Raw genomic sequence first — 288358 nt, 5'->3', positions numbered from 1 at the left:
TTGAAGGATATTAGTTTGTTTTTTTTTTACTGACACTGCCCTACTTTGAAGAGCTCTTTAGTAAGGTTAATGTTTCCTTAATATGAAATATTTGGGAAACAAAAAGTCATGTAAAGACTAATAAAACTTACAGTACAAATACAAGAGGGCTGCTCCATTTTCTCCCCTTTATTGCCCTTGCATTGTGTTTTAAGTTTGTCTAGAGTTCCTCTCATTTCTTCATGATGTTTAGTAACTGGAACACTTGCATCATACACAGGCTTGCACTTCCTTCCTCAAATTATTAATGAATGTATTTAAAGGCTATCACTGCTATCTCTAACCTCCATTCTGATGAGCAGCCATTCACTACTATGTCTTTTCCTGTTTCTTCACCACATTTTAACCCATTCAGTCATTTTTAACTCTTGTATTGGCTTGCTTCCTGATGGATGATGTAGGAAAACTACCTTGACTCCAAATAAGAAGAACATGTCCTCCAACTAGAAACTAATTTCAGAATTTGTCAGCTCTGTCATATTTTTGAATCAGCCCATACCAACCATGTCATCATAAGGGTAGCTCCTGGCCCTGAGTTATTTGTCACCTTCCTTCTGGTGAGTCAGGGAAGAGAAATGTGCTTGCTTTTTAATATTTAAATGTAGATCATTTTCACAGAGTTGTACACTCATGAGATAGAACTATTTCTGGTGGGCTGGTAAGGAGGCAAGTTCCTTTGGTCATGGATGACTTGTTGTCCCCATCTGTCTCATCAGAGTTCTGTTTATGTATTAAGTATTATGCACTCAGTTACTTTGTGTAAACAACCTCTAAATCCAGTCAGTATTTTTCTTTCTGATAATGTTGAAGTGGTGGAAGGTGAGGAGAGACCTTACATAGTAAGAAAAATTTCTTTTTAACATTTTAACTCATCATCAAACAAGGCAATAATGAAGATGTGTCCAACAATGTGGACAATATTTTATCCTAAAGTCTCTAGTTCCCCCACTGAAAATATTTTCAAATTTTCTTAGTTCCTAGAAAAGGACATTACAGGCCTGAATGTTGGAGCTTGGGACAGTTCATGCCTTAGGCCAGTGTGATTTCGGTGGTTTCTCAGCCCTCCTCCTTTTGAACTGGGAAAGCGTATCCCTCAGTGCACCCTTCCTGTCATTTTAGATTACTGAAACAAGGGATGTGAAAGGAAAACTGTGGGGCGGTGCCTGTGGCTCAAAGGAGTAGGGTGTTGGCCCCATATGCCGGAGGTGGCAGGTTCAAACCCAGCCCCAGCCAAAACTGCAAAAAAAAAAAAAACGAAAGAAAGAAAGAAAGAAAAGAGGGGGTGGAGACAAGATGGCTGACTGAAGCCAGCTTTCCACAGAGGCTCCCGTCCAGAAGGAGAGTTAAAGGACAGAAATTTAGCACGTAACCTGGTGGATTAGAGCTGCACCAAGAGAGAAGGTTGAAGAATGCACATCAACCCCCCTGAGGCGAGCTGTGGCCCCAAGGATACAAACAAAAGGTACAAAATCCATCACTAAGCAGACGGGAGTCCCCTCCCCCATGAGAACGGCTCGGAGTGCCCTACAACCAAACAAGCAGAGTTCAAAGTTCCTCCCACTATACTCCACCGGAGAGACCCTCTAAAAACTGGACCGACCTCCCCTACTAGGGTTCTCCTGCCAGGCACAAAACTCCTGCCAGGAGTATATATACTATATAAAACTGTATATATTCTCTACCTGCAACTCTGAGCTCCCAGCACTACCCTCCACTCTCATTCTGAGGTCTAAAGGCCTGTTCCCCAGGAGTCCAGATTCTTGGGTGATTTCTTGAGGGGTGTGGACAGGGCCTAAACTGCAGCTGGTCAGTGCTGACTCTGGGGCACAGGAGTGAGGAGAGGACGGTTGGCTAAGAGGGAACCACACCAGAGTGGCGGTGCCCCGAGGCGCAGAGCAGCAGCCATATTTTAGCAACAATAGGCCTCACACCCAGATATTCTGAAGCTACACCCCCTGTCTCTCTGGGCAACCAGAGGAGGCCAGGCATCTACTCAGGTGGCAACCACCATGGAACAGATCTGGGACAGAAACGCAGGCCCTGTGAGTAAAGGGATTGCCTGAGGCGGTACCGGCGTGGGTGAAGCATGGGGACTAGAAATGCACACGCAGAGCCGGGAAGTTCCCAGGGTGGGGCTGACCCAGAAGACCGCTTTACTGAGCCTAAGACGCACCTGGCCCTCAGGGGATCGTCAGCCTATAGACAAAGGAAGACAGGTGGCTAGAACTGACAGGTAACCAAATACAAACCTTCAGGAGCAAAGACAGGGCCTCAGGGACAGGCTCTGGGAACTCAAAACAGCTTCTCTTCTGCAGGGGAATTTACCAGGGACAGAAACAAATTGCCGCAAAGTTGTTCTGTTCTGTTTTGTCAGTAACATCAATCAGGGGCAGGGCTGGAACTGAGAGAACACACCCCAACCTCCATCAAGCGCCTGAGGTTGTCAGGCCTCACCTCCCCCTGCTACATAGAGGCAGAGCGCAGTGGCCTCGCTGAGCAGAAATAGATTTCCCTGTGATTCAGGCAGGTACAAACCCCTGGAGTATCTATTCACTACAGGCAACTGGGTCAAAGCTCTGCGGGACTATAAGTGACTAGGTATGACAGAGGTCCAAGGTGGGGAAGGAGGCATCAACCTTCACAGACTGATCTATTTGCTGGGTGGGTCCTCCTGACTCCAAGGAGCACTGGAGCAAGCCATATCAGAGTAGTCACCAGACCCCTGTGATCTAGTTGCCAGAGACTTTTTAAACTCTCCCGCCTGAGACAGGTGCTGACTGAGACAATTGATTTGGACCTTTTGAATGCCCGAGGACACCTGGGTGTGTGGTTGTAGGAAGGTTTGATTTTCCTTTTCCAATTGTTGCCTATGGGGGACAGGGTGACTTAATTGCTGGTATTTCTCCACAGCTGAGTCTTCAACCCAGAGTAACTATTGCACTAGGGTCGAACAGAGACCAGCTGAAAACAAGACAGAACCACTTAGCCTCACCACACATAACAAGTGCCCAGTTTCTCAGGCCATAGCACTATACGGGCCCTTGACAAAGCTCCAGGGGAAAAATCAAATGGTGTAAAACAATCCGGGGGCAGAATTAGTGGAAAAACTCTGGTAATATGAATAACCAGAATAGATTAACCCTCCCAAGGAAAGATATGGCAGACGTAACTGAAGATCCCATTCATAAACAGCTGGCCAAGATGCCAGTAATCGAATTCAGAATTTGGATTGCAAACAAGATTAATAAAATGGAGGAAAATTTGGAATTAGAAATTCAAGCAGCAATTCAAAAGTCAGAATTAGAAATTCGAGGAGAAATTCAAAAATTGTCTCAAGAATTTAACGAATTTAAAGACAAAACCACCAAAGATTTTTGACACACTGAAGCAGGAATTTGCAGCCCTCAAAGATCTGAAAAATACAGTAGAATCCCTCAGTAACAGAGTGGAACAAGCAGAAAAAAGGATTTCTGACATTGAAGACAAAGCCTTTGAATGCTCCCAAACTCTCAAACAGGAAGAGAAATGGAGAGCATAAATGGATCATTCCCTCAGAGAGCTCTGAGATAATTCGAAGAAGGGTAATATCCACCTCATTGGAATCCCTGAAAGTGATGAAGTGGCCTTGCAAGGCACAGAGGCACTTCTCCATGAAATTATGAAAGAGAATTTTCCAGACATGCCAAGAGATTCTGAAATTCAGATAGCAGACAGTTTCAGAACCCCAGCACCACTGAATCCCAATAAGACATTCCCCAGGCATATCATAATTAACTTCACTAAAGTTAATATGATCCTTCATGTTAACTGAAATTCTGAACACAGCCAGACATAAGAAATCCATTACCTACAAAGGGAAGAATATTAGAATGACTGCAGATCTCTCTGCTGAAACTTTTCAAGCCAGAAGAGGGTGGTCATCGAATTTTAATCTCCTAAACAAAATAACTTTCAACCCTGGATCCTGTATCCAGCTAAACTGAGTTTCATTTATGATGGAGAAATTAAATACTTTAATGACATTCATATGTTGAAGAAATTTGCCATAACCAAACCAGCTCTTCAGGATATTCTCAGACCTATCCTCCATAATGACCAGCCCAATCCTCTACCACAAAAGTAAACTCACTCGGAATCTTTTGATCAAACTCCAAATTCCACAGTGGCAAAAGGATTAAAAATGTCCACTGGACTTTTGAAAAACTCGATACCCAAAATTTTACCAGACTTATCAATATTCTCCATTAATGTGAACAGCTTAAACTGTCCTCTAAAGAGGCACAGGTTAGCTGACTGGATACAAAAACTCAGGCCAGATATTTGCTGCATACAAGAGTCACATCTTACCTTAAAAGACAAATATAGACTCAGGGTGAAAGGATGGTCATCCATATTTCAGGCAAATGGTAATTAGAAAAAAGCAGGTGTTGCAATTTTAGTTGCAGATACAATAGGCTTTAAACCAACAAAAATAAGGAAGGATAAGAATGGTCACTTCATATTTGTTAAGGGTAATACTCAATATAATGAGATTTCAATTATTAATATCTATTCACCCAACCAGAATGCACCTAAATTTATAAGAGAAACTCTAACAGACATGAGCAACTTGATTTCCTCCAGTTCCATAATAGTCAGAGATTTCAACACTCCTTTGGCAGTGTTGGATCGATCCTCCAATAAGAAGCTGAGCAAAGACATTTTAGATTTAAACCTAACCATCCAACATTTGGATTTAGCAGACATCTACAGAACATTTCATCCCAACAAAACTGAATACACATACTTCTCATCAGCCCACGGAACATACTCCAAAATTGATCACATCTTAGGTCACAAGCCTAACTTCCATAAATTAAAAGGAATAGAAATTATTCCTTGCATCTTCTTGGACCACAATGGAATAAAAGTTGAACTCAGTAACAACAGGAATCTGCATACTCATACAAAAACATGGAAGTTAAATAACCTTATGTTGAATGATAGCTGGGTCAGAGATGAGATTAAGAAGGAAATTGCCTTTGCGGGTAGGGCGCCGGCCCCACATGCCGAGGGTGGCGGGTTCAAACCCAGCCCCGGCCAAACTGCAACAAAAAAAATAGCCAGGCGTTGTGGTGGGCGCCTGTAGTCCCAGCTACTCGGGAGACTGAGGCAAGAGAATCGCCTAAGCCCAAGGATGTGTAGGTTGCTGTGAGCTGTGTGACGCCACGGCATTCTACCAAGGGCGATAAGGTGAGACTCTGTCTCTACAAAAAAAAAAAAAAAAAAAAGAAGGAAATTGCCAAATTTCTGGAACAAAATGACAATGAAGACACGAATTATCAGAACCTCTCAGATACCAGAAGGCAGTCCTAAGAGGGAAATTTATAGCCCTGCAAGCCTTCCTCAAGAGAACGGAAAGAGAGGAAGTTAACAACTTAATGGGACATCTCAAGCAAATCAAAAAGGAAGAACATTCCAACCCAAACCCAGCAGAAGAAAAGAAATAACCAAAATTAGAGCAGAATTAAATGAAATTGAAAACAAAAGAAGTATACAACAGATCAATAAATCAAAAAGTTGGTTTTTTGAAAAGGTCAATAAAATAGATAAACCTTTGGCTAACCTAACCCGGAAAAAGAGAAAAATCTCTAATCTCAATCAGAAACAACAAAGACGAAATAACAACAGGCTCTTTAGAAATTCAAAAAATCCTTAATGAATATTACAAGAAACTTTATTCTCAGAAATATGAAAATCTGAAGGAAATTGACCAATAATTGGAAGCATGTCACCTTCCAAGACTTAGCCAGAATCAAGTGGAAATGTTGAACAGGCCAATATCAAGTTAGGAAATAGCATCAACCATGCAAAACCTCCCTAAAAAGAAAAGCCTGGGACCAGATGGCTTCACGTCAGAATTCTACCAAACCTTTAAAGAGGAATTAGTACCTATGTTGCTCAACCTGTTCCAAAATGTAGAAAAAGAAGGAAGACTACCCAACACATTCTATGAAGCAAACATCACCCTGATCCCAAAGACCCAACAAGAGAAGAAAATTATAGACCAATATCACTAATGAATAGAGATGCAAAAATATTCAACAAGATCCTAACAAACAGAATCCAGCAACACATCAAACAAATTATACATCATGACCAAGTTGGTTTTATCCCAGGGTCTCAAGGCTGGTTCAATATACGTAAATCTATAAGTATAATTCAGCACATAAACAAATTAAAAAACAAAGACCATACGATTCTCTCAATTGATGCAGAAAAAGCTTTTGATAATATCAAGCATCTCTTCATCATCAGAACACTTAAGAAAATTGGTATAGAAGGGACATTTCTTAAACTGATAGGGGCCATCTACAGTAAACCCACAGCCAATATCATATTGAATGGAGTTAAATTGAAATCTTTTCCACTCAGATCAGGAACCAGACAAGGCTGCCCATTGTCTCCAGTGCTCTTTAACATTGTAATGGAAGTTTTAGCCACTGCAATTAGGGAAGAAAAGGTGATCAAGTGTATAGGGTCAGAAGAGATCAAACTTTCGCTCTTTGTAGATGATATGATTGTATATCTGGAAAACACCAGGGATTCTACTGCAAAACTCTTAGAAGTGATCAAGGAATACAGCAACGTCTCAGGTTACAAAATCAACATTTGCAAATCGGTAGCCTTTATATATACCAACAATAGTCAAGCTGAAAAAAGAGTTAAGGATTCTATTCCATTCACAGTAGTGCCAAAGAGATGAAATATTTGGGAGTTTATCTAACAAAGGACACGAGAGATCTCCATAAAGAGAACTATGAAATTCTAAGAAAAGAAATAGCTGAAAATGTTAACAAATGGAAAAACATACCATGCTCATGGCTGGGAAGAATCAACATTGTTAAAATGTCCATACTACCCAAAGCAATATACAATTTTAATGCAATCCCTATTAAAGCTCCACTGTCATACTTTAAAGATCTTGAGAAAAGAATGCTTCATTTTATATGGAATCAGAAAAAACCTCGAATAGCCAAGACATTACTCAGAAATAAAAACAAAGCAGGAGGAATCATGCTACCAGACCTCAGACTATCGATAGTGATCAAAACAGCATGGTACTGGCACAAAACAGAGAAGTAGATGTCTGGAACAGAAGAGAGAACCAAGAGTTGAATCCAGCTACTGACCATTATTTGATCTTTGACAAGCCAATTAAAAACATTCAGTGGGGAAAAGATTCCCTATTTAACAAATGGTGCTGGGTGAACTGGCTGGCAACCAGTAGAAAACTGAAACTGGACCCACACCTTTCGCCATTAACTAAGACTCACTGGATTAAAGATTTAAACTTAAGACACGAAACTATAAAAATACTAGAAGAGAGTGCAGGAAAAACCCTTGAAGAAATCGGTCTGGGCGAGTATTTTATGAGGAGGAGCCCCCGGGCAATTGAAGCAGCTTCAAAAATACACTACTGGGACCTGATCAAACTAAAAAGCTTCTGCACAGCCAAGAACACAGTAAGTAAAGCAAGCAAACAGCCCTCAGAATGGGAGAAGATATTTGCAGGTTATGTCTCCGACAAAGGTTTAATAACCAGAATCCACAGAGAACTCAAACGTATAAGCAAGGAAAGACCAAGTGATCCCTTCGCAGGCTGGGCAAGGGACTGGAAGAGAAACTTCTCTGAAGAAGACAGGTGCACGGCCTACAGACATATGAAAAAATGCTCATCATCTTTAATCATCAGAGAAATGCAAATCAAAACTACTTTGAGATATCATCTAACTCCAGTAAGATTAGCCCATATCACAAAATCCCAAGACCAGAGATGTTGGCGTGGATGTGGAGAAAAGGGCACACTTCTACACTGCTGGTGGGAATGCAAATTAATACATTCCTTTTGGAAAGATGTTTGGAGAACACTTAGAGATCTAAAAATAGATCTGCCATTCAATCCTATAATTCCTCTACTAGGCATATACCCGGAAGACCAAAAATCACATCATAACAAAGATATTTGTATCAGAATGTTTATTGCAGCCCAATTCATAATTGCTAAGTTATGGAAAAAAGCAAGTGCCTGTCGATCCACGAATGGATTAATAAATTGTGGTATATGTACACCCTGGAATATTATGCAGCCTTAAAGAAAGATGGAGACTTTACCTCTTTCATGTTTACATGGATGGAGCTGGAACATATTCTTCTTAGTAAAGTATCTCAAGAATGGAAGAAAAAGTATGCAATGTACTCAGCCCTACTATGAAACTAATTTATGGCTTTCACAGGAAAGCTATAACCCAGTTACAACCTAAGAATAGCGGGAAGGGGGAAAGGGAGGGGAGGGAGAGGTGGGCGGAGGGAGGGTGAGTGGTGGGATTACACCTGCGGTGCATCTTACAAGGGTATATGTGAAACTTAGTGAATGTAGAATATAAATGTCTTAACACAATAAGTAAGAAAATGCCAGGAAGGCTATGTTAACCAGTGTGATGAAGATGTGTCAAACGGTCTATAAAACCAGTGTATGGTGCCCCGTGATCGTATTAATGTACACAGCTATGATTTATAAAAAAAAAAAAAAAAAAGAAAAGAAAACTGGAAAAGTTGGGCAACCACACATTTGTTTCATCTTCTACTCTGTGCTCATGAAATTTCTCTGTCAGGGCAGATGGATCTGTCCTTTCACCGTGAACCTTGGAGACATGCTCCATTCAGTTGGTGAGGGCCAGGACAGAGGTCCTCAGATGGTTTCCCTGCTCTGAATGTCTTCTGAGGCCAAGAGTCCTGTTAGTCAACCTGGCCGACATACACTTAAGTTTGCACCTCCGGCACTCAGGAAAGGAGTGTGGAGCTGGAGCTGGAGCTGTTTCACCTGGCTGTGCTGATGGCAGGTTGGAGATCTGTGTGTCACCTCCTAATCCCCTCGCCAATGCCCTGGGAGAAGAAGGAAGTAGGGTTGGGTAGATGATACCCCGGAGTTCTTTCAAATGCTCAGGAAGGAAGAAGGAAACCTGGGTAGAACTAGAAAGGAGCTGGCTGCAGAGCTAATCCAATACCCTATCTTGAAGCAAAACTCATGGTAGAAAACATCAACGAGGGCCGAGATTCAAGAATGCAGGTCCAAAGGGGAGTTCTTGTGAAGAGTATCTCTACCCTCTGGTAAAACACAGGAACTAATGGTGTCGTGTATTTAGTGCTTACTCTGTGCTAGACTCTTCATGTGAACCTATAGAGGTTGAGATTATTGTTTGTTGTCATTATTCCCATTTTACAGATGATGACTCTGAGCATAGAAAGATTAGAGAACTCGTATAGTCAGACAGATAGTAAATAAAATATCTGAGATTCGAACCAACGCCATCTGACTGCAGTGCACATTTTAAATCGCCCCACTTCATGCTGTTCTTAGAAGATCTGTCTGGTGGGCAGTTTTCCCACTGAGGGTTTGGGAGAACCCAGTGCTGGGAGGCAGTCACTCTTCAAGGTTAGAGCAAGGTCTGAGCATCTTCCATGGTATTTTTGAGGCGAAAAGATGGCTAGAGGTTTAACCCTAGAGGTTTAGCAACAGAATGCTGGCTCCAGAAGAGAGGCACAGGAGAACCTGATTTGAGCAGAAGAAGGCATGGGCTGCTCCTGGGGACTAAAAAGGACTCAAGAAAGAGGGGACCTGACTAAAAGGGCAGGGACCTGATGTGCAGGAGGCGCCAGCAATTCCTGCAATGGCTGTTTTATTCATAAGGGGGACTCTGTAGGATACAAAACAATTTTATTTCCCTTTCTAAGCCCTTTTCCCCTTGCTCTGGACTCCTTCCTTCCCAGTCCTGAGTGAAGTCTCATACAGGTGCCACTGGTTTTTCAGTTGCTTTCAGTTACCAAAAAAGTCATTTCAGTAATGTTAAGTGTCCTGTTTAGAATGACAATCAGAACTTCTCATTTCAAAGTTAAAGCTTCTCCTCTCCTGTAATGATTCAGACCTGTTCAGGCTGGGAGGTTTGCAGGGCAGAGAGGGGAGGATAGGGCTGAATTCTTGCCGTTTTTTCTGGGCCCCTTGTGCACTTGTGAGCTTGCTGGGTCCTCTGGGGTGGGCAGAGATCCTGACAGAGGTCATGCCAGAGCTTGCCAGGTCCTGACATCTAAGACAGGACCTCCGAAGGATGAGGAAACAAGAGAAATGGTCCTGTCTTAGAAGTCAGGTCCTGGCAAGCTCTGGCACGACTGCTCTCTGAGTCTGAGTCGGGTGCTCAGAACAGCGTCTATCTGACCTGTACAAGTTCGCTTTCCTTCATGGACCACCTACCTCTGTTACCTGGAGATTCTCTCTCTATGCTAAACATGTCTCCTACAGCCAGCAGCAACTTCAAACACACGGCTCCTAGACGTCTTCAACCCACTCTTCTGCTGGGTCAGCTCATCTGCCACCCCTCACTTAGGATGAAGCCCTTTAAATGAAGCCTCCAGGTCAGTCGCTGCTGGGCGTCTGGTCACTCCGCTGTGCAGGGAGAGCTCCCTCCCAGTGCACCTCGCTCCCACCCACCTCCTCTCTCGCTCTGCTCTCTCTTTCTGCTCCTTAGGTCAGCAGTCTCAGCCTCCTGCCATTCGATTTCTCAGGTCTGACACACTCCAGAGACAGCTCCCAAGCACTCTGAGGGGGTCCTGTGATGGTTACTTTCACTTGTTTTCAGAAGAGAGCAAACACTTTTTTGCTTTTACCCATGAGAGGGACATGGACAAATGCCACAGCGTAGTTAATAACAGTCTTCTAGAAGACTCTTCCATCCTCTTTCTCTTATAGGCCAGAGTGGGGAGATGGCTAACACTGGCTCCTGGCATGGTTCTCACAGACTCCTAAAAATTCTGCACAGGCGGTTTGGCCTCTCCCAGTTGGACATGAGGAGGCACCCGCAGTACCATCCTATTGGACCAAAGAAGTAAGAAGGGGGAGGCCGGCTTTGCTGCTAATCATCCCAGACAGCAGAAGAAGACAGTGGCCCTTAAAAGGAGACTGCCCAGGGGAGGGCTCCCCACTCTGGGAAGGGAGTAGCCCAGAAACCCTGTCTGACTTTCTGAAAGGATGGTATAGTCCAAGAGGGAAGAGGCACAGGAATGTTGAGGTTGATTAGGTTGGCATCCTGAGACTGCCGATTCTGAGGCCTGGAGACCTCAGAATCGGAACCCTGGCTGTCCAGGAGAAAGCAGTTATGATGACCCTGTCCAGTGTACACATCTTCCAAAGATTTCTGGGGAAGCCTGCTGTGATGCCAGTGAGGGAGAGTGAAGGTTAAATCGTCTGAATTCAAGTTTTCCAAGAGCTCACTGTCTAGGAATGGAGGAGAGACACTGAGCCCTAAACAAAAAGTTCACTGAAGCTAGGCTCAGCGGCACACCTGTGGCCTAGCTACTCAAGAGGATTGCTCAAGCCCATGAGTTCAAGTCTTTACTGCACTATGATCGCACATGTGAATAGCCACTCCACTCTACTCCAGCCTGGGTAATGTAGTGAGGACCCCCCCCAATTTCTTAAAAAAAAAAAGTCACTAAAGCTCAGTAACCACAAGTATCCGTGTTTAACTTGTCTGGTCCAGCATAAATGTATTCTTTTAAAGAACTTTTTGATTTTGATATAAATTTTAGGCTTCTATATACTCCTGACCCATCCCCCAAATGTTAAAAATGTAACGGTATTTGCTTTTATACTTTGCCATTCTCTTTCTCTCTTCGAGAACAATTTGAGAGATGGCGGGACTCCCCTAAATACGTTAGTGTATTTCCTACAAACAAGAATTCTCTTACCCGGATGACCTACTGCACTGATCAAAATCAGGAAGTTAATACTGATACAACATGTTAGCTAAGGTATAGGCTGATTCAAATTTCATTCATTGCCCCAATAAGGATTTCTTTTTTTTTTTTTTGAGAGTCTTGCTCTGCTGCCCAGGCTGGAGTGCAGTGATGCCATGAAAGCTCCCTGAAGCCTCAAACTCCTAGGCTCAAGCACTTGTCTCGCCTTGGCCTCCCAAACGGCTAGAATTTTAGGTGTGAGCCACTGCACCTGGCCTATGATAATCCTTATAGAGAAAAAAAAAAAATCCTGGATCATGAGTTGTGTTCAGTTGTTAGGTGTCTGTACTTTCCTCTAATCTGAAACATTTCTTGGTTTTTCCTTATCTTTCACAAGTTTGATATTTTTAATGAGTTCAGGCCAATTATTTTGTTGACTGTCTCTCATTTTGTCTTATGAATTTTTTGTAAAGATATTTCATAAACAATGTTGAGTTCCTCTTAATGCATCTTTTCAGAAAGCACATGGTGAACATTTATCCAATTAGTGGAAACGTTAACTTCATTCCCTTGGTTAAGTGTAATGTCTACCAGATTTGTCTGCTGAAAAAAATCTCCAGATTCCCATGTAATTAGTAAGTACCTTGTGGGTCGATACATTGAGATTTTGTAAAAACGAATTCACTTTTCTCCCCAAATATGTTTCTCCTTCATGTTCTGCTTGGATGAATTGCACCTTCATCTATCCAACTACCCAAACCATTGCTTTATCTTCTTCCTTGACTTTTTTGTTCAGTAACCAAATCCTCTAGCTTCTTTCCCTTTAACGTCCTTTAAATCCATCTACTTCCTCATTCCCTCTGTCTCGTCATCTCTCCCTTGAGTTACAATGACACCGCCTAAATAGTCTCTTTACTTTCTATCTATTCTTTTCCCTGCCCATCTTATGTTGTTATAGGAGTTGTCTTTCAAAAATGCAAGTCTGATTATACGATTTTCCCATTTAAAACCCTTTAATGAAGACATTGTAAACTGAAAGTTTTCAGGCAGTGAAAACTTCTACGAGTCTGCATTAGTCAGCTGGGGCTGCCACAACGAACACCAGGCTGGTGGCTTACACAACAGATATTTATTTCTCACAGTATGGAGGCTGGAAATCCAAATCAGTGTGCCAGTTGATTAGTCTCTGGTGAGGGCTCTCTTCCTGGCTCTGACAGCCACTTTCTCACTGTGTCCTCAAAGGACCCTTCCTTAGTGCATGCATCTAAAGGGAGAAGACAAGAGTATGAATTCTCTGATGTCTCTTCTCGTAAGAATACCAATCCTTTTGAATCATCCACCCTTATAACTTCATTTAAAGTTAATCACCCCCTTAAAGGCCTCATCTTCAAATACACCCACACTGGAGGTTAGGGTTTTAGCATATGAATTTTAGGGGGACACAAATAGTCCATAACACAGTCCCATATTTCCCTTATTTACTTAATTTGAATGAGCCTCAGGACATGAATCCAGCGTCAGCCTCCTCAAGGTCATAGCCTGCTTTAACTGCATGCACACATATGACTCAGTTTTCCTGAGAATACTACTGCCATGAATAAATTCAGTTTACAGAAATGTGAGGAAATGGAAATTGCTGGTAAAGATGGCATGGCATAGTGGAGCGAACTCAAGGAGTAGAGGCAGAGGTCCCGGCCACTGTAGGCAAAGCACAGTGTCTACGCATATTGACCAGACGTGTGACTTGGGTATTCTTATTTGAAAGATTTTCAACTGACTCTTTGACTCTCCAAGAGATCCTTAGCTACCCGATACTTTTAAAGCATTTATTTCCTGTTTAAACTAGCTGGGGTGGATTCTGTTGTTTCAACCAGAAAATCTGACTGATATATTCCTGCTCTCTGTGTGCTGATATGCAAGGGTGTTTTCAGTTCTCTAAATGTGCCAGGTGGTTCCATGCTGATGCTGCTATGGTCCCACTACTTTCTTGGTCCAAGATTCCCTCCCTACCCCTGTCCCCAGGGAATAAGTATTAGAAACTTATTAGAAAAATAAGTGTTAGAATAAGTATAAAAAAACAAGTGGAGTCCTCAGGAAGGAAGCCCCAGGGAATTAATCAGCTCAATAATGGCAAGGTTCTGGGTTAACTTCTGTGCAGTTTTTCTTACTTTTGCCCCTGGTCACAATATGGCTGCTGTAGCACCAAACATCTCAACATGCAGTGGTAGGAAAGAGTATTTTTTTCCTATTAGGAGGAAAACTTCACTGACAACTTTTGTAGAAGTCACCACCACCATGCTCCTTCCTGTCCTGACCAAGTATTTTATTCTTACATCTCATGCTAATGTGAATGTATAATTAACTTAATCTAATTAATACCTCTAGGTATGGGGATGGATCGTTCTTCTCAAAGTGCATTGTTACCAGAGACCTGAGATCTGAACCAAACCAATGTTCTTTTGTGACAAAGAAAAGAGAGCACAGAGTAAGGAACCAACTCTGCTCACTGTACAAACATCCTTACTTTTCTTTCAATAACAGTGCCTAAATTCAGTTGAAAATATTTCAATACATGTGATACCCAAAGTTCACCTCTTAACTTTGCCACATAGAACTACCCTCTTTTTCCTTGGGTACCTTATTTTCAGATAAATTTAGACAAAATTTTAGATAAAATTTATTTAGATAAATTTACTGTAGAGTTCATGACACATTTACTACTCCTATTTGCTTGCCTATCCGTAAGATTTTTAAAGACTCATATTTAGACCTCTCTAGTACATAGAAAATATAGAATAATGCAGAACAACTTACTAAATGTTTGATAAATGATTGAGAAAGAATGAATGAATGAGCAAATAAATGAGATGGCTTATTCAGAGAAACTGCTAACAAATGAGCCCAGAACTCTGAATTAAAAACCCACAAAGAAAATTAGAGCTGGGCTGAGCCTGGTTTGCAGAAAACTAAGGTGCAAAGAAAAGGCAATGTCTCAGAAGTCAGATGAGGAAGGAGAAAGGGAAAGAGGCAGAGTCTGGGCTTTCCAGTTAACACCCTGGGCTGGGCCCACGTATGTCACAAGCAGTGTGTTTTTCAGCAGAGACAGAGAAGAGTAGAGGCTTATAGGTTGTAAACTGTTGTCTAGAAGTGAAATAGATACAAACATCTTCAATTTTTTTGTGGGTTGTTTTAGAAGCTGGGATACTGTTTTCAAAGCGGTAAGATATTTTCATATTTGTTCTTATGATCAAATGAGGCAGCCATATTAACCTGTGGCTATAAATGAAATTCTTGATTTTACCTCCACCTTCTACCTGCCCCAATAATTGAACATCTTCCCTGCTTTTTATTTCTAGGAGTGCCTAAAGGGCATGCCTCACTTCTTATCACATGGAGAAGGATAATATATATATTTTTAAAAACGTATTCTATCTAGTTCTAAAGACATTGGTATTCATTTCATAAATGTAGAACTGAATTTCAGAGACACAGATATACAATCACAAGAAAAAGGGGAAATTTTGATAAGCATGTGGCCTATTTGAAATAATTGAATCAAGATGGACACCAGAATGCTAAAAAGTCTAGTTTTTGTGTGTGTGTTGGTGTTTTTAGCTAGGTGAGGTAGGTCCTTAGGCCTGAACTCTGGGGCTATCTCTGCAGAGATGAAGCTGGGAGCTGAGGAGGATAGAGAAAAGTGCCGGGGAGACTGGAAGGAAAATCCAAAGGCATTTGGTAAAGCATTTGGATAGAGGGCCAAATGTACCACTACCACTTAACAACTTTACCCCCAAATAATCCTTCTTCGTGAATATCTTATCTGCAACAAAGCAAAGCAAATGTATGAACAGCTCAGTTAAAGTGTTGGGAGTGGTGGGATGGGAGGAGAGCTTGGACTGTGAGGATTCTCTAGCAGGGAGCACAAAAGGGAGAGTAACCATGACTGCTGTAGTGGTCATGTCCTCTGTGTGACAGTTGTCTTATTTGGTGAGCTACTTTTATGTTTTCATATTGAGAATAAAAATATTTATAAAGGTTGTTTACAAATTTCCTAGAAACTTCTTTATGCAACTTTTTTTCTGGAATTCTTCAACAAGAATTGTTCCACTTTAAAGGGTCTTAGGAAACCCATTTCTGTGGTTAGGCTGAGATTATTGTATGCATGTATGTACTGTATGTATGCAGTGCTGCTTAAGAATTAACATTACAAGCTTGAAAAATGTCTCACATGGAAAGAGCTATCTTTTCATCTGTCATTGGACAGGGAAGATACAAGGAAATGAGTGCCCCTTATCCATTTTTCTATGTCACGATTTCTGGACTGTGGCACTATTGACATCTTGCCTGGGATAATTCTTTGTTGTGGGGGCATCCTGTGCGTTGTGAGATGTTTAGCAACACTCCTGGCCTGTGCCTACTAGATACCAGTGGTATCCCCAGTTGTGACATGGGAAAATGTCCACAGACATTGCCAAATGTCCTCTGGGAGACAATTCGCCTTTTTGTAGAATGGGAGGGTCATTATGTTTGTAAACTTGTCAAAGTTGAGATCTGTGTTGTTGATTTCCTGAGGGGGTGAAGTTCAAAGAGGCAAAGGCCTGACAGGAATTCTACTATTAAATGTTGAGGGAAAGACATGAGATCCAAATATGTAATCTAGAGTATTATGTTTCTTTCAGGACATGGGTTCTTATTATGTTGTCTAGGTTGGTCTTGAACTTCTGGGCTCAAGTGATCTGATCCTCCTGCTTCAGTCTCATGAGTAACTGAGACTACAGGTGCATGCAATGCAGCTCTTATCGAAGTGATTTTCCTCTTATCTTCTCGAATATCCGACAAACCCAGGATCTCTCATTGTCTTTCCCCAGAGTAGCAGGCTCTGCCATCCACCCAGTTTTTTCCCTGGATCCCTCTCTCTCCTTTACCCACTCCCACTTGATGCCTCTGAATACATCCATGGCTCCTGCTCTCCATGGCCTCTTGCAAGGAAAGCTTGTTGTTTATTCTTTTCTCCTTAGAATCTACCCATATAGCTTATGCCATTTCTTCCCCTCTCTTATTTTCCTGATTTTGCATCGAAAGTCCCAAAGATCTGGTCTGGACTCCCCAAGCTCTTCTCCACAGTTGGGTGTGGGTGGATGGGAGGAACTGAACAGCACAAACAGCACCAAATTTAGCAGTGGGGAGGAGGACGGGAAAAGCTGGCAACACTCGTATGTGTGAAGGGTTGCAGATTTTTTTCACCCTGCTCACAGATGTGCAAAGAAGATGTAGCATCTTCTTTTCTCTAAAATTGTTCTTGTCTTCTTTATGAACTTCCAAGCCCTGAATAGAGGGGAAAAGATTCCCGTGCAACAATTTAAAGAGACACATTAGGTAAATGGTCCATCCCTGTAGGTAAACAATGCTTTGTCTCTCAGATAGCTGCCTTTTCTTTTTCCAGTTTTTAAAGACAGTGTCTGGGGTTTTAGTGGAGTTGTAGCTAAAGGACCCCACAGAGACAGAGAGAGAAGATGGGAGTCCTTAGATCCATGCAGTATCTTCTGCATCCTTGCTGATTTCTGCTGTGGGTGAGTGAGAAACATACTCCCTGGGTTTCAGCCTTTGAGAGCGAGATTGGTTCCATCCTGAGAGTTTTGTAAGTACCTATGGTTGAGACTGGATCTACAGAACCTGTGGTCTGGTCCCTCTGGGCTTGGAAGGGCCTGCTTGTGTTCCAAGGCCTTCACTCTGGCTACCACTTTATTTATTTTTTTCAAACAAAAAATATTTATTTTTAAAGTTAAATAATAAGGACAATGAAACTATTGTCATAAACACAAACATGAAATTGAAAGTTAGAGGTAATAACTACAGCTGTATTGGGTTCAACCTCCAGTATATTTCTTCTTTATAAATATATATATATATATATATTTTGAGACAGGGTCACACTATATGGCCCTCAGCAGAATCCCATGGCATCTGGCTGCCGCTTTCAACTCCACATCCTCCATCTGGCTCTCCCCTTGAACGTCAACCCCCAGCCTTCCTGCTGACTCACCTTTCCCTCATCATGTCCAACGCATGAAAGCCTGTTAACTCTCAACTCAGCTGCTTTCAAGGAAGGTCTCTTCTCTAGCGCAGGTGGGAACTCCTTGATGTAATCTATTCCATACTGGTCCGTAGGGCAGCTCAGGAAATTGTGTTCCACCCCTGCCCCTGAATAACTATGCTATGCTGTTGCGTTAAACCTTGTTGTAGCCACTCCCAGGGTGGTACCAAGACACCTGCAAGGTGAACTCCTCCCAGAGGCCCTCAGCCCTTTCCTCCACCTGCTTAACACACCTCCTCACTTTGGGCAGAATGGATATTAGCTCTGTCTTCTTTTTTTCTCTTCTCCTTTTTTTTTTTAACCATTTGTACCCTAGGACTCACAGGGTGGGCTTTTTTCTTTCTCTTCCTGTCTACTCCAGGACTTCCCTATAAAACTCTAAGATCAACTTCGCTCAATAAAGAAATCTGGAACATCTTTTTCTTGTGAAGCTTAGCTATTAAACTGCTTAGCTATTAAACTATTATCTGGCTAAAAAGTCTCAAAATCCTGTTTAGAAGCTGATCATTAGTGCTCTCTCTGTCTTCCTCCTCCCCTTCTGTAACAATCCTAATCCCCCCACCCTGGCGACTGGAAACCTCTAGAAGTATGGAGAGAAGGTCAGTATAAGAGAATACAAAAGAAGGTAGCATATTCAGGCATTTCAAAACTGCAGAGGGCACCATAAAAATGTATACACATTTTAAGAAAGGGAAAAATTGTATTAAAATTGTAATGCACAAGTCACATTTGACTTCTGCAATGTGAGAGATACAGGATACAATAGATAGGATAACAAACTTTGTATAGGTTGAGTATTACATATACAATATGGTATATGTTGAGTATTACAATTTTAATGTAGTTTTTTCTTTTCTTTAAATGTGTACGCATATTTTTTGCACCTTCTGTATATCATCACCTTTATATACATTGATATTTTTTCCTGCCACATATCATGTTGTAATGTGGTTGTTCCATAGAGGCCTGCAAGGCTAAGACCACAGCCCTGTGGGTAGACCGCGTCTGTCTAGTCAATGGCCGGAAGAAGATGTAGGTTCTCAGACAGGAAACCAGAACTCTGAGGGCAGTCTTAACAGACAGGAGAAAGGGCTGCTGGCCTGGCCCCACAGGCACCTTGGGACTGGGACAGGCCTTGCAAGTGTGGACTAATTTTCTTTCCAAAACAGAGTCAGGCCGAGGTCTTTGAAGGGAGACTTCTTTGTATGGCTGCACTTCTGATTCTGTAATTCAAAGGATCAGCATAATAAAATATTTCTAAAGGGAGGATTAACGTAGGGGTAATATTTTATGTTTAAAATATTATTTATGTTTTTTATGTTATTTTTATGTTTAAACTTTTTATTTTATGTTTAAAACAAAGTATAATTTGTATGATCAGTATGCCTTTATTTAAAAGGGATTTTTAACACCTAAAAAGTTGGTGATTTGTTTTAAGGAAGGCGTAATTTACTGTCATGAGAGAAAGCCACTTATGATGCGTGGAATGGCATGGAGCAAAGGCGTGAACAGAGGAGGGGAAGGGAGATAAACAATGTCTGTTCCAGGGGTGGTGGGTGTACTTCCCTATCTATTGTATTTGCACAGGGGCCAATGGGAGGTGGACCTGAAAGGAAGTTGGAGAATGTCTTGGAGATCCTTGAGGAACTAGACTGTTGGTTTTGAGAAGGTCAGAGCTTCTGGCTGTTTCATGAGGAAGGAATTGACTTGAAGAAAACCATGTTTGGGAAATGTAAGTTGTAGGTTATATGCAGCTTCTTATGGAATTACTGCATTTTGCAAGAGAGAGTTTAGAAGAAAAAAAGCCATTTAGAAGAGAAGGCGTGAAACCCAGCCCAGACTTTATCTGAAGTGTAGCAATTGGTGCGAGATGGGCAGGGCACTTTTTCCATGTCTGTTAGTTATTGTGTCCATTGATTATCATGGAAAAAGAGTGATTTTAAGAGTGCCACAGATATTCTTATTAAATTAATACACATGCACGAGGTAGATATTAACATTTTAGATGATTTCTCTCTCATCTATCAGAATTTTGTCCGTATTTATACAGGCCTTCTGCCTTGATCCACCTTGTCTTGGTATGTGTGCTGTCATATCACTTGTACTTTTCCTTTGGATCACTTACTGCAATTTGCAGATTTTTTCATTAATATGAGCATTTCATTAATGTCTCTTTCCTCCACTAAACCATAAAGCCCATAAGAACAGAGTCCATTATTTTCCTCACTCTTATATCACTGGCACCAAGCAGGGGCCAATGTATTAATATAATAAGTAATGAATAAATTATTTGTTCCCTGACTACATCAATGAATGAATGAACAAATAAATATACTTCTTAGAAGAGTGATTGGCATTGTCCTCATCAAGTATACTTTACTTAGTCTTTCTGTGTGGGGTTTGCATGTGTTTTAACAAAGTGAGCAGTCGAGAAGAGCTGTGGCGTGACCCATGATCGCAGCCTGCCCAGACCTCCGTAAGAGCTGATCATGACCTGCGATCGCCATGTGCCCGGACCTCAGTAAGAGTGCACCCCAACTCACAACCCACGCCGGCTGGGCCTCCACACACCCTGACCAGGAACTCTGGGAGCCACTGAACCCCCTGTCCTCCCTCCTGTACCCTCCCTGCCTCCACACTGGCCCGCTCATCTGGCCAGGGACTCTGGTAGCTGTGTGTCCTCCGGAGCCCTCCCTGCCTCTGCGCAGAGCCCTTACCCTGGCCAGAGACTGCTAGAGCCTTGGGCTCTCTGTGCAAAAGTCACTGGGCGCCAGGCACTCCCAGAACTGTGTGCACCACCCCCCACCCTGTTGCTGGATCCGGGTGTGTCACACTCTGGAGCTGCTCCCACAACCAGAACTCCCTGGCTGGGGCAGCCCGAGAGCAACTAAACAGGGTCACTCCCTACAAAGATCCAGCAACAAGAGAGTGATCCTGCTGGGATCTAATCTTAGAGAGACACCTCCCAAACTCTGAGGACAGCCAGAGGCAATGGTGAAAAACAATCATGAGGAGAAATTAACAGAAAAACTTCCAATATGAATAATCAGAGTAGATCAACTCCCCCAAGGATCAATGGGGTAGACACAGCACAAGATCCCATGCACAAACAAATAGCTGAGATGTCAGAAATTGAATACAGAATCTGGATAGTAAATAAGATCGAATTAGAATTCCAAGCAGTAACCCAAAAGATATCTCAAGAAATCAACGAATTCAAAGACCAAAGATTTTGACACATTGAGACAAGAAGTTGCAGTCCTCAAAGATCTGAGAAACACAGTAGAATCCCTCAGTAACAGAATGGAGCAAGCAGAAGAAAGGATTTCTGATATTGAAGACAAAGTTTTCAAATGCCCCCAAACTCTCAAAGAGGAAGAGAAATGGAGGGCAAAAACAGATGACTCTCTCAAAGAGCTCTAGGATAATTTAAAGAAAACCAATATTCATCTTATAGGGATCCCCAAAAGTGATGAAGTGGCTTCACAAGGCACAGAGTCTCTTCTCCATGAGATTATGAAGGAGCACTTTCCAGACATGCCAAGAGATTCTGAAATTCAGATAGCAGACAGTTTCAGAACTCCAGCACAACTCAACCCAAATAAGACATCCCCCAGACACATCATAATGAATTTCACTAAAGTTAATATGAAGGAGAAAATTCTGAAAGCAGCCAGATGAAAGAAAACCATCACCTACAAGGGGAAGAATATTAGAATAACTGCAGATCTCTCTGCTGAAACCTTTCAAGCTAGAAGAGGATGGTCATCGACTTTTAATCTCCTCAAACAAAATAACTTTCAACCCAGGATCCTGTACCCAGCTAAACTGAGTTTCATTTATGACGGAGAAATTAAATACTTTAATGACATTCACATGTTGAAGAAATTTGCCATAACTAAACCAGCTCTCCAGGATATTCTCAGACCTATCCTCCATAAAGACCAGCATAATCCTCCACCACAAAAGTAAACCCACCCAGAAAATTTTGATCAAATTCCAACTTCCACAGTTGCAAAAGGATTAAAAATGTCCACTGGACTCTCAAAAGGCTTATCAATATCTCAATTAATGTGAATGGTTTAAACTGTCCTCTATAGAGGCACAGGTTGGCTGACTGGATACAGAAACTCAAGCCAGATATCTGCTGCATACAAGAATTGCATCTTACATTAAAAGACAAATATAGACTCAAGGTGAAGGGATGTTCATCTATATTCCAGGCAAATGGAAAGCAGAAAAAAGCAGGTGTTGCAATCCTGTTCACAGATGCAATAGGCTTTAAACCAACCAAAATAATTAAGGGTAAGGATGGATACTTCATATTTGTTAAAGGTAATACTCCATATGATGAGATCTCAATTATTAATATTTATGCACCCAACCAGAATGCACCTCCATTTATAAGAGAAACTCTAACAGACATGAGCAACTTGATTTCCTCCAGTTCCATAATAGTTGGAGATTTTAAGACCCCTTTAGCAGTGCTGGATAGATCCTCCAAAAAGAAGCTAAGCAAAGAAATCGTGGATTTAAACTTAACCATTCAACATCTGGATGTAACAGACATCTACAGAACATTTCATCCCAACAAAACTGAATACACATTCTTCTCATCAGCCCATGGAACATACTCCAAAATTGACCACATCTTAGGCCACAAATCTAACCTCAGCAAATTTTAAAAAATAGAAATTATTCCTTGCATCTTCTCAGACTATCATGGAATAAAAGTTGAAGTCAATAACAACAGGAATCTGCATACCCATACAAAAACAAGGAAACTAAATAACTTTATGCTGAAGAATAGATGAGATTAAGAAGGAAATCACCAAATTTTTGGAACAAAACAACAATGAAGACATGAATTATCAGCACCTCTGGGATACTGCAAAGACAGTTCTAAGAGGGAAATTTATAGCACTGCAAGCCTTCCTCAAGAAAACGGAAAGAGAGGAAGTTAACTTAATGGGACATCTCAAGCAACTGGAGAAGAAAGAACATTTCAACCCCGAACCCAGCAGATGAAAAGAAATAACCCAAATCAGAGCAGAATTAAATTAAATTGAAAACAAAAGAATTATACAACAGATCAATAAATCCAAAACTTGGTTTTTTGAAAAGATCACTAAAATAGATAAACCTTTGGCCAACCTAACCAGGAAAAAAAGAGTAAAATCTCTAATTTCATCAATCAGAAATGGTAAAGATGAAATAACAACTGACCCCTAAGAAATTCAAAAAATTCTTAACGAATATTACAAGAAACTTTACTCTCAGAAATGTGAAAATCTTAAAGAAATTGACCAATACTTGGAAGTACACCACCTACCAAGACTTAGCCAGAATGAAGTGGAAATGTTGAAGAGGTCTATATCAAGTTCTGAAATAGCATCAACTATACAAAATCTCCCTAAAAAGAAAAGCCCAGGACCAGATGGCTTTATGTCAGAATTCTACTGAACCTTTAAAGAAGAACTAGTACCTATATTACTAAACCTCTTCCAAAATATAGAAAAAGAAGGAATACTACCCAACACATTCTATGAAGCAAACATCACCTTGATCCCTAAACCAGGGAAAGACCCAACAAGAAAAGAAAATTATAGACAAATATCACTAATGAATATTGATGCAAAAATACTCAATAAGATCCTAACAAACAGAATCCACAACACATAAAAAAAATTATACACCACGACCAAGTGGAATTTATCCCAGGGTCTCAAGTTTGGTTCAATATATGTAAATCTATAAATGTAATTCAGCACATAAACAAACTAAAAAATAAAGACCACACGATTCTCTCAATTGATGCAGAAAAAGCTTTTGATAATATCCAGCATCCCTTCATCATCAGAACACTTAAGAAAATTGGTATAGAAGGGGCATTTCTTAAACTAATAGAGGCCATCTATAGCAAACCCACAGCCAATATCGTATTGAATGGAGTTAAATTGAAATCATTTCCACTGAGATCAGGAACCAGACAAGGTTGCCCATTGTCTCCATTGCTCTTTAACATTGTAATGGAAGTTTTAGCCATCGCAATTAGGGAAGAAAAGGCGATCAAGGGTATCCACATAGGGTCAGAAGAGATCAAACTTTCACTCTTGGCAGATGATATGATCGTATACCTGGAAAACACTAAGGATTCTACTACAAAACTTTTAGAAGTGATCAAGGAATACAGCAATGTCTCAGGCTACAAAATCAACACCCATAAATCTGAAGCCTTTATATATACCAACAATGACCAAGCCGAAAAAACAGTCAAGGACTCTATTCCTTTCACAGTAGCGCCAAAGAAGATGAAATATTTGGGAGTATATCTAACAAAGGATGTGAAAGGTCTCTATAAAGAGAACTATGACACTTTAAGAAAAGAAATAGCTAAAGATGTTAACAAATGGAAAAACATACCATGGTTATGGCTGGGAAGAATCAACATTGTTAAAATGTCTATACTACCCAAAGCAATACATAATTTTAATGCAATTCCTATTAAAGCTCCATTGTCATATTTTAAAGATCTTGAAAAAATAATACTTCGTTTTATATGGAATCAGAAAAAAACTTGAATAGCCAAAACATTACTCAGCAATAAAAACAAAGCAGGAGGAATCACGCTACCAGACCTGAGACTGTACTATAAATTGATAGTGATCAAAACAGCATGGTACTGGAACAAAAACAGAGAAGTAGATGTCTGGAACAGAATAGAGAACCAAGAGATGAACCCAGCTACTTACCATTACTTGATCTTTGATAAGCCAATTAAAAACATTCAGTGGGGAAATGATTCCCTATTTAACAAATGGTGCTGGGTGAACTGGCTGGCAATCTGTAAAAGACTGAAACTGGACCCACACCTTTAACCATTAAGTAAGATAGATTCTCACTGGATAAAAGATTTAAACTTAAGACATGAAACTATAAAAATACTTGAAGAAAGTGCAGGGAAAACTCTTGAAGGAATTGGCCTGTGTGAATATTTTATGAGGAGGACTTTTTTGATTGAAGCAGTATCAAAAATACATTACTGGGACCTGATCAAACTAAAAATCTTCTGCATAGTCAAGAACATAGTAAGTAAAGCAAGCAGACAGCCCTCAGAATGGGAGAAAATATTTGCAGGTTATACCTCCAATAAAGGTTTAATAACCAGAATCCACAGAGAACTCAAATGTATTAGCAAGAAAAGAACACATGATCCTATCTCAGGGTGGGCAAGGGACTTGAAAAGAAACTTCTCTAAAGAAGACAGACACACCATCTACAAACACATGAAAAAAAGCTCATCATCCTTAATCATCAGGGAAATGCAAATCAAAACTACTTTGACATATCACCTAACCCCAGTAAGAGTAGCCCACATAACAAAATCCCCAAACCAGATATGTTGGCGTGGATGTGGAGAAAAGGGCACACTTCTACACTGCTGGTGGGAATGCACACTAATACGTTCCTTCTGGAAGGATGTTTGGAGAATACTTAGAATTATACTAATTTTACTAAGAATACTTAGAGACCTAAAAATAGACCTGCCATTCGATCCTATAATTCCTTTACTAGGTTTATACCCAGAAGACCAAAACTCACAATATAACAAAGACATCTGTACCAGAATGTTTATTGCAGCCCAATTCATAATTGCTGAGTCATGGAAGAAGCCCAAGTGTCCATCGACCCATGAATGGACTAGCAAACTGTGGTACATGTATACCATGGAATATTATGCAGCCTTAAAGAAAGATGGAGACTTTACCTCTTTCATGTTTACATGGATGGAGCTTAAACATATTCTTCTTAGCAAAGTATCTCAGGAATGGAAGAAAAAGTATCCAATGTACTCAACCCTACTATGAAGCTAAATTATAGCTTTCACATGAAGGCTATAACCCAACTATAGCACAAGACTATGGGGAAAGGGCCAAGGGAGGGGAAGGGAGGGGGAAGGTTACGGTGGAGGGAGGGAAATAGGTGGGGCCACACCTATGGTGCATCTTAGAATGGGTACAGGAGAAGCTTTCTAAATGCAGAATACAAATGCCTACATACAGTGACTAAGAAAATGCCACGAAGGCTACGTTGAACAGTTTGATGAGAATATTTCAGATTGTATATGAAACCAGCACATTGTACCCTTTGATTGCACTAATGTACACAGCTATGATTTAACAATTAAAAAATAAAAAAACCAAAGTGAGCAGTCAAACACAGACAAAGGATTCCATGGTCACGGCCACAGGAAGTAGTCTTGGTGGCTCCAGGTGGTCTTCTTTCCCCTGAACTCATGTTCTCAAGGCATGGTGCTGGCATACTGCCACCTGTTGGATAAAAGAGAAAACCCAGCTTTTTGCACAATCACATTTTCTCTTTACAAATGAAGGTGTTGCAGTCCCATCTATGTTCTCACTCATTCTCTTTTAATAGTAGAGATTGTTGCATTCACCACATTTCGGATAAAGAAATCTTCACAGTAAATTGTAAATTTTTTGATGTGCAAAAGCAGGGAACAGAAGTACTATATTAATAGAATTACCTGATGTTCTATGCATGGACCACTTGAAGATACAGATCATTGGGATTGAAATAGATTCTATAGGGATGGCATGGCAACACTTTCATTGATTATTGAGAAAAAAACTGAGGAAGATTCAGCTCCTCAGTCATTATTGTCAGCATTTGCTATTACACTGGGACAGCATGACAATAGTGCTTAATAGAATCCTGGTTACAGATCTTACTGATCATGCTTTGCAAAGACACATATTTTTTAAACATTGTATATTCAACACATATACACACATTGGCCTATTTGTTCATTTTAGGAGAAATGCTTATTGAATTTATTAACTTAAATTGATGTTGAGTTCCCATTGTCTGTTAGCAGGGATTTTACCATGTTGATGTTAAAATGAAATTTTTGGCTTGTTTGTCTCCACTTCTGAATAAATTTTCCCAACTATTTTTTTAAAATGTTGTGTTTTGGTGTTTGATATTTTTCTTTCCTTTCCTGGTTACTGGTTCCATATTAGCAGTATGGACCTTCCTTTCAATTTTTTGCAGGGGGGTTTTGGGGAGAATTTTTTCTTCTTACATATTCTAGGAAATATTCACATACAAAAGACATGAACCATTTGTGTGTATATGTGATGTGCTGATATTTTCTTCTGGTCTTTGTGTGTGTATGTATAGGCTTATTTGCAGCATTTTCATCATACAGAAATTGTCAATTCATAGGCATCCACACTCAATCTTTTCCTTTGTAATAATTTCTGTCATCTCTTTTGTGTTCAGAGTATCTTTCCTATCCAGAAATCAGGTGCATATATGTACTTAGCTTTTACACATATTTTTTCTGATTTTAATTTTTCCATTGTACCTTTTAATTTGTTTGAAATTTAATGTATTATTTGAACCAAGCTTCAAATATTTCCCCATAAATAGGCAGTAATCTCAACACCATTGTTTAATAGACCACTTTCTTTTCATTGGTTTGCATTCTCTCTTTTCTTATAATGTAAATAATCTTTTTATTTTTATTTTTTGAGATAGAGTCTCACTCAGTTGCCCTTGGTAGAGTGCTGTGGCATCATAGCTCACAGCAAGCTCAAACTCTTTGGGCTCAAGTAATCCTCCTGCCTCAGTCTCCTGGGTAGCTGGGACTACAGACACCCACCACAATGCCTGACTATTTTTAGAGACAGGGTCTTGCTCTTGTTCAGGCTGGTCTCAAACTCCTGAGCTCAGGCGATCCACCTGCCTTGGCTTCCCAGAGTGCTGGGATTACAGGCATGAGCCACCACGCCTGGCTAAACTAAATAATCTTTATGCATGAGTATCAATTTTATGGCTTTCATTTTTATGACTGTAAGCAACTTACCAATTTTTGTGCCAACATTGCATGTCTGTTTGTTTTGTTTTTGCAGTTTTTGGCCAGGGCTGGGTTTGAACCCGCCACCTCCAGCATATGGGGCCAGCGTCCTACTCCTTTAAGCCACAGGTGCCACCCCCAACATTGCATGTTTTTAAGCACAAAAACTATTTAGTATCTTTCAATATCCAAGTCTTTCTCATTACTATTTTCATTGAAAGTTTTCTTACCTACATTTGCCTATTCTTTCTTCAGATGAACTATTAGAATTACTTTGTCATTTCCAAAAATGTAACTATTATAATTTTGACTTACCTCCTATTCAGCAAGTATTTAATAAAATTGATGTGAAAGAGTTATTAAATGTTGACCAAATAATAATGGCAGCAACATTTTAAAGGAGGTATTTCCTTATATTTGCCAGGTGCTTTAGTCATTTGGAAAAGTATGTCTTTTCATATTGTCCATCAAGGAGTTTCAGAATACTTGAACTATACGACAGCTAAGATAGGAAAAAAGAGGGGAAAAAAAGTCTCTTTGACATAGACAAGGAGGGGAACAGGCTGAGTATAGATAGGATTCAGAATCTCTTTAATTTAAATCAGAAAGTTAAAAGTTATATAAGATATAAAGACAGAAATTAGGAAAGGATACACATGAGTTTGAAAAAAAAGACAAGGGGACCAGGCACAGTAATAATCCCAGCACTCTGGGAGGGATTATTCACACCTGTAAGCCCAGCACTCTGGGGGCCAAGATGGATAGATTGTTTGAGCTCAGGAGTTTGAGACCAGTCTGAGCAAGAATGAGGCCCTATCTCTACTAAAAATAAGATAAATGAGCCAAGTGTTGTACCGGGCACCTGTAGTCTCAGATATTTGGGAAGCTGAGGCAGGAGGATCTCTTGAGCCCTAGAGTCTGAGGTTGCTGTGAGCTATGATGATACCACATAACTCTAACCAAAGTGACAGAGTAAGACTGTCTCTAATAAATAAACAAAGACATGGGATGATTGGAAAGCCCTATGCTAAAATGGTACTCAGTCTGTTAATAGGCACCAGGTTAGCGGCTCAATGAAATGCATCTTGAGTCCCAGGTCCACAATCCATGGATCTGAGAGAGAAGCTTGGGCTGGTTAATTACCTTTGCAGCCTGACAAAGATGGAGAAAAATTTGGGCATGATAAAGTAAACCAACCCATCTTATTAAAAACTAGAGTTAAATATCAGTTTTATAATTATCTTAATCATCTATGAGTGTTTGTTATTTGTGTTATTGGAAAACTTAAGAGATTTTAATTAGAAACGATTAAGGTAATTTAAGTTTGTAAACAGAGTTTCAATGTTAAGTGAACTTGATTTACTATATCATAAGTTGTATTTAATATATTTGTTTGTTGCTTCCTACTCACTTTAGTAAGATTTCGTTTGTTAAATTTATAACTGTGAGGCAGCCGAAATGTTTAAAGGATCTAACATTAAATTTGTAAATGTCGTTTAAAATGTTTAAGGTAATTTAGTTAAATCAATGTGTAGAAGGATATATTTGTTCAGGGAAACATAATCTTTTAAATTTATAAGTTAATGGAACATTAGTTCAAAATGGGAACATTATTATTATTTTTATATAAAACACGGTTATATATACTTTTGAACATCTAGACTTATGAATAAAATAATCGTATTTGCAGGTTGACTTTAAAAGCTTAAAAGTAATTTACTTGAACTTAAATGAATTAAATACTGATTAAGATTCATGTTATTGTGTGTGTTTCTTTCCATGCTCCAAAGTCTATCTTGGATGTTAAAAATTCAATTGGTAGTAAGATGGTTCACTCAAATTTCCTTTGGACTGTTTTGATTTTAAAACAAAAAGACCCACATCCCTAGGACCTTAGCAAACTGAAATGGCCACCCTCATTGGCAGATATTAGGTTTCTTTACATCTTCAAAACAGCTGTTTGGCAACCTTCTGTGAAGTATGTGTTCAGGTTATCATACTCATTCACAAGGTAGCAAATGGGCTCAAAGTAGTTAACATATCCTAGTAATGCCATTGATTAGTTTATAGTTATTCTTTCTCTCTCCATTTTTTCTCCACTTAATTTCATTAGTAAATTTTTTTCTAAGGTCTTTCCCCCCAACATTCCAGTAGGGAACTTGGTTTCTCCTTTTTATTTTATTTTCAAAAATTATATATTTATATATTAGAGATGAGACCCCATTATGTTGCCAAGGTTGGAGTGCTGTAGGGGTTCACAGGCAGGATTATAAATATGATAGCCTTGAACTCCTGGGCTCAAGTGCTCCTCCTGCCTCAGCCTCCTGAATAGCTGAGACTATAGGCGCATGCCACTGTTCCTGGTTTCTTCTTTTTAGAATGAATAAAGTCTATTTTCACGTAGAGGCTTCTAGGCCTAGGATTTACTTTGAAAGTGATTCCCTACGGGTTCCTTTGTATAGACTTTTACGTAGTTGCCTCAGTCTTTTCAAAATGGGTAGAACTAGAAGTGATAAAGATGTTCATGGCATGGATTACTGCACAACTTTATGATTATTTAAAACACGTTACATCCAACAAAGCTATCCTTCAGAAATGAAAGATAAATAAAGTCTTTCTCATACAAGCAAGACCTGAAGAATTTTTTCTTTCTTTATAAGAAATATTCAAGGGAAACCTGCATCTAGAAGTGAAAAAACAATCCCATCATGAAAACATGCTAAAGTATAAAACTCAGGGTGGTGCCTGTGGCTCAGAGGAGTAGGGCACTGGCCCTATATGCCGGAGGTGGAGGGTTCAAACCCAGCCCCAGACAAAAACTGCAAAAAAAAAAAAAAAAAGGATAAAACTTATTGAGAGAGCAGATACCCAAAGGAGAAAGAGAAAAGGATCAAACCTTATTACTACAGAAAACTGCCAAACTGCTATGATAAAAATTAAGAGGGGAACAAAACATATACAGAGCAATTGAAAACAATTAACAAAATGATAGGAGTAAGTCCTCACCTATCAACAATAACCTTGAATGTAAACAGATCAAATTCCCCACTTAAAAGAGTTACTGGCTAAATGGCTTTAAAAAATGACCCAACTATACGCTACCTACAAGAAACTCACTTCACCTTTAAAGACCTAAACAGACTGAAAGTGGAGGAATGAAAAATATATGTCATGCAAACAGAAACCTAAAGTTAGAAGGAGTAACTACACCAGATAAAAAAGATGGTAAGTCAAAAATTGTAAAAAGAGACAAAGAAGGTTATTATATAATGATAGAGGAATCATTCATTAAGAGGCTATAATAGTTACAAATATGTATGCACCCAACACTGGACTACCCAAATATATAAAGCAAATACTAGCTCTAAAGGGAGAGGTAGGCTGCAAGACGATATAGTTGGGGACTTCAATATTCTACTGTCAGCAATGAACAAATCATTTAGATAGAAAATTAACAATGAAACATTGCATTTATACTGAAGTTTAGACCAAATGGACCCAACAGACATTTACAAAACCTTTCCTCCAACAGCTGCAAAATACACATTCTTTTCATCAACACAGGGAACATTCCCTAGGTTAGACCACAAATTAAATTGCAAAACAAGTCTCAACAAATTAAAAAAAACTGAAATCATATGAAGTATCTTTTCTGACTACAGTGGAAAAAAACTAAAAGCAATGACAAGAGGAATTTTGAAATTGTACAAATGCATGGAATTTAAGGGACATGTCCCTAAATGACCAATGGGTCAATGAAGAAATTAAGAAGGAAATTTAAAAAATTTCTTGAAACAAATGAAAATAGAAGCAACATATCAAAACCTATGGGATATAACAAAAGCATTATTAAGAAGGAAGTTTATAGTAATAAACACCTACACCAAAAAAGTAGAAAGATATCAAATAAACACCCTAATGATGCATCTCAAGGAAATAGAAAAGTAAGAACAAACCAAATCTAAAATTAGTAGAAGAAAGAAATAACAAACATCATAACAGACATCAATGAAATTGAGACAAAAAATACAAAAAGATCAACAAAAAAGTTAAAAAAAAAAAAGAAGATAAATAAAATCAGAAATGAAAAAGGAGGCATTACAACTGTTATCATAGAAATACAAAGGATGGAGGTGGAGCATGATGGTGGATGGGATGGACATGTAGCCCACCTCTCCCAGGTCATCAGGTGAGAGGAAGGGGGATCTGGACCTTTTCCCTGCGTGGATTGTTGGTGTGGACAGACAGCTGGAGATGTGCAGCAAATTAGCGGATTGCTGTATATGAGGTATAACTTAAAACCACAGACTCTGTTGTAGAGATTTTCCCTGCTTGGCCATGCTGGCCAGCAGGCCCCTTCTTCATGGAGGACAGCAGCTTGCAATTCCTGGCAAAACCCAATTGACGAAAATTCATTCCTGAGCCAAGTTTAACAACCTGAAATGGGTCCCGCTCAGAGTCACAAGGGACTAGGCAACCCAATGGAAAATTGAAGGGAAGGGATCCCACCTGGGAAACAGACATTTTGAATTGTCTGAAATGGCGGACACCTTTCCCCAGAACAACAGGAGCGATTAAACAGACTGGACCATTCCTGGTAGGGAACATTGGTGTGGGCTGGCAGTTCAGGCTGTGCAGTGAACTGGACTCAAAAGTCAAGATTCAAAAATGAGCCACAAAAACTGAGGATAAAGTCTCTGTGCGCTGCAGCTATGGGAGCCTGCAGCAGCTAAAGACAGCGGCAGCCAGCCACTTCCCCCACAGCCGATTGCAGTTGCCACTTTACAGGAGAATGTGGGAGCAGAGTGGAAAGATTTGTGAAGCGTGGACTCCTGCACCGAGTTGGGAGGTTGGATAGGAGTGCTGTCTGGAACAGAGCATCTGAGGTTGGACAATAATTAGGTAATAAACCTTTACAGAAACTCTAAAATGGTGATCAGCCAGGTAGGGTGGTTACCATGGTAACAGTGTAAACTGTGAACCAGGTATAAGTCTGGGAAACACTCACAGCAGCACCTGGTTTCCAGAAAGTATATTTCATGATAAATATATTCCTACAAAAATTGATCCCTATGTCATACATACAGATGTATATTTCTGCATATATACAAGAATAATATTTTTGTGGTTGGTGCATGTTTTTTCTTTTCCTCATTACTTTCTTGGAGGAGCTATTGTTAATTTCATTATAATTATTTTTATTTATATATTTTTTATTTTTATTCTATTTTTAATTTTTTCTTTCTTATTTTTTAACTTTTTTATGAACACCACTTTTTTCCTTTTTTTCTCCTTTTTCCCTTCTCTATTCCTCTTCTTTCCTTCTTATGGTTTCTGAGAGTGCTTACATCAGATTTTTAGAGGTTTTTTGTTTGTTCATTTTGTTTGTTTGTTTTTTACCTTTATTCATTTTCAATTATCTTATGATTGTCGTTATATTTATTGTAGTTGTTTTTTTTGTTGTTGTCTGTTGGTCTATTTGTTTCTGATTGTTTGTGCATCTGTGGGCTTGTGTGCCTGGTAGCCTTTTTATCTGTCTATTTGCTCATTTGGCCTCAATGAGTTTGGTGTTTTGCTCAATCCTTGGGTTGGATATTTTCCCCAACTCCAATTTTCATTCAACAAGAACAAGCAGAAGGCTAGAGCTGACAGCTAACCATGCTGCAAATACAAACCTGCAGGAGTAAAGACTGGGCCTGAGGCACAGGTTCTGGAAACTCAAAACAGCTTCTCTTCTGCAGGGGAAGGTAGCAGGGACAAAAACAAATTCCCACAAAGTTGTTGTGTTCTATCAGTAACATCAATCAGGGGCGGGACTGGAACTGAGTAAACACCTCCCAGCTTCCATCAAGTGCCCAAGGTTGTCAGGCCTCACCTCTCCCTGATGGAAAGAGACACAGAGCAGTGGCCTGGCTGAGCAGATATAGATTTTCTTCTGATTCAGGCAGGTGCAAACCCCTGTAGTATCTGCTCACTGGAGGCAACTAGGTCACAGCCCTGTGGGGCTATCAGTGACTGGGTGTGACAGAGGTGCAAGGTGAGGAAGGAGGCATCAACCTTCCCAGACTAATCTATTTGCTGGCTGGGTCCTCCTGACTTCACAGAGCACCGGAGCAAGTCATATTTGAGTTGTCAAAAGACTCCTGCGATCCAGTTGCCAGAGACATTTTAAGCTCTCCCACCTGAGATAGGTGCTGACTGAGACAACTGATTTGGACCTTTTGAACTGAGCCAATCGCCCGAGGAATATTCAAGTGGTGCCCTGGGTGTGTGGTTGTAGGAAGGTTTGATTTTCTTTTTCCAATTGTTGCTAGTGGAGGACGGGGTGACTTAATTGCTGGTATTTCTCCATAGCTGACATTTCAACCCAGAGTAACTGTTTCACTAGGGTTGGACAGAGACCAACTGAAAACAAGACAGAACCACTTAGCCCCACCACACCAAACAGGTCCCCAGTTTCTCAGGCCATAGCACTGTACGGGTCCTCAACAAAGCTCCAGGGGAAAAATCAAACGGTGTAAAACAATCATGGGGCGGAATCAGCGGAAAAACTCTGGTAACATGAATAACCAGAATAGAGCAACCTCCCCAAGGAAAGATATGGCAGATGTAACTGAAGATCCCATTCATAAACAGCTGGCTGAGATGTCAGAAATCGAATTCAGAATTTGGATTGCAAACAAGATTAATAGAATGGAGGAAAATTTGGAATTAGAAATTCAAAGAGAAATTCAAAAGTCAGAATTAGAACTTCGAGGAGAAATTCAAAAGTTGTCTCAAGAATTTAACGAATTTAAAGACAAAACCACCAAAGAGCTTTGACGCACTGAAGCAAGAATGTGCAGCTCCTCAAAGATCTGAAAAATACAGTAGAATCCCTCAGTGAAAGAGTGGAGCAAGCAGAGAAAGGATCTCTGACATTGAAGACAAAGCTTTTGAATGCTCCCAAACTCTGAAAGAGGAAGAGAAATGGAGAGCAAAAACAGATAATTCTCTCAGAGAGCTCTGGGATAATTCGAAGAAGTCTAATATCCACCTCATTGGAATCTCTGAAAGTGACGAAGTGGCCTCGCAAGGCACAGAGGCACTTCTCCATGAAATTATGAAAGAGAACTTTCTAGACATGACAAGATATTCTGAAATTCAGATAGAAGAAAGTTTCAGAACCCCAGCACGACTCAATCCGAATAAGAGATCCCCCAGGCATATCATAATTAACTTCACTAAAGTTAATAAGAAGGAGAAAATTCTGAAAGCAGCCAGATGTAAAAAAATCCATTACCTACAAAGGGAAGAATATTAGAATGAGTGCAGATCTCTCTGTTGAAACTTTTCAAGCCAGAAGAGGGTGGTCATTGAATTTTAATCTCCTAAAGCAAAATAACTTTCAACCCTGGATCCTGTATCCAGCTAAACTGAGTTTCATTTATGATGGAGAAATTAAATACTTTAATGACATTCATATGTTGAAGAAATTTGCCATAACCAAACCAGCTCTTCAGGATATTCTCAGACCTATCCTCCATAATGACCAGCCCAATCCTCTACCACAAAAGTAAACTCACTCGGAATCTTTTGATCAAATCCCAACTTCCACAGTGGCAAAAGGATTAAAAATGTCCACTGGACTTTCGAAAAACTCGATACCCAAAGTTTTACCAGACTTATCAATATTCTCCATTAATGTGAACGGCTTAAACTGTCCTTTAAAGAAGCACAGGTTAGCTGACTGGATACAAAAACTCAGGCCAGATATTTGCTTCATAGAAGAGTCGCATATTAGCTTAAAAGACAAATATAGACTCAGGGTGAAAGGATGGTCATCCTCATTTCAGGCAAATGGTAATCAGAAAAAAGCAGGTGTTGCAATTCTATTTGTAGACACAATAGGCTTTAAACCAACAAAAGTAAGGAAGAATAAGAATGGTCACTTCATATTTGTTAAGGGTAATACTCAATATGATGAGATTTCAATTATGAATACTTATGCACCCAACCAGAATGCGCCTCAATTTATAAGAGATACTCTAACAGACATGAGCAACTTGATTTCCTCCAGTTCCATAATAGTGGGAGATTTCAACACTCCTTTGGCAGTGTTGGATAGATCCTCCAATAAGAAGCCGAGCAAAGAAATTTTAAATTTAAACCTAACCATCCAACATTTGGATTTAGCAGACATCTATAGAACATTTTATCCCAACAAAACCGAATACACATACTTCTCATCAGCTCATGGAACATACTCCAAAATCGATCACATCTTATGTCACAAGTCTAACTTCCATAAATTTAAAGGAATAGAAATTATTCCTTGCATCTTCTCGGACCACCATGGAATAAAAGTTGAACTCAGTAACAACAGGAATCTGCATACTCATACAAAAACATGTAAGTTAAATAACCTTATGTTGAATGATAGCTGGGTCAGAGATGAGATTAAGAAGGAAATTGCCAAATTTCTGGAACAAAATGACAATGAAGGCACGAATTATCAGAACCTCTGAGATATCACAAAGGTAGTCCTAAGAGGGAAATTTATAGCACTGCAAGCCTTCCTCAAGAGAACAGAAAGAGAGGAAGTTAACAACTTAATGGGACATCTCAAGCAACCGGTAAAGGAAGAATATTCCAACCCCAAACCCAGTAGAAGAAAAGAAATAACCAAAATTAGAGCAGAATTAAATGAAATTGAAAACAAAAGAAGTATACAAGCAATCAATAAACCAAAAAGTTGGTTTTTTGAAAAGGTCAATAAAATAGATAAACCTTTGGCTAACCTAACCAGGAAAAAGAGAAAAATCTCTAATCTCATCAATCAGAAACGACAAAGACGAAATAACAATAGGCTCCTCAGAAATTCAAAAAATCCTTAATGAATATTACAAGAAACTTTATTCTCAGAAATATGAAAATCTGAAGGAAATTGACCAATAATTGGAAGCATGTCACCTTCCAAGACTTAGCCAGAATCAAGTGGAAATGTTGAACAGGCCAATATCAAGTTCGGAAATAGCATCAACCATACAAAACCTCCCTAAAAAGAAAAGCCCGGGACTCACATAAGAATTCTACTAAACCTTTAAAGAGGAATTAGTACCTATATTACTCAATCTGTTCCAAAATGTAGAAAAAGAAGGAAGACCACCCAACACGTTCTAAGAAGCAAACATCACCCTGATCCCCAAACCAGGAAAAGACCCAACAAGAAAAGAAAATTATAGACCAATATCACTAATGAATAGAGATGCAAAAATATTCAACAAGATCCTAACAAACAGAATCCAGCAACACATCAAACAACTTACACATCATGACCAAGTCGGTTTTATCCCAGGGTCTCAAGGCTGGTTCAATATACGTAAATCTATAAGTATAATTCAGAACCTAAACAAATTAAAAAACAAAGACCATATGATTCTCTCAATCGATGCAGAAAAAGCTTTTGATAATATCCAGCATCCCTTCATGATCAGAACACTTAAGAAAATTGGTATAGAAGGGACATTTCTTAAACTGATAGAGGCCATCTACAGCAAACCCATATCATATTGAATGGAGTTAAATTGAAATCATTTCCATTCAGATCAGGAACCAGACAAGGCTGCCCATCATCTCCACTGCTCTTTAACATTGTAATGGAAGTTTTAGCCACTGCAATTAGGGAAGAAAAGGTGATCAAGTGTATCCATATGGGGTCAGAAGAGATCAAACTTTCGCTCTTTGCAGATGATATGATTGTATATCTGGAAAACACCAGGGATTCTACTACAAAACTCTTAGAAGTGATCAAGGAATACAGTAACGTCTCAGGTTACAAAATCAACATTCATAAATTGGTAGCCTTTATATATACCAACAATAGTCAAGCTGAAAAAAGAGTCAAGGATTCTATTCCATTCACAGTAGTGCCAAAGAGATGAAATATTTGGGAGTTTATCTAACAAAGGACGCGAGAGATCTCCATAAAGAGAACTATGAAATTCTAAGAAAAGAAATAGCTGAAAATGTTAACAAATGGAAAAACATACCATGCTCATGGCTGGGAAGAATCAACATTGTTAAAATGTCCATACTACCCAAAGCAATATACAATTTTAATGCAATCCCTATTAAAGCTCCACTGTCATACTTTAAAGATCTTGAAAAAATAATACTTCATTTTATGTGGAATCAGAAAAAAAACCTCAAATAGCCATTACTCAGAAATAAAAACAAACAGGAGGTGTAAGGACCAAGTTAACTCCATTTTGTTAAAACTAACTTCATCTTGTCCCTAAGTCTTCATTTTGCAGCTGCATACCAAAGGTGTTAGGCAACCTGCTCCCTCCTCCAACCCCCCGTCCTTGCCCCATGATCTGCGCTCTTATGCAACGTCTGCTCTGAGTGCGATAACAACACTTTGCAGACAGCCAAGGACAACTGCTTGGTCCCCTAGCTCCCCCCCATCAGCTCGCCTCAGTGGCTCACCTCACACCCCCTCCCTTTGTTCTTTTTTGTACCCTTAAAACCTTCCTCCTTTTCAAGTTTGGGGCTTCTCTGCTCTCCTGCTGCATCAGGAGCAGGAAGCCCAGGCTCAAGTTTGTAAATAAACAACCTCTTGCTTTTCCATCAGACTTGGTCTCGGGTGATTTATATGGGGGATCCCGCGACTCCGGCACAACAGAGGAATCACACTACCTGACCTCAGACTATACTATAAATCGATAGTGATCAAAATAGCATGGTACTGGCACAAAAACAGAGAGGTAGATGTCTGGAACAGAATAGAGAACCAAGAGATGAATCCAGCTACTTACCGTTATTTGATCTTTGACAAGCCAATTAAAAACATTCAGTGGGGAAAAGATTCCCTGTTTAACAAATAGTGCTGGGTGAACTGGCTGGCAACCTGTAGAAGACTGAAACTGGACCCACACCTTTCACTATTAACTAAGATAGACTCTCACTGAATTAAAGACTTAAGACATGAAACTATAAAAATACTAGAAGAGAGTGCAGGGAAAACCCTTGAAGAAATTGGTCTGGGTGAATATTTCATGAGGAGGACCCTCTGGGCAATTGAAGCATGTTCAAAAATACACTACTGGGACTTGATCAAACTAAAAAGCTTCTGCACAGCCAAGAACACAGTAAGTAAAGCAAGCAGACAGCCCTCAGAATGGGAGAAGGTATTTGCAGGTTATGTTTCTGACAAAGGTTTAGTAACCAGGATCCACAGAGAACTCAAACGTATAAGCAAGAAAAGAACAAGTGATCCCATCGCAGGCTGGGCAAGGGACTTAAAGATAAACTTCTCTAAAGAAGACAGGCACACGACCTACAGACATATGAAAAAGTGCTCAACATCTTTACTCATCAGAGAAATGCAGATCAAAATTACCTTGAGATACCATCTAATTCCAGTAAGATTAGCCCAAATCACAAAGTCCCAAGACCAGAGATGTTGGCGTGGATGTGGAGAAAGAGGAACACTCGTACAGGGCTGGTGGGATGAAGTAATAAATGAGTACATGGCAGCATGCAAAACAGTACGGAGGCTCCTCAAAACACTAAAAATAAATCTATTATATGATCCAGCAATCCTGCTGCTGAATATATCTCCAAAAGAAAGGAAATCAGTGTAAGCATGCCCTTGTTTATTGCAGCACTATTCGCTATCAGCCAAGGTGTCCATCAGTGGATGAATAGATAAAGAAAATGTGGTACATATACATAATGGAATACTATTCAGCCATAAAAGTGAACTCTTGTAATCTGAGTGACAGAGACGAAACTGGCGGTTATTATGTTAAGCAAAGTAAGCAAGGCAGAGAAAGACAAATATCGCATGTTCTCACTCATATGGGGGAGCTGAAAAAGTTGATTTCATGGAAGAAGAGAGCAGAATGATGGTTACCAGAGACTGGAAGGTGTGGTCAGGGGAAGGGTGAAGACAGGTTGGCTAATGGGTACAAAAATACAGTTAGAGAGAAGGAATAAGTTCTTATTTGATATAACTATTACCACTTTAATGTGATAATAGTTAACAATAATTTATTTGCATATTTCAAAAGAGCTAGAAGATTTGAAATGTTCCCAACACAAAGAAATAATAAATGTTTGAGGTGATGAATATCCTAATTGCCATTATTTGATCATTACTCATTATACGTGTGTATCCAAATATCACATGTTCCTCATAAATATGTACAATTATGTATTAATAAAACCTTGTTACTTACAATTCACTTCAAATAACAGCTTTATTGAGATATAATTCACATACTATACAAGTCACCCATTAAAGTATACAATTCAATGGTTTTTAGCATATTCTCTGAGTTGTACAATAATAACCACAAGCAATTTTGTAATAATATACTTTCCTTACACCCCAAAGAAGCCCCATACTCATTAGGAGTCACTTTCCACTTCCCTCCAACTCATTCCCTGTCTCCCAACACTCCTTCCCATCCGTAAGCAACTGATAATCTACTTTTTGTCTCTACAGATTTGTGTATTCTTATAATCAAAGGATATTCCACTGTGTGGATATGCCACATTTTATTTATCCTGTCATGGCTCGGGGGACATTTGGGTTGTTATATTTTGGCTCTTATGAACGATGCTGCTGTGAACACTTGTCTTCAAGTTTGTGTGTGGACATATGCTTTCATTGGTCTTCAGTGAATTTCACTTCAGTGAGGAGCAAAAGTGCTAGGTCATGTGGTAATTCTGTTTAATCTTTTGAGGAACTGCCAAACTGTTTCCAAAGCAGATGCACTGTTTTACATTCCCACCAGCAATCCATATGGGTTCCAATTTCTCTACATTCTCCTTAACACTGGTTTTTAATCTCTTTTTTTTAATTACAGCCACTCTGGTGGGTGTGAGGGGGTATCTCGTTGTGCTTTTGATGTGCATTTCCCTAATGGCTGATGACGTTAAACAGCTTGTGCTTATTTACCATTTGTATACCTTCTTTGGAACAAATGTCTATTTAGATTTTTTGCCTGTTTTGGGTTGGGGTATTGTCTTTTAATTATTGTCTTTATAGATTCTAAATGTATATTTTATTAGACACACAATTTTCAAATATTTTCTACCATTCTGTGGGCCATCTTCATTTTTTTTTTTTGATGGTGCATTTCGAAGCACAAAAGTTTTAAATTTTGATGCTGTACAATTTATATAATTTTTCCTTTTGTTGCTTGTGCTTCTGGCATTAAATATAAGCATTATATAAATATAATGCGCCTTCAAAAGTTATGCTGGGCATGGTGGCTCACATGTGTAATCCTAGCACTTTAGGAGGCTAAAGCAGGAAGATTGCTTGAGGCCAGGAGTTAGAGACCAGCCTGTGCAAGAGTGAGACCTTCATCTCTACAAAAAATGGAAAAATTAGCTGGGTGTGCTGGCATATGCCTGTAGTTCCAGCTATTTTGGAGGCTAAGGCAGGAGGATCACTTGAGCCCAGGAGTTTGAGGTTGCTTTGAGGTATGATAATGCCACTGCACTCTAGCCTGAGTAACAGAGTGAGACCCTGCCCCTGCAAAAAGTCATTCTCACATGAAAATGGTGTTCATTATGTGATAGAAATGAATATATATTATTTTTATACATATAACCTAAATATCTTGAATTATATGTACATTCGTAGTGACTAGAAATCCAGAAAATAATGTGTGACCTTAGACATTATCCCATTGAAGAAAAAAGACATGTTCCACCTGGGAAAATTGCTTTAATAGTTGAAGGAGAGGAAGGTGGGGCTGAGGGGATAGATTTTATCCACATGACTCACAGTTATGATAACAAGAACAGTAAATGTGGGAAACATTTCATGAGCTTCTGTGATATTGAAAAATCTTTTACCTGAAAAAGGGTTAAGCCCAGAAAGAACCAGAAAGAGATTTCCCAGGGTTGGGGGTAGGAGGCAGAATTCACTTTTACTCAGAGGCACTATAAAAAGGATTTGATGAATTCTTTAAGCTCAGAATTTGTGGAAATTTGTTTTTCTTAGGACTGGACACTAGATGTCTCAGTTGCATTGAGTCCACAATGAGAAATACAGGAATTTACACACACACACAAAAAAAGATTGGTACAGAAATGTGAACTATGTAATCTTGTATATGATGTAGCTTTTTATTTGGCGTCTTAGAATTTAATTTCAATTAAGCTTTCTTTGAAACCAGTGTATAGATACTCATTACCTTTAAAGTATTTAACTAAAAACTCATTGAAATGTCAATTAGGTTCTATTACATCCTGGATGAGGAAATGGAAAGAAAGGTATTTATAGAGTTGTTAAAAGCCGTAGCTGAAAGTGGCATTAGAAATTGGGTTAGGATGTAGAAATTCCCAGTTCCCCACACATCCTCCAGAAAGCAGCCATTTCCATGGAGTAATACGCAAGAAAAAATTTGGTAATGTAATAATAGAAAGTGTGCCTGATGAGACAGATAAATTTAACAGAAGTGTGACGTGAAAAGAAAAGCATTGGCTTGGGAGTCCCAAAACGTGATTTTTAATCCTGAAATCACTGCTTTTATGCTCAATACTGCCAGGCTAGTCCCTTCCATCTGGGTCTTGCTTTCCTCCTGCCTCTTGGGGGAGTTCAACATTCCCCTGGGGGGAAAGCTCAAGAACCAATGGAATTCTAATGGCTGCCATACAACTTGCAACTTTTTTTTCAAAATGAGAAGTAAAATACAGGCATGTCTATTGAACTACAAAGTGTCTGTGTGCCCCTGAAATTCTCTGAGTGCCTCTAGTGGTGCACATGCCTGGTCAAATGGGAAATGCCTCCTCATTGCTGCAGCCAAATGCAGAGACAAGGAGAGAGTAGACACAGAACAAGAAAGAAGGTAGAAAAGAGGTCAAGAGAGCAGTTGACAATGACAATGACCCAGTATCCACCTGCTTTTTTACCCAGTTGGTCCCAGGGGCTCCTCCCAACCATGGGAGGGAGGGAAAGAGTAGCACTCTGTGTGCCCAGGGTAAACCCTGGGGTGGGTTAATTACAATAGGTGCTGTTCTTCTCTGGCCCTTCTCTCCCTCCCCCATACACATACACAGAGCCTGATCTCTCTCTCTCTCTTCCCTCCCTACATCCAGGGTAGCCTTAGTCCTGCCTCTATAACTACAGAGGAAGGATGGATATAAAAGGCTGATTGTTAGTACACGAGCCTCTTAGGTGACATTTTTGGTACTTCCTGGGAAATCACCCTTTGCTCTCCCCTCTGAGACCCCTCCAGGGTCATTGCCCACCCCCACAGTCCTCCTCACAGTGCAATTTATCCAGGCTCACGTGGGTGTGCTCTTGAGGTGGAGCTAGCAAGACAAGTTGAAGGGTACTCAATTCCGTTCCCAGACTGCTGAGTTTCATTGAGAAGAAACAAATGATGACTGTTCTGCAAGGCCACACAATGAGCTGCTTTCTCTTAGAGCCTTGACCTTTATCCAGGAAGAGGCCAAGCACACTCACCAAGCCTCTGCCCTTGACTGAAGAGAATCCGTGGTAAATGGAGCAAGAAGGCCCTCATTGTCACCAAGGGCCTCCAGAAGCCACAGAGCTATTGGTTTTCTGGCTAATGACTATAATCCAATTTTACTGTGGAAATGGATTATTGAAAGTTAAAAAGTAATTTCTTTAACTGGCTTTGGATTGGCCTAGATGATCTCCAAAGCCTGCCATTGCAGCCGTGCTGTGGTGAACATGTTGGTTGCTTACCCATGATTCATGTCTTCTCTGCCTCTGCTCACAGAGCCCCCATTTCGTATAGTTATTTGGTAACCACGAGACCACTCCCAGGGGGTAATTCTCTATGCCAGGGATTGGTCTATTGTGCAATGCTGAGGGTCTTTGAGAGAGAAAGTCCTGCCATGCTGCTCTTTCTTCTTGCTGTTGGATTTGTGCAAGGGCCTAGACTGGCTTTGCTATCTTCTGAACATGAAGTAGATATTCCCATAGAATCAACAGGTGGGAATAAAGGTGTGAGATTTTGTTGACATAACTGAGTTTCAGAATTACCTACTTTGGGATACCTTGTTAAGTTGGGTTTTTCTGTGGACTTCAGACTAAACAATATCCTAACTGGTACAGATATTCTTTTTCTGTTGATCTAACATTATCAGGCATAAAACAAATCCTCCATACACAATTTATAAACACTCTAGTTTTGTTATGGCTTGAAGCAAGATGCTAAACTCCAGAGGATTTCCAAGGAGTCCTTTGCTTGTGTCATTAACTGCAGAGGAACTAGAAATTGATGTGAACAATTAGCATCGGGCTAGATAGCCAGGAGTTCCCTTATCTGCCAAGACAACAGCCCGCTCACACCAAAACCAGCTTCCTTTTGGTTTACTTCTTTGTCTTTCCATGAAGGATTTGGAACTGAGGATGTATCTGTTAAATCCCCTCCATGTGAGCACTTACCCGCTTGGTGTTGTGTGCATTGTGGCAATGCTGTGGACCACGGGCGCTGGACTCTTTGGTTCACAGCCTCCACCTCTCGAAGCTGGGCTCCTCTGGAGGCAGCCAGGGGCAGCCCTGGGGAACTTAGCCTCCCAAATATTTATCCAGTGCCCACTATGCCAGGGCCACCATGTTAGGTGTGAGGTAAAAGACATACAGCAACGATGAAGGAGCTATTGCAACAAAACTTGCAGAACGTGTGTCAATACTGAGAGGAGACTTGAGAAATGCTGGCTTACTGACCGTCACCTGACAAATGAAGACTCAGACCCAGAGCAGGGAAGTCACTTGTTTTACATACGTTCAAGTGCATCAAGCTGTAAGCCAGACTTACATATTTTACTGCAGGAATGTTTTACTTCAGTAAAAAAGCAAAAGAAAAAAAGGAGAATGACCCTAAAGATTTTTTTACTATCACTGAACAAAAGGAATAAAAGAACTTTGAATAAAAGGAATACTAATGAGACTTTATATATTTTAAATTAGTAATAATGGGAACGGTCCCCTGAATTTGTGTTTGTCATCCCTTTCCTGCTAGAAGCTCTTTTGAATCTTAAGTTGAAGTTTCAACTTCAGTTTCAACATGATTCAAAGTGTGTGTTGTTTTCTGCAAATGATATGTGATAGGAGTGTTACTATCTCTGTGTTAATCTGAAAGTTCGGATTCATGCCTTGAAGCTGTTGGCTCCCACTCTGGGTCAGGAATGGCCACAAAGATTCAGAATAGCCTTGAAGTTTGCAAGGAAAGAAGCACGTTGGACACACATCCGTTCCCCAGTGGCTGTGAGGTGCAATTATAATATCTGGCTGCCCATGTGGGGAACAGGCCAGATATCCTGATGGCTCCTGTAGCTGGTATTCTCCCTTGGCCTCTGAGGCTAACAGTGTCTTAGCCCTGGCCAGTACATGAGGCCAGTACGTTGAATTGCTGCCATGTGGCAATTCAGTGGTCTGTAGGTATCTAACTACTTCCTCCCCCATCCTATAAATACAGTTTCTCCCCCTCCACGCTTAATGGATGGATGATCCCTGGTGACATCTTTTTGCTCTGATAGTGACCACTTAAGAGGGCTGGCAAGTCCATTATGCTCAGCTACTTTTCACGGCTAGCTTTAGGCTCACAGGTGGCTCATGGATGCTACTTATTCTATACAGCTGTCCACAGGAACCTTCTCTTTTCACCCTTCCCACAGGGCTGTACACTCTGTACCATAGCACCCACCCCTACTCTACAGAGCTCTTTACATGTTACCTCAGGCTACTATGTGTGTATATGTGTGAGTATGCACACGTACACACATGCACGTGTGTGCTAGGGGTCTCCTCCCAGTAATGCAGGCAAAAAGCAGGCAAAACTAGTTTATGGAATGGGTTAAACTTGGTAAAGTGCAATCCAAGGTTGAAGCAGAACCCAGCATTCTGTGCCTCAAGTTATTGCTTGTCTTATTCTGAGAATTAACTCAAAGTTAATCTAAAGACTGGGATATCGAAAGGTACCACTGAGAAATATTGCTGATAGCATGTGCACATGCAATTATTTCCTTCATGAAGTTAAACAGGGAGCAGGTTAATGGAGAAGACAGGGAGAGAGGAAGGCACAGCCTAAAAGGGACGGGGCTGTCCTGCCTTGGCAGTTCTGGACTCCCAGCTGGTGCGGTAGTGCCCTCTGCTGGCAGGACTTTCCTTCCTCATCTGCACAAAGTCTGTGTGGTTCAGTGTTCTTTGGAGAGATGCCTCCAAGCTAGATGCTCTTTCATTCTTAAACTTTTGCTAGGGAGCTGGGGATTCCAGCAGTCAGGAGTCTGGGCACAGATCCTTACTCCAGATCCCACGGGCTTTCTCTCAAGCACAGATGGCTTGTTTATATTACTCACTTTTCAAAAATTTCTCAAAAAGAACACATTCAAAAACTCGTGTCCCCCAAACACATCTATGGAATTTCTTAAAAATAGAACATTTACAATCTGCAAGGTGTGGTGAAAACACTCTGTCAAAACAAGTGTGTGTGTGTGGGGGGATGGTGGCAGGGGCGGGACATAGCTCATATCATCACACCACCTCTCACCCCCAAATGCGTGTGAAATGCTGTTTTTGGACAAGGCCTTGGCCCACCTCTAAGTCAGGAAGACGTTTTGATTACCTGTCCAAGCGCATCTATAATGGGACACTCTGGGCTAAAGCTGGACAGCCAGGTTGAAGTCATCACAGCAGGCGTTCAGGTCCCCGATGCAGCATTACTGATGAACAGCTCTTGTCCCTAGAGCTCTTGTCCCTGTGGACCACACGGTGGCACCTGAAAGCCTCTCCAGCCAACTTGGGCTTCTCTGATGGGGCGTTTGCCCTCAGGGTCTGGTCTCTGCAGCCATCTTGAACCAGAGACCATCTGTCCCTTTAACCAGAGCTCATCAGAACAAAAGGATAAAACTCCTGACACAGCGGGCACAGAGGGAGGGAGGGAAGCAGATTTCTTTGCCTGTGAGGGCCTGCAGGGGGGCCAGAGTCTTCCATCACATGTGGGGAGAGGCAGAACAGGCTGATTAGCGCAGACAGAACCAAAGAAAGGTGACGCGGGGGGATGCAGAGGTGAGATGTGGAGAGAGGGAAGCTTTCTGCTTCCTGCTCCCAACTTTTGCCCATCCTCCCTTAGGCTCTATCTTATGCTTTGTTTAGTTTGCATTGGATACAGGGCAGAGGAATTCTGAAAAGTTTCGCTTGAGAGCTCAGAATCTGAATTACGTTCATCCAAGCCACCAGAAACCCTCAGAATAGAGTAGGGCCTTTCTGGATAAAGGAGAGTTAAGCAGAAAACGCTTCTTCCCTTTGTTTCCATCTTTAAAATACATCTAAAGTGTACACACAGAGGCAAAAGATGGAAACAACTTAAATTCCAATCATTTAGAGACTGGTTAAATAGTCACACAATGGAATACTACGCAGCTCTAAAAGAATAAGATAGAACTACATGTCCTAGCATGGAAGGATCTCCAAGATCTATTGTGAAATGATCTAAAAAAAGGTATTGAGTGGTGTATGTAGTGCATTCTCATTTCTATACAAAGAAAAAAGAAAAAAGTGCATAAATGTATATGCACAAGTACACCCCCCCCCATACATGCTTAGCTGTGCATCGGATATCTTAAAAGGACACCCAAGATCTGGTAACAGTGTATCCCTTTAGAGGGAACATTGGGGGCTAGCTGGGGGCTATTATCCTTTGTGTGCTCTTTTGCAGTAGTTGAAAAAATTATTACATATAGTAGCTCTTTAAAGACTACATTATACATAAGCATACACAAATGCATTAGCCTGATTTCTACTTTTATTAAGTATGGAGTAGTCATCTCTCTTACCCATAACGAATTTCTGAAACTTGGGGGAGACAGAACTTCATGTATGTCCACAGGGGTCACCTATTCTAATGTGTTTGCTTTCACGTGTTGGGTGATCAGCTAAAAGCAGTGGGATGTGAAAGCTGACATTCCTTGAATTGTACAAAGCCAGGGCAGGAGTGACATGCGGGGTGGTGCAGTCTGAGCTCCAGGAAGTTGATGTCTGAGGTGGGGAAACTGCCAGTAAGTAACTGGGATTCTCCTGTCCTGTGTGGGTTATCATCATTCAGAGGGACCAAGTCCTCAGGCTTGGGCCTTTCATGTCTGCATCTACTAAATGGTTAAAACAATACCTTCTTTCCAGGTTCTTCTGAATACAGATGAAAGCATCTGGTACAGGGCCTGGCTCAGCTGGTTTTGGCTGACGGCAGAGTGTTCGGTAGCCATTTTGATAGGCTTTTCCTCAACACATCCTAACAGGAGGTCCACAACTTAGAATAGCAGAGGTTATGAGAACATCCCATCCTGGGTCTGAATTCAGAGTCAGCTGTTTGGATAGGGGACATTATTATAGAACTATCTCTGCTTTCTTCCTTTTGTTTGTTTGTTTGAACAGCATGTTTTCCCCTGGTTTGGAGAACTTGATTCCACTCAGCATGAACATCTGTGCCATCAACTGGGGAGAACCAGTCAGAGACTGAAGCCAATATTGAGGAAAGTAAGCACAGAGACCAGGGGGGCCAACTGAGAGACTGATAGAGAGTGGATCATTTTGCTACAGCCCTTGGCTCCTTCCTATGTCATGGACAATAGGGTTTCTGTCTCTGACAACTGAGAACGTCCTGACGTCGTTTCCTCATTCTTGTGTCGAGACATAAAAACCGCACTCACCAGGTCTTGTGCTTCCCACCCACCTAGTCCCCTCTCACTGGATCCTGGTTTCAGATGTGGTCTGAAAGTGGAGCTGATGAATCAGAGGGTGAGGGTGGTTTCTAAAGGAAATTCAGGTGCTTTCACCATAAAAATAGCAAAGGACGCAGCAGGAAAACCCATATTTATCCACCATACCAAGTAGGATGATGGGGGGGAGACTTAGACATAACCTTTCCTTAGAGTGGACTGAAAAATTCTTATGTGGGCAGCTGGAGGCTGTGATGAGCTGGGTTTCCCAGGAGATACTTCAGAGAAATGAGAGTACAGGGCATCTTTGTGAAATAACTGAAGGGTTTTTAGGAGGGCTTTGGAAAATGGACCCCAATGTTGTCCCCTTCATTCTCTTGGTCCAAACTTGTGCAACCTGGCCAGATTGTTGTGTAGCCTAGATGTTTCCTCACTGCTCAGATGCGTTGACGGTCCCGTTAGTTGTTTAAAACTGAAATGGGCCAATTAGTTCTATTTTTATCATAGTTGCTGATGTCCTCTTCCTTTCTGAAGAGCCTCTTCCTCATCGGGGTGACCGATCATCCTGGGACTATCTCTGTTTTAGCACCAAAAGCCCCATATCTTGGGAGAAACTTCCATCCTGGACACACCAAGAGGAGGGTCAACCTAGGTGGTGAATGGGCACACTAGCAGATGACTCATGTCTGACGGCGCAGTGCAGATGCTGGGGACACAAGATGGAAGCTCTGGGCTCAGCCTGGAGGATCGCAGAGGCAGAAACAGAATATCCCAGACCGTTGTAGTGAGGATTGAGACGAAGGCAAGCAGAGGTCTGAGGGGCTGCTTCATACAACACTGTAAGAGGCTTTAGAAGGGGCTTTGGAATTAGGTTTTGAGAAACCTGTCTATGGATAGTGGCAATGAGGTAATAGCGGGAATGGACATTTCAATGTGCCAAGAATTTGTACACAGATGTGTGATGAAAAGCCAGGTACTTTGGGAGTGGTGATGGGCACTCCCCACCCCGCCCCTCCAACATTTGCAGGGCTGGGAGCAAATGTCCAGATGGAGACCTATATAGCATGTATCTAAATATTTAAAAGCTATAAGTCAGGCTAACAAGCTATAATCAAATATCTTGGCAAATATACCTTCATAACAATCTGGAAGATGAAGTTTGAATTTAGAATTCTCAGGATCCTTGGGGTTTCCTGCTGGAATGAGACTCCAACTTTGCTCCATCCCATGCTGCCAGGGCCTCGCCCACACACGTGGACACCAAAATTCATCACAAACTCTGTCCACAATCCCTTCAAACAGCTGCCCCTTGGCTGTGCCAGGGATGTGACACTGGTGGGAAGAGAGTAAACAGGGAATTCTCAGGCCCTGAATACCCAGTGTGGAGTCTAGGGGATGGCACAGACTCTGAGAGGGCACATCCTTTTTGGTCCCACACACTCTTCACCATGTGGGTGGGGGCACCCCTGGAGGAAGGTCAGATCAGGGACCTCTTGCCGGCTCTAAGAATGACACTGAGTGGGAGGGATTCCCAGCAGTGGCCATGTTGTCATATTCAGCATGAGCAGTAGTAGAGGAGGCTGATTCCCGTCAGGATGAGAACAACAGAAATATGGGCCTGGGCTTTGGTGTTTAGGAATAGAAGCATCAATAACCCTGGAGTCTGATTTGGAAAGGCCTAGAAGATGGCCCTGTGCTCTTCCCACTCACCACACACAGGCATCTAGCATATCTGTGGAAGGTGGGAAATATGGAGAAGCTAGCAATGAACGGGGCCCATGCTCCACACTGTCCTAGTTTAGAGTCCTGAAGAGAAACCAGCCACTCCAAAGGTGGCTCAGGTTTTTCAATACCCCACAGCTCATGTGAATGACTAACCTTTTTGAAGGAGACATGTCATTTCTTTGTCCTTTCATTAGAGGGGCCAAGATGTGTATAAGATAATCAATGACCCAGACTTTCCGGGCTATGACATTAAAAAGCAGGGCATTCGGAAGGAACTTGAAGATCGGGAAGTTTCAAATTTTAATTATTTACAAGGAGAAACAGCAGGCACACACATACACACACTTATATTTTCATTCTTTCTTGGTTAGAGACGAACTAAAATATGAAGGCTTCCATCTGCCTTGGGCCTCACGAGACCATATTTTCACCCTTCATATTGAAAAAACTTTGAAATCTCTTTCCATTCATAATAATATTTTTAGAAGTTCTTCCTCTCTAACAAATCCCTGATAGATAACTCCAGGACTTTCTGGTTCTACTATGAACGATGCTGTGCTGTTAACGTCTTCAACTTTGCTATGAGAGGGGGTGCCCTGCTAGTGGGCTTCAATCCCTTTTGCTTCAGCTGGAAGGCTCTGAAATTCAGCTGCCTGGCACAAACTCTGTTCCTCCACACATTAGCTGTGTGGCCTTGGCTAAGTTATTTGACTTCTCTGTGCCTTGTTTTCTCACTGGGGATTATCCCTTGCAGTATCTTACCTCTGAAGACTCTGGCCATCAATTCTTCCCTGCTTGTGCCTGCCACTCCCACATTGAGAACCACAGCCCACTCCAAACCCTTGAATCTGGACTGGGGCGTGTGTCCTTTGATGCCAGCCTGATCAAGCCTTTTGATGACTCCAACCTCACCACCATCTAAGTGCAACTGTGCACCAGGCCCTGCTCAGCTGATCCCAATCAAACCACAAAACTATCTGAAATCACAATTAATGGTTGTTTGAAGCCACTAAGTTTTGTGACACTGTGTAGCAAAAGATGGCCACATTAATCATTGATGGCAATGATAATGATAACGCCTCCCTTGCAGGGTTGACACGAGGATTAAATGAGCTGATACTCATCAGATGCTTAGAGCAGGGCCTGGCAGTATTAATTGCCATATAGAATATGTTAAATAAAAAAAGGAGAACAACCTGGGATTCTGAGAGTCTTCGAGTCTCAAGCTAATAAGCACTCATTTTGAGGAAAGGACCGTATTTGACTCTTCCAAAAAATACCTTAGTCAATGTGAAGTCAGTAAGAAGACATGAAAACAGTGACGTGGAAACCAGAAGGCTCAGCGTTGGCCCTGCTGTCTGAGCTGGGCAAGCCCCTTAACTTCCCTTTGTCTCAGTGTCCACAGCTTCCAAATGAAGACAGTGATCACTGCCATCACAACAGACCTGCTGTGAAGGACAGGCTGGAAAGTAGATGTGAAGAGCTTTGAAGATTCATTAGCCTTCTTGAGACACCTCATTTCTGACCCCTCTGTGTTTGTCTACCAGACACTAAGGTCTCTGCTCCTTTATTAAACTCAGGCTCTGCAGTCCTTGGCTACAACCAGTCTTCATCAACACTCTCAACTCTCTTGCCTCATCATCCTTTGATCCACTCTGTGTGTGGAACCCTGGTCCTCAAACCTTTCTCTTGTCTTCTCCCCTTCATAACTCAGCTTCTTGAAACAGTCCTCATGCACACAGTCTCTGCCTCACTCCTCCATTTGCTGCCACTTCCACTAACACACTGAAACTGCCCTTGCTAAGACCATCAGTTGAGTGACCAGAGCAGGCTCATTCATACCAGCTCTTAGGAGCCCACTGAATGCATCTTTTCCCAGCCCCCAGTTCAGTGACTTTATATTAGTAACTTAAAATCATCCACAGTGGGAAGTATTTACACCACAGAAATTGGTAAACACTATAAACCAGGGCTTTCCTCCTCTCTGAAGAGCTGTTTTTTGAACATTTAACAGCACACCACTGCCAGTAACCTTCTCTCCTATTAATAGCTGCCGAGTGCAAAAGGCACTTTGAAGGTTTTCCTTATTTGGCTTAATCTTCACTTCATCATTCTGCCCTTTCTGAGATGTTCTCCATTTCTGGTTTCCTAGCTGCCACTCCCCCAATTTTTCTCCTCCTCCTCGGGCTGCTTCTTGGCTTCAGTCTCTTACACAAGCGTCTGACTCATCTTTCAAATACAGATGCTCCTGGATGTACACAGCATTATGTTATGATAAACCTATTGTAAGTCGAAGTATCAGAGGTCAAAATGCATTTAATACACTTAACCCACTGAACATGATAGCTTAGCCTCACCTACCCTGTAAGTGCTCAGAACACTTACATTTTCTAGAATTCTGTCTTCTTTCTCTATACAAGCTTCATGGGGACAGCTTATATTCCCAGTTTCAGCAATTCTAAACCCCATAGATTATTTTAGATCCCTGGTATCCCTTGCTTCTCTATCCAATCCAACATCAAGTCCTGCTGATTTTCTCTTCTAAGTACCTCGCAAATTCTCTTCTACCTTCGCTGCAACCACAGAATATGTAAAACTAAACTAAATTTAGCCCAAGAAAACCTTCATATTCCAGCCCATAATGAACCACAGCCTAACTTAGTATATAAACTAACAGCCCAATTTAGGAGTATACCCAGCTGAGTTTCAGGCACTCTCAGGTGGCCGGCTGATTCAAATATGGCAAAAACTTACCTGGAGTCAATTAAGCTGCCTTTGCACCTCACTTTCCTCTTCTTTTTATAAATGCTGCCTGACTATATTGCTGTCCAGAGTTCTTAGAACCTGTTCTGGTTCTTAGGGCTGTCCAAGTCACAAATCATTCTTTGCTCAGTTAAACACTGTTAAATTTAAATTGTCTAAGGTTTTCCTTTTAACAAATCCAAGCCACTATAATTTCCAGCCTGGACTGCTGCCGTAGCTTCTTAACTCCGCTACTTCTGGCCACTACTATTCTCCAAGCCATTGTTTTCATGTCAGCTGCAACGATTTTTTAATAATAAAAACTAATTAAAATACCTCTTCTTGTCTCCACCTGTTTTAAACAGTTGGGTGGCTTTGTGTTGCTCTTAGTGTAAGATCCAAATCCCAAACATGACCTGAAAGTCCTAATATGTGTGGCTCCTGTCCTCCAGGCTGACCTGGAACCCCTTCTCTTGCACTATGGCCAGCACTGGGCTCCCGTACACTATGTGCCCTCCAGAGACTGACTTGACATCAGCTCTTCCCTGTATCTAGAACTCCTCGCCTCTTTCAACTCTTACTCATCTTTAAGATCTCAGCTTGAATCCATACCTCAAATCAGTCCCCTCTTCTGAACTTCTAACCCATGTATCTATTTATGTGCTGGCAAATCCATCCTTCCAAGTGCTCCAGCCCAAACCTTGGAGTCATCCTTGATTCCTTTCTTTCTCACCCCCAGTACCTAAGCCAAATCCTATCAGATCTATCTTCAAAATACATCCAGGATTTCAGCCAGACAATATGCACCTCCTAAAGAAAGAACATAACTCAAACTAGGAAGTTATCTTGCTACTTCCTGGACTGTGAACAACCTAATTTCCTTAAAACTAAATTGCATTCCTGAACACATTGGGGCATTACAAACAAAACTAAATTACAAAGGGGAAGAACAGAGATAGAAAAAAAACCTTTCAATTAAAAGGCAGATCAATTAACTAATTGTAGTTCAGGGACCTTAGTTGGATTCTAATTCAAATTGTAAAAAAAAAAAAAAGATTATATGAAGTAATAAGAAATGTAACTAATGGAATTTGATATTAAGGAACTATTGATTTTTAAGAAGTAATAGTATGGTTTAACGAAGTGCTTAATTTTTAGAAATGCATCTGCATTATATACAGATGAAATAGGATGATGTCAGGATCTGCTTCAAAGTAATGGAGTGGAGAGGGTTAGGAGGGGAAGATACGAATGAAACAAGACTTGCCATGAAATGTTGGTTATTGCAGTCAAACGATGGATACAGAGTCCACCTGGCATTCTATTTTTGTGTATGTTTGAAAATTTTTATATTTAAAGAACAAATACATATATATCAGAGTATGATGCATTCTTAATATTTCCACTATTCTTCCAAGCCATTGTTATTTCTCACCCAACCCATATGGCATTGCCACAGCCACCCATCTGATCTCCCAGGCTCCACCCTTGCCCTGCCCTGCGGTCTGTTCACTATATCGCAGTAAGAGTGATTGTTTAGGCCTGGTGCAGTGGCTCCCACCTGTAACCCTGGCAGTGTGGAAGGCTCCCTTGAGCCCAGGAGTTGGAGATGAGCCTGGGCAATAGCAAGACTCCATCTCTACAAGAAAAAAAAAGTGATCCTTTTAAATAGATCACTCTCTGCTTAAGCTCACCAAAGGATTCCCACCTTGGTTGGGCCTTGTGGCCATGTGGCCTCATCCTTGGGCCTTCTCTGACTTCATCTCCTACCACTCAGCCCCTCAATTACTCCCCTACTGCTCTTGTGCTATCAGGATAGAAGTCCAAACACTCCGGAAAGGCCCACAGGCCCTAATAGGTCTCTGGGTGCCTCTCCAGGTTCACCACACCAGACCTCAGATCTTTGAGACAACCCATATTCACCTGTGGCTCCTTTGCTGTAGTTAATCCTACCAGAGGCTGCCCCCTCTGGCGAAGCCCAGGGCCTGTCAGCTCAGGCTTAGTACCTCTTCTCCCTCCTTAGGAGCAGAGAGAGGGCTTTGCTTTGTAACCACCTGTGCCTCATCAATCTCCTTTACTAAACTGGAATCCCTTGAAGGCACAGGCTACCTCTTATACTACATATCTCTGTAGTCTCAGATTTGATAAAATGCTCATCGGTCAAAATTAAGCATATTTTGAATAGATCAATTAGAATTTTATATGTTAGCATTGTTAACCTTTTAAATGTCCATATACCAAAATATCTTCCACTGGAATAAGATACTTATCACTATAATTACATAGAAGTCATACATTTTAAAATTGAGAAAAAAGTGATTTTCCACAAAAACACTGTAAATACAATTAATGTCTTAGATGTCATTAATGAGGTCATAATAAACATATAACCACATTTCAGTTGTAACCAGTTCTTCCATTAGTTGTCTAGACTTGGAGAGCATAGTTAAAAATTGCATGCCAAGCTTATCATACTTGCTTGAAGAACTAGGGTCAGGAGGTACCAAGTGAGGAAGGGACAAAAGGGGGCTTCTTTCTCCAGAAAGGAAGTTAATAGATGGTCGGGGTTTGGGGAAGGTGAGGGTAAAGAGTTCTCAGATACAGAAGAAACTGAAGCAGAATTGTTGCTTCTGCAAAGAGAAACTAACTAATGGAAACTGAATGGAACTATATCAATCAACAGGGGGTGAGCAAAGGAGAGCGATAGGGTTGACAAGACCCAGAGTAATATATATACACAAATTGGATTGCCTTGAAGGATTTGCTTTCATGCTTCTAATTCAGTTACCTTCTCAATTGTGACAAAATTTTTAATATTAAATCTGTTGTTTTGCTAGATAATGAAACTAGTCTTAGCAGACATGTGACCAAATTTTTTTGGTGAATTTGGTTTGGATTGCCTTTCAAAAATATAAAATTGACACTACTGGCCAGCAATTGGTAGGCCAGGCAATTCTAATTATTTCCCCTGTGTTGGTGATGAATCGTGTTGCCTAAGCCATTGGCACACCCTCCTTTGCATCACCCACTAGGGCTCACTGCATGCATTTGCAAAATGCTTAGCTAAGGTTAGGCGTATAGTCTGCGATGATGGAACAGATATTTTCCTTTATGTAAAAAATCACTAGCTTATAATAGCATTACAATTTCACTCTTTATTCCCCTCCCCCCAAATGTGTACAAACTCTTAAGTGATTTTTATAGGGCAATATCCTGAGATACAAGGCAGGCTCAAGTTAGGGAAGATGAGCCTAACACAGCCTTTGTTAAATGCATCCCACAGTAGTCACTATGGGCACTACCATTAAGGCTGCACTACTTTGTCATTTTTTTTTTTTTTTTTTTTTGAGACAGGGTCTTGCTTTGTCACCCAGGCTAGAGTGAAGGGGTATCATATATCTCACTGCAATCTCAAACTCTTGGGCTCAAGTGATCCTCCTGCTTCAACCTCCCAAGTAGTTGGGGCTACAGTGCTCCACCATACCCAATTTTTCTGATTTTTTTTTTAAGAGATGGGGTTGGGGTCTTGCTCTTTCTCAGATTGGTCTCGAACTCCTGGCCTCAAGCAATCCTCCTACATCAACCTTCCAAAGTGCTAGAACAGGCACCAACCCCTGGGCCCTCCCTATCATGTCTCTTTTCTCACACTCCATTCAGTTAATAGTAAGCGTTTTCCTCTAAGATATTGAGATAAAACAAAAACACAAGTTTTGGAGTCAGGCAGACCTGGGTTGGAATCCTCATTCTGTGTGATGCTCTCAAACTCACTACAAGATATGGATAGTGAGGTCTATTGTTGGTGGGGATGGGAGTGTTAAATGAATTGGCCTATGTGAACACATTGCCCAATGCATGGTACTCGGTAAATGTAATTTGTTGCCTGTAGATAATTAGAGCAGTATACTTCTAGGAGAACATTTCATTCTCTGATTCATCATAATTAGATAAGGCCTACCCAAAACACTCAATTATCAGAAGACTGCATTCTCTCTTATTCTTTTCTTTAATGTCATAATTCATTTGAGTCTGAAGCATGTAAGTAGGTTCCACGGACTATAAACAAGGAAACAAATATATTGAGTGAATAATACGTGAAATAAAGCTGAGACCCACACAGATGAACAGCTGCACAAAAAAAACCATTAAAACATTTAAAGAGACTTAATATAGGAATAAGCTATTTTAATCAAGCAAAAACAAATTTATATTCATTATTTCTAAAAATAAAATTAGACTTTTCCAATCCTTAACATCTGTATTTAATAATATCTTCTAACCAAAATACAGATGCTAAAACAGCAAATTACAATATCTCTTGTACAGCATACAGTATGTTCACTGTTTACACTTACTTTAATTCTAGTTGGTCATTATGTACTCAATGCATACTTTAACATCACCCATAATAAAATTTTCACAATTAAACAAAAAAATGTGACAAGGCTGTCTTAAAACGGCTCTGCTATAAATTGTATATAATATACAGAATTACAAAGTCAAGTATTTTTTATCAAAATATACACCCTTCCCTGAAACTAACACAAGCTATCAACATTTTAAATGAATACAATTATAGAAAATATTTGCAAAATATTTTTTCATGTATAAATATTCTGCCATATTTACTTTGGTCTAGAATTATCAGCATACAAGTCCACTGAAAAAAATATCCACATGTAAGGGTTAGGAGACATCACTACACATAATTTTATATTTGAAGTCAAATCAAAATGACCAGAATACACAGAGTAATTCTCCTTGATTCATAAACCTAACAGATAAAACAAATTAGTGAATCATAGGATTATTTGCTTACTATTCTAATTATCAATTCAAAAATGATTTTCATAAGCCCTTTGTGACTAACAAAACCCAAATGAATAGTGTAGGTAGGTGTACATATATACAATGTATAAAATAAAGTTGAATTTGTTTGCATTTTCCCATTTTCCTCTACTATATAATACTGTATGTAAGTGAAAGTAGATGAACAAAAGATAAATGCAGATACAATATTGGGGTTACTTTAACAGCAAAATACTACAGTATAAAAAAGGTCAATTTTAATCATGTCCTTTCTTGGGCATTAAATGCTTTCTTGCCCACCCAAATCCATACTAAGTCTTCTTCATGGAAACATCACATCACTTGGAGAAAGAAACCAGAGTCCTCTAAGCTACTTCTTCATAATGATAACCTTCCAACCTTGGCTAACCTTGGGTTTCCATCTATCGAACCCAATGAATATGAACAGCTGCAGGTCACTCAAACTGGGTTCTGGATTCTGCTCATACTGGTGATCAAAAGGTAGGAATGTTTTCTTTCTCTCTCCCCCCTCCCCTATTCTGGCAGTTTAAGAAGAATCATGACTTCCAGCTTTCCAAGAACCTAGTCCACATGGCAGAATATCCTGTAGGGCATTTAGATTTGAAGGCAATGTTGACGGTGTGGGTCAGTGTGAAAACATTAAAAAACGTACGTAGGTTTTAAGCAAGGGGTCTAGATGTCTGCAAACATGAAGACAAAGCATCTGGCTTTGTGGGTATATTTGAGTCACGTAAGGGACAGAACCTTGTCACTTCCATCCTACCTTCCCATCCCCCAAAACAAAGCTACTGTTTTAAGCAAGGAAGGTCATCACTTCTTCTTGCTCACTCAAGTCATTAATGGGTGAGGTTGGGGTGGGGGACTGTTGTCATTTTGTTTTATACTATTACGCACTTGTAGGCTGCATAACCTCCAAGGCAGCTTATAGGAATTAGGCTTTCCGCCACTTACAAGTGCTTGGAAATTAGTGCCTTGCGCTAAATCGCCCGGACACTCCTTTACTGGAATGGGAGATGTGAAGTTTACTTAAACCCTTAAGTCTCTCTGGTTATGTCTGTCTGGAGTAGACCTGCACATCCATGGCCTTGTGATGGCTGGAAGACTGCAGAGAGTTTCAGAAGAATTTGACCCTCCTTCATTCTCTGAGGTGAGGCCACTGCAAAGTAATATGCAGCACAGGTAATCACAGGTAAATTCTGGGAGGGCTTTCCCCCATAGATAAGGCATGACCTATGTTTTCTGTGACTTGAGTAGATCAGTTCTAACAACAGCTCAGCCATAACTTCAAGAGAACAATATTCCACCTAAAAGCATTCACATGATCTTAAATAATATTCAAAATGCTTTCTAAGAATTTTTACATCGGTCTTCATGATTTGCAGATCTATTGCTCCTAATCTCTAGAGAGGATATGGACAGTTAAACGTTATAGTGATTTATATGTTATTTTACAAGATTGTGTTGCAGAAAAGTAGTTCTAGATGTATGAATGTCCTACTTTAGGTTACTCATTACACACATATTTGCAGTTATATTGTTAAATATCTCATATGTATCCATTAATTTAAACAAATTTTAATAGTGCAGAAGCCAGATGGGAGTAAAGACCGTCACAGCTCATTTACCACTGAACATATTCATGAAGATGCCATCTTCAGGGTATCTGACTCCTATTTTCTCCAGTGACTAAAGGTAGTTCAGCAGCCAGCTTCTATTAGCATTTACTAGAAAGTTTTAAATCAGGTGAAAATTAAAACTCCTTTTTCTACTGGTAGAAATACCACAGCTAAGAACTTCATTAACTTTCAGAAGATACTTGGGATACTAAAGGATTCAGCTCTTTTGTTTTTATGCACTTTGCATGAAGTTAATGCTAAAACCCAAAGTAGATATTAGGATCCTTTTTCTGTAATTTTCACAAATGAATTTTTTTTTTTAACATTTCACTCCTTCATGACTGCCATGTGAACAAAACTAAATAAAAAAAAAGAAAAAAACATATTTTTGAGGCTGTTTCTGACTGCTGAACCGTTGCCACTCAAAGCACATTTTCAGCAATGTTTTGAATGTTATCCTTTTGGTCACTGTCTTCGGAATCTATGAAATGTTGATTCTCCAAGGGACTTGAGTTTTCATGGCACATGTTACCTATTTTCTCCTGCTGACTTGGGCTTTTGAATAAGTGTTTCTTTTGGTGCATTCCAAGGGCAGCAGCTGTTTTGCAAATTTTGGGACACTGGAAGCAGGCATATCCCTTCCCATTGTGCTCCCGAATATGCCTCTGCTCGTGATTCCTTTTTGTGGAGAGATACAGAAAACTCTGAAAGCAGAACTGACAGTGGTACCGCTTTTCCCCAGTATGGATTCTTTCATGGATTTTGAGGGTCTCATTCAAGGTGAATGCCTTGTTGCAATACTGACAGATGAACTCCTTTAAGCCCAGGTGGATGCGTTCATGTTTTTGTAAGTTTCCTTGCACCGAAAAACACCGTCCACAAGTCTTGCACTGATATGGCTTCTCTCCGGTATGACATCTCATGTGCATTTTCAGTGTGGAAGGGCTCTGGAACTGCTTAGCGCAGAGCTCGCAGGCATAAGGCTTAGAAGTGAGATGTCGGTGGGGCCTGCCTTGGTTTCCAGCCTCAGATGCTTTGTCTCCTTCGCAGAGTTCACACTGCAGCTGGGGCATCTCTTTGTTCTCCTCCTCCTCAAAGGCCTTATCCTCAGGCGCCTTCTCCACGGCACAGTCCAGCTCTGCTGGGTATCTGCACTTGCTGCTTGGGCTCCTGTTACCGTGCTCTTTCTTCCAGCTGACTTTCCTCATTTTTCTCAATTGTCTGGATTTCTTTTTTGGTTTGTAGTTGTAGTAAGGGCGCCATGGTTTATCAGTGGAGTCCTGGTCACTTCCATCATCAAACACTTCGTTCATCTCCACACACTCGGACTGGCAAAGGTCAAGTGGGCTGTCTCCGCTGGGTTCTGGGTCACTCTTGTGTGGTAACGTCTCCTCCTGCACGTGACATTTGGTTCTTCTCCCTCTTTTATAAAACAGTTTAGATCCTAGAATATGCCTTTTCACAATGGCTTCATTCCCAATTTTCACTGTTATTTGGCAGAGGGGCGCAACATTGCTATTGGTGGACGTACCAGGCAGAGCTGGTTTTGCGATGTAGGTTTCAATTTTGCTGGTTTCTTCGACAGTATTTGTGACTTTGCCTAATGATCCTCCAGGATCAGCAACATATTTTGACTCCTCTGGTGTTTCTCCCCTGTTATGCGGTACCATTTTCTTTTTCTCCTTAATGCTTTTAGGCCTGCTCATAAATCTACCCACTTTGTCTGGCTCGGGTTTACTGTCGTCTTTCAGGGACTGGCTGACAGCCGAGTCTGGAAGGGCTCTGTGGTTGCTGCCAGTCATGGAAGCAACAGCATTGCTGTGTGTTATCACCGACGAAAACTGGCTGCTGTGCACAATGACGGAGGGTGCTGAGCCACCGTAGCTGATCACAGAGGCTGGGTTCTCGCTGGCCTTACTCAAGGACAAAGCAGGTGCCTCCCCTGCCTTGAGGCCAGAACCGAGAGTATTTTCTGTGGAAGACACGGACACCTCAGTTGAATAAAAGTTACCATCAAGATCAATTTTCAATGTCTCCTCACCCCACTTGGTGCCCTCCGCATTTTGTACATTAACAGAAGGGGGTATGTCCTGACATGCAGATGTTTCCAAGGGGATGGCTGGACTATTGGTGACGGTGTTTCCACTATCTTGGAAATTCAACGTAGGTAATTCAGAGCTGTGTGGATTCTGAATATAGGTACCAGGTACAGACTCATTCATCTGACTGCTTTCTCGAGCATTTTCATAGGAAGAATTTCGGTAGCTCTTATAAGGAGCCCTCTTGCATTTCATAGGCAGTAGCCTATAAAGTTTATATGGATAGACACTAGGCTTCAGGCCCCCATTTGCTGTTTTTTTACTGATGGACAGTCTATGATCTATGGCATGGAAAGACTTTTGATGATTTTTGAGTATGTAGTAGGTCATGAAAGTTTCAAGACAGAAAATACACTGGTACCTCCTTTCTCCCGTATGCCAAATTTCATGCCTTGTCCTGTACTCGGCCAATGCAAACACTTTGTTGCAGTAATGGCAAGGATATGTTCTTCTCCATGAGTGGACATTTGCGTGTCTTCGGAGGCTGGATAAAGTTACATAACTACGTTTGCACACAACACAACTGTAGAGCATTTGCCCGTTAACAAATTTAACCATGTGGTCTGTGTCTGGCAAGGTACTCCCAGTACTGGAAAATTCACCAATCCTATTTTCAGATAATAAAGCTTCTGGACCTGTGAATGAACCACTGTTTTGTCCGATGGTAGGATAGTGTTCTAAAAAGCGTTGGTTTTCTCCAGGAACGGGCATGTGGCTTGACCTCATACAGATCTGTTCGTGCCGATCCAAACGGTTCAGGGTGGTGAACTGTTTGTTACAATACTTGCACACCAAAGGCTCCTGAGTCGGCTTGTGAAGCTGCATGTGGGCACTGAGCAGAGTGCTACTGTCAAAGGACTTGGAACAACAGCTGCAATTGTAGACGAGGGGCGGAACCTCTGCTGCTGGAGGCCCAGGAACCTCAGAAGGTTGACTTTCATCTTCCTTGGAAAAGTGGACATCTCCTTCGTTGCTGGGAGATTTTGAGTGAGGAAGAACTGTAGCTGGCTGTGGACTTTTTTCTTGACTAACCTCTAGGTTGGTTACTGGAGGGAGTGGTGCATTTTCTGTAGTTGAATCAGAATCCTGGGGTACGGAGAGTGTCTTTGGCTTTCGGCAGGTTTTCGGTTTTGCTGCAAGAGCTTCCGAATTTTCTTTACCTGTCTGACCAGGTGAACTGCTGTCATGCTCACATGCAGGCTGATTTTTGTAAGCCTCAGCTACAGAAGAGACAGCATAGGAGTGCTCGGCGAGTGTGCGGACAGGCTCGGCCTCACGGCAGACATCCGTCCTCTCCAGGCAAAGGCTAGCTGTTCTCATGGAGTCAGAGACCTTTTTGAAACTCGCCCTCAAGTCCAGTGGAGAAAACATGTTATTACTATTTTCTGTTTCAATGATGGAAAACGCATTTGTGATCCTCGGCCCATTGGTGATGGCTGGTTCTTCATGCCTTTTTTCATTCTTTTCTTCTTTAACTACTCCCTTTTCAGTAATGCAGAACACATAGGGACCTGGGGAATTGGAGAAGCTGCGATCAGTAAGATCTTCCAAGAACGATATTCCCAGCTTTTTTCCTGCAGCTGCAAGATCAGTGACTGTTTCCTGTCTCTTGACAACGACTGTGGAGCTGTAGATATAATTAAGTATTTCTGTAAACACTTCAGCTTTGAGATCATCCAGCTCCAGAACGTGGCTGGAAATACAGATTGTATGGCTCCAAAAGATATTTTTGAAATAAAGGCTGGAAGCTGCCAGGACATTGCTGTGGGCTTTAAATTTGGTGTCTTCCACAATGATAGTGACATCACATAAAATGCCCCGAATGCGCTGCTCGTTTAAGATGGAGAGTACCGTGTCACTGTGAAAGTCGTCCTTGAGGTCCCTGGAAAAGGACATGACTGTCATCTGAAATGAGAGGAGAGAAACGGTTAGAGACTCTTCTACCAGTGGTTTCTGTATTTCTAGGCTATATTCAATTGCTGCGAACAACCTTTTGTTTTTTTATTTATTTATTTATTTTATTAAATCATAGCTGTGTACATTAGTATGATCATGGAGCACCATACTCCTGGTTCACAGACCGTTTGACACATTTTCATCACACTAGTTAACTAAAGCGAACAACCTTTTGTATGAAAATTCAGGTTTTTATCTCATTCTGTTGCTACTCCCAAGATTTGGAGTCAACATTAGCAGATAAATCTTTTTCTTGCCCCAGCCTGCTTCTCATACCATCGCTAATCACTGTCATAATTGGAAATCCTCCCAGAACACCTTCCCCTTTTCTCTAGGGTTGTAGCTATATACACATGTCCAAATTTGGGAAGGGCGGAGTTTGGGGTTTTGTTTTTCTAAATGTTAAGGATCTCATCTCTCATCACCACTCAAGGCTGCTGCCGTGCACTCCTAAAGCTGGGCAACGTCATGGTCCTGCCACAAGCTTCCTCAATGATCTGATCCAAATATAATCCAGGCAGCAGGAAAATGAGTTTTTGTGAAAGGGCTTTCCCTAAGTGGGCCCTATGAGCAAAGATACTGCCTTCCCAGAGAAGAAGCAAGAACTGAAGGAGCCACTCCTAGCCTGCGGCTCTGAAGGGTTCCTCAGTGGGTAAACGCAGTCTGTGTGACCGAGTCCAACCACAGGGGCACCCTGCCTCCCTGCGCTACTAGGCCTCATGGAGACCTGTCCCATTCGTTTTCTAATTTTCCTATTATTGCAGACAAAGTAGATTAGGGTTTTCAAAAAGAACACCTTGTCAAGTACCAAAGGCAAACAAACAGGAGGCAAAACGCAAAGCCAGAAAAGATTGGTTCTGGGTCTACGATAATGAGTCCAGTCACAGGTTCCTAAATCCATACATATTAAAGGCACAGTGGTTCTTGTTCTGGTCTGAGGATCCCCATCTCTCCTCTTCCCTATATGCGTTATTTTCTCTATATGCCCTAAACGTATATGGTTCTTGTTATTCTCTCTACCATGAGCCTGGGGTGGCCAGGACCTACTGACTGATAGTCGAGTAAGGGACAGTCACAGTGAGAAATAGGAGGTACACAGTGACTTATGATACAATGAGATCAACTCTTACCTTACTAGGTATGATGCAGTCTGTTCTGTTCTAGTTATCCTCCATTTTTAAAAATGCTAACAGCAACTCGCTAATTTCACTATCTGCTAATAGATCCCTCCTGCAGTTAAAAATAAAACAAACAAACAAAAATCCTCTGGTCTATAGGTCATTTAACCAGCTATTTCCCAGTCTCTCTGTGCTACCCCATATCAAGTGACGTCTCCAGAAAGCCATACAGCTTGGTATTTAACTCTCTGTGGCAATGTTTTCCTACCACTAGACTATAACATTTAGCTCATGGTGTTTATTCAATTGGAAAGACCAGATGGCCACACAAAGAATGTCTTTTTACCTTTTTGTAAAGCTGCTATTATAAGCTGTGCCCATTATGTTATTTAGTATCCTTTACACAAGGATCCGCTTGATAAATTCTCTTATCACATTCAGCCATAGGGAAAAAAGTACCTTTCTTCTAACAAATTCTTCAATTCAGATAATAAGAACACGACATTCACCATCTTTCTGTTTTAACTCTCCAGACAAAGAAGCTTAGAACTTTCATCAACAATTGTAGCCACTCTTAGCCTGGGTTTCTTGTGGGAACGTTGTCTCACTTTTTTTTTGAGACAGAGTCTCATTTTGTTGCCCTTGGTAGAGTGCCATGGTGTCACAGATCACAGCAACCTCAAACTCTTGGGCTCAAGTAATTCTCTTGCCTCAGCCTCCTAAATATCTGGGACCACAGGTGCCTGCCACAACACTAGGCTATTATTTTAGAGACGGGGTCTTATTTTTGCTCAGGCTGGTCTTGAACTCATGAGCTCAGGCAGTCCATCGGCCTTGGCCTCCCAGAGTGCTAGGATTACAGGCGCGAGCTGTCACACTTTTTAAAACATTAGTTCTTTTACCTTTGTTTTATCCTGCCTTTAATCGTATCTTCCATTAATCTTTTCCAGAAGTGGGATTATTTCTATAAGTAAAAATAGAATTAAACGGAATGGAATCTTTATGACTTCCTCTGTGCCCCTAAAAAGAGAACGGGTCACTCCTGAGTGAAGGAGCGACGTGTCCTTCCTGGGTTAAAGATCAGTAACACACTTTGCTGATTTCTTTTGTTTTCCTTCAGGTCTCTCTGCCCTGAGCCTCTGAAAGATCTAGTTCCTCTCCTGACTCATATATTCTTACCCTGTTTGGCTTCTCTTGAAGCCCATAAATTATTTCGATTCTTTATCCCGCCTGACTAGATAAGTCTCAGATCTGATAAAACACACACTATTATGATTCAAAAAGGTGGCTTCTATCTTGGCTTAGGTCTACACTGACATCATCTATTTTGTCCTTCCAATTCAAAACTGCTGCTGCTTCCAAAACACTCCACATTTCAGAGCATTTTGAACCTCCCACCCAGCTCTACTTTCACTTAGGAAATACAGTATTTCACATCAAACTAATGAACACTCTTGCCCTGGCTCAGATTTATAATATATAAAGCACCACTCACTTCTGTGGAATTCTCTGATTCTTCTCTCAGATGGCTCAATTAGGATGGAGAGCAAAAGACCACCTCTTAAGACTAATATCTTATCCATATAATTAGAACATATGTAATAGGAAGTATCATATATTATCATTAAAACATCCTTGTAACTTTGGAAAATCCAAGTATGACATCTTTCAGAGGAACACTGACCTTTATGTGGCAGAAACTTTTTAAAATCACAGTTGCTATGTGGCACCTTGATTTGCCTTCTTGATATACATACATGAAAACTTCATCCTTATATCAATTTTATCCAGCAAAGAAGTTAATACCTAACGTGGTCAGACATGGAGATACGGAGGAAAGCAAGGTAAATCTCTGTTCTCAAGGAACTTGGTGTCCAGGGAAGAAAGAGAACTGCTAACTAATAACTGGAATCCAGGATGGCAGGACTTACACCAGAGGTTGAGTACAAAATGTTAAAAGATTAAGTGACAACTGATTATTTACAGGAACTGTAGATTCCTTGGCATCAATGAATATATAAATCAGGGGTATAGGAAAGATATTCTAAGTAGAAGGAATGCTATGGGCAAAATAAACAAAAAACAATCAAAGGGTTTACTGTCCTCAGGAGCTGATGGCCCAGGAGCAGCGTGTGCTGCGCAGCGCCCAGCATCATAGCAGTGCTGAGCACATGGCAGCCTCAGCCTGACCTGCCAGATGAGATTGCCTAGGAAAGCAGGGGTCAGGCCAGATCAAGGGATTTAAAGGAGTCCTCACAGTAAACTTTATCTTGCAGGTGGTGGTATATGAACTCAAAATTTATATGAATTTCCTCAACAAATTTTTACTGAACTATTGGGCAGAGGTCATCAGCTTAATGCTGTCAGAGCAAAAAGTTCACCCCCCCCACCTTTGAACAAATGTTTACTGAGTTCTACTATATGCTTTGAGATGGTGATTTCTAAACTTGGCTATATATCCAAATCATCTGGGGAGTTTTAAAATAGTATAGATTTATAGATTCTCTCTCCTCTGCTCCTTCAGAGATTCTGGTTTAGAACAGCTGGAGCGAGACCCTGAAATCCATATGTATTTCTACGCCGTACTTTATTTTGTGAATAAGGAATACAGGCATAAGACACCAAATCAAGAAGGCCCAAAAGTAATCACTGAAAAATTTCCTTCCTACCTTGTTTCTGAGGCACACGACGTCTCAGGTGGTTTTTAACCAACTAGCCAGAAACAAGCCTAAGGGCTGATGGTAAAACTCAGTGCCATATGAGAAATGAACATTCTGCCCCCAGAGGCTTGCAGGGGGAAATAAGATGTGTTCACGAAACACTGCAAAGGCCAGGCATAGTGGCTCACGCCTATGATCTTAGCACTCCATGAGGCCAAGCAGGGAGAATCACTTGCGATCAGGAGTTGGAGACCAGCCTGAGCAAGAGTGAGATCCTATCGCTACTAAACATAGAAAAATTAGCCTGGTGGTATGACTGGCATCTGTAGTCCCAGCTACTTGGGAGACTGAGGCAGGAGAATCACTTGAATCCAGGAGTTAGAGGTTGGTATGAGCTAGGCTGAGGCCATGGCACTCTAGCTGGAATGACAGAGTGAGGAGACAGAGGAAGAGAGAAAGACTACAAAACAAAGATCCACAGGGAACAGACAGGATCAGGTATGCAAGGAGGAGGTTATGGAAGTTCAGGAGAGAATGGCTTGGCAAGGGGTCTGAGGGAGGCAGAGGGGAGAGGCTCAGAAACATCTTGTAGGAGGAAGTAACATGCACTGGATTCTGATGGGCAGAGTTTAGTTCTGTAGATATAGGCAAAGCGAGAAAAGGGAATTCCAGGCAGAAAGAGCCAGAGTATCCTCAAGAAATTTATGATGGGGAGCCAATGCCGTAGCTTCAGATGAAGAACCCAAATCTGCCAACACAATTTGGAAAACAGTGAAACTTGCTGAAGATGCAATTCAATGTCTTCAAGACTCTAGAACCCATCTCTCTGATCTAACGTGCCCTAGCTCAACCACCAAGTTTTATCATGAATGCCTTCAGAGCATAGTTATCCAGCTTGCTGGATGACCTCTGAATGTGGTATGGCTACAAACCATCCCACGTGTTCAAAATACAACAAAGTGATGAGTCCTATTTTTAATTAAAAAAAAAAAAAAAAATCTCCCCAGAGACTGGACTTTGTGAAGAAGAAATGAATTCTAATCTGTAGACAAGAAGGGACCCACACTAGGTCAATGTGGCAAATCTGGTTACCACAGGTTTTATTTGACCCATGTGCCTTTTGAAATCAGGTTTTTGAAAAAGTTTATCATGTTGGAAAACTCTTAAGATTTATTTTTTTTTTTAAGATGTAATTTATTTTATTATTATTTTTTGCAGTTTTTGGCCGGGGCTGAGTTTGAACCCGCCACCTCTGGCATATGGGACCAGCGCCCTACCCCTTTGAGCCACAGGCGCCGCCCGGAAAACTCTTAAGATTTAACATAAAAATTAATATGCCTTTCCCCAAAAATACAGGAAGGCCAGGGAACACTGGAGTTGTCACCTGCCTGGCAGGCACTGGTGCCGAGTAGCTGGGTCTCCAATGTGCAATTCAGCACTTCCCCAAAGCATTCACGACCAGGGGCTTTTCACAGCAACACGGCCTGCCTGGCCCCCCAAGCAGGTTCAGTCTGTGTGACTGATAAGAATAGAAAGAAAGATAACAAGGGACCCACAGGTCTTATCAGACATATCCTGAAGATGAAAAGTAAGACTTATAAAAGAGCTCTTGGGGGTGCGGGGCAGTCAGTCTCACCAAAACCAGTATTCTTTGACTTTAAAAAGTCAAGTTACCTTAAAACAACTTCCTCCTCCACTATATTTCTTCATAGATAGTAACTGAAAATAGAAATCTCAGGAGCTCCTGCCAATGGAAAGCCCACAACAGATTTCAAAAAAAGAAATACAAGTTAGAAAGAAGATGAGTATTAATTTACATGTGACTTTCTAAAAGCAAGCTTTGTGCAATAAATTTGCTATTGGTAGTATTACCAAGACGGACTAGATAAGCATGAAAAAGTTAACAAAAATGTTCTAGGTATAAAAATTTTGGTGATCTAGTATTTTTAAGAAATTAAGCTAATTTGTACTAAGATAACTGTGGTCATCTGACTTATGTTGCTATTTTCCTGAGTTTGTAATTTTGCTGGAATAGCTTTTAAAATATGTTTTTAAATATATAACACACATGTATATATAAATACAGGTATGAATAATCATGTGATATATACTTAAATATATTTTTAAAGCACAAATAAATAGGATGAACATATAATTCAGCATGCAAAACAGGACACCAGAGGGAGAAGGGAGGTGCAATTAATAACCACGCCAGGAAAACAGGTGCATGCTAACACTGTACCCCAGGAAATCAGCATGAATGATCATCAAAATATAAACCTCTTATGTTAGCTATAAAATTCTACATTATAAGTATATATGTATTTACATAAACTATACTTTTTATAGGTATTTAAAATGCGTTTAGGAAGATATAAATATATAACAAACATTTTATAACTATACTTCATATAAATGTCACTGGGAAATTCTAGTTAATTTTGGAATTTTCTACTGCTTTTGTCTCCTATGCTCTAGTCTAATATCATAAACATAATACATATAATACAGAGGCACTTAAATCAGATACTTCTGATTATTAAAATGATCTTTCTTTGCTTGCTTTTTAGAGTTACTTAGCTTTAAAAAAAGAAAATAGGCCAGGTATAGTAGCTCACACCTGTAATCCCAGCACTTGACAGGCTAGGGTGGGAGGAGTTTGAGACCAGCCAGGGCAAGATAACGAGACCCTGTCTCTAAAAAAAAAAAAACGAAAATAAGCTGCGCATGCTACTCAGGAGGATGAGGCCAATAATTTGAGGCTGTAGTGAGGTATGATCATGCCACGGCACTCCAGCCTGGGTGACCGACTGCTTCAAAAAAAAAAGAGAAAAAAAATCTATGCTTGCTTATGGTCAGAGATTCAAAAGCACAGATGTGCATCAAGGTAAAAAAGCAGAAGGCCCCTTCTCCAGCCCAGCTTCCCCACTCTCCATATCCACCAGTCCACAGCACAGGTAGAACACAACCTCCTTTGTCATGGATCCCTTTCCTCGTAAATTCAGACGATTTCTACCCTTCACGTGTACAAAGCTTTAGGAGAAAAACTATTTCTTCTTAAGGTTATCCTTCTCTCCTATCCTCTAGCTCCACTGCTTGGAAATCCTTATTCGTACTCATCTCAAGTGACAACTCATCGGGGTAGCCTCCCTAATCTGGAATTTCTAGTTTGGGGTTCATAGTATCATCGTAGCACACAGCATCACGCATTTGTTCACATTTATATCTTTCCCTATGAGCTCCATGAGTGCAGGGAAAATCTGATTCACCTTTATACTCTCTGTGCCTTTAGGCAAACAATGTGTTGTTGATGGCATTAACAGAGAGAAAGAACTGTTCCTGAAGGGTGGCCTGAGAAAGTGACTTCTCAAGCTCGCTAAGAAGTAACAGTGTTACAGCACTCTTTTCTTGTAATGCCTTAACGATTCACTTAACGAAAATATACTTTTAAGAAACTACCACTTGTCAAGTTTTGGTGTAGTATCAAAGAATATCCAGTTTACTGAAAATGCTATTAAAAAACTTTATATACCTTGGGTTGGCGCCTGTAGCTCAGTGGGTAGGGTGCCAGCCACATACACCAAAGCTGGCGGGGTCAAGCCCAGCCTGGGCCAGCTAAACAATGACAACTGCAACCAAAAAATAGCCGGGCGTGTGGCGAGAGCCTATAGCCCCAGCTACTTGGGAGGCTGAGGCAAGAGAATCGCTTAAGCCCAAGAGTTTGAGGTTGCTGTGAGCTGTGATGCCACCGCACTCTACCCAGGGTGATATAGTGAGACTCTGTCTCAAAAAAAAAAAAAAAAAAAAAAAAAACTTTATATACCTCAACTAATACAACATACTGCAAGTGAATGCAGGAACAGATATAAAAACTCGAGTTTCTTTATTCTAAGCCAGATTAAAAGATATTTGTAAAAACATAAAATAATAACACTCTCCCATATTTTGTTTTAGAAAATATTTTTTAGAAAATGTTATTTTACCCTGAAATTGGACTTATCATAGTCATTTTTCAGGAGTTAACAGTTTAAAAAATTCCCACTTAAAAACATTTTTTTTCCAGACAGGGTCTCACTTTGTTGCCTTAAGTAGAATGCAGTGACATCATTATAACTCACAGCAACCTCAAATTCCTGGGCTCAAGTGATCCTCCTGGGTGGGGTGGTACATGCCTATAGGCCCAGCTCCTCTGGAAGTTTTCACCAGATAATTTTTCTATATTTAGCAGAGAAGGGGGTCTCACTCTCACTCAGGGTGGTCTCCAATTCCTGAGCTCAAGCAATCCTCCCTTCTCGGCCTCCTACAGTTCTAGGATTGCAAACATGAACCACCGCACTGGCCCCATTTCAAATTTTGAATATGGTAAATACTGATAGATAAAACTCAGCTAAACAAAGGCTCCTTTGGCCCTTAATGCTTTATAACAGTATAAAAGTCTTGGGACCAAAATGTTTGAGAACTGCTATGCTATTTAATAATAAAACATTCAAAATAATTTCGATTGACTATTTTAATTAAACTACTAAATTTAATAACTTTAAATGTGTTTTTAAATATATAACACAATTTTTCTGATAATAAATTTTAAAATTATTTTACTAGATAAAAGAAATCATATATAAGCCTAAAAGGACTAAAGAGAAAGTATTGAAAAGTGTGGTGAGACACAAAGCAGAAATTGTCGGGTGGCAAGCGGAGAGACCAAGGGCTACAGAAACAGATACGCACTCTCTATACCTGTCCTTAATTTTCCAAGCTTGAAGCAATTACTATCCCTTGAGTTTGAGCATGGCTAAAAATAGGTGGACCAACAGCCCAGTCCTTAACATACACAGGTGGAAATTATCCTTTGATTTTCAAGGCTGCTGCCTACCATCTGTTTGTACAATCTATTTTTTGCATCCTTGCCTTTGAGTCTCACAGGTTAGCGTGGTCACAGTAATCTACGTGCCTGTATGACTCTATCCATCTATTAAAAATTAGCCCCTTCTGGCCATGTGCTGTGGTTCACGACTATAATTCTAGAACTTTGAGAGGCTGAGGCAGGATGCTTGTTTGAGGCTGGGAGTTCAAGATCAGCCTGAGTAATATAAAGCCAACATAGGTAGGCTCTGTCTCAACCAAAAAAAAAAAAAAGCCCTTTCCCCATTATATCCTAGATACTGTTTTTAAGCATTGATTTACTTATTCTGGGACTGAATTTGAAAACAAGGGTAATAATTCTTGGCAATAATCTAGCCAACCACTTCTCAGCATTTCCAGCTTAATTAAATCTTCTCTCTCTCCAGTTAGCTAAGGCAACTTTACTGAAATACACAGAAGTAAAGAAAATTTTAAATGACAGTTTACATATAAACTCTAACTCTCAAAATGCAAAAAACCCCCAAATCTTGAAAAATCACTTTAAATCATTAGGAAACGTATCTATGTGTATTTACGGAGGCCTTTATAGGTCTTGTTAATGAAATCTGGCATATTTTCCCTAGTAAACCTTTAAGACATTACAGAGACCAGAGTGGAAGAACCCTTTCGGTCTGCATTCTTATTCAGAACTAGAAGTTGCTTACTCAAGGCCACACTTCAGGGCCAGACAGAACCCCATTTTTCGAAATCTTCTAATTAGAGGAAAAGGCCCGGGGCACTCTTGTCAGCACCTTGGCTGCTCAACTCCTGACGCACATGACAAAACTTCAGGGACAGAACAACTTTGTCCTGTCTCTACTGCAGGTCGTTTTCTATAAAAAGAAACTTAGAAATAAAACCTAACTAAAAAAAGAAAGTACTGACTCTGTCAGGATACTGACCTGGAATTCTGCAAAAGTCGAACTCACAGTCCATACTGGGCCAGTGCTGGGCCCACATCACAGCGGAGTCTACAGCACAGGTCTGCTATTCCCCGCAGAAGTTTTCTGACAAAGGTCATTTTGCCCCAATGAGCCGCTGCACCACCCACACATCTCTGCAGTACGTTTTCTCATAGTCATGTTGGGTGACTACGTCAGACCTCTTCACGTGACGGGGTGTTAGAAACACACGCATCAGATCTCAAGAACAGATTACAAAACAGAGGCCCTTTAGAGAGCTGAGCTGTGTCTAGGAAAAGGAAAATCCTCTTGATTTTGCCTTCTAAATGCAGCTCCAAAGGGGCACAGAGTGGCTACATTTATCAGACTCTAACGCGTCTAAACTATCAGATTCAAGAAGGCATAGTATGACAAGGAAAGTTTGTGTTTTCACTGAAATTCGGGCTGTTTTAAAGGCCAACATCAGGAAGCTGCTAGAATGCATTCAACAGAGAAGGAGGCTGGCTTGGACAGCCCTTCCCATTATCTTGAAAAGGTAAACACTGGGTTGCTAGACTTGTAGTTGCGTGTACACAGATTGTGAGAACGAGTATTGTCAGATTCACGAATGATGCAATGGGCCCAGTTAAATACTTTAGATTGCTTGTTTGGAAAGATGAAAGGGGGAAAAGGTCCTTCATTCCTTTTTTCTCTTTGAAATGTAGCAGTGTTCAGGGCAGCGCATGTACCTTGAGTTCATCTCAGGATCAATCTTGCCCAGACACCTGCTTGCTTAAGAAACCTGGCAAACAGGCTTAGAGAATTTACTTCTGAAACTCTGGAGTGCTGTGTCTCCATTTCTTATTTTAACCAAATTCCACTGGTACTCAGAGTGAGTCCCTAATAGAGAAGACATTTTTAATCTGAATGCTCTGGCGTCTGAAGGCAGGGATCCTGTCTCCTGAAACTTCTCATTTTAGGGATGATCTTATCATCAAGAGTTGGTTTCAAAGGCCACCCCCCTTTTTCTTGTGAACCCAAAGGGCTGGCTGGCTTACTGGAGACTGGCTCTGTCCCTCTCAGTTGACCGCCAGCTTTGGGGAGGGTGGAGGGAGGAATGGTACATTCTGGCCTCTGAATAAGAATGAAACTCCAGCTAATCTTGAGGACAGGTTATCCTAAAACCAATGAAGCGCCAGCTGCTGCTCTCTTGTTAAACAATGTTCACCACCACGCTCCACCCACCGCAGCCCCTCTGCACTCTGACTTCCTGGGACAGTGAATCACAGTTGACGTTCGTACTTCCTGGATGAACCAGAAACAGGTCAGAGAGCAGTGAACCAGACGATGTGTCCAAAAAACATCAAATGTGGCACTTGGCACATAGCAGGGGGCTCGATAAATGTCAAGTGGAACTGCCTCAACTGTCCTGCCCAATGGGTGGCTATGGGGAGAATAGCTTGCCCAGCCTACCCTTCATGCAGCATGCAGGGTGATTTTTTTTTAAAAACACGAGGGATATCAAATCAAGCTCTATTAAAAGCTTTTTAGTGTCAATCCTGATCTTAGGAAAAACCCCCAGACTCTTCACTGCGGCCTGCAAGGCCAGGTGCTGTCCACCTTCTCCAGACTTGCTTGCCACCCTCTCACTGCCTCCCAGTGCTTACTCACATGGGCTCCCCTGACTCATTCCACCTGCCAAGTCTCCTCTGGCCCTGGGGCCTCTGACGCACACTAGTTCTAGCACTGCCTGTGGCTGGCTCACTCTCATGCCTCAGGCCAAGCTCAAATGGCCTTGGGGGGCCACCCATCGTCTCCTGCTGCCCCGCTCACTTGCCCTCCCTTCACCTTATGTCCTTTATACTGCCCACCGTGACCTGCAGCCTCCTGTCCCCTCTGCCCACAGAAAGGACACTCTAGGATGGGAAAAGCTATCCATCCCAGGCACGTGTCCACTGCTAGACCGCAGCAGATGGTAGGCACCCAGTAAATGTTTGCTGAGTAAGTGAACAGACTATGCACCTAAAACAGAAAATGAGGCTCACCCCAACCAGGTGAAGCGATCTACCCCCCCGCCTGCTCTTTCTGGCTTTCCTGCAGCACTCGTCACACTCAGTATCCACTATCCGTCTGCTCACTAGAATTCAAGCACCCCAGAGTCGTGATCTGATTTCCTTCACTGACATATCTTAAGCACCCAGGAACAGGGCCTGACACACAGTAAGCCCGCAATAAATATTCATTTAAAAATGAATAATCTGTACCATAAATAGATACATGTTTGTGAATCAACATCACATAAGGACAATCACCACAAATACTGCCAATTATACTTTTCATCTGTCTGAATTCAATTTTGAGTAAAATGACTTGTATCTGATACGTGTCAGGTTGCACTTTGCATATTGATTCCTTTAATCCCCTCCACAATCCTGGGAGGCAGGCAGATGAAGTGGAAATGCCAACACGTACTCAGGGGAGTCAATGAATCAACAGTCAAAGCTCAGCATACAGAAGCTGATGTCATTATCATGCCCATAGCGTCGACGTGGAAATGGAGCCTGAAGAAGGGACTAGCTCACGGCAGAGCCAATGATGTCTGAGGGAGGGGCAGCATCCAGTGTCCTGCACTCTGTGGCCCCTTGTGTGCAGGCACAGCAGTAATTAAGTCAGAGCAGGTGACCTGCTCTATCCAGCACAAATGGGCCCAGTGATGAGTCCAAACCACAGGCTCGCTATACAAGGTCCTCCCTGAAGATGCAGGGCAAGAATAGACCCAGACCACGATTTAAGAGGTAGGGCTGTTGGGGGTAGCTAGCCCACATTACATGCCAAGAAATCAACTGAAAGATGCTGAGGAATGTGCCAGAGAGGTCTCCAAGAAGGGCAGATGAAGACTGGACGTAAGGCAAGCAGTCCTGGACCATGGGCGGCAGTCACCAGAGTGATCGGAGTATGGGTGGAGGATGGGCCTTTGACATGGGATCTTGCATGGCTGGCCAGGTGTACAACAGCTATGCCAATGGTATTTTCAAGGTGCTGCCTGACTTGTAACCAGCCATTCTGTCAGTCCCACAGCTCTACACCAGTCCCCACAGAGCTATGACAGGGTCAGCAGGGCTTGTCAAAGGTTTCCTGTGACCTAACCTCCTTTCCTCCCACTCTAACCTACACTAGCCTCCTTTCTGTTCCTTTGATGTGCCCAGGTTACCTCCAGCCCCAATCACAGGGCCTTTGCACCTGCTGCTTCTGCAGTCTGGAATCTCCTTCCAGACCAGGCAGCAGCCTACCCTCATGTTCACCCCACACCTCTTTGATTTTTTAATGCTCAACAAATGTCTTTTCCCCCATAACATAGAAGGAAAAATAGCAGGATAGTTCACATTGACCCAACACTGGGTACAGAAAGTTCGGTAATTGTGCCAGGTACGGTGGGTGCTTGCTGCATTTGTATTCTTTAGTAAAGGCTTGTTAGCACCTATTATGTGGCATTTGTAATGCTGAGTGCTAGGAAAGCCATGGTAAATAGTTTCAGCCCTTGTAGAATTTTTTCTCTGCAGTAAAGGCACACATTTGTCAAATAATTTTTAGCTACAATCATAAGTACTGTGGAAAAACAAAGTATGCTAAGAGTTATATGGCAGATAAACCTGATATTCCTCCTATCAATTTCAGGTTCCGGAGCACGGAGAAATTAAAATACAAGTGTACTAGAGACCAAACCATCCCGGGCCCATAGGATGTCCCTGCAGCCTACTCCCCAATGTGCATCTGGCAGACCGTACCCTGGCCTGAGCAGGGCCGTCATGTGTGGAGTCTGCCCTATGCTAGCTAAGAGGCAGCCCAGGCTCCGCTTGGCCTGGCTTGTTCCTCTGCACAGGGCTGCACCCCCTGCCAGAAGAAGGCTGTTTCTCAGTATGCACAAAGACGCCATATGGACCACCAGGTGGCACAGGGGTGAACATTTAAGGGAAATTCAGTATTTTCCATAAAATTTTACTTTTAATTCATTTTCTTTAAAAAATTTAAACTTTAATATATGACACTCATGAATATTACTAACTTTGATTTTTATTTTTATCCACTTCCATTTCATTTATTCAATGCAACACAGGGGCTACCACAAGAAGGGGCACAGAAAGGTAAAGGTGCAAGCTCTGAGCTGGGAGAAGTGGGAGGCTCCCTAAGCACTGAGTCCACTCATAACTCGGGGCTCTCCCTAATGATTTAGGACAAGGCAGATCATGTCCAGTCTGGTACCATGGCTCGGTATCAGGGAGAACTGGCTCTGTCATGTTCTGGTGTGACCTGGTGTAAATTTCTTCAACTCTTTGCACCTCAGTTTCTTCATCAGCAAAATGGAGTGAATAGACTATACTAGGATTAACATGAGGACTAAATAAATGGCGATAATACTTGTAAGTGCTTGACCTAGTGTCTGGCACAAAATTGAGCTTCATAAACATTAGCTATCTTAGTATTATTAACAATTCATTATTAATAGTTGCAAATGTCCATAGGAATAAGCATTAGCGAAGCCTTGGCCCAAGGCCCCGAATTAGGGAATGTGAAATTCCTCAGTGTCAGGGACAAACATGTTATTTCATGATGTGCCCAAAGCTCCCTAGACTCCCCCTCACAGTGCCTGATACCCCCCAAGGGCTCATTAACTAACTGCTCCTTCTTAATGCACTGAGCAGTCAACAGGCACAGCGCCCCCACAACTGGGCATTTAGTTACAATTATTATTTAAATAATTTTTCTTTCTCTAGCTCATTGTTAGCATTTCCTCTAATCATATGGGAACAGGCATTAACTTCCCCCCCTCCCCCCCAGACAGGGTCTCCACTCTGTTGGCCAAGCTAAGAGCACAGTGGCATCATTATAGCTCACTGCAATGTCAAACTCCTGGGTTCTAGTGATCCTCCTGCCTCAGCCTCCGAGTACCTAAGACTACAGGCTTGGGCCACTGTGCCTGGCTAATTATTCTGTTTTTGATGAGGCTGGTCTTGAACTCCTGACCTTGGGTAATTCTCCCACCTAAGCATCCCAAAGTGCTAGGATTGCAGGCCTGAGCCCCCATTAGCAGAGTAAACAAAAATCTTTTAAAGTAGCCTATTTATTAGCTGTTCTGGCAAAAATCCTGGTAGTAAAGAGATTATTTAAAATAAGTACTTAGATCATCAATAAATTTCTATTATGTATTCTTATACTCTTGAGTTAGAAGGTCATCAAATAATTTATAAACAGAAAATTCAATCAATTCATGAATACAAACAAAGCTGGGGTATTATCTGTTTGTTTGCTGGGTTACATGCCTGTTGTGGACAGTAAAAAGCCCCTCCTGCAATCTGCCTCATTACCTCTCTGATCTATTTACAGATTCCTGGCAAACCGCACACAGGAGGATTTTTAAATAACTTTGCTCCTTTCTCTTCACACAAAGAGGATTTTTAAATAACTTATCGGTTTGGTTGTAATTTATTTTAGAGAATATTTTGGTGTTTTGGTTTTTGATTTTAGTTTTTTTTATAGCTTAACTCTCAGTTGAATGGATTCATTCATTTGTATTTCATTCAGTAAAAAATATATTAAAAATCTGGGTTAGGTTTGGGGTTCAGCATGTTTATGTGCTTTATTCCAGATTTTAGTTCAAGCTTCCACTGAAATCTTTGATTAAAATCACCAGCGACTGTTAGATGCAGTCAACAGTTCCAAGCTTCCCAAGGGGCCATCCTTCCTCTCTCTCCTGCACAGTCACCTCTACCCTCAGAGGGTAAAGCGGGCCTCTGCTGACACATTCCTGGGCTCAAATTCCAGTACCACCAACTTACTAGCTATGCGAATTTGGACAAGTTCATTAACATGTGTTTTTCAAAAAGCCAATAAAGTAGACATAACCGTGTAACCTCATTCTTATGAGGATCAAATGAGACAGTACAGATAAAATGTAGTATCTTATTCTATTGCTCTTTTTTACCTTGATGACTTTCTGTAAAAATGCTATAAAACAAAACAAAGTCATACTCACGTTCTTTTCTCCAGCCCATCTCACTATGATACTAGCAACCAATTTAATGCTTGCTGGTTGAAAGGGTAGTGGAAGCAGGGGTCAGTTCGTAAGTGGTGAGCCGAGTGGCCTGGAGAGACTCAGGTGTGGAGGGCTTCCAGTAAGTCCAGGCAAAATTAGCTCTGGCAAGCCACATGATTATAAGTTGTGGGGCTCGGGCCAGGATGACACTCAAAAGAAGGAAAGCTAGGTGAAAAAAACAAATCCTTGAGGAAGGTAAATGCAAAACATGTAGCAAGATAAGGGACTAGAGGTAACAGAGAAACAGTTCATGTAATATCATGGTAAATACAGCTAATAACTGTACTCATATTAACAGACACATAATTAGGGACTCTATTATTTTGGGGAATCCTGCATGCCCATCGAAAAGATCTCCCACCAAAGCCCTACAGAAGAATAACCAGAAAAGTGGTTGGGGAGCTCCTACCGGCCCACATGCTGCCCTTTCCCACGCAGGAAGCAGGAAGCAAGAAGGAGGGGAGGCAGGGGTGTCCTGGACTGGAGAGGTGGGGCGGGATGCAGGAGGCAGCGGAGCGAGGCCTCGGCCCCCTTCCCTAGTATTCAGTCCCCCATGTGCTGTGCCACACTTCTGGGAAGGTCTGGCTTTTCCCAAGCCACTGAGCCTGCCCAACCTGCTCTTACAGTTATTACAGGTTTAATAAGGTTAGAGTCACAAAAACAAATTCCCCAAGGCAATTTCTAGCTCTGGGGGCAGGCAATCCCTCCCCAAAACATGACTCCTTGGCTGGCCCCTTCCCCTAGCAGCAGTTTTCTCGGGGCTATGTTTTGGGGTTCCTGCACACGTGATGACCACAGCCCCTTCCCAGTTCACAGTTCCAGCGTCCACAAGATGGTGCTCAGTCCACACAAAGAAATGCTCCTGGGTCCCAAGTAACTGGTAATCCAGCCCCTCAAACCTCTCTCAAAATGGGCAGATGAGTAAGCGCGCTGCAGTATAAACAGAGCCTGGGATGTTTTCGAGAACAAAAAGCAAAGAGCACAGTGCAGGATTCTTAGTGAAGCATGCACTGATTTGTAATTTGCCACAAGTGGATTTTAGACTCTTCGGTAGGGGCTGGGGACGGCTCCACTCAATGGGAGAAATCTTGTCGGAGAAGTCCCACCAGGGAGAGGACAACTCAACTGTAGCCTCTGCCACAGGACAGCCCTTTGAAGGTTTGCCCTGCATATCCCTTTCCTGAGAGGTACATCTCCAATTCCTTCAACTATTCCCCTATAAAAAGAATTCTATAGAGAAGCCACAGCTCTCACGGTGTGACCAGAATATGTTTCCAGCTAGACTTTTAGTTCCACATACCTTATTATGTCATTCTCGGCAAATGGTAAATAGTTACTATCACCTTGGAAAGTGCTTGACCTCAGTAAGCCTCAGTCTCCTCATCTATAAAATGGAACGAATAATTCGCACGTCATAAAGTTTGGGAAGGGTTAAATGAGAGTATCTGAACAGTCAGCAGGTAGACGGCAAGTACTACTTGATAACCGATTTTATTTCTAATATATACATGGACTTTTCTTCCCTTGTTTTCTTCTTCCCCCTTGTTTTCCAAATTTCCAGGGCTGAATTTTTAACTGAACACATTATCAGGATGTGACCCTGTGAGGAACAGCTCTGACCAGGTTAATCCATCGATCAAAGCACTGAGACCACAAGGCAAGTGAGCACTTGGATTCAGATCTGGAACGCTCTAGAATTGCCCGGGATGGAACTGTTGGGAGTAACCTAAAAGATCAAGATGCTAGATAGAACACAACTATAGCCCAGGATGAAGCAGAGAAATGGAGTGGGAAGGGGGGGAGGTTTGACAGAGAGAGGGTAAAAGGCGGGAACACACCTACAGAGCATATTGCAAGGGTACAAGTCAAATCTGTCAAGCGTAGAACATAAATGTCTGAACACAATAATCAAGTAAATGAGGCGAAAGCTATGTTGATTGGTTTGATGTAACCAAGTCAGATTGTATAAAAAAAAAAAAATCAACACACTGTACCCCACATATGCATAAATGTACTCATGATCTATGTGTATATGACTTAATAAAAAAATAAGAACAATAAAAAGATCAAGATGCTAAGCTCCCTGGGGCTGATCTGTGGTCTCTGGGCTGGTCTTTGGTTACAGATGCCCAGTGCAAAACCCTAACCAGTTCCATTCTTTCAGCTCCGTGTTTCAACAAAGATAGCAAGAGTCAAATTTTCTTTTTTTTTTTTTTATTTGTATTTTTTTTTTATTAAATCATAGCTGTGTACATTGATATGATCATGGGACATCATTAAGAGTCAAATTTTCTAACTATTCTTCTCCATTACCTTACTCTCCCTAAGCAGCTCATTCTATTTGTTTTTCTCGGGCTCGCATCCCAGCATCTTCGTACCCTGCCCTGCCAGGGAATTCAGACAGCCTGTGATTGTTTCAATGCCTATATCTGCTTACCCAGCAGAACACCCCTGCCCCATCCTGACTCCTCCCAAAGGCCAACTTTCTGGACCCAAACACAGAACAAAGACAAGAATACCCAGCCCTATTCTTGTCTAGCCTGGTACCAATTGCAAATCACATTCACACACACACCACCTTATTTTCCTTCTCATGACACCTCTGTGTGCTATCAAATAATGCTTCCATGTCAAAGATGAGACTCTGAGGCTCAGAAAGATTAAGCCATCGTCCCAATACCATATAATCTGTAATTGGCAAGATTGGGTTTTCAACCCTGATCTTCTGACTCTGCCTCAACTGCCACTGACTTCTAATATGCCTGAACGGAAGACTATATTTACATGATTACAAATGTTAGTCAACATCAACCACCATTTCATCTTTTGGGTGGTATGCTTAATGGTCGTGCTTATTTTATGCCAGATTTAGCGTCAAATATGTACTTGCCACTCAGAAAAGTACAAGAAGTTTTGCTCTTTTTGCCAATAAAACATTAACATGCTGCTGACCAGGTGATCACCTATGTATTCCACTTCGTATTTTCCACCATCTTGTATTACCGGATCACAAAGCATTTTGTTTAATTTGTTCTGTAAAATGAGAATACCACCTAAGAGGATTACTATGATAGTTAAGAGGCAATGAATATAGAGACCTTAGCTAATAAATTTTCAATACATTCAAGTGGAGTTTTCTCAGAAGTGTCTGATGAGGTATAAGGCAGCACGAGCACAACAACTCAGAGAAGCAGAACTATTTCCTCCCCGGGCCTTTTTGAATTCTCTATTTCTCCCCTCACCTCGCAACCTCCCAGAGCCTATGTCCAATACAGAGGACAGACAGACACCTTGTACATGATCATCAAAGTGCTACACTGAGGGCGCTGCAGGCTCCGGAGTAGGCGGCCTTACACTGGGGACAAACAGTCCAGGAGGCGGGCCTGAGTCTTGAAGGATACAGACTCTTGGTGTCCAAGAGGGAAACGGGCATTCTAGGCAGAGGTCTACACAAAGGTAAGGAGGCATGAACCACACACTTGGGGAAAGGCAAAGAGACAGGACAGCTGCTGCCCGGAGGTACAGGGGCCTCCTAGGAGATGGGAAGGGAGCCTGGCAGGACCCTGTCAGGAAGACTTTCCAATGTCAGGACGAGCTTGGACTTGATCCTCTAGCCCCAGAGTTCTCAACCTCTAACTACATACTACAGTCATGTATGGGAACTTGAGACAACACCAGTCACAGGCCCCAGCTCGAGATTCTAATTTGGTCTTGGGTGGAGCCCGGGTATTGGGAATTTCTCTAAAGCTCTCTAGGAGACTCTAGTGTACAACCTGGACAATGGCAGGTCATTGAAAAGATTTAAAACAGGAATGATAAGACAGATTTGCAGACAGGTCTTTCTGCAGACAGCAGTCTGGTGAGAAGGATGTCTGGAGGGGGTGTGAAAAGGTGGCAAGGAGATAGGTGGGGATGAAAGGGGGGAAGATCTGCAAGGGATATGGATGGAAGAATTACCAACTCATCAGAAATCAGAGGAGAGAGGGGAGAAGAATGGTTGGTGCGCCGAGTTCCCTGCCTAGATCTGCCATTAACTGGTGGGGAGCCCAGACGGAAGAGCTGGCTTGGAAGGAGGATAACGCGTCTGTGCTCCTTGTGTAAAGAATGCGGGTGGCTCTCTCAGTCAGCAGACATCCAGAGTGGACTCCAGCACTGAAAGGACGCTGCGTTGAAGATCCAGAAGTGCAGTGTGCTGACACTCAGGGGGCGGCTGCAAACATGAGCGTGAATTTTACCTGAGTAAAGTGGATGGAAAAAAGAACTGGGCCAAAAAGGGAGCTTGAAGAATGGCAGCGGATACATCAGAATCACCTGGAGACCCTTACAAACAACTTTATTTCTTGATGTTCTTAATTCCCAAGAATTAAGAATTATTCTGACTGAATTAGAATAGCTAAGTGTAAGGCCCTAGAATGGTATTTTTTAACCTTTTTTATCTCACAGCACACTTGAACTTATAAACTTTTGCAGCACACTTAAATTATACTAATCAAAAGAGTTTAAAAAGGAATATGCTTAGGAATAATTTAATTAATGATCCTTACAAATTTTCACAGCATACCTAAGATTCTCTCGCAGCACACTGGTTGAAAATCACTGCCCTAGAATCTAATTTCTGAAAGCTTTGGACCAGACTAGGTGTAAACACTGCACTATTTTCCTACGGCTTCTGTAACAAATCACCATGAAATTGGTGACTTAAAACAATTGTCTGGAGGACAGAAGTCCAGAAATCAAGGCGTTGACAGGGCTATGCTCTCGCTGAAGGCTAATTGGGGAGAGTCCTTCCTTGCCTCTGGTGGCTTCTGACAGCGCCAGTCTCTCTGTGGTTTGTGGCTGTATCACTCCGACCTCTGCCTTTGTCTTCACGTGACCTTCTCCGCATGTGTCTGTCCTCTGTATGTCTTTTATAAGGACACTTGCCATTGGATTTAGGGCCTCCCTCTCATTTTGGATCCTTACCTCTGGAAAGCCCCCTTTTCAAAACTGGATCAGATTTACAGGGATGTGGACATGTCCTCTGGGCTCTTCCTCCAACTCATCACAGACACCAAGGTAGCAACTCAAATGGACAAATGGGAGTGGGGCTGAGATCTAGAACTCCAAGCTAAGTTCCGTGACAGTGGCAGAAGAGGAAGCAGAAGACAGGATGAGAGAGAAGCCATTTCAGGGACTAAGACATATAGCTGTACTCCCAAGTCTTGCCCTGCCCGAGGGACCCCAGGCTAGTACGTGTCCAGGGCACAAGACCACCCAAAAAGGACCATAATTATAAATTAACAAAAGGCTAGATCGTGTTACCCTCAAAATGAAAGTGCAGAGCTTTGAAGGGTTGAAAAGGCTTTTAGTTCATTTCTCTAAACTTGATTCATGTGATACGAAGCCAAGACTTCCTAAGATACTATGGCCCTTTCCTCCTCACCACCCTCGTAACTTTCAGTCCAGACAAGTCACCACGGAAGCATGGGACTGACTGATTATTCCTGACTCTCAAAACACTTCCTTAGAAGCAGACAATACTCTCAGCCACTAACATGAAAGAAATTCAGCTACCCCTTCTCACTGTCCACCACTGAGAGTAGGTTGTCCCGCCTTTTTACAATGATACATGTGTGTTCCACCATTAAAAATCCTACATTATAATTATTTGTGCCAGTTTCCTGACACATAAAGATTTTCTTCTGTCCCCAACAGAAGTCCTTCTTGGCAACAGGATTTCCAAGGGCAGAAGGTCAGTGGAGAGTAGAGAGAATGGAAAAGAACAAGGTACGTAGCCAGGAGGGAGCAGTCTTCAGAACTGAGTGGTCAAAATCACCTTATCACACTTTTCTGCAGCAGAACGTAAGAGGCACAATCCCCCGTCCCCCACCCCCAAAGACCAAAGCACCCACAGTACCTCCTAGCTAACCCACCTGCAATCTCGGGCAGGCCAGTCTCTACACAAGCCTGTCTCCATGCTTTGCCAGTGTGTTTTGCACAGCACTCCCCAGCACCAGCATGTGAGAGTCAGCTAAGAAACATGTTATGCACACTCCTGACACCATGGTCTGGGCAAGGGCTCGAGGCTTTGCATCTCTAACAGGCTCCCAGGGGACGCCCATGCTGCCAGGCCGAGCACCACACTCTGAGAAGTAGAGGTCAGACTCCAGTGCAGCAGCGGCTGATGGCTTTTCTTTAGTCAAATCGTCCTGAAACAAACTCTTAAATGATTTCACCCTGACACTCCTACAGCCCACTCTGCACAGCATAAATTCCACAACCTCATTTGTAATGGTAGAAACTTATTGCCTGATTTTCAAGAACAGCTCAGCTCCTACAACAACAACAAAAATAAATAAGAAATAAATGGGTAAAATAAACAGGACAGACTCCAGGAAAGGGTCTTATATGTGTGGTCCATCCAGTCAGGGCGCAGAAGCCTGAGGTAGACCTAAAGATGTGGCTTAGGTGCAGCTGAAGGAAACCAAGTTCCTTTACTTCTAGAGGAGGGGTAGAGGTCATGTGGAGACCATGATGTTGCCAGGGGCAACAACAGCTAACACCAAGCACTTTTTGCACGCCAGGCCCGGAGCTAATGCTTTAAAGACATTATAACTCAGCTCCAAGAGGGAAAACGGAGGGTTAAAAGATGTTTAGAGACAGGGAAAGAACTGTAAAATCCAGGGTATGCAGAAGGTCAGTAAGATGTCATTGGAAGGAGAGGGGCAATTCTTATGTCCTGGTCTAGGACTAGTTAAGAAGTTACTGTTAGAAACTTCAGAAAACATCCTTGGACAGAGCAGGCCCACACCACAGACCAGATGCACCAGGACATGCCCGCCGTGTTATGCTGTCGTTCATCACCTGACATATCACCAGGTCAGCCTCTGCAGGCTGGATGCCACCTGGCCGCTTTGCCAGGAACGTCCCTAGAGGAGGGGCTTCCTGTGATGTGTTCTTCCTGTTTCATCCTGGGGTTTAAATACTGAGAACTGAGCAACTTAGTCAAGGCTGTTATGTCTGATGCCTCACCAATATCCTTGAACATATATGTGGTGTCCTCTGCTGACCCCCTGATACACTTATTTTGCCTGATTAGATGGACACAATCATATCCGAAGAGGCCGATTTATATGCTATGACATGGAGAAGGTTCAATTGCCGTTACTTTTCCTTGAGCTGGGCCTTTGACAGCTTCAAGCCCAGCATTCTGCATGAGAAGACTCAGCAGGCTGTTCCTGAGGAAATCCAGACCAGTAGACTGAGTCAGCTGGTGTGGCTCTACAAGGCATCCAAGGCAGGAGGCCACATGCTGAATTCAGCCTGTGGATCAGATCCACTAGGCTCCCATCTTATTTGAAAAAGTTTCAGTGCTCTCCAGCCTGCCACCATCTAACCACCCTCTATCTTCTTGTTCCAAGCCCATATTTAACATTCATATTATCTTCCTGCCCCACTGAACTTTAGACTCTAATCTATAAAAATGTAAGTAAGAAGCACATATAGTTTTGTTCTGCCTGTGAGATTTCAATCTCTACACAGTGATCCATTGTTCTCCTAAAATTTAAATAATGTCAGTATTCAGGCTCTCTAAACTACACCAAAGTGCTCCATCTTAATGAAGGACAGGTGGTAAGAAGCTTAACATGGAATATATTTGGGTGACATTTTATTTCTTCAGGATCCCTTTGGTGTGTTCATTCCCATGGGAAAAATTTCTTTTGTTGTTGTTGTTGCAGTTTTGGCTAAGGCTGGGTTCGATCCTGCCACCCTTGGTATATCAGCACCCTACTCACTGAGCCACAGGCGCTGCCCGGAAGATTTCTTAATGCATGAATCCTAGGAGGCAGAGTGGTAGATATTAAATTCTTCACTTTGCTCCAAATTGTCACTTTAATGTTAGGGTCTGTTCAAGCTTCAGGAAGAAGGGTATAGTCAGTTCCTCATCCGTACTTCATAAAATCAGATTTACTACCAGAGGCATCCAGCTGTCCTTTGTAAAAGGGGCTCATATTCATCATTAGCAGGTGTGTAACAGAGGAGGTAATTGCTGAGCAATACACTGGCCTGTACAGTTGCTCCTTACTTAATCTGTAGTCTTCTGGGTTGACATGCTCCATCACCATGTCACACAAATATAACAACTCCCCAAAATGCATCACTGAAATGGAGCATGGACCACCTGGCTACCAGGACTTCAAATAACGGGGTCAACACAACAAAGCATATCCGTGAAGATCACAAGTACCCTCAAGGAATCCTCAGGGCTGCTTGATGAACAATGGTGGTCAGCCCTAGGAAGCAAATTTTACTCTAAAAGCGAGGAGATACGAGGCTGATCCCCTCAGTCTGGAGAGCCTTCTGACTGTCTCTTGGGCCTGGAGACCTGGAGGAAGCCTTACAACGCGCTGAGGCTGCTCTGCTCACCTCCTCCCCACAGTACAGCCAGCCTTGCCTGGCTCCAGACACAATGTGCCGACGTACAGAGGTCATCAGTGTGGCCTGCACTAGCAGATACTAAGTCTACGTATGCACTTTCCCTGAACAAACACTGCCTTCTCCCCCATTTTCCACCATACTTTCTCCCATGTTTCCAGTTTGAAGTCACTGCTGGCAACGCTGCGATCTCTGGAGGGAGGCCAGGATGGCGGCACAAAGCTCTGAGGCGGCAGGGGATTGTGAAATAGTCGCCTCTTCCTCAAGGCTCCGGAGAGGCAAGCGACTGGCAGAGCTGCCAAGCGAGGCCCTCAGTAGGTCTGAGAAACAGAGAGCTTTTCTGCTACAAAAACTCTGGCGGGTCTTACAAATGGGTGCACAAAATAGTTCAGGCAAAAGAAATCAACTGGAAAAAAAATTGCTGGGGAAGGGGAGGGAGGACAATATGAAAAACGAAATTCTAGTTAGTTTTTGTCAATTTTGCCCCCTCCCCAAATAAATCTAATTAAAACAGAATGACGTTTTCTGGCAGGTATCTAAATAGTTCTCTTGTTCACCTGCTTTTGAGTAGAATTATCTGGGCAGAGGGGGGATCAACAGGAAAGTTATATTCGTTTGAAAAAGTAAAACTCCCAAAACGAACCCCAAATGCACTGCAGATAAAAACCCACAAGACGCTGTTTAGAAGAATTATGCTTTAAATATACTGATCTAAAAAAACCTAAAGAACAGGCTGTTCTGTAGAATAGCTCGAGTTTCTGCTTGTGCTTTCATTTTAGAAAACAAATGTGCATAGACTCCGGAGTGGGAGGAGTTTCACACAGGGATCCAAGCTCACAGAAAATGGCCACCGGGTTGCAGAGACCTTAACATAAAAACAAACAGGGCACCCAAGAGACCTTCTGGGAATACAGGGCACTTACCTTTCACAAGGGTAATCGTCTAGAGACACATAAAACCTTTTTTTAAACTAGTAACGTAAATCACGGCCTCTAGAATACTTGTTTGCTGAATACCACAATGACTAATCACAAGAACTTTCCTTATTTTCCCTGAGCAAGGGAACCCCATGGGAAGAAAAAAAAAAAAATAGGTCATTTTTAACCTAAGGTACTTGCTAGGATCGGAGGTAAGATTCCTATTTGAATTTTATAAAAGAAAAAAACAAACACCTTGAAAAGTGTTTCCTAAAATAGAGAGGCGCAAATCCTCTTATCGGAAACTCATTATAAATAGAAAAGAAAGTGTTAAAATAGATCATTCAGATGTGGCGAAAAGTTCTTGACTGCTTTCCTAAAAATGTCAGAAACAAAAACAAATGTTGAGGATACTAAATATATAACAAACAGGGTAAGAAATTCACTTAGAAGTGTGTTTCCGTTTAGGTAAAAAAACGTGCCTCCCAGTAATTTATGGTGCTTCTGTGCAAAAACTCAATTTACAATGTGTAGCAGCCAAAGACACTCCAGAATTGCTAGACCTTAACAGGAAAAAATTTAAAAGGTCAGGGTTTACCCCCCACACACACTAGTTAGCACAGTACTGGGTTGGCCAGTTCTCTAATGCCTGAGTAAAACCCCATACAGGGCTTCATTTCAGGGCCATGTCAAGGCTTTTTACAGTCTATCCTAGCGGCTCCGCTTCCTGGAAGTGGTCCTTCTGTCTGCTCCCATTAAAGCAAAGACAGACGGGCATTAATCCAAGGGAAGGGCCGAACACACCACCCAAGATAGGGTTTTGCAACAAGTACCCAGGAGCTACATGTGACTTCTGCTATCCTAACTCTGCAAACCCCTTCCACCAAACAGCATCAAAGACATAGTACTGACAGCTTCAGAAACCTCAATCTTTGAGCTGACATCAGGGGACTGCAAAGCCAGCACCAATAGGTTTAAGTAGGAACAGATCAGAATGCTACGTAGGTTTCTCAAAAAGGAAATCCTCACTTAGGTGTAGGAGCCAATCCCCGTCCTATGAGAACTCATCAGAAATGTGTACACTCACAAAAAACGGGAAGAGGTGTGGGGAGACTGATCTGAATTCAGGTCTCTCTTGTCTGGAACGGTAATAAACTCAACTTTACCTTTACTGAATTGGTGGTCTTCTCTAATTGTAATCAATCCTACCAATAGAAGTTCTAACACATGAACGGGAAAAATAACACAAAACAGGGCCTAAAAACAATATCCAACTCACAAGGCAGGAAGCAACAGCTATCTGTCTCACTTTGCACAAAGCATGCCTTCATGGGGTGCTATGATAATCCCACAGCGCCCTTCCAGCATTTAAACAGCTACTGGATTTCTGCGGAAAATGTACCCTGGGATGAACAAACGTGATAGCAGCCAGCAAAATGGGAGTGTGCAAGCTGAGTCTTCCTCTTTGTACTCCTCAGGAAAATGTTTAATTCCTCTCCACATTAAAATAGAGCTTAGTAATTTTAGTTTAAGAGAGGAGAAATTCTGTTTTAAAAAATGGGAAACAGTCTCTGCCTCTTCCAATTAAAAAAATAATAATTTCGGGCGGCGCCTGTGGCTCAGTCAGTAAGGCGCTGGCCCCATATACCGAGGGTGGTGGGTTCAAACCCGGCCCCGGCCAAACTGCAACCAAAAAATAGCCGGGCGTGTGGCGGGCGCCTGTAGTCCCAGCTACTTGGGAGGCTGAGGCAAGAGAATCGCGTAAGCCCAGGAGTTGGAGGTTGCTGTGAGCTGTGTGAGGCCACGGCACTCTACCGAGGGCCATAAAGTGAGACTCTGTCTCTACAAAAAAAAAAAAAAAAATAATAATAATAATAATTATTTCTGGGCGGCGCCTGTAGCTCAATGGAGTAGGGCACCGGCCCCATATGCCAGAGGTGGCGGGTTCAAACCCAGCCCCGGCCAAAAACTGCAAAAAATAAATAAAATAATAATAATAATAATAATAATTTCTTTACTACCTTAACTGGCAAAAAAAAAACCCAAAGGCTTCAAACAGACTGGAAGTTCTGCCTCATGGTGTCCGACTCTGTCTGCTGGAAGACCAGCAGATGCTACCGTCTGCCTCTCCCATGGGACAGCTCCAGCTCTCACTAAGCTGTGCTGCTGACGGCCATCTCCTCCACTGCCAACAACCTGCGTGTTTCCGGCAGACCAGGTATAGGAACTGGGGTCTGTTCCTACTTTGCCACTAACTGTGTGACCTTGAACAAGTCCTATGACTTCTCTAGATCTTGTTTCCTTGTCCGGAACGTAGAGGTTGGGCTAGTTTATTTTCAAGGTTCTTTTTAGCCATACCATTAAAAATCCACAATTTCCAGTCAGTCCCAATCCTTCTGTAGGAACCCTTATTTTCTCCAAAGTGGGTGATGTCCCACCCTCAACAAACTTTCCTCCAAAGTGTACAGGATAAAAGCAGAACTCGATGTCTGGCTAGTATTAGTACATGTCTGTGAGGACAGCAGGAGGGAGCTATGAAATTGGGACCCCTGGAAGATCCAAATTTAGTCCCTGTCTTGCTTTCCAGCTGCTCATCCCCACACCTCTGCCTCTCAGAGCTAGAAGGAAATTCAGCCATCATTGAGCAAAAGCATCTCTGGTTACAAGCGAGGAAACCCAAACCAGCAAAGTCACACAACTATGGTCACATGGTTGGTTGCTGGGAACAAGTCCCAGGCTTCCCTCTGGATTCTGATATGGAGGTCTTCTCACCTCCCACAAACCCACTCTCAGGGCTCTGGCTCTTTCCCTGGTCCCTCCTGGAGTTCCTCAGGGCCTCAGAGGGCAATCAACAAACATTTACCAGAGCACCTCTGGGTAATCCCCAAGGAGCAGTTTTAAACTTTCAACCTGCTACTCTGGGAACATTTAGCCCTGCACAGTGACAGTGACAGTTACAGTAGGACAAAAATTGATCTTATCAGTGCAGAAAAAGCCTGCAGCAGTGCAGATGGTAGATAAGGATTGGCTGGGGAGACAGGGAGGCCCTGTAAGGACAGGCTCCTGATCAGGTACCTGACATATAGTTGATACTCAGTGAATGCTGGTTGAACAAATTCAAGTTGGCACATTATCTCTGTTCCATTTGCTTATCAAAAGTTCCAAGGTTATAATTATAGTGGAGATGAGGGTCTCTAAGTCTCTGAGCTAAATGCAGGAACAGATGCCACATATCTGTTTCATACCCGCTCTGTGTGGCTAGGGAGGCAGCCTGGGGTGTGGAGTGAAGAGGCTGAGTCAGACCCCAAGGTGTGCAACTCTCATCTCCATAACCCTGGCTGTCATTACTGAGGCTCTTTTTGCCTCAACCGTCACCACGACGCATTGAAGTTCCAATAAAACAGCTCACATAATTCACATAAGGTGTAGCGTTAACTTCATGAATGTCAGGTCCATCCTCTCCCCTTCGGGGCTGTGGGTAAAGAGGGAGAAATTGTGTTTCTGGGAAAGGCTCCAGGCCATCGGCATCCTCCTCCAAATGTGGGAAACCAGCAAGAGGATGCCGACAACGTTAAAAAATGACTGGATATAGTTTAACAAATATATTCCTGTTACGTTCATCTTATTTTTAGATTACCTATAGAGAACACAAAGCACAATGCACACAAATGTTTTATAACCTCCACACCTGGATACAAGTGCCAAACACATCTGTATGTCTTGATCCCTTGTTGTGAAGAAGCAGAGAAGGGAGCTGGCACTGAGAAGAAAAAACATTTTCATTCTATAAAATGAGATTGGGACAGATGGAACAACATGAACTGTAGCCTAAAAGTTCCATGGTTTTACGATGCAGAGAATGAGGGAAATAACAGTGACAGCGCTGTCTATCAGAAGACAAGGTCAGATATAAGAATGTATCCAAACACGTTCATGGCGTGACTACGCGGTGTCATCGCCATATAATATTGCTAACAATTAATGTTACAGTGGTTTTACAAACCCTGGGTAGATGGACAGAGTATCATCACTTACTCCACAGAAAAAGAAACTGGTTTGGGTCTATATGTCACCCAGTACTGCTGTGGTCACAAAGCACACAGCAGTGGGCGGATGGGGAGCTGCACCAAAACCACCCTTTCTTGACTATCTGGAATCCATTTGTTTTTATCTGATTGTAAATATAACCCCTAAACATTAATGATACAATTATAAAGCTTTTAAGCATAGACATGTCCCTAACAGAAATAGGACTTGAAATGAGCCTCTTGAGTCTCAGGTTTATCCGCTCCTCTACTTCTTAGAAATTGGCAAATTGTTTATCTTTATCACCAGCTGGGCAGTGCTCATTTAAAATGCAGATTCCACAGCCCCACTCCATTCTACTGAATAGAATCTCTGGGCTTGAGGCCTGAGACTCTAGATTTTGACAAGTTCCCCAAGTGGATTTCTAACCATACTAAATTGATGGTCACTCCAACTCACACACAGGACAGATCAGATAAAGGGAGGGGTGTGCCTTCAATGATAAAATTAACACATTAAAATGAGTCAAAGATAGAGCTTTGTGTACATGCACGTTATGTATAAATTTAACATCTGTACAAGGCTGTGAGAGGAAGGGCACCAACACTTGTTAATTGCCTACTATGGTATAGATCCTGACCAAATTATTACTTAGCCTTCAAAATAATCCTGTATGAGTTATGGATGGAAAAAGTTAGGCATAGAAAGAAACTTTTCTAAAGTCACAAGTCTGGAAAATGGCCCAGCTAGGTTGTGAAACTAAATTGATCTGACCCCAGTCTCCTCATTCCATTGTACTAAGCTCACAGGCACGTGAGAACACACAGACATGTGCGCACAGTACAACGGCCACATGGTAAAAGATGGTGGAAAAATTACTTTTAGAAATTTTTTGTGTCTCAACAGACACACAGTTTTTAAAGGACTCATTTTATTAAGGGATATTCTTTGCTTTGTCTGACAATGGAATACAGAGCGTGACTACTACTAAAATCACATCAGAAGTGTATTTCGGGGCTTGCTAGGGTCAAATTTATCAATGATTCTTGATTTGTGCAAGCCACAATTTTACACAGATGAAACCACTTGCTATTCATTCCGTAAGTCACATCAGCTTATGAAGGAAACAGGTCTTCCAAAACTCATCCCTCCCCTTCCAGGGTCTGCCAAGCCTGGCTTCCTCCCTTGGGAAACCCCCTTCTGCTGATTTCTGGAGTCCTGTCCTCTGTAGTTTTTCTTTGCTATCTTGCCAGACTTTCTGCTTTCCTAGGTCCTCCTTTTCACAAAAGGTTCCATCCTCAACCTTCTTCTCCCTATACTCTCTCTCTGGAGTTTTTCTTATATACCAATGACTCCCAAACCAGCCCTGGCCTTCCTGTGGGGTGCAAAGCCCCCATCGATCTGGGTGGCAGCGTGCTTCAATGCTGCAAACTCAGCATTTCTAAGATGCAGCTCCTCGCCTCCTCCCTCCAAGTTTCTTCCATGGTACCACTGCTCTGGAAATCTCGCTGCCAGCTTTAGCTCTTCCTTCTCCACTGAGACATCGGCTTCTGTCAGTTCTTCCCTGTGCATCTGTTCCTTTCCCAGTTCACTGTTAATCATCCATTTCAAGCCTTCCCCCTGTCACCCCACCTTTTCTTTGATGGACTATAGTAGCCTTCTAACTGGTCTCCCTGCCTCCAGTTTCCACCCTAACTTCCTCCCAAGCTCACCTGGGCTCTTTACAGAAACTGCTCCAGAAATACAGCCACAACACTCCCTGTTTAAATATCTTTAATAACTCCTATTAGTTTATACTTTCAAATTTCTCAGTTGTCACTCAAGACCATTAAGGTTCAACACTGATGTTCCTCAGCTTTACTTCCCACTTGGTGCCTGTGGGAATCTGCTCTAGCTCCGCTGGCCTTGGCCCTTTTCCCTGAGTATGCTCCATGCCTTCTCTACCTCCCACTACTCCGATCTCAAATGCCTCCTCCCCATCTCTTTTATTGAAACTCCACATCATTAACAGGGCTTGCATAGAAGTTTTTCCCAAAGTTTCCCAAGTTTTCCCCCAAAACAGTCTCAGGGTAAAATGAACCTCTTTTTTTTTTTTTTTGAAGTTGCAAGAGAGAGCTATTTCCTTTGCTCTTTTTTTTTTTTTTTTTTTTATTGTTGGGGATTCATTGAGGGTACAATAAGCCAGGTTACACTGATTGCAATTGTTAGGTAAAGTCCTTCTTGCAATGTCTTGCCCCCATAAAATGTGACACACACCAAGGTCCCACCCAAAATGAACCTCTTTGTTTTCAAATTACTAAAATATCTTCTTTTTGCATTTACCAATGGTCATTTCTGCAACTACGTAACAGGAACTGAGAGGGAAGGGATGAGATTTTGTTGCTGCTAAATTCCCCACTCCTTCTAGCAGAGTGCCATATTCGTGATAGGTACTTAAATATTTGCTATACATTTATAGAACTCAAAGTTTACAAAGCATGTTTACATTCAATATCTCATTTGTTTTACTTGGGGATTAAGTTATTATAAGGAGCATTCAAGTCTTGTGATCTGATTTTTGTTTATTGCAATTCTTGGTTCTAAATTTCTGCCTCATAAACAAAACATTTCCTAAATTGCTTTACATTCGAACACCTACAGTCCTTTGTAGCCTACAAAGCTAAAAGAGGAACATTTCAAACAAAGAAAGCAGCCTTGTCCAAACTATTTTTTCCTCTGTTTACGGGTTAAGTGTACAAATAAAAAGGCCTCTATAAGCAAGTAATACTAATGGCAAAAATCAAAATTTAAGAGATGTGAGAAATTTCTTTGTAAAGAGTTTTAAGAATTTTAAAATGGCCTTCCCGTATATCCACTTCCTATCCTACATATGGGTCCATCTCCAACATCCTGGGATCTGAAATCCCAGCACAGTAACAACAGAAAATTGCTAACAGTTGGTTTTTTTTTTTTTTTTAAGACTGAGTCTTACTCTGTTGCTCCAGGCTAGAGCAGTGTGGTGTCATAGCTCACAGCTACCTCAAAGTCTTGGCCTCATCCTCCCAGGGTCTCATTCTTGCTCTATGTGGTCTCAAACTCCTGAGCTCAAGTGATCCACCTGCCTCGGCCTCCCAGAGTGCTAGGATTACAGTCACCACACCCAGTCGAAAACTGCTAACAGTTAAACATCTAATTCTTTGCCAAAAGCCTGGACATGACTAATATCATGATTGTAAAAACAATAATCTATTTGGTCTTGAGCTCCCAAATGCCTCATAAGCAGGAGTTCCATAAATATTTGTTGGTGAAAAATAAATGAATTCAGAGAAGCCTTACTACTGTTTATAAATTGAAAGTGTAAGTTTTAAAAGGTGGATGGAAGAAAAACAAAATACTGAATTGAGAGATAAGAACTTTGTTATGTCCATCAGCCTGGTCTACTCCTGTGGCATACCCCACCCTGTAACTGCTGGAGAAACAAGTAAGGGAGCGCAGGTGGCCGCAGGCATTGTCCATCTGACTAGGCCTCTTTGGAGCTGGGTTGCAAGCTCCTCCAGGGTGGCACTAGTGGGGTGCTCTGCATACAGGATGGACTCCATAAAAGCAGCACGAGATGCAAAGCCTTCCAGATCTGTCTCTGTGTTCACATTTTAATACTTCACACCTACTTTTCCTCACCTTATAGGAGCATTGTGAGAAGTAAATTAAAAAACTAGATTAAAGCCCTTAACATAATGCTTAGCATATACACGCACACAAATGCTTAATAAGCGGTGGTTGCTACTGTCCCCTTCTGGGACTTCATATATGCCTCTAAGGTGGAGCTTAGTGTGCTGTGTTGAGCTGTCAGTACTTGCCTATAAGAACCTCCAATGTCCCAGGGGCGGGCTCTGCACTCCATTAGGAAAGGTCCTCACCCAATGGCAGAGCACCTACATGACCGAGCCAACGAAGATCCAAATTCCAATCCTGCCTTCACCCCAACCCACTGGGTAACCCTAGAGAGTCACTTAATCTCCCTGGGCCTCAGTGATGCTGGAGAATTGAGAGATCTATCCAGAGACATAGAGAAGCTCCCAGGACAGTTCCTGGCAGAACTGGAACGAGAAATCAGTTGTCCTAAAGCCCCGTTCACCTAGTTCCCCTTCATCACAGGGGCCCCCCACATGGTGTCTCCTTGAACAGATCACTTGAGGGTCAGCGTCACTTTTGTAATCCCCTAACCTGCCATGAATCATATCCCTTTGCAATCAGATCCCTTTGTGAGTCCCTCAGAAAAACCATTTCCTCTTTCATGCAGGCTAAGGAGAGGTGCAAATTTAATTACCTCAGTTGGAACAGACCAGCCTTAACAGAGATAGTGTCCCGTGCTTTGGAAGAAATCACTTGGAAATCCTTGGTTCTGCCCCCTCCATCTTCTCCACATCAAGATCTAAAAAGAGAAAAAAGAATAGTGCAGTGTCCCATGACTAGCTGCTAGGATGTGATGTTTCGGCTATTGCAATTAGCACATATTGAACACCTACCATAAGTCAAGCACTGCTCAAGTGATTGGCATATGTGGCCTCACATAATCTTCAGAACATCCCCCAGGTGAAGGGAACATTCCCCCATTTCACAGCTACGGAAACAAAGACTCTGAGAGGTCACACAGCTGGTTTATATGAGAGCTGGGACTCAAATGCGGATTCAACTGATTCCAAGCCTGGGCTATTAACCAGTAAGTCAGTGTTTAAAAAAATATCTTGACAGTGACCCACCCTTTTAAAAATGACCTTATATAAACTGAAAACCAAAAGTTTCATAAAACATTGCTCACCCTTACTGTAAGCAACACACGCTATCTTCTACCTTATTCCTTTCTGTACTATATATTCTACGGCTTTAAAAAGATATTTCCAGTGGCTACCCATTAAACTGATTCTGCAATGTTCTAATAGGTCCCTACTCTTGGAAAAACACCAGGCTTAGACATAGTATCTCACCAGTAATTTCTCTGAAACCGCAACAAAACCCTTCTGCGCTTTTTAATCACGAGAATCTGACCGAGAAGTTGAGCCTCATGGATAGGAGAAAAGCCCTTAACCTTTAAAATATGTATAAGGCACCGTAACACATATCATCCATACTGGATCCGCACACGGGCTATTCCATTAGGGCCAACGTCCAGAATGGAATTAGGCACTTACCTATAGCAGAGAAGGAGTTATAAAGTAGAATGGCAGAGAGATTCAACTCTCAAGTGATTTATTATGTACCCTGTAAAGAAGTGCCTATCAGCGGGAGGTTGTGTTTTACCACCAGAGCAGACCTGTGTGCTGCAGAAGTTGGAGGCTGAGATTGCAAACCCCTTGGGGCAGGCCCCGGCCTTTGCACGTCCTGTTCAATTCCAGGGGCTTGGTGTCGCACCAAGGAAATTATCACGTACACTTAAGAGTCAAGACCGGGGTTCGATTCCCAATCCCGGCACTGGGGAGTGCGATTGTCAACGCAGTTCCTGAGCCTGCTAGACCTGAGCCCACCACGTCCCCAGCCCCGGCTGCGCATTTCTTCCCGGCCCCCACCTTCCAGCACAGCCGCGCAGTTGGGCCGCGGGCTGCGGCGCACCCTGCCCAGACTCCCCCGCGGAACCCCACCCCTCCCGGCGCAGGGCGCGGGCACCTGCGGGCGCTTGCTCCCCACTGCGGCTCGGCTTCCCGGCGTGAGGGGGGCGCGCAGCCCCCGCGGAGCGTCTCCTCAGCCCGGGTTCCCGGCGCCTCGCGGGGAGAGCAGCAGGCCCCGCGCCCGCAGGCCGCGCCTCGCCCACCCGGCCCGGCACAGACCCCGCCAGGGACACTTACGGGGCTCGGCTGCGCCGCCGGCGCGTTCCCCGGGGGTCCATGGCGCTTCCGGACCCGCGAGTCCGACCGCAGCGCAGCACCGCCCAGAAAATGGACGCCGGCGGCTCGGCTCTGCCGGCCCGGCCCGCCCCCGGCGCGGGCACAGGACGCAGCCCGCCCGGGAAGAGGTCGGCCCGACCCTCGGCGCCGCGAGCCGGGGACTGGGTGACCGCCGCGCCGAGGCCGGGGCCTCGGGAGGGCGGCAGGGCCCGGCGACGGCCTAGCGAGGCCCCAGACCCCACCGAGGGGCAGTGCCCTCGCCCTCCTCCGGGGAGGACAACGCCGCAGAGCCCAGTGACGGTCAGAACGAGGCCGGAGTGCGCAGAAGGGTCCCCGAGCTCCCGGTGCAGACTCTGTACGCTGCAGACGGGCAGGATTCCGAGGAAGTCCTGTGCAGTTTCAGTTGCGTCAAATTCTTAGGACTAGGGTCTCACCTGTGTTTTCCCATGGCTATCAAAAGAGGCCCAGATTGATTTTCCCGACGTGATATAGAAGCTGTCTCGTGGAAAAGACCCTGCCCTTTTTCTTTTTTTTTAAATTTCAGATTAATATGAGAGTACAAATGATGAGGTCACAGTGTTTGCGTTTTTCTTAAATAAAGGGGCCCTGACTGCCCGCTGGGATCCAGGAGTTGCTCTTTGAAAGGATGAGGGTTTCGGCAGACTGGCCTTGTGGAGCTAATAGCCTGGTGGCTAATGTACAGGTGTTTGTTTTTAAAATAATTATCCATGTTCCTTGTGCTTTGATAATATTGAATCTTATTTTAAAGTTTTCTTTAGGAAATTTTTCTCTCCAAAGCTACAAATGAAAGGAATTAAAAAGCCGGGTGTTTGCGTGACTTACATCCTGTTTTTAGCCCGAAGTACAGTGTTTGCCATTCTGCAGCCGGGTTCCTGACCACGTTTTAAGAATATCATTTTGATGAACAGAGCTAGTAGAATATTTTAAATAAGAAAAAAACATATTGACTCCATGTCAAATTTAGAAATCATGTAATTTAAGAGTAAGAGCAGAGTTTTGAAGGCTGTTAGGGCAACATGCAGACACATGTACATTAGCAGTTCTCCAACTCCGAAGCCAAACACCCTTTATTCTCTCCCCTGCAGGCCACGTGTTCAGCAAGATCGACTGCACTAAATTGCATTTATTAAGTAATCATCTTGCCACGTAAAAAACAAAAACCTGAAATGTTTCTGAATATGCAACTGCCAAACAGAGCTTCCTCAAAACCTGAGCTAACCTGTTGTTAATAGTGGATTCCAACCTAAAGAAACCTGCGCTTTAATTGCATGTTTGTTTCCACTGAGGCTTTTGGAAACTCTGAAAATTATTCAGAGACCTCCAGGAAAACTGAGGAGCCCGGATTAGGAGGCAGAGTTGGGAAGCGCCAGGATTCAGCGTTGCTATGTCTGCTTCCCCGCCACTGGAGAGTGCCAGGGTCAGGGCAAGGCAACTTGGTCTTTGGATTCAGCCTGCCTGGGGTTTAAGCTCCACTGTGTTGCTCATGAGGCCATTTCAGGCAAGTTACTTAACCTCCCTGGGCCTTGGCTTCCTCTTCTATACACTGGGACTAATTTTAATATAAGTGCCTGCCTTGGAGGGATTTTGAAAATTAAATGAGATGATACATGTGGAACATTTACAATAGTACCCAGCACATAGTAAGTGCTGTATAATTCTAAGTTTTTGTGGCTGTTTTCAGGACTGGAAGATTCAGAGTTCTAAGTTCCTACCATACGAGCAGGAAGAATCATAGTATGTGTAAAGCAACCTTTACACCCTAGAAATTTTCCATGGGTTATCTGCCGGTGTCACATGGTGAGGGACATAAAAGTCTGACTCTATAGTCCATGTTTTTGTATGGTTACCATGTTCCAGGTGGTACCTTGATCAGACACTGTCAACAGCTTGTTAGGAGTAAAACCCACCCTGGCTTCCCTAAGAGGCTTAATAAGTAAATGGCTCTATACATCCACGTGGGAATTCACAAACAGTGGCATTTCTCTCATTTGAGCCAAATGTTTCTCCAGAATTGAGTAGATTTCCCCAAATTGTTATTAATAACTAAAACAGTTTTAAACACCACAGTCTAAAACTTACATAATCAGCCTGTCCTTCAAAATTTTCCATCCTTCCTCATAACGAGTAGCAGATTCTCTCTCTTAATCATGCTTCTGACTATAGGGAACTATCTGGAAATTTCCAGGAACGTCCCAACTTGTCATAATTATGTTCTCTTCTGTAACGATTTATTCTTGTCAAAACAACTAAACATGCTGTACATTTTCTACCTTTGTAATAATCATCATTTCAATACATTTGCAAATAAAAATCCCAAGACTGTCCAGATTCCCTCCTTTCTTAAACTTCCACCAATTCTTCAACATCTCACACCATAGTTTCAAGGGTCCCTGATCCTTTTCCAGGGGACTTTTCTAGAAGACTTTCCCACCTCATTCATGTAATCCCCACAGAGATTTTTGTTGCACTGTAACGGCCTCCTTGCACTTTCTGAGTAGGACTATTGACCAATTTAATATTTACTATCCCCTTTTCTTTCTTTTTAATGTTATAATATATAAAAAGACCAAAGTGTTGCTGTTCTCTCTTTCTCTCTCTGAAGAGAAAGTGTTTCACTCTGTTGTCCAGGCTGAAGTGCAGTGGTACAATCATAATTCACTGCCTCAAACTCCTGGGTTCAAGCGATCCTCCTGCCTCAGCCTCCCGAGTAGTTAAGACCACAAGCACCCAACTCCAAGATGAGCTAACTTTAAATTTTTTTTTTTTTTCTTTTATGGAGACCAAGTCTTACTATTTTGCCCAGGCTGGTCTCAAACTCCGGGCTTCAGGGCAGTTCTCCCAGTTTAGCTTCCCAAAGCAGTGGGATAACAGGCATGAGCCACCACACCCAGCCCTGCGTTGCCTCCTTAAACTCACTTGCTTCCTTTGTTTTCCGCCACAGTTAGGAATTTGCAACTCATTCCCCCTCCCTTACTTGCAGCATTCCGTTAATTTAATTTATGGTTTTACTTTTTTTCCTCTCTCTTTCCTTCATCCTGAGTTCTCTCTGAATTCTATCAGTTAGCTTCTCCTAATTACAGCTGCTTATCTGTTTGCTGCCAAGCATTTTCGGGAAGTCCTTTTCCAAATCATTGTCTCTCATCTCTACCACATTTCCTGAAAGGTCACTTGTTGTGTGTGTGATGTTCTGTTGACATCTACCAACACTCCAATGTTTAGAACAGGGGTGTCAACTTCTGATCCCTAAGGGACCCAGGCTGATAAGTACATTCGTGAAACTGCTTAAGGGAAGTGGTGTGAACTGGGGCCTCCAGGATAATTCTCACCTAAATGGGGCAGAGCAGTAGGGAGAGGGAGTGGTGACTACCCAGCTCACACCAATTGTTGCAGGTGGAAATGCCAGATCTGCAAAAATTTCCAAATCAGGATTTTTATATAAAATTGTGAAACGTTGGCTATATAAAAAAGAAAATGGAACCTGAATCTTACAGCGCCTCTAGGTATAACTACCAGTTTATAGGAAAGCTCTCAGGCAAAGAAACATAAAACAGCACCAAGGGATGTAAGCAAATTTCAGATCAGAGGAAACTCTATGGTCAATTTCCTCAACAAAATTTTTATAGCAATAGCAAGGATGAAAGAAAGAGGAGGGAAATGTATACATTAAATTAAATTTAAGGACATATCAATTGCACTATATGGACCTTATTTGGAATTAAGCTTTGAACAAATTGTTTCTTTTAAAAAATGACCTAATTAAACAAGTTTGAATACTGACTATAATTAAGATTAAAAAATTTATCGTTCTTTGTTGATGTGGAAAGGTACTGCGGTTATGTTTCCTTGTTAGTATCTTTAAAATAATCCATGTTTTAAAAACTTTTTATTTAGAAATATTTCAAACTTACAGAAGAGTTGCAAGAATAGTGCAAAAACTCCTGTTATTACTCCTTCCAGATCTACCTGTCTTTTTTCCTAAACCGCTTCAAAGTTACAGATATCGTTTTCTTTGACTCCTGAATATTTTAGCATTTCTCTTCCAAGAAAACAGGCTTTCTTTTAGAGTTCTTATATTTCAGAGAATCATACTGAAATATTATAGAAAGAGAATGATTTGGTATCTGGGATTTGCTTCAAATTAATACAGGAGGGAACTTACATGAAATATGAATGGCCAGGAGTTGACAATCAATTGCTAAATAACGGGGAGTTCATTAAATTAGTCTCTCTACTTGAACATATGCTTAAGATTTTTATAGTACACATAAAGTTTTAAAAGTTTAACTTAATCAAAGACTTTAAACTGATAAAAAATGCTAATGCTGTGATACTAAGTGGGTAAGAAGATACACAATTTGTCTATAAATAGTATCTCAATAATTGAAAAATTCACCATGCACAGAAAAATGGCTAAAAGCATACATGCCAAACATTGATATTGCACAGGAGGCAGGAGGTGTATATCTACTACTTCTCAATCCGTATACATTACTTTTATAATTAGGAAACAAAATCATACAATACAATCTTAAAATTAGGAAACAAAAAACCCAAAAACATTGGCAACTAATTCAATTCAAAATATTGTTAGAAGTCAGACAAAAAACACATGTGGGCTGGATCTGGCCAAGGGTCCCCAGTTTGCAGATTTTAATTTAGAAAACGAATCTGCAAAACCCACTGGATTCTTCAGGCCTAATCTGGCCCATCATGTGTTTTTTTGCGTGGCTCAGAACTAAGAATAGTTTTGGTTTTTGTTCTTTTTTTTTTCAGTTTTTGACCGGGCCAGGCTTAAACCCGCTACCCCAGTATATAGGGCCAGCGCCCTACTCCTTGAACCACAGGCATCATCCAGAATAGTTTTTACGTTTTTAAACGATTGGCAAAAATAATCAAAAGAAAAATACATGCAAACCTTGTTTTATTGTAGTTTGCTTTATTGTGCTTTGCAAATATTTACTTTATTACAAATTAAACGTTTGTGGCAACCCTGCATCAAACAAGTCAATGGTGCCATTCTTCCAATAGCACATGTTTACTTTGTGGCTCTGAATCACATTTTGGTAATTCTTACAACATTCCAATCCTTTTCATTATTATTACATCTGTTATGGTAATCTATGATCAGTGATCTTTGATATTACTAGTGTAACCATGAGCTTAACTCATAAATACTATGTGTGTTCTGACTGCTCCGCCATTCCCCATTTCTCTCCTTCTCCTCAGGCCTCCTTATTCTCTGAGACACAATAATATCGAAAATAAGCCAATTAATAACCCTATAATGGCCTCTAAGTCTTCAAGTGAAAGGAAGAGTCCCATATCTCTCACTTTAAATCAAAAGCTAGAAATGATTAAGCTTAGTGAGGAAGGAATGTCAAAAGCTGAAATAGGCCAAAAGCTAGGCCTCTTGTACCAAACAGCCACATTGTGAATGCAAAGGGAAAATTCTTGAAGGAAATTAAAAGTGCTACTCCAGTGAACATACCAATGATAAGAAAGCAAAACAGTCTTACTTCCGCTGAGATGGAAAAAGTTTGAGTGTTCGGGATAGAAGATCAAACCAGTCACAACATTTCCTTAAGCCAAAACCTAACCGAGAGGAAGGCCCTAACTCTCTTTAATTCTATGAAGTCTGAAAGAGGTAAGGAATGTGCAGAAGAAAAGCTGGAAGTAAGCAGAGGTTGGTTCATGCAGTTTGAGGAAAGAACCCACCTCCAGGACATCAAAGTGCAAGGTGAAGCAGCAAGTGCTGATGCAGAAGCTACATCAAGTTATCCAGAAGATCTTGCTAAGATCATTGATGATGGTGGCTATACTCAACAACAGACTTTCAGTGTAGACAAAACAGCATTATGTTGGGAGAAGATACTGTATAGGACTTTTATTGCTAAAGAGAAGTCAATGCCTGACTTCAAAGCTTCAAAGGACAGGTTGACTTTTGTTAGGAGATAATGCAGCAGGTGACATTAAGAAGCCAATTTTCACTTAGCATTCTGAAAATCCTAGGGCCCTTAACAATTATATTCTGCTTGTACTCTATTTAACGGAACAACAAAGCCTGGATGACAGCTCCCTGTTTACAGCATAATTTAGCAAATATTTTAAGCTCATTGTTGAGACCTACTCCTCAGAAAAAAATACTTTTTCAAAATATTACTATGCATTGACAGTAAGCCTGGTCACCCAAGAGCACTTATGGAAATATAAAAGATTAATGTTGGTGGCTCACACCTATAATCCTAGCACTCTGGAGGCTGAGGTGGGTGGATTGCTTGCGTTCACAAGTTTGAGACCAGCCTGAGCAAGAGTGAGATCCCATCTCTACTAAAAATGAAAAACTGAGGCAAGGGGATAACTTGAGCCCAACAGTTTGAGGTTGCTGTGAGCTATGACGCCACAGCAGTCTACCAAGGGCAACAAAGTGAGAATCTGTCTCAAAAAAAAAAAAAAAAATGTTGTTTTCATGCCTGCTAACACAATATCCATTTTGCAGCCCATAAATCAAGAAGTAATTTTGACTTTCATGTCTTATTAAAATAAAAAAAACTTTATAAGGCTATAGCTTCCATAGACAGTGATTCCTCTGATGAATCTGGGCAAAGCCAAATGAAAACCTCTGGAGAGGATTCATCGTTCTAGATGCCAGTTAGAACATTCATGATTCATAGGAGAGGGTCAAAATATCAGTATCAACAGGAGATTGAAAGAAGTTAATTTCAACCCTCATGGATGACTTTGAGGAGTTCAAGACTTTAGTGGTGCTAACAGCAAATGAACTAGCCGGGTTTGAGAAGATTGACTCTAATTTTGAAAGGAGATCTATTGTGGTAAAATGCTATCAAACAACATGGCATGCTACTGAGAAATCCTTCATGAAAGGAAGAGTCAACCAATGTGACAGATTTTACTTTTGTCTTATTTTAAGAAATTCCCACCTCAATGTTCAGCAGCCACATCTCTGATCAGTCACCAGCCATCAATGCTGAGGCAAGACCTACTAGCAAAAATATGCAACTTGCTGAAGGCTCAAATGACTGTTAGGCTATTTTAGCCATGAAGCATTTTTAAATTAAGGTATACACATGATGTTTTTTTTTAGACATGATGGTATTGCATATTAACAGTATAATATAAACATAACTTTTACACGGACTAGGAAACAAAAACATGTGACTCGTGTTATTGCAATATTTGCTTTATTATAGTGGTCTGGAAACAAACCTGTGATACTTCCAAAGTATTGTCTGTGTTTTATGATATGAAGATTATATGAAATTCAAGTTCAGAGTCTGTAAGTGAGGTTTCCTTGAGTCACAGCCACAGTCATTCATTTCTGTAACTATGATAATATGGCTATTATTATGTTTAATATTATATATTATAGTATTTATGTATTAATATTAATATCATATATATTACGATTTCATCAGTGTAATTTGCTTTATCACTTGCTATATAAATACCTACATAGTATCTTCAGCTTTGCCTCAACTTACTGTTAAGTAAAATTTATGGGAAGCCATTGTTTGGACTAAGCTCTTGCACTAGGCCCCAACAGACCAAACCAACATGGAGTCACTTATCCAAAAGTTCTATAATCACCAAACTGAAACTAAGTTGTCTATCTGATAGGAGAAATCAGGAGAGAGATAATAATACAATTTTAGCCGGCCTGATAAAGGAGTCCACTCTGCTCTAACCCTTGTAGGTAATCTGATGTTAATCAATCTGTTTTTTATACATATTACACTGTTCCCTTGTTCCTGCTCAAGCTACCTTATGAAAACCACTTGTCCTACTGTGCCCAGAGAGGCATCTTTCTGTTTTTTATAGATGAGGTGCTGACTGCTTTCACGAATTGCTAATAAGTCAATTAGATCTTTAAATTCAATTTGTTGAAATTTTGTCTCTTGATGCCACAAAGCCTAAAATATTTACTATTGGAACCTTTACAGAAAAGATTTGTTAGCTCCTGGTTTAGACCAGGCTTTTCCTGTGACCAAAAAACCATTGATTTAGTAGAAAGAGCACTGGTCTAGGAGTCAAGCATGGTTCTATTCTGTCACTTAACTTTCAGAGAGACCTGGAGAAGTCACAATCTCTCTGGGTTTCTTCACTAACAGAATGAAAAGGGTCTAATGCCCACATGGCAACTGAAGTCTGTGGTTCTTGAATTCCCATAAGAGCTTAACATTAAGTACAGGAATGATGGCAGCTCTAAATCCTGGTGTGTGAACATGGGTTTCCTTGTTCAGGAAATCAGAAAACCCTTTGGGGATGGCTCAATGGGCAGTCAGACCAGGGCCTGGGCAGGGTGATGAAGAGGAAGGAAAAGGAACAAGGCTTTGTGGGGGGTGGGGAGGGCCTCAACGCAAGTTGCATGTCTGCTGTGGTCAACATGACTGGGAAAAAGAATTTCTCAAATTTGCAGCTTACAGTATGTATTTCGGATAAGTCTCCAGTCTGTGCTTTGTGGAAGGCCAAAAGCACTTAGTTACAGCATGTATAAAAAGTCTGCTTATTTCATGTAAAGTTTAATCCAGATTGAGTAGAGTGATGGCAGGGAGAGGTGCTCTCCAGCATCCTCAGCATGTGAATAGAAACTTTGGAGTGGAAACAGAAATTACTAAGACTATGGGACAAATCACTTTTAAGGACATCGATGTGTAGGCTCTCAACGATAGGTAGTGTGGGACAATTAAAGGCCAAGCATCACAGCACCAGGTCTCTCCGCAATAGGATTTAGGGGCTATCTTGAGCCTTCTCTTTCTGCACCCCCAGCTTCAGGGTGCAGCAAAGCAGCTTCTCCTTTTGTGTGTGGGTCACCTTCCAACTGCTCCTTTGTTTCCTCCTCCTTCTCTTCTGCACCCCCACTGCCCCCCTCCCTGCCCTCTCAGTCTACAGCCAGCTCCCCATTTTGCTTCTCTGATGAGCACCCCATTCTCTTCCAAATCATTTCCCCAGTATCCTGCATAATTTTGAGAATCTTTCAATGGCATAATTCCTCCCTTTCCCTCCTAAAGGTCCCCTCTTCCCTTCCTCAGCACAAGAGACAAGAGGAGAGGGGGAAAAAAATTATAAGGGCACTGCCCTTCTGGGATTTAACCACACTCTCAGCTGGTGGCTTTTGTTTTCTCCGTCTCACTGGCTTGTAAAGCCCTGGGGGCAGGGACTCCACGTCATGCTCAGCACTGGGGAAGATGGGGGGGACTGTTAGGCCTTAATTAGAGCCATGCCTAGGACAGGGTAGGAGATTATAGCAGGCAAAAGAAATTTCAAAATATCTATTTGGCATCCATGACCACAGAGTAAGGAAGAGGGTTATTTTATTATATGAAGCAAATAATGAAAGCCCACATTACTTGTCATGAACATAGACAGAATATTTACACTGTCATCTTTCAAACCAAATAGTACCAGCAAACAAACTGCCCCCACAGGCCAAATACAGGGAGTGTAGACACAAGTGCTAGTCTTGAACCCTGAGCAGGAATAGCTGCAGAAGCAAGGAAAAGCCAATAAGGGAGAAAGACGCAAAATGCATTATAAGATCAAAAGAGCAATTTTCTCGTCCATGAGACATTTAGGCTTTGGCCGTGGCATGCTGGGATCACCTCACAAAGACAATTGATTTGGCAATTGGTCTCTGATTTACCTGCTGCCTGGAAAGTCTTGGGCAGAACGCCAGCAGGGAGACCCCACCCACCCCACCCCCTACCCCACCCACCCCACCCCACCTCTGCCAACACATGCTGTTAGCCAGGGAGAGTAAAAAAGCAAAGCATCTTGCTGGCATCACAAATTCAAAATTTTACATTCAAGGGCTTCTCTACTTAACATCTGCTCATGAATGGAAAAGTGGCAGCCATATCGAGGTCACCTGGCAGTGCAGGCAGACCAGCGTGGAGAAGGGCAGCCAGACATTGGTGGCTTAATAGGAGCCAAGACATCTCAGGACAGGGATGAGGCCAAGACACAAAGTCCAAGGGAAGAACTGTCCTTGCCATCAGCTGAGATGCCCCCCAACTGAAGGCTGGCCTCCAGGGAACAGTATAAAAGCCACAAAGAGAACAATACACCATTTATTTCTTTCTGGGACAGGGAGGACGCACAATTGTGCCTCTCTATACAATGCTGTAGCCTTGTGTGGGAACGTGGACAGGAGTTTAACAGGAACTATCTTTTATTTAATTATGCCTGGCTTACAGCAATGTTTGTCACATAGTAGATGCTCAACAAATGCTTAAAGAAGTGAACTGGGGCAGTGCCTGTGGCTCAGTGAGTAGGGCACCAGCCCCATATGCCGAGGGTGGCAGGTTTGGACCCAGCCCCAGCCAAACTGCAACAGAAAAATAGCCGGGCGTTGTGGCGGGCGCCTGTAGTCCCAGCTGCTCGGGAGGCTGAGGCAGGAGAATCGTGTAAGCCCAAGAGTTAGAGGTTGCTGTGAGCCATGTGACGCCACAGCACTCTACCCGAGGGTGGTACAGTGAGACTCTGTCTCTACAAAAAAAAAAAAGAAGTGAACTGAATTGGTCCCCCCCCCTTTTTCTTTTCTTTTTTTTTTTTTTTTTCCTTGACAGAGTCTTATTCTGTTGCCCAGGCTCGAGTAACCTGCCATAAGCCTCGCTCACAGCAACATCAACTCCTGGGTTCAAGTGATCCTTCTGCCTCAGCCCCTTGAGTAGCTGGGACTACAGGTGCCCACCACAACAGCCAGCTAGTTTTTCTATTTTTAGTAGAGATGGGGTCTTGCTCTTGCTCAGGGTGGTCTCGAACTCCTGAGCTCAAGCAATCCTCCCACCGGCCTGTGAACAGAATTGTTGACACCCCCTCCTTCACGGATAGGCAATACAAAGGAGCACAACAAAACTTATCTTCTTGCAGTGGAATGTTTCAGGCCTTCCCAAAACCAAATGGAGTTTAAGGAGCTGAGCAGGCCACCACTACTGTGATAAGCAAAATTTGCTAAATTATGAATGGACTTTAGAAGGTGCTTCTGAAATGTTCAGAAGACTTTCAGGAGCCTTACATATTAGTTTCTAACTTGCACAGCAAACTTACCCTTTTGTTCTCTGACCTTTGTCAGTAGACTAACCTGAAAGGCATAAAAGAGTTCTGGTTCTTAAGAAGAAATTTTTTTTTTAGAACTATTTGCTTTAATAGTGAAAAATTACTCTAAGGTATAAGGTCTTTAGAAAGCCACCAACAGGCAAAGATGTTTGCAGAGCCAAAGTGTTTTCGTGAAACCTGAAAAGACTCTTCACTCACTCTGGTGGGAGGATTGTAGGACTAAGAGAATCTGTTGGCAGGATGAGACTCTCCACCATGTTGCCTTTGAAAAAAATTAAATGATTATCTCAACGTTTTGCCATGAGTTTAAATTCTGGAGTTCCTTGTGAAAAATAAAGCAAGAGGCTTCCCAGATATTTCCCTGCTCCAAGAGGGCCTTTCTGCTGCGGATTGCTCAGGTTGGCACTGAATCCGTGCCGGCATTTTATCACCCACTAGTTCTGCAATGCCTCTTGTTAGGCAGGGTGGGGACTGGGTCAAAGGCAATGACTCCACTGGCTAAAACGAGCCCTAGGAACTTGGGCCAATCTCTTACTGTGGAGGAAGCTTACCTAAGTAAGACTCAACCTGCAAAGCTGCCAGACCTGGCTTTCAGGCAATGACAGTTATACAAGGACAGAGGATGAGCAGTCCTTTACCTGGTAATAACCCTCACCCCATCAGATATTCAGCTGGCAGGATCCTCCTCTATGCACAGATCTCCACTTAAATGCCATCTCCTCAGACAGGCTTTTCCTGACCAACTATTCTAAAGCGGTTCTCCTCCCTGCAACCAAATCACTCTTGCTTTTTAAATTTTTATTTTGTTTTTCATCTTCACACTTGTCTTTTTTAGGTATTGTTTACGTATCTATTTTTGCCTACCTCTGCCCACTAAAGGCAGGTCCCTGAGAAGCAGGGCTGTGGTCTGTCTTGTTTATTACTATATTTCCAGCCTCTGAATATGCTTGGCATATAATAGGTGCTCAATAAATGTATCAGGTATATAATTGCCAAGGAAGCTGTTAAGAATAGCATTGCCCTTGGAAGGGAACTGTTAGAAAGAACCATATGGTACCAGGGACTCCATGGCTTAGCATGAGTTAGTACTGTAAAGAAAGGCGCTAGGTCTTTTTCTAGTTATTTCTCACACATCAACCAGTGAAGAGGCTCTAAGTCTTTTATGAAAATGGTTGAGGTAGTCAACATTATTCTAGTAGCAAGAGATACAATCTTTGGTCTTCCTACAGAGTTAAAGCTTGAAGAAACATTTCCTATTCTCCAAAGAATAAATTGAGTTGAGAATTTTATACTATAAATCATTCAGGCAGAAAACCATAATTTTCCCATTTCGTTTTAGTGAGAACAAAGCAGTTGTCTGCACATTCTTCCTGTCACACCCGCTGTGGCCTGCCTAGCATAAACACCTGAGCCAAAAAGTATAAATGGGTTAAGGATAGTCTTTCAAACAATGAGAAGGGGTAAGTGCCATCTCTACAATTGGTAGGAAATAGTTTTCAGCTAATCCAGGAAATTCAATAATAATTATAAATGGATAAGTTTAGAAAAGCTTTGTGCCTTGTAACTATTGCTATGAAATATGAAGGCAAAGCATTAAGGAAAAACACAACAAAGTAATATATAATAATTATTCTTCCACTCACTTGTCTATTTATTAGAATGACGATGGTACAATATACTTCCCAACAATCTTATTTGGCTTTATAGCTCCTTGAATTGTGTTTAAAATTCTTTCAGGCAAGACCAAGAGCCACAAAAAAACCATTAAGTATGAAAATCTACAAGATGACGCAACCATGCTTGAGTTACAAACAAAAGGATCAACATTTTATAAAGAAGAAACGCACTGTTGAATCTATCAGGCATTCATTTTTATGGTAAAACAATTGCACTGCATCCATCTAACCTTGTAATTACCCTTCAAATGGGTTCAAAATGATTCATTTGTATTGGCCTATCAAAACAGAAGATTTGTAGTGGCAATCTTTCTGAACAGCAATAGTGTTTTAGTTACAAATGCCTGGCTCATTGTTTGTTCAGGAGTGAATGACAATTAGCTTGATCCTACTGCAACTGTGAATGCTATTGGTGCTAAAATAAATAGGTACTACTGAATCAGGTTTCTGACACTTCTTTTCAGTTTACGATCATCTGATTGATAATACAGTCAAAATGCACTTAGTCATTGTAAGTCACAGGCAAAATGGAAAATGGCTCCCAACAACCAAGCACAACAACAACAAAAAGGTGTTGCAGGAATGATATTTCACGGCATGCCCTGGGAACAAAATCACTACGAGATGGATCACGTTCTGATACAATTGAGCCAGAGAAAGACTTCAAGCAAAATATTTCAGTTGTCCTCAAAACAACAACATAAAAACAACAACCACCACCACCTTGTAGCCCACAAGAGGTTGATTTTTACAGATAGTGCTATAGAACAGAATATTAGAAAAACTGCTGGTATAAAGCAACTATTTACACAGATGGTTTTGAACCTCAACGTTCTCATCAGAGCAAACCCTGGGGAGATTCAGGTGTGGCAGCATCTTCCTCCTAACACACCTACAAAGAGGTTTCTGCAAAGGCTCGATATGCATTTATCATTGGGGGAGTGGGCTTGGGCTTGGGTCCTTCTCTACCGAGCTCTGACGTTACCAATGGAGGGATCAGGGAAAACAAGGACATAAGCATTTTCTGATTCTCAGAATTTCTGAAATATCTTTTGTTTCAGTGGCGTTGGTGAACTCGTGATAATGAAACTACACCTCTGTACACAAACCTTGACCTGCATTCTGGAGCATATTACAGAGAAAAACCTTAATTTTGAAAGAAGGAGCACAAAGGAGGAAGAAAAAAAGCTCTCACTGTGCAAGCTTTCACTATGTATTTAGAAATAGGGCTTAATTTTTAAGCCTTGAAGACCATATCTAAAAACGTCTAAAACCAGTTCAGATTCTACATGAGAGGGAAGAGAACTGTAAAATTTTCATTAAACATTGGTTTCCTTTTTTTAAAAAAGACATTCTTTTGCATATATGTTATTACATTTTAAAATACGATTTGGTTACCAAGGAAACAGGTTCTGGCCCAATGTTAATTTGAAACTAAAATATATTTGAGAAGTTAAGCTCAAAGGAAAGATCTCATGAAATTATTTTGAAAAGTGCCAGAATCTGGTACTTAGAGAACCACAGCTGTATGGTCTGCAATGAACCATTCTAGGGGCTCAGTGTCATTTAGGGAAGCCTATTTCTTCTAACAGGGCCATCTATGTTTAATATTTCCCCCTTTAAAAATTATAACTCCTCATCCCCCTAAATTACATACATACAAACATTTAGTTAATTTTGCACATTACCTAAAATTGATTTTGGAAGCATGTAAGTTTTTATTTTCATCTTGCACACAACACGTTTAAAGACCGCTTCTTAAAATTTAAATGTTTTTAATGTTTCTTATTAAGCTTGTTTACGCTCTTTGAAATTATCTCCAGAAACCCCCTTATTTTTAGTTTCAAGCTAAAATGTAGCTGAATCATCAGACTTTTCAAAAATTCTTTTGTTGTCTAATGGCGCCACACCTATCATATATATGATTTTTTTAAAAAAAGAATCATCTCACTTTTATAGCAGAATACTTTTATAAGTTTATAAAAGCTACATATTTATATAGTATCAGAATAGCAGAGGCTACCCTCCCCCCAAAAGATTACAACTGTCTTATTTAATTTTTATTTTAAAAGTCATATTTGAAAGCATCTAATGTTCTTGCTTCATCGCTCCAAAAAAATCTATAAAACATGCAAATTTCAACCTACCTGCATGCATCACTTAATGCAGTGCTAGCATGACAAGAAACTCAGCCATTTTTATGTAAAGCGATGGAGACCAACTGATTTTTTTCCGTCTTCTTGCTCACAAGTTTTAGATGCAATTGTCACACACACAAAAAAATCATACGCAGAACAGCTTGAAGGTACTGGGATCACGAGAACTGAATTTATCAATAGGAAAACAGGATTGAAAAAAGAAGTTTCTCATCCAAGGTTTCTCTGAGGCTGCAGCCAAGGAGGTGGTATGTTGAATTTTTTCCCCCTTCCTCCTCTGAGAGTTCAAAGCTCGGAGCTGACCACTGCAAAGGCCACTGTCACATTTGCTGAAAATCAAACCACCGATACTAGCACTGAAGAGACAAATTTGAGAACCCAAATAGCTTGCACACAATGGAGTGCACAAGAGTTAAAAATAGAATCCACCTTGCCTTCTACCTGCATAATAAACGTGTAAGTTTCAAGTGTTTAATTTGATATTCACATTAATTAACAATACAACATACATTATTTAAAAGACAGCAAACGCAAGAAGAAAGGGGAGACACCATCTGGTAGCAGAGTTTTGCTGTTGTTGTTTTTGTTTTTAGGGTTTTGTGGGGGAGGTTGGCTTTGTTGGAAAAAAAAAAAAAGGCAAAATCGTATTTTGAATGTGATGAAAAGCAACCATCCAGAAGCAAATGAATCGGAAATGAAAGGTGATGTTGAAATATCTAAGGCTGTAATGAGGCAAAAACAAGTCTTTGCTACCAGATGATATGGCATACAGAGCATTTACATACTCACATCTGAAATACTAGGCAACGTGTAATGAATTCTATACACAGCATGCACACACAGCACAAGCACGGCTAATCCTGCCTGCCATCTTAGGTTCGCAGGACATGCAGCACACGAGCACTAGGGAAGGAGGAGGCAAGGGCAGCTCACCTTAAATGCAGTATCTGATTAATGTTGTAAGTGACATTGCATATCAGCCTCAGAGTCTTGGTTCAACTGGGTAGGAGGGAACAAAGAAAAATGTCATCAACTGGTGATGCAAGATGAGCCCAATCACTAAACACTGTTTAGCAAACTCCAAATTCTGCAACCAGACAGAAGGCATTTCATACACTTAGGCAGAGCTGCTCCACAATGAATGTATCCTTTTGCTTCCGAGAATCAGACAATCCTTTTGCTAAGGAAGAAAATTAGCTGGAATGAATACTGTCATATCCTCTTCTTGAAGAAAGCTCTCAATACAGTATGTATCTGGTCTGGAATGCATTTTATAGGTTGTTAATTTCATAGACTTGCTAACAAAAAACCAAAACTGTTAAGCTATTGCAAAGTAAAGAATAATTCTGATTGAAGGGTATAGCATTTCTGGATTATTTTTCGAAACTCTAAACAGTGCCGGCAAGCTTGTGGAAGAATGCACGATCAGCTGTCTGTATCTGCGCTATAACCTTTAACCACAAGCGGTGTAAATGTATCCTGCTAAACGGCTCTGCAGTACAGCAAAGCAGATACCGCCTCAGACAGGATTTTATTAAATTGTGAATGGATTTTCTTAAACTTAGAAGCAGAATAAAATCAGTACAGAAAAATAAATGGATGCTGAGTTCCTTTGGATGTATAGCTGATCAGCATGAATGGTAGAGCTTTCCTTAGGATACTGACCTAAATACTACAGCAGCCTATTGCACACATTCAGAGCATAGAAAATGCTAAATGATTTTCCTTCTCTCTCCTCTTCCAAAAGCTAAATTTTAAAGTAACAAGCCATGAAGGGAATACCAAAAGGCTATAGATAGCACATGCTGTAAAAGAAGAGATTGTGTGGTGCTGAGATGCAATGTTTCTTTGTTTTACTTTGAGGCTTATTTTAGCTGCACTTGCACGATGACATTGACATCAGAAGGTCAGGGCTGACACTGGGTTGCTATCCGTTTTATGAGTGAAATGTTTTCTGAAAATTAAATCTCATCTACTCAAACACCAAATCTCATGTCTTCTTCAATACCACCTCCCTCCCCCCACTGCTCAAGATTGATGGCATCTAGTTTGGGCGTATGTAATAAATTGGAATCACTTTCTGTAGAGATTCTAATACATAATGGTGGGGAATTAATTCTTTAAATAAAAATCCTTCCAGAATTCTAATGCACCCCCTTCATTCCTTCCTATCAACATATACACACGCACACACACACACACAATCGAAGCTCAAATTGCAATGAAATGTTTAACATGTGGAACAAAAACTGTTGAAAGAGCTGCTTGTTCAGGATTTTTAAGAAATGCCTAATAAGCAAATACTGTTTTGCTACAAAACCAGCGTCACCATGTCCCCAAAGAGGAAAACAGCATAGCTTGCTAGAAAAATTTCCTCCAGATCCTGCCGGCAGGTAAAAAACAAGAAAAGCATTTCATTTGCCGTGATGTATAAAACAAGTAGTCTTTTATTTTTAATGAACAAATTCTTTTACACTCTATTTCTTTAGCTACAAAGAAACCATACCACCCCCACCTTTAGATCCTGGACATAAGCCAACATTTTTATAAAATATTATGAGACTGATTTTGAATATATATTTACATTTTTCTTCTTCTTATCCCTCTAAAAGTCTTTAATTGCCTATTGCATCACTGAATATGCTAATGTTAATTAATTTTAACACGTGCAAAAACAAATTAATATATTCTGGGATTGCTAATTTTCCAGCGCCTCTATCTTCTATGAGGACGGGCTGAAAATGATCAGGTTAGCAAAACATACAAGCTCCCCAGAAATTTTTTAAAGGAGAAAATATATTCAAACATCTTAAGTTAGGTACTAGGTTTCACAACTGGATCTTTTGTTTCTAGCTCTCATTCTATGTCCTGCCCCAGAACATTCAGTCTCCACACATTAAACATTTTTAGCTCAATGTGTAGAAAGTACCCTGCCCAGCTCTATCTTATACTCTTTAAAGTCTCTGAGTTGGCTTGTCCAGATGGTAGGTCCTACCTGAGCCACAGAGAGTCCTCTTCCCTTTGGAGTACATCTCTCTCCCACAACTACTCCAGAAATAAATGTGGCTCTAACGAAAACAGTAGCTCCTAGTCTAATACCAATGGTGGAACCATCTTCCCCACCCCCCACATCATTGCTCTATGAGCTCTTGTTAGCACTGACAGCGTCAGAAAATTAGAATGGAGTGTCCTTAGGCCAATTTCTTCTTTACCATAGGGGTCGAGAATTAGAGAGATGATCATGCTGGGTTATAAGGCACCAATTTAATATACGGTCATCTATACAGCAGGGTCCTTAGAGTGAAATCGGAGGAGGGTGACACAAAGACCTCGGCATTTGATGCTCTTAGTGTCTGTTGAGCTATAACACTAATAACATTTGAAAACTAGGCACTCATTTTAAAATACTCACAAATTATTATTATATAGGCTAAATAGATATGTTATGGAATCAACTCTGACCACTTAGAACTAAGTCGCTGGCTCCTCTGTCTGGGATAATAGATGACAGTGACAATGACAGTAATCCATAGCAGGCTCCCAGGAGATGAGTAAACAGCGTTATATCCCCTTTACAAGGAAGGGTAGTGAATGTGGTCAGGTCCCCTACTGGTACTTGTAAGCCAGATGCCAGGGCAAGCAGTTTCCAAACCTCCCTGTGGTCTTCTCTGTCCACTCTCTGTCATCATGAGCCTAAAATCGACGTATTGGTTTATTTTGTGACATTCCAAACATCTCAATGAGCAAATGTTGTACGTTTGCCAGACCTGCTTGGGTTAAACAAATGTGAACTACAGTTGAAAATATTCAGAGCGATGAGCTTGTTTAGACAGACATCTCAACTATTCAGTCCTGTTTTGTACTTTTAAAAAGCCACACTCATGCCTGAATTACTTAAGGTTTGTCATGATTACAAGTGGCAAGGGTTTGCATTCACTGGTGATTTTTAAAAATTGCATCCTTCTCATCAATATCCTCAGGGCACACACACACGTTAATGTAAAAGGCAAATCCCTTTTCCGCAATGAGAATTTTAGCCCATTTTTGCCACTTTGACGAGTCAAGCAAAAGGAACCCCAAATAATCTGGCAGGAGTATGTTGGGGAAGGACAGAGCTAGCAGTGAGGGGCCAGCCCATCGCTTTGATTAACGTTCTCACTTGCTCATGCTCTCGTTCTGCAGACTGAGCTAATTTTACTTTCAGTCCTGGGGGTTAAAGTTAAATTGCATGGCTAATGCAAAGTACATAATTCAAGTATGAACAAAGCTTTACTCTCTATGTTAAAAAAATAAAAAATAAAATAAAAAACCCCATAAAGTCAGGGCACTGAGTCCCAGAGGAATACGTAGTTTATAAACATTTGGATCAGTTTGCACATTTCTTTATGCCACTCACTGCATTAAAAATTGCAGCTGTTTTCTTTTAACCTAATATAGATAGTTAACATTTGTAGATAAATGTGTATCAGGTTAGGCTAGTCTAATAGAAAATTTCCAAAGTAAAGTGTTTGCCAAGTATAAAACTTTTGTTTAAATTCTCAGAATTTAAGAAATTTAAAAATTTTGTATGAGGTTGGTTATTATATCTCTCTATAGTGTATTGAGTCCTGCAAACAACATGGTGACTTAATGTATCAATGATTAAAAATGCTTTTGGATGATATTAAAGAGTATCAAATATCAGAATTTTGAGCCAGTCCAATGCTATCTCTTCCCAAGGGCTCTGCATAGGAACTGCTTTAAAAGCCAAAAGTCTGTAATGGTTAGCATTTATGGAGAAGCTACTATACTTTCAATGGTTTAGCTATATTGTTTAACTCCAACCCAATAATCCTACAAGGTGGGTATCAATTACCATCAATTATAGATGAAGAACAAACAGAGATGACCAGTGACATAGGAAATAGCACAGTTAGGATTCAAACCTAAGTCTAACCGATACAAAGTCTGGATCTGCCACCAATTCTAAGAGGATAAAACATCCCTCTATATCCACACTCCACCCCTGAGTTCAATAATTTCTTATTTCTACCTCTCCACCTGGTAGAGAGGACTCTGTTATGCTGTCTCCCTGGTGCCATGGCCACCCCTGTTTCTATGAACCAGTCTCTGCTCTCCAGGCCCTGGGGATTGTGGGTACCTAGGATGCCACCAACTGGAGACAGGCCGGTTCCATCAGGGGGAAAAGACAGAATAAAAGAGGAGGAATCAGTTAGACCACATTGGGAAGTTAAGGGTAGAAAGCAGAATAAAAATTTGGTGGGAGATCTGTTGTAATTTGGAAATGAGGATTTGAGGGTTTTCTTTTTTGATTTGGGCTTTATTTATTTATTTATTTGAGACAGAGTCTCACTCTTGCCCTGGGTAGAGTACTATGGTGTCATTGTAGCTCACGGCAACCTTAAACTCTTGGTCTTAAGCAATCCTCTTACCTCAGCCTCCTGAGCAGCTGGGACTGCTGGCGCCTGCCACAAGGTCTCATTAGTTTTTCTGTTTTTAGTAGAGGCAGAGAAGTCTCACTTTTACTCAGGCTGATCTCAAACTCCTGAGTTCAAGCAATCCACCCACCTGCCTTGGCCTCCTACAGTACTAGGATTACAGACTATAATTTGGAAATGTTTTTATGAAGCAAAGTAAGTAGAAAAGGCTTATGTATCCATCTGAGCAAAGACTTTACTTAGTGAAGTCAATTTTTTTCATATTACAGATAAGCAAACAGGCTGAAAAAGATCTGGTGGTTTGCCTAAGATCACATACTTAATAAGTGAGCGTACCCCTTCTCTGTATGAAAAGTCACAGCCGATCTCCTTTCACACCGAATATAGTCAGCATTTGTGAATAAATTTCTTATCAGGTCATTAGAATGTTCTAATCTAAATTTTCAATTAAAGAAAAATCAGTGTTACAATAAGACTGAACTTTCTTTCTCTGTCCTCTTTCTTTCCCTCCTTCTTTCCCTCCCTTCCTTTCTCATTCACTATGTTGTCCAGGCTGCTATGTTGAACTCCTGCTAGTTGGGCTGACAGGCACATTCCACTGTGCCTAGTTAAGACTGACTTGCATTCAACTTAAAAATAGTATTTTTCTTCTGAATAGATAATCCAAGGAGGTATTATGTGTTCCCTCCCCTGTATATATATAATTTTATAGGGTTCAATGTGTAGAAAGTACCCTGCCCACTATATATATATAGTTTGTTTTGAGACAGAGTGTCACTCTGTTGTCTAGGCTAGAGTGCTGTGGCCTCATAGCTTACAACGACCTCAAACTGTTGGGCTCAAGAGATCCTCTTGCCTCAGCCTTCCAAGTATCTGGGACTACAGGCTTCTGCCATGATGCCCAGATAATTTTCCTATTTTTTTAGTAGAGTTGGGGGTCTTACTCTTGCTCAGGCTAGTTTCAAACTTCTGAGCTCAGGGAATCCACCTGCCTCGGCCTCCCAGAGTGCTAGGATTACAGGTGTGAGCCACCTCGCCCAGCCTCCCAACATATTTCTAAAATGAGCTTTTTAAAAGCCTGATTTTTGAGTAAGAGATTTTCCTTAACCAAATTCAGTGTCATGCATGCATCATTTTAATGAATGACTCTGCATGTTAACATCTGCTCATTTTGCTCCTACGGTCCCTTTCAGCTCTGAAAGTTTATGGATCTAAAAAATCCGGCTCAACTTGCTTTCTAGGTCAGATAGGCCAAGACTGGACTCCACGTCTCCTGCCCACTGACGTGTGTGGCAGCTGACTAGCTTACTTTGTTGGCAGTAATTTTATATGCCAACCAGATGGCTCTCAAGAGGAGCTTTCTAATCTTCCAGCTCGACCCCACCTGCGAATAGGAGAGTAGGCTTCTCCTATGCAAGTGCTCAGGAGGCCTGGCACGAATGGCTGGGTGAGTGGACATGTCCGGGGAGTCTGAGCTGGAGGAAACTTTCTCCAGTTCTTAGACAGGTCTCAGTTCTTCGTTCTTGCGCACTCCCACTCATTAGCATCTGTACAAAGAGGATACACCTGAAGGCAGGGATCTGGCAGTAAACCTTGACAGCCAAGGTGGCCTTACCCTCCAGGAAAGAGCTAGAAGGGGAAGGGAAATGTAAATGATATTTTGGTTGGCTTTGTTTTTAAGCAGAGAAAAAGTTATTAAATGGTGTAGGCTTTCAGGGAGACTGTGGCAGACAACATCTCAACACACTGTAACCCAACTCAGATCCTCCTGCTGGAACATTCTCAGCAGGTGCCACCACCGTCTTGGATGCTATGACCTCAGCTGTGGCAGCAGAACAGTTTCTGCTTCCATTTCTCAGTGCGTTTGAAACATGGCGCTGAAAATGACCTTGAGTGCCTGGGGAGATAGAGAGCATTCCTTCATCCCTGACCACGTGTATTCATTTGCTGCCACGCACCACAAGGAAAGCAAATAAAACAATAGGGTCTTCTGGATTCTGATTTGGCAAAATACATATTCAGCAAGAAAGCTGAGTTTCTTCTTTCTAGAAAGACTGGAAGGGCGGGCATGTAAATGGACATAAGGAAGTAAGAATTTTTATAGACCCGTAAAATCCACCTCATGTGAGACCATAATCCTTTCCTTGTATCTTTCTTCACCCTGGACAACAAATATTCTAAGATGTTACCTGGGAACAAATGTCTTTGCTCAGATAAATAACTTTGCAGCTTAGAATGGCTGCAACAGTGTGCCTTTTCTCAGCCGGAGCAGCTTGACAAGCCCCAGTGAGCCTTTACTTCCTTTGGACTAAAAATAAGAGCACAGTAAATTTTTGTTGTTCTGAATATCTGCCTTTACTCATGTCTCTGGCTCGTCTCCTGCCAAATCATTGCATCTCCCAGGGCACCCAGAGCACTGCCTGATGCAATGGCCGGGCTCCATAAGGATATGCTTTTGACTCACCAGCACCAAACGTAGGGGTCCTTTCTTTACTACCAGTGGAATCTTCAATTTTGTATCCAGAAGCCACTTCCTAAAATTGGACAACTTGCTCCATGAGTTAAGGAATGGGCCTGGAGGCTTAAGTTTTTCAAGTACTTAATCACTTGTTTACCAAGGGGAGCCCTAAGTTGGCAGGCAAGCAGACCACAGTGCTTTGTGCAAATCTGTCCCTTCTAGAACAGGGAAAGGGGAGACAAGAGTGGCCTGCCACCATCACTGCCACCACCAAAAAGTGCTCAACATTTCCTCGGGCCCTTGGTGGCAGCAGAATTATAAGATGGGGAAGATGCTCTAGAAATGCCATCTAGCACTTTGGGAGGCTGAGGCTGGAGGATCACTTGAGGCCAGGACTTTGAGATCAGCCTGAGCAACATAGTGAAACCCCGTCTCTACAAAAAAAAAAAAAAAGAAAGAAAGATAAAAGAAAAATTAGCTGGGCATGGTGCCATGAGGCTGAGGCAGGAGGATTGCTTGACCCCAGCAGTTGGAGGTGACAGTGAGCTATGACCACACCACTGCACTCCAGTCTGGGTAACAGAGTGAGACCTTATCTCCAAATTAAGAAAGAAAAAAAAAGGCCATATAAACATTTTCTTTAAGGGAGAAGGTTCAAAGAGAGTAAGTGTCATATCCGAAGACCCCAGCAGCCAGCATAGAAGTCATTATTTTTTTAATTCCTGGTATTCTGCTTGCTCAATTAAAAAAAAAAAAATCCAAAATGTCACTTAAATACTTAAATAGATAATAGATTAAGTGAATTAATGGCTAGAGGCCAGTATAGGAGGTTTATAAGGGGTTCTTAATTCCTCTTATAAGAAAATATTATAGTATACTTCTTTAACTTTTTTTAAAAGCTCAAGTAAATATCATTTTAAGCAAAATAGTAAATGTTGGCCAAAATATCACTGGGAACTGAATATCACTTGAGAAGTTCAGAGAACTAAGCTAGATTGCCACATTAAGTCAATCAGACTAAGTTTAGCCTGCTGAAGTAGCCTTTATCCTATTTGGTTTGCAAAGAAAAATCTCATGAGTTAGCACAAATAGCTAAAAATAAGTTGCAGGTTTCATTTTCCGTTGTTCAGTATGGGGTTTTGAAACCAAAAGGTGCAAAGCTACAAGTTTCAACAACTATGAAACGTCAACAATTCAAATTGTCACCTTTCTGGCACACGGTCCTGATCACCAATGCACAGACAGGCCTGAGAAAAGCGTAGTCCATCTCACCATAGTCCATCTCACCACGGTCTCTTGAGATGATTCCACCAAATAAATAAGGCATAGCAGGAAACTGGGGGCTGAGATCAGCTTTGGGAGCTGGGGGCAGTGGCTTGTGTATTGTGTATGAGTGTATTGTCACATCCGGACAGGATGTCATATAGGCTATAGCTCAAATGCTCTGTCTCAACCTTAGGTGATGCTGGGGTCCCCTCTGCAGAGCAAGGGAGTAAATAAAGCTCGGACTCCATTACAGTAGGCCCTGCAGGTAGTGAGCGTAGTACTTGCCCTTGACCTAAATGCCCATGCAAGTCCATACTGCAAATCCAGGCAGCTCACGATACATTTAATTTGAAAACTGTCTTTCCAGGGCCAAGTCTGGCAAAAAAAGGTGTTTGACAGAGGCGTAAATGCTTCAAAGAGAAAGCAGCCATCCCTCTCTGCAGCATTCAGCTGTGGCACAAGGCCCAGAGATGGCAGTGCTGTTGAAAGAAAGCCCTCAGCTGAATAAGACTGAACGGGGGCACAGAAGGGTTAATCTCCTTCCATTAAAGGAGGGGCCATTTGGTGAAGGTGAAGAGAATAATCTGTGTGAAAGCAGAACAGACAAAGAGCCATTCCAGAAAAGAAATGACTGTGCATGGGTGAGAAGGATGATTTGTGCTCGATATTCACTGCGAGACTACTTAGATCTCTGAGTCTTTACCTAGCTTTGAAGTTACAGTCTCAGGGAGGGGCAGAGGGACATTTCACACTCAGTGCTGGAATTCTTGAGCTTTGATTCAATCAGAGGATGGGCTGTGTCTGAAAAGCCAAGGGCGAGGCCAAAGCCATCAGGACGCTGCGGAGGCTGAACCACAAATTAGAATGTGGCACAAAAACAAACAAACGAAAAAAACAAAACAGAAGGAGTTGCTCATGAGAGAGACCAGTGATGAACACCCATCTCCAGAGGTGGTGGGAAACCTACTCCTTAAAACTTATTTTTCAAATCTTTCAAAAAGTTTTAATAACCTTTTTTGGAAATAGCATAAGATTTACAAGAAGTTACAAAAATAGTGCAGTAGTTTATTCAGCTTCTCCTAGTGATATTTTACATAACTGTAGTACACTGTCTAAAGTGAAAAATGGACAGTGGTACACTCAGGCTCGAATCGCATGTGATGTCACCAGTTTTTACATGTGTGTGTCTAGAGCCCCATGAAATGCTAGCGCATGTAAAGATGGACGTGACCACCATCACAGTCTAGATCCAGGGCTGTTCCACCACCACAATTCATTGCGCCGTATCTGTGGTCACACTCTCCCCCACCCCTGGCAACCACTGATCTCTAACATAGTAATTCTGTCACTTTGAGAATGTTCTATCAATGCAACCATAAAGTATGTAAACCTTTGAGATTGGCTTTCTTTTGTCCAGCACGATGCCCGGTGATCCATTCAACTGGTGTGCCTTTTCATCCCTGAATAATAGTTCAAGGTATGGATGTGCCAAAAGGTGCAAAACTGAGAGTTTCAACAATTTTGTTTTCACTGGAGAACACTTGGCTAGTTTCCAGTTTTTAGGTATTACAAATAAAGCTGCTATGAACATTCTTATAAAGGTGATTGTGTGAACGTAAGTTTTCATTTCTCTTGTGCAAATACCCAGGAGTTGGATTGCTGGACCCTATGGTAAGTGTAGGTTTAACTTTTGAAGAAACTTCCAAACTGTTTCCTAGAGTGGCTGCACCACTATACATTCCCACTGGCCATTTATGAGAGACCCAATCTCCCCACTTCCCTGCCAGCATTTGGAAACATCAGCATTTTTTACTTCAGCCATTCTAACAGATGTGAGTTCCTCTTGGTGGTCTGTGGTCAAGACAGCAGTCAAGTTTTCAGCCTTCAGAGATTGGCTGGAGTGGCCTCAGGTATCATTCATTGTTCCAGCTTTCCTGGCAGCTGTCTGCACAATAGTTTGGACTGTCCGGTATTTAGATGATGGGAGAATGGGGTGGTTTCTCTGGAAATGGAATGAGCCTTCAGATTTTCACAGTTGCCTTTGACTATAGGGGTGGGACATCACCAACAGGGGATGCTGAGCCTCTATAGGACGGTGCCTGTTTGTCCCCAGGCAGACATGATGCTAGCAGCACGTGCTCTTATGGGGGTAGAGAAGGTGAAACAATAGCCATGGGGCAGGGACAGAGTGTGCCTGGGCCAGGGTCCTCATGAAGCTTTGGCCGGAGACTGTGTGAGTACCTTCTATTCCTAAGGTGACTTAGCTATTAGTGTAGTGTGAAAGGAGTTGGGACGTGGAGTTATCACTGACAGGTAAGGGTGGGATCCGGTGGCACTTATCAAATCTTGGGACCCACTGAATGCTTTTTGCACTTGAATTTCCTCTCTGTGACCACCCAAGACTCTCTAGCAGCATGTGGACACTTTTTCTGGATGTCATGGAACCTATGTCTGTGACCTGGGAGTTAGAACTAACACCACCACATTTCCTGGGCCTGGGATCCAGGTTCTGTGAGCAGTTAGAACTTCATCTAATATCAGAAGGTAATTTAGTCAAGGAAGTCATGCTGGATGACAGGCTATGGACCTGATAATGGCCCATTATAGTGAGAACTTGAACTCTCCAGCCTTTCTTGGAAAATCTTCCTCCATGTGTGGTACCTCTGATTAAAGGGAGGTTGTAGACATCGCCAGGATTCATATTTACTGTGACCCTGGATCCCCAAGTTTGGCAGAGAGGGTTGATCCTGAGTGGGGACAGCCATGAGATGATGGAGGCACGTCCCGAGCTGTGAAGCTTGGGGGTCATGGGCAAATCCCCTGGTGTCTAAGCACGTAGGACAGGCACTGCTGAGCTGCTCCTTTGGGGTCTGGCTCTTGTGCTTTACCAGGTGCCAGTGTGAGGATCAACATGGACTAAAGCGTGGAGGGACCTTAATGGTGATTTGTAGAAGTTGCACATAGAAGCAGTAGGGACCTGAGCAGCCTGCAGAGGCAGAACTTGAAAGTCCAGGAATGTGCCCATGGCCCGCCAGAAGTTGGGGTGGTAGAATTAGAGGAAGTATGTGCACACTGCCAATGCCTCCTCTAAGTATGTGACAGTGTGTTGTCAGGTGACCAGTGGGTGTGGCCGGGGGGGCTTAGCAGGGTTATGCAGGTAGGATGGACAGTCACATTTCCTGGTTGTTCACTATGTTCTCTGCTGTGATTGTTTTTTTCCATTAAAAAAAACCCCCATGTTCAAGTCCCTGTTTCTGGCCCATTGCTCCTCCTTACTTGCTGTCGGAAGGGAGCCCAGGGCACAGCCCCTTTCAGATTGAAAGGGCAGCTCCAGCCTGGGGTGGGAACCGCTCCTGACTGTAAAGATGTACAATGGGACTCACCCTTGAGGTGGAATCTACTGCAGCTCCTCTCTTGAGTTAAAAACAGAACCCTGAGGTCTTCAGTGTGGTGTTTTCCAAGCTGAATCTTGACAAGAAATTAGGGGATTTCAGCATGAGAAATTAGGAAGCCCTATTACTATGAGTTCTTAGCTTAGTGAATATGATATGGTCTTTTTTGCCAAACCTTCTTAAACGAGTAACAGGACATTTATAATGCTGACCCAGGAGGAGCACGAAGTTTGCATTTCTGTGCTATGACAATTTAAAAACCTCTGAGGTTAAAATAACCACCTGGTCTAGTCATTTCCTGTGTGAGGCTGCTGTGCTCAGGCCACATCTGCTTTTCATGGATCAACAAGGCCCAGCTAAAATCTTTAAATGACAGCTCTGAAAAGACTATGGTGCCTCAGATTTGCATTATACCCCTCAGGTATAATTAAAATTGAAAACAATAGCGAAATACAAAATTAAGATTAAGGAAGCTCATAAAGAAGACCAAGGAAGCTCAAGAAAGTCTAACTTTCCCCACGATGTCCACTTGGATGCTTTTTTGGAAAACATCAAATATCAAAATATTTATGAAACATGTATTTGTACACAACCTAGCTCCACTGGTGTTGTCCCAGAGCTGCACTTTTTTTTCCCTCTGATCATTTTATTTATTTATTTATTATTAAATCATAGCTGTGTACATTAATGCGATCATGGGGCACCATACACTGGTTTTATAGACCATCTGACATATTTTCATCACACTGGTTAACATAGCCTTCCTGGCATTTTCTTAATTATTGCCAGAGCTGTACTTGTCACACAGCATGCTGTATTAATACTCTCAAATGGTCGAGGGGATCTGTGGCTTTCTTCTAGACACTGTTAGATAGATAGCATGAATTCCGACTCTCCCAGGGAAAAAAGACAAGGGCCGGGAGCCCCCAAACCCCTCTCTCACCTTAATCCTGTCTGGAGTGATTGCTCACACCTGGGGAGGAAGGACTACCCTACCAATGTGCCCATTAGAACTTAAAGTTCCAGCTGCAAAAGAATGGAGAAGACGCTCTAGCCCAGCGATTCTCATTCAAGTGTGCAGCAGCACATGGTGTGCGCGAGAGGATCCTAGTGTGCTGTGAAACTTTTTAAAGATCATCAATTAGGCTCAGTGCCTGTAGCTCAGGGGCTAGGACAACAGCCATATACACCAGAGCTGGCGGGTTCAAACCCAGCCTGGGCCTGCCAAACAACAGTGACAACTACAACAAAAAAATACTGGGGCATTGTGATGGGCGCCTGTAGTCACAGCTACTCAGGAAGCTGAGGCAAGAGAATCACCTAAGCCCAAGAGCTGAGGTTGCTGTGAGCTATGACACCACAGCACTCTACCAAAGGTGACATAGTGAGACTATGAAAAAAAAGAAAAAAGAAAATCATCAATTAAACTGTTTTCAAAAGAAATTCAAAGCACAGTAAGTATATCCTGTTTTTCACTCTTTTGTTTGTGATCAACGTAATTTAAGTATGCCACGGAAGTTTAAACATATGTTCAAGTGTGCCATGAGATAAAAATAGTTGAAAAACACTGCCCTACCACAGAGTCTTGAAGGTGACCTAGAACAGCCTTAAGTCTAATTATCATGTCATTCACTTAAATCTGCATTGTGATCCACACCCCACCAAAGAGCTCTCAGAGAGGCTCATGGGAGGTTGGCATGTGCAGTAAAATTCTGGTGCCAAGGTGATCTCTGAATCACAAGGTGGGCACAACCCAGACAGTGTAAAACAGAACTTCTGGCCATACCCACGCCTCTTTGCTTTTTTGCCCTTTTGCCACAACAATGTGGAAGGCCATTCACTGTCTATGGCAAATGTATCTTGTTTTGCGAACCTCCTTACTCTATAAACTTACCTTTCTTTTTCTCAATAAACTTTGTTTCATGCTTGCCTTATTTTGGGGTGTCTGGACATTCTTCAGCCAGGAGCACCCCAAGAACCAAGGATGCATACGGTTACCTGAAACCCAGACATTTTATTTTATTTTTTTGCAGTTTTTGGCCGGGGCTGGGTTTGAACCTGCCACCTCTGGTATATGGGGCTGGCGCCCTACTCCTTAGAGCCACAGGCACTGCCCCCAGACATTTTAGGATGTAGACAGCTGCCTTGAAACCCGACAACATCAAGGGTTGACAGCACTGAAATTCTGGCTACCAGTTTTGGTGGTCGCTCACCTCTCTGCTGTATGTGCTATGAAGCTGGAGATTAGCAATCAGCAGGTTGACCCAACCTAACACCACTCATAGGTCAACCCCCGTATAATTAGTGCTTTGAGGAGTCATAATCAGGTGGTAGTTGAAATTAACAAGCTGTGATTAGCCAGTTTTCAAAAAAATGGACCTTGACACATTTCCTCCTTGACTGTGACCTTTGGCTCTCCCTTCCTGGCAGACTCCTGCTAGCCTGGGGCATCCAGCAACGGATCCCCATTTGGTTCCAGCTTTTGAAACCTGATACTTGTTCTCAGCTTACTCCTTTGGCTGCACCCCTCTAGCAGGCCCTGTGTTCCCCCATTCACTGTGGTCTTATCTTTGGATCACTCCACTAGCCCAGCCAGCTCCCAGCTTGGTAGACATTTTAGTTCTCTACAGTCCAGGAAAATAGACCTTCTTGGGTTGGAGTATTTTTGCAACAAATCAAATTTTTACTTTATTCCACATTTTGTCAGCCCATTCCTGATGTGAGGAGACCAGACAGAGGCTCCACAGCACTGGCAGAGTGTAGGGCAGGCCTCAGGCTCTGTCAGCGATCTGGGAGTCTGTGTCAAATTGGCTAATAACAATGCATTCATGGTCCTCAGGGTGTGAATGTGGGTGTCAGAAATGTCAAGTCCAGGGCCAAAATTCAATCAGAAACCAGAGTGTTTAGCCAGATTTTGACCACAAAACTAGAGAACTTGGTACCAGGCATTTCAGGAAAAGACTTTAGTTCATTTTTATTGGAAGCCTTTAAATGGGGGCATCATAAGGCATCATCATACATTTTCTGGTATTTACCAGCAAGGGGAATACTGGACCAAGACAAACAATGGTTAAAAGGCTATATGAAATAAATAATGACTTAAGGGTTCTCTCCAAACAAGCCTTATTACTTCCCCACTCATTATTTCAGTATGTGTTTTGACAAGGAAAAGTTAGACTTACATATCAAATCCTTGAGGGTAGCATTAGTATTCCCAGCCTGAGCATTTTTAGTCTTATTTTAAATGTTTCTCTAATCTGTTAGAGGTTTGTAGGCTTCATCTTAGTCAAGGAATTTTCTTACTGATTAAGTGTCCCAAGACCCGGAGCAGATCGGGTAGGATAGCCTTCCAGAGCCACAGGTGCAGACACAACTATGAACTGAGGAAGACGTGAGCTTCCCTACAGACCACTGGGGCTCAGCAGAATTCTACCAGATAATTCTAACTAGTCTGTCTAGATTCAGGAACAGGAGACAGAGCCAGAATAGTTCCAGACCAAGAAGACCTTGAAAGGAAAAACAAGAAGAATGTCCTTCCTGGCAGCATGACAGCTCAGAGTCATAATGGATAGAGATATCTTGAGAAATCTTCACCATTGCTTCTTGCCCACATGGCCAGATGTTACCTAAGAGTGTACCTAAGGGAATTCTAGAATCGGATAATTTTTGTACTTCTCCCATTCTTCCTGTGCAACAGGTTAAGTCCTTGAGCATCTCTAAATTCCTTTATAAGCGGTGCCAGAAAGAACAATGTCTCCTCCAGACACTGCCCAGAGTTGTCCCTGGCAAGGGGATGGATGCCTGACAGGGACTACATTTCCCAGATGACCCTTGTGGTTATTTATGGTCATGTGACTACATTTAGCCAATGGAATGTGAGTAGAAGTAACGCTTGCCACTTCTAGGCAGGCCCCATAAAAATCTACTATGTGTAATTTCTGGTACACATCTTCTACTGAGTAGTGAAGATGCCCCCCAGGTGAGCTTGAAAATTACATGTTGCAAAAGGCAGAGCCTCTTTCAACCTGTGCCTCTGAATGAATGTGCGAAAGAGAGTTGACTTGTACTTTAATGTGAACAAAAAATAAACTCCTATTATGTTTGAGCCATCATCATACATTCTGGGGTCTATTATGGCAATTAGCCTATCCAAAAACATATTCTCTGATACAGCTGTCATTGTGTGCAGATGTGTCTGTGCCCTTCCCTCCTTTCTTTAAATTTTACCACAAGTCAAAAAAAGCAGAATCGGAAGTCTTAAATTTAAATAGCTGTTAGGGACAAATGACACTCACCAAATTAGTGGTCACAGCATTCAGATCTTGGAGTCAGCAGAATAGCAGCACAGCAGAGCCTCACTTCAAGACAATCTGATGTATTAAAACAAAAAGTAAAACATAAGACTTACAAAACAGATATTTTAGAGTACGAGCATTAATTTCCAAAGGGTGCATTTAGTTTGCAACGGGATTCGCCACTATCTCTAGTAAAGGACAAAATTCCCTGCTGCCTTTAAAGTATGACATTTTAAAAACACACCCCTCAATCATTTTAACATAGAATTTATAAAGAACAAATCTCCTTCTGCTAAGTAAACTGTACAAAGACTAGATGCTGACTCAGGAAATGACTTTAGAAGCCAGGAAAATTAGGGTAGGACTTCTACGGCTATGCGCTATGCAGTTCTTATGTACATGTTAAATCTTTCCTCTTGGGAACGTAACTTTCTTGGGTCAAAGCTTCCAGAGCTTGTGAAATTACAGGCTTTACAAAGACTACGAGTTTTTAAACAAAGTTAAAACAGACACATTCCAGTGTGTCTTCGGGCTTAATATCATTCCAGATGCAATGAAAATAAGCCCTCTATAAACAGGGTGCTGAGACAATGGAGGTGTGTACACCAGACCCACCAGAAATTTGCTCTGTAAAGGCACCATGGCTGTGAGCGTTTTCTTACCAAGGCTGCCATCTTTTACAAGGTTAAGTGTGAAAGTGCCATTTGATGGCTCAGGGCACGCATTTTCCTAGAACAGGGCTTATTTTTATGTCTGATCACTCAGTATAAGATCCAGGAAGCAAACATGCTGGTGGTCTGAAATGGAGCATTTGGGCAGAAGGAGAAAAAGGAGACAAAACAAGAGGTTGACTGGCAAAGGCACCAGTTGGGCCATTTCCCCAGGGTTTCAGCTTTGTTATTATTATTTATTTTTCTTTCTTTCTTTCTTTTTGGCATTCTTGTCTGGCCGTGTGGAGAAGAGAGAGATCAGATCCCCCTTGAGACAGCATTTTAGAGGGTCTCCCAGGTGCAGTGCCACCCCCCGCTGGGCTGAGCCTGCCAGGCCTCAGGTGTCAGGGAACAAGATGGCGCCCACGGCAAAGGGCACTGGGTGAGGGGCCAAGGTGGGCCTTCACTTACTCAGAGGTGCCAGCTGCTCTGAAGCCCAGACGCTGCCAGCTCCCTGGGCCCAGGAGTTGCAACCGCTTTCTCGCTCTGGGTTCTTCACTTCTTGTTGAGATCAGCTCCACATATTTTTCTGATGATGTCACCTATTCTGACTTCCTACATTTTGAAAGTTGATCTGCAAGTAAAGCCTCCATGAGGCTTTAAAAAAAAAAAAAAAAGAAGAGAAGAAAAGAAAGGTGTGCTGTGGGAAGATGGAGAAGAAGAAAAAGGCTGTTGCCTCTTTATTTTGAGATTTGCTGCAGCTGCGAGTGCCACTCCCCAGCCAGTTTCCTGGCTGCAGAGGGAGGCCAGTGGCCAGGCGTGTGTGACGTCAGGGCCAGGCCTGAGTCACTGCCAGCGGCCGGTCTGCCCTGCCACTCCGAAGGGGACAAAAGGAACCTTTGATGTCCAGGGGCCCTCCTCTCAGCACACTCGGCACTGAGCAGCAGGCCAGGAGAACATTCCTGCCGCCTCCCCACCCCCGGCCGCCCTTCCTACTTCCGGAACAGTCCCAGACAGATTCAACAAGGCCTTCCCAAGGGACATCACCTCCTACACGGCAGAGGCCTGGCCACGCTCTGTCACCGAGAGAAGCAGGGAAGAAGCGGGTGTTTCCCTCGGGACCTCTCGCTTCCCCTTTGCTATTTCCCTTCTTCCTTGTGGTACCCACCTTACCCAGGGAGCTGCAGTGAAGGCACTGGTCACCATCCCAGGGTGGCACTGGTGGCCAGTGTCTGTTCTCCTTTGCCTTAGTGCTATGGCCTTGGGCCTTAGCTACCTGCTCTGGGTGCCAACATGAGCTAGCTCTTCCCGGATCTAAGATGGCACCACTTTTGAAAGGAGATATGGCATGAGGCTTAGTAAATATACGATGAAGGAACGGTAATTTTAAAATAAAACAATAGAGGACATATATTAAAAACTTAGAGTGAGCCGGGCATGGTGGCTCACGCCTGTACTCCTAGCACTCTGGGAGACCAAGGAGGGTGGATTGCCTGAGTTCACGGGGTCCAGATCAGCCTGAGCAAGTGCGAGACCCCCGCACCCCCTGTTTCTAAAAAATAGATGGGCATTGTTGTAGGTGCTCGTAGTCCCAGCTACTGGGGAGGCTGAGACAAGAGAATCACTTGAGTGCAAGAGTTTGAGGTTGCTGTAAGCTATGATGGCACTGCACCATACCCAGAGCGACAAATTGAGACTTTGTCTCAAAAATAAATAAAAAACAGTAAAAACTTAGAGCGAATGTTCAAGCCTCTGTGCCAAGTACTTTATGAAGATCATTTCATTTGTTGATATTATTGCCACAAAGCTATGAGGTAGGTACTATTGTTACTTCTAATTCTATAGATGAGAAAATGGATGCTCAGAGAGGGTAAGACACTTCCTTCATGTCTCACAGCTGGTTAGTGGCAGAGCCTGGATTGTCTGATCTCAAATCGTGTTTTCTTAAGCACTATGCTGAAGGACTGGCGTGATTGAAGGAATACTGACCAGCGGCATCCTGTCCAGGAGAGGGAAGACAAGAATAAAGATGGGTCTTGGACCAAATCCTACAAGGACACAGTGGAACATTGGGGTGTCCTGTCTAGGTTAGACAGGCCTCATGCTTTCCTGATGTGTCCATACCAGGTCTGAGGGATGGCAAGTGGGAGGGTTACCAGAGTGGCCAGGAGGGTCAGAGTCATCAGGTCCCATTGGGGATGAGAAGCTGGAACCAGAAGACAAGTCAGGGAGGTCTGAGGGGACTGTGGTATGTGGTGGGTGCAGAGTCTGAGAGCCACAGTGGACAGGACACCCAAGGTCCAGGCTTGTTCTGGCTGCCTCCTGCCCTCGAGGATGAGGATGAGGATGAGGATGGGAAGGTCTGTGAAATTAAAAGGGTCAGTCTGGGGCAGGCAAGAAGACTAAAGAGAAGAAAGACATGATGGCGCTCTCAAAGACTCTGGGCCAGAGAAGGAGCTGGAACAGTGGTGTGGTTTCAGAGAGCGAGTAGGGCTGGACGGGACAGGGAGCAGACCTAGACCTCAGAGGGGCAGACACTTTCTACTCTTAGCAGCGTCCCACCAGCAATCAGCTGCCGTCCTGGGCCTGAGTGAGAGTCCTGGCAGTGGGTGTGTGTAAGCAAAGGTGAGGAGGGGTGGGCAGCAGAGAACACCTGCCTAGGAGGAGTCTGGGCCCAGATACACATGACCTCAGAGGTGCCTTCCCTCTGTGGTTTAGGATTCTGTGGTTTGTGCTTTTCCACAGTTCTCCTGAAAAAATGTCTCATTCTAAGAGGAAGACAAAAGCCAGGAATTTCCGGCCCCTTGTGGGTCTGAGAGGTGTCATTGGCCTCCTCAATAACGTGCCTATGGCTTTCTATTCCTCTCCACTGTGGGGTGGGCTGTCTGGTCACAAGGATCTCTCACCTTGGCTCTGGAGAGCTATGCCTTTGACAGCTGGGGACATTGTGTAGTTACCTGTTTCTGGGAGCTCTGCCAGTTGCCACTCTGAGGCCCAACTTGCTCTGTGGGATTTGAAGCCCTAGGCAGGTGGAATTTACAGAGGTGAATTTCACAAGAGAGAAAAGCCACATGCTTTTAATCAGGGGAGCAGCAGCAACTGATCAGGTTCACTGTCAATGTTCACACAGAGCCTGACCTTGGGCTGAGGAAAGCACTTTAAGTTCCAGGCATTTTTGGCAGCTGCCTTGTTTATTCTTTTCTTCCCTCTCTGCAGAAAATGCCTCTGGACACCTCCCTGCTCTATCTCCCCAAAGGCTTAGTGGCCTCACTTGCTTCACACACACAGGTATTTATTTCTCTAAGAAGATGAACAGAGGCCAATTATTTCTTTACTGCAGCTTGTAGGACCAGGATTATGTGAACAGAAGAAGAAAGGAAGGAAGCAGAAATATCAGTCAGCCTAAGTGAGACAGATGCTTGCACTGTGTGCTTTGGGACTGATATGAACAATAAAATCAGGGAGATGAGCAAACCCTTCTCCTAGAAGTACAGAGAAATACCATGACACTTCCCTGGCCTCTAACCTGTCTGGAGCATCCTCCCTCTTTGCTAAAACAAATGCTGTTATATTCTGAGAATTAAAAAAAAAATTTATGGGCTCAAGTAATCCCTTGGAAAATTTGTCTTTACTTGCCCCCATTTTCTCTCACTTCATTCATACTTTTTTTTTTTTAAAGAAACAGCTTATTAAGATGCAATTTACACACCAGAAAATTCACCCATTTAATATGTACAATTCAAGACTTTAGTATGTATATTTACAGAATGGTGTAATTTATAATCTAATTTTTCAACAGTTTTGTCACCCCCAAAAGAAACATTGTGCTTGTTAGCTATCATTCCTCGTTTGTCCCCTCCACCCAAGCTAGGCTTCCATTACTCTACCTTCTGTCTCTATAGATCTGCCTCTTCTTGACATTCCATCATATGGAATCATACAACATATGGCCTTTTGTGCCTGGCTTCTTTCACTTAGCATAATGCTTTCAAGGTTCATCCATATTGTAAAATGCTACGGTTCAAATGTTTGTCTGCTTTGAAACTCATGCTGAAATTTAATTTCCAATGTTGCAGTATGGAGAAGTGAGGCCTTTAAAAGGTGATTATTGCACTCACGGATTAATGTGGTAATGGGTCATCACAGGATAGAGATTCATGGCTTTATAAGAGGAAAAGAGACTGAGCTAGCACAGTCAGGCCCCTCACTGAGCGATGCTTGGTGCCACCTTGAGACTCTACAGAGAGTCCCCACTAGCAAGGGGATTCTCACCAGATGTGGCCTCTGACCTTGAACTTTGCAGCCTCCGTAACTATAAGAAATACAGGGTGCCCCCAAAGTCACCCCTAAAGTCGCTATACATAGGGAAAATGGGAAATTGTAGCTAAATGTGCCTTTACAAACTATTCATTACAGAATTTTACAAAATGTTTATAAAATATTATCTACCTGTTGTCCACCTCTTAGTTAAATTCTATAATGCACAGTTGTAAATAAAGGTAGATTTAGCTACAATTTTCCATTTTTCCCTATGTATGGTGACTTTGGGGTTGACTTTGGGGATACCCTATAAATTCCTCTTCTTTATAAATTACCCAGTTTCAAGTATTCTGTTATAAGCAACAGAAAATGAACTAAGACATAGACTATTTCAGTACTTATTTCCTTTTTAATATTCCATTATGTGGATATACGACATATGTTTATCCCTATATCTGTTGATTGATAAAATTTGAGTTATCTTCACTTTTTGGCTATTATGAATAATGTTGCTATGATCATACATGCACCAGATTTTTGTGGACTTATGCTTTCATGTCTTTTGGGCAGATACCAAAGAGTGAGACTGCTGGGTGACATGGTAACTGTGTTTAACATTTTGAGGAATTGTCAAACAGTTTTCCAAAGAACTGCATCATTTTACACTCCCACCAGCAATTTTTGAGGGATCTGATTTCTCTACATCCTTGCCAATAGTATTATTGTCTGCCTTTTTGATTATAGCATCCTAGCAGGTATGATATGGTATCTTATTGTGGTTTTGAATCACATTTACCAAATGACTAATAAATGGCACGTATCTTTTCACAAGCTTATTAGCCATTTGAGAACTGTCTCTTCAAAAAAAAAAAGAACTGTCTCTTCAAATCCTTCCTCTATTTTTATGTAGGTATGTATGTATTTTGGAGACAGAGTCTCACTTTGTCATCCTTGGTAGAGTGCTGTGGCATCATAGCTCACAGCAATCTCAAACTCTCAGGCTCAAGTGATTCTCTTGTCTCAGACTTCAGAGTAGCTGGGACTATGGGCTCCCGCCTCGATGCCCGGCTATTTTTAGAGATGAGGTCTCGCTCTGGCTCAGGCTGGTCTCGAACCTGTGAGCTCAGGCAATCCACCCACCTTGGCTTCCCAGAATGTTAGGATTGTAGCTGTGAGCCATTGCGCCTGGCCCCTCCATCTATTTTTATATTGAGTTGGTTATCTTTTTCTTTTTGAGTTGTAGGGGTTCTTTATATATTTTGGACACAAGTTCCTTATCAGATACGTATTTTGCAAATATCTCCTTTTCAGTAGGTTGTCTTTTCACTTTCTTCATGGTCTTATTTGAAGCATTAAAGTTTTTAATTGAGATGAAGTCCAAATTATTGATATTCTTTTATATCACTTGTGCTTTTAACATCATATTTGAGAAACCATTGTCTAATCCAAGGCTGTATACCTGGGTTTTCTTCTTAGAGTTTTAGTTTTTGTTCTTAGATTTAGACCTACGATACACTTTAAATTAATTATGGCATAGCCAGAACTCTTGTTAGTGGACAGAAAGGAAAGAAAATCAGAGAGTGCTCAAACTTAATTTATGTCCCATCACTCAGGGTAAAGCGCTTAGTGCAATGTCTGATAGACAATAAGGGCTCAATAAATGTTGGATTTAAGTTGTTTTTGCAGTGGTTACTTCATTCCATCACAGTTTATGTTAATGGTACGGGGGTTATATCATGACCTCTAAGAATCCAGCTTAGAGACTGCTACCCTGTGGCCCATCTCCACTTATTTAGGCAAATTTGGGAAATTTGAATTTCACATTATTATTCTCCTTTCTTTCACCTAAATCATGCCTCAGAGAATCAACTCCTGGAAAACTATGAAGCTCATCTTTGGGACTCCCTTGGTGGTGTCTGGAGGTCACATCTCCTGCTTTCTCCCTGGACCAGCACCAGACCCATGCTCTTGCCTCTCTGTCACAAAACCTTCTAGCACAGCGCTCGTAAAACTGCAGGTCAGGATGCGTTGTTCAGTGGTTGGCATTGGTTTCAAGGGACAGAACAACAACAACAACAAAAACAAAATAGAAAATACTCAAGTAAGTTCTAAGAAAGACTTCTATTTCAGTTTAATAATATCTGAGATGGGTCTGTCTGCAAAACATTTCCTACAGTGGCTCAAGGTTTTAAAAAATGTTGAAAAAAATGGTGTTGGAGAGTAGATCCTTCACTTAACGTGAGGTTAATTAAGGTGTTTAAACAACTCATGAGAGCATAAAGTCATGCCCGTCCAAGTGGTCTGTCCATTTTGATGGGGATTGAAACCTTAAGTCCCATCAGTAGTGAAGGATGCAGAGGTGTTGAGGCCCTTTCCTATAATTTATAATACTTGGAGAAGGAATGCCTTCTGCTAGCTGTGTGAACCTACCCACCCCACATACCACCTCTCAGACATCCCCTTCTCTCGCTCCCCCAATATCTGCAAATCCATACCTTGAACTTGCATGGGCCTTTCTATTTTCCAAAACTCTTTCATCTATTGCATTTGGTTCTCACAACCATCCCACAAAGTTGATGGGTCAGATCCAAGTCCTTGCTTGTCTGCTTAACACGTTGTGTGACCAAAGCCTCAGTCTCCTCAGCTTTATTATGTATATAACAGAGAGGTTAAGAGACCTGGCCAGCATCACACAGCCTGGAAGTAACAGGACCAGGAAGAGAACTAGATTTTTCACTTCCCAGCCTGCTTGTCCCAGAGGCTCCCCTCATGGAAATGCATATCTTTTTTTAGAGGCATGATTCATCTGACTGCCATTACCAAGAATGTTTAAAAAGCAGAGAACATTTTGCACTCCCTCCTATCCCCACCCCTATCTGAAAACACTGACTTTTATGGCACAAAGCACAAGACAAATAGCTCTTCATGCCTCCTGATTAAGGGTTATCACTCTCAACATCAAAGACTATTTATTTAAGTCTGGGTCTGTCAGAAACAGAGACAAGTCAAGAAAGGAGGAGAGCAAAGTTCTGAATGCTCGGCTTTTGTCCTCTGTGTAGGAGAGTGTCCCCCCTAGTGGCCCTGCAGGAAAATAGCTTTTGGAAAACCCATGAATAGATTCAATATTGACGCAGTCAGAGGATTTGGTACTTCAGAGGAGCTTAAAGCACTTGGTTCTATGTCTCTCTCAAGTGATGGAAATTAAGAACAAGAGCAGTGATTCTTAGCCAGGGGTGATTTTGCCCTCCTCCTCCCCTGGAACTGTTTGGCAACATCTGGAGACATTTTTGGTTGTCATTTTGGAAAGATGCTATTGGTATCAGTGGGCAGAAGCCCAGGATGCCACTAAAGCTCCTGTGATACACGGGACAGATCCCACAACGAGGAATTATCTGGCTCAGTATGTCAATAGAGGTGAGGGAGGGAAACATAGACGGGAAAAGTAGGGTGACCCACCAGGGACTTACAGTTTATTCACAGCTTGTAATGGCTCAGGCTAAGTGCTTTCTTTCTATTCCTTAAAAACAATTTTTATTAGAATTATCAAAAATCTAAACATAATAAATACATGCTCATAAATGAAAACAATATAATATAAGACATAAAGATTAATTGTCCCCTCACCCTTCCCATAATCAATGTTAACATCCCTGGGGGTTTATTAGGTTGAACTATATCAAAATGCCACGTTTAGACCCTTTCTGATTTTCAAAAATGACAATTTCCTATGGCTAAACATCAGATGTTCATCCCACCCTGAGATAACCACAAAGGTTATTTCACAGAAGATTCTTTTGATTTTGCTTGTCATGCTAAAATTGGCTTCAACAACATATATTACTTTACAAGTTTTTATTAATACACTGAATATCTCTTCAGATTAAAGATAAGAATCTTTGCATGTTTCCAGAAGTTTGAGATGCTCAGTACTACGGGCTCCCAGGAGTTAAGACGGCTGGTGACAGGCCTGAGAGGACTCCGAATCACGTGGTGTGTGTCTTTAATCCCTCTCTGACACTTGAGATTTCGCCCTTCTATAGAGAGCGTGGATCGTGATCAGAATCTTCTGTAAGCTATGGTGTTTAACTAGAAATTAATAACATTCTTTTATTGTCTTTTTATTTATTACTAAGGCGACTTTCTGTTTATAGAAAGTAATATTGATTTTCTTTTGACTATGAGGGAGTTAAAACTTAATTTTATGACAAATTCATGTGGGAAACTGAGACAACTCAAATAAAAATGTTTTAGTGGTACAAGATTAATTAAAGTTTGGAAAGGAGTGATGTAATTCATTCTTAGTATGGCTGATCATTTACTGATCATGCATTAAATCATTCCCTACTGATGAACACACAGGTTTTTTTCCCCAGAAGTTTAAAAAAATGACTTTGTCGTTAGAGCAATGTTGCAATAAATATCCTTATACTTAGACTTTCATACTTTTATTTCTATAGAATAGCTGGTCCAAAGTGAGATTCCTGGCTCAAATTTTTCATATATTTTTGATTTTAATAGATATTTTTAGATAGTTTTCAAAAAAGCTAAAGCAGGTCATAATTGATTCAATCTCATACAAGCAACAAATATTTTTCTTCATGCTTTTGACATCACTGACATCACCAGATGTTATCACTCTTTTTAGGTTTTTCCGGTATGATAGGTAAAAATTGCCATCTCATTTTTGCTTTTAATTTGTATATTCCTAATTCTTAGTGGCTGAGAACATAGACTCTGAAGTTAAAATGTTTGCATTTGAATCCAAGTTTGCCACTTCAGGGTTGTATTTCCTTGGTTAAGAGTCTTAAGATATTTCCCACATCTGTCAAAAAGAGATAAAAACATCCACCTCACCGAACTGCTAGAATGATTAAATGAGTTAATATATGTAAAACTCTAAGAAAAGTCCCAGGATTATATTAATAGTAAGCACTATTAATATATAAGTATCAGCAGTATGGGTAAGTTCGAATAACTTTTTCTAAGTATATTGACCATTTGTATTTTCTTGCAAATTAAATTTCTAGGTAATTTACCTATTTTTCTGTTGATTTGTCTTTTTCTTGTTAATTTATAGGTGCTGTTTGTATATTAGGCATCTTTAGGTATAATACTACATAGATTGCAAATGTACACTTTCCTCCACTTTATCATTAGTCTTTTGACTTTTTGTATAGTATGTATTTTAACATGGAACATTTTATTTTATTTATTTTTATTTATTTTATTTTTTGAGACAGAGTCTCAAGCTGTTACCCTGGGTAGAGTGCCATGGCATCACAGCTCACAGCAACCTCAAACTCTTGGGCTTAAGTGATTCTCTTGCTTCAGCCTCCCAAGTAGCTGGGACTATGGGCACCCACCATGATGCCTGGCTATTTTTTTGTTGTAGTTGTCATTGTCGTACGGCAGGCCTGGGCTGGATTTATACCCACCAGCTCTGGTGTATGTGGCTGGCACCCTAGCCGCTGAGCTACAGGTACTGAGCCACAGACGCTGAGCCAAACATGAAACATTTAAAAATGTATATGCAGCCAAACACTTTCCTTTATATCTTCTAAGTTTACTGTCTTGCCTGCGTTCTTTTTTACTTTTGATATTTAACAAATATAGTCCTATTTTTGAAATATATTTTTAGTATTTTATTTATTTTACTTCACTATTTAAACCTCCATAATTATGACCTATGATAAAACAAAAATCATTAAATTAGTGACTCATTAAACTATCTTTTTACCTACGAGAGTCTTTCCATCTTGGAAAAAACCTTTCATTTGATCCTTTTTCCCAATTTCTCTCTTGCTTCCCATTCTAAAATTCTTATACTTTCCTCCCAACCATCTGTCTCTTCTCAAAGCTCTATAATCTGTCATGTTCCTCCTTCTCCTTACTGGAATGTAGCAATTGCCTTCTAATGAGCAATTTTATCACCATTTTCTAGATCACCATCTGTCTTTTTCTCATGCCATTTGATCCCACTGGCCACTCCCATCTTTAGGAAAGACTCTCCTTTGATGGACCAAGGATGTTGTATTATCCTGGGTTTTCTTTGGCTCTTATAGAAAACACAGTTATTTGCCCACCCAATGGTCAACCCCCTCCCTTCCTTCTTGCTGACAGAGCTCATCACTCACCACAAGGACCAGGGCTGATACGCACCTTCTCAGCCTACCCTGCAGCAAAAGAATGGATATGTGATGTGATCCTTGACCAATGGCAGCACCATGATGGGAAGTCTGTTGTAGGGTACTGTGAAAAGATTTGCTCCCTCTAAAAACAGAGATGCATATTTCTATAAGCAGTTGTGAGAAGTGGTCATTCTTTGAAGAGCAGTAGCATCTTGAAACTATAAGGGAGGAAGTCAGAGTGCAAAAACCAATATACTAAGATGATGGAGAGAAAGATGGAAGAGCTGGGTCCTTGGCAATATGGGTAAACAATGGATCAACTCAAGAGCTACCTACCTCCAGATTCCCTGTTAGCTGATATATCTGTAATTTAAGCCATTTATACTTCAATGTGTTCTTACTTGCAGCCAAAATCTTGCCTACTGAGCACTCATATGACTCTACCATAGCTACTCCCTGGACTCATAAAGGTTCTCCTTGGCCTCCCAGGCCTCTTCTACCACCCTAAATGCAGACCTTTCTCTGCATTTGATTAGAGAATTCTGTAGCACAAAACTTTAGGGGTAATATCATGCCAACTGAAAGAAGCCAGCCACAAAAGATTACATATTATATGATTCTATTCACATAAAATATCCAAAACATGGAAATCTATAGGGGCAGAACAGAGATTTGTGGTTGCTTAGGGCTGGGATGGAGATGTGGGCTTAGTGAGGCGAGAGGTAAAGGGTATAGGGTTTCTTTCTGAGGTAATAAAAATGTTATAAAATTGACTGTGGTGATGGTTGTACCTATATGCAAATAAACTAAAAACTATGGAAATATACATTTTATAAGGATGAATTACATGGTATGTGAATTATACCTTAATAAAGATGTTTTTATAAGGAAAGTTTAACGGTGATCCTTTACCTAAAAAAGAAGCACAAATTCATTACCTTGGCATTCGAAGCTTTCCACTCTCCAGCCTCTAACTACCTCCTAACTTAATCCTACTACTTCTCTGTATGGCACACGACAACTCAGGAGTGGTTCCAGAAACATCACCTGTGCCTTTGCTCCTGCATTCCCCTGTTCCCTCACCATCTTGGTCTATCAAAATCTAACTTGTCTTCAAGGTCCAGTTCAGTTGCCTTTTTTTTTTTTTTTTTGTCGAGGCAGAGTTCTACCCTGGGCCCTGAGCAGAGTGCAGTGGCGTCGTAGCTCACTGCAACCTCAGACTCCGGCTGTGGGCATCCCACTGCCTCAGCCTCCGGGGCCGCTGGGATTACAGGTGCTCACTGCTGCGCCCCGCTGGGTTTTTCCATTTTTTTCATGAGTTGGGGTCTCACTCTCGCTCAGACAAGCCTTGAACTCCTGAGCTCAAGCAATCCTCCCGCCTCAGCCTGCCACAGTGCTGGGATTACAGGCGTGAGCCACCGCGCCTGGCTCAAGGTCAGTTCAAACGTTCTCTCTAATCTTCCTAGGCAGAAATGCCCCATGCTCCTCTAAATTCAGTGAATTCAGCATACTTCATGTGGTACATGGCTGGTCCTCTCTTTTATAGGCTGTGTACAATTAGCTCCATTGTGACCATAGTTTTGGAATCAAAAGTTGGGTGGTAACTATGTGTCGGAGGAAAGAATATTGCAAATCAGGACCATTTTAGAAAATCTGGATGTTGTGGTTGCCAAAATAGCCTTTGCACCAGAGCGTCTGATTTTTATTGGATAATATCCTTTCTTCTTTTACAGAGTTGTCACCATTGTCTCTCAGTTGGATAAAATAGCTGAGCTTCCTTTTTTCTCTAGGATCCATAGAAAATGCAGGTAGGTAGTCTTAACTAGTGGTCTTACCCCCGTATATACACCAAATAAATAAACGCTAGATCTATTACATAAGCTTTTCAAAAGACTATACAACACCAGAGGGAAAAAATAAAAGAATATTTTTATAATCTTATGATGGAGGAGACCTTCCTAAATTAATCACTAAAGACCCAAATACCACACAGAAAAATCACTGATAGGTTTCTCTACGTAAAAGCTTTCCATATGGCCAAAGACACCATAAACATGAAGGACAAATAAAATACTTTGAGAAAATATCTTCAAGAGAGTTACAAGAGATTAGCATTAGTACTAACTGAATTAATAGCACATTAGAAAAAGGGCCAAGAATACAAACAAGGAAGTCACACAACAAAGTGCCAATGACAAGTAGCTTATGAAAACTTAACATCCCTGGCATTGGGGAAGGAGAGAACAGTATGAGCATCTAATTTGCCTATTAGATTGGCAAGCATAGAAAAGACTAAGAATAACCACAGTGGTCAAACGTACAAAGGAAAGATCAAACATAAATAGTAGTGATGGAAAACAAGTTGGTTATATATAATTTATAGCAATTTGGCATTGATCTAATTCTTTTCTGCACTGAAAAAAATCATAGTTTCCAAGGGAACCAAGTAAACTTTTACGAAGTCATTCTTGATGATTAACAGAGGAAATCTTAAATCTTTTCTTTCCCAATTTCTCCATTCTATAAAGAGGCCTATAAAGAATACACTCCCCCGACCCCACCCTACCCCAAGACAGGGTCTCCCTCTGTTACCCAGCCTGGAGTGCAGTAGTGTGGTCATAGCAGCCTCAAATCCTGTCAAGCCATCCTCCTGCCTCAGCCCCCTGAGTAGCCAGGAGTACGGGTGTGCACCTTCATGTCCAGATAATTAAAACAATATTTTTGTAGAGATGTGGTCTCGAAATATTGACCAGGCTGATCTCAAACTCCTGACCTCCCAAAGTGCTGGGATTACAGGTCGGAGCCACCATGCCCTGCCAGAATATACTTTTCAAAATAATTTTCAGTCTGCTTACAATACTGAATAAGGAAGACGGGCAGTACCAATCATTTTTAAAAGCCCTACTCGACTTCTTGAAGTGAGAATTTAGTCCTGAATTTCCCCATGTTTGTCTGAACTAAATATCATCCATATAATGCCATGCTTGACCAACTGACAAACTCTATGACAAGGAGGGAGGGACAGGAGCACTCTGCTGTCCTGTTTCCCTTTTTCTGGCTTTCCTCGATTTGTGTTCATTTGCACAAAAGCTTTTTATTTCCCTGATGCCTGGTTGGGCTTTACTGTAAGGTTGTATATTGGTATAGATTTTTATCAATGTTTATGATTAACCAAATATCCAGATTCTTCCTGAACCTGGTGTATTCTCTTATCCCATAATCCTTTCTAAACAGACTCATTCGTATCAGACCTAGAACACTTTTGCATGAGTTAGAAAAAGGCGTCCCCTTCAATGTGACTGCATGCCAGGATGCACAGTTTGGCTAGTGAAGTGCTGGTCATCTTCAGGCCCTCTCATGCCTGGGGCCACTATACTAGTGTCCTGTTCCTTACTCCAGCCTCAGTCCAACTGCTACCCAGGGAATCCTGGAAAATTGCTGTTTCATCATTCCCTATGGTCCCAGGGTGCTGTGACACCTGCCACAGTTAATGCTGCGGATACGCAGCTCAGGTTTCTCCTCGGGCTTTTCTTCCTGAGCTGCCCTTTGAGATTTCATCAGGGGTCCAAATCTCTGTTAATGCCTTTGGCCACCCAACCCCCACCCCCACCCCCACACAGGCTGAGTGTTCACCCATGAAACAGAGAGTGGCAGAGAAGTTAATTGGTGTCTTATCCTTTTTACTGCTGCAGCCTTATCAGCAGAAAAGTATGGCAAGGTAATTTTCTTCTTAGCCTTGAGTTTTTTGTTTTTTTTTTTTCCTTGTCCTGCTCTGGCTCCCCTTCCTGAGAGAAGAAATAGCCCTTTATGCTTCAGAGCCTAAAACAGAGAGGTTTCTGGGTCCTCAGGAAAAACCCCTCCACTCAGAGCTTTGTTTGAAATCCGGACTTATAAAAGAAGAATTATCCAGGATGGTGGAGATAGTTGCTGTGATTAAAGGAGGCCCTGTTGGTTCTTGCCTAAGATGGAGAACTCTGTGGGTTGTGGGGGAGGGCAGTTGCAGGTTTCCAGGTGGCAGGGGTCTGTGTCCCATGACCTCTCATGGATTCAGTGGGGAGGCACCTGAAAGCCTGTGCAGGCTGGACACTAGATGCTGCAGCTTTGAGATGACCTGTGCCAGTGGAGACAAGAGCACAGCACCAAGAAGCCTCCCCGTGTTCCTCCCAGAGAGTCTGACCGGAGGAAAAGGCTAGAACATGGAGCAGCAGAAGGAGCAGTGGTTACCACAGCAACCTTCATGGTCTGTGAATCAGGCTGCCCCTGTTGTCCTGGACCCATGAAAGCCTGGGGCTCCAGTACTCTCCCATGGAGGGCACAGGGAGATCTGGTAACCATGATATTGAATAGTTCCCCAGCGTTGGAGAGTAAGAAGCTTGAAGCCACGTTTAATATGATTCTGGACAAATACAGACATGTTACATGTCTTTGTACCTAGGTATTGTTACTAGGCCACAATGCTTGCCTGTCATGCACATTTATTTCTGTACTGTAATCTGCATTTTGAGTGGTGCTTCCTCTCATTGTAATCTCCACCTCTTAGACATTTCCTTTTGTCTAACCAGCACATGTAGCTTAGTTTATGTGCATATATTAACTTAGTGGAAATTGAGTTCTTTGGATCATGCCATGCGCTCCAGTTATCATTATAAAAAAGGATGGAAATGAGATCTTCAAGAAGAATCACAAGAATGAGGCCTGGAATTGGGCCTAGACCTCAATCTTGATTATGCTGATAATTCTCTTTGTGCCCAGCAGGAATCAACTGAGGGACAGTGGGGTTCTCAGACAAATGAATTTAGGTTTCTTTCAATCAGAATTTTGAACTAACACCAACTATGCAAACAGCAATGTGCTAAGGACTCTGAGAAAGAAAAAGAAGTAAAAGATATGGGTCCTTCCAGGAGGAAGATACCACCTTGCTAGAGAGAGAGGTCAATGGACCATGAAGTGCACTGTGGGGCTGGGCTGACCATGAGCAAGGGAGGACATGGGAGCCCAGAGAGCCACAAGGAGCAGATGTGTCAGGAAGGCCCCTGTAGAAGGGGTGCTGGGAGGAAATCTTTGCCCATCTAACTTCTAGATTTCAGTTGGCTGGAAGAGAGAGGAAGGGAACAAGAAGCTCCAGGGAAAGAAAAGCTACCTGGGCAAAGGATGAGAGAAGAGAATGGTCACCACCCAGTTAGACCTGGAGGGTGGGACCAGCTTGTGGGTGGTTTCCATGCTGGGCAAAGGAGTTCAGACAGGAGGCAGATGGGTTTCCAGCTCAGGAATTCCATGCTGAGAGCGGTGTTTAAGGAGGATCAGCGGGCAGCTTACCTGAGATATTCTGAGCATTAAGGGTTCTGTGGGTGAGTAATGATACCTTTGTAATAATGCTTATGTTACTTTTAAGACGCTGACTTTGAGATGCTAGCATTGTGTGCATTGTGCATGGAACTTCTAAAGAGGTTAATGCCTTGATATGACTTAATCCAGACTATTAGCAAGATGGTGAAGGGATTATTGACTTATGAAATCAACAAGTCCCATCAAAAGGGTCTGGGTTGAAGAAATTTGGGATAAGACCAGATACAAATGTCAACTTCATAAGCTGGTTGTAAGTTGCTGCAGGAGTTGGCTGACAACCAGGTTGTTCTGTAAGACCACACTTGCAACTAGGAACAAGAAGGATGTCCCTGAAGATAATTGCTAGAGTCCAGGAAATTACCTTCCAAGAAACTGCCCTAGACAATGGGAACAGTGAGGCAGGACTGTCACAAGTCACATGGGAGCAATCTCACTGTACACAAGGCCTCATTTACCACACTCATTTATTCATTCACCCACTTTCAGTCATTCATCCACATGTTTGTATCTGCCGAGGCACTATGGAAGGTGCAGGTTTCGGCAACACATGACGTGGTCTCTGCAGTCCATGGAGAAACAGACGTGCACACAATGACAGGAGTCCAGAGCCCCCGTTCCCTCTGTCCTTCCTCACCCTTCTCTCAACATCACCACCCACTCTTCTAGAAAACCGAAACACCTGTTGTATTGGTAGGCAATTTGTTCTCAATTTTCTTCCACGAGTTCCCATGTCAATGTTTGCTTTTTGGTTAGTAACAAAAGTGAAGACTTTCTTTTTTTTTTTTATTGTTGGGGATTCATTGAGGGTACAATAAGCCAGGTTACACTGATTGCAATTGTTAGGTAAAGTCCCTCTTGCAATCATGTCTTGCCCCCATAAAGTGTGACACACACCAAGGCCCCACCCACCTCCCTCCTTCCCTCTTTCTGTTCCCCCCCCCATAACCATAATTGTCATTAATTGTCCTCATATCAAAATTGAGTACATAGGATTCATGCTTCTCCATTCTTGGAAGACATTATTCTTAGTAAAGCATCAAAAGTGAAGACTTTCAAGGAGAATTTCTAGAATTCCTTACTTTTCTCTACCTTCTAAGGAGCATAGGTTGGGAGGAAGTTGTAAGGTAAGTGATGCAAAATGGAAAAGATCGAAAAAAGGGGTAATCACCCTCAGGAGAAAGGGCTCAGGATTCCCTGAAAGAGGAGAGGATGAGGGCTTGGCTGGGAGAAAAAATCGTGGGTAGGAAGGAGAGAGAAAGAGAAGCAGTAAAGGTGAAAGAGGCAGAGAGATTGATGGGAGAGGAAAAGAGAGAACATCTGGGTCTGAGCACCCCTCGTGAGCAGAGGAATTTGGGGCAAGGGGACTCTATTTGGAAGATGTGCTGTGTGTTATGCCATGAGACCCCCCACCATGGCACTCAGCTACTTTCCAAGACTTTGGAGTCATGAGAGGGGAAATCAGCCTGCCTGCCTGCCTGCCTGCCTTCCTTCCTTCCTTCCTTCCTTCCCTCCTTCCCTCCTTTCCTTCCTTCCTTCCCTCCTTCCCTCCCTCCCTCCCTCCCTCCCTCCCTCCCTCCCTCCCTCCTTCCTTTCCTCTTTCTTACAAACCAGTACTTCTGAGACTGAAGGCAGCCTAGATTTCTTTGGGAGGGTGTTACTTTCATTTTGCAGTCAAGTCTCCTCAGACTTCCTCTCTGCCTGCATGTTGGATGTCTGAGCTTCTAGGCCTAAGCATTTGTCATGATCAGGGATGTGACTTTTCCGGTTGTAGCGTGGAGTGCCCCAGTTCAGCGTCTGTTCTTCCATCTGGGAAAATATAGGCTTCACTCTCTATTCTGCTTGGAGAACTACTTTGTGGTAAAGAATGTCCCTCTGGCCCACCCCACTTTTGATGGCCAGAATTCATGTTGGCTTTAAGTTCCTCTCCAGTTCCCCTCATTTTCTTCCATTCTTGCCTTCTTACACATCTTTCTTTGGATGCAATGCTCCCCCCATCTGTTTATCTTCACTGTAAACACACTCTGAATCCAATCCTTCTACAAAGTTCTGATTCTGAGAGCTTGAACGATCACATCTTTTTCATAGTCTGTACACACCTCAAGGACAAAGACATGTTTATTTGTGTGTCTGGAGAAGGAGGTAGGTGCTGGGATTATACTTTCCACTTCATTCAGCTCAGCCCCCCTCCTCATTCCCTAGCTCTTTTTCTTGCTTTATTTTTCTATACCACCTGATACATAACACGTTCATTTATTGAATTACTGAGTATCCATCTCCCATGTTGCCTTAGGATGTAAGCTCTATGAGGGTAAGCTCTAGACCAAAACCACGCCTGGCATAAATGCCTACTGGGTAAATGGGTTCCCACTGGGACTCAGGTGCTCAGTCAGTATGGATGAATTGAAGTATACGTCTAGAAACATAACCCTACAAAAACAAGCCTTTATCTGAAATCCCCAGCAACCTGAGGTTCAAATAGTATCTTTTCTTTCTCTCCCATTCGGATTTTAAAAAGCCTTCAAAAATATAAGTGTAACTCAGCTATTACAAATTGTTAAATAAAGATTATACTTAACGCTTGATATTTTCAACTTATGATATTGAATCTGAGAGAAACAAAAAGGGGATTCAATAATATTATATTTTCATACTGCTAAAGAGAATTATTGATAATTTTGTCTTCTCAAAACAATTTTTATTTTGCTACACTGGACTTGAGCCACAAATTTAAGATTGTCAATCAGAAGACTTCATGACACTTGAACATACCATTTAAAGGATAAGCATAAAGCAAACAACTGGTTACTAGCCTCCCAGGTCAAATAACAGCAAAGCCAGCTCTCTCAACTCCTCCCTGAGTTCTGAGCACCACTACTCCCTGCCCCATAGATGATACAACTCTGATGTATGTGATAATCTTTCACTGGCTTTTCTTTATAGTTTTGCAACCCATGTTTTATAATTTTTATCAAATTGCGTTTTTGTCAAAATAACAACAGTTTTTTCTCATTGAGAAAAAAATTTTAAAAAGTAATAGTTGCCTGTCTTCCCCAGTACCATTATGCAGAGGCATTCACTGCTCACCTTTTAGAAATTTCTTCTGATTCCTATCTCCAGACCATTAAACAATACGCTTATATTGCTAGCGCCTGCTGTACCCATGTTAAGGGAGTGGAAGTACAGGGGGAAAATGTTCTTACCAATAGAATGAAAATTTGACTTTTCCTTAGCAACACTGTATGCTAGAAAGCATTAGAACAATTTTTCAATGTTCCAAGAAAAAAAAATTTTTTCAAACTAAAAATTTACTTTCAGCCAAAGTATCAATTAAATATGGTATTAACTACAAGGCAAAAGAAAATTTATTACCTACACATCCTTTCTAAAGCAGTTACTACCTGAAGCAATTTATAGAGTCAGTATAATCCCTATCAAAATACCAACAACATTTTTCTTTACAATGAAATAGAATTAAAAATCCTAAAATTTATATGGAACCATAAGAGACCCTGAATAGGCAACACAATCAAAGAACAAAGTTGGAGGCATCATTCTTCCTGTCTTCAAAATGTATTATACAGCTCGGCGCCCATAGCACAGTGGTTCAAGTGCCAGCCACATACAGGATGGTGGGTTTGAACCCGGCCCAGGCCAACTACACAACTGTAACAACAACAACAACAACAACAAAATAGCCAGGCGTTGTGGCGGGTGCCTGTGGTCCCAGCTACTTGGGAGGCTGAAGCAAGAGAAACGCTTAAGCCCAAGAGTTGGAGGTTGCTGTGAGCTGTGACGCCACAGCACTCTACCAAGGGCGACATAGTGAGACTCTGTCTCAAAAGAATAAAAAAAAATCATAAAGCTACAGTAGCCAAAGCAGCATGGTACTGGCAAAAAAACAGACACACAGACCACTACAACAGAATACAGAACCCAGATACGAATCCACGTATTTACAGCTAACTTATCATTGACAAAAGTGCCAAGAACTTACAATGGGAAAAAGATAGTCTTTTCAATACATGTCCTGGAAAAACTGGATAATTATATGCAGAAGACTGAAACTATACCTCCTCTCTTAATATATGAAAATCAAATCAAAGTGAATTAAAAGCTTGAACCTAAGACCCTGAACCATGAAACTACTAAAAGAAAACATTGGGGAAATGCTTAGGTCTGAGTAAAGATTTATTGTGTAAGATCTCGAAAGCACAGTAACTGAAGTAAAAATGGCTACATCAAGCTACAAAGCTTCAGCACAACACAGAAAGCAGTTAACAGACAACTCACAGAAGGGAGAAAATATTAGCAAACTATCCACCCGACAAGGGATTAACAAGGAGACTATATAAGGAGTTCAAACAACTCAATAGTAAAATAACAATCATACTGCTAATCCAATTAAAAATGAGCAAAAGGGCGGCGCCTGTGGCTCAGTGAGTAGGGCGCCAGCCCCATATGGCAAGGGTGGCGGGTTCAAACCCAGCCCCGGCCAAACTGCAACCAAAAAATAGCCGGGCGTTGTGGCGGGCGCCTGTAGTCCCAGCTGCTCGGGAGGCTGAGGCAAGAGAATCGCGTAAGCCCAAGAGTTAAGAGGTTGCTGTGAGCCATGTGACGCCACGGCACTCTACCCGAGGGCGGTACAGTGAGACTCTGTCTCTACAAAAAAAAAAAAAAAATGAGCAAAAGATCTGAATAGACATTTCTCAAAAGAAGACATACATATGGTCAACAGGTATATGAGAAAATGTTCAACATCACTAATCAGAGGCCTGCAGATCAAAATAACGATGCAGTATCATCTGACCCCGGTTAAAATGGCTTGTTTCAAAAAGACAGGCAACAAAGAAAGGGGAACCGTTGTACACTATTGGTGGGAAAGTCAGTTAGGACAGCCACTGCAGAGAATGATAGAGAAGTTCCTCAAAAGACCAAAAATAGAGCTACCTCGCTTTACAGCAATTCCACTACTGGGTATATATATCCAAAAGAAAGGAAATCAAAAAGGTATCTGTACTCCCTGTTTATTGGAAAATGATTTATAAGAACCAAAATATGGAACCAACCATCTATAAATGGGTAGATAAGGAAAATGTGGTATATTTCACACAATGCAATGTTATTCTGCCATAACAAAGAATGAACTTGTGTCATTTGTGGCAACATGGATAGAACTAGAGGCCATTATGTTAAGTAAAATAAGACGAGCACAGGAAGACAAATATTGCATGTCCTCATTCACATGGAAGGGCTAAAAACAAGTCAACCTCATGAAAATAGAGACTAGTTTAGTGGTTACCAGAGGCTGGGGAAGGGAGGGAGGAAAAAAAGAGCATAAATGTATTTACTTAAAAAAGGTAAAGATGGTCAATTATCTATGTACATTTTACCTCTGGGTGTCACACTTTCTGGGGGCAAGACATGATTGCAAGAGGGACTTTACCTAACAATTGCAATCAGTGTAACCTGGCTTATTGTACCCTCAATGAATCCCCAACAATAAAAAAAAATTAAATTAAATAAAAAAAAAAGTAAAATAAATTTCAAAAAGAAGTTACCTGGGGAATTGCTTTAGCAAACCAAGGCCGTAGGACCAGAATGAACAAAACGTGGGCTCTCGGAAGCAGTCTGATCTAGTGAAGACCCTGGGTGATTTCTGTGCAGGAGCTTAGAGAGTGAGATGTCCAAATTGGAGCAGAGGAGATCTCAGGGACAAAGAAGAGGATTTGATGGAGGACCTGATGGCATAAGGAGATTAGATAAACCTGAGGGATAAAACAAAGGCAAAGATTCTCAGAAAGGCAAATACAAACTCCGAGGGGAGAATACCAAGACAAGACGTGTAATCGGAGTCATTACTAACTTTACCCAATATTTTTTCATGGCCATAATAACGTGAACCCTATTACTCATTTTCAACTCCTGGACTGAATCTATACAGAGAGCACAGAAGACTGAGCTTTGGTCACAGAACAGATTATAAATATCACGGAGCATCTTTTTCTTCATTCTTAACATGTAAATGTAGCGGTTCTCTGTCTGGTGGACTTGCCCTTCAGCTCTGGGAAATGCCTCCTATTTCTCAGTATCCATTTGCTCTTTCTGTCACTACTGTTAGTCAGCTGCAGAACAGCTGGGGTTAGCACTCTATGGCGCGTTTGTTTCTCTTTTTTGCCCTCGCTGGGAGATTTCTTTGAATTTATATTCCAATGCTTCTGTTGAAAAAGATATATAGATACACACCCCGAAACCTCTTTAAGCGACCACCCAAAGAACTGCAACAAACTGGTCAAGGTACAGAGGTAGTAACATACATATCCACTCTATGAAAATGCGGTCAACATAAGGAGCTGGTCAATGTAGGGAGGTGGTCAACTATGGGGGTTCTACTTCTCAAATCTCTCTGAGGATGCTAATTGGGGGTTTCTTTCTTCTCTTCTGTTTCCTGTGTTTCTTGGGTTTTTCTTGTTTATTTTTTATCTATCTTTGATGTTGTGGACTTTCTTTTTTTTTTATTGAATCATAGCTGTGTACATTGATATGATCATGGGGCATCATTCACTAGCTTCACAGACCGTTTACCAAGTTTCACATATACCCTTGTAAAATGCACCGCTGGTGTAATCCCACCAATCCCCTTAAAAATATGGAACACTTCACGAATTTGCGTGTCATCCTTGCGCAGGGGCCATGCTAATCTTCTCTGTATCATTCCAATTTTAGTGTATGTGCTGCCGAAGCGAGCACGATGTTGTGGACTTTCTTCAAAGCCTCCTCTGGGCTTCCTCAAGTTGTCTTTACTCCAGAATGAGGCAGTGAGATGCTATTTGGTTTTGTTGGGGGCGGTTTGTTGGTTTTGCACCTGAAGGGCCTTCTCAGCAGTGATTTAGCCCTCGGGTGATTTGGCTCTGCCAGCTGCCTGCTGTGGAATCTGACAGCACTCTGCTGTAGTTTCTTCCTAGATTTGTTGTGAGCATTAAATGTAATGGACTCATTACAGGGTTATATAACCATTTGCTGCTTCTGTTACTTTCAGGTGGGCTGAAGAAAATCCTCAGGTAACTTCTTTTTTAAATTTAATTACTCAGTAGGGACCCAGCATTTTAGCTAGGGAGCTCGGAAATGCCAGGATATCAGGGATCTTATCTTCAGGAGGACAAGGCTGTCGGCCTTCTGGAGGATAGGGAAGTAGAGGCAGGAGAGGGCCTGGCTGCCACGTGGCCTGAGAGGATAATGCTCCAGTCTGATTTTTCTTTTCTTTCTTTTTTTTTTTGTTTTTGAGACAGAGTCTCACTGTGTCACCCTCGGTGGAGTGTCATGGCGTCACAGCTCATAGCAACCTCCAACTCTTGGGCTTAAGTGATTCTCTTGCCTCAGCCTCCAGAGTAGATGGGACTTCAGGTGGCCGCCACAACGCCCGGCTATTTCTTGTTGCAGTTGCCACTGCTGTTTTAGCTGGCTGGGGCTGGGTTCGAACCCGCCACCCTCGGTATGTGGGGCCAGTGCCCCCCACTGAGCCACAGGCGCTGCCCTCCAGTGTGATATTTCAGTAATCACCGTGGGTTCAGCCTCCTGCTCTCTCAGCCAGTGTTTGTGAATGGCCTTGTCGGCTAAGTCTTGCGTTGCAGAGACGTGTCTTTCAGTTCTATCTTTCTCTACCCCACTCGTGTAACGTGGGTTTGGCCTCTTTGATCCTCTTTCTCCTACTACCCCTCCTCCATCCACTATCTGCCTTCCAGAAATTCTCCAAAATTGCTTACCTGCTAAGAGTCCCTTTACCATAATGGGTAAAAAGTTAATCACTTTGGGGCAGCGCCTGTGGCTCAGTGAGCAGGGTGCGAGGCCCCATATACTGAGAGTGGTGAGTTCAAAGCGGCCCGGCCAAACTGCAACAAAAAAATAGCCGGGGGTTGTGGCGGGCACCTGTAGTCCCAGCTACTTGGGAGGCTGAGGCAAGAGAATCGCCTAAGCAAAGAAAAAAAAAAAAAAATGTTAATCACTTTTTAAATGTCACTTGTCTTTATCTTGGTGAAGATAAATCAAACATGCTTATCTGCCCTCTTTAATCAGACGTTTGCAGACCCTACTGACAGAAACAGTGACATGTGCTCCGTGTGTGAAATCCTAGCTCTTTTTTGTTCTTTTCTTATACTTGTGGGGTCTTTTAAGCTCGCGTAAGATGAGAAAGGAAAGGAAGAAAATGGTGGCCCAAGTGATTTGGTTTAATTGAGGGTCCTTTGAAGATACTCTACTAATGTATTCCCCTCCTGATTTGCAGTCAGCAGGAGAGAAGATTTTAGGCAAAGTTTCAGGAAAGACATTGGAAGTAATGATAAAAATATATCACTTAAATAGGAAGATACAATTACTTCCAACTTCCAAAGTTATTATGAGCATATCTTTTATCATATGTACCACCAGATCATTCTTCCATGGCACTATTGCTGGAAGTCAATATGTATATTAGCTCAAGAATGGATGTGGGCTATTTCTGCAAAATACAGTAGTAGTTCCATTATGAATAATAGTTATTTGTTGGCTTATGATTCACTATTTCCATTACATTTATAATATGTACATATTGAGTAAAATTAGGCTACTGCTTTGAAGCTCAAGATGGTAGGATTTGTAAGCATTTATGAAATCTAAGCATTTAAAAATTTTACTGGCAACTACCCTTCAAACAAATAATAGATTGATAACCACACCCTGATTAAGAAATTCACTAGTAGGTAGTCTTTGTTAAAGGAAAGTATATTTTAACCAAAACATAAATATCAGTCAGGGTCTAACTAGAACAACAGAAACCACTACATGTATTTGTAACAGAGGGAGTTTAATATGCAGAAGTGGTCACACAGGTGACAGAGAATCTGTGAAGCTTAGATTAGCAACGGCAGGAAGTCACTCTCAATCCTGGGCTGAAGAAACAATCTGGAGAGATGGTGTTACCATTGCCCAGAGACTAGAGCCACTGGTGGCAGCTGGAACCATAGTGGCCTTTCTGGCAGGGGCTGGAGCCATGCCACAGTTACTGTCAGAGGTGCCTCCAAGACTGAGAGGCTCAGAGAGACACCCTGGCCTCTTCCCTCCTCCCCCCCCTCCAGTGCTCCTCATCAGCCACATCCAGCTGAATCCTAGATGCCTGGGAGCCTGGGAAATCTGCTTCCGGGGATGAGCCTCCTTGATAGAGAGCAGAGCAGGCAAAGGGTGAGAATGGGTCTGAATGCAAACAGGCCCAGGACCTGTATGATGTGTGTGTGTGTATTTCACGTGTCATGATCATCCCTTAGGTGCAGCCTCTGCTGAGGAGCTCTGTGTAATAGGAATCCGTGTGCACATGCCTCTGCAGCTCTGTACATGCTCAGATCAAATGACAGCCACAGTCTTATCCAGCCATGCCAGGACTGTCTTAATGAATTAAGATCGGGTTCAAATGAGCCATAAACTATTGCTAATACAGTACCAATTAAATGATATTTTCAATTTTTTAAGCTGGGAAGCACATCCCCCACCTGCCTTTGGACACAGAAACCATTTTCCTCCTCTGGATTCATCTCTCATCCTAACACTGGCTGTGTACAGTCTAAGATGCATAGCTACAATTCCAGTGACTGCGTAAATGCCGTGCAACCCACCCAGCCAGAATTTATCGACTGCATGGCTTTTTAAACGGTCACCTAAATTTAACATTCTTTGGTAATAGTCATGAAAATATAAAAGAAGAGAATTCTGAAACCAAGGCTTCACAAATTATGAAGCACAGTTCTTTGGGTCTTCCTTTATAAAAGCTTGTGGTGAAAGTGTTGAACTGGCTGTTTTCCCTCATTAATTTCTGCCTGGCAGACAGCAGAATAAATCATTTGCAGGTGACAGTGCCTGTTTTCAGAGCCTCTGAAATCTGCAGGGCATAGAGAAGTCTGGAGGCTTGGCTTCTTCAGATGCGAGCATCTAGCTGCGAAGGAGACCCAGAAAGCAGAGGCAGAGACGAGAGAAGCAGAGCCTTCAGCCTGTGCTTCCCAGACCGCTGCCCACATGGAGTGGACCAGGCTGAGCCAGGTGACGTTGACTCTTCCTGTCTACTCCTCATCTGAGAGTCTCATCCTAACTCTACCTTGCTCAGTAAGACTATAAGCAAAAGGAAATAAAAACTCTGAGCTGTAGATTGTGCTGGCTTTTCTATCCTTACCTTTTGTTGCAATGGAGTAAAAGCTTGGATGACTGAAAGGGAACCATACAATTCTAAATAATTATAACTAAGAACTGGGTAGAAGGGAGAAATGGAGAAAGAGTGAAATACGTTACAAGGGGAGGGGGCTCATGAGAAAATTTGCCCAGCCAATGGGAAGCATTTATTTCAATGCCACCAAGCTCACTCCCAACCCAGCTTCAAGGTTATTCACAGAGAAAATCTCCTAATAAAAGCTTATCAGCTCTGGCTAATCACCAGGAGTATTAAAATAGCCAGCTAACCAGGCCAGTTAAATCAGACTCTTTGGGATGAGACCTGGGTATCACTATTCTTTAAAGGTCCCCTTGACTTCACATGCAGCTAGGATGGAGAGTCTCCGATGAGAGCCCCACCTTGGGCCTATCATTGCCAAAGATTGAAGGGTTGAACCTGAGGAGTTTCAGAGAGACATGCTTGTTTTAACTGGGAGGAAACCACAGTCACTGATCAGAGCCATGAAGCCCAGTGGGGGTTTGCATCAGGAAGTTTGTTCAGCCTTTGTAAGCCAGAAACTGCCCCTGCAGTCCTGCTGGGGACAGGTATTGCCTTCCACCCACACTGCTGTGATCAGAGTTTCTCAGTAGGGGTGACCCTGTCTCCCAGGAGGCCTTTGGGAAATTCATGGGGGTGTTTTCAATTGCCACAATGACTTGGCAATTGAAAACACCCCCATGGATTTGGTGGGGGAGGCCTGGGAGGACACTCAGCTGTCAGAAGGGGTAAGAGAGGGGCAAGGAAGGAAACCAGGGAACCTACTGTGTGCTTGGCAAAACCGTGGGGACTTCAGACAGGTTAAGGGCACCACTGACACACACCCTCACACAGCACAGCTGTAGGCAGCTTTCCCAAGCTCAGGGAGACGTGATGCGCCAATGGGAGAAGCTGAGGGAGGGAGCCCAAGCAAAAGATGAAGGGATTCTCGCCTTGCATAGCAAAGCCAAGATAATTAGTGTGCATGAACGAGGGTCAAAGTTGAATTAACAGGCACACTATGAATATCCCATGTAAACAGGGTTGAGAAAAGAAACATCTGACCTTGCAGCATAAGGTCTGCTTGGCGGCAGAAGAGAGAATGAGCTGCTGACAGAGCAGACTCCCCATTTCTCAATGCTCGCATCCCTGCACCCCCGGGGCCAGAGCTTTTGTCCCAGCACAAGTCTTCAATATCAGCTATTCCCAACAGCAGCCCTGTGGTCACTCCACACCCGTCTCCCAGAACTGACCCTAACCAACTCTCCCAAAGCCATTAAAACATACGCTCTTGCCATCTAGAAAGATCATGTTTCCCTTTCCCATGGACACCACCAGAGCTTTTTCCTAAGTCAGACATGTATCCAGAGCCAGTACCCCATCTTTTCAATCCATCCTCAAACCCCAGCTTCTTTCTTTTGCAAAAGTTCTTGGTAGTGCGTCTGGGAGAGAATGATGACTGTTGACAGTGTACAATAAAGCCTTCTCCTTCATGAGAAGTGTCTAGAAATACCACAGGCCTGTCTGCCCTCTCAGGAAGATGGAGATTTTCTTTATTTCTTCTCTAGGATCAACAGGAGAGCTTCTTGCAACAGTAGCTGTGATAGAATTATGGCCCCCAAAGATGTCCACATCCTAATCCCAAGAACCTGTGAATATGTTACCTTACATGGCAAAAAGGGCTTTGGAGATGTGATTAAGATTATGGACCCTGAGATGGGGAGATTATCCTGGATTATCTGAATGAGCACAATATAATCACAACTCCTTAAAAGCAGTGGATCTTTCCCAGCTGTAGTTGGTGAGAGAGAGACGCGACTGTGGGAGAGAGATCAGAGGGGTGCCACGATGCTGCTTCTGAGATGAATGACAGGGGCCAGGAGCCAAGGCATGCGAGCAGGAAGAGGTAGGAAAGGGATTCTCCCCTAAAGCCTCCAGAATGAAACACACACTGCAGGCACCTTGATTTCAGCCCAGTGGGGTCCATGTCAGACTTCTGACCTACAGAAATGTAACATCATGTGTGTTTTAAGCCACCAAGTTTGCGGCCATTGACAGTTAACACACAGTCCACGCTGCCTGCAGTTGGAGGTCTGCTGTCCTGCTCAAAGTGCACCTGGGTCCCTAAGGTAACTGGGAGACGTGGAATAGATTTTTCTGCTTTGGACATACCGATTAGATCCAAGACCCCCAAAGGCCTCAGGATTCCAGTTTTCTCTCCTCTACCATTGGAAGTCCTTGGGTGAAAATTTTAAGTTGACATGTCCTCACTTACAGTGGAACATGTTACCAGGGCACAAAGACAAAGGAGACAAGTAATAGGAATCTGACATGTAACCATCTCAGATGGGGCTGATGTTTGGGGCTGATCCTGTGGCCATTTCTTCATTCAGAAGGAGGGCTGTACTTTGATCCCTGCCTGGTCCTGGCTCCACTGAAGTTGCTCAAGATATTTGTCCATTTCTCTGTGGCAATACCAGCCTGCAACCCACAGCCCTGAGGATACCCCTGACAGGAAACCTGTGCATGTTATAAAACCCTCAGGGGCCACAGTCTGGACTCAGTGGCCAGTAAGGGAGAAACCTGTTGGATCCCTTTGTTCAGAGCCCTCCTCCTTCCCTATCTCCTATTCCCCCATTCCTGGCAGGAGTCCAGCCCCGTAGCCTCACTAGCTAAAGGCGACTCATGTTTTGGCCTCTTGTCATCACTAACCCCTCAGGTCCTTGTGTCTGCATTTCATGCCCTGACATAGTGCCTAGAAGTTCCCAAATTATGCTGCTGTCCTATTCCCTTGATGGACACCCCTTGGGATTTTGACATAAGTCACAGAAGATTAAACTGGAATTTGGGGTCCTGGTTGCTGTGACCTGCCCATCTCGCCTCCTGAGTGGGGAGGGATTGCTACTTTTACCTCAGAGGTCCCCGATTGCTGCGTGCTGTCTTCCTTGCCCCAACCTTCCTCCAACCCAGCAAGCTCCATGGCTGTGTTCTCCCAGACCAATCCCAATGACACAGTCCACCATTCCTGAAGTGTAGGCAGTGGATGGGAGAGATTGTGCAGCCTTGTTTTTGATGTTTTAGTCAATATCATAACCACATATCCTTGCATTTGTTCTCAGTGGAGATGGAACACAGTTCTGTCTATTGGAGGTTTATTTGCTTCTATTCAATTTTTCTTTCACATCAAATAATTCCCTTTCACCCCCAGCTTAAAACGACTGTCCTCTCTTCTTCCTGAGCTGAATGGCTTGCCCGAGAGCTCTTGTTCCCAGTTTGATTTTTCCCTCCTTGAACTATTGCTTTTCTCAGCAATAGATTTCTCTCGTCAGTCTTTAGCTTTGTACTGCCTTCTTCCTGCTGCCTGTACACAAACCCAGATCTGTCCATTAAAGAAAAAAGTTTCATGGGATGTCATCGCCCTAACTAGCTTTCCTTCAAGACTAAACTTCCTGCATGGGGGTTTGCACCCGCTGCTCAGCCTCACCTCCCATCAGCCAGTCTGGGCGTTATGTCCTCTGCTCCCTCACAGCTGTGTTCTCAAGGGTCACCAGGCTTCCCCTGATTTCCTAAACCAGGAGCCGCTTCTCAGGTCTTATGTGATTACTTTAGATTTTCCAGAGTTCTCAAATGGACAAAGAAATAGAATGGTATAATAAACACATACATTCGTTACTCAGATCGAACCATTGTTAATATTTCACCACGATTGTTTCATCCATTTTTTTGTAAATTAATATTCAATCAATTACAGACATTCTACTATTTCGTCACCCTGGATTTACTCAAGGTGTATTTATAAAGGACTGAACATTTTCCTATACACCCGCGATATTATATCACACCTAACAAAATGAATGGTAATTCTGTATATCATCTTATATGTGCATCCCACATTCCTACGGTTTCATTAATTATTCTGGAAATACATTTACAGCAGGTGTGTTCAGACCAGGCTGCAGTCATGGATGTCCACTATGTGTGGTGGCTGTGTCTTGGTCTTTGCTGACGACCTCATTGTGCCTCTGTTGAGCAGCTTCTTCTTGAAATCTTCCCTTGGTTTCCATAACATCAACTCTTTCTCTTAGTTTTTCTACTCTTGATCGCCTGTTTTCTTCACACACCTTTCCTTTTCCCCTTGTCTTTTCAGTATTGGTGCTTCACAGGGTTCTGTCCTGGGGTCTCCATTCTCACCTTCACTTGTTTCCTAGGCAATTCGACTGAATAATATTCCATTGTTGAGATGGATACCACCCATTGTATGGCTGCACCACATTTTGTTTTCCCATTTATTAGGGGATGGACGTTTGACTTGTTTCTATGTTGGGGCTATTTATTATGGGTTCATAATAAGCTGCTTTGAACAGCATTTGCATATAGTCATTTGTATTTGCATACAAGTTTTGTGTGCACATTTGTTTTCATTTCTTTTGGTTATATACTGAGTGGAGAATTGCTGGGTTATATAGTAAGTCTTGTTTAACATTTCAGGGAACTGTCAAACTGCTTTCCCAAGTGGCTATGCTCTTTGACAATCCCACCGGCACTCTCTGAATGTTCCAATTTCTCTGCATCCTCGCCAACACTTGTTATTGTCTCTCTTTTGATTATACCTGTTCTAGAGGGGGTGAAGTAGTATCTCATCCTGGTTTTGATTTTTGTTTCCCTGATGGTGAATGAGTTGAACATCTTTTCATGTGCTTATTAACTACTTACAGGTTTTCTTTGGAGAAATGTCTATTTAGATACTTTTCCAGTTTTTCCCTTGGGTTATTTGTCTTGTTATAAGTGACTTCTGCAAGTTTCCATGTATTCTAAATACACACTTACCTTTTAAACAATAGATTTTTAACAAATCACTTCACCACTCCAGGCCTCTGTTTCCTCAGCTGTAAATTGGTGAGAGATTTTGGAGTTTGTTCTTGATCACCTCTAAGCTTGCTTCTACTCTAAGTTCAATAACACAAAAATCAAGACTATTCCTCAGAGCAAGCCACATGGAAAAATCACCATGTCTGCCTTGCCTGCTGCTATATTCACAAAACGCAGTGAGCTACACACAGTAAGGAACGAACTAGATAGTCCTACTTAGTCCCCACTCAGCCCATTAAGTGCCACACCTGAAAAGGTCATCAGGTCGTTGGCGGCTACCACATTGCCATGTCTGGCCAGGACTCTTCCTGGGGAGTCTGTTTGCTGACACAGCACTTCCACTTGCAGTTGCAGGAGGGCCTTTTGCAGAAAGTCCAGTTGCAAATCCAGCATCACAACTGTGATGTGCCAGAAATAGAACTCTTGATTCCCCTGTGTGCGCCAAACCTGCTCTCCCCTTCCACATCCCATACTAGGCTTTCTAATTTCAGTAAATGATACCTTCTCCAATGAGATGCTCAGGCAAATACCTAGGAATCATTCTTAATCACTCTTCTTCCTTAAAGGCTATCTGATTCATCAAAAAGCCTTATCAGCTCTGCCTTCAGAACACACCCCAATCCGAGCACTTCTTAACCTCTGGCCCGAGCTATGACATTCTCTTCCCTGGATTCTGCAGCAGCATCTCATCTGGTGCCCCTAGGTCTACTCTAACTCACTTACCACCTTTTCCCCACACAGTAGCCAGGATGATCCTCCCAAAACTTCACTTCATCTTAACCAAAAGGCTGAGAAGTGCAGATCACACCACTCCCCTGTTCAAAACTCTCCAAAGACTTCCTATCACACTCGGAATCAACCTGAAGTCTTGACCATGTTAGGCCTGGAACAGCTCGCTTACTGGGTCTGCTTCCTTTCTGATCTGACCTCTCTCTCTCTCTGTGCCTTGCTGATTGCAGTATGGCCTGGCTGGCCTCCTTATATCCCTTGAGCATACCCAGAATATTCTACCTCGTGGTCTTGGCACCTACTGGTCTCTGCCTGCAACACTGTTGTACCTGAGATTTCAGCAAGGCTCACTCTCTTGCTTCAGTCAGGTCTCTGCCTGAATGTCACAACCTCAGGGACACTGTATTAACACTCTTTCTATAAAAGCCTCTCCTGCAACTCACCATCCCTTTCTCTGTTTTATGTTCATTCAGCACACTTAATGTCCCCTAAAATTTTGTATGCATTTCTTTGCCCCCTTCCTAACTGTCTCCCACACCAGAATGTCGGCTCTGGATGGGCAGAGGCAGACCTCATCTCTGTCTACTGCTGTATTCCTAGTGCCCCCTGCTAGCAATTTCCAGCACATTATAGACATTCAATAAATCCTGCTGAATAAATAAATAAATCGATTATATCCTAATTAATCATTTGAGAACAAGCCCAGGGCGTGTACCACTAACTGATCTCCTTAGGCCAATCATCTACTTTCTCCTGATTGCGGTTCCTCCCCAGTTCCTCAGTAAAAATGAACTATTAATACCTACTATAAACAACGGTTGTGAGGATTAGAGATAGGAGATGAAGGTGTTCAATTCACAGACCTGTTATTACCCATAAGAGCAAACATTCTCCTTCATATGTTGCTTGGTTGAAGGACAAAGGGGGATGACCATGCCTGCTCTCTTAGAACCACAATCATTGACTGAAAACGCCGGGCTACGGGCTAAGGAAGGAAATGAATCAACTTTAGCGCAATAGATGCAGTGAGCTGGGTTTGCACAACAGCCAGCAACTCAAGGTTCAAGATGCTACTTTCAAATTCAAGTCAAGGCATGACTGTGTTCTGTGGACTGAGCAGGGGTGAAGGGGATGATTCAAAGTGACCTCAGCTTTTGAGTAATCTGGTCCTGCCCCAGACCACAAGCAACACCTTATCCAGGGTGGCAACTTCCTTTGCAGCTCTCTCCTAAGAGGCCCGTAAAATACTGTGCAGTGGTTACAAAGGATGGGGCCTCTGTGTTCTGACACGGGAAGACCTTCAACACGGGTTGTGGAGGGAAGAACTCCAGTTGTAGATACATATACAATACAAACACACACCAACAGCGCCCCACGGTACTTGTGTAGGGGCTTCTACATCTATATGTAAATGTATAGGAAACGGTCAGGAAGGACGGAAACCACATCAGTTATACTCAGTTGCACGTGAGTTTCCTCAGAGCAGCGGAGAGACACTAAAACTGGAAGTGGGCATCAAAGGAGTCAGCTATCCATTGACTAATACGGTAGAAAGAGAATGTGTTACTTACAAAACTAGAAATTGATTTTTAAAACTGCCCAAGCAAGATGATGCTAAAAGACCATTTGGGGAGTAAGTAAAATGAAGCAATTGATTTCTCCCTAACTAGTGGTTCTCAAATGAGCAGTCTCACCCCTCAGAAGGCATTTAGAAATGCCCCGGGGCATTTTTTGGTTGTCACAAAGACTCCCAGGGGCTGCTGGTGTTTAGTTCCCCAGGGATGAGGGATGCCAAATGTCCATCACTGGGCAGGTCCCACATTAAAGCAGCATCCCTGCCCCAGTGCTAACAGCTGCCCTTGTGAGAAACTGCACAAAAGTTTGGGTTGGTTATACTTGTAGATTCATCTATGACGCACGGTGAAGAATTGTTCTTCTGGGCGGCACCTGTGGCTCAAAGGAGTAGGGAGCTGGCCCCATATGCCGGAGGTGGTGGGTTCAAACCCAGCCCCGGCCAAAAACTGCAAAAAAAAAAAAAAGAATTGTTCTTCTGCCTTTGGTTTGAACTACCGAGATGCCCAACCCATGTTGTCTCTGGATGTGTGAAATAGTAAATTTTATAACTGACAGGCAAGAGGGATAACTGGAAGCCAGGCCGGCCGCTCCTGCCAGTGGCTTGGGTTTGATGTCTTCCACTTGAGTGTGGGAGCATTTCTGAGAAGAAGGCTTTGTACTAAGCTGAGGCTTTAAGACAAGTGTCCTGTCAGTCAGCAGCGGGCAAGTCGGAGAGCCTCCAAGGGAAAGTGGGGAGGGCGACAGCCGTGCCCACCCAGCGCCCCACGCTTTCAGACTACTGCTCCAGGAAGCAGCTCCCAGCTCCCAGCAACAAGAGACAGGAAGGTGATGACAGGCAGAACAGAGAGAATGTGTGGTATTTTTGTTTTTTTCTTTCTTTGTGTGTGTATGTGCATGTGTGATTTTTTTTTGTTTCTTTGACACTATGTGGTTAGTGCATTCAACAAATATTTACTGAGGGCCAGGTGTAGTGGCTCATGCCTGTAATCCTAGCAGCCTGGGAGGCTGAGGTAGGTGGATTGCCTGAGCTCAGGAGTTCAAGACCAGCCTGAACAAGAGTGAGACCCCGTGTCTAAAACTAGACAAGTGTTGTATCCCCAAGCTACTTGGGAGGCTGAGGCAAGAGAATCACTTGAGCCCAAGAGTTTGAGGTTGCTTGTGAGCTATGACCATGGCACTCTATCAAGGGTGACAAAGTGAGACTCTGTCTCAAAAAAAGAAAGAAAGAAAAGAAAAGAAACATTTACTGAGTATCTACTATGTGTCAGCATGTCAGCGTTGTGCAGGGTGCTGGGGTACAGCACAAAACGAGACACCCATGTTTGCATGCTAGTGGGGAACATATAATACACATATAAAAATCAGGTCTTTTACTTATTTTTTAAGGATTTTTTTACTTTAAAATGGTGGGAAATTTTATGCATTCAAGTATGGGGCTCTTATAATGGGGCTGCATCTGGATAAGCCCATTGTAAGTTGGAAATACGTTTGACTTTTATTTTACGATGGGTTTTTCAGGATATAACCCCATCATAAGTCTAAGATCACCTGTGTCGTCTGTTGTCTTCACAATATTTAGTCTTTCAACTCATGAACATGGGCTTTTTGCCGTTTCCCTACACCTTTAATTTCCTTCTGCATTGTTTTATAGTTTTCAGTGTATAGGTATTTGACTTCCGTGGTTAAGTTTATTTCTAAGTATTATTATTCTTTATGCTATTCTGAATGGGAGTATTTTCTTAATTTCCTTTTCAGATTGTTCATTTCTAATATATAGAAATGCAACTGATTTTTTATGTTGATTTTTTTTTCCTTGCAATTATTCTGAATTTACACGTTCACCTTTTTGCAGGTTGTGTGTGTGTGTTGTGTGTGGAGTCTGTAGGGTTTTCTGCATAAAAGCACGTCATTTCCAGTTTGGATGCCATTTCTTTCTTTTTTTTTTTTGAGACACAGCCTCAAGCTGTCACCCTTGGTAGAGTGCCATAGCGTCACAGCTCACAGCAAACTCCAACTCCTGGGCTCAAGCAATTCTCCTGCCTCTCCTAGCTGGGACTACAGGTGCCCGCCAAAATGCCTGACTATTTTTTGGTTGTAGCCATCATTGTTATTGTGGTGGGCCTGGGCTGGATTTGAACCCACCAGCTCAGGTGTATGTGGCTGGCACCTTAGCCACTTGAGCCACAGGTGCCGAGCCAAGGATGCCATTTCTTTTGTTTTCCCCCCCCCCCTACATGCTCTGGTTAGAACTTCCACTAATATGTTGAGTAGAAGCGGTTACTGTCTCTCTTTCTATTTTTTTATTTTATTTTTTTATCTCATTACGTTACCCTTGGTAGAGTGCTGTGGCATCACAGCTCACAGCAACCTCAAACTCTTGGGCTTAAACGATTCTCTTGCCTCAGCCTCCCTGTAGCTGGGACTACAGGCACCCGCCACAACGCCTGTTTGTTATTGTTGTCATTGTTTAGCAGGCCCAGGCCGTGTTGGAACCCAACAGCCCCCGTGCACGTGGCTGGCACCCTAACCACTAAGCTACGGTTGCCAAGTCGGTCTCTTTTTTTAGAATCAACATCCACACAGCCACAAGCTTGGGGACACTTACTCTCCTTTCTCATTTCCTGTATCCCATGTACTTTACTTCCCAAGTATTCTGAGCTCTTCAATTCCTAATTCATCCTTATTAACAGCTCTAATGTAGGCCTTTTTAAATGTCTTTTTTGGATTATTGCACAAGCCATTTAATTAGGATTCTTGACTTCCTCAAATCCATCCTCTACTGTTACCAGAGGTGATCTGGGTAAAAGGCAAATCTAACCTTGTCCTTGAACTTTCCTGACACATTTGGATAGCATATCAGGCCTCATTTATCCAGTCCACAGTTGAAATTTTTCAGCCTCATTCTGTACTCCCTGCTTCCCTCTTTCCACTCACTTAATAGCGAATTACTTCAGGTGGCGCCTGTGGCTCAGTGCGTAGGGTGCCGGCCCCATACACGGAGGGTGGAGGGTTCAAACCCTGCCCCAGCCAAACTGCAACAAAAGAATAGCCGGATGTTGTGACGGGCACCTTATAGTCCCAGCTACTCGGGAGACTGAGGCAAAAGAATCGCCTAAGCCCATGAGTTGGAGGTTGCTGTGAACTGTGATGCCACAGCACCCTACGGAGGGCGAAAAAGTAAGACTCTGTCTCTACCAAAAAAAAAAAAAAAAAGTAAGTTACTTGGAATTTCCAAGCACACTATGCTGAGTTGTACTTTTGCTTATTCTCTTGGTCCTTCTGAATGCTTTCCTTTCCTCTCTTGGTTAACTTTCCACTTAAACTTCTACAAGAGGAGTCTCTTTTTTTCTAGGAGACCTTTTCTGGTATCTGCTTTCCTGTTTGACTGCTTTGCGCTGTGATATAATTTGATACAATTTACCAAATTGTGAAAACACGGTCAGAGATTGTCCTCACCATTAGCCAGTAAATGCTTGGAAGTTCTCAGATCCTATCACATGGTAGCTCTTAATAAATGTTTCCTAAATGATTGAACTCACCTGTTTTTCATTAGGAGTTTGTTAGCATCTAATATGGGTAAGCAAAGAGCAAAATCAGGTCTTTTAAAACAGTGATAACTGTTATGAAACTACAAGCATAATGTGATTGATGGAGATTAGTGTGGTCAACACATAATGGAGAGTTCAGCAGACACCCCTCTGGGGAGCTGACCCAAGGAGGTGGGTGGGCCCTGTTGAGGGATCAGTTGTGCTGCTGGTGGCCACAGTGGCAGCCGTGGGAGGCCTGCACCTGTCCCTATCTCTGCCAGCCCAGCTATCTTGCAGGTTATCTGTGCTGCTGGGCAAGGAAGAATTATCTTGAGGAATGTCACACTTCTCATTTTGTTCTGCAGCCATCTTAGCCCAGCCTTCCAGCTGAACTCAGGTTAGGATTTCAGCTTTCATCATGAAAGGAGGTTGCTTTCATTTGTTTCACAGGCTTAGGACTGGAGATTACTGGTTAATTGGCATGAGATTTTTCAAAATTATTGTTACTTAAAAACACTTGTATGTCGTGCCTGTGGCTCAGTGAGTGGGGCGCCAGCCCCATATACTGAGGGCGGGTTCAAACCCAGCCACGGCCGAACTACAACAACAACAACAACAAATAGCCGGGCGTTGTGGCGGGCGCCTGTAATCCCAGCTGCTGGGGAGGCTGAGGCAGGAGAATCGCGGAAGCCCAAGAGCTGGAGGTTGCTGTGAGTCCTGTGACGTGATGGCACTCTACCGAGGGTGGTAAAGTGAGACTCTGTCTCTACAAAAAAAAAAAACAACACACACACACAAAAAAAACACTTGTATGTCTATTACTTTGTGTCAGACAGTTCTAAATGCTACAAATATTAAGTCACAACAAATCTATAGGACCTGAGCCGAGGACTATTCTGGTGAATTCCTGCAGGAGGACCCTGAGGCTATGTCTCCAAGCAAGCTCCTGGCCCCACAGCCAGGTCCTTGCCTGCTGGCAGCAGCAGCACTGGGTGAGGAGGGGCCCACAGCACAGGCGCTGGTGTCAGCACAAGCCCAGAGCTACTGACTCAGACCTGCCTCTGCATGGGGTTTCTTATGGATGGGCCAATTTGACGACAATGATCTAGTCCATTTTTTCATTTTTAGAAAGCAGATCTGAAAGATTAGCTCACCATATCTAGCTAATGGTCCAAAACCAGGTAAGTGTTCTATTTTTACACACCCATTTCCCTCCTTAGTTAAAGTTCACTTTTCATGTAGGAGTACCAAGCAGGGCAGGGTTACAATGAACCAGACAGCCAGGGAGCAGGACATGGTGTGTGGGAAAGGCAGGGGCAGTAGTGACTGGGGTCAGGGGGGTAGAGGGGAGCGTCTGCAAACCACAGACAGTGTCCCTGCTTGAAGGAGTACAGTACCCGATGTGGGAAAGGGATAGGAAGTGCCACCGTGGAGGGGACAGTGACATCTCATCCCACATATAGCTAACTTAAGAGGAAGGAAGGAAGGAAGGTAGGAAGAAAGGAAATGGGGAGGATTTAATGCTGTGGGCATTTCCCTCACATTCCCATGAACAGATGGCTCAGAGAGAGGCTGTGTTTCCCTGTTTGGCTACCCTGAGCCTCGTAGCACATGGCTCTCTCTAGCTGAGAAAAGATCCAATGTTTAAAGATTTCTCATAAAACACAGCTCTAAATGCAAACCAACCACACTCCCTGGTTGTCAGCCAGAAAAACATGGTCTGGTGCTAGAAGAAAATGGCTGTGTAAGGCTTCTTGAGAGACATATGTATCCCTTTCTTTATGGGTGATTTAAGGGATTTTCAGGAGTCATTTAGATGCTACACATCTCACAGTGGGCACTACCTCTCATGTAAATTGCAATTGCCCTGTGTGTGAAGGGCTCACATCTCCTGCAAGGTGCACACTGTGGAAACCTGACTGCAGGTCAAGCAGGAGGCAAGAACCTTACAATCATCGGTGGAACCAGACTGTGGAAACATCCACTGTACCAGCACTAATCTCTGGCTGTGCTCAGAGCCCCTGCCAATGGCAGAGCTGGGTGTGGGAAACGCTTTCCCCACCACACTGCCCTTGTCTGGGGCTGCCTGGGTTCCAGTCCTTCACCCTGTTGCTAGCCTGCCATCCACGCTCCTTGACACTGTGGTAACCCCTCCCTCTCACTGATTAGGCAGGGAGTGGGCGACTGGGCAGGGGCTGTACCCAGTCAACGCCAGTGTTTCCCTCCCAAGTGTGATCTGAGTGGTAGGCCATCTGCACTGGGCCATCCAGATGGCAGAAGCCTCTGAAGCCATGAGGTCCTGTGGACCCTGGGCTGGTAGTTGTCAAGGAGAGACAGGCCGACGGAAGCAGGGGTGAGGTAGGCCTGGCATAAGCAACCAGCCACCACAGCAACTTTTCCGGCCAAGTCTCCCAGGCGTGCCAGCACCTGACTCTCTAGCCTGGGTTTCCTTTACTTATCCCCTTACACCAACTCCAACCCCCTTTTCATTGAGCTAGTTGGCCTTGGATTCTGTCTCTTGCATCCAAGGAAGGCTTTTTACTGGAGCCAACAGTGAGGCTGGGCTTTATGCTCTCTCCTGGGCCCTCAAGGGCTTTGAAGGCTTGTGCAAAGGAGACGGGTCTCTAGACCTGTGCAGAGCTCACTGTGTAGCTTCCGTCACTGGGACCTTCTGGGACCCACAATGCAAAGTGCTAGAATTTAGCTGGTTTTGGCAAGTTCGTTATCTAAGAAATCCTTTTCTATAGGACAAGTATTTTTCCTTGGTGCTATGCAGAATGCCCACACCCGGTCCACATCCTCCCTTGTCTGATGGTTTCTCTTTGCTACAGGCATACTTGTCAAGGAGGGGCATGAACGTTCCCTATTGTTTATCATAGTAGGCATGGAAATAGTTAACAGCAGTGTCCAGTGGTTTTTACATTTTCACCACAGGACCTTTTGTAAAAATGAAAGTTCCTTGAAACCTCAGGACAGAAGAGATGTCAGCCATGCCGTCCTCTGGGTTTCTTCCCTTGGCATCCCTGCCCCCACTCCACCTGCAGACTCTTCTAGAAGTGAGGGACTACAGGAACAAGCATTCAAGGCACCGCTCAGGGCAGCAGATCCTTTTATCCTTATCTAGAGCAAACATCATGGAGCATCTGTTACATTTTATAGCCTATCCCAAGCTCTGGAAATACAGTGAAGTGTAAGGTGTCCCCAACATAAAGGAGAGGTGGGGCAGATAAGGTGTAAACAACCTCAGCCAGAGCCTGAGCTGAGTATGAGGGTGCTGTAACCACAGCAAGGGCTGTGGGCCCAGAGATGGGAGAAGTTGCTGGGGCCGGCCCTACTAAGGAGGTGAGACTTGATCAGCATTTCAATGGGTTTATGTAAAAATAGAAAGTCAACCTGGAGGGGTGGGGGAGAGGGGTGCACCCAGACAAGAGAAGCATGAGCCAGGGTGGAAATGCCTGCCATGTGCTCAGGAGATCAGGGGACGGGCAGCTGTTGAATCTGGCCGGAGTAACAGGGACATTTGGAATGGGAAAATGGGAGGGGCCAGAATCCGAATGATGGGCTAGGAAAATTGAACTAATTTCAGAGACCATCAAGAGCCCTGAATGATTCAACTTAGAGGGAAAAACATTAGGAGAAAAAAGAAAAACAAGATATGAAAAAAATGAGCCACTGAGCTGCTCAGACGGAAATGAGCCACTGACCAGGCTCTGTAGGAAAGGAAACGGTAGAGGCACATTTCCTAGCTGCTGACCCGCTGCCCACAAAGGGCCACCTACCTGCTAGACTGGTGAAGGCAGGCGGCATTATCTTCCACTGACCTGGCAGACACCAGGAAGCACAGTGACTCATTTTAAGTCCCCCAGCGGAGGACTCCTAGGGGCCCTGACTCATAGGCCTTCCCAGAAGGATTGTCTTTGTCCTTCCCAAGCAAGGATACGTGGTCACCAGACACTTGTTCACTGATTGGTGAGGGCAGATGCCAGCCAGGGCAGTGCTTCTCGGACCTGTCTCCTCTGCCCAGATCCATGACCGGGAAACACCCAAACTTCCTCCCAGCCTCAGCCTCAGCTTATTGTGACACATTTTCAGCCAAAGGAATCTGGGAAGAATGGCCTTTTGTTGGAACTTCTCCTAAGCCCATCAAGTGAACACACACACACACACACACACACACAGTCATTCTTCTTGGAGCAGGCATGACCATCAGTGCTGTAAAAGTGAGGGCTGCCCCCTGGCTCACCCCAACAGAAGGGCACTGATGCTACAAACGTCCTTGGGGAAGACAGCATAAGACAGTCCTTTCATTAGACACAACTTGATGGGGACACATGTGGACTCGCCAGCTGTCTTCCTGTCTCTGTCTCTCTTTCTCTGAGTTTGCCCACTGGTTGCCTCGAGTGAAACGGATTCTCCGTGTGGGAAGCTAACCAAGGTCTTTGCCCAGTCACCCGGAGCTCTCAGCCATGTTGTTCCACAGGGCACACATTCATCTTGGTCACCCATTGCATGAAAGGTCACCAACCTAAAAGTAAATCAGACATCAAGATTTGGTGGCATGACTCATGCAATGTAGCTGGAACTGGAGACTTTACAAGCAAAAGTTCAAAGAGAGGCTGCTGCCTATTAATAACATTTTAGCTGACAGAGTACTCTGCATATATCTTCCTTTGATCCTCGTAAGAGTCCAGAGACATGGGGAGGGTCTGTGTCCATATTCTGTTGCTTATAACAGAATACTTGAAAGAAAAGGAACTTCCTTCTTACCGTTGTGGAGGCTGAGAAGTCCAAGGTCAAGGGGCCACATCTGGTGAGGGGCTTCTTGCTGGTGGGAGCTCTCTTCAGAGTCTGAGGCACAGCAGAGGATCCCGTGGCAAGGGAACTGAGTGTGCTCACGCTAGCTTAGGTCTGTCTTTGTCTCCTTATAAAGCCACTGGTTCCCCTCCATAATAACCCATTAAATAGGCATGAATCTAGTGAAGGGTTATTCCATCATGAAGGCAGAGCCCTCATGACTGACTCAATCACTTCTTAAAGTCTCCACCTCTCAATACTGCCACTTTGGGGATTATTAAGTTTCAACATGAATTTTGGAGGAGACATTAAAACGGTAGCACACATTATGCAGGGGGTGGTTTCAGGCGCGGAGGTATAAAGAGTTGCAGTGTATGGCACAAGTTCCCTGGATAAGGCGGTTGGTGGCTGCTGCCACTCTCACCCTGGTCCTCTGATGCCAGAGGCTTTGTTTTTCAAACATCTCCACGGAGTGGATGAGAATGACACCATCAGAAAAGAGGACAAAGAAGGACAAGGACAGCCACTGTACACCCTCAGTCAGTGGAGGGCAGCTTTCTGGCGGGGGGTTGCCCTGGACTTCTGAGCCCCTCACGCAGAATTTCCAGGAGTCTGTTGCAGAGGCCCTGGGGGGTGAGTGTAGAGGGCGTCTTGGCACTCTTAGTCTGGAGGGCCACCAGCCACAGCTGCAGCCAGTGACTCAGCACTGATGGGAAGGCTGTCAGCTGGAAGGCAGGCCAGACCCCTTCGCGAGGTCACTGGCTGCAGTCAACACTAAACACAACCACCTCGCAGTGCCTGACACGACTCCAGAGGAAGGAGGCCTTCAGACCGCCTCCTGGGACCGAGTCACCTCCCTTCCCCAGTGAACTCCCCATTGCCCTGCAGGGTCTTGCTAGTCCAGCTTGTTCTCTAAAATCTTCTGATTAAAAACAATCCAAGCAGAACCACAGGCTGAGCAGTGGAAGCAGAGCAATGAGGGTCAGAGCGCTCACTACCCTCCGACGCAAGAAACTTCAATTAGATATACTTAAAAATGTTCATTATTTTGTGAAGACCTAACTACTAAGTATCTAATAATTTCAAAACAATGGAAACCATTTGCTAATTTTAAAGTTAACTAGCCTTTTGATGACTTTCTTATGTCTGCTTTTTGTTGGAAGGTATTTGAATATTTGGTTGCAGCATGGAGGTCCGTGGTTTTAGTTGATCCTCTAAGATGGTTACCAGTTATTTGTGACCTTAAGGGAGTCTTGATTTGGGGTAGGTAGGAGAACATAGATTTGCAACAATAAATGGCAAGAAAAGCAAGAGAGCATTTTTCAGACATTTTGCTCAAGGTGTGGGTATTCTACTGCATTTTTCCATTTTTCAATTGGATCTTTCTTAGCATCAAACAATCACTTTAAAATGTCCTCTACTGAGAGCTCAATCGACTCTATCTGTAATTCTTTACCTGCCTGGGTGACATCAACTAGGTGAGGCTAATCTGAGTGTGATGTCATGATTCTCAAATCCAGTGATCCTTTCATTGTATTCGCCAACAAATAGGTCTATAACAGCTGGGTATTCTTCAAATGATTCACCACGTATCTTCCTGCTCATCAGTGACCTTTACCAACTAGGGAATATGTTCACCCAAAATTTCCTTTTAAAGAAAAGAGTTTTGAAAAAGCATAGCTTTTTTTGAGATGCTTGACATTTTTGCCACTTATCATACATATAGAAAGTTAGTTTAACCTTGCCCCCCCCACAAAAAATATTCAGGTTGTTTCGATTTGACATCATCATACAGAAATGATGTATTCCTATAGATGTATTCTTTCAACAATTCACATTGCTGATTCTGTTCTTCAGTGAATTTAACTATCTGTTCTCCAAGAGATAAAATTTTGGCTAACACCTGTCCATGAGATAGCCAACCCACTTTAGAATGATAAGGCTAACCCACACTGAACACCTCACCAGTCAACTTTAGCACATTATGAAACTGACAATGCTGTGTTGCATTTGTACAAATAGTCAACAATGCTTACAACTTGTTGCAAAGTGTCCCTTAAAATAGTAGCTGTAGCAAAGAGATTTTGCTGATGCAAGATACAATGAAAAGATATGAGAACATCTGGATGTTTATACTTTTTAAAAATCTGTGCAATAAACCCTCTGTGATTTCCTGCCATGAAAAGTGCGCCCTCTGTACATACACTCACCTAACGTAGCAAATTCAGTCCAACTTCATGACATTTATCTTGAAATTTGTTGAAGGTATGTATTCCCCATGTTCTGTTTACAAGAGTGTCCAACATTTTTTTTTTTTTTTTGAGACAAAATCTCAAGCTGTCACCTTGGGTAGAGTGCCATTGCATCATAGCTCACAGCAACCTCCATCTCTTGGGCTCAAGTGATCCTCTTGCCTCATTTTTTTTCTATTTTTATTAGAGACAGGGTTTGGTTTTTGTCCAGGCTGGTCTCGAACTTGTGAGCTCAAGCAATCCACCTGCCTCAGCCTCCCAGAGTGCTGGGATTACAGGCATCAGCCACTGTGCACGGCCAAAAGTGAGTAACTCTTAATAGCAAAGAAAATCTACTGTCTGACCCAAATAAAGTATAAAACCTGTGCCGAGCCAGCAGTATCAATTGATTCCTCAAAAGTGATTGAATAAAATATTTTTTCCTTTGAAGTACTGTATGAAGTTGTTCTGTTAGGTTGAAGGCTAATTCACTAGTTCAAGCTGCCAGTTATGGTTCTCCTTGAAAGAAGCAGTTGTTTGCACTTTGAAACGTTATCAGGGTCTAAGCATTCCACAACTTCAACAATATATTCTTTCAGAAGTTCTACCTCACTGAATGGCTTCCTTTCCCCCATCCCCACCCCGGTATATAAGCCACTGTATAAGTTGCTTCAGCAGCATTATTTCTGGGGCTTACTGCTGTTTGAAAAAAATTGTCTTTACTTTTGCTTTTCATCTTTTAGTTTCTGCAATACAATCTTTCATGCCTCTCCCTCTAATTTAAAATGTTTGTGGTCCTTATGAATGTTAAATGGTGGTGAGCACTGAATTTCTTTAATGTTGATATTGCAGTATCACAAAGCAAGCAAATCATCTTATCTTTAGCAGAAACAATATTGCAATTCCCAATCCTTATTAAAAAAATCTGTTTTCTTCCTTCACCATTCTCTTGATTTTTTTTGACGCAATGAGCTGTTAAGCAGACAGAATTAAAAAATAGTGTCAAGCTATGTAACTGTTCACAAATTCCACTTCAGACAGAAACACAGTGCATTGTTGTCAAAAACTGATAATAGACAAGAGACTGGTATACTCAACCCCCATAAACTCACCAACCAGCCTCGTGGAGAGTGGCACCAATCAGGTGGGGGAGGTTAAAACAAAATCATGAGCATAGCAGCCATCAATTTAGCCCTGATGGCCCACTAATGTTCTAATTCTGCCAGTCAATCTGGGAAGATTATTTCGTTGAAACTTATTTTATTCCTTGGTGTTTTCAATATTTTCGTTTTATTTACTCATTATATTTTTTGAGACAAAAGTCTCACTTTCTTGCTCCTGGTAGAGTGTTGTGGCATCATAGCTCACAGCAACCTCTAACTCTTGGGCTCAAGTGATCTTCTTGCCTTCATTTTTTTCTATTTTTAGTAGAGACAGGGTCTTGCTTTTGCTCAGGTTGGTCTCAAACTCGTAAGCTCAAGCTATCCACCCACCTCGGCCTCCCAGAGTGCTAGGATTATAGGCATGAGCCACCATGCCCAGCCAATATTTTCATTTTAAAAACAAAATAAAAATATGAAAGACAAACAAAAGTATATTAATAAAAATAAAAGGATTTATTCTGTAAAATTTGGATTCAGTCAAAACGCTGGACTTAAGAGTCTAGAAGGTCACATACGGCCTTAAGGCGGCAGGTTCTCCACCCCTGGACTAAACTTCATTTATTTTCCTTAGGTTTTTACTAATGTCCTTTTTTGTTCCAGGAAAGCATCCAGATTATTACATTACACTTAGGTGTCAGGTCTCCTTAGGCTTCCCTGAGCTTTGACAGTTTCTTAAACTTTCCTTGTCTTTGATGGCCCAGACAGTTTTGAGAAGTATTGGTCAAATATTTACAGAATTTCCTTCAGTCTGAGTTTGATGTTTTTTTCAAGGTTAGACTCGGTTCCTGGGTTTCAAGGAGGAAGACCGCAGAGGTAAACTGACATTCTCATTACATCACATCAAGGTACAGACCATCGACATGAGTCATCACTGTTGACACAGACCTTGATCCCCTGCTAAGGTGGTGTTTGTCAGGTTTCTCTGCTGTAAAGTTACTCTTTGCCCCGCTTTCCACACTGCACTCTTTGGAAGGGAGTCGCCATGTGCAGCCCACACTTAAAGAGTGGGGAGCTATGCTCTACCTTTGGGGAAAGAGGCAATTAGCTTTTTACAACCCTGCCTTTTCATTTGAAGGAAACATCTCACTAGCATCCTTCCTGTCTCTCAGACACTTGCTTAAGAACACACAGGCCTGCCAACTATGGAGCCTGACTTTATAGAAACCTTTTATGGGACTTAACACTTTTAAATGTATCTTAAAAATGTACCTCAAAATAACTACATCACAAGATTTTTAAATGCAAGGAAAGTGACGACTCTTCAGGCATGGAGTTTCCATTTGAAGCAAACCTAGAAAGATGATTTGTCTAGCATTTGGTAAAGCCTCACCCCTGGCCCACCCTGCTGATGCCGCAGATGAAGCTGTCCCAACTGCAAAGTCAGGAATAAGTGACACCCCTTCCCTTGGGAAGGAGGGATTGGAAGGGAAGTACTTGAAAAGAATAATGATACAGGGGATCTTTACATTGTATCACACAGATAAACAAAGTCCCACTTTGTCCCCCAGACAGCACTTGTTCCTGTAAACCATGTCTTCCTCAAGGTAAAGACGCACAACATGATTAGAGATTGCTTCACAACTGAGAAAAGTACAGCACAGAGTTTCGCACGGAGGTTGGAGAAAAGAGGATTGTTACATAGGGCGGCGCCTGTGGCTTAGTCGGTAGGGCGCCGGCCCCATATGCCGAGGGTCACGGGTTCAAACCCAGCCCCGGCCAAATTGCAACAAAAAAAATAGCCGGGCGTTGTGGCGGGCCCCTGTAGTCCCAGCTGCTCGGGAGGCTGAGGCAAGAGAATCACTTAAGCCCAGGAGTTGGAGGTTGCTGTGAGCTGTGTGAGGCCACGGCACTCTACTGAGGGCCATAAAGTGAGACTCTGTCTCTACAAAAAAAAAAAAAAAAAAAAGACGTACTGAAAGTCCAACAAGAATAACTGCCGTGTGAGTTGAGAAATATAGCACTTGTAATGCACTTTTATAATTTAATAAAAAATTATTGCACCCTGATAAGATAAGACCCTGCCCCCCCCGCTCTGGTTGCTTCTAGTGGCTGTGTCCTGCTCCCCTGATTCCCTGCAGTACCCCTCCCTCTCCTAGGGAGGCCACGCACGTAAACTGATTTTTTTTCCCCTCATTTTCTTTTCCTCCTTATTGCCTGGACTTTGAAGTTAAATGCCATCTAAACATTAACTTGCTTCTTAAATAAAGACACAAAGAGCAAACTGTAATCTGAGCGTATGATCTACCCCAACATTTTCCCATAAGCTCTAAGGATTCTGATTTCTTCTCTACCAAGGTGTCTCTATCTTACAGAATTTAGTTTTGAAATAATCTAAGTTTATCAATGCTATTATTATTGTTGTTGTTTTGTTATAAAAGTGTTTTCCAAAAAGTGCCTGATATGGATGATTTTAGGGAGTACTATCCACTAAGTTTCCTTTAAATATATGTAAGTTGTAAACCTTTTAATTTAAGGAAACTTATGTTAAATAGCAGTAAAAATGGTAAAAGATAGGATAAAAAGTATCACTGGCTGAAGTCTCAGACCCACTGACCCTTCCCTTAGACAATTTCACAGGTGAAACTGACTATATAGGTAAAGCCATGATCATCTTATGGTGACTTTAGAATCAACCCATAGCAGTTAAGATGGTACATTTCTGTGTTTTGTGAGTTATCAGCCATCATATATCTGTATTACTGACAGTTTGTTCTTAATGAAATGGTGCTGATCATGATAATTTCAAGTAGCTTGGTAAACCCTTCAACTCACCAAACCATATGCTTCATTAATGTAGTATTTGCAAAGCTGGCATTTGTTTTTGAGATATTTTTAGATTTTCTTCTAGGTTACCTTCTATTTTCCCCAAGTTAAGGAAATATAAAATTATAGTGACTTTTATTAACCTTGATGTAACTTTATTACCTATTGCCATCTGGGTTGCTGAAGAAACAATCCCTTAGTCTGAAGAGCCTGACTTTCTTTCTTTCTTTCTTTCTTTATTTTGGTTGCAGCTGTCATTGTTTGGCAGGCAGAGGCTGGATTCAAATCTGCCAGCTCAGGTGTATGTGGCTGGTGCCTTAGCTGCTTGAGCCACATGCACCAAGCCTGAAGAGCCTGACTTTATAAAAATTACATCTTCATCACTCCTGTGGTGGAATGTTCTTTCATAATTTACATATATGTCATTGAAAATTGGCTTCCTGGACCTGAGTTGTGTAGCCTTATGATCTCAAATAAAGACTGATACTAAAAAAAGAAAAATGCTAATTTCCTAACCTTTTTTTCCTGCATTGAGATGTTTTTCCCTGACAGATAATTAAATGTTTTTGAGTATTTGCTAAATTTCTCTGAATGACAGGAAGTTTAGATATTTATAAATTTCCTTGCGCACCGTTTCTGATTAGTTGACCTTTTCTAAATACCAAATGGACCTTTTGCAGTCAATTCTATCACCAGCACAATCAGCTTGCCCTTTTCCATAAAAAAAACCTTTTGCAGACCAAAATAAAGTTCTTGGTTGTTTTAATTTGCTTTTGAGAACTGGCATACACACAGAACAAATGGCTGTTAACATTGCAGAGTTTTGAATTTATCTTAAAATATGATCATTGCTGGTTTTACCTAAGTTTCAAAGAGCACTTCTTTTTTGTTATTCTGCTTGTCTACTATTATTTTATCTTTATAAATACTCTTCATTTTTCAATTGCTTTATTGATTCCAGGTTTCAGGAATAATGCACCTAATCAACTTTGAAAACAAGACTGTTATCACATTATTCCTTAATAATACATTAACATTCTTTCCATTCATGGCCATTCTCCAATCCTTTCTTCTTTCTCCCCCTCCCCCTCCTTCCCTCCTTTCTTTTCCTCTCTTATCAAACATTTACTGAGCATCAACATGTCAGACACTATGCTAGATGCTGGGGAATCAGTAACAGATAAACTCTTGGTCTCCATGAAGCTTATTCTATTGATTGAAAATCTTTCCTTCCTATTTGTTCCAAAGGTCATCTGGAGAAAATAAACTAATGAAATTCACTGGTAAGAAAGCAAACATAGCTTCCACTGAGCTGGAGAAAAATTATGTCACTAACCTTTAGTTGTTGAAGAATAATCTTCTTTTTGAGCTCTGGCTCTACCAATAGTTCTTCTTTTTTTCCAAGAACTGGCTCTGTGAAGAGTATTCTTCTTCCTGTAGCATAAATAATTCCCTGTGTGGGAATGTTTGGGTGGATACCAGTTGGATGAGACCCAGGGCAGCAGGAGAGGAGAGGCCTCCTAGAAAATTCAAGTGCCCACACTGATCTGGTGTGGCTGAGGCCTCGCTAGAGAGCTTCTGTAGAAAACCACAAATGCACAGGAAATTGGGGAAAATCAGATAAAGGCAAACTATTAAGTGACACATGTACAGAAGGGAAACAGTTAAGAATTAACCCAAATTAATTTAAGGCTACAAGAGTGAGTGGTGCAACGGTTTAGTTAATAAGAAGCTAGTCTCCCAAGTTAGGGCATTTGAGCCAAACGACTAAGGGCTTTCAGATCTATCAAGGGGCAGGTGGCTGGACAAAAGGACCTATCGCACAGAGGATCATAAATCACTGTGGGAACTAGGAGCATGCACTGTACAGTGGATGGATACAGACCCCTTCACACATCCATCTCACGGCACATATAGCTGTTGATGACCCATCCAGCAGACACTTACTGAGTACTGTGTTCTAAGTGATAGTGTTGGGGATGTAGCAGTGAACACACCCTCATGGAACTTAAAACTCCACAGCATCCAGGAGGCATGCTGAAAAATCAACTGGAATGTAGGTAGGGACTATAAAAAGAAAAAGGCAATACTGAAACTTTTGTCTGCCGAGTTTGGCTAGTTTCTTTGGAATATCAGGGCCCAAAGAAACTTCCTGTGGAACAAGCTGTCACCCACTCCCTCATCCTTTCCCTAGTCTGGGATTAGCTCCTCCTTTTTTCTTTCTCTTAGCTCAGCAAGACCATGTAAGCATCCACGTCTTCATACGCAGGCCCATCTATACTTAGGCCTCTCATCCTGCCCTAACGGGGAACACGAGACCCTTGGCTATCTGTGCTTGCCCAGAAATGAGCTTCTTGAATTTCTGATTTCTTCATTTTAACCTCTAAAAGTTATGTTCAAGGCCTTGGATTTCCCAGGCTCAATATGTACCCAATGTCCTCTGTTTAACTGATATCCATCAACCTAAATGGATTGCGCTCAAATCCCTAACCCTCTCTGAAGAATTGGAGTGTGGTTTGTTGTAAGTAGCCTGTTCAGAGCACCTAGGAAGTTCAGTCAGTGGACAGAGGTGAACAAAGCCCAGTGGGAGATGGTTTAGCCAGGTGTGGTGGCATGTGCTTGTAGTCTAGCTACTCAGAAGGCTGAGCTGGGAGGATGGCTCAAGGCTAGGAGTTTAAGGCTGCAGTGAGCTATGATCATACCACTGCACTCCAGCCTGGGTGACTGAGACTGCATCTCAGAAAAAAAAAAGTGAGATGGGTTAAACATCTGGAGACCAGATTAGGAGGTGTAGTCCACAGGCATCACAGTCTATAAGGAACATGTTTCTTACAGACGATTTTCCCATGGATAATTCATGCTGTGTTGCGGTTTGGAGACGTTTAGTGGTGAGAAAAAGGAGGCTCTTTATAAATAAAAGACCATTAATTAATTCAGAAAAAACAGAAGGGTATAGAATGCACAAGTACTCATGGAAGGGTGATTATTGTTAGAGAGTCTGGAAAAGGTGTGGAGGAAAGATTTATTACTGTGTCACCAGCACTGTTCAAGCAGATGACTGACCATATTGTCAATCAAAATGTCTCAAATTTTGGAGTGTTTTGGATTTTAGATTTTTGGTCTAGGGATACTCAACCAGTATTTATGAATTTCTGAGAGTTACATTAAGAGAAGGGGAAGGAGAAACCCAGCAACCTGGCTTTCATAGGTCCAGGCCCTTCAGTGAGCGGGAAAACCCTGGAGTGACACTGGATGACCACAGTGGACGCAGGTCCACTCACTCACCCATGGTGCAGTGAGGCTGCCTTTGTACTTGTTGTGGGGTTCCATCTTTTTTTTTTTTTTTAGAGACAGAGTCTCACTTTATCGTCCTCGGTAGAGTGCTGTGGCATCACAGCTCACAGCAACCTCCTACTCCTGGGCTTAGGTGATTCTTTTGCCTCAGCCTCCCGAATAGCTGGGACCACAGGTGACTGCCACAATGCCCAGCTATTTTTTGTTGCAGTGTGGCCAGGGCCGGGTTTGAACCCTCCACCTCGGTATATGGGGCTGGCACCCTACCCACTGAGCCACAGGTGCCACCCGTGGGTTCCATTTAAAAGGCACTCATAAGAGTTCCTAAAAGAGTCTAAAGTAGATTCAGTGTGTAGCAGTTTACAGAACTGGTGGGTTGGCAACCCCAATAGACACGAGGACTTTAGGTGACAGAATCAGGAGATGATGTGACATATGACAGATGTTGATATCTTGCCTGACACTAGGGGAGAGAAGGACCATATGTGATTTGAACTGGCAGCATTGTAGACTGAAAGTGGTGAGATTGCAGATTGTAGCTAGAGGTCTAGGGGTTCACAGGTTATAAGTCAAATATCATAGGCTCAGAGAGTTATGAAATGTGCACAAAATGCTTTAGAGCGGTGGTTCTCAACTTTCCTAATGCCACGGCCCTTTAATATAGTTCCTGTGGGTCGCGACCCACAGGTTGAGAACCGCTGCTTTAGAGCCAAGAAAAAACAAAAAGCACACTCAAGTCCAATTAAAAAAAATTTTTTTTTTTTTTTTACAAATCTCTTTTAACTGTCTGGCTTAATAAAACACGGCTTGATTCTCAGCTTCTACATTCCAGTCTATTCTGGTGATGTTTTAAATTATATGAAGAAAACTGGCCTCACAGAGATAGGTATTTGTAAATGGCAAGGGAGTATTTTAATAGCTTTTCAGGTAATTGTGAATATTTTTCTTTGAAACTCAACAAATGATAGCTTCTTAAAGTTTAGAAGCAAAGAGGGATCGCGGGCGCCTGTAGTCCCAGCTACTCGGGAGGCTGAGGCAAGAGAATCGCTTAAGCCCAGGAATTGGAGGTTGCTGTGAGCTGTGGGAGGCCATGGCACTCTACCAAGGGCTATAAAGTGAGACTCTGTCTCTACAAAAAAAAAAAAAAAGAAGCAAAGAGGGATCAAAGAATTTTTTGCATACTGTTACAACAAAAATACACTATCTTGCAATTGTAATAGATGTTTTACCCACATATCATGGTTTTGTACCATCATGAATTGGTCATTTGCAAAATATAAGTTCACTAAGTAGCTCACATCTGTATGTAATCCTAGCACTCTGGGAGGCTAAGGTGGGTGGATTGCCCAAGCTCAGGATCAGCCTGAGCAAGAGCGATCCCCATCTCTACTAAAAAGAGAAAAACAAGCTGGGCGTGGTAGTAGGCACCTGTAGTCCTAGCTACTCAGGAGGCTGAGGCAAGAGGACTGCTTAAGCTCAAGAGTTTGAGGTTGCTGTGAGCTGTGATACGACATCACTCTACCCAGGGCCACAGAGTGAGACTCTGTCTCAAAAAAAAAAAAAAAAGTGTTATTAAAATACGTCCACATACTCTTTGATACTCCTCGCTATAAGGAGTGGAGCTTATTTCTCCTTCCCTTGACTGTGGGCTGTACACAGTGACTTGCTTCTAATGAATAGAGAACATGGTGGAAATTACAGAGTGTGACTTCTGAGGGTAGGTCATAAAAGACATTGAGGGTTCCAGGTTGCTCCCATGCTCTTGGATCACTTGTTCTGGAGGAAGCGAGCTGTCATGTTATGAAGATAGTCAAAGCCCTGTGGAGAAGTCCATGTGGTGAGGAACTGAGGCCTCCTGGCAACAGCCACGAAGAAAATCAAGGTTTCCTAACTGCCATGTAATCAGCCACCTTGGTAACAGATCCTCCAGCTCCCATCAAGCCTTCAGATGACTACTGTCCAGCAGACAAGTTGACTGAAACTTCAGGAGAAATTTTAAGTCAGAACCACCTAGATATTATGCTCCCAAATTCTTGACCCATAGAAACTGTGAGATGATAAATGTTTATGGTCTTAAGTCATTATGTTTTGGGGTTATGCAACAGATGCTTAACAAACTGAGTTATATAGATCTTCCAAATGTTGGCACATGTCATTATTCAATATTAAAAAATAAAATTTACTAGTATTACCAACAACTAATAAAAAAAAAAAACTGTTATGGGGTGGCCACAGTGGCTCACACCTGTAATTCTAGTACTTTGGGAGGCCAAGATAATAACTTGAGGCCAGGAATTCAAGACCAGCGTGAGAAACATAGTGAGACCCAGTCTCTAAAATTTTTTTTAAAAACTAGCTGGGTGTGGTGGCAGGTGCCTGTAGTCCTAGCTATTCAGGAAGCTGAGGCAAGATAATTGCTTGAGCCCAGGAGTTTGCAGTTGCAGTGAGCTACGATGACACCAGCAAACAGTGAGACTCTGTCTGATAAAACCCAAAATGTTTACCTATTGGGAAGCTGTCAAGCTCATGGCAGCAGAAATGTTTTTTCTTGAAAACTCAAATTTTCTCATTGGCAGTTATTTCCCTTGAAGTGATGAGTTCACTTTGTTCATTAAAAAAAAAAAATCTACTAAATACCCCAGGTCCAGGTAATCATACTGCCTGTCAGTTTCAAGTAAAAGAGGTGTTTTCTAGAAAAGAGTCTCATTCAGCTAGCAGTTTAAACAAACAGGGAATTGTTTTTCTTCAAGACGTAGTGTACTTAGAGATTTGCTTTATACATATTTCCTATTTTGTCACATGAAATATTACTCAAGGTTCAAAATTTAATAAAATGAGTAATTTTCATTAAGGACGTTAAGTGAAACTAGTTTCTCTATTCCCCGACCCTGCAAGTAGAGTGCTGAAAAATACAATAACTGCAAATACCTACAGTTTGGTGCTACTGCTTTGATTCATGCCAGTGTGCAGTTCTACTCACCATTTCAATTTTTTTTTTTTTGTAGAGACAGAGTCCAACTGTACTGCCGTGGCGTCACACGGCTCACAGCAACCTCTTAATTCTTGGGCTTACGCGATTCTCTTGCCTCAGCCTCCAGAGCAGCTGGGACTACAGGCACCCGCCACAACACCCAGCTATTTTTTTGTTGCAGTTTGGCCGGGGCTGGGTTTGAACCTGCCACCCTCGGCATATGGGGCCGGCGCCCTACTCACTGAGCCAAAGGCACCGCCCTCACCATTTCATTTTAAGAGATGGGGGTCTCAACTGAGCTACTCAAGCTGGAGTGAAGTAACCATTCACAGGCAAGAGCATAGCACGCCACAGCCTTGGACTCCTGGCCTCAAGAGATCCTCCTGCCTCAGTCTCCTGAGTAGCTGGGACTACAGGTGCTCACCACCAAGCCTAACTTACCCAACATTTTAAATGTAAAAATCAGTACAGTGAAAAATACAAATAAATTTTAGTATTATTGGAGGAAACAGTTTTGACATTGCAGAGCTCCTAAAAGGGCATAAGGCACCACCAGAGGTATACCCAGGGAGGAAACGTGGCAACATGGAACCAGGCACAACGAAGAACCAGGCACATTAGGAAAGGCTGCACTTCATGCACCTGTCAGAGCACAGAGTTACCAGTGGTTGTAACTCCCTAGTAGTAGTTGGGGAAGTGTGCAGTTCATGTAAAATGGTTAGAACAAAACTAAATTACTATGGGTTGTGTCTCTCATAAAGAAAAGTAGCTCTGGGGCGGTGCCTGTGGCTCAAAGGAGTAGGGCGCCAGCCCCATATGCTGGAGGTGGCAGGTTCAAATCCAGCCCTGGCCAAAAACTGCAAAAAAAAAAAAAAAGAAAGAAAAAAGTGGCTCTGAAAATGTGTTCTTGACCTGTCTGCTTAAGTATAAACATTTCTTCTTCTTGAGAGATAGTGACCAGTAATGATAGGTCCCAATCCCACTTAGTCCTTACCCCTAAGCCCCAACCCTCCCATTTTGCCCCAGTAACTGTCAGTCCCTCACGCCCCAAAGTTCTTTCTTAGTCCACTCCTTCTCTTCCATTTTTCTCTTTGCCTCCAAGTGCCCCAGATTGCCTGTCTCAATCCCAATCCCACCAGTTGCATGCCTTTCTTGCCAGGTGTTCTAATAGCTCCGGAGGAGAAAGGTGTAAATAGGGCGTGGGTTCCAGATGGGTGCTGCAATGATCTGAGGAAGGAGTCTGAGGACCTCCAGAACGCAAGCATTTGAGGATATGCACTGAGCGGTCCCTACGCCACGGGAAAATTACTTTCTTGGGAACAGAGGCAACAAGTCAGATATTCACCCTCCCATCTACTGCCTGTACCTGTCTCCTCTGCCTGCAGCCTCTCCTCCTACAGCCACGGCTAGAAGAGCTGTGAAACCCACATGTGGTTTCAGCTCTGTCGAGGTCGTCGTTTCCTCTAAATGGAAGACAAGCCAGGCAAGGCTGGGAACTGGGGAACCCGGGACGATACACCAGCGCCCGGAGTGGGGCAGAGAGCTTACACCGACTTAAGCACTGACTGCGGAGGTACAAAGCCAGGGCAACGGAGCGCAGGCCCTGCCCAGGCCCCTTCTTTCCAAAGTCCGGACTTCCCTGACTCACCAACGACCCCTGGAGGTAGACGTTCGCGAAAACTCTACTCTCCCACCCATCAGAAACCGTCTCTACAGCATCGTTCGCTCTACCCTTCTGTTTCAAACACAGAAGCAGTTCCGGGGTTTGGCCCGCACAGCTTTCTGTGAAATGGAGTCCTGGTGAAGAGGCTTCTGGGAGTCGTAGTTTCTGCTGTTCCCGTTGCGCGCGCACCTTTCTGTTCTCGCGTTGGGGAGGATGCTGCTCCGCGCTGCGGGAGGACGAGCACGTCTGTGCTTGTTCCTCCTCAGACCTGTGGTCTCTCTGGCTCCTGGGTGGGTGGGAAGTGCTCGCTAGGTGGAACGTGGCAGACAGGCGTGGGCCCTGTTGAGGTCTGGCAATTGCGGCAGCATGTGATAATCTTTGAGATAGGGACGTAGGGCGTCCAGAGCGAAACCTTAGGGGTGTGGGATAGGACCAGATTGAAGGCGGCACGCCCAGAGCCGGGGACTTCGGGAGCCTAGACTCCTCAATGCGCAAGGTACGTCCTTGAAAGACGTCTAGATCAGACTGAGGAAAAGGACAGTGGAAAACATGGTCGGTTTTAGGAGAGGCGCGTGGTGACCAGACCTCATTTTACCACCATCACTGCGGCTGCGGTTCAGAGGGTCCGGAGGGGAAGACGTTGAAGACCGAGCAGCGAGGCAGCGAGAGGTGGCGGGAGCTGATGGTGGGAGTGGCAGTGTGAATCGAGTGGATGATAAGGGATCCGGGGGAGGGAGAAGTTGAGGATTCCCAGACTTCTCATATGGGCAGTACGCATGTCTGCAGATACTCCCAGCTCTTGAAATTCTTACTCGTAATGTCTCAACTCGGGAAAAGAGTTGAAGGCCTGTAAGTGAGCACGCATGCGCAAATCCATTCACAAGCCATGCCAATGCACATGCTAATACAAAGGCCATTCTTGTGCAGGCCCACACAGTTCTCAATTAAGCCTACCCTTGTGAACATGCTGGTATGTAAATACAGTCACATAGCTATTCATGATCACTTACACAGATTCCCTGCCCCAAAGGCCCTGATAAATGTATCCATCTCAGCTTAAAGAACCTCTGCCATCTTGGGTTAAGTGTGGCCCCCAGGTAAGAAGGACCCTAGACTTCCCTGGGCCTCTCCCTGCAAACTTCACACACAGTTGAGCCTTTATTTTTCCTCCCTGTTACAGCTACCTCCCTATGCCTTTCTGATTCTTTCTGGTTATCTTCTTGACATTCTGACCTGATGGGAGAGAGTGAGAAATACAGCTTGAATTCAGGCAAGGGCTTTGCTTATCTGAAATGTTTTTGCTGAGGGTCTTCCCAGAGCTGTAGTTCTGGACATATTTTATGTGTGCTGGACTCTTGAAAATCCAATGAAAGCTGTGAACCTTCTTCCTGGATAAATACATCTTTGCGTCCATATTACTTTGAAAGCAAAATTGAAACCCATCTGTTAGGCACTGGTTAAGAACCTTATTAGAAGTTGATCAGAACATCCTTTTCCTGGGTGCCCCTCTGTCTTAGTTCATTTGAGTTGCTACAACAAAATACTTTAAACTGAATAGTTTATGCACAACAAAAACTTTTTGCTCATAGCTCTGGGGGCTGAGAAGTTCAAACTCAAGGTGCCAGCAGATTTCAGTGTCTACTGAGGGCTTTCTCTTTGCTTCAAAGATGGCACCTTGTGACTGCATCCTCACATGGTGGAAGGGGCATGTTAGCATCTTCAGCTAGTGAAATTCTTGTTCATAACATCTCAAGTCTGGAAAAGAGTAAGCACACATGCGCAAATCCATTCACAAACCATTCAGATGCACTTAGTAATCCAAAGGCCATTCATACACAGGCCCACACAGCCCCTTCTTGGGTATTAGGTTCCAATATATGAATTTTTATTTTTATTTTTTTGAGACAGAGTCTCAAGCTTGTCACCCTGGGTAGAGTGCCGTGGCGTCACAGCTCACAGCAATCTCAAACTCTTGGGCTTAAGTGATTCTCTTGCCTCAGCCTCCCAAGTAGCTGGGACTACAGGCGCCCACCAGAACACGTGGGATATTTTTTGGTTCTAGTTGTTTGGCAGGCCAGGGCTGGATTCGAACCCACCAACTATGGTGTATGTGGCTGGTGCCCTAGTCGCTTGAGTTACAGGTGACGAGCCACCAATATATGAATTTTGTGAAGGAGAGACATAAACATTCAGACCATAGCAGCTTTCTAGTGGCTCAAGAAGGGAGAAGAATGGTGTCGCAATCCCCAAAGGAGTTAGGGTATGAAGAAAGGGCGGTTCCTTCTATCCGTTACCCTAAATTATGGAGCCAGGTGTCAGTCATTCAGCTGGTTAGTTAAAGAAGCAATCAGTTTAAGCTTGTCAGATGTTTAGTTACTTAGGGTTTGTAGGTCAGTTAGAAAGCTAATAGGTTAATCAAATGAGTTGTGGTTTAGAAACTTAACCAGCCAGTAAGTCAGTTATTCAGGATTACTTTTTCAGTTAGTGAGTGGTCCATTAGGATCCATCAGCCTTTAAGTCACTTTAATGGTAAGTCTGTCAATCAGGGAGCCACTTGTTGAGAATTCTAAACAGCTAGTTCATCAGTGAGACAAAAGGGTAGTTGGGGTGAAACCATCTGGACACAAAGTGTCTGCTTGCTTCAACTTAAAAGATAACCTACGCAGGAGGAGAGAAGAATGGATAACTTTTGACCACCAGAGGGAGCTTCGGTTTGCTGGGAAAGAAGGCCTAACCTGCCGTGAAAAGGAAAAGAGAAAAAAATGGCAAAGCAATGGCTGGGCAGAGTTGCCAGGCACTACACGGCAGGGGCAGTGGCATCCCTTCACATACACACCTTGCATGCTCAGCCTTAGGCTTGAAGGAGCCCCAGTCTGTCTCCGGCCAGCTTCTGAGTAAAGGCTCCTGCAAGTACTTCCCATCCTGGGACATGCCTGAGACATGCTTGAGTCTGCATTGGGAGAAAGCCAGCCAGCTTCCCACCGGGAAAAGGATTTGCCCTTCTTGTGGACTGTTGCCAGGGGCACACCAGCCAAAGCACTAGGCAACAGCGGACGGGAGGAAGAAGAGGAAGGGGTGCTCCAGCAGCAAGGGTAGAAACAGTGCCCTAAAGCTGAGGGACTGCGGACAGGCTCTCTTTTCTGTGGAGCTGTGTGGTTTTTCAGCTTCTCTAGGGGCCTCCAGATGACCATGCCTTTGCTGAACTCAGCTTCTCAAATGAACAGCAACTTTAAAGCAGGAAGGATGGAGGTTAGACATAGATAATGAAGGAAACATGGGGAAAGGATGAGCCCTCTTGGGGAGTAGTTGAAATGTTTGTATGCAGGGCAGTGCCTGTGGCTCAAGGAGTAGGGCACTGGCCCCATATACGAGGGGTAGCAGGTTCAAGCCTGGCCCTGGCCAAAACTGAAAAAAAAAAAAAAATGTATGTAGTGTCAAACGCAGTGTTGTACACAAAGACAGGAGTAAGTAGATCTGAGTTCTTTTCAACCCCCAAAGGGAACTGCATGTGCCCAAGGAATTGTATTTTCTAGTTATGCCTAGAGCATGATGCTGTGCCTCCAGTGGGGCTTCCTGGCTTTAACAGGTGAACAGGGACATATTCTGGTTCCAGGTATTTTTGGTGACTCAGAGCAACAGACAGAGTGAGTCATTTGTGAGCAATAATGACTCCTGCTATGTTGAGATGCCCCATGTGCCTGGAGCTTCATGTACACTCTCTTACTGGAGTTATGCCTGGTTTACAGATGAGGAATCTGAGGCTCAGGGAGCCTAGAAACCTTGCCCGAGGCCTTACACCTGGGGAGTAATATAGTACTGGATTTTAATGCAGTCTGTATTATGAATTCAGATTACGGATGGAGTCTGCATTCTGATTATGGATGGCAAAAATGATGGAATGAATTGAAGGAAAAGTGGAAAACCATCAGGTCATACTCCAGACCAAAGTTGGGGGTGGGGAGGAGAGTGAAGGACTGAGAAGTTGGTAGGTTCTTGGGAAGATTTGCCAGGTGCTCTGGGAATAAAGCTGGAGGGGTAAATGGAAACCAGATCTCATGGGCCTCATAGGTCATATTATGGAGCTTGGATTTTATCTGGAAGGCAGTGGAAGGCCAAGTGAGGAAGGGTTTCTGACAAGGAGTGGCACAGATTGATTTATACTGCTGTGAATGTACCATCTATATATGCCAGAGAGAAACATTCAGTAGGTATTAATAAGTCATCACACATACCTTATGTAGGACCTTGTGGGCAATGTTTAACATGATGGCGTAGTGTTAAGTGTTAAGCAAGGGCTAAGGAGTCAGGCTGGTGTGACTCCCAGTTTTGCTGCTTCCCAGCTGTGAGCTCTCCTCTCAGTTTCTTCTCCTCTTAAAAATGGTGATAATAATAATTTCTAAGTTACAGCATTACTGTGAGGATGAAACAAGATTATACATATAAAGCTCAGCATAGGGCCTGGCACACTCAAGTGCTCTACAAATGCTGGTTTGGCCTGCACACCAGACTTACCTTGCATTCCACTTGTAGGCCTCTTGAGTCTTCTTCCAGCCACCAACCAAGTCCATGTAGGCTTTGTTATGACAGCATCTCACTTCTCTTGCTTCCTGCCCTGGGGTTTTCTCTGATGCTGGGGTGTATAGGGGAACCTGCTGGGCATTCATGCACATACAATCCAGAAGTGCAGGGGAGGTAGCTGTCGTTGGGGGCCAATGGATAAGTGTTTCTCCCTTTCTTCCTCAGGCTAACAGTTCTGAGATGTACGTGTATTTTACAAGACTTCTCAGGAGATCCTGTGGAATAGAGCAGCCAGTCACCCACCGGGGTGACGAACTCAGTGTGCATCCTTACAGTGGCTTTCTTCCTTCACTCCTGCTCCCTGGGATCACATCCACTAACAAACTACCTATATTTAAGTGTTGTTTTTTTTTTCTCAGACTGTGTTCTCAGGGAAGTGCCAGCTAAGCCAATCTACCATAAGATGATTCTACTTTCTTAGATAAGCTGGATTAGGAAAAAAAAATGAGAAAAGAAACAAAAGTATGAATGTCCATAACAGAAATGTAAGAAGGGGCTCATTCCCTTGAGTGGTACAGACTATGGGCTATAGTCCAAGTGTTGGGTGTACTTGTCCACAGTACTGCAGAGGGAGTAATGCAGTAATGGGGAGGGGAAGTGGTCTGCTAGAGAGACCTGGGAGAGCTTTACAGTCTAGAATGAGCCATGTTTTGTCACTTGCTACTGACTGTGTGAGCCTGGGTACATCTCTACTTCTGAGCCTCTGTTTACTTGTAAATGCCTACTTCAAATGGTTACTCATACTGGAAAAAAAGGAAAGGCTTTATTTGCTTAAGCCATTGTAATGAGGTTTGTGTAGGATATAACTAAAGGTAGTTGTAGAAATTTCTTTTTTAACTCTCTATAAGAAGAATGTAGCCAGAGTCAAAGAAGAGGAAACCACACATGAGGAAGAACCAACAAAAAAACCATTGCTATCAGGAAGAATCAGATTAGAATCCCCACAAGGGATGACAGTGTAGCTACCTCAGGAGATCTCAACAACAAAGAAATTACGGAAATGACAGGAAGGGAATTCAGATTATGGATGGCAAAAATGATGCAATGAATTGAAGGAAAAGTGGAAAACCATCAGAAGGAATCCAGAAATTGACCCAAGAATTTAATGAAAGAAAGGACAAAGTCTCCAAGAGTCTATACAATAGAAACTATATGAAGGAGCTAAAAGAGTTAAAGGAGTCATTCAGAGAGTTTCAAAATGTAATAGAAAATTTCAGTAACTTAATTAAACCATGGAGAAGAAAGAATCGCAGACTTGAAAACAAGGCTGTCTAGCTAACCCGGTCATTTAAAGGGGCAGAAAAGAAGAGAGTAAAAGCAGAGTAATCTCTTAGAGAATTATGGGGCTACGTGAAGCATACCAACATAGGAATTATAGGTATCCCCCAAGGGGAAAAAGAGACTCCAAATAGTATGGAAACCTTAGTGAAGGATATTATAGTTGAAAATTTCTCTAATATTGATATAGAATCAGACATTTCCTTGATTGATATCAAATCAGACATTTCCTTGATTGACTCAATTTTAAAAAGAGCATCTCCTAGACACATTGTAATTAACCTTGCAAAGTTGAAATTAAACAGAAAATTCTGAAAAATGAAAGAGAAAATTCTTCAAGCAGCCAGGCATAAGCAGCAGCTCACCTACAAGGGCAAACCCATCAGATCACAGAATGTCAGCTGACTTCTCAGCTGAAACTGTACAAGCTAGAAGAGAGTAGACTCCCATCTTCATCTTCTCAAACAAAACAAGGATTCTGAACCCTGCAAAACGTAATTTTCATCTTTGATGGAGAAATTCAATCTTTTACCAGCAAGTAAACATTGAGGATGTTGTCAGTACAATACCATCCCTGTAGGAAGTACACAGACCAAGGCAATGGATCACCAGCAAAGTAAAGATACCTGAAAACCAAAGGACAAAGCCTCGCTTCCCCAATGGCATAAGTGATACAACAAGGTAACAGTCCTCCACACAACTAAATGAACAGAAATCCACCCGACTTACCAATTCTCTGAAATTAAATGGCTTGAACTCCTCACTGAAGAGGCTGGCCAACTGGATAAAAAAGTACAAACCAAGTATTTGCTGTCTTCAGGAAACATATAACTCCCAAGGACAGATCAAGACTCAGGATGAAGGGTTGGAAAACAACATTTTAGGCAAATGGTAACCAAAAGAAAGTGGGTGTTGCAATCCCCTTTGCAGATACAACTGGCTTTAAAACAACAAAAGTAAAGAAAGATAGAGATGGACACTATGTATTGGTCAAGGGAACAATACAAGAAGATATATCAGTTTTAAACATATATGTACCTAACATAAATGCTCCCATATTTATAAAACAAACCTTCTCATTTGAACAATATGGTAACTAATAACACCACAATAGCCAGGGACTTCAACACCCCACTGACAGAACTGGACAGATCCTCCAAGCAGAAACAAAGGTAGTCCTTTATGATTCAGGAAGTCATTATCATACATTGTGTTTAAGAACATGGTCCTTCAGGCTTGGTGCCTGTAGCTCAGTGGCTAGGGTGCCAGCCACATATACCAGAGCTGGTGGTTTTGAACCCAGCCTGGGCCTGCCATACAACAACTGCAACAACAATAACAACAAAAATAGCTGGGTGTTGTAGTGGGTAACCAACATGTACCAGTTTGCTTGGGACTTTCCCAGTTTTTAGCACTGAAAGTCCCATATTCTGGGAAACCACGTAGTGCTAGGAAAACTGAGACAGCTGTTCAATCTATTAAAACATACTGTCCAACTGCCCTACTTCCTTTTACATATGGAAGACTGGGCTCTGAAGACTAAAACTTGTATTTGATGCTGCCCTGTAGTGGTTGAACATAATATAACATCACTGAAAAGAGAAATTTTACATTACATAGTTTCCTTAACAAAAATAGCAAGTCACAGATAGCCAGAGGCAGAGTTGGAACATTGCTCTAACCATCTAGATTTAAATGTAGAACTGCTGTAACCCCACTCTGTTTTAGTATTCGTTGATACCTGCCAGCAAATATGGTGCCTGGTAGGACTGTTGCAAACATGAATGAAAGAGTGTATGTAAAGACTCTTCCCACAGCATCTCTTTAAAGTTTATGGGTATCAGGTAAATTTGAGTAAGACTCTGAGCTCTGACTCTTTCTTTGGAAAAGTGACTTCACCCCTGAGCCTGTTTCCTCATTTGCATTAGATACTTTCTTCAGAATGTTGTGAAGATTGATAAAGAAACTTGTGGAACTCTTGTAGTTGGTACTACATGGTACCTTTACTACTGACAGAGTTATCCATAAGCCAAGGCTGGGGCCATTCCTCTGCTGAAGGGCTGTGCAGCTCGAGGCCTCTGCTGGCCAGTCTGGGAGACCTCTTCATCAAGGCCAGTCTCAGTTGGCAGTCTGGCTCTGAGATCAGGAAGGCCTGTGCAGTCACTCTGATGAATTCAGCTGGTTTCTCTTTAGCAGAAGCAATTACCACTCATCTGAAGTGGCTCCTGGGTTGACACTAATGCAGGGGGTACAATCCATTCAGCTTGGTGTCCTGGGGCAATGCACGCTAACTGGTATCCATGCCAGAGCTGTGTGCTGGCCACTATTAAAGCCAGAACTGCAATGTAAACCTCAGCTATTTTCTGCTTTCTATTTGTGGCTGTGTTTACACGTATCAGCATACACCCACCCTTGTCAGGGCTGTTAAATCTGTTCATAAGGTTTCCTGAAGATTCAGAGAAAGAGAAGCACGCTTCCCAGCCTCTTCTGTATCAGTCTTTAAGAGTTCTAGAAAAAGGAATCACCTACATCTTCCAGAAAGTCTAATTCTGGAATAGCTACAAAGACCCTCAAATAGGCTTAATAGCAAATATTAGATTAAGTCCTTCACTTCTGTTCAAAGTTGGAAAAAGAATACTCATATTAATAAATACTTGTGGCTATATTGAAAAAGGGTTAACTGCGCAGTTGGGCTAGAAAATCAAGTGCTTGCTGGCTTCTGTTTTATTCCATGTAAAGTGTTGTAGTCCTGTTTCAGTATTTGGTTTTAAGTTTCCACTTCATGCATTTTTAATGAGATTTTAAAAAATGCCTCTAATCTATACTATGAAATATTAGTGGCTATAAAAAGAGCTATCTATATCTATACTTACCTATCTATCTACCATCTTAATATGGAAACGTCTTTAAGACATACTACTTAGGAAGGGAAGCAAGTCACATGACAACATATAAAAAATGATCTTGTTCCTATTATTCCATGTATTTCTGTATTGTTTATTTTCCAGTGTGCATGTATTAAAGATAAGAAAGCCAAACCTGTCATGAATTAAGCCCTTGGACCACTGCCCAGAAACCAAGGACCATGTCCATCCATCTCAGCCCAGGGATGTCCATGAGATGTCCATAACTCAGTGTTCATTATGGAATGAAGTGTCTGAGAACATGATATTGAGAATGATCTTTTAATGCTGTGCATACCCATTGTCTTAGGAGGCAGAACCTGTATTTATACTTTTGGTGGTGGCTCTTAGCCAAAATATTTACTTTTACCACAAGATGCTATAAATGATTTTTTTAAAATCTGAGTTACTTTTATTTTTAAATCTCTAAGCTGTGTTTAGCAGTTAGTTCTAATACAGATATATTGTGAGCAGGGGCAAAAAAACCTGATTAGGCTTTAAATATTTGAGAGAGATAACACAAATTTCAGCAATACATGAAGCAGTTAAATCTTCAAAATACTGGTTCTTACTTGGAAAGAACTACAGTGACTTCCAGGTACAAACCATTAGCGAGGGCTCGTCGCCCATAGCTCAGTGGTGAGGGCGCTGGCCACATACACCGGGGCTGGCAGGTTTGAACCCGGCCCAGGCCTGCTAAACAACAATGACAACTACAACAAAAAAATGGCCGGGCGTTGTGGCGGGTGCCTGTAGTCCCAGCTACTTGGGAGGCTGAGGCAAGAGAAGCACTTAAACCCAAGAGTTTGAGGTTGTGAGCTGTGACACCATGGCAGTTTACTGAGGGTGACATAATGAGACTCTGTCTCAAAAACAAAACAAAACATAAAAACCATTGCAATATAAGTATTTTTCAAAAATTTATTTATAGAAACAGACATATTCAAAGTAACATTGGACAAAAACAAAGAGCTGGAATGCCAATGACCTGGGGAATCTCACTTGTTCTTTACATTTCTCTGAATAGAATTAGCACCATAAGTTCAGAAATCACAGATTTAATTATAATTGCTTGCTCCTAATATATAAAACACCTTATAAAGATTTTTTTAACTACCTAGTAACAAAGTTCTTCCAAAAGATGTATTTAAAAATCAACCAAAATTTACCATTCGAAACTGATGAAAATGGTCTAAAAATTGATCCGATTTTACCACTTGTCCAAGGGAATGAGTCATAATTAGTTTTATTGGAAAAAAGAACCTGAATTCATCTTCTGCCTCCTTCTAACTACCAAGCAGGTACAATAAATTGAATATTACTATAGGAATCAGAGCACATCTAAAACTGGCCTTAGAAAATATTTTCCTAGACTATAAAAATACTAAAGGTAATACAAAAATTTCAGCATATACAGCAAAGAGACTACAGCAGACAAATTTTAAAACATACTTTAAACTATATTATACCACAATCATCGTGAACATCAAGTATTCTTCTAATAATTTTTGTATGATTCATTCTGACTCAATTTTTATTTCCCCTTCAAGTTTTATAGTAGTGTTGGACACAGAAAAAATTCTGTATTTCTAGCAGAAGTTACTGGAGAGACCATTAAATAATTCTTAGTAATCAACCGGTTCTCAAAGTGCTAGAAGTGCAATTGTAGTAGAGTGTGTTTTTTAGATAAGGGGACAGCAAACTACAGCCTGGGGCCACTGCTTGTTTGGCCTGTGCACTTAGCCACACTTAGTCATTTGTGTATTGTTTGTGATTACTTTCATGTCATAGGAGCAGAATTGAGTAGCTGTGACAGGCTAAACGTGGCCTTTTGGACCACGCAGTCCAGGTATTTACTATCTGGCCCTTTATAGAAAAAGTCTGCTAACCCTCATTTTGGATAAACCATTTAAAAAACAAGGACAAGGTAAAATTGTCCAAGACTAAGAAAATTGTGGCTGAGGTTTGCTGGTTCTGTCATACAGTACCATGGGAGGCCAAAAGAATACAAACTTGGATTGGCAACTTTGGGTACTGAAGTATTCTCTGGCATTCTAAACAAAGTCTGGCTATGATAAAGTACCTTCTTTTCTCTGTGAACTGGCCATTTTGTACCAAGCAAATCACATACCAGAGGATAGCAACGTGCTGCCGTTTAGGCCAAACCATCTATGTGGCTCCCAACACAATTTTTAGTTTCTAAAAATCAATAGTCCTATACCCTTAGCAACAAACAAAACTAGAAGCGGACCCTTCCTAGCCCTCTTCATTGGCACAGTTCTATAGTGCTATATCACATACCTTTTAGAATCCTTCCCTGTGACACGCATCATAGTAATTTGTACTACTGCTATCCAGGGCCACAAACATGTCCCTTTTGACAAAGCGGACTAAATTTGCAAGGGGGCACATGGGCTTGTGAGAACGCTTGTGGTGGTCCTGGCAGAAAGTGGTGTGGAATGTGACGTCGACACCATTGTAAAGGATCCGGACAGCATGTTCACTCGGCTTTTCTCTGTCTTGCCAAAGCTCAAAGATCAACCTGGCTGCAAACCTCGGGAACCTGGCTTCTGAAAGGCCCAAGGCACTGAGAACTGGTGACAGAGTGACATCGTGAGCGGAGTAGAGGGCAAAGACTTCTTTCCTGCCTTCAGCAGCACGCTGCATTCGGTTTATGGTCTGATTCAGGATGGGGTGGGCACCCAGGAGCGAATACCCGAGGTACAGCTTCTTCTCCCGCCTCTCTCTTTCATCCTCAATCTGATGTGTCTTAATCACCTTGAAGTGTTCCATGCCGATACACCCGTTCCTGGTGCAGGGGAAGCTGACGTTGTGGCAGAAGTGGCAGAGCATGGAGTCCACAGGGTTGGCAGCTCGGAGCTGCTTGGTGGGCACGTCCACGATCCTGGCCATCTCCCCGTAGGTCCTCTCCAGCTGGCTGTTTTTCAAACGTAAGAGGTATTGGCGACGCTGCTCCTTTTCCAGGTACTGGTTTCTTATTGGGCAATAGCAGTTTGCAGAGCAGAACAGAGCACTTGGCTGGTGCCTGAAATAAATCTTCTTCCAGTCAAAATCTGGTAGAAAGCCGTAGAGCAAGGCCAGCCCACTTTGTAGGGTCCGGCTTTTCCCAGTGGTCTCTAAATAAAGCTGGTCTGTGGCCCAGTCGCTTGGCAGGAGTTTGTGTTTCTTTAGGTAGACATCCCTCAGCAGCTGGCCATTCTGCAAGTGCTGCACGACTCCTGAAACATGGGGGACACAAAGCTTTCCTTACTACAGGCTGAGCAAAGGACGGCAAGGGGACCTTGAGTTAGTGTCCCACTCTGGCACGTGCTAGATCAGTGTAACACAATAGAATCAAACCCGTTTCTCCCCCAAGTAGGAGTTACAAGAATGGAGTCCCATCAATCCGCAAAGGGAGCCTCTTGGGGGTGTCCATGCAGGCATACGCACAGTGGGGCCTGTGCTCTGGAGGCACAGCCTTTGTGGGGAGCGCAAGGACCACCTGCCTTGCCCCATCTCTCTGCTGGCCCCTTCCCTGGGGAGAGCACTGTGACCAGCAGGCCTCAGGGGTTAGGAATCGCCCAGCAGGGGGAGGTCTGGCCTCCCAGCAGGCGGCACCTTTCTGCCTCCTGCCCAGGGACAAGCATCCTTCAGGGTGTAGGGCAGGCTCAGGGAAGTCAGTCAGGGAAGGATGGGCTGATTGTGTCTGGCTGCTGCTGGGTCTCTCACTGCTGAACATTCCCTCCTTGACCCCATCTTCCTTCACCTGCCCAAACCCGTGCTCTGTGCTCATCTCTGGGGTACATTCTGTCTAATCCTGTTGGGATTTCAATGAGGATGTGCTCCCCTCATGATTTGGAACCATCTCCCAGATAGCTAGGAAGAATACTTGTAGTGTAGAACAATATGTGTATTATGCTTCTTTAAGTAAAAAAGAGGGGAAAATAAAAACCTATATTTGGGAGGCGGAGCAAGATGGCAGCCGAGTAACAGCTTCCTTGCATCTGGGCACCGTGAGTCTGGAGAGATAGGACTCCAGGCATCTCTGGCTGGTGGGATCTGCCTATCATCACCCCTGAGAGGATACAGGGAGTCAGCGAGAGACTTCTGGACCCCAAGAGGAGGACTAAAACAGTGGAAAACCGGCAAGTGGTCGCGTGTGTTCAATCCGTCTAAACCCGCCCGCAACTGTAAGTTCAGTAGCAGCGAGACTGCAAACCAGAAAGGCCTTACCTGTGAACTGTTTTGGTGTGTTTGGACTTGGCACTCAGCTGAACTGCCTTGGGGAGAGCCTGAGCGGGAGTGCGGAGAACTCTGGCCTTTGTCTAGGGCCCCAGTCTGAGCCGCTGAGCCAGACGGAGCTAATAGTGTTTGACTCTGGGTCACAGGCAGCCATTGTGAGTGATCTGCCCCAGCAAGCTCCGCCCTCAGGGTCTCAGAGCTGGAATTGGGTGGGAGCTGGTAACCCAGCGACCAAGTAGCCTAAGGGCAGGGTCTGAGCCGCCTTGCAGCCCTAACCCTCGGGGGCAGAGGGAGACCAGTTTTAGCACACAGGGTAAGTGGATAGCCACTTCAGCAGTGATTCCAGCGACAAGCACTTCCCTGGGAAAGCTTCTGCTCAGCAAGTGAACAAGCGCAAAGTGCCTTTTAAGTGGGCTGAAGAGAGATTTAGGGTGTCTACCTGCTGGGGTTTGAGAAACTAGCAGCCTCCAGTCGTATCAGAACTGTGATTAACATCTCATACCCCAGAAGACCACGTGTTGCCCAGACAATATTCAATAACAGATACATACTGCTTTGTTTTTGGTTGTGTTTTTTTTTTTTTTTTTGGTTTGGTTGTTTTTTTTTTGTTTATTTTGATGTTGTTGATTGTTGTTTTGTTTTTTAAGTTCAACCTTTTCCATACAGATCCTTTTTCTTTCTCAATTTTTCTAGTTTAATTATAATTTCCCATTGCTGCCTATTTCAATAATTAGAACTTCATTTTTGTTAGTGTTTCTACCGCTATTATTTGGTTTTTCCAGCCAATTTTATCCCGTAAAGTTTTCTGTTTGCTTATTTTGGTTTGATTTATAGCATTTTTGTCTTTCCTCTCTACTTGGCGGAGGTGGGGTACTGTGTCTGATCAGGTTAGCAAAGAGCTGCTGACCTCAAGGGAACCACCCAACTGGGCACCCCCAGAAGGTGGTTTTTTTTTTTAAGGTTGTATCAAAGTACCCTACTGTACACCTATATTGCTCTGTCTCCCTCTTTCTGTGCCTCTCTTCCTTTTGTCTATATTCCTTTTACCCACCCCCTCTCCTTTCTCTATTTTTCTTTTTTTTTTTTCTTATCACTTGGTCCTCCTTTCTTTCATCCCTTTTTTGCTCTTCAACCTTCTCACCCTTCTGGTCCTGTAACCCTTAGTCCACAGGCACGAGAACTTAAAGAGCAAGAGGAAGTGAAAGGAAAATTAGGGCAAGGAAACAGATAAAAGAAATCACTCATGAGGAAGAATCAACAGAAAACTCCAGGCAACATGAAGAACCAGTCCAGAACAACCCCGCCAAGGGACCATGAGGTAGCTACTGCAGAGGATTCCACCTATAAAGAAATGTTAGGAATGACAGAAAGGGAATTTAGAATACACATGTTGCAAACAATGAAAGAAATGATGGAAACAATGAAGGAAATTGCTAATAAAGTGGAAAATAACCAAAAGGAAATTCAAAAACAGAATCAAATAAGAGATGAACGATATGAAGAATATAAAAAGGATATAGCAGAGCTGAAGGAAATGAAACAGTCAATCAGGGAACTTAAAGATGCAATGGAAAGTATCAGCAACAGGTTAGACCATGCAGAAGAAAGAATTTCAGAGGTAGAAGACAAAGTTTTTGGTAAAAGAGGCAGAAAAGAAGAGAGAGAAAGCAGAACGTTCACTGTCAGAATTATGGGCCTTTATGAAGCATTCCAACATACGAGTTATAGGAATTCCAGAAGGGGAAGAAGAATGCCCCAGAGGAATGGAAGCCAGACTAGAGAATATTATAAAAGAAAATTTCCCAAATATCACCAAAGATTCTGACACACTGCTGTCAGAGGGATATCGGACCCCAGGTCGCCTCAACTCTAACCGAGCTTCTCCAAGACACATTGTGATGAACCTGTCCAAAGTCAAGACAAAAGAAAAGATTCTGCAAGCTGCCAGGAGTAAGCGCCAGTTGACATACAGGGGCAAATCCATCAGAGTGACCGCAGACTTCTCTAATGAAACTTTCCAAGCAAGAAGACAATGGTCATCTACCTTTAATCTACTTAAACAGAACAATTTCCAACCCAGAATTCTGTACCCTGCTAAGCTAAGCTTCAAAATTGACGGAGAAATCAAATCATTTACAGATATACAAACATTGAGGAAATTCGCCACAACAAGACCAGCTCTACAGGAAATACTTCAACCTGTTCTGCACACTGACCACCACAATGGATCAGCACCAAAGTAAGAACTCAGAAATTAAAGGACAGAACCTAACCTCCACACTGATGCAAAAGATAAAACTAAGCAATGGACTCACACAAAATAAGATGAACAGAATACTACCACACTTATCAATTATCTCAATAAATGTTAATGGCTTGAATTCCCCACTGAAGAGACATAGATTGGCTGACTGCATTAAAAAACACAAGCCATCCATTTGCTGTCTGCAAGAAACACACCTGGCTTCAAAAGACAAATTAAAGCTCCAAGTCAAGGGTTGGAAGACAATTTTTCAGGCAAATGGAATTCAGAAGAAAAGAGGAGTTGCAATCTTATTTTCAGATACATGTGGATTTAAAGCAACTAAAGTCAAAAAAGACAAAGATGGTCACTTTATATTGGTCAAGGGAAAAATACAACAAGAAGACATTTCAATTCTAAATATCTATGCACCCAATTTAAATGCTCCCAGATTCTTGAAACAGACTTTACTCAGTCTGAGCAATATGATATCTGATAATACCATAATAACAGGTTACCTTAACACTCCTCTTACAGAGCTGAACAGATCCTCTAAACAGAAATTAAACAAGGATATAAGAGACTTAAATGAGACCCTAGAACAACTGTGCTTGATAGACGCATATAGAACACTCCATCCCAAAGATAAAGAATATACATTCTTCTCATCACCCCATGGAACATTCTCCAAAATTGATCATATCCTGGGACACAAAACAAATTATCAACAGAATCAAAAGAATTGACATTTTACCTTGTATCTTCTCAGACCATAAGGCACTAAAGGTGGAACTCAACTCTAACAAAAATGCTCGACCCCACCCAAAGGCATGGAAACTAAACAATCTTCTGTTGAATAACAGATGGGTGAAGGAAGAAATAAAACAGGAAATCATTAACTTCCTTGAGCATAACAACAATGAAGACACAAGCTACCAAAACCTGTGGGATACTGCAAAAGCAGTTTTGAGAGGAAAATTCATCGCTTTAGATACCTACATTCGAAAAACAGAAAGAGAGCGCATCAACAATCTCACAAGAGATCTTATGGAATTGGAAAAAGAAGAACAATCTAAGCCTAAACTCAGTAGAAGAAAAGAAATATCCAAAATCAAATCAGAGATCAACGAAATTGAAAACAAAAGAATCATTCAGAAAATTAATGAAACAAGGAGTTGGTTTTTTGAAAAAATAAATAAAATAGATAAACCATTGGCCAGACTAACGAGGAATAGAAAAGTAAAATCTCTAGTAACCTTAAACAGAAATGATAAAGGGGAAATAACAACTGATCCCACAGAGATACAAGAGATCATCTCTGAATACTACCAGAAACTCTATGCCCAGAAATTTGACAATGTGAAAGAAATGGATCAATATTTGGAATCACACCCTCTCCCTAGACTCAGCCAGGAAGAAATAGAGCTCCTGAACAGACCAATTTCAAGCACTGAGATCAACGAAACAATAAAAAAGCTTCCAACCAAAAAATGCCCTGGTCCAGATGGCTTCACTCCAGAATTCTATCAAACCTTCAAGGAAGAGCTTATTCCTGTACTGCAGAAATTATTCCAAAAAATTGAGGAAGAAGGAATCTTCCCCAACACATTCTATGAAGCCAACATCACCCTGATACCAAAACCAGGAAAAGACCCAAACAAAAAGGAGAATTTCAGACCAATCTCACTCATGAACATAGACGCAAAAATTCTCAACAAAATCCTAGCCAATAGATTACAGCTTATCATCAAAAAAGTCATTCATCATGATCAAGTAGGCTTCATCCCAGGGATGCAAGGCTGGTTTAACATACGCAAGTCTATAAATGTTATCCACCATATTAACAGAAGCAAAAATAAAGATCACATGATCCTCTCAGTAGATGCAGAAAAAGCATTTGATAAAATCCAGCATCCTTTTCTAATGAGAACACTTAAGAGTATAGGCATAGGTGGCACATTTCTAAAACTGATTGAAGCTATCTATGACAAACCCACAGCCAATATTTTACTGAATGGAGTCAAACTGAAAGCTTTTCCTCTTAGAACTGGAACCAGACAAGGTTGTCCTCTGTCACCTTTACTATTCAACATAGTGCTGGAAGTTCTAGCCAATACAATTCGGCAAGACAAGGATATAAAGGGAATCCAAATGGGAGCAGAGGAGGTCAAACTCTCCCTCTTTGCTGACGACATGATGTTATACTTAGAGAACCCCAAAGACTTAACCACAAGACTCCTAGAAGTCATCAAAAAATACAGTAATGTTTCAGGATATAAAATCAATGTCCACAAGTCAGTAGCCTTTGTGTACACCAATAACAGTCAAAATGAGAAGCTAATTAAGGACACAACTCCCTTCACCATAGTTTCAAAGAAAATGAAATACCTAGGAGTATACCTAACGAAGGAGGTGAAGGACCTCTATAAAGAAAACTATGAAATCCTCAGAAAGGAAATAGCAGAGGATATTAACAAATGGAAGAACATACCATGCTCATGGATGGGAAGAATCAACATTGTTAAAATGTCTATACTTCCCAAAGCAATCTACCTATTCAATGCCATTCCTATCAAAATACCAACATCGTACTTTCAAGATTTGGAAAAAATGATTCTGCGTTTTGTATGGAACCGGAAAAAACCCCGTATAGCTAAGGCAGTTCTCTGTAACAAAAATAAAGCTGGGGGCATCAGCATACCAGATTTTAGTCTGTACTACAAAGCCATAGTGCTCAAGACAGCATGGTACTGGCACAAAAACAGAGACATAGACACTTGGAATCGAATTGAAAACCAAGAAATGGGGCGGCGCCTGTGGCTCAAGGGGTAGGGCGCCGGTCCCATATGCCGGAGGTGGCAGGTTCAAACCCAGCCCCGGCCAAAAAAAAAAAAAAAAAAGAAAACCAAGAAATGAAACTAACATTTTACAACCACCTAATCTTTGATAAACCAAACAAGAACATACCTTGGGGGAAAGACTCCCTGTTCAATAAATGGTGTTGGGAGAACTGGATGTCTACATGTAAAAGACTGAAACTGGACCCACACCTTTCCCCACTCACAAAAATTGATTCAAGATGGATAAAGGACTTAAATTTAAGGCATGAAACAATAAAAATCCTCCAAGAAAGCATAGGAAAAACACTGGAAGATATTGGCCTGGGGAAAGACTTCATGAAGAAGACTGCCATGGCAATTGCAACAACAACAAAAATAAACAAATGGGACTTCATTAAACTGAAAAGCTTCTGAACAGCTAAGGAGACAACAACCAAAGCTAAGAGACAACCTACACAATGGGAAAGGATATTTGCATATTTTCAATCAGACAAAAACTTGATAACTAGCATCTATAGAGAACTCAAATTAATGCACATGAAAAAAGCCAACAATCCCTTATATCAATGGGCAAGAGACATGAATAGAACTTTCTCTAAAGACGACAGATGAATGGCTAACAAACACATGAAAAAATGTTCATCATCTCTATATATTAGAGAAATGCAAATCAAAACAACCCTGAGATATCATCTAACCCCAGTGAGAATGGCCCACATCACAAAATCTCAAAACTGCAGATGCTGGCGTGGATGTGGAGAGAAGGGAACACTTTTACACTGCTGGTGGGACTGCAAACTAGTACAACCTTTCTGGAAGGAAGTATGGAGAAACCTCAAAGCACTCAAACTAGACCTCCCATTTGATCCTGCAATCCCATTACTGGGCATCTACCCAGAAGGAAAGAAATCCTTTTATCATAAGGACACTTGTACTAGACTGTTTATTGCAGCTCAATTTACAATCGCCAAAATGTGGAAACAGCCTAAATGCCCACCAACCCAGGAATGGATTAACAAGCTGTGGTATATGTATACCATGGAATACTATTCAGCCATTAAAAAAAATGGAGACTTTACATCCTTCGTATTAACCTGGATGGACATGGAAGACATTATTCTTAGTAAAGCATCACAAGAATGGAGAAGCATGAATCCTATGTACTCAATTTTGATATGAGGACAATTAATGACAATTATGGTTATGGGGGGGAAACAGAAAGAGGGAAGGAGGGAGGTGGGTGGGGCCTTGGTGTGTGTTACACTTTATGGGGGCAAGATATGATTGCAAGAGGGACTTTACCTAACAATTGCAATCAGTGTAACCTGGCTTATTGTACCCTCAACGAATCCCCAACAATAAAAAAAAACTGTATTTGCAGTTGCCTGTGTTTTACATAAAGTAACTCTGGAATGATGCACAAGAAACTAATGTCATTGGTTACCCGGGGATGACAGGGGCACTGGAATGGGGTGATGGCACATGTGTAGAAGAATTTTAAGTTTACTTTTCAGTGTTGTTTTAGTTGTGAGCCACCACAGTATAATAATAAATTAACTTTTGAAACAATGACTCAGCCTCAGCTTCAAGCGCGAAAAGGTAACAGGAAAAGGCAACCCAGGATAAAAGTAAGCTCACCCTCCAGCCTGCAAGATGTACGGAGATTCTGTCTCAGTAATGGGTTTGAATTCTTTGTAGGTGTTACTACATATGGGCCCTGTGACTAGTAAGGTCTTTTATTCAGACATCCAAATGTTTTGAAAAGTTCCACTGCAAACATGAGACAACTTAGGCTGAAAAGTATATGACAGGGAAATGTGTTGGCCCAAAAGGGGAACGGATCAGTAAAAAGCCCAAATAACATGGTTCTACTGTGAATAAGGAGTTATGTCATTTTTTTTTTTGTCTCGTTATGTTGCCCAGGCTGATCTCCAACTCCTAGCCTCAAATGATCCCGCGTGATCTCAAATGATCTCTCATGTAGCAGAGATTACAGGCATGTACAACAAAAGATTGGAGAGCACAATTCCCCCAAGAACCTGGGCTGGGTCAGGCTTTAGCATTTCCATAGTGATTTGCAAAGAAGGGGCAAACCCTGAGTGAGATTCTGTGTCTGGCTTGGGTTTGCCCTGGACATATTTTATTTTCTGAGGCTACACATTTTAAAGGGAAAGTGCTTGCTGTGTGGCACCAGGCCTTTCTCACCTAGTCCTCACAAAAACCGGGGAAAGCAGAAGGCCTGTTACTGTTAGCACGGTGGTTTTCCTTCTTTTACAGATGAAGAAACTACAGATGCTATTCATAGTCAAGAAGCGGCAGAGCCCAAACTCAAGGCCCACCTGGCTCCAATTTTGTGCTCTGAGTCGCTGCTCACAGCACTTTCCCTGACATTTTCACACAGAAATGCTAAGTTCTAGCCCCTTAGGGCTTCTTGTACTTGCCAAACATAGCCTGTATTTTCATAGCTGTTCATGCTGTTCCTCTGTCTCTGCCTAGAAGAATCTTCACCTGGCCCCTGGCTCCATTTTCTTTGCAGAGCTTTCCTTCTTCCTCTCCCAGGTCAAATACACGATTCCTGCCTGCTCCCATGTGTCGCTGGACCTCCATGACATTAGCTGAGAGCCTGTCACAGGCTAGCACTGTGCACTGCGCGCATGCTACCCCATCTAATTCACCTCCAGTTGCGTCAGCAGATATTATCCGCCCTGCTTTACAAGTCTGTCAGACTCCGAAGCCTGTGTTTACTCTCCAAGACCCTGCAGCTTCCAGCCTTATAGTCCCTGGGCTCCCTGAGCATTATCTATGCAGCTGTGGGCTCTTTCAGGCCAGGCGAGAGGGTCTTATTCATCTGGCCACCCTCCCACGTGCAGCAGCTGCCTAAGCATCTTTAACCGAGTAGGCACTAATGAGCAAACCTATCCTTCATTGTCACTGTGGGGTGCCGTAAGTGTGCCAATTACAAGTGATTATTATAACAGCTATGAATTTTTCATGACATTTAAAATAGAAGATACAAGTGACCGTTAAAAGGAAATGAGGGAACAGGAGCAAACAGTACTGCTAAAATGATTTCTAGAGTAATACTAATTTAGAAAACAATGATGATAGATCAATTGAGAAGAAAGGTCTGAATGAGGTTTGTGAGACCCCCCATCCCTGAAACCTCTTGTCAGGGTACGGCCTGGGGTCCAGAGACTGCCCTCTGTCCCCCTCTTCTCTGCATAGTCATCCTGATCTGTTACCCAGAGCAGGCACTGACCCACTAGGACTTGAAATACTCTCTCTCTCAAGAATCTGGGCTTACAAGTTTGTTTCTGGGTGTGGCTAGCATTGCCATTCTGTTGATAAACACAACAGAAAACCACAGAGAGAGGAAAGGCCAAAGTAGCATTTTTGTTTGTTTTTCTGAGACAGAATCTCACTCTGTTGCCCTGGGTAGAATGCTATGGCCTCATTATAGCTCATAGCAACCTCAAACTCTTGGGTTCAAGCCATCCTCCTGCCTCAGCCTCCCAAGTAACTGGGACTACAGGCGCCGGCCGCAACGCCTGGCTAGGTTTACTATTTTTAGTGGAGATGGGTTGTGCTCTTGCTCAGGCTGGTCTCCAACTCCTGAGCTCAAGCAATCTACCTGCCTCAGCCTCCTAGAGTGCTGCTATTACAGGTCTGAGCCACAAAGCTTAGTGAGACAGCTTTTTTATTTCCAGCTCCAGTTTCTGGAGGCCTGGTCATGCTCTGGATCTTGGCGTCTGTGAGTCACCCCTGAATCCTTATGATAAATTTCACTTTTGGCTTGAGTTGGTTTCTATTATTTGCAACCAGAGGGTCTACCTGTGGTTCTTACCAAAGTCATACTGCCCTGAGGGAGAGGCTGCAGGTGTGGTTATTACAATAATATGGGGAAGGATCTGCCTGGCACCTAATGGGCGGGGACCGGGGGCTTGACAGTCTCTACAAGGGATAACAGTCTCTGTCTCACATGACTTGAATGTATTGTAAGACATTCCCACATGGGAAAAACCTGCCTGATTACTTTAGTTCACAGTAACTAACCCTGGTTTGTTATGTCTATAAAACACAAGACCATTTTTGAATATCATTAACATCCATCAAATTTTCCAAAAATGCAATATAAATTAAGAAACATCTGCATGTTGCTTTTTATGGAAAAACCATGTCCTGACACGCTGTTAAGAGTCACCAATACTCACTTAACACCAATACTCACCCATACATCTGAGTTTGTAGCTGTCAGACGCACCAATCTACTATGGTACAATGATTTGATTTCTTTGTCCTATTTTCTAGTGTAGCTGTTCTTAATCATTTATATAAAGATATGGAGAATTGTATAATAAATTAATTTCCTTAACTTGTAATAACAGTTCAGGCCCCTGATATAACTTATTAAAAATTAAGTATATAGAAGGGTTAAATTTAAATTTCACTTCAGGATAGCTGGGAGAGGTTGCAAAATACATGTTAATTGCTTTCCTAATTTTTCTTCATGAATATGTACTGCTTTTGTAATAAGAAAAAAGGTCGTATTTGTCTTTTAGAAATCAGATGTTTAAGTAGATGCCTTGGTGACTCTAATTAAAAATGAGGGATTAAAGGTTACCTAGGTGAAGGATGAGGGAGATTTTGTAAAGGCATGGAAGAGGGGACGGGAGAGCAGTGAGCAAACAGAGTCCGTCCTCACCCCTCTGAGTGCTCAGCACACTACCTAGGAGTGTCCCCACAAGTGTACAGGCATGGAAGAAGGGACGGGAGAGCAGTGAGCAAACGGAGTCTGTCCTCACCCCTGAGTGCTCAGCACACTACCTAGGAGTGTCCCCACAAGTGTACAGGCATGGAAGAGGGGACAGGAGAGCACTGAGCAAACGGAGTCCACCCTCACCCCTCTGAGTGCTCAGCACACTACCTAGAGTGTCCCCACAAGTGTACAGGCATGGAAGAGGGGACGGGAGAGCAGTGAGCAAAGGGCACGGCACATACCTGTCTGTGTGAGCTCCCCCATCTCGCACAGCGGGTGATTAGGGTAAAGAGGCAGGCCTTTTAAGGGGCTTTCAAAAGAGGCTCCAGATCCTTTTGACATATGACTAATGAAAGCTTCCAGTTTAGGGTGATATGGTTTCCTAAAGAGACAAAACAGAGAATTAGTGGTCTAAAGAGTTCTCAACCTCAGCAAGGAGTATGTCAAATGCGTCGAGGCCTTTCTTACCAATAATAGGTTTTGGCTCCATCACTTTTAAATTCAAATTTCGTTATTACTTGACCTGACACCCACCCATAAAACTCTCTCTCTGTAAGGCCAGCCTGAGTCTCTCACCTTGGCTGAATTTGGCACTTGGGGATTCAGCTTTCCCTTCCCAACATTTTTCCCACCTTGCACCACCTCCTGGGCTCCCTCTCTGGAGCCCCCAATACCCATCCAGCAGTCATGCCATGGGCTGGGAGTTGTCCCAATTTTTCCCTTCCCTGCTCTTGCACATGCCAACTCCCCTCACCCCAATTGTGCGGATTCTTCTTCCTGGGGTGCCTCCATCCCTTTCTCCTTCACCCTCATAGCCACTCCCTGGCTTTTGGTCTTAGGCAGCTTTTGTCTAGGTGGCAGAGTGGTCCTCCTTGGCACTCCTGCCCTTTAACCAGGCCCCACTGACGTGCCTTCTCCACCGCCTCAGGAATCGACTTAAAAGGCAACTCCGAGTCTGCCCTTCCCCATCACTGGCCATCCCATGGCCACCTTCTGGAAGGTGTGCCTCCTGTCCATCTGACCTGGCCCCTCCCAAAGCTTACCTGGCTCTCTTCACCCTCCTAGTGTGCTCTGGCCACCCAGAGACAACACCCCCTACCCCCAGTTCTCTCACACGCCCACAACTTTCTAGTGCTACCTCTTCCTCCTATAACATCTCCCTCATCCTTCACCTAGGTAACCTTTAATCCCTCATTTTTCTGACCTCTGGAAAACCTCCCTTTAGGAAAGTTGTTAACTTAGTAAGATAACCAAGATCACTCTGCAGTTTGCACACACAAGAGCTCATTTAATAGGGAGTGGTAATAAATATCGAAAAAAGTTCATAAAAGAGCTGAGATTATGAGATTAGTTTGCCGTCACAAAGTACATGCGGTAAGTCTTTCGAATCACTAATATACAATTTCCCTGAATAATGAAATGACCTATGAATACACACATCTTTTCCTTGAATAATGGGATGGCCTTGCGAGGCTGAGGCAAGAGAATCACTTGAGCCTAAGAGTTGGAGGTTGCTGTAAATACACATTTTCCAGCTGAACAGAAGAAGCCAGATAGAGTGGTTCACGACTAAACGGCATGAAAAGAAGCAAAGATAAACTGTTCTAATGGTAAACCCCTGCTGTCTGAAAGCCCAATCAACTTTGGCAATGCTTTAAAAATGGCTGCCAAAATGGGTTTATCATCTTTCAAAAACACAAAGCTAAAAAAAGAAAAAAAATCTATACTTTTGGGCGGTGCCTGTGGCTCAAGGAGTAGGGCACTGGCCCCATATACTAGGGGTGGCAGGTTCAAACGCGGCCCTGGCCAAAAAGAACTGCAAAAAAAAATCCATACTGTAAAATTAGAGAATGCTAATCCTGGCATGCAGTATACTGTAATAAATCACTCTGGATGGCTACAGGGAATTATGTCTTTCCATAAAAACAGAGGGTATGTTATTTGGCCTGAGGCTAAAGCACGTAAATGTTTGCAAGCTGGGAAATAAAATGTCCAGACTGATAATGAGATTGCTGATAGGAACGTAAACAAAGGCCATCCAGCAATAGAAGCCAAATGTTCTGCTCCATGCCATTCTTTCATGATTCTTTGGTGATATTTTTGAGGATCTGATAAAGCTTTGCTGCCAATTTTAGAAATGAAATTTCACTATTGAAAGTGTTTGCTGAGATGTCCCAGGTTTTCAGGGCACCCGACTGCTTAATGATGCTTTGATATCTAACTATATTCATGACTTTTGGTAAATTTTGGTGTAGAAAGTTGAACGGAATAGATTTTAAACGGCTCTATCTTTTTAACAGGAAGAGGACCAGGTGACCCGAGTCCTTGCACCTGTTCTGGATCTGACAACCTGGTCCTCTGCGCCAGCCCTTGAGCCCTGCACACAGTAGATGCTTCAAAAACAAATGTGAATGAATTCAACTCTGAAGTGACCATCCTTGGATGCTTCATGAAAACACCAAGCCTTTCATAATTTATAGCAATAAATACGGCAAGTTTCATAGTGTCTATTAAAAATATCCACATTCTGATCAAAATATAGCCGGTTCTCCCTATCTTTGGGTTCTTTTTTTTGAGACAGAGTCTCACTATGTCGCCCTGAGTAGAGTGCTGTGGCATCACAGCTCCCAGCAACCTCCAACTCTTAGGCTTAAGTGATTCTCTTGCCTCAGCCTCGCAAGTAGCTGGGACTACAGGCGCCCACCACAATGCCCCACTATTATTTTTGTTGTTGTTGTAGTTGTCATTGTTGTTGAATAGGCCCGGGCCAGGTTTGAACCTGCCAGCCCCGGTGTATGTGGCTAGCACCCTAACCACAGAGCTGCAGGCACCAAGCCCTCTGACCACAATTTAGGTACACAGTAACCCAGGCTGAACCATGTAGACATCCCTGGGGGACAGCGGAAGCTACAACCTGCAAGGAACCCAGGACCCTCAATGACCAGGTAGAGCTGACTCACCTAAGATCTTCACACAGGAGACAGACCTCTCTGTAATATAAGGTAATGCATTCTTGAATCTCCTCCTTACAAAAGCCTAGCCTTATCCCAACTAATGTAGGAATAATTATGAGGATGAACTTTTTTCATGAAAAACCCATATAATTGTGGCCTCTATGGAAATCTGTTATATTGAAAACTGAAGGAATCAAATGTTACTATCTCAAGTCTTCAAGACATTCACATCAGATTCTTATTTACACCCTCATATGCATTATTCACACCTATTTATGCCACAGAGCTTGAGATAGAACTCCAAGGCTAATTTACACACTCATGAGAGAATTTACTATGCTTCAGCTATAATCTGAGCAACCGCGGAGCTCTGCACAGAGTGTAAACGCAGCAGAAAGGCATAAAACCAGTGACACTTATCAGAAAACACAATTCGAGAAAGTGTATATGGCTGGAAACTGGAATGAATTCACACCAGAATTTATGCCAATTAAGGAAGTACTTATACTAATGAAATGAAATTATAAAAAGAGAAGCCCAATGCGTTCTTCTTGGTCTTTAGCTTTCTGGATCTCTTTGCTCTACTAGGAGTGATTAATTGCCCTGCCTTCCTTGGCTCTTGGAACGTCACTCTCCTGACTTCTTCCCTGTTTGCAACTTCAGTGTGTTCTCCTGGGATCCTCTTCTGTCTGAGCCTGTGACATGCTGGTGTTTTCCAAGACTGTGTTTGGCTTCTTTCTTTTTTTTTTTTTTTGTAGAGACAGAGTTTCACTTTATTGCCCTCGGTAGAGTGCCGTGGCGTCACACAGCTCACAGCAACCTCCAACTCCTGGACTTAGGCGATTCTCCTGCCTCAGTCTCCTGAGTAGCTGGGACTACAGGCGCCTGCCACAATGCCCGGCTATTTTTTTGTTGCAGTTTGGCCGGGGCTGGGTTTGAACCCGCCACCCTCGGTATATGGGGCCGGCGCCCTGCTCACTGAGCCACAGGCGCCACCCTGTTTGGCTCATTTCTGATTCAAGCCCACACTGTCAAATGTCATCAGCGTGCTGAAGACTCTATCTCCCAGCAAGACAAGCTCCAGAGTCTCAAAACTGCATACCTACTGCCAACTAGAAAGTATGACTTGAATGTTTCATAATAGCTCAAGCACAGCACTGAAGCCTGTACTCAGGACTTCCCTCTCATACCTCCCTCCGTCAGTGCTATCTATTCCAGGAAGGGCACCACCACCAGCCAGACACCAATCAGAATCCTGAGTACCATCCCTCCCGCCTCATAACCCTATCCAACCTGTCACCAAGTACCATTGATCTCACCTTGCAACTTTCTCTAAGATCTGTGACCTCTCTCCATCTCTGCTGCCACTCCCTAAGTTCCAACCTCCATTGTTGATTCATTCAACAAACATTTACCACCACCACCACCCTTCGCCCCATATGGCCAGGCACTGGCTGAGGTACTTGGGATACAACAGCAGTAAACAAAACCAAAACCAAAAACTCCTGCTGTCAGGGACCTTACAAGCTAGCCTGGGGAAGCAGACAATACACAACGAGCACCAAAATTGTGTGTGTGTATGTGTGTGTGAGAGAGAGAGAGAGTGTGAGTGTGAGTGTTAGCAGGTCATCACCTGGAAACGGCCTGACTTTACTGGGGTTCCTGCTCAGTCTCACTCTAAGTACGTGTTTATAAGGACAAATCAATTGTCATTGTTTTCCGAGATGGAATTAAACAACCAAAGATGGAATTAAAGCAGGGTGTGGGAGACCAGGGTGGAGGGAAGAGCTGCCTTGTCATTTTTACTGGAGTGTTCTGAGTAGGTGTTATTAAGAAGGTGACATTTGAGCAAAGACTTGAAGAAGGGAAGAAAACTGGCCACACAACTATCTGTGGGAGGAGCCTACCAGAGAGAAAATGGTCAGTGCAAAGGCCCTGAGGCGGCAGAGCTGGACGAGCCTGGGAAGGGGAGACCAGCAGTGTGGCTGACGCAGAGTGAGCGAGGGTGATCAGTGGAAAGGGAGATCAGACACGTGGAGGGCACAGGAACGGCATGTAGGCCTTGTAGGCCATTTTAAGGACGTGGCTCTGACTCCAAGCAAAGTCTGTCCTCTGGATCACTATCTCTCTAATAACGTAAACAATTCGGCCAGCTTCCAATCCATCCTCCACACTATGGCTGTCAGACCTTCATTCTTTCATCCCTTCACACCCCAGCCTTGCTGGGTGTCATGACTGCAGCCTCAGATGACCTAATTCCCACCCACCTCTCCTCTCCAAATGCGTGCCTGTGAAACTAACTTTGAGGCCCCAACTGTAAGCTGTCCAGCACCCTGCACAGGCTACACACATGGCCCAGGGGCAGCTCAGCACCAGCGTCTGCCTGGCCTCTCCTGCACAGCCTTCGGCCCATTCCCTGGGCAGCCTGCTCTGATCAGCCGCCCCTCCCTCCCTGCTGCAGGCGGAGTCGGGCCGCTCTCTTCCAGCTCAAGCCTCAACCTATTTCCCCTTCTACTTCTTGCTCTTCTTCCATTCCTTTTCTTCCTCTTCTCTAATACTGCAGGCTACCCTTCACTGAGGGCTGGCTGCGCCCTAGGTGCACCTCCAGAGGTGAGTGGGCCCCTGGGGGCAGCACAGCCACCCTTCCGTGACTCCTCAGAAGCCCCCGCCCCGCCAGCTCAGCCACATGCTGGTCTTTTTTTTTTTGTGTGTGTGGTTTTTGGCCAGGGCTGGGTTTGAACCCACCACCTCTGGCATATGGGACCGGCGCCCTACCCCTCTGAGCCACAGGCGCCGCCCCACATGCTGGTCTTACTGCTCTTTCAATCACAGGCCCCTTGCCTTGCCGTTCCCTCCGTCTGGAGCACTCTCTCCCCAGACCTTCCCAGGGCTGGCTCCTTCCCATCACTTAGGAGCCACTCACATGCCACCTCCTGGTACATGAGCCAGGCACATGCCGCCACACCAGGCACATGATAGGAGGATAAGAATAAAATTTGTTCAATTAATGCTGATTGAGGCTTGAAGCCCATAGCACAGTAGTTACAGCACCAGCCACATACACTGAGGCTGGCAGGTTTGAACACAGCCTGGGCCAGCTAAACAGCAATGATAACTACAGCAACAAAACAGTCGGGTGTTGTGGCGGGCGCCTGTAGTCCCAGCTACTCGGGAGGCTGAGGGAAGAGAATCGCGTAAGCCCAGGAGTTGGAGGTTGCTGTGGGCTGTGATGCCACAGCAATCTACCAAGGGCAACATAGCAAGACTGTCTCAAAAAATTTTTAAAAAAGTGGATTTGTTGATTGAAATGAATATTTTTCTTCTTTGCATGTAGAAAATTGTATTTAATTCATATTTATGAATGCAGAACAGTCATTTACTAAACATGGTATAAGAATGGCTAATGACCTCAATGTCGGCAATGTGAGGGTTAACACGGCACCTTTCTCATGCAGCACCCAGCACTCACACATAGGCTGCTTCTGCTACAGGAACTTCCATCAGGGGTGGAAACTCTGGGGCCGCTGGCACGCCATGATGACAAGAGCTCCTGCTTGGTCCAGGTCACCACACCCTGCCTGCTGGCCCAAATATTCCCTTTCACTGGGTGACAATATTACTAATTTACGAATTTATGAAATAGCATGTGGGAAGTCAGCAGGCCCTGCGGGTGACTCAGATCCCATAGTTCTGGAGAAGTCAGTGCCCAGAATGGGTCCGCTTTGTAGGAGATCCCACTCACTCTCACCCTAAGTATGTGTTTACAATGACAAGTCAACTGTCAACTGTTTCCAAAGATGGAACTAATTAACCAACATTAATTAATCATGTACATTCTACCCTCTTTCCACAAAGGATTTAAGGTAGCTTCTAAAAATACAGAATGTTCAATGAATTAAAACGAGGCAAAGGCTAATGAGGACAGAGGCAACCAGGGCACCTGTCTCTAGGAACCAGCAGGGCTCTTAAACGGGAGCTCAGAAATGGTCCCCATCAGAGGGTCCTGCCATCACTGCGACAGAATGAAGGGCCCTGCAAGACCAGCTGCAAAGTGCCACTTTTAAAGAATGGCCCTGGCCACAGTGAGATAATCCACAGTTCTACTAGGCTGGCTCTGCCTGGGGCAGGCTGGCGCCCTAGAGCATTCCATCAAAATAACATATTCTCCACTGAGAGCTTCCTGTGTCTCCTGACCTCATTCAGTAAGCTCCGCTAAGATGTGATGTGCCCCCAGACACATTTGCCCAGGACTGGCCCATCATTTTACTGCTAACTGTGCCTCTAATTGTAGGGCCATGCCATTTCCATATACACAATTTCCACTCTCTATTTAATTATTTTTCATCCTAAGGGCTTTCTACTAAGAACAGGCTGTCTCCGCTTCCGTGAAAAATTAAAATGTTGAAATAATAACCTTATACTCACATGGCTTTGCAACTGCCAACAAGCCTTGCCCTGTATCACCTCACTTATCCCCCACCCCAACCCTGCGTGGTGTGTTGTCATCTCTGCTTTAGAGATGGCAGACTGAGGCTCAGGGTCACCAAAGGACTTGTCTGCAGCTGCAAATGGACAGCTGAGCTGGGGGGAAGACTCCTTGCCCAGTGCTCACCGTAAACTGAAGAACAGTCACGGGGGTGGGCCTCCAGCTGACCTGGGCTCAAACCTCACTCTGTCTGCTTGGGTTGTTTGAAACAGGTGTCCCTGCCTCTGTGCACCCTGGTCTTTTCAATTCTATAATTGCATTCCCACTCAAGACTGCTTTGAGGGTCAGGCTCCTGCAAACAGTATGTGCTCATCAAGCATAAGTCACTCCTTTATCCTGTAATTCTCCACTGTATAGGATTTAACAGATTCTTGAAAATTACTTTCAAAAAAAAAAAGTGCAGTTTGCTGGGCACAGAGCCTCTTGCCTATAATCTCAGCACTTTGGGAGGCTAAGGAGGAGGACGGCTTGAGCCTCTGAGTTCAAGACCAACCTGGGCAACTAGCAAGACTTCGTCTCTAATTAAAAAAAAAAAAATGCAATTTACCTATTAGCCACCAGAGTGCAGTCAATTTCTGGTCGCTTTGTTTTAGGAATGACATACAGTGGGTACCTGTCCCCATGACGAATGAACACATTCACCGAGACCAGCTTAAAATGATGTGGAGCATGACCTGTAAGAGAGAAACACAGTCACCACTCAATAGGTGTCCATTCTTCCAGAAGGGGATTGCAGGGGCAGTGAGTGGGCTGCGTCTGTGCTGAGAGTCCAGGAAGGAGGCAGCGGAGTGTCTGCAGAGCCCCTGTGCAGCGACTCTGGCTGCGGGAGGGGCTGCCGGCCGGGAGGGGGCCGGTGAATAGCCTCACAAGGCAGGACAGAGGAATGTGAGAGGGCTGGGGACGTCCCAGACCCCTCTCTTTACTCCCCCAGGAATAACAGGATGTGCTGGGTGAGGCTGGGGATGAAAAGGCAGTGAGAGCAGGGCCTGTCTACTCATGTGGCCTCGCTCACACACACAGCTAGGAGGGTCCCACCAGACACAGGAACGATGACTTCTGCCTCACGTCTTTCATAAAAGGAGGCAGGGCACAAATAGGTAAATACTCAATACTGCCCTTTGATATCTTTTCAGAAAAACAAATCTTGACATAGAAATTGCACTTCCCACACCTTTAGAGCAAGACCTAAGTCCTGAGAATCTACCCTGAAAAGCCAATAAGCTAAGGGGCTGTCCTGGAGCCTCCCCAGGCCACCTTTACATCATGCTAATCTCACTGAAGATCATGATAATGACAAGTGGGCTGCTCGTGAGCCCTGAGCTCTTCAGAGCTGTACTTGATCCTCTCGTCAGTCCCAGGTGTGGTACTGCTAGTTGCTCCCATTTTACAGATGAAGAAGCTGGGGCCCAGCCACTCACTCGTGAGCACAGCCTGCTGGCAACTGCAGGATCTGAGCCCCAGCCGCCTTGCCCTTACCTCTGTGTTATGCTGCTCGAAGAACTAGTCCCCAAAGGGGCGATCAGCCAGGCACTGAGTCCCAGGCCACAAAGGCCGAGGCGGGTGGCACAGCCAGGCCTACCTTCCATGGTGCGCTCGGCCACACTTGGGACGTTGCAGTACAAAAGGGCTTCGTAAATGGGGTCCGTCACGGGGGGCTCTGTCACTGGGGCAGGCATGATTCTCTTTCGACTCTTGCTGCTCGCTCCATTCTTAGCTGTTGACACTGGGATCAGGTGGACTGCAAGGGAAGCAAAACAGGTCACTGTGCACAGTCATCAAGGCACCGGCCAGCTGCAAGGGCCAGTGTGGGGCTGGGTCTCACTCTGAGTAACTGCTCTCTCCCTCAGAGTTGGGGCACACCTCGGTGGGGCAAGATGGCTGCTTCCCGGCCACGGAGTGTTTCCTGAGCCCCCAGTGTGCCCTGCCTTTCTCACTGCCATTACCATCTCTTCACTAGGGTTATCTAGGTGACACTAGTGGGGCCTCCCAGAGAAAGGGGTTGCACTCAGGGCAGTTTGAGGAGGAATTTACACACTAACTTCTGACAATCTGCATACCTCACCCTAACACCTAATTCCAGTAACAACAACAAGGAGGAAACCATCACCACTTACTACCTGCTAAGTGCCAGACATGAGTGTCCGTTATACCTCGTTTAATATCATCTGCTTTTTGCTTTGGGCCCTACTCATTAGGTCTCACAGCAGAGAGCCTGGGACCAAGGCACACGTGGTGGAGGGAGCCCACCCCTGATCCAGCTGCCTTCCTCAGTGCGGTCTTCTGGGTGCCGTGTGTGGGTCCTACAATCTGTTACATCTGTCCATGTAGCACCCTCTTTCCCTCAGTGAGCCCACCCTTCCCCTCTACATGTGGTCTGGCCGGACTGTTGATCACAGTCTCCACCCGTGAGGGGTGCACTTTCAGTACCCACCCACCCACTGAGGGAAAGACCCGAAAACAAGTTTGCTCATGGATCCATTTAACTTCTAAAAGGTTCATTAATCATCATAATATACACAGATGTACAGACATGTGAACAAGAGCTAAAATAGGGACCAACCACCAAGCTAACTCAATTTAAATTCCCTACTTTCTTCTACAAACTCTTCTGCATGAATATTTAAAACTTCCCTTTGGCAAAAAGATGCCATAAACAAACTTAAGAGATAAGCAATACACTGAAAGAAACATATTTGTTAACAAAATATAACAGACAAATCACTGACGTCCATAGTACGTAAGAGCCCCTGCAACTGAGAAATCATTAAAGGATATGAACAGGCTAATTACGGAAACATAGATACCAGTGGCCAATAAACATGCGAAAAGGTGCTCAAGAGTATTCATAAGTGAGTAGGGCGCCGGCCCCATATGCTGAGGGTGGCGGGTTCGGACCCAGCCCCGGCCAAACTGCAACAGAAAAATAGCTGGGCGTTGTGGCGGGCGCCTGTGGTCCCAGCTGCTCGGGAGGCTGAGGCAAGAGAATCATGTAAGCCCAAGAGTTAGAGGTTGCTGTGAGCCGTGTGACGCCACGGCACTCTACCCGAGGGTGGTACAGTGAGACTCTGTCTCTGCAAAAAAAAAAAAAAAAAAAGAAATACAAAATAAAAGAACCAGGATACTATTTCTCCCCATCAGACTGGAAAATGCTTTACTGACAATATCCAGCATTGGCAAAGGTGTGAGAATCCTGACACTTCCAAACACTGCGGTTGAGAGGGGGAACAGGGACGGCCTTTCGGAAGGAGGGTTTGGCAGTAGCCATCAAATGTTCTATGTACATCGTCACTGGTCCCATTATTCTACACCTTGGAGTCTATTCTATAGAGACATCAGTGCCCACACACACATATGGCCACAAAGATTCACTGCAGTGCTGCTCGTCACAACGAAAAGGGAAATAGCTAAACATCTATCACTAGCACAACGGACTGTTACGTCCACACTGTGGGATAATCTACCCCAGTTTAAAAGAAAGGAAAAGAATCAAAGATAAGTTGTGGAAAGTGAATAAACCAAGTCACTGGATATTGATGTAATTCTCTGTGTATAAAGAAAAAAACCCATAAATCTAAGACTATACAGGCATTTGCTTATTACGTATATTTACACCAAAAATGCCTAGGTTACTCAGTACAACACAGCAGTGGTTTCCTTTGGGGAATGCATGGAATGGGGTGCAAAGAAGTACTTTTACTTGTGTGTTTTTTTCACAAGTGTCTGTATTGCTTTATATATCCACACACATACATATGGACAGTTGTATGTTGCTTTAAAATGGGCACACATCCTGAGAAATGCGTCATTAGGTAATTTCATCACTGTCTGAACACCACAGCATGCACTGCCACAAACCTGCGACACACCCAGGGTAAGGCTACAGACCTGCATAGCACAGTATTAGACTGGATACTGTGGTCAACTGTAACACAATGGTAAGCATTTGTATATTTAAACATATCTAAACTCAGAAAAGGCATAGTAGAAACACTGTTAGTGTAATATGGGCCCACAGTCATTGATGGAAACATTGTTATGTGGTATATACATAGTTATATATTCCATACATAAATATACATGTGTTTATCTATAATGCCTAGATATACTTTTTTTTTATAATAAGCATATTTCCACTCATTGCTGTGTTATCAAAACAACAATTGCAGAACCCCAGAATTGGAATCTGAGAAGTCTGAGTTTTGCCAACTCAGAATTAGCCCTTTTTGGTGCTTCTAAGAGCCACTTTCTTCCCAGCAGCTGGAAGGTACTAGAACAGCTAAATATACATCTCAGGTATCAGAGGCAATTTATTATATAGGGATTAATGCCAGAGCAAGGGAATATGGAGAAAGAGGTGTCCTGCGGCAGATGACGTGGCCCTTCTGGCTGGTGGCACCAATCAGCCCTTGAGGTTGCTCCTTTATGAAATCTACCAAGTCCTGGCCCTCTGTCATGTCTGTGGGCACACTCTCGTGGAGCCGGGGCGGGGAGAAGAGCAGCGAGGGAGCCAAGATAACATGGGTGGTACAGGGGCAGAGTGTCCCAGAGTCTCAGTTTGCTGGGTCATCTGTAAACACATGGGGTGAGGCTTGCTGGAGCTGCTATGTGGTAACCATGTGGCTGGATATAAATGACACGCCCATGACCCAAAAAAGCAGTGGTTTGAAAGCCACAGATAAAGATCAGATAATGATCAGAACAAGACCTCCCTTCCAGAAAGACTTGTATTGGCGGTTTCCTCTGGCATCTGGGCAGTCAGCCTTGTCCACTAGTTCAGACTGTGAAATTGCCCTGGGCTATTTGTGCCTCCCTAAGTCACCAGAATACAGTGCCAATCCAGGAAGGGCCTTTGCAGGGGCCCTCCAGATATCAGGCATTCAAAGAAGGTTCTGATGCCGAGAAACTGCAGGGTAAGAAGCCTCCCAGCTCCATCTTAACCCCTCCACCCCAACTTGGTTCTCATTGTTCTGAGCTTCAGAGCCGCCTCACCTCCTCAGGTATTCATCATTCATGCTCTTCCATTTACTTGCAACTCTACCCCCCTGTTCCCCAAATTTGGCCAACTCCATAACTGATCCTAGGGGCCACCTCCTCCAGGAAGCCTACCCTGAATCCCAGGGAAGTTTCATGTTCTTTTCTATGAGCCCATTCAGTTCCTGCTGCTGTCATGGCTCACACCATTGAGGTATCCTCGTTTGTTACCCTGCCATCCCCAATGTTCAGAGGACTGGGACTAAGCCTCTTTCAGGTTTATATCCCCCGCTGACTGGCAAAGCACATGTCTTCTAGAAATCCCTTCTGAACTGAGCCAGGCGCTGTGCTCCAGGCTTCTGATGAAATATCTCAGTGAGCCCTCACGTGGAGCGTGGAGCCCTGGGGTTCCCTAACTCAAGAGAGCCCTCACAGAGAAGACCACAGCCAGGCTGAGCCTGGATGTCTACAGTGAAGCTGGCTACACAGGGCTGGGGGCGGCGGGGCAGTGGTTGGGGAGAGGAGAGGGCCAGACACAGCAGACAAGAGTCACAGGCTGGCTCCAGACCCGCCTCAGGCCCCCTGTGGGCTGACGCACAGGCAGCCCTGGAAGGTGGTTGAGAAGGAAACCGGGGGAGCAGGTCCTGGGCCGGAGGCTGCCTCTGCCAGGTGCCGCGCCACTTGCCACATCAGCCTTCTGGGCTTGCCTTGTTCATCTCGACAAAGGGGCAAAAGGACAGCTGGGGGCTGGGGCAGCCTGGACAGCAGGACACTGCCTCCCAGCAGGCCTTGCCCAGGTCCCCAGCTCCTCCAGCTGCTGACCCTAAGTAGATGATGATCACACCTCAGACGTCAAAGAACAAGAGAAAGGGACTATGGGGCATCAGAAGGAACAGTGGGAATGGGCACGGTGGCTCAGGGCTCGGTGGCTCATGCCTATAATCCTAGCACTCTGGGAGGTTGAGGCAGGTGGATCACTTGAACTCATGAGTTCAAGACCAGCCTGAACAAGAGACCGCATCTCTACTAAAAATAGAAAAAACAACTAAGGCAAGGGGAGCCACAGCACTTTACCAAGGGTGACAAAGTGAGACTCTGTCTCAAAAAAAAAAAAAAAAAAAAAGAGCAGTGAACAGATAAATAGATGGAAGGATAAGGAGTTTCCCTATGTAGATGGGAAAAATCCATGAGCCTACACAAGTGCCCTGGGACCACTGTACCACCATGACCGACACGAATCACAGAAAAGGAAACATCTATTATTGATGATTAACTTGGTACCAACAGGCATGCAATTTCTCTGCGGTGTGATTACCAAGTAGGAGGGAAAATTTCCATGAGCCACCTGTGACAAGTGGCTGTCTGCCCTGCTGAGCTCATCCATGACCACTTTCATCCCATCCACACGTCTAGACTCCTCACTAGAAAGAGGACACCAAGGTCTCAGTTTCAAAGAAATGGCCGAGAACGTGATCTCTGAAGCAACTCCTTGCGTCTCTTCACTCTCGAAAGCACCCAGACACACACTTCTTAGAATCATGAGTAAAATAACCAGATGCTGCTCCACCGCCCAGAAGGTGAATCTGCGCGCACTACCAGCAAATGCTCCCATAGCCCTGACTGGGATACAAAGCCAGATGGGCCCTCTCTGCCTTTTACTGCTCTGGACCTCACCCCAGGGACAGTAATCCTCAGCAGGTGACAGACCTTAGGCAGAAGCAAGCACAGGACTTGCCCAAGGTCCCCCCAGTCTGGTGACTATGCCTCTGTGCATTTAAGCCACCCAACATTTATTGAGCACCTGCTGCTGGGGGTTCTTCAGAGAGTAAGATGGACAAGGTCTCTGCCCTCATGGAGCTTACGACCCACTTGGGGAGGACAGGCAGATATTAAATAGGAAAAGAAAATGAGAAAGCACACAGGGAAAACGGCCCCCTCCGTCATGACTTCTCTTGCTCTCCCTGGACATGGCGTCTCTTGCTCTCCCTGGATGTTGATCTGGGGTTGCAGCTACAGGAATATAGCAGTGAAAACCTGGATATAAAGGAAGTACTGGGAAGCTACTATCAATGGTCAATAACAGCTTCAAGAAAAGTATGACCTAATCAACAAGGCCCAGTAGCCAACACTACAAGCTTCTCTGGAAGGAGTCTCTGCTCATGATGATGTGCTTATTTTAATTCATTTATTCTACTGATGGTCACCATGAAATAGAAGGAAGGAAGGAAGGGAAAGGACCGAGGGTCAGTCTCAGATCAAAACAGCAGGTTCCCAGGCCACAGAGCCCGTCTGGCCCTTGCAGGTGGGGCCACCTTAGTTATTCCCACAGCCAGGTGCCTGCTGCCAGCTCGTTATCTGGGAGTCATTCTGATCTGCACAAGATAGACCAGCGTCTTTCCTCTAGATCAGTGGTTCTCAACCTTCCTAATGCCGCGATGTATATTCATTGTTACAAAGGGGTCGTGACCCACAGGTTGAGAACCACTGCTCTAGATGGCAAGCTGACACCCTAGTCCCAGCTCACCTCCCCACATTCAGGCCCTGGGACAGACACAGCAGGGGATACAAATCTACCTGGGTACCTGGCCTTCTTCCACAAGCTTCCACCTTAGGAACCGGATGTATGCAAGCTCCTCACAGGTGCCCCCGTCCCTGGGTCAGCTCACAGCTCATCCCTTCCTTCTGTGGAGACAGCCCCATCCTCCCCTGGGAGCAGCCAACCCCATGGCCCGGTGGGGGGGGGATGCCACCTGGGGATGTCCTCCAGGACCCTTTCTTTCCATGCTACCTGGTCCATGGATAGGGACCTGACCCTAGGTAGCTGTGCCAATAAGGGCCCTTTCTAGGAAACACAGGCTGCCCCACATGGATGACACCCCGTTTTGGAGTGGAATTGTCATGGGACCTCCAAACCTCTGCCTCCTACCATCCTGAGCTGGTGTGATTTTTTTTGGTCAGTTCCTCCTCTGTCTGTCACACAGACACCAGGCGCATATGATTAGGCATCTGGGACCCACAGTATCCCAGTGAACACAAGCATGATGGGGCCACAGTGTCGGCTGCACCAGCAAGAACCTCTTGGGGCTGGGTGCCGGCCCCACCATCTGCTTTTTACCTTCCTAGCTCCAGGGCCTGCCTTGCCTTTGTTGGGACTTCAACTCTGGGCTATCACTTCTTAGGAGACTATAGTCACCTCCTCCTTGGGACTCTGCTGAAGTCTGTTCTCAGTTGTTCCTGCTGCTGTGGCTGTCCGTGGTTCTGAATGCAAGGAGGTGGTCTGGGGCTGGAGCTAGGCATGAGCTACAGCATCGTAAGATGTGGGTTTAAGTCCTGGCTCTGTTATTTCCTAATGTGTGACGCTGGGCAAGTACCTGTTGCCTCTCTATCCCTCATTTCCTTCATCTATAACATGGTGATGCCTACACATCATAGCAGTGATAAGGACGACTTGAGATGTCACCTAGGAGGGGAATCAGGTAAGGGATCGAGAAATACTATTTTCCACATCTGTCCCCTTGATGTGATTCTTTCTTTTTTTTTTGCAGGCTCTTAAAAGATACCCCTTTCAACTTGGCCTCAGGAAGGCTGTGTCCAGCTAGTCTGACCCCTCTTCAATACATTCTGCTTATCTGAGATAGTGCCTTCTCATGAGCTAATACACCCCCAGCCCCGCCACCTAATTCCTCCGATTCCCTCCTTCTAATATCCAAAAGCCTCTTGAATTCCCTCTCCTTCACAGGTCTGCCAAGGAATAATGATGTGCTCAATTCAGTCAATTCTCACAATTCCCTAGTGTCCTTCAACCCACTAAATTATCTCAAATGCCCTTCCTGTGCTAAATATAAAAATGTCTGCTGCAATTGTCAGGTGAAAACTAGAACCACGGCGAAGAGCCCACAGCTCTGTTATCTGCCTTCGGTCATTGCTATTAAAGGCTGCACAGCACATTACACATTTGGAATACGAAAGCCAAGTCCACATTTGCAGCCTGTGACATACTTGGCTTTACACAGACAAGACTGACCAAACAGTTGAATCCAATTTCCCCTCTTTGATCTATCCACTTCGTGCCACAATATTACATCAATTTTTCTTGTTTTTCTTATTCTTACTGTTGCCTCATGGTGAAACACATTAGGTAAGAATTTAGGAAGTTCTTTTGATAAGCCTGCTGACATTCAGGGAGCTGGGGAACCATAGCAGGGGATGGCTCACGAGGCTGGAGGCCCAGCACGCCCTGTCCACTGGAGCTCCCCACCCTGAACCATTCACCAGCTCTGGTCTCTGCTCTGCCTGACCCCTCCCTCTGACATCTGCCACTGAGATCTACAGCTACACTGCCAGAGCGAGGGCTCCCACTGTGGCCTGGTGTGAGCCCCTGCTGCAGCCTCCCGGGGCGTTGAGAAGCACCGTTTTCCTCTGGAAGCCTGGTAACTGGCCTTGCCCTAACACGTCCATTGGATTAGAGGATGCAAATGCTAAAGACTCCAAATCATGACAGAAACTAGAAATGACAGAGATGTCCAGGACAGGCCACGAAAAAGAACTACAAGAAAATCTTACCTCTCTAACCTTCCTGTGCCCTGGACCCCCCACCCTCGCCTTTGAGAATCTGATGAGATCTATTGAACATGTCCCTGACAGAGGACTGCATTCTTTTGAACTTGACTTCTGAGGACTTACAGGACCCCCGGAACCACGTGGGACAGTGCAGAAGTCCATGGGTTCAGGCTAAGAACCCGATACATGGAAGCAGTTTTCCAATTCCAAAACTCTCAGGAAAAGATTAACTAAATGTCTTTTTCAAAATAAAAAGGGATCTTTACACTTCATATAAACATGAGTTCATCCTAAAATAGTCATTCGACACTAAAATATAAAAAGAAAAGGAAAATCACCCACCATCTTCTCCATCAGAGAAGCCAGTGTGCACACTTCCGAGGATGTGAGCAGCCGTGTGCCCCTCAGAGCTTCCACCTGCCCTGGGGGTGGGGGGTGGCAGAGTCACTAAGGCCCAAGAGGAGCAAATTATTTTCCCTCTCCCAAGAGGAGCAAATATGTCTCCTGTGTCTCAAAGGTCTGCACCCCATTGAGACCACCAACCCAACTGTGGGTGGGCTGATCATCTGCCATGAATGTGGGCTGGTCACCTGCCTTCTGTGTAAAGGGAAAAAAGAGCAGCCAGGTGAGTGGGGAGCTTTGGGGAGGCTGCCTCAGGGAAAGGGACAATGTGGCCCTTTGGAGCTGAGCCCTCAGGTATCTGGATGTCCTATAAACTGCCTGGTAGACACGTGAGGCTGGGGAGAGGCAGACCCAGGACCAGTGGGGTTTAGCCCCTCAGGTGACACAGAGAAAGAGAAGGGCAGGGAGAGGCAAAGGGTGATGCTGGCGCTGGAACCAGATGACTCACAGACAGGCCCTCTGCCTGGTCGACCCCTCTGCCTCTCCCAACCCAGGAGGCCGGCTCCCCCGGGCCCTTGCGTGGCCTGAGCACCCTCTGCGGTGTGCACTGCAGCCACATTGCCTCCGATTGGACACCCGCCCTCTTGCACAGGATTTGGATTCTGCCTTTGCTGCCTCTTCTAGGTCAGCTTCTCCATCTTCTCCCCTAAGCGGGGGCTGCTGTTAAGATTACCACCCACTTCATTTCGATGTGGACTTCCTCTTTTAATGTCATTGGTGTGGGGCAAGAGCTCTGTTGCCAAGGAAACAGGGGAGGGGGCCCTGGCTGGTCAGCTCTGTGGGCACACACTCCGCCTGGTCAAACTCTAGCTGTGTTCTTGGCTCATCTTCCTTTGGTGGTTACAACAATGTAAACATTTGTGGTTTTCTCTCCTATTCTGTCTTTTCACTGGGTCTTGGCAATCTCCAGGTGCTCTCCTGAGCTCACTGGCTGCTGTTCCTGACACTTGCTATTTTTACTAACTAGCCCTTATAGTACTCTCCTCTAAAATGAAGACAGGAATCAATGCTGTTGATTCAAGACCAACACACACACACACTCTTAGATAGGAAGCGTCACATGCATTTTTATTTAAGACATTATGGACAACCTTCCAAGTCAATGTGTAATCATGGTATAATGGAGTACTTACTCTTGTACACTTTGGTCACCGTCCTCTTTGTTTCTTATTACACAAACATCTTTAAACATACCTCTCTACTCTGTTGTGTAATTATGCCTGATGAGAATTTCTCTCAGAGGAGAAACCAAAAACAAGGAACGGAAAAAAGAAAACAGGGAGGAAAAGGGGTGGGAAGATGACAGTACCCCAGCCTGGAAGAAAACTAGCATCAAGCCACAGGCATGAGTGCCCCGCCTGCGGGAGACTCACGGCACCATACTCTTAGTTCCCTCTAAGGCAGCTACAGTGTGAGCTTAAGAAATTGTGATGAAAGTTGAACTGTGTGTTTAATTCTGTCACTCACCTATAGACTCTTTTTTCAGATATTTAATTCTATGAGACAGCTGGACATAAAACATTCAGAGGAAAATCACAATGAAAACCCGTAGAAACCAAGCAGAAAAAAAACCTTCAAGGAAAGGATCAAAATTAATTTAGAAAATGCTAAGTGTAAAACTTCAGTCATAATGATGAGATGGAGATAGGACAGAATTCTTAGGTTAAAAATGTAAACCCAAGCCAGGCGGTCTGGGAGGCCGAGGCAGGAGAATCCTGTCAACTCAGGAGTTTGAGACCAGCCTGAGCAAGAGCGAGACACCATCTCTACTAAAAACAGAAAAAAAAATCAGCTAGTGTTGTGGTGTGTGCCTGTGGTGCCAGCAACTCGGGAGGCTGAGGCAGGAGAATCACCTGAACCCAGGAGTTTGAGGTTGCTATGAGCTAGGTTGATGCCACGGCACTCTAGCCTGGGCAACAGAGTGAAACTCTGTTTCAAAAAAAGAAACAAAAAGAGTAAACTCTCATTTTTAATTTATCATACCTTTTTCTCCAATTCACCAAACTGAAAGCCCACCAGTGGAACTCCATTGTGATTTTTGGAATAGAGTATACAGTACATTAGACCCTGGGCATTCTAAGGGCTCCATGTTCCCAAACCATTGCCGCGAAAACATACCTAGATCTTCCTGAATCCCCAAATTCACACGTATCACTATGTTGTGTGCTTTTCTCCATAAAAGGTACACAGGACAAAGAACAGAAGACAACAAAGTTCCCGGCTGGGTGCAAGACCCAGCTTGCTCAGCAGCTGAGAAGCTCATTTTCAGCTATTTTTATCCAAATATGTGCCTCAGCAAAATCACTACCACCACATACGATATACCTTCCTCTCAAGGAGCGGAAGCTGCAAATGCTCACAGCCATGTGCAAAGAGTGGGCTGAGGCTGAGGAAGCATGGGCCTGAACAACCAAGGCGGGTATCAAATACCTCGGCCCAGGCCGGGCGCGGTGGCTCATGCCTGCAATCCCAGCACTTTGGGAGAAGAAGAAGGATCACTTGAGGCCAAGAGTTTAAGAGAAGCCTAAGCAACATAGTGAGAACCCTGTTCCTACAATATATTAAAAAATTAGCTGGGCATGGAGGTGTGCACCTATAGTCTCAGCTACTTTGGAGGCTGAGGCAGGAGGATGGCTTGAACCCAGGAGTTCAAGGCTGCAGTGAGCTATGATGGCACCACTGCACTGTGGCTGGGACAACAGGGCAAGACTGTCTCTAAAGAAACAAAACACAAAAATACACTCTGGCTGCTCCCAGGCCTCCATACGGGCTACTCGGAGGCATCTTCGCTTTAATGTACACTGTTCTACCAAGCCGTGTTACTCTCTTTCCCAGGGACAGCAGACGGAGGGGTCTGGGGGCTGCTACAGGAAAAATGAAGGCAAGTGAGAGGGGCACTGGGAAGCTGCGGGAAACATGCTCGTGCGCGCGCTCTCTCTCTCTCTCTCTCACACACACACACACACACACACCCCTGAGAACTTCTGGGCAGGCTCCCTGCGCCCCAACCCCACTGGCTGCTCCTGCTTTGCTTCCTCCCCGGCCTCTCTTCCAGTCTGCCCCTCACTGCAGGGCGCTCTCTCCTCTTTCTCTCTATGTGCCTCACAGGGCACAAGCTAAGGAGCTGACAGGGACGAGGCAGGTGACAACTGTGGAGACAGGGTGAGCACACGCCCGAGGGGGCAGCCCCGACTCAGTTGCTCAGCTCCCACCAGCTGTCCCTGCAAAGGATTACAGGCCTCAGGTTGCTGCAGAGTCTAATTTAACAAATACACATGTAGTGATTACCATGTGCCCAGGCCCTGTTCCAGGTGTACTGAATCCATTACCAACCATATGAAATAGGAACTAAGATTGCCCTCATTTTACAGACACGAAAACTGAGGCACAGTAAAGGTAAATACCTTGAGTGAGGTCACACAGCTGGTAAAGTGGCAGGCTGCGGACTTGACCCAGGCAATCTGGATCAAGTCCAGGTCCTTTCCTACCCCAGCACACCAGACCTGGTATTCCCCATAGTTGCCTGTGCTTCTCCTCTGTGGGACAGAAAGCTCCCTGGGGTCCTTGGGGGACTAAACTCCCAGTCTAGGGTCTAACCCATGGTGGAAATGCAAGGAACGGTTGTTAAAAAACTAAGTTGCACATACTCGTGGCACTGGATTAGCAAGGAAAGATAAAATTCATGAAACCTCAGAATTTAAAGAGACTTTAAATGGGATCGGGCCCAGTGACCTGCCCAATAACTCTGCTCTTCAGAGAGCAACCCTCCAGGGCCTGCCAACTCTGATGATGAAGAACACACCACCCACTCCAACTCCGCATGGCACTGACCGCTGGGAAGTCCCTCCTTACACATAACTGAAATGCGACTCCATGTTCACCTGGACCACAGCCTGACTTCTCTTGAAAAGGGAGACTGAAGACAACTCTGTCTTTCACTTCTGCAACTGGGAATCTGAATCTCCAGTTCACCTTCAACATTTCCCTCTGACCCCACTGAAGTCGATCAGAGCCCCGGTCAAGAGGGCAACCCCAGAAATGGGCACCCGATGCTCAGTATAAATAGCCCCCATCGTGACCAGTGTACTCTGATTGAAAACAAATACATGTATGATATACTTCGAAAGCCTCCCCCTGCCAAATGGCTTAAGTAACATCCACTCTGGCAATCTTTTGGTTAAGCCCTGGTTTTCTGATGATGGTGCATTAGTTGAAACTTTGTACTGGTTTGCTTAAAAGGTTCATGTTGGCTATGCTTTCATAAACCAAGAGTTTTCCCATAAAGTTCTGTTCTCATACCAGCCTTGCAAAGCAACAATAATTAGCTCCATTTTAGAAGAAGTTAAAGACACACAGCTGCTTATTGGGGAAGCTGACGTTCAAACCCAAGGTTATGATTCCAGAGCCTGCCTGCTCCCGCCACGCCGCCATTTTGAGAATGACGGTGGGAACGTGGTAAAACAAGCACAAAATGAGCAGGAAGGAAATGTTGGGGCAAAGCAGAAAAGCAGAGAAATGTAGCTCATGATTTGAAAGCCTTCACCTCCGGACGGTCTTCCCTTAGTGCGTTAAAGGAGTCCTTCAATTCGAGAAGTTTCCACCTGTGTGTATTTTAACTATAATAGCTGAAAACATTTATGCCTTACTCATTCCCTTCTATAATTCAAATGAAGGAATTTCAGAATGCCCCCCATTTCCAAACTCGAAACATCAAGGACGTCAAAATACAAAATAAATGATTTTACTAAGGACTCTAGGCATATAGTAAATCCTCAGTACCATTTAAGATCAACATATTTTAAGAAACTCTGAGCAGCATCTTTGGGCTAGTCAAGTGAAGCAGTGGGAGTGGAGAAGGAACAAAGGAATCTGTAACTGGTTGTGATCAATTCGTTGTAAACACCCCTGCACTCGGACCAGCCAGTATGGTAATCGTTTTTGTGTAACCTTCCCTACTTCGTCTACCCCCACAGTGTAGAAAAATGTCACACATCCATAAGCACTTAATAAATATATGCGAGTTCATTATGCCCTCTCTGTACCCAGAGGAAGAAATGCTTATTTTAAATAGCTAATTTTCGAATCATAAGTTGGGTATTATCTTTTTCATATTCAAAAACATCAGAAAAAGCAAGCTACCAAAAAGACAAAATAAAATCCGTAATCATTTCAGAAAACGAGACTATGCTGTTTACTTAAAACATGAGAAAACCAATTTATATTTGGTCGCCTCAAACATATTACTTAAAATTACTTTATGTGCTAATTTGGTATTCAAGAGTTTGTCAAAACAAATAGCAAAGAAAAAGTCCATATATTTTAGGGTAAGAATGAGAACATCAGTGTTACTTAAGCATAAACCTTTACATTATGAATTAGTGCAGTTTCTTACACCACAATAATAAGCAACCAATAAAGCAATTAAATAAATGAAGCAATTAAACTCCATTTATACAGAAATGAGGAAATTCCAAAGTTACAGTTTACCTAGAAGTAGAAGAGCAGTGAGAACGTCCATATCTTAATATCTTTCCGAACTCCAATGTCTCCAAGAATAAAGAGCTCAGACTCAGCCAGGCTAATTTACCCTGCAAAATTTTCCTTTAAAAAAGTGTGGCTGAAAATTGGCTTTCCTAAAACAGAAGGTACTTTCAGAGGAGTTATATAAGCAAAACACACAGGCCAATTCAGTGACGTGGAAACCAGCTCATGCAAGAGAAATACCGCAAACACAAGTAACCCACATTCACGTCTGAGGACCTGGCAGGTTCTCAGAATAAAAATCAGGATTGATTGTAACATCCTACCGCTCCAACCAAAGGACGGAAAATTTTTAATGAAATGTTACAAACAATTAAACTACTGCAAGTCCTGCCACACTTTGTGAAAAGGCTTCCCATTTAACATCTGGAATATTTTTAAACTTCTGATGCCCACCTTCTCTTGACCTCTTTTCCAATTCTGGAAGGATAAAATAAGCACTTTTAATTCCCTTTACTGTTAGAAATAACCTGTGATATGTACCAGATGCGTGCATGGGAATATGTCACAGCTGGAGGTGAACAAGAGCAACTTGCTAGAAGCCTCCTCACTTCACACCACCTATTCCTCACACCAAGCCCTTCCTGTGTTCCTCTGTGCACTCACATCCCACTCACCGAGCCACCTGCCCTTCCTTCCATCATTCACACTGTGACACAGATGCCACCTCCTCGCAGAGATGCCCTGGGCGGTGATGGGTGCCAACTGCTTATTTCCCACCCATTAGGGTGAGGCAGTGAAATGGAGGGAAGGCAGTGACAGCAAAAGCACAATGCTTGGCATTGTATAGACACCTTCTCAGCTTCAAGTATAAAGGAGCAGGGGGAAAGGAAATTGGGATCCATGTGCTTTTCAGGGCAGGCACAAAATCATGCATTCAAGAAACATTTATGAAATACCTACTACGTGTTGGGCAGCGCTGGTTCCTGGGATATAGAGGGAAACAGGACATAGTCCCCACTCTCAAAGAGCAGACAGTCTCGTAGTAGGAAAGGACACAGAAGTGATGCCTACACCCCTGCACGGTCACTGAGAGGAAGGAATGGGCCAAAGCTTTTATGGCCACACCAAAGAAGCTTCAAACCCTTGGGGACTCCTGGAAGGCTCCTGGGCAGAAGTGGAGGGCTGAAAGGGAAAGGGTAGGATGGGTGGGGAACAGGACACTCTGGGCAGCGGGCCCCAGGATCTGGGTACAGAGCACAGGTTGGCACTCACTGAGCGTGCCACATAGAGAGGGGGCCACAGGAGGGCAAGGCGCCTCCCAGAAGACCCTGGGCCACTCTTACCTGGCCACATGGGATTTATCAGGCAAATCTCCTGCTGCTCCTGGGCAAGCTTGATACTGGTGACTTGACCCCCACACCCCCACCTTGCCCCAAACAACTCCAGCCCCACAGCTGACTAGGTATGAAATGGACACCCAACCCTCAGTGGACACACACCTCTGCTTGGTGATCTCTGCATGAAAGTCAAGCTGGGCCACTCGGTGTCTCCACCTGGGAAGTCTGAACTAAGAATCTGCGACTAACCAGGCAGTCTGGGAATCCAGGTCAAAAGAGCACTCCCTGAGCACTGCTCGGTGGGTTAGAACCCTGTTTGCAACCGTCCACCACGAGCACCAACAATAAAAGAGACTTAGTTGTTTCCAACCTCCTTGTTCATTTAAAAACGAAGGCTTTGAGGCCTTCTTGTTTCCCACAAACCTGGGCCCTCTGTTTCAGAATGAAACGCCCTCCCCTCCGTGCCTGGGGACACCCTGCTCTACTCACAGAACTGCAGGCTGAGGCTCAGGAAGGCCAGCAGCGCAGCCAGGGCCAGCAGCAGCAAGAAGCGGTTGCGGAAAAGCATTCTTCTTCTTCTATTTCCTCTTCATGGTTTCACCTCAAATTGGGAACATGTCCTGTGAATAAAGCAGAGACAGCAAGACAATTCCATTCAGAGATGGAAAACCAAGTTTATCAACTGAAAATAATCCGATTAGTCCAGTCCCCTGGCAGGGAAGCGTGAATCTCTAGCTGGAGAACAATAGCACACTTGATGATTAGTCTTTGCCCCCAAAAGCCCAAGCAAGAATGCTGCCTTCCATTTAACGAGAGGAAACCTGTGCATGAATGCCTCGTTTATCTGACATCAATAGGGAGTGAGATATTGTACAGACATGACCTTTCCTCAGAAAAATGTAAAGGATGTTTATTGAGCATTTACAAAGTCCCGATGAAGAAAGTCGAGGACCAGCATGCCTTATCATGAACTACAACCTTTTAAATCCCTAACTTTTTTGATGAATGTTCTGCTAAGATGACCTTGGTCTTCTTTAATTGTAATTGTTAATCTGAACATCAGTCATCGAAACATGTCCCACAGTAATGCTTTTAGGAATGTCTTGGGTGTACAGGTGGATCTGCTCCCGCACCAACTAGCCCCATCTGCTAATTAAAGACTTCCCTTCATCCTGGACCATGGAACCTAGTTCAGCTGCAGCCAGGGGTCTTCCTGAAGCTCCACATCACTCATTTTAAATTTCTCCAGCCACGTTAGAACTGTACAAAAAGACTTCTAAAAGAAAAAAAGAAAAAGCTGAATAAGGCCCTAAATGTCCCATCTATGAAAAAAGTAAATGGCTACTATAGATTTTATCCTATCGATTTTAGAAATAAAATTTATTTCCTGGTTCTCACTGGGATTTTAAAAAGAACGTGAAAAACACAGTCTCTCTAGAAAAGGTTCTTAACCTACAGTAAGACTGTAAGAGTAATTTCAAACCTGGATCTTCTGCTCCTTCAAATATAATCTTTAGGGCCCTGTTAGACAAAATCAGATAAAAGCTCATCTGCTAATGTGGTGAGAGTTGTGTGAATGTAGTAAAAGCCATGAAATTGTACACTTGGTGAACTGTAGAGTGTATAGATTAGATCTCAAGACCTATTTTTTTAAAAAGCACATCTGCTGGGAATGAAGCAGGAGCCGAGCCCTGGACCCCCTTCCTTTCTACCCCCTTCCCAAGGGCCCTGCAGGGGAGTCTGAAAACCATTCTTAGGAACTTGTCAGACATTCTACCAAAAGGGAACATTAGCCAAAAGACTGACAAAAATCCACTTGCACCTCACAATCGAACTTGATGTCCAGCAACTGGCATCTCTGATAACACAAACTCCAGTTTTACACTGTTCAATGTCAAGCGCTCTTGTCCACCCCTAACTAAGGGTAGGGCCTCAGTCCTCCAACCTGAGTCCCGTATATTCATGTGTTCTTATCCACATCCCTCGCTCTGCTCTGGCTCACAAGCCTGTCTTCAGTCCTCTCACTCTAGGCCTTGGAAGCCACCCTGTCAGCTCTGGAAATCACCCTCCCCTGATTTCTGAGCCTGGGTGGTGTTGCTTGCTTCATCACCAGACTTGCTGGTTAGCTGCTCTGCATTTGCAGGTAGGAGGCGAGGTCCTTTCTTCCACTGCTGGGCCGGGGCTGGCCCTTCACCTACTTCCTGCTTCTTGCCTCCTGGGGACTTCCCACGTGCCTGACTGGAATGACGGGCCAGTAGGACAGCTAAGGATGTATCCTATGGTTTTACTTGACACTGCCTTTTCTTTCTTTCTTTTTTTTTGGAGATAAGAGTCTCACCAGAATGCTGTGGTATCATCACAGCTCAAGGCAACCTCAAATTCTTTTTTGAACTACCAGTACCCGTCATGATGGCCAGCTAGTTTTTCTATTTTTAGGAGAGACAGGGTCTCACTCTTACTTAGGCTGGTCTTGAACTCCTGAGCTCAAGCGATCCACCCACCTCAGCCTCCCAGAGTGCTATGATTATAGATGGGAGCCACCACACCTGGCCATGACATTGCCTTTTCATATGGGTATTAACCAAAGTATGGTTCAGAGTTGTCTTCAGGTGGATGTTCAGTAGAAACAATGGTTACTTGCTAAGTTAAATCTCCAGCTTATGGTTAAGGCAGATTTGTTGCAATGAGGGCTTCCAATTTGTTCATGCCTTTCTATATTCATGGCCTTGTGTAATCTCTTCCTACCATGACTCTCAGCTTGGCCAAGGGATTCATTTTGGCCAACAGGACAACAGCAAATGTGTTACGGGCGAGGTTTGACAAGTCCTTAATGCGCCAGGCCTTGTTTTGTCCTCCCCTGCTACTCTTGCAACACTGAGACCACCACGGGAAGACCCCAGGCTACTGTGCTGGAGGAAGAAAGGCCCCCTGGAACCAACACAAGGAGTCCTTTCCGAGGTGCTTTTCAGACACCAACCTGCCACACACCCAAGACCATTCTAGACCACCTGGCTCCCGCCAGGCCACCAAGAAACCATAATCAGCAGAGTCTGCCCACGCTGGAAGAACGGCACAGCTAAGCCACAGAATCGGGAGCAAATATAATGGTTGCTGGTTCAAGCCAGTGAATTTTGGGAGCTTGACATCCAGCACAAGCTGACTGATATAATGAGGAGGACACACCTGCCTCCTCACCAGAAATTCTAAAGCAGAACTGGATCTCCACACTCTTATCTGCAGGTACCACGTGCAACTCTCCATCTTGTCTACATTCTTTAATACGCTGAGGGTTTTTTGGGAAAGGGGCTATATTTAGTTTTAGGTTTAAATATGCTGGGTTAACCAGATGGCTGGGATCATGTAACTGCCTTACTGCTCCTAGTCTTTGGACCCTGGATATCTTTGCCTTTTGGTGGCTTTTCATTGGAGAGATCCACCGTTCCTCCTTGGTATGCTCTGGATTTCTGCACCCTACCCTTTCTAATTGTGACAGTCTGCAGCTTGGCCAGAGGCCCATATCTTCTACCAGTGCTAGAGACCAGGCTGGTGCCATCACCAGCCCCTCAGACACATGTCTTCTCTGGAGCCTGGAAAACTCAAAATAAAGGTCATGCTTTCTTCTTAGTTTTTAAAAATTGCTAAATAACGACGAGAGAATCCAAAATTCACATGAATCTGAAGACATCTGTTTGTAGCTGGAACTGGGAGCTCAAGGGCAGGTGTGTGCGTGTGTCCACGTGGGAGCCAGACCACGCTTCTGCTGCTCTGGCTGTTTCTTCCCTGAAGACATTTCCGCAGTGGAGGAGAACACAAGCAACTGTAACGCGCGGGGCAGGATGAGGCCCCAGGGACCAGCGGATTTGTGTTCAACTTCCAGCTCTCATGACAACTGACTTTCACTTCTCTGAGTCACAGGCTCCTGATTTTTACATCAGATTGGGGATAAAAACATGAAAGAGCAGGTGGCAGTGGGAGCGAGTATCGCCAACAGGCAAAGTACACGGCACAGAGTCGGTCCGGGCTGCGGCTGACTCCCCCGCTCTGGAGGAACCACGCAGACACCGACGCCACTGTCTGAACACAAGGATTGGCCCTTTCCTCTGAGCTGCTGCTTCTGCTCCGTGCTGTGATTCCTCTCCCCAGTCCTGGCTGCTGGCCCCTTACCTCATCATGGCCCATCCCACCCGACAGGGCAGGCAGCCACGCTTGCGGCCACACTCATGGTTCCCCTGCCACGCAAACTTTCCTTGGGGCTGACTCAGCTGTTGTGCCCTGCTTTGCCCTAGGCTTTCCAGCTTGGAACATCTGCCTCACTTATGTTGGGCACCACCCCAAGAGGACAAGGATTACCAGCCCACTGGTTCTTTCTGGCTCTATGGTCCAACCTACAGCCTCCGTTCTTCAGAGCTCCTTTTCTCCTTTTCTAGCCCCCCTAGTGATGGTTTCCTGCAGCCACTCACGAAGTTATACAATCCTCAGGCTCCCTTCCTGCCATCTTCCCAAACTTCCCTCCACAGGAGCTCTGCACCTACCACTGAGGGGTCTTGAGGGGTCTTCCACAGCTTCTCAAGACACAAAGTCAGGCCAAAGACAGCCAGGACTCTGGGCCCAGAGCAGAAACCCCATACCTGCTCACTCATAGCCCCCCAAATAAAATCTACAGGAAGATTCCCTGCTGCACTGGCAGGGGGAGGTGCTGTGGGATTACAACCCCCATTCTTCTGACCCCTAAAATTCTCTCAATACCATCACCTTCCATGGAAAAGATGCTCTTGGCTCAATATGGTGTCACGACCAAATCTGTTCCTATGAATATTTCAGTGGAAACAATTGTTATGTGTGAAAGCTGAGCATACAATAGTTACCAGTCATCAGCTCTCGCCTGGGCATGGCTTAGTCCCCTGTGCTAAGCCCACACATAAATTATTACTCTGAATTCCTGATGGAACCGAAAAAACAAAACAAACAGAAAACTCAGCTAACTCAATTCAACCTTACAACAAATCTGAACAGTGAAAGACTGTAGAATACAATTTTGAAAACTGTGCTAGCTAACAAGCAGCTCCCATTGCAGTATGAGAAAAACCACCTCTGAATTAAGAGGAAAAAAGAACATATCAAAGGCATTCTTTCAACCTACTATTTTACCATAAGAGATTTCCAGAGCCCAAGCTCTAGTCTATTTTTTACCACATAAGAGCTGAAAATGCCACATCTAGTGATATACTCTGGTCCCAGGGTCTCCTTCAAAATGCATAAAATTAAGGGTTTTAAAAATGACCGTGACAGCTTGAAAGAAAATGTGCATTCAATTATCTTTCATTTGCACAGTTAAAATACCATTACCAGGAATAGAAAGACGGTATTAAAGAAAATACGTTAGATGTAGTCTACACTTTGATTTTTTTTGTCAAAATTACCTAAAGTAAATACATTATAATTTTTTAAAAAATCCCCTCAAGTCCACAGCTGTGAACTGTGAATGAAGCGAAGGTAAAAGCTACATCTTAATAATTCCCATTCTACAAGGTGACCTCAAAGTGGAGTTTGATTGCAAAATCAAAGACACTTGGCTAAGAATAAACCAACCTTGGAGTCTGATGAAGATGGACAGACTGTAGAGCCTCTGGACCCCAGGCAGCAAGACAGGCACCCGGGATGGAGGGGCCCTGAGTTCCCAGTGGTTATTCCCATTCCAGAGGTCTCCAGTTAATTTGCAGGCTCAGTTCTGAAGGCTGATGCCAGTTCATTCAGCCAGCAAATCAGTTCATTCAAAATAACATATTTCCTGAAAGCCAGTAGGGATCAGGTACCATTCCAAGTGGTTAGGACGCAGGCCAGAGGATACAGTCTTTGCCATGTTGAAGCTCACAGGTGAAATGTACTAGAGTCTTTATGGGAGAAATGACAGAGACTGGATTTGCTTTAAAATATTGCAGGGGATAGGAGGAATGGATAAGACAAGCCTGGCAAAATGCTGATAATAGCTGAAGCTGGGTGACAGATCTGTGAGGGTTCATTACATCTGCTCTGCTTTCGTGTTACGTCTGAAGTTAAACATTTTTTTATTAAAAAGTTTTCTTAAGTTGGGCAGCACCTGTGGCTCAAAGGAGTAGGGCACCAGCCCCATATGCTGGAGGTGACAGGTACAAACCCAGCTCTGGCCAGAAACTACAAAAGACAAAAAAAAGTTTTCTTAAGTTGTTTTTGGGTTTTGTTGTTTTGTTTTTAAGAAGAAGCTCACAGGCTGGTTGTTGAAGTAATGAGTAAATGGATCTAGACCGTATGAAACCAGAGCTGTCAGCAGGAGAGAGGGGACCACATCCAGGCTGGGAGATGGCAGGTAGGTTTCCTGGACGTGGGGGACGCCGGCACTTGGTCTTGCAGAGCAGACTGGAGGTGGTGCACTTCTATTTTAGGAAAACAGAATGAACTGACCGGACAACACTGAGTCAGATGGTACTGGCTATTAATGGTAGTGGTGGAGTGCTGGGTTGTCTAGAGTGAGAAGAGCCAGAGAAGGCGGGGGGTAGGTGTCTGAGGAAAGCCTGGGAAAGGTCAGCTGCCCAGCTGGCTGCAAGGGTCTCACTCCCTCTAACCAAGCCAGCTGACCCACTGGTCTGCAGGTTAGAGCAGAAGGTCGGGGGGATCTGCTCACAGGATCCATGCCACCGAGTAGTGCCAGCTTGAGGGACAGGCACCCTTTGAGGACTGACCTCATTTTCTAGGGCCAGTGTCCTATCTCCTCTTAGTACCCAGCCTCCCTCAGGAATGCTGGACAGGAGCAGGACCACAGGCCTCCTTGCCCCTTTTGGCATGGGCAACATCTTGAAGGATGCTTACTAACCATGAGGCATGCCTTCCCTTGAACATTCTGCACTTTGCTTCATAAGTGACCCTCCCAGGGACCTCTCCCACCTGGGTGCCCTCCTAGAGCAACCTGTCTCTTATGTTAGGGTAGTGAGGGGCAATGTAACCCATGACACTGCCATGCCCCAACATGACACGCAGTGGTAACAGTGACCTCTTGACTTCAGCGGACCCAGTTGGGAGCAGGAAGATGTGCTGATCAGGGATGCAAATTGATCCTGAAGCAGGTCCTGGGTAAGCCCTGGTGCCGAGCCCAGCAGTCTCTGCCCTGCTGTCAGGGCCTGCTATGACCTGGCCACACCCCACCCATCCCATCTCATTTCCCAGTCCTTCCTGTAATAGGCAGTTAAGTGCCTGGACCCAGGGGTCAGCTGGCTACGCCTGGAGTCCTCCTCTACTCCAGCGAGCCCCAACTTCCCCATCTATGAAATGGGAAGAATTGGGCCCATCTTACACGTTGTGTGAGGGCTGGTGGGGCTAACGCGTGCAAGGCACACAGCATAATACCCAGTTCCCGACAAGCTCTCAGTAAATGCTGCCAAGGACTTCTCTGATGGTTTACTACCCACCACCACACATGAGGCGCTTACCCTGCCGCCCCCTTGTCTTTGCTCCCTCTCTCCCCACTCAGAAAATAGAATGCCCACTGCACCATGCCAGAGAAAGTCAGTTTGAAGAGGTTTAAATATCACCTGGTTTAAGTCGCTATGGTGACCTGGAGAGAGGCCAGCACAGGTCAGAATTGGCACAGGGACCCAGGCTGCTTAGGGAGCTTGGCCTATGTGGCTCAACCCTGCTTTACACCCACAGAGTGGTGCCCAGCACTCGGTCCTCGTCATGTTCTTCCTCTTTACTGTCACAGATATACTACACAGCAGTACATTGAACTGTCCCAAAGTGTCTATTCTCTCCCTTAGGAGCAAAACCCTGTGGGTTTTAGCTGGACGCATGGCCACCCAGCTAAAGAGAATATTTCCCAGACTCCCTTGAAAACTAGCCATGCTCATGTGATCAAGTTCTGGCCAATGTGCTGTGACTGGAGGAATTTGGCAATTCCAGATCAAAAAGAGGCTGGCTATGCCAGCCCACCCTGACCTCTCTTCTCTCCCCAACCCCACTATACTTGGAATACAGGTGTGAAATACACGCTTTTTAAGCCATTGTTATTTCACTTCCATTAAAGCAGCCAAACCAATACTCTACCTAAACTAGTCACTGACTAGGCTGAACGTAACTCTTAGACATGACATAAATGAGATACAGGGATGGTAACCTTTGGAAGTCAGCTATGCTCACCACATACCACCAATGCCTCCAAGGGATAGTAACCTTTATTCTTTTTGAACTTTATTTTTTTTCTATCTTAAATAATGCACGCATCTATATAAGAATATGTATATGAATATGTATGGCTTGGCTGCAGGTAACAGAAAACCCCAGCTAGCTAAAGCAAAAAGACTAATCAACATTGTCATGTAACAAGTCCTAGTGTTAGGACAGCAGTGCCAGGGCTAGTTAATTCAGCAACTCAAAGGCTTAACTGAAGCGAAGGCCTTTCTATGTCTGCTTTCTGCCATCCTCTGTGTTTTTCACCCTGAGCTGGCTCATCTCTCATGGCCATAAAATGGTGGCCACACTCCCAGGCATCACAGCTGTACTTGGCAATGGGCGGAAGTGGAAGGGACAATTCTGTGCATCTCTACTAGTGGCAAGAAAGCCTTCCCCAGAAACTCCTCCAGCAGGCTTCTCTCACATGCCGTGCCCAGCCAATCCCTGCCACTGGATATGGACCACAAGGGTGGGGCGGAACCACCCAGGAGTCACCTCCTGGCGGAGGCCCATGCAGGGAGGGAAAGGGTGGAGGCCTGAACAGAATCAGGTTCTGTTAGGAACAAAGGAGCATGGGGATTTCACCAACCCATAACTGGAGAAGGTTTGACAACACGCACAGTCAGTCTATAAAATTATTCTCAAACTCAGTCATCTGACGACAGTACCACAACGTTCAGCTCTAATAATCAAAGCACATACAGTCATAATTATATGTTCCAAAAACATCAATGCTGGTTTGCTCAGGTATAATTCAGCAGTGGCAAATGGCAGAGCAGTAGCTTGTAGCCTGCTGACTGTACAAGTTCTTCTAATAGACCTTTTATTCCACATTTTATGTGTCTTTAAAGTATGCAGCATGAATTATTTATCTACCATTTCTTTCCAAAAAGGATTTCAGGCTGATAATCTGCAGATTTAGTATTTTTAAATCCCTGAAATAGTAATGATTTTTTTTTTCTTTATTTTTTAACTACAAAGAAGAGAATCACTCCCCTTTGAGGTTTTTTCCAGCTCTGTGAAGGATAAACTTGTCAAGGCAGCTGATCATTTCTCAGGGCCAGAACAGACTGAAATAACTAATTCATCAGGCCAAGATTTTCACTTTTATGTACTCTTATTTTTTTCTGACATTTTGGAAGACGTCTGAGTTCTGTCCAACTTCTCTGCTTTGCTCTTTCTTAAGTTTTAGAAGCAGCTACAATCTGAAACTGGCATTCTTATTTTAGAATGTCAAAAGCAGTTATAAGCACCTCAACAAAGGAACGAGAACATGCAGTTGGCATGATTTATTCACCACAAAGTCACTTTAAAAATATGGCTGTTTTTTAAATTTTTTATTTTGCCAGCAAACTGCATCAATTAAAAGTTTCTTAAAATGTCAAGGAAAGCACATAAAATTAAACAGGCAGGCTGAAAAACTGGAATTGAAAGTGGCATGTGATGAAGGTTTGAGCGATAAAAGCCAAAGTTTTAAAGGCAGAACAAGTTTACAAAGTCCTGAGAATCACAGCTGCACAATGAATGAGACACACCTGAAGGGACAGGTTGCCAAGGCCACATACGCTCTCTGATCCTTGCATTTCTACATTAACAATGCTGTACGGGATTAGGCTGGGGACGGATGTACGAACGGAGCACTCGCATGTGTCACTGAGGTGTTTCACCCTATGAAGACTTTTCCAGGCTGGCAGAGCTTTACCCACAGAGCTTTGCAAAGCCCCACAATTGCTGCAAGACCATTCATTCTATGAGGCGACCACGACAGGCGTGGGGCACCAGGACTCCTGCAGATTGATATCACTGTCAGTGCCAGTGGCAGGAACTTCAGGCCCTCAAAGTACATTTTAGAAAGGTGCTGCCACCCTTAGTGGGAGGTGGACGGTGCCAGTACAGAAGAAGCCCTCGCACCCATGGAAGTGGTCAAGTGTGGGTACCCACCTGCTGGGCATGCTGTGGTGGGACTAGCAAGGGTGACTTCTAGGAATCCTCAAGGCGCTGGGATCCAGGGATTCCCCGATTCAGACCTCCAAACAAGCTTTCAAAACTATTTTTTTGTTTCATAGTAGGGCTGAGTACTATGAAACCAATTCATAAACACCCACACTTTCATATGAATATTATAACCCAACTATAGCCCAAGATGAAGGGTAAAGAGGAGGGGAAGGGGAGGGAAGGGGGGAGGATGGGGGAGGGAGGGCTGGTGAGACCATGCCTATGGTGCATTTTATAAGGGTACATGTTAAATCTACTAAGTGCAGAATATAAATGTCTTAAACAACTAAGCAAATGCAGTGAATGCTATGTTAACCAGTTTCATGAAAGTACTTCAAATTGTATAGAAACCCAGCATACTGTACCCCATAATTGCATTAATGTATACAGCTATGGTCTAATTAAAAAAAAACAAAAAACCCCATTCTTTGGCTCCTTTGCACTTATGAAGTGACAAAGAGAACAAAAATAAAGTTAAGAGCACTGTCCCACAGACTCACGGAGACTTACCTTGGGAAGGAAACAGAGCTACATCTCCTCCCAGCTCCCGGCCAGCAAGGTAGGGAATCACGCTCTTAACAGTGCCAAGGCTGCTTGGGTTAAAGTTGTAATGAAACACAAGACTCCAGGTCAATGGTACTTAAATGAGAAACTTGGGGGAAGCAGTCGGGTAGCCACGAGACATGTTCACTCGCTAGTTTCCACAAATTCAAGCTAAATAAGCAAGTTCTCATTCTGCACTACCCATCATAAACGCAAGTCTCTAAGTCGAATATTTTAGTATGTCTACTAATTAGGGCACAAAGGTATGCGGTGTACAGTGGTTCTCAACCTTCTAATGCTGCGGCCCTTCAATACAGTTCCTGCAGGTCGTGACCCACAGGTTGAGAACGGCAGCTGTAGTACACAGTATTCATCCTGTTTCAGTATGTACCTTGCACGGTCTGTTGAGTTTCTGACGGGGCACTGTGGGGGGTGCTTTAGGAATGCTGCAGAACTCACTGTTGGTTATAGGAAGCCGACTCTGCTCACCAGCCTTGTGAGAATTGATGGCAGAATGCCAGATCGCTGATCATGGTAAAACTGACTCAGTCAGGATGGAGATCCACCTTGCCTCTCTTTAAGCTAGGAACATACCTAAAAGCCTTGTTTTGGAAAACAAATCATTCTAGCAGATTAATTTTAAAATATAAAATTTTGTTCTTACAAGAAGGACTGTCTTCTACAATCTCCCCCTTACATAGTCATCAGATCTCTGGCCCTTCCACTGCTTCTCATAATGCTACAGGGATGTCAACCAAACACTGCCCATGGCCTCCCAGCTCCCCCCTGCCAGCACAGGCTCACTTCAAGCCCTTGCACCGAGCCTTCCCTTCTCCCTGCCATCACCCCGATACCTCTCGGCCCCACAGAAGAGCCTTATTCCTTGGGGACTTAGGGCTTGGGTCAGGCAGATGCCTGCAATGCTAATTCATAAGGCATCACCTCCCTACAAAAGCAGCTTAAGATTGAGGCACCTATGGCTTTCAGAGCTGCTTGGGACAAGAGAGGAAAGTTAAGACCCCAAGGGGCATGCTGGAGCCACTACACAGGGCCATCGGACCACCTTTTTGGGAAGATGCTGGTGAGCTGAGAGAGTCTCCCCCCCCCCCCACTTTCCTTTCTTTTCTGTGAAGTACTATTCCCAGGACCTTTGGAAATCAAGGACACAAACTAAGCTAAAAAACACTCCAGGTCATCTGCAATAGTTCAGAAGGACAGAAACCTAGAACAACTGACTTTAGAAGACAATGAAATGACCAGAGAAAACGCTCCTAACCTAATGTTAAAGCAAAAACAAATACAGAACCAGATACTGCAGGACTCTTATGTTATTTTCAATATGTATACGTATGCACATGTTTGGAAAATTCGGATGGAAAGAAATCCACATTTAAAAATGAGATGGCATTTCTCACCCTGATACAGGACAGGTGGCACAGTGGCGCCCCAGCCAGCTCAGAGGGCCTGCCGCCTCAGCCTTGGCTGTCTTGGTGCAGCGGCAGCCGGCAGAGGAACCAGCGGGCTGGAGAGTCCGGAGTTGGGGGGTGGGGGGGCTCCTCCACGGAGGCTCCCAATAGCCAAAGGGACGGAACAACTGGTGAGGAGACACCTGCGCCTTGATGTCTCCTTCCCTTTGCACTTATGACTGAATAGGGAACTTCCATTTCCTATACCTAGGTCAATTTCATGTAAGTTTCCTAGGCCTCAATTCCTGAATGGACTGTGTCCATTCATTAATACATTCATTCACCGTGCCCCAGCGCAAGACTGTGTCCATTCATTTCCTGGCCAAGAAACCCTGCACCTATATATATCCGAGAGGGAGAGAGATGGGTGAGATGGTAAAGAGAGACTGAGAGAGCTTTTCTCCCCGACTTGGGTTTTCTCTCTGGGAGGTTTAGTGTTTTTGTATTCTTTTCTGTAAATAAATTCTGTCTTACTACTGATCTGTGGTCCGTGGATTTATTCTTCAAATCACCGAGACCAAGAACCTGAAACTCCAGTATCAACTCCACCAGATTGGGAAAAAAAAAAAAAAAGGAAAAAAAAAAATCATGTATCTCTCCTGAACGTTACTCTCAAGGAAGACAAATTCTTTCATGGATTATTGGTGAGAAGGTTAACTGGAATGGTGTTTGTGAAGGGGAACTCGTGGTTTCCATCAAAACAATAAATACACTTTTCACCTGCTCCCAAATTTATATCCTAGGTATCCATCCTGTAAAAATGCTAAGTCATCCATACAAAGCAGCGTTATGAGTTGTTATATAAAAAAAAAAAAATCTGAGAACAACCAAGATGTTCATCCATAGGGAAATAAGGTTGGAAAATCAGTTTGTCCACACAATGGAACACGATTCAGCCTTAAAAAAGAAAGAAGTGGGCTTAGGTGTGGAAGGAGATATCTTCCAGAAATTCTGCCAAGTTGAAAACAAAAGACAGGAAGCAAAAGTAGCTGCATAAGAGATACAGTGTAATCTCACTTTGGTAAAACATACATTTGCACTTTTTTAACTTTTTACTGGAATGGCCATCATTACTTGTTGGAGAACCAGGTCTGATAACTATTTGCAAACTCACCCTAGAAAAAGTGCCTTGAAGGGTGGACCTAGACACTGGCATCAGTGCCTGGCTTCCTAAGGGGTGTACTTCGAAGGTGACTACTGATATTTAGAAAGATACATTTCCTAGGACGAGTTACCAAACTTAATTGTTCAATCTCACATATAAACTTACAGAAAAAGATAAGCATACAGCCCCCAAATTAATAGCTGTCACTTCTATTGTTAAGTGAGAAAAAATGTCAGTATCTACTTATATCTGAAATGCTCTGTTTTTTATAGCACGTGGTACACAACAAAAGAAGATTAATGACAGAGGAAAACGCTACAGTTATGTCAAAAAGGCAAGTTACAGTACAGCACGCACAGTTTGATCTCAATTATGTTACAAAGGGGATATGTTAGAAAACTGAGTTGAGGGGTTTGAGGCAGCGTGAGGGTGAGACTTTTTATTGTATATGCTTTAGAATTTTAATCCTGTGCTATTTTAAAAAATAAATGTACTTGTCATTTTAAAAAGAAACCAAAAACAAACAAACAAAAAAAGAAAGCAACATTGAAAAGAGAAAATAGGCCTTAAATGTTATGTGTGATAATGATTGCAATTACATCTAAAATCTTAATTTTCTTTAAAACAGACAAATTGCAAGATGGAAGACTGGCTCGCCACTCTGAACAGGTGAGGAAATCCTGGAACCCTGCTTTCCTCACTTATCTGTTTTTGCATGTGGCAAATTTTCTTAAACAAACATGTCTTACCTTTGAAATCAGGAAGAAAAATAATGCTGTAAACTTTATTTAAATTACTTTTAAACAATGCAGCTATGCAAGATCTCACAAGGTAAGCACATGATAAATTATAAAGAGACCAGTGGTTCTGAAACAGTATCCTCTTTGAAAAGTCAACCTAAGTTCCTGATGTGGAATTCAGATAACAGTGAGGCTGCTCAGGTGTCCCCCAGGGGCCGCATGCCCCACTTAGCAGCAGCCCCATCCAACTGCAGAACCCAGCGTGCCAGGGACAACATTAGAAGATTCCACCCGACAAATCAAATATTTTGACCTGGTTGTTTGTACTCTCACATTAACCTGAAATAAATTTACTTTTCTTTTCCTTTTCTGTCTTTTTTTTTTTTGAGACAGAGTCTCACGCTGTTGAACAGCAGCTCTCGCTGAATGCTAGGACTGTCCATTTCTTTATCTGCTTGCATGTCTGTGTCTTCTACAAGAAAATCTTATTTTTGTAAGCATTTTTTTTTAATTATGTTAATGTCTGCAACCCAGAAAAAAAAAAAAAAGAAAGAAAATGCACAGCACAGACAGACGAAGGGAACAGGGGCCTGGGAGAGGTGGTGGGGGGCTCCTTGTGCTGGAATAGTGAGAGAAGGCTTCAGGGAGGAGGCAGAAACTGCAATGAATGAAAAGGGCAGGGAGAGCCTGGGCAAGCATGCCTGATGAGAGCAGGCATTCCCAGGAGGACAGCAGAGCACAGAGCACAGTCTTTACAGGGCTGCAAAGCCCACCCCCTGCGAGGTTGCTGACAGGGCCTTATGTGGGGACTCATCAGTGAATAGGGTGGAGGATGGCTGGGACCAGACAGGGTTGCTGTAGGAGTAGGGAACCGCTCAGAGTTTCTGAGCACACGCCTGACAGGATGAAGGTGACATTATAGAAATGTCACTCTCAAGTTGCTGATGGGTACGCTCTTGCATATTCATGCTGCCTCCCAGTTACAGCAAGGCACTGGCAGCAAGAAGACACCCTCCAACCTTCTGGGCTCCGACACTTTGGAGCTTACAGCTCATCATTATACAACTGGTAGGTCTTGCCAAGACTGTGCTGTGCTCAGACAGAACATGAGGCCAGGCAGGCTCCAGCCCTCCTAAAGAGCTATCCTAGAAGTGACCCATATCCTAGGGCAGTGTGTTGGGGTCCCCAAGCCATGGCTCATGGTACCTCCCTGAGACTGAGATCCAGGTCTTTTACGCCACCACTGAGCAGCTTGGACAAGTTAATCTCTCTGAGCTGCAGTTTCCTCACCTGTAAAGAGTGACTCATTCATTCATTCAACAAATTTTTACTAAGCATCTGCTCTCTGCCAAGTACAAGTATAGGAACTGGGGACTGGGGTGATTAAATCAAAATTCCTGCCCTCATGGAGCTTATATTCTAATGGAGTGTAACATTACCTCCTCATGGGGGAGGAGACTGGTTGAGATCTATCCTGGAAAGCGCTTAAGACAGTAATGATCTGTACAGCATGTGGACCAAGAAGGCACTCAGGAAGCAGCATCAGAGGATCTCCGTCTACAGATTCAGGTTAACCCCCCTTGAAGCAATGTGCAATAGCCCTTGGCTTAGACGAGCACGAAGGTTCCGCTCTCTGCACCCCATGCGCCAACACTGTCCAGCCTCCCTTAATAAACAGGCCTGGGAGGAATAACCAAAGCACTCCCTGGCTCAGCCCTCGTTTCCTTAGGGAAAAGAAGCACAAAGCTACATGAGCTGGCAAGAGTCATGACCGTCTCAGGGAGTGGTGAAGCTGCCTTCTCAGGCCAGGGTCTGCCATCATGTCCGGATGTGAACATGTGATGGACTTTGCACCAGCCTCTGGTGGGCCCATGGAGATGACCTAGCCCCTCAGTCAGGCCAGTCTGTGCCAAGATGAGCCCTTACTTGGTGTATTTCAGGGTTCAGTGTTTGTTTCAGTGTGCCCATGGGTAGGGGTGGGTAATAGGCACAGCCAGGACGTAGTCTGAAAGGCCAGAAAGATTGGTATGAGTCGGAGGGAGAAAAAAGACTGTAAGCCAACTTTAGAACCTCGTCCTCAGGGTTTCAATAAAGTGTTTCATCAAAAATCTCACTGGCAAGTATCCTGGTATGTCATGACAGTTTCAGCTTTTCTCACCAACTACATGCTGGTGTTCTGGTGCCAGCCTCTATTTTTATAGGCTGAGTAATGCCTGGGCAAGGGACCAGACAAGAATGAGAGACATTGGGACAGGGCATGAGAGGTGAAGGCCCAAGTGAGGGAGTCCACATCCTACTCAGCCTCCAAAGGCAGACCCTTAGAGCAGTGTCCCAGCAGCAGGCCAGCCCTCCTGGGATTCTGGCCCAAACTCCTCGCAGACCTATCCCCTCTCACAGCACACTGGGGCTTAGTTTTTTTCTGTCTGTTCACTGCTTTAACCCCAGGCCCCAAAGCACAGCAGTTTTGGATGAGTGAATGGCCACACCAGGCAGAATGGACTCTGGCACAATGGACTGTTTGCTCTTCCCCCAGAACTCCATGTGCCCCTTTTCATAACTCCATGTTTGTGCCCACTTCACTCTCTTGGGCCAGATGCATTCTTGACCTAATTAGTTCTTGTTCATCCTTAAACTCAGCTCAAATACCACCTCCCACTGGAAGCCTTCCCTGTTCCCAAGGTTGGGCGACACCTTCCAATAGTGGGCAACCACAGCCCCAGGGACCTACCCTTCCCACAGTATTCATCAACACTACAGTCTCATGTCAGCTTCCCTGCCCACTTCCCAGGGCTGGGTGGACACAGAGTAAGCAGCAGGTGCTCAAGATGTGTGTGTGGGAACAAGGCAGGAAGGCAGGCAGGCAGGAAGGGCAGCAAGAGGAATGCTGTGGATGAAGAAGCCGTTACCGAAGGCCACAGCAAACTGAACAAGAGCAAAATCACTAATACCCAACAGATCAATGAATCACATATCAATGGTTACCAAGAAAAATTAGCAGGAAGTGGTGGAAAGCACTTCTCAATGAATCAGAGTGGGAATCAGAGGTTACCCCTTACTGTGTCCTCCCCTCACCTCCAGATGTGGGCTGGGCTGGGCTGGGGGCTGGAGGGGAGGAGAAATCTCAGTAGGGTGGGTAGGTGGGTGCACTTGAAAAACTCATGGCCGAGGAACTATCAGAGGTTCCCCTGGCTGTAAGGGGCTGAAGGCCATTTCCTGTGGGGTCACCTCCAACTGCTGAGGTGAGTCAACTTGAACCCATCCCCACAAACCTGTTAAGAACATGCCCTGGGTCAAGAAAGAGGATTAATGAGGACTTTCCATTATTTTACTGAGCCATCTGGCCTCCAAAGGTGGGCACAGGAACAGGGATGTAGATCAGATGATCTTTTGGGAATGAAGCCTACTTTTGGCTGGAGCCTTCTTACTACATTTCCTTCTAAAGAAGACATCCCCATTTGCCCCTCAATATTCATTCCTTCTTGCTTGCTAAGAGCATCCTGTTTTTGGCAGGGACAGTACAGCAGAGGCTGCCAGCTAATCATGAAACCCATCCCTTCTCCCTCCCAGGCACAGAGCTGGACCACATTTCCCAGCCTGCAGAAGGTGTGACCAAGTGACTGAGCCCAGGCCAGAATGTCTGAGGTGGTAACTCACCATAAAAGCCTCCCACACTCCATCCTCCCGGTTCCTTCCTGCTCAGCTGATTGATACAAATGAGCACAGTGGCCTTAAGAGCCTTCATCCCTGAATCACCTCTTATAGGAGAACCCCCCCCACACACACAGATCAGGAACAGCCATTTTGAACTTTGTGTGAGCATAAAGTTAATGTCTACCATATTTGAGCCATTATACATATTTGGCTACTTGCTTCAGCAGTGAGCCTTCCTTAGTGTGCCCTTTTTAACTGGGGGTGGCCTTGCGATACAGTTCTGGCCATGAGATGTCAGGGGAAGTCTGTCTGCTGGGTATTTGGGGGACAATATCTGCATTCCTCGCCAAAGCGTCAGTCTAGACAGACTTCGACGTGGAAACCTGCGCCAACACTCACCAACCTTCTGATACCTTGCTTCATGAGAAGAATAAACAACTGCTTGCTTAAGCCACTGAAACAGGGGCTGTCACTTGCAGCCAAACACTATCATAACTGGTGCGCTTTGCAACCACTCACATTCATTCACCGATCTTTTATTGACGCCTTTGTCCTGCCTGTCCTTATGCTGGAGCTTGGCTGGGTGTGTGTGGTCCCTGCCCTCCAGGGGCTCCCTATCATGCCGGGGAGAAAGGGCCCCTGATCCGACAATCAGAACAGAGTCCAAGAGGACACTGTGATGACGCAGAAGTGTGAGCACTGGGCAGGGGCTAGCCCGGAGGTGAGGAGTCCCAACTCCCATTCCAGCACTCCCCACACAGGGTAAACACTTCTCAAGCTAAAAAGCAAGTAAAAAGAATGCCCGATCCTCGGCTAAGCCAACTGCAATTCCTTCCTGTAAGTAGAGTCGTTACACACCATCAATTAAGGCAGCTGCTTCACGATAATCAGCAGTCATTACAACAAGATGCATGAGAGGAGAAAATAAAAATCGCAAGCTGCTAACTCAGACCTGCTGGAAATTCCGTGAACCGAGGAGACAGGCTTGCTGAGATCTTCCTGCCTGCTGACGTGAGCCATCTCCAAAAATACAGTATTTTCTTTCTAAAAGAAGACATGGCAATTTTTTACCTTGAAGACAGCCAACAAAATCAGCCATCCATGCCATGATCCTCTACCGTAAATGCCCAAACTTTGATTTTGCAGCTCTGTGTTTCCACGAGCAACTGTGAGGGAGACAAACAAACGAAGGACAAAAGAGGACCTGCCTCGGGCTGGGAAATCAAGACCAGAGAAGTCAGAGCACCCAGAAGGCCATCTGTGAAGCAGAGACTTCTCCCTGCACACAAATGATTGGCACTATTGCCATTTCTTTATTTCACACATGAAGGGTATTATCTTTTTAAGATAATACCTCATTCACTTCAAATTCCAGGACAGTTGAACCTTGAACAGCATGGGTTGGAACTGATTGGGTCCATGACGCACGATTTCCTTCTGCCTCTGCCCCTACCCCCAGACCTCCCAGACGGCAAGACGGACCCGCCCTTTTCCTTCTCCTCAGCCTATCCATGATGGGCTGGATAACATGATGACAAGGATGAAGACTTTTGTGATGTTCTACTTACACTTAATGATAGTAAATATATTTTCTCTTATTATTGTCCTAATATTTTCTTTTCTCTAGGGTACTTTTGTGTGAGAAGAAATCATATAATACATAAAACACACAAAACATGTGTTAATCAGCTATTCAGGTCATGGGTAAGGCCACCGTGGTCCATGGTAGGTTATTAACAGTTATGCTTTTGGGAATTCAAAAATTTACATGTGAATTTTCTACTGTACAGGGCGGTTGGTCTAACTACTTCCAACTACCAAATTGTTCAAGGGTTAATTGTAGTATTAAAAAATGAATAAAAATACACTGGCTGCCTATTAAGACACCGTGTTAATAGTTTTGCAGTCTGACTGCTGACGTGTTGGTATGAAGTATTCCAGTGTATGTAGAGCACAGGTGTACTTATCATGCTCAAACCAGGCAGGAAAGAGCTCGAGTCCCTGCAGCAGCAATCAGAGAACAGTTCCCTTGTCCATAGTTGCTGGAGCCTCTGTCAGCTCCGTGTTGGCAGGAGCTCACAGGGCAGGATGCCATGCTGGAGCTTCTCTTTAGGGTGTGCAGAGCAAAGGAGGTTCTGAGGGTGACAGACCTCCCTGTCCAGCTCCAGCAAGTAAACCCAAGCCTCTCAACTTATCATGTTCAGGTCAAAAGGGTTCCAGCTCTGAAAGAGGCAGGAAACGTGGTGTTCTGGCTTCCTGCCTCTGGGTGGTCCCCACCCACCCTCCAAAGCAGCTATGCCATTTCTCGCTCAGAGCTCTAGGTCTCTGATGGTATCAAGGGCTTCTGGGGCTGCTGAAGAGCCAGTCCAAAACAGCAGCCGGGCAGTATTCCACCATCTAAGAGCAAGAATAGTGCCAGCAAACCAGGGGAGTAAATATTGAGTCTATGGTCCCTTGTCACGCTTCCCACTAACAACCTACAGCCAAGATGATAGTTAAAACATCAACAGCCATCATGCATCAGACACAGACCTGTCAAAATGAGTGCCTGTCTAAAGAGCTGGCAAGATCACGAGACATCAGTGCCTACTGGCCCCTACCCCAACCACGGCCAACCCCTTGCAGGCCACACCCCCAACCTCTTGTGGCCATAATGGGTGGGTAAGAGCCTGGAAATACCTCTGCACTGACATTCATGCCCTTCACTGTGAACTTCAGCATAATGTGCTCCGTTCCACGAGGACAGAAACTATAGGTGTCTTATCCATTATTCTACATCCATCATCTCTGTGCAATCGGCTGGCACCTAAAACGTATTTTTTAGGACTAAATTAATAGGAATACCAGTTAACATATATATATATTTGTCTCACTATGTCGCCCTTGGTAGAGTGCTGTGGTGTCACACCTCACAGCAACCTCAAACTCTTGGGCTCAAGCGATTCTCTTGCCTCCCAAGTAGCTGGGACTACAGGCGCCCGCTACAACACCCAGCTATTTTTTGCTACAGTTGTCATTGTTTGGCCCAGGTCAGGTTCAAACCTGCCAGCCTCGGTGTATGTGGCCGGTGTCCTAGCTGCTGAGCTATAGGCACAGAGCCCCAGTTAACATTTTTTAAAGCACGTACTATGTGCAAGGCACTGTTTTAAGTCGCCGTCACATACAATCTCATTTCAGCTCTGCAACAGTATCATGAAGTAGGTATTATCATCACCTCCATTTTACAAATAAAGAAACTGAGTGAGGCCCAAGAAATTAAGTAACTTGCTCAGGAGTACAATGGTACATCCAGAATTCAAAGCCAGTCTGGCCTCAGAATCTACACTCTTAACCACTGCCCTGTGCTGAATACACATGGGAACTCAGGTACTCTAACATCAGAAAGTAACAGCAGAGAACCTCTCATACCCACAGACCTTGAGAAATCCTTCCAAGAGGTTTTCCGTGGTACTTCACATAGGCAGTTTTTGCTTGTTTGTTTGACTAGCAGAACCTTTTAGAGAAAACTAATACTTACTTTGACCACCAAGCAGGAGACTACCTGCAATTTTCAAATATCTATGCAACCACTTTTGGTTATCAAGCAACTACAGCTTGATCCACATTTGTGTAGTACAGAGGATGTCAAAAATAAAATGTATAAACATTTTAAGAAAGGGGAAAACTGTATTACAATTGTAATAATGTATATTGATAACAAAAGATGAATATAATGTAATATTCAAGTCATGTTTGACTTCTGCAATTAAAAGAGGTGCTCACCGTGACTGATCGGTATATATTATTACAATTTTAATAGTTTTTTCCCTTTCTTAAAATGTGTGTTCATTTTTTTTGGCCCCCTCTGTACTTCTCTGTTCAAGAGATCTGAATTCTAGAGGAAGTCTTTTAATCATCCTGAAGGGCTTTCTCCTGATTTCTGTGAAAATCCCAGGCTTACTGGAAGGACTGAATAAAATCATGGACACAGTTGCCATGTATACAGTAAGATACTATATAAATATAACACAAGATTGTGATCGTTAATATACTGCATAAAACAACCTGGATCAAAATTTCTATACAAAATTATTAATCTATACTTGTCAAAATTTTTATACTTATCTATACTTTCAAAAAAGTTCATACTTATATCCATGTTTTAGTAACTATATTTAAAGCATAATAGTATATTTCTGTAAGTCTATGTCCCATCATTATTATTTCTGAGCTTCTAAATATTTCTAACTTTAGTAATTTTTCCAACTGCCTCTTTCCTTTTAAAGAGTTAATAAGATAGTAAATATTTCATTCTAACTTCAGTTTCTTCTATATTTGCACATGACAAAATTAGAAAGCGAGAGCTTCACATTAGTTTATAGTTAAATAGCTCAAAATGATTTTGCTGTATCTCTGAAGGCTGGACGGTTGGGGGTGGATCCAAGAATGAGGTAAGCCTAGGAAAATGAGCTGCGGTTTTACTGGTTGGAAAGATACATGTCTCCAAATAACTGAAGGGCAGGACAAACAACAGCATTCAAACTATTTGTAAATTTGGTATAAATGATGGCCCTACCCACAAACAGGAGAGGAGGGAATGTGAGTACGAAAACCGGTGCGATAATATTCAGCTTTGTCTGCTTTTTAAAGCTCTGGTTTCTATGCTATTGACTATAGCTTTCCTAAGGAAGCTTGGCCATGCAGAGAGGCATGGTGGATAGTGAGCAGGTGATGAAAGGCTGTCTTGTAGACGGAAACATGAATGTGTGAGTTAGGGAAGTGACTGGGCAGATACAAAAAGATTTTTAAGTTCCTACAGTCTCTACTACTAGACATCTGAGTTCCCCAACCTCTCCTCCACCCCAGAGTACCCAGCAAGGAGGCAGCTCTGCTGAAGTACAGAAGGATGGGGTAGAGGTGGAGGAGTACCCTGCCAAGAGCACATGGCAAAGGCTGCCTCCTGACTGCAGGAACTACTTCATGGGGCTCCTCCAAGTTCTTTTTCCATGTCTTTTTAATCATTAACTTTGTCTATGCTCTGGGATTGTTCCTCCCTTTATGGAGATTCAGCTTTTTGCAAAAGCCAGTAGCGTCCTTAACCAGAGTCCAAGAAGGGTCAGAGCCACCTGCACATTCTATGGGTGGAGGGTAGGCAGGCTGAGCCTGGGGCTCTGTTAAGTGATGGGGCCCTCTGCCTTTTGGCCTCATTGCAGACCCTGCCATTTTTTTCCAGTTTCACAGGCACCTGCTCATGGCTGCCTTGCACTATCTCCAGATTGAGAGGCTCTTACTGGCCTGATTCTACCTGCGAGGGTGCCCAGCAGGTTCAAGAAGAGTCCTTGGAAGGCTGCTGGTATGGAAAGGCCCTCTATCCTCCTAGAAGGCCGCTCCCTCTTAACTACAGGTACAAAGACCCTCTGAGCGGCTGCCCCTTTTGCTACTCCCGACTCTCCCCTCAGCATCTCAGAAGTAACATGGCTTCCCCAGGCCAAGCCCCAGGCCAATCTTGCTCAAGCCGCCATTTCCAAAGGTGGCACATTGCTCCTACAGAATCTTCATACAGCTCAGGGGCCTCCCACCTTGCTAAGCCTGACTCCCAGCTGCTTTCAGGGCCTCCTAGAAACCAGAATGGCAGGCCCAGCAAACCTTATTTCAGGTTACTACAGGCTATTTCTTCTACCTCAGTGACTTTTCTCCTAACTGGCAACCCCTACTTCAGAATGTGGGTGTACTTCCTTGCCCACAAACCAAGGACCTTGTCTCAGGATAGGTGCTGGGGCCAAAATCTCCCCCTGAATTTTCAGGACCTTGATTATTCTCCCATCCTTTCTCCTTCCCACTTCCAGATAGAAGAATCTCTTTCCCCCTCCCCACCCTATCTCTCTCCTCACAGATAGCAGGCATTAATTAAACATTTTCTAGAAAACAGATTTTCACCAGCTGTAGGAATTCTGGGGAAGAGCCAGACCTGAAGGCAGAGACAGTCTGGGGAAGAAAGATAAGCTCATGAAGCCAGAGGCAGCGCAGGTTCCCACTTCCAAGTGGCATCCTCAAATCCAGCCCTTCCAAGATTCCTCCAAAAAAGGCAGCATGGGCACTGCCACCTGCTCAGGCTGTGTTCCCTAGGGCCAGGCTTTGACAGAGGCAGAAGAGCTGGGCTTTGTTCCGTCCGCCCGTGGATCACAGGCATCTGTGACAGACCAAAGAATCTCCCAATAGAACTGCAACCACAATGCAAGAAACGTGTGAGAAGGGGGGACTCCCAGCCCTCTGCGGGAAGCAGCTCTTGGGGTGGGCAGCATCCACCGGAGAGAGGATGGGGCAATGTGAAACAGCCAGAGGGGCTCGGCAAGTGGCACCCGGTCTCCCCCTGAGATGCCCACGAGGACTGGGGCCACGGCTCTCTTGCTTATGCTGTGGTGGGCTCATCCCTCAGCAGACAGCCTTAGCAGCTCCCCAAATCAGGGATGAGGACAGCTGATTTTCTTCATGGAAGTTTGGGGGTTCCCACTGAGGTTACAGACCAGCCATCAGAGCCAGACCTGCAGATTGAGCTCACTGCTCTAAACACACACAAAAATGAATGTGTCTCTAGTGAGATCATATAGTTTTTAAAAAATGCGTTGAATTTAAGGTTGACGTTTTGAAAATAGTGTAGCACAATGGAAAAACATGGGTTGTGGATTCAGACTGATTCAAGGGAGGGATGGTTCTCTTTCTTCACTCCACAAACGCTGGCTACCTACCACACAGGGGTGTCAGGTAGGGGGCTGTGGCCAGAGATGGCCCCACCCATCCCTGCAGATGCCCCTGGATGGTGGGGAATCTGACAGTGAGCGAGGCATCACCGAGCAGGGGTGAGGGTGGAGAAGAAGCTCACAGGAACCTATGGGTGCTCAGAGGGCCCTTACAGAGCCCCAGTATGTCCTTGAGCTAATTACTTATTCAATGGTGAAGGAACACTGAACTAATTACTATTTATGCCAATCAATAGAAAGAGAGCTGCCAATTCTGCAATTCTGCAAATGCTCAGAATGCTGCCCTCCTAAGGCCAGGTGGTCCATTCCCACCCTCGTGCCCAAAGCTGCCTCCCAAGGCATCAGTGAGGGTGGGCTTGCCAGGAGCCATTCCCCAAAGAGAAGTTCCCCCTACATGTCCTTTCTCTGAAATAGGCAATTAATTTAATACAAGATTTAATATAAAGTAGGAGAAGGGATAAGGCAGATTCACACACTGGCTTTCAGGCTGTGGCTGTGCAGCTCCACCTCTCTCCAGGGACCGCTAGGCTTTTTCAAGCCATCTGCTGTAAACCCGCTTCCCACAGATGTCTGGACTGGGAGCCAATACCTCTGAGAAGAAGTTGTTGCCAAGCCTGACCACAGTCACATCACGTTTGAAAAGGAGGGCTCAGCACTGCTCGCTCCACATCCGCGGGCTTTCTGCAAATACCAACAAACACCCCAACTTGTGGAGACTTTTGGGAGCCTCCCTTGGCCACCACCCCCTGACACACACACACTTTCCCATTCACAGTCCGCTGTGATTCCTCATCTCTCCTGATCTTACTTGTTGAATGCTTGCAAAGCACCTCTGTCTTCTTCCCACGAAGACCCTGGCCACCCAGGCAGTGATAACCCCACTCTCCACGGAGCCCCTTCGCAATCGCCGAACGCACGGCTGAAGCGGGAAAATATGGCTCCACGGCCTCTTGCACCTCTAATCCTTTACTATCCACAGGTGCAACTTGAAAGGCGGCTGCAGTCACAAAGAAAGCAATCTCTAAGCAATCCATTTTCTGTGTATGAGAAAGCCAGCTTCTTTAAAAGATCGAGACCTAGGCAAGCTCACCCGCAAATGCAACGCCATGGGGTCCAAAGGGTACAGCCCTAACCTGAGCATCCAGGAATGCTAACCTGGGAGTACAGCCCCCCCCAGTCCCCTCGCCTGGCCCCGGGACTCCGCCAGACGCCGGGCGGCAGCTAGCCGCCGAGAGGAACCAGCTCCACCCCCCGAGAAAGGCCACGGAGAAGTTGCGGCCGCCTTCTTACCTAGAGAGGAGCCGGTTCGGGGATTACCCAAGAAAGGGGATCCCGGGAGCTCGAATCTGGGCTGGAATCCGGCGGTAAGAGTGCGGGGGCCGAGAGGGAGAAGGAAGGCTGGAGGGGCTCCGCAGCAGAGGCGCGGAGCTAGGGCTAGCGAAGCAGGAGGCACTAGGGTCGGAAGAGGCGCGGGGCGAGGGCTTGGCGAGAGAGCCGAGGATTTGCAGGGAGGGTCAGACGCGCGGTGGCTTGGAGAGGGGTTGGGGGGCGGGGGCACTGGAAGCTCAGGAGTGGGAGTGGCTTGGGGGGGGTGCAAGTCACGGGCTAGGCCAGGGTGGAGGAGGGGGCTTAGTCGCCAGGTTCAGCCCCGAGGCTTGCCGCAGCCTCCCCGCCCCTCTTTCACTGGCGCGCCGAGGTGACCTCTGTCAGTTTCCCAACCCCGGAGCCTGGGTCCGCCCGCCTCGAGCTTCTGCGCCGCTCAAACCCAACGGCAACCGTCCCAGCCCTGGCCCGCGCCGCACTCACAGCCCATGGTCTCTTTCTCAGTCCCAGCTCCGCTGCTGCGCGCCGAGCTCGGCGCCCGCTGCCAGCTGCTCTCGGCGCAAGGGGAGGTGAGCGCGGCGCGCACTGGCCGCCCGGCCGCACAGGGTCCCGCAGCGCCCCCTGCCGGCCGCGCCGCGCCGGGCGCCCTGGAGCTCCGCCCCCGAGGCTGTGTTGCGGGCCGCCCAGCCCGCGCCCTGAGCGCGGGGTTGGTGGTTGAGAAGAGGACGCTGCTTCTGGGAGGCCAAACACACGTGCTAGTTTGCGGAGATGCTGTCGTACGAAAGCTGTAGGCACACGCGGCCCGAGCACGCGGGGACCGCGGCCACTGACGCGCAGGCCCGCCGTGCGCCTCGCAACGCCAGACTTGGGGTCAGGGACTGCGCGGACGCGAGTCAAGGCCCGGGCCAGGGCCCCGGGTGGATGCTTAGGGCCCGTGTGCCTGGCCCGGCGCGGCGCCGCCGATGCTGATGCCTGTGTGGGCGCACGTGTTTGGGGTCGGCTGGCTGCCACGTGGACCCAAACTGTCAGGTTTCTCCGATTCTCGCTTCTGTGCCGCCCCACCCCCTCCAGCCCATCCCACACTTCTCTTCCGGCTCGGACCACATCCGGCCGTGTGTCAACTCCAGTCCTCTCCGCTGCCGCTCGGTCTGCGGCGGCCTCCAGGCCCCCGGGGAGGTCGCGGCCCCGCGCGCCCGTCCTCTGCGCCCCCGCGCGGCCCCGCGGCGTCCTGGGAGCAGCTCCGGAAGGTCCCCAGAGCGCTCGACTGATAGCTGTCACTCCCTGTTAGATACCTCACAGGCCCGCGGTGGTTCTTGGTTTGATCCAGTATTGTGAGTCGTTTTTGAAAATGTTGGGTTTCGTCTGGAGAGAGGATCTGCGGAATTTCTCTGTGGGAGATGATGGGACCTACAGCGATTGTCAGAGAGGCCTTTGCTCGCAGTCCAGGCCCGCAGTGACTCCCCAGGTGCACCACCGCAACCACCTTGGGCAAAACAAATACGGGTAATTGCCGCTATTTCCCTTTGAGACTCTCTTTCGCTCTTCAGTGAACTTCTTTTATTCCTTTATTGATGACTCTCAAATCCACACACTTGACGCAGATATCTTTCCCATAGTTTCCTCGGCTTTCTGTTAGAACTTTCCACCTCAAACTACCACGGCCAGCACAAAATCCTACGTCTTTCCAAACCCAACTCCATATACCCCCGTGGTCTCGCCGTTTTCTCCGCCACCTGGGATGCCTTCTTTACCAGAAAACTTCATGGCCAGTCAGTTCCTGCTTCCGAGGTCCTCTAACCTGCCCTTCTCTTCGTGTTCTCCCGGTGCAACGCTGCCCTCAGCCTTCCTACTGCCGGAACACTGACACAGCCTCTCCTGATCCCTGAGCGCAAAACCTTTTCACTGTCCACTTCAGCATCACCCCTGACTCTGCAGCCTGGCTCTCGATGGCCTCTCCAGCCGACCCCACACCACCCAACCTTTCTCCTCTGTCCCGCTGCAGCCTGCTTCTGCTGGTGCCTCGCTGATTCCAGGCTCTGCCTCTCAGCTCACACTACCTCCGGCTACGCAGGTTAGTGGGGGCTTTCTGCTGTAAAAGACAGACAACCCAATTCATGCAAGTTTATTCGAGAAGAAGGAGAAGAGAAGAAGAATTGATGGGCTTCTGTAAATGAAAAGCAGTCTGCTTCAGGCCTGGCCTGGATTTAGTCCCAGGGTCTCAGCTTTGCTTTCTTCCTTTCCCCCACGGGAGAGCCCAGCAGACCCTGGATTGCAGGCTTACAGCTCTAGTTCCAGCAAAAGAACAGCTTCTCTTTGCCAGCTGTTTCATAAGCCTTTGGCCTGGCTCTGTTTGGCAGAATAAGCCACCTGTCCGTGCTGTTCCCTCAGCCACGTGACTCCATATGGGCCCCTTCCTTCTCTCTCGACCACTTTCTCACCCTCCATGGGGAACATATGGGCATTTCTGGATCCTTTATCACAGGGGGACTAAAGGTGACTCAGGGGCACCATCTCTAACCATTTCTCTGTAAAATTTGCCACACCAACCCTTCACTTTGCTGCAGCTCTCCTGTCATGGCATAGGGCATCCTGGGGGGCAAAGTCCCAAATGAAAGTAGGGCACAGTTCCTGTATGCCTTCAGCTTCCTCCTCAATCTGGGGTTTCTGTCTTTATACCATCGCCCTCCCACGTCAAGATCAGGCATCATACTCTTCCTAGACTCATCCCCTCCGGTTTCTTTACTCACACCCCTTATTCAAAACTGAGAACTTCTACATCATCTTCCACTCGGCTTGAGGAGTCCCCTCCTTTCTGTAGACCTTGGGTTTAAATGGTACCTGCTGAGCCTTGAAGGAGGAAGGGGTTACAGGGGAGGAAAAAGAAAGTCTTCCTACAGGGAAAACATATATGGAAAGCATATATTTTCCCACATATACTCAAGACTGTATGTATTCAGACCATTATTCCCATCTAATCTCCTTTCACCGTGGTTGATGAAGAGGTGGGATGTCAGCCTGAAGCAGCTGGTGATCATCTGCCCAGCACCTGGGGAGACTGTGGCAGAGATTGTAGCTGACAGAGGAAAGCAAAGTTGAGAGAAAGGAAGCTTTCTTTCATGCCTGAAACCTGATGCTACATACCACTGGATTTTTCAAGTACTCTTTCCAATAAATTCCCCACTTTTCCCCAAGCAAATTACAATTGAATTTTCCTGACCCTTGCAACCAACAGCATCCTGACCAGGGCAAGCCCCTAGCATAGTGCCTGGCACATCAGTTCTTGCAAAATAGCAACTATCGTTTTCATTATCCATCTGTCAGAGGAGCAAGGCATGCCCATTTTGACTGTGAACAGAGTAGAGGTGAAAAAAATGCAATGCCATATGCTCAGAACTTTGGCCTCCTCTCCTATCCCATCCTGCTCCTTTGTCCTTTCCACATTCACATCTCAGCCTGCAAAGAAACCCTCAAAATTCATCGAAAGCTGAGTCTACCCATCTTATAAAAATAGTTCCCAGCTCACCCAAATCATAAATAGTCTGTTTTGCTGCCATTTTACACACCTAATCCCTGCTTAGACTGTGAGCAGCTAGGAGCAGGTGTCCATTTTCAAGTCAGTTTCAATACACTAATCAAAAATGGTACAAATATTTGCATAGCCTCCTTTGTCCTGAACTGTAGACTTAGAGGAACAATGGGCTACTGCCCCTGCATGTAAATAGTCTAACACAGAGACTGAGGTTACAGATGACAGTACCAGGGAGTCCTCCAGGAGGAGTTTGGTGGAGTGGTTTATCTGTACCATGTTCTAAGTACAAACATGGTTCTCAGTCCTGCCTTGCAGTGGGATTTATACATCCACACAAAACATTTCTATTGTCTCTATAATATCCAGATTATAAGTATGATTTTTAAATTCCATTTTGTTTCTTTGATTGTCCCATCAACATTTCTATCCTACTCCTGGCAATCCCAGGGGCTCAAGGAGATAAATATCTTGCAAAAGGGTAAAGGTCGTTTCTTAGATTCTTGCAGAAATGCTGCATTCTCCCCAACACATGTATATTTTTTAAATATGCAATCCAGGCCTCCCAGCTCCAGGGTGGTCTGTTTGCTATTATTTATGTATGCATGATTCATTTTACTTACCACCAGCTGCGATCCTTTCTCTCCACCCCCAGCAGGCTTATTATACAAGTCCCTTCCCCCTCCTCAGAGCAATGAGGGAGGAAAAACTCATTTTCCCATCTATCTGGGTGAAATGTAATTAGAAAGGCAAATCTGAGAGAAGAGAACACAAAATAATCACATTAAATAAAAATAAGAGATGGCTCTGAACCTGACCTTGAGCCAAAAAAAATCACAAACAACTACAGTAACTTGCTGAATCAGAGCTGTAAATATTCATTTTTGTCCTCTAAACTCTGAGCCCAATTGAAAGATGTTACTAAAGGGAGAAAAAATAAACAAGCACTAGATGAACTCATACAAATCACATTTAGAAACCATGAAAGGAAAACAAGGCCTCTGGCTGTCTATTTCATCTAAAACCATGCCAGACACATAGTAGGTCCTTTATAAAGGGTGGATGGATGGTCCACCCCTCCTGTTTTACAGCGAGAAGCCAAAGGAGATGAGAAGAGATTGGGAACTGACAGGGCTTCTGCAGTCTCACGGCTACTCGGTGAGGGTCCATGGAAAAGATGGGGCCCAGGCAACACCCCAACCTTTCCGTTAGGACTCAAAACAGAAAAGAACAGCCTCAAAGTCCTAGAAGTCGTTGCTAATGTAGAATTCTATGCCCAAACAGAATAAGAGACAGAGAGTAATCAGCTTGTCCAAAATCAATCACAAAGTGAAATCCTGGGAGAATCAGCACTGAAATCTGGGCCTCCTGAACATTTCAGAGCCCTTTCCACTCAACTACCATGTTTTCTTTACCATATATACGTATATTTTTTAAATCACTGAAAGAAAAGATAACATCTCATTATTCTCCCAATAGGAGCAGAACAAATTTATCTTAGTCAGTTTGAATTTTTCAGAAATTGCATTGCAAAGCCACTTGGGTCACCATTTCCCTCAGTGTATCGAGGTCACTTACATTCATGAATGCTGGCCTTAGGTGACATGACTTCCATGAATGCTGGCCTTAGGTGACATGACTTCTGAGTCCTTTGTCTCCAGCTCAGGCTTCCATGTTGAGTGACAGACCAGAACATCCAATTGCTCACCCTGTGATTTCACTAGAACAGAGGTTCTCAACCTTCCTAATGCCACGACCCTTTAATACAGCTCCTCATATTCTGATGACCCCAAACCATAAAATTATTTTCATTGCTGCTTCAAAACTGTAATTTTGTTACTGTTATGAATTGTAAGTATCTGATATGCAGGATGTATTTAGGTGACCTTCTTGAAAGGGTTGTTCGACCCCCAAAGGGGTAGGAGACCCACAGGTTGAGAACTGCTGCACTAGACCCTCTCAAAGCACCACAACTCTGTCATGTCCAAAACTGAACTGGGGTCTCCTATCTTAGGGAATAGCACCCCTGCCAACTGTCCTAGTCTGCAAACTGGAAACAAGGGAGACATCCAAGACACCCATCTCTCCCTCATCCCCCATAGACTTGTCCTTTCCCAAGTCTGTTAATCATTCCCTCTTTAAATATTTCTCTAATTTGCCCACTTTGGTCCTTTCCATCATCAGCCTGGTCCCAATCACTGATCTATCTATAGAGTAGTTTGCAATTTCTCAAATTACATACAAATGAAATCACATAGTATGCATGCCTCCAGCCTATGATTTGCCTTTTTAGTTTTCAGAACAATGTGTTTCAAAGCATAAAAGTTTTAAATTTTAATGAAGTTCAATTTATTGATTTTTTTTTCTTTTATAGTTCTTGGGTTTTTGTATATGTATATACAGACATAAAAATATATATGTATTAAAATATATACATACATTTTAAGATAGGGTTTCACTGCAACCTCAAACTCCTAGGCTCAAGAGATCCTTTTGCCTCCGCCTCCCAAGTACCTGGGACAACAGATGTGGACCACCATGGCAAGCTTATTTTTCTGTTTCTTTTTCCCCTTCCTTCCTCCCTCCTTCCCTCCCTCCATTCCTTCTTTCCTGTCTTCCTAGAGATAGGACTTCACTACATGGCTCAGGCTCATCTCAAACTCCAGGCCTCAAGCTATGGCCTGGGCCTCTCAAAGTGCTGGGATTATAGGCGTGAACCACTGTACCCAGTCTCTCTTCAAGAAATCTTTACTAACTTTCTAGGAATTTGACTGTTGTTGTATACCTAGATTGATTCTATAGCTTGGCTATTGTGAATAGTGCTGCAGTGAATATGGGGGTACAGATGTCTCTTTGATATAAAAATTTCCTTTCCTTTAAATAAATTCCCAGTAGTGGGAATACTGGATTGTATGGTAATTCTATTTGTAGGTTTTTGAGGAAACTCCATGCTGTTCTCCATATTGGCCGTAATAGTTTACATTCCCACCAACAGTGTATAAGTGTTCTATTTTCTCCAGATGTTCCCCAGAATTTTCTATTGTTTGTCTTTTTGATAAAGCCATTCTAACTGGCTTTGTGGTTAGATTTGCATTTGTGGTTTTGTGGTTTTGATTTGCATTTCCCTGATGATTAGTGATGTTGAAGATTTTTTTCATATATTTATTGGCCATTTGTATGTCTTCTTTTGTGAAATGTCTGTTCAGATCATTTGCCCATTTGTAAAATCAATTGTTTGTTTATTTGTTTATTTAGCTATTAAGATGTTCAATTTCCTAAAGATGTGGAAATAATCCAAGTACCCACCAATACATAAATGAATTAATAAAATGTGCAAGTATAACTCAGCCATTAAAAAAATGGTGATCTAGGGGTGGCGCCTGTGGCTCAAAGGAGTAGGGCACTGGCTCCATATGCCAGAGGTGGTGGGTTCAAGCCCAGCCCCAGCCAAAAACTGCAAAAAAAAAAAAATGGTGATCTAGTATCTTTTGGGATAATCTGGATGGAACTGGAAACTATTCTTCTAGGTAAAACATACAAGAATGGAGAAACAAACACATGTATTCCATACCAAATTGGAACTAATCAAACACATATGGAAGTAAATTTCAATGAAAATCAAGCTAGGGAAAAGGGGAAGAAAGGGATGGGTAAATTCTCACCTGCTTGGTACAGTGCACACTCTCTGGGTGCAGGGCACACTTATAACTTTGACTCAATCTGTACAGAACAACGTATGTAAACAAAACCTTTGCACCTCCTAATATTCTGAAATTAAAAAGAAAGGGGAAAAAAAGATGCTGGAGTTCCTTATGTATATGCCCTGTTAGATGAGCAGTTTGCAAATACTATGTTTTCTCTGATTCTGTAGGTTGTCTTTTCACTCTTTTGATTGTTTTCTTTGCTGTGCTGAAGATTTAAAGTTTAATATAATACCAATTGTTTATTTTTACTTTTGCTACCCATGCTTTTGAGTTATTATTTATAAAGTGTTTTCCCAGATCAATGCCCTGAAGAATTTCCCCTATGTTTTCTTCTAGTGGTTTTATCATTTTGGGTCTTCCATTGAGGACTTTGATCCATTTTGAGTTGATTTTTGCATGGCGCATCCCACAAATTCTGATATGTTGTCCTCATTTATATTCGGTGAACTGAATCAAAAAACTATATAAAAATATTTCATTTCTCTTTGATTTCTTTTTTGGTGTTACAAATCATTTAATAATGTGTTATTTTAATTTCCAAATATGTGGGAATTTCCCAGCTATCTTTCTGCTATAGATTTTTAATTTAATTCCATGCAGAGAACATACTTTGTATGATTTGATTCCTTCTAAATTTATTGAGACTTATTTTATGGCCTTTAATATAGTCTAGTTTGATAGATACTCTGTGTGCCCTTGAAAAGAATGTATATTCTGCTGTTGTTGAATGGAGTGTACACCTGTATGGGCAGTTACCATGAATTGAGCTTGGTAGGACTAGAAGTTGCTTTGGGTGAGTCAGTGAGTGAATGGTGAACGAATGTGAAAACCTACAACATTACTGTACATTACTGGGGACTTTGTGAACACTGTGCACTTACTTACACTAAATTATAAAAAACAAAGTAATTGTGCTACAATGTTAGGGCAGCTTTGAAGTCATTAGGCAACAGGAATTTTTTTGCACTGCGTTTTGGTTTAGATACTTTCTTTTTTTGTTGTTGTTGGGGATTCATTGAGAATACGAGAAACCAGATTACACTGATTGAATTTGTTAGGTAAAGTCCCTCTTACAATCGTGTCTTGCCCCCCAAAGGTGTGGCACACACCAAGTACCCCACCCTCCTCCCCTCCTTCCCTCTCTCTGCTCTTCCTTTCCCCACCCCTCCCTCCTTCTCTCTGTCTCTGCTCTCCCCTTCCCCACCCCCCCACCGGTTTTAGATATTTTCTAAGTCTTCAAGTTCACCAATAATTTTTCTGCAGTGTCTAAGGTGATTGATAGTGTCTTTCACCTCTTCCAGATCTTCACAGATTTTCTGTTTCATCAAATATTGAACGAGAAGTTATTATCTTCTATTCCAGTTATGAACTTCTTTCTCCTTTTAGTTTTATCAGTATTGCTTTATATAATTTTAAGCTCATTATTAAGCTTAAACTATTATTAAATGCTCAAGACTTGATGAATTGTCCCTTATCAATTTGAAATGACCTTCTTTATCTCTTTTAATATTCGTTGATCTGCAGTCTACTTCATTTGTTATTCACATAGTCACCCTGGCTTTATTTTGATTAACGTTAGCCTGGTATATTTCTTTTTACCAATTTTCCTTTAATCTATTTGTATCTTTGTATTTAAAGTGGTTTTAGTACATCATGTAGTTGCATATTGCTTTTTAATGCAATGTGACAAGCTTTGTTTTTTATTTGAGATGTTTAAACTATTTTAATTTAATGGGATTAATAATTAGGTTGGGGCCTGGCACAGTGGCTTAGGCCTATAATCCTAGCACTCTGGGAGGCAGAGGCAGGTGGATCAGTTGAGCTCAGGAGTTCAATACCAGCCTGAGCAAGAGGGAGACCCCCTTCTCTACTAAAAATAGAAAAAATTAGCCAGGTGTTACAGCTAGCACCTGTAGTCCCAGCTACCTAGGAGGCTGAGGCAAGAGGGTTGCTTGAGCCCAGGAATTTGAGGTTGCTGTGAGCTAGAATGTGATGGCACTCTACCAAGCAAGTCAAAAAAAAATTAGGCTGGATTTAATGTTACCATTTTATTATTTGTTTTTTGCCTGTCCCATCTGGATTTTTTTTTTTTTTTTTTTTGAGACAGAATCTTACTTGGTCACCCTGGGTGGAGTGCCAGGTTGCTCACAGCAACCTCAAACTCTAGGTTCAAGTGATCCTTTTGCCTCAGCTTCCCAAGTATGTGGGACTACAGGTGCCTGCCATACACCCAGCTGGTTTTTAGAGACGGGGTATTGCTCTTGCTCAGGCTGGTCTCAAATTTGTGAGCTCAGGCGATCTATCCGCCTCAGCCTCCCAAGTGTTGGGATTGTAGGCGTGAGCCACAGCACCCAACTGGATTTTTTTTATTTGAGTATTTTTTTTATGATTTCTTTTTGCCTACTTTGTTTGTTATATCTCTTTTTATTTGCACTGGTTATATTAGGGGTTAAAGTATGTATTTTTAACTTATCACTGTCTATATACTAGTTTTATTGTACCAGATGATGTACAGCAGAAAAAACCTACACTTCAATTGTTCACTTCTGCTTTTTCCACTGTTGTTTTTATACATTTTATGCATATATGTGTTGCAAACCCCATAATGCTTATTACTACTTTTATTACTCTGGCTCTAAGTCACCAATTTATCTTTTAAGGTGACTTTTTAAATGAGAAAAAAATTTTTACATTTACCGCAATAGACTGAACGTTTGTCTTCTTCCCCCGCTCCCCCCAAATTTATATGTTGAGACCTAATCCCCAGTGTGATGGTACTTAGGGGTAGGGCTTTTGAGAGGTGATTAGATCATGAAGGTGGAGACCTTTCAAACAGAAGAAAATAAAAGTCTGGTCTGGGTAAGGGCAGTGCTCCATCACGGTGTACTGGAAGGAGGGCCCCCAGGAGGACCTCAGGACTGCTAGGGTGGGCACAGGGGAGGAGGCAGGCGCCCCTTCCCCGCCTGGAGGAATGTGGTCAGCAGGGAGCAAAGGAGTTTGGGCAGGAAGACTCCTGGAAGGAGCCCTGCTTCTGGCAGTGGTTCCCAGGTTCAGCTGTCACTGTTCCCGTCAAGCCAGGGGTTCAGCAGGAAAAACCTTAATCTCATTCCGTGTAAGGGATACAAGTAAAGTCCAAAGAGGTAAAGTGGCATGCCCAAAGTGACCCAGCAATTTGTCAACTGGGTTTGGGTGAAGTTCAGGCCCAGGGTAGATTTCTCCCACTGTCTGGGGCTCTCATTAGTCCACCTACCGTGCAAATCAGAACTGTGGAGCCTACACATTATGACATCATGATTCCTCATGATAGCCTTCTGTGCAGGGCAGCCCCAGGTGGCTCCTGTTGCCTGGAGTGGCTGTAACTTACTACCCTAGTGGGCCTATCAGCTCCTCAGATGGCCATGTCTCTGAATGCCCCAGCATGCCTTGCACATGCCTGGTGATCAATAAATGTCTGTCAGTTGAGTTCCTGTTAATGAATGGAGACAGCTTCATCAGTGAATATTGATAGATTGGGACTCCTGCTTACTCTGGACAAGAAACTCAGCCTTTCGCCAAATGAGGCAAAGAAGAATTCCTAATAGACTGAATGCACTCTAGTCCTCTGTATAGACAAATCCGTAATTGATTCAGGTCATGGGGTACAGTGTCTCTCTGTTGTCATGGCGACACATCAAAAAAATTCTTTAGCAGCATCCCAGACATCAGGACTCTGAAGTAATAGCCCTTTTAAAATTGAATCATATTAATAAGATCCACCTGACTGCACAGTGTTTTCTCTTCAGATGCATTATTAACTCGGCTGCAACAAGACCTCATAAATGCAAAGTGCCCATTTAGTAAGAACACCATCTCAATGTGGAATGAGTTAGGATGCAGCTTACCAACACTGGAGATCTTGGAGGATAAGGAATAAGCTCTGACTGGTGAGCTTATTCACCATTTGGATTGTCGATTCCTAAAGGGCTAGTACTGTGTGTGGGCCACCTCTCTTGGTTAAATCCTCAAAACTTGGAGTCACCAGCACAGGCATGGAGGTTAGCCTGGCCACAAAGCATTAGCAGGAAGCTGGGGAAAGAATAAAGTAAATTTCAGAGAAGTTCTAGATTGTGTAAGAGAAGAATTGCCTTGGTGTTCACGATTCTCCTACCCCCAGGGTCAGCTTTTGACCCTGGATTTGGTATTTGGTAAGTGTTTACTGAGCAGTTTGGTGGAAAGACTCTATAATGACCTCCAAGAATCCCCACCTCTTGGTATTCACATCGTGTGTAATCCCCTTCCCTTGAGTATGGGCAGACACTGTGACCTGCTTCTAACAATAGCAAAGATGATAAAATGACACTTCTGTGAATATGTCATGTACAATGTAACTTCCATCTTCCTGGCAGTCTTTCTCCTTCACTGGCTTTGATGACGCAAGATACCATGTTGTGAACTACTCCATAGAGAGACCACCTGACAATCAACTTAGAGGGGGCTCTGGCCAACAGCCAGCAAGAACCAAGACTCTCAGTCCAACCACCCACAAGGAACTGAATCCTGACAAGAAGCACATGCACTTGGAAGTGGATTCTTCCCCAATCAGACCTTCAGATGAGACTTTGGCTCTGGCCAACAACTTGACTGTGGCCTTATGAGAAATTCTGTAGCAGAGGACTCAGCTAACCCATGCCCAGGACCCTTACCCTTAGAAACTGTGAGATAGTAAACATGTGTTGTTTTGAGTTACTGCCCTAGTGATTGTTGGTTACATAGCAATAGATAACTAATACAAGTACCTACTGATGTTGTAAGTGCCACAGATATACCAGGGAGTAAGACAGACAAGATCCCTGCCTTTATGGATGTTTCCTTCTAGTTAAGGAGTCAGACAATAAATAAATTAATAAATCATGGCAATGAAGAAAAAGAAAGTAGGGTGAAAGGACAGAACAGGAGGTAGGTGGTATTTTACACCATTTGGTGAGGCAGTTTGTCTGTGAGGAGGAAGGGTTTGAGCAGAGAGCTGAAAAGTGGACATATCTGAGGGAACAACATTCTGGGAAGAGTGAACTGCAAGTCTAAAGGTCCTGGGGTGGAGCGAGGATCAAGCTTGGTGGGTCAAATCCCAGTTAGTAGAAGAAGTGTTGTAAGAGATGAGCTCAGAAGGGCCAGATGGTGAATGGCCCTGCAGGCTGCAGGCTTTGCTTGTGTTCATCACACGAGCGAGGCTTCAGAGCCTTCGGAGCAGGTGAGTGTGTGATCTGGCCTGTGTGTAATGGTCTCTCTGAAAGGACAATCCTCTTCTAATAGCCATAACCTAAAGTGACAAAGAGCTTCCCAATCCATTTTTCTCCCAGAAACACTGTAGGGTGGGTGGGGCAGGTATGGAAATTCCTTTCCAACCTCGCATCCCCCTAGTTTAAAATGCTGGTCTATGCGGCTGGATCTCTGAGCCCTTTTTAGAATGAAGCGGGACAAAGGGTGAGTCACTCCAGCAGTGACACAGGCACCCTGAGTCATGATAGAAAGGCTTTGGGTATCTGTGTGAGGAATGAGGCAGTAAACTACATGCTACTCAGATGCATGTTATTTGCAGCAAAGGCAAGTTTTTGACACATAGGAATCTTTTTTTTTTTCTTAATACAGGCATCTTTTTGAAATTTCAGAGATCTCCAGATTTTTAAGAAATATTTCTCATGAATTAATTATATAGGGCTCATTATTATTAACCTAAAATGTTTTAAATGCCATTAGGATTTTCTTCCCCTTTGAGTAGTACTCCCTTTATTATGTTCCTTCAGAGGCCATATAAATACATATTAGAAGTTTTACTTATTTACATACATTATCAATCCTGCAACCTTTTATTTTTCATGAAGGTGTGAGTTCCACATCGACAATTTGATTCTTACATAAACATAAATCTTGATGTTGAAAGAGAAATTTGTGATACTACCCCTGAAGTTCAAGAGATTAAGTGTAGGGCCTCTATGATTTCTTAGTGGGTTCTGTTGGCTTGGATCACAGGAAAGGGAGAGGGCAGCAACCTTAATAATGTTGGAAGACAGAGGTCATCCTGCCCTCCATCCATCTCCTCATCCATCCATTCATCTACCTACCAGCCTACTCACCATTCATCCACTGCCAATTTACCTACCCATTCATTCATCCATCCATCCTTTACCCATCCTCTGTTCATGTATCCATCTATCCACATATTCATCCCACATATATCTACTCACATATTCATCCATCTATCCATTTTTTTATTTATTCATCCATCCATCCATTCAACTCAAACATGAGCCAAATATTGCTATAGGAAACTGGAAATAAGGGAGAGATGGTTTATGTTCTCATATAGTCTAATCTTTGTTCTCCACACAAGGTTTGGTTCTTTCCTACAGCACCATCTCCATCACTATTCTTGAGCTGTCATTTATAAAATCACTTATCTGAGTCTTGCGGAAAGATGTCCTGGGAAACTTTGCTTCCCGTTCTGGAGCAGAATCCAGAAGGTGAGATGGATGTGGTCAGGGCTGACAATCAGATCTCAGAATCTGGTTCAAAGTCCTTCTGGCATTTCATTTATAAGAAAGTTCTTCAAGGTACCAATAGCTTATAGCCCAAAGCCATTTGAAACAAATATTCACATGTGTTGAAGCATTACATGCTGGCAGGAGTGATGGGTGTGCTCATTTTCAAAAAGTACATAATTCTTCCTAGGTCCTGATCCTCCACCTGCTGCCTAAGATTTTGATGTGTTCCCAGGTTAACTTTCCATCCAGCTGCTCTGAGAGATCTCATCCATGTCTAATATGAATTCCGGTCCAACCAGATCTCTTAAGCTCTTGACTTGTGCATCTATTTCCCCACTAGACTCAGATGTCCCAAAGGCAGTTGCTATGAACTGAATATTTGTGTCCTCTCCAAATTCAAATGTAAAAATTTAGTTCCCAATGTGATGGTATTAGGAAGTGGAGCCTTTGGGAGCCTAGGCGAGGCTAGGTCATGAGGGCAGAGCCCCATTAATGGGATTAATGTCCTTATAAGAAATGAGAGAGACCAGAGCCCTCTCCTTCCTCCATGTGAGGACACAGTAAAAAGACACTATATAGGAACCAGAAAGTAGGCCCCCACCAGACACAGAATCTGCTGGTACCTCAAGGTTGCCCTTCCCAACCTCCAGAACTGTGAGCAATCAATTTTTTTTTTTTTTGAGACAGAGTCTCAAGCTGTCAGCCTTGGTAGAGTGCTGTGGCATCACAGCTCACAGCAACCTCAAACTCTTGGGCTTGATTCTCTTGCCTCAGCCTCCCAAGTAGCTGGGACTACAGGCACCTGCCACAATGTGTGGCTGTGTTTTTTGTTGCAGTTGTCATTGTTGTTTAGCTGGCCTGGGCCAGATTCAAACCCGCCAGCCTGGGTGTATGTGACCAGCGCCATAACCACTGAGGTATGGGCACCACCAAGCAATCAATTTCTATTGCTTATAAGGCACTTAGTGTAAAGTAATTTGCTGTAGCAACCTGAACAGACTAAGACAGCAATGGAAATGCAATCTGTCCCAAATCAAACTCTTTTTTTTTTTTTTGTAGAGACAGAGTCTCACTTTATGGCCCTCGGTAGAGTGCCGTGGCCTCACACAGCTCACAGCAACCTCCAACTCCTGGGCTTAAGCGATTCTCTTGCCTCAGCCTCCCGAGTAGCTGGGACTACAGGCGCCCGCCACAACGCCCGTCTATTTTTTGGTTGCAGTTCAGCCGGGGCCGGGTTTGAACCCGCCAACCTCGGTATATGGGGCCGGCGCCTTACCGACTGAGCCACAGGCGCCGCCCCCAAATCAAACTCTTAAAGCAACTACAATAACAAGGCCCCCAGAAAGCTCATCCTGCTGAATGAATGAAATCCACAAAAGATGTCTCCTAGCTTGGCTAGAGTAGCACAGAGAGACTGCAGCTGATTCAGGAACATATACCCATCTCCAGAACGGTGCAATGGAGAGAGGGTGAGCAGGGAAAACAATGTTATTGTCCAAGGAGGAGCAACCCTGGATAGAGGGATACAGGGCAACTCTATCACTAGAAAGAGACCTCAGCCATGGGGTGGGAGATTCTTTTAGGGGTCTCTGGGTCAGGGAACATGCTTCCTAGGCAACAGAATGGCCAATACCTTACTTCCTCAGCATATTACCACCAGGAAGGTGGCTATTTGAGAAGGAGCAGGAGACTTTCTAGCCTCAGATCAGGATCCCATGGCTGTGACCCTTCTCGGGGACGGGGGTACATGAGTCTCGTGTGAGTATAGTTAGTGTGAGCCAAACACTGGTAGACAACATTCTGCATTATTGGGGAACTTAAAAAGGCACTGTCCTTTTTATACAGCATTAATGACGCACAGTTAATTCATGTTCGTACCAGGTTAGCATGACTGTTTCTTGCAGGGGGTGCCAGAGAAGAGTGTGACAACCCCTTAGCATGAGGGAGGGCAGAGCGCTGGCATCAGGGTGCTGTCTATTTGCTCATTCTGCTGAGTCAGTCCTTTACACTGCGTCATTGAGTACCAGACCCTCGCGCTGAGCCTCCAGGACCCTTACTGCCTTTGTTCTTAACCCCCTTTAAAAGCCCTTCAACCCGACCTTCACTGTCCAGCCCTCAGGATGCTGCTGCCTCCTTCTCCGGGCCTTACCTCAGGTCTCCTACTCTCCCATGCAAGGGCATGAAATCCCCTTCTCTTTGGAGCTTCTGCCCTAAAGCCATACCACCCTCTGCCCCGCCTCAGTACCTCCCTCTCACTGCGTCCCTCCTCGCCCCTCACGGTCCTCACCCTGGGGTCCCTGTGCCCCAGTGTCATCCTGGTTGCCCACACCCTGGATGGCATGTTCCCCCAGGCCTTCATTTCTCTGCTGCCTCAGCTGCTCAGTCCCATGGCCATGCTGCAGCCCTCTTGCTGCATGGCCCACCCCACTGTCAGCATCTCAGAGCCACAACTCCTGTCCTTCCAACAGTCCCTCCCTCCTTCTTACCACACCTGCCCCTCACCTGCTGAAGACTATTTGGATACATGGAAAGATCTCTGCCCTCCCTTATTTGCTAAAAAAAGGACATCTATCTGTAGAGGTGCTTGCCTCCCCTCTCTACCAGGAAGCAGAGAAGTTCATCATGAGTGAAAATGCTAGACCCTTATCAGCCTGGAGATGGCACTGTAAGGTGTCCCTGTAACAAACCTTGCTAGAGCTAGTCCTTATCTACCATTAATAGCCCAATGTTTGTCTTCCCACAAATTGCCACCCTGAAGTTCAGAGTTCTTTCTTTGTCTTGTCACTTCTCCACGAAATCATTGTTCTTTGCTGGGATGCTATGTGAGCTCAAGTCCCAACCAGCTGGAGGCACCCTTCACTGAGTGTTCCCGTGTGCACGGGGCACACACACGTGAATAAACTTCGGCCTGTGTTCTCTTGCGAGTCTGTTTTATGGTAATCTAATTTTCAGGGCTCCAGCCAAAGGAATCTAAGATTCATAGAGGAAAAAGAATGTCCCCCCCATTCTTCACATCTCTTCTTTCATCTACAGCGACTGCCCTACCTTTTCCCTCTCATTCACGGCCATGCTCTAAGCATCGTCCGTTCCAGCTCTTCCATCTGGGTTCCTCTGTCTCCACTTGACTGAAAACTGCCCGTATACCTCTGGATCCTGGGGCTTTGAGGCTGCTGAATGCCAGAAGCTCCCCAGGGTGTGAGAATGGTTTACCTGAGACAAAAGGGGAAAGGGAGGCGAAGTTGAACAGAGGAGGAAGAGCCCCTAAGGGGACCCAAGGCCCCAGGGACAAGCCCATCTGCCCCACTATTTCTTCCAGCACCAGCGAGCTGGGCTGGACAAGGGAAGAGCTGAGTCAAATCTCAACTTTGTTTTCTGGATCTGCTGCAGCAGTCCCTTCCTGGGGACTTCCCCTTTCCTCCCCAAAGTCACTTCCAGACTCTGCCTGTTTGGAAGACTTAATTAACTACTCAAAGGCCATGTGCAAGTAACATAAGGAAGGGCAGTTAGGGCCATCAGGCATCTCCTGAGCACCAACTATGTGCCAGGCACTGTGCTGGGAACCTCTGACACCCCTTTGGGGAGAATGTATCATGCCGATTTTATAGGTGGGAACATTGGTATTCAGAGAGGTGAAATGATCTGCCCAGGGCTGCACAGCTCAAAATGAATGGGCCTGGGACTGGTCCTGGGTCTGTCTGACTTCAAATCTCTGCTCTTTGCCACCTCACCAATTATGCTAAACCTGGATAAATGTCTCCATCACATGCAGAGCTATTAAAAATTCTGATTCTAGGGCCAAACCCTAGAGGTTCAGCTTCTAGAGCCAAGAGTTTTTTTTTTTTTTTTTTAAGCAAGTGCCTTGGGTATTCTAAAGGTAACCCTGGTACTCAGCGGGCATAGGATCAGGCCTGCGTGGTGTCTGGCTGCCCCTCAGTGGCCAGAGAAGCTGCTGCAGCCCCTGCCCCGCAGTGGGGAAAGCCAGGCTGGCCGGCCCTGGCAGGACAGCTGCCTCTCTAAGGGGAAAGAACTGTGCCCAGCAGGGGGCGCAGCAGAACTTGGAGGGAAGGTGCCAGGGCACCTTTACTATTTCTATTCTATACTGGTTTCAGGGATTATTGCCTTGAATTTTTTGTTCATTTGATCAAATGTAATTGTTCTTTGTCCCAGAGAGGCTCAGTTAAGCCCCTGTACGCATCTCTGCACCATGGCAGCTCCTCTTTGAACGTTTCCATAGACTCCTCTCCACCAGCAGGTAAAGCTCCCGGCCCCAGGGTGGTCTGCCCTGAGCTCCTGCCCCTGCCTTCTCTCTGGCCCAGTGGTTCTCAACCTTCCTAATGCCACAGCCCTTTAATACAGTTCCTGTGGGTCGCCACCCATAGGTTGAGAACCGCTGCTCTGGCCCGTCTCCTATAGAGTCCTTCTTCATTCTCCAGCTCTTACCCCAGCTTAAATATTCCCTACTCCAGGGACCCCTCCTTAACTGGTCCACCCCAGGGTCCTTGTTGTCCTGCTAGAACATTTGCCATTGTTTACCCATGCACCCCCACAACCTATTCATCTATCCACCCAGCCACCCACTGTCCTTCCGTGCACTCATTCACTCACTATCCACGCACAGATCTGTACCTCCACCCATTCTCCCATCCACCCGCTTATCTGTACCTCCATCCGCCTTGCTGTGTCCAGCAGCATGAGCCCAGGAAACTCCTGAAGGTCATGGACTAGATGTCTTGACTCTTCACTTGCACTCCTCAGCTGTGCCCCAAGCCCTGGATTTTCTTTTTTCTTTTTTTTTTTCCAACATGACAAATACGTTTTTTATTTCTTTTGCTGAGTGGTTTGCATCATGGCAGCAGACCCTGTGTGTGCGAGCCTGGTTACTGATAAAAAAAGTAAAGAATATATAGATAGATAGATAGATATGCATACATACATATATATATATATCTGGATTTTCTTAATGATCCCATTTACCCATCTCTTTCTGCCCTCAAAACTGCCCTACCCTGTGTCCCATTCTATCAAGACCCTTTATTTGGCTATGAAACCAATAAGCCAGTTTGTAATAATTCAATCCTGGGCTATTTAACTTTTCATTTTTTTAGGAGAGGAGAGGAGCTAAATTTAATGAAACATCTAACCTGTGCTAGGTGTTCTGCCTCAACTATCTTATTCATCAGAGAATTCCCATTTTGCCAATGAGTAATCTAACATTCAGGGACGTTAAGCGATATGTTCAAGGCCACACAGCCAGCGAATGACGAGGAGGAGGAGTGAGGTCCAGCTAGGGCGTTTTCCATCATTCCCTTAGCTCTGCAAAGCTCCTCTCCTGCTCTTCAAAGTGCGAGCGGTCGTCACCAGAGGGCGCGCAGGTGGCCCTGAGTCCGGCTCGCGGCGCGGAGAGTGGGTGGGTCTTGGACCCTGTGGTGCCCACGCTCACCAGCAGGGGGCGGACGGGGAAAAGGAATGACGCGCGCAGCCGCCGGAGGGGCGGACGGCAGAGCCCCTGCCCCAGGCCACCGCGGGTCGCTACTCCTGACATTGCCGGTTCCCAAACCTGTTATTAAAATCACCAATACACGTATTGAAGCACCATATCCCAAGCGGAACTTTAATCTTTTTTTATTAATTAACTTAAAAGCTTCAGAACAGAATCCAATCTGCAACTTCCTGGCTTGGGCAATAAAAAAGAACCACCATTAATTGCCTCCCGTGTGCCAGGCACTTTACATACATTTTCTCACTTAATGGTTACATCTTTGAGAAGTCCAGAGAGATAACGTAATCTGCCTAGATTTACGCAGTAGGGCCAAGATTTCCACCCCAATCTGTCAGACTTCAAAGTGGCTCAGCCCTCGGCACTTGGGAAATAGGCCCCACCATCATCATTATCTTCTTCACCATAATCCCTGTCCCGGGCTGAATAAGATAGTGTATAAGAAGGTAATGCACGTGTCTCCATGGGTGGGGTGTTAAAGTGAAGTAGAAGGTGCTAGTTCTCTGAGGCCTGCCACATGTGAGTTCGAAAGCAAGTTTGCAAGCACCATCTATCTTCCTTTTGTAGCACCAGTAGCGTTATAAACCCTGGTGGCAGCTGTTTTCGTGTCTGATTTACTCAGAAACTGAGGCCTTGAAAGGGAAAGCCCACTTGGTTGAGCTCTTTCAACTGCCTGGTGTTCATTAATTCTCACTGATTCCTACCGTTGACATTTATTGAATGCCTACTGTGGATCAGGCCTGTGCTAGGCACTGGAATGACTCAGATATTCACCCACCATTCAGGCACTCACAGTCTAAGGAAAGGAAGATTGCCCTAATCAGGACTGTGTCCTTATTCCCCCCTGCCTTCTGTGATGTCACCTCACCCGTCCGTCTATTCATTGACCCACCCAACAATTCATCTAACCTTCCAATCACCTATCCACCCATCCAGCCATCCATCCATCTACCTCTAGCCACCTATTCATCCATCCATCCATCCATCCATCCACCTATTCATCCATCCACCCATCCACCCACTTATCTATACATCTATCTCTGCAATTGATTAGACACTGCTTCCTCTGGATGGGTCTCTTGTTAGACTCCCGCAGTCATTTGTGCTTCCCCCATCATATCACTGATCACTTTGTTTGTGTCTGTTCTTCTGTCTATATCCTCTTAAGAACAGGAGACTGGTGCATAATAGACACTCAGTAATGCTCATGGGATAAAGTACCCAAACAGGGAGCTGGGAACCTCAGAGTTTGTGTAAAATGATCCACTGGGATACAGGGTGATAATTTTGGAACTTCCATTTGCACTTAATTTTTAACTAAATTACAAGAACACAATCAGTCATGTCTTTAATGCCTAGATTGATAATGGTGCAGCTGATGTACTATGTAGTTCTGCACCCAACCCCCACATGAGGCACCCTGGGAGTTCCACACCTTCATGCTGTGGGTGGTCTACTGTGGGCCCCTCTCTTGTTTCCCAGCTTTTAGGCAATTTCAAAACAGGAGTCCCTTAACTATAGGATGTCACTGATGTCAATTTTATAAAAACGAGATTTGCAAATGTCAGAATCTTTGTGCAACTTTGTAACAAGATGATCAGTGATTAAAAATTTTGAAGTAGTTGGTGGTTAAATATGTTTAATATTATCCTTTATTTGAATATCAAATGGCAAAACTGAGTCTTGCGTTTAGCAAAACAAGAGGCATAAATCAAGAAAGAAGACACGGGGGCTCCCTTTCAGCCCAGTAAGGTGGCTGGGCACAGGTCTGGAAAGCAGCCAGTTCAGATGGAGCTGATAGAAGGAGGGCTCAGAAAAAACGTCTTGTTAGCGGGCCTGATGTTTAGCCAGGATTTGCCAGTTGAAGTACATCTGAATTGGTTGGTAAATAGCAGCTAACATGAGCCATCCTTCTCCCACTGCCCCCCCTTCTGGGGTCCCATGGATCTGACCATGATCCACACTCTGAGCTAGTAAAGGCTGGCCCAGCAGGGGGCTCCCAGCACCCTGCTTGGTGATTTAGTGACTAGTGCTGTTTTTATTCCAATAGCTCTCTCCTATAAATCATCCCCGTATATTACATTAAATTGAGTTGATTGGTGATTAAATATTTTTAATATAATTTCCTGCCTGTTAGAATATCTGATAGGATGGAAAGTTTGAAAAAAAGTGAAGATATGATATAGGCAAATAGGACAAGAGAAAAGAAAGGCAAACAGAAACTCTGGGACAAACAAAAAGCTCTGGAGAAAGGCAGTGTCCCTTCAGCATGTTATAGTAGCTAGCTGAGCCACCATCAATATTTGCCTAGTCATAATCAGGTAAACACTGCTTCTTGATTTTCAATTTTTAGAGTCAGACTGTAAACAAAGAAAAGAAACCTTTCCTGTCATTGTGGAACACAGTATTAATCTTCAAAACATAAAAAGCTGACCCAGGTTGGGAGGAAGGAATAGGGAGAGAAATTAACACCTTTATCTCACCAAAGGAGAATCAAGAGATGCTATGAAGAATGGCGGGTCTAGGAGATGCACAAAGGTTACTTCTAAAGGCCTTCAAATGAGGAATTTAAAATAGTGCATATGATTATAAGCAGGAAACTAATAGACAATGCCTATAAACACAGGGTAAGCAGGAGACTAATAAACAATACCTAAAACCATTGTCTAGAAAGTATATTAAAGTCATCTTGGCTTGAGATAGGGAGTAAAATACTGGCAGAAGCAACTGGAAGAGTCCAGAATGGTCCCTGTGGGAGCTGGTGGCAAGGGCAATGGCTGGAGCCTTCTTTTATAAGCTCTTCTGTGCTCCTTGACTTTTGTGATTCAGGTAGATGAGGCAGGGACTGTTTGACAGCACTCCCTTCATAGGCACTTCCTGGAATCTAAAATTTATCAACTAGACATTCTTTGTCTAGAAATCCTTTGCAATTCACACCCTGCTCTCTTCCCCGCCAAACCTTGGCCTCTCTCCCCTGTTAGGCCTCATGTGATGAGGGAGACAAGCAGGTGGGGCCCCAGGGCTGGAAAAGTGCTGCTGAGGTCAGAGGGGATGGAGGGCCCTTCTCTGAGTGGGGCAGGTGTGCTATCTGTGGGGGGTGGGGAGGGAAGAAGACTGGAGCCCAGAGCTCAGGAGCTCAGCAGCTCAGGGCCTCCACGCACCTCCTGCACATTGCCTGCTGGGCCTAGCCTGTGGGTCACCTGTGGCTCCAGCATTTCTCCCTGAGGACAACAGAGGCAGCAGCTGACAGCTGGGCACATGCACATGTGAGATAAGCCCATCCCTCTGCAGGTGCGTGGAAGCCCTGACCTTGCTCCCCTGCCTTCTTGCCTCCTGTACCCTAAGCCGAAAAGCTGAGGACACCAGTCTGCAGGGCCCCCTTCTCCTTCTCACTACTCCCCTTTCGGTCCACCCCAGAACCTCCACACCCAGACTCTGAGCTGCATCCCACCTCAGGTAAGTCCCCTGATCCCAAGACAATGTACCCCCCTATCCCACACACATACACCCGACGCCAGACTATACAGGTCCTGCTCCTAACTGACAAAGGATGGTTCTTGGATCCACAGCACAGGCACCCGAGAATTTATTAGAAGTGCAGAAATCACTCCAGCACTCCTGCATCAGAACCTGCATTTAAAGAAAACTCCCAGCTGACTTACAGGCACCTTAAAGTTTAAAAAGTTGTGAGTTAAGAACACTTAATCTGATAAGTCAGTTTACCCTATTACTAGCAGCTGACATTTAAAAAATCTTCCTCTGCTCCAGGCATGTGCTAAGATGTTGCATATCTTGTCTTATTTGACTTTCAAATTCCTTTGCAAGGTAGGGACTCCATGGAATCCATTTTGAGACGAAAAAAGCTGAAGTTTGGAGAGATCAAACAACTTCCTGAAAATTGCACAGCAAATAGCAGGACTGAGATTAGAACCTAGGCAGTCTCTCGACTCCAGAAAACTTAGGTCTCAAGACTGAGGGTAGCGACGGCGTTCAACCTTCATCCCATGAAAGTTGCAATTACTTTATTAATAAGAGTCTTAGAAAAACATTTGAGTAGGAGGAGGGGTTTAGGAGCTGGAAAGACCTGAGGATGGAGGAGAGGGGACTTGTTGGGTTCAAGAACCACTTTTTAGCAGGCAACTTTGGGCAAGCCACCTTTGCCTCATCTGTGGATTGAGAATGACGACAACTTCTGCCACCACACTAGGTTATGTGATTATTCAATGAGGAAACTCATGCAAAACCTTAGGACAGTAAGCATCCAACCAACCAGCATTTACTGAACTCCTCTGTGCCAGCTATTGGGGATGTAATGACAGGAGAGGATACCCTGCCTTCTGAACTGCCTGCTCTGGGAGTTCAGAGCTGGGGGTGGGGTGGGATGGGTGGTAAAAAAGATATATTAATAGCCACACAGCGTGTGGTCAGGGACGTACAGGTTACTATGGGTGCAGAGGGAGGGGTGTACAGCCCAGACTGTGAGGACAGAAATCCTTCCCTAAAGAAGGTAATACCTAAGTTGAGTTTTGAAGAAGTTAGGCTGGTGGAGGACGTGCTAGATGAAGGGAATAGCATGTATCCAGGGCTGAAACAGCAGTGAGAGAGTTTGCGCATAACACTGCCCAGAAGTCAGAGGCTCAAAGGCCCAAGGGAGGCAGTTTGCTACAACACAGTGCAGAGCTGGGCAAGGGCAGGAAATCCTCAGAGAGCACGTGTGCAGTTTACCTGCCCTCCGTGGGCGGATTGCTCTGGGCCCTTCCCCCGCCTGCCTGATTCCTCTGACTTCTTACTGTCTTTCTCAGCTTCCATGCTCTTTTATCTCCTAACTAAGGCTTCTGCTCTTTTCACTCATACAAAATTTCTCCCACATTCCCCATCACTGGGTTTGGAGACCCTGTATTGGGGCTGGTGCCTCAGACCTTCATGGCTCTGCTTCCCAGCTTCTTCCTCAGATCTAGTTTTAGGAACAAGGTGTGCTTAGGGATGCTACTTAACCTCCACTGGGGGTTCGTGCCTCTTCCTCTGAACAGAGCCAGAGTTCACTTGTTTGTGAGGGCTGACTGGCACCCTCAGTTTGTGCAGTGTTCAACCTGTACAATCACACATGGTGGTCCTGACACTTAAGACCCTGCCTCACACTCTGCTCAGACTGGGGGCACCTTGAAGGTAAAGATGCTGTCATGTTCATCTCTCTAACACCCCAGGGAGCAGGAACAGGGTCACTGAGTGGGATGAATGGTTGGCCTCATGCCCGTGTTCTCCAGCCCAACTGCCAAGGTAAGAGAAAAGGAATCCAAGGCTGCAGTGTCCCACCTGCCTGGTGGTGCCACTGCCAAACCCGTTTCAGTCTCAAGACCTCCCCAGCATGGGCTCACAGCACCTTGACTGCCTCATCTCCACCCTCCAGTGGGACCCAGCCTTGGCAGAGTACCTGAGGCTGGACAGGTGAGTGGGGTCTTCATGTCCTTCTGTACGAAGGAAGATCCAGGAGAAATAAGGGAACAGGCTGTGCCGTGGGGACACTAAAACCAGGGTGGGGAGATATTAGATTTACCAAGAGAACAAATAATGAATAATTCTAACAGGCAGACCATTTCAGGGCCAGACCCTGTGGTTTGGGATTCCAGATTCTCCTGGTGAGGGTGCCCACTGAGCTCCTGCCCGGGGCCCCTGGGAGTCTGGTGTGAGGCTGAACTGTCTGCTGCAAGCTTTCAAGCTCTTTGAAATTACCTGTTGCATCTTCAAAATTCATGAGAACTTTGCTCTGTACCTCTGGGTTTGTTTTGACTTAACCTTGATGTGCTAAGTTACTTCCAGTGAGTGGGATAGACGCTGCAGGGACATGCCTGTGCTGACCCGTCACTTCACATGCAGCTGGCACAGTGTTGCTGAGAAGACAGCTTTTCTGCTGTTTTGCTGCACTTCGCCTCCTTTCCTGTTCCTGTCTGGTACTAGTCACTCAATTCCCCTCCCAACTTTCTGTCCACGGTCGGACTGGCCCTGCCCTGGTGAACTCATGACTCAGGTTAATACACTCCTCTGAGCACAGATCACAACAGATGTGACCATGTGGCCCCAGCAGAACCCGTGGGTCTTAGCCCTAGGATGTCAGCTGTTGCTCTTAGGACAGAGCGGTCCTATTTCTGCTCAAAAAGCTGACCTGCTGGGATGTAGCCTGGAAGCTTCAAGGTCACTAGCAGATAAAAGCTGCCTGGGAATGAACTGGCCCAAAGGGAAGATGCAAAGAGGTAAAATCCCAGCAGCACAATTTTAATGCCTGGATCTTCCTGTACCTGAAGCCATATGATTTTTTTATTACACTGGTTTGCATTAGGTTTTTTTCACTTGTAACTAAAAGAGTCATGACTAATTCAACTAGTGGACACACGCCCCACTTGGGAGGTGCAAGTTTAGTAGAAAGAACATTGGCCCTTTGGTATGGGAGTCAAAAGACTGAATTTATATCCTCCCTTGCTCATAAATTTGCTTTACAATTTTAGGGGTTAGAATAGGTAATCTCCAGGGTTTCTTCCAATTCTAAGATTTTCTGTCTAAAAATCTCATAAAAACTGAAAGGAAAATTTAAATTTGTAGACTTGAGATGAGATTCTTGGGCTGAAAATCTGGAGATTCTAACTCTGTTTCAGGGAAGGCCTTGGAAATCTATAACTCCAACAAGGAGTTATTGAGCACCTACTGTGTGTGAGAGGCCCCTTCTTCTAACAATGACGTCCTTGTTGGGTGGGGAGGGTGACCTCCATTCTCATGCTGGACTTTCTGTAAAATCCCAAAGCTGGCTCTGAGAAAAAACATACATTACTGGCAACACACTTCCTCTAGTCATTCACTCACTCCATAAATGGTGTTTAAAGCTTCTGTTTATGAATAAGCTATTCACTGTCCAGTTAGTTCATTTATAAACAGCAGGTAAATGACCGTGTGCATTTATGCTGCTTTTGCTGTCGATGTCTCATTTAAAACCTTAACAAGGCCATGCCATAGTAACTGTAACTTACACATGACTAGAACTCAAATGGCTTATTATCAAGATAAACATTTATTATATTAAGGTATACAATATTAGTGTCATATTTTATACATGGTTACTTGTAGCATAGTTCAGCTCAGGGCCAACACCATATTGAATTATTTAAAGCCATTTCTCCCAGGGTTATTAAAAAGTTCAGTAAAATATATATTAGTGTATAAAATTTTAATGCATAGTTCACATTGCAGCGTTTGCAAGCTCTCGGCCTTTAGAAGAGGAACGCTGGGAAACAGCTCCAAACAGACTGTGTCTTTGAGAAGGTCCTCACAGCGGGACCAAACACAGCCTTCACTTGTCTCAGCAATGACTTCAAACCCTGCAAAACTGTCCTTAGGCAAGTTACGGGCGAGGAGGCCAGAATAAAGGTGAAGCCACAAACTGTGGCTCTGGGAGAGCTTTGGGTCCCCACCCCAGTGAGTTTGACTCTTGTTGACTTGATGCAGGGAGGGTATGAACTACATTACTCAAGTAGACAATGAATCCGGTGTTTGCCACATGGTTATTAACCCATTTTGTGAGTGCTTGTTGTATCTTCTCTGAACTGGACCTTCCCTGGAAGAGTGGGTGGGACCAAAAAGCACAGTTTTCCAAAGCTCAGCTAAGATTGGGACATGCGCAGTTGGCCCACGCCTGTAATCCTAGCACTCTGGGAGGCCGAGGCGGGAGGATTGCTTGAGCTTGGGAGTTCAAGGCCAGCCTGAGTGATGCGAGACCTCGTCTCTACTAAAAAATTACAAAAATTAGCTGGGCAGGCACTGTAGTCCCAGCTATTCAGGGAGGATCACTTGAGACTGGGAGTTTGAGATTGCTGTGAGCTATGCTGATGTCACTGCACTCTACCCAGGGTGACAGAGTGAGACTCTGTCTCAAACAACAACAACTCAGCCAAGGTATAGAAGCTTTGCTTGGATCCTGTCAAATGTGGGGCTTGCCACTGCAAAAGTCCCCTCCTTGCCACCGAGAGTTTATCCCCTCTATAGAGCACTAACAGACCCTGCTAGCCAATATTTGGTCACACCAAGGTTGGACTAGGTGACCCTCAGTTTGAGCAAGCTACTGTATTCCTTTGAGCCCCAATTTCCCCAGTGAGTACCCGAGGCTGTGACAAGAAGACATATGTCCCAGGCTAGGTGCTGCACAAGGGTGCATTGGTCAGCGAATCTCATTTTTCGCCTTTATCCCCCATCTGGCTGTGAATCACCCCTGGACAGTGGTGCTCCGTGAGTAATGGTTCTAGGTCAGTAAAATGTATGGTGGTGTTCATGTCTTTCATGTTCTTTTCCTCAGAAGGAGGAAAAGGTTATTTTTCTTTCTTCTCTGAGTCTCTTAACAAATAAGGGCAGATTAGGTCTGGACTCCTTTGCTTCTGGAGATGCATTTGGGTCTGAGAGCTCAGAAGAAGCTACCAGAAGTCTGTGCTCAGGATCCCCAGAAGCAGCCTCCGAGACAAGGATTTGGGGGTAATACAGGCAGTAGCTCAGGAGGCACAATAAGGGAGGGGAGATGTAAGATGGTGAGGCCTGCTGATGCAGGGTGTGTTAGCCAGCAGGTCACTGCTGGGGCCACCTTTGCCTTCCTCCCACTGGCCCACGGGGTGTGAACACAGCTCTCTGTGTGGTTCCTTTACCCACGAGCATTATTTCGCATTTGTTGAGGTTGCTCCCAGGTCATTAACTTCTGGGCACACCCTGCAGCTGGGGAAGTCCTCGGGCAGAGGCTCAGGGGCTTGTAGGAGGATGCTGGTGGCTTCCTCAGAAAGGTGAGTTTCAGGGGTTACCAGCAGACACCTATAGTGACTGCTACACCCGGCCTCCAAAAGACGGATCTTCCCCAATGTGGGGTTAAGCTTGGTTCTCTCTGAGGAGAGGGGCGCAGGCTTGTGCTTGCTGCTTTGGGTGACTCCTGAAGGTGGAAGAAAGAAGGTAGCTTTAATTGTATGTTTAAAAGGCTTCATATGTTCACATGCTTAAATCTGGGTATCAGAATTTAAGCAGTTCTTGAAATGTATGAATGTCTCCTTAATATTCTGGTTATGAAGCATTTCTCCCCCAAAAGAAGGTAATATGAGGTCTGTGCATGCTGGGAATGGTACATCATCTTATGTCAGGCTCTGAGGGTGGCACACCGTGGTGGTCAGCGACTGGGCCCTAAAGGATATGATGTTGGCAGCAGCCGTGTAGAAGCACCATGCCCAAGCTAGGCAGGCAAAGTCGATGCCATTCATTTTATTTTTAGTTATTTTTTAATTTCTTTTTATTTTTTATTTTTAGAGACAAAGTCTCACTTTGTTGCCCTCGGTAGAGTGCCGTGGTGTCACAGCTCACAGCAACCTCCAGCTCTTGGGCTTAGGCGATTCTCTTGCCTCAGCCTCCCGAGCAGCTGGGACTACAGGCACCCGCCACAACACCCGGCTATTTTTTTATTGCAGTTTGGCCAGGGCTGGGTTTGAACCCGCCACCCTCAGTATATGGGGCTGGCGCCCTACACACTGAGCCACAGGTGCCGCCCTTATTTTTAGTTATTTTTTTGATGCCACTAATTTTAAATGGGCAATGTGGACGATGAGAAGCTCAGTGGTTGACTGAAGATCAGAGACGCCTCCCCAGGGTTTCAGGACTGTCCAAGACCTCCTGGCTTCTTGGGTGGTGCTGGGAAAGATGAGGTGTCCCTCATAATGAGTTATGTTGGGTATCTCACTGCCTTGTGAAGTCTGTGCCAGAAGTAGGGAAGTAGGGACTGGGGGCCAAATAGTACTCAAATTAGGATAAAAGAAAATAATGCGATGTGTCTCGCTTTTGAGTGTTACAGATCAAATGAAAACCTATGAAGTAAATACAGTTTTGAAATCAAATATGAGGGAAGCGGAAATATGGGGCCACAATGCCAAGGGTGAGAAGTTGCATTTCAATGGTGAGAGTCCAGCACAGGCACACAGAAAGGGGAGTCTCCTCTGCAGTGAGGGAACACAGCATCAAGAAACTAGAGCACACTGCCTAGGGTGACTGCTATTTAGTAATAGCGACAAAAA

At 43.7% G+C, this 288358-nt stretch overlaps 2 protein-coding genes and 1 non-coding gene across 19 annotated transcripts; all 3 read right to left on the bottom strand.

Annotated features, from left to right (window-relative positions):
* Positions 1-56911: 56911 nt before the first annotated feature.
* Positions 56912-186290, bottom strand: ZBTB38 (zinc finger and BTB domain containing 38). 14 transcript variants are annotated; one of them, XM_053598682.1, is made up of 8 exons: positions 185949-186259; positions 179654-179751; positions 131203-131388; positions 130082-130156; positions 125778-125862; positions 114166-114231; positions 96755-96859; positions 56912-63387 (listed from the first exon to the last, which is right to left on the bottom strand). In XM_053598682.1, the coding sequence occupies exon 8, from the start codon at positions 63385-63387 to the stop codon at positions 59806-59808; it is 3582 nt and encodes a 1193-aa protein (XP_053454657.1). In that variant the 5' UTR covers positions 96755-96859; positions 114166-114231; positions 125778-125862; positions 130082-130156; positions 131203-131388; positions 179654-179751; positions 185949-186259; the 3' UTR covers positions 56912-59805. The 14 variants fall into 14 exon arrangements, 12 of the variants coding, with proteins under 12 accessions (XP_053454657.1, XP_053454660.1, XP_053454659.1 ...); XM_053598685.1 differs by lacking the exon at positions 185949-186259 and adding an exon at positions 152024-152203 and having other exon boundaries at positions 179654-181230; XM_053598684.1 differs by lacking the exon at positions 185949-186259 and having other exon boundaries at positions 179654-181230.
* LOC128592814 (U6 spliceosomal RNA) lies at positions 153106-153212 on the bottom strand. Its single transcript, XR_008382028.1, has one exon. It is a non-coding gene; the product is annotated as a U6 spliceosomal RNA (small nuclear RNA).
* Positions 186291-195905: 9615 nt separating the features above from the next.
* Positions 195906-259649, bottom strand: PXYLP1 (2-phosphoxylose phosphatase 1). Of its 4 annotated transcripts, none has more exons than XM_053598692.1 (6): positions 259521-259649; positions 233768-233898; positions 218104-218262; positions 217072-217198; positions 209327-209466; positions 195906-198243 (listed from the first exon to the last, which is right to left on the bottom strand). In XM_053598692.1, exons 2-6 carry the CDS (start codon positions 233844-233846, stop codon positions 197309-197311), a joined length of 1440 nt encoding a protein of 479 aa, XP_053454667.1. In that variant the 5' UTR covers positions 233847-233898; positions 259521-259649; the 3' UTR covers positions 195906-197308. The 4 variants fall into 4 exon arrangements, with proteins under 4 accessions (XP_053454667.1, XP_053454668.1, XP_053454669.1 ...); XM_053598693.1 differs by lacking the exon at positions 259521-259649 and adding an exon at positions 259005-259217; XM_053598694.1 differs by lacking the exon at positions 259521-259649 and adding an exon at positions 243419-243564.
* Between the last annotated feature and the right edge of the window lie 28709 nt (positions 259650-288358).

Source organism: Nycticebus coucang, chromosome 8 (genome assembly GCF_027406575.1).
Source record: "Nycticebus coucang isolate mNycCou1 chromosome 8, mNycCou1.pri, whole genome shotgun sequence".
Classification (NCBI taxonomy): Eukaryota; Metazoa; Chordata; class Mammalia; order Primates; family Lorisidae; genus Nycticebus; species Nycticebus coucang.
This window is presented reverse-complemented; position numbering and strand designations above follow the sequence as displayed.

Excerpts from the sequence above, each read along its gene's own strand:
- PXYLP1 (XM_053598692.1), bottom strand. The coding sequence starts at position 233,846 with ATGCTTTTCCGCAACCGCTTCTTGCTGCTGCTGGCCCTGGCTGCGCTG. Across the intron at positions 218,263-233,767 it reads GAGCCTCAGCCTGCAGTTCT|TCCACCTGATCCCAGTGTCA; the intron begins GTGAGTAGAGCA and ends CTTCCCTTGCAG. Across the intron at positions 198,244-209,326 it reads GGGGGAGCTCACACAGACAG|GAGTCGTGCAGCACTTGCAG; the intron begins GTATGTGCCGTG and ends CCCATGTTTCAG.
- ZBTB38 (XM_053598682.1), bottom strand. The coding sequence starts at position 63,387 with ATGACAGTCATGTCCTTTTCCAGGGACCTCAAGGACGACTTTCACAGT.